Here is a 288,358-nt window from a genome sequence, read left to right on the forward strand (position 1 = left end):
GCCTTTTCACAGATTTTGAAATATTTTGAAGTTTGTCAATAAATGCTCTATATTGATAAATGTAAACATTGGATCTTAAAAGCTGCAGTAAAAAATCAAGAATAAATTTTGTTTAAAGGAAAAAAAAGTAGCCGGTACCAGGGCTCGAACCAGTGACCCCTGGAGTCCTGGAGTTAGTCTGAAGTAAAAACGTATTAGCCCTCTCGGCTATTCCGCCGGGTATACAAAGGTTAAGTATTTTAAACCTTATATAAGCAATCTTCGTAGTTTCGTTATTTTAAACGACAACAACAGAACTCTCCAAATTATTCAATCGTTTCGCGTTGCAACGCTTTTTAATTTTTAGGTTTTCAAATCGTCAAAAGATACATATGTTGTGGCTGACCTGCTGGAGTGTTGTGTGTGTGACCTGGCGGAAGCGCGTTTGGAGCATGCGCAGACGGAACGCCGAACAAAGAACAAAATCTGAGTGAAATAAGATGTTATATTTTAATTTTTAAAGTACTGTTTTACCTTGATCAGTGTGTGTTATTAGTACGCGGAAAGTCAAATCACAGTATTTACAACATTGGCGACGAGGTTAATTGCGGAAAACACCGGGATTCAGGGTAAACAACGAATTTTAACTTTTGCCAGTTTGGCAAATCACGTGTTTTTGCAACCGTGGGTTTCACTGCGTGGATCGTCTAGAGTACATTTGTCGGTGGAGAACGATCAGTAACAACTAGTTTTAGGCAAATTTGAGCCAGTTTGGCACGATTAATTTGTTTAAGAAGGGATTTCCTTGGAAATATCAATTGTTGCTGTGACGTCATGAGTTTATGAGCACACAGGTGAACATGTACTAGCCGTTTTCTCAGTTTGCGGAGGCGCACAGGGGTACGTCACAGAGACTTCTCGCCATTGCAGTTTTCGGGGGCACACAGCGGTTTGTTGCAGTTTGCAAACAGATACTATGCTGCAGTTGTAAAGACGGAGGGAGCTGAACTTGGCTGTTCGTATACTTCTGACCAGTTTGGTTGGTGAAGTTTAGGGGCCCATTGTTGCAATTAATTATTTGCACATTTGTTAACAACTTAATTTACAATTATTTGCTTTTAATACATTGTTTAGACTATCTTAGTAATTTCTGATTTGAAAATAAAAGTACAATAAATACATAAGTAAATTCTGTATTTCTAAAAATACAGTTACACCACACCTGTACTTGTTTCATTAAGTTCCAAATCAATAAATAAAAATGGTTGTACATATTCTTACTGCATCTGAGGCAGAGTTGCGTGAAATGCCGGGGGTGGGACAAAAGACTGCGGGGGTAATTGTGCGGTTAAGGGAAAACCACAAGACCATGACGCCTAAGTTATTGTCTTTAGCCTTGGGAAGAGCAATCCCTAGATACCTGTTGGACCTCGTGGAGTTTCCAGAGGCAGTAATAGACTTTAAGTCAGTTTCAGATGACCTTACCGGGCAACCTTCTGCAGAGCAGTTTGTTCTACCATTACCAGCAGGGGCATCAGGTGCACAGGTGCAGTTCCAAGATACAGCCACACCAGCTGAGGTGAAGCCTGATGTTGCAGCAAAAGCAACTCAGCTGTCCCAAAACTAGTGCAAGGCAAGCAGCCCATTGAACAAGATATGCAGTCAAAACAAGAAAAGCCCCATAAGCCCTGTGTTTACAGCCAGTCTGAACTGGAACGGTAAAAGGATCTGGATGACGATGACTTTTACCTATGACGACCGTGTCCATGACGATGCCGCCTCCTTGAGTCACCGTGTCTTGACCTGGATCTTGAACTGAAGTCGCTGGAGTGATTCATGTGCTTTAGCTTTTGCGATGACCTCGAACCAGATAGAGCATGACGTCTGTTGTCGCCATCATTTCCCGAGCCACTGTCGTCAACTTCCTATGACAACCTGTCATGTGACTGACGACGCCTGAAATGACCAAATGTCTTGGATTTGTCGCCTTAAGTCTTCGATCCCAGGCGTTTGCGTAGTGACCGTCTGTCATCACCGTCTGTTCCGGAGTCGCTATCACAGTCGTCTTGAACAACCCTTTTGTTCAACAGACGACGCCTCGACTGACCAGAAGTCTTGGATTTGTCGCCGTTAGTCTTTGTTCCCAGGCGTTTGCGTAGTGACCGTCTGTCATCACCGTCTGTTCCGGAGTCGCTATCACAGTCGTCTTGAGAAACTCTCTTGTTCGCCCGACGACGCCTTGAATGACCAGTGGTCTTGGATTTGTCATCTTTAGTCTTCGTTCCCAGGCGTTTACGTAGTGACTGTCTGTCATCACTGTCTGTTCCGGAGTCGCTATCACCGTCGTCTTGAGAAACTCTCTTGTTCGCCAGACGACGCCTTGAATGACCAGTAGTCTTGGAGTGATTCTTGGAGTCCTGATAGTTTATCAGAGAAGGAATATCACTCGAGAGTCCACGGTGATCCAAGGAGGCAGCCAAAGAACTTGAGATATGATGGACGAACTAGTTGGCTGTCTTTAAAGCAAAAGTTTAACAGCTATCGGAAAGTGTACAAATGGTCCGATAGTGAATGCCGTGATTTCTTGAACTGGTGCCTCGAAGGGAAGGCTCTTGACTACTTTACCATCGAGACGCACATGGGAGAAAGTTTTCTTTCCGTGACATAATGAGAAAGATGGAAGCACGCTTTGGTTCAAAGGAAATACCAGAGACCAGTAGAGCTAAGTTTCAGCAGGCTACACAGCAACCGGGGGAATTGTTGGAAGACTGGGCGGATAGAGTGTTAACCCTAGCAACACCTGCTTTTAGGAACCTTCCAGACCAGTTTGGTCAAAGGGAGGTAGTAGCAAAGCTCTGGCAAGGTTGTATTGACAGAGAAGCAGGAAAGCATGCCTGTTTTGAGCGACCACGATCCATTCAACATGCTGTTCATCTGATACGACACTATCAGTATGTCAGTCAAGTGGTCGATGGCAAGAAGGCTAGAAAATATGACCAAAAATAGCAGTGAATGCGGTTCAGTCCCGGGAGACGTGAGATTTGAAAAACTAGAAAAGGCGATTGAGCAGCTGAATTGTAAATTTGAAGCTAGTTTAGCATCAAACGGTTCAATAAACAACAAGGATGTGAAGTTCCCACAAAGGACTTTTAGATGCTATCATCGTAATGGTAGGGACCATATGAAAAGGGATTGTAAGGAGTACCAAGCATCCCTTAAACCAACGTCTGAAGGTCAAGTAGCTGAAAAGAGTCCACAGAAGACTTTAAACTCCAAAGGGCCGGTGGCGTAGGCCAGGCACCGCAGCCCGATGTAGCGAGAGGCCATTTGTTAGCGCCGGTTGAAGTGCAGCAGGATACTTCATCTGGATTGGCAGCTGAAAAAAGGGAGACAAATCCGGATCCGCAAGTGGAGTGGATACCATAGCAGTCAAGGTTGTGACGGCGGGGTCTTCGTATGTGGATATGTTGGTAGGAGACCGTCAGGTTAGGGCTCGGGTAGACTCTGGAGCGGATACATCTATACTGTCTTCAGCAGTTTATGAACAGTTAGAGCAAAAACCAGGCAAGGTCATGGAAATCAACATGCAGCTTGCTGATAAGAATTCGGTTCTGAAAGGATTTGTGACACAGCCTATACACGTACAGCTTGGAAAGCAGTCTTCCAGGGAAGGGGTATGTGTAGCGCCAATCAGTGATGAGAGGTTGCTGGGACATGACCTGCTGCGGCACTTCAAGGCATTGATTGATCTGCACTCGGACTGCCTATTAATCAATGGCGAAAGTATACCTTTGAATACAACATTCAGAGATAAACCGGTGGTAGCAAAAGTTATCATGTCCAGACGAACAGAGGTACCTCAAAATTCAGTGGTAAGGGTCCCTTGTAAACTGGAGGGAAAGTTTGGTGCATATAACATGGAACCAGTATATAACTTGCAGGTATTGATGCCAGTTATTCGGGTAACTAAAGAAGACCCAGTGGTGTGTTTGGAGAACCCATCTGACCAGTTTAAGACTACTAAGAAAATGGTGGTAGTGGGGAATGCCTATGAATTTGAAAAGGTTCCTGAGGGCGGCAATCAACAAGCGATGTCTGCTGGAGGCATCAAGAAACATACCGTGGCTGATGTGGATCACAGCTCAACAACGGAACATAACAGATATCCGTTGGCGATGTCCGGTGCTGGTTCGGCTAGCCAAACCAGAGAACCAGAGACCGTGGCAGATTGCCATGGTGAGTCGGACCAGCAAAAGAAGGAAAAAGAAGTTGTCGTTCCTGACCATCTGCAGGAAGTGTAAATAGCGTCGATAGGGAAGTTGACGGGTGAACAAGCCGGTGCACTCACCGGGGCACTCTTCTCCGAAGAAGTCGACGACGACATTGGCTTAGTAGAGCAGGGCAGTTTCCGAACGAGGGGTCAGCAAACAACGTTTCAGCACGGATGGCCGAGTGTCCTAAGCGATGTCACAGAAGTTGAAAGCGGCCATGGTGTTTTCAATCGAATGGAATCGGCTAGTCCGCTTGATTCATATCCGTGGGATCCCGGGGGGCGAGCCGTTCACTCAGTCGTGTCGGGTGTTGGCTGGAAGTTTTTCCCAACACCCTCGTAAGTTTCAACAGGAGTGAATTCACGCCCCTTACTTCACTAGGCCCCATCAGCGATTTCCGGCGCCAGCGGAAGTTGTTGATGAAGCTGCGATGTTGGCGGAACTTCGTGGGGTGACATCGCAGCACATCCTGGAGGTCACCACGAGAAATGCCGTCAACCTGTTGGGTGCGATCCCCACAGGGCAGGTTGCCCTGTAGATCAACCTAAGTAATGGATGGTCCCCAATGTATGCCAGTTTGGCCATCCAGGATGGGCACGAACAACAACATCCAGACAAATGGCCGACTATTGTCTGCGGCGGAGGTACCGGGTTCCGGGGAGCGGCTCCAACAATAAAGACGGGGGGAGTGTTGTGGCTGACCTGCTGGAGTGTTGTGCGTGACCTGGCGGAAGCGCGTTTGGAGCATGCGCAGACGGAACGCCGAACAAAGAACGAACTCTCGGTGAAATAAGATGTTATATTTTAATTATTAAAGTACTGTTTTACCTTGATCAGTGTGTGTTATTAGTACGCGGAAAGTCAAATCACAGTATTTACAACACATTTAATGGTTATATTGGACTATGGTAAATGTTCAGTAATACTGTTTCCTCACAAATATCATAACTAAAACGAAAATTTGCGAATCTGAAACAACTTTTTTTCAATTTTGTCAATTTACCAAACCGTTAAAAGATTCCTTTAATGTAATTTACCGCCGTGACCTACACTCAATGTTTCATGATAGTCATGAAGAGGAATCCGCCACCTGGACTCTTGAATCGGTTTTCTTAGGTATCATTTGGATTTCGGTCAAAGAATTGTATCTTAAAGTGATAGTATGCGCATTTTCACTGTTAAATTAACTTAAAGGATTAACACGCCAAAAGAGTTAGTTAAAATGAGGAAACTTACCAATTTTCTTCAATTCATCTTGCTACCAGTGGTTTATCAAAAAATATATATATTAAATTCGACATTTTACATGACTGACCCAGTCATCTAAGCTGAGAGGAACTGTATTTTTATTAGAATCGGAGTTAGTGTTCGTGTGTCGTATGAATAGATATCGTTGCAGAAAATTAAAATGATCCGTAAAACATAATTGTGTCTTTGTGTCGCATGAACGAATCTGCACTTAAACTATATTTAGATTCATATCGTACATCGAATCATTTCTGCTGTCAGTTGTCAAATCGAAAGTACGGTTGTTTTTCAAATGCATTATTTTTCTCTTTCCGGATATTGTTTTAGTATGTTGATGCTGCATTAACCAATATATGTGTAGATGAAGTGAAACCCCCAAAAACTATAGCATATACTGTTTGATGCGCATAATATCCTTTTAACAACAGACATCGATTATACTCTCTCCGAAAGTATTGAAAAATACGTGCAAGAAACTTTTGATTTTACTACAATTTACGTTTGCGTACCAGGCTAATAGTGCTGACTTTATTACATGATCCAGATCTATCCACTCTTTTCGCCTCTTCCGTAGTACGTGTTATCGTATGTCTAGTAAGTACACATGCGCACAAGGAAATATCATACCTAGTTTGCAAACCAGAAAACAAGGAATATCAATGAAAACGTATCCATTAGGATATTTGCAACTTGCTGTACTTAAATGTGACAATATTGACCTTTTCCAAGAATTTTCATTTGAAATGTTTGTGGATGATCTTTTTATCAGTCATTGTGATTTAAAGCAAGACCTGAGAAGTATATTTCCTCGCTGTTTTATTGGCATAAAAGAAAATAGGGTTTGATTATTTTCATTGTAATGAACAAGTAAAAAATAAATAAACTATTTTATTACTTTAAACTAACGTTGTGCATTTCATACCCTCAATGATGATTCAAGTGAGTGGTTTAACCCATTTATACCTAGTGGCTGTTTGCCAAGGCTTTTTTCTATACCCTAGGCATAAATGGGTTAAAACTGTATTATGAAAAGTATACTCAAACAGCTTTCAGCACCTATATTTATCTTAACGAAAATAAATCGAAATTAGATTCTAAGCTTAAACGCGATATGGATTATATAAAAATACGAGTGGCTAAAGCTCAAGTGCATACCTTGATTTGCTTATTAAAACCGATATTGGGTACCAGGAAATTGTCATCTTGGAATTATGTGCCGCAACTATATAAACGTTTATTGTAGTTTTAATGTATTGCCCTCCAGTTCTTCAAAAAAATGTTATGTTGTCCATGACTTCAATCATTTCTGAAGCTAAGTTAACGTAGAGAACACGTGTGATGTAGAGCGTTCGTATTGTATTATATAAACCTTTTAAGACTTTGTATTTTGCTTTAAAGATAGATTTCTTCATAAAAAGATGTCTTTTCATTCGTCACTTAAATTTTTTATTCACACAGTTACCATGGTTTGCGAGATTTCGAATGCCATGTCTCAAGTGTAGATAATAGGTTTTGTTGAAGCACGACATTCGTAAGAAACACCTTTGACATACCTGTGCACACTGTTTTCTTTTGAAAGGTTGCTTGTTTAAGTCTGGTATTTATTGCTTTTTTTATTTAAAAAAAAAATGTTTAGATCAAACATTGCACCTACTTATTGTGCGAGTATTAGATGGGGGATCTCGTTTTCATGTGATGTGACAGCTGTAATACATCGATTTCGACTTCTCTTGATGCATGTTTTAAAGTTTTCTTTTAAACGACTCCTTAGATATGAGTTATATAAATTTTCTACTTCCACAGTCAAAACGTGTTTTTTTATAATGAACAGACTATTTGAGACTGTCGATGTGCCCCGTTGTGTGAATTTGAATTCAATAAAGACTAATTATATCCGGTTCATCCGATTTAACTCGAATTCCATTTTTTGTAACCTCGACAAGAGATGCGCTTAGAGATTTGATGATGATGTTCATATATTTTTACTTGAAGCTGTCTGTTTCTATAGGTCAAGAAAAATCTCAACACACCGGAAATAACTGTATAATATCATGTGTTTGTCCTATACAATTGTTAATGTTGTAATATCGTATGCTCATATTTAAAAATGCTTCAGAGATTTACATCCCATGCTCAACGCGTTTACATTGTGTATCAAAGTAAACAATTACCAGTTAGTTCAAAGACACCAAGGCAGCTTAATTCGTCGTCCTGGTGAAGTTGTGGCACTTCGTTGTTGCTTATGCCCTTATTGTTTATTTATAAGTGTTCTAAACTTCGTTTAAGTCGCGTTGTGAAATTTTTTGTTTTACTTAAAAGTTCCAAATTCGTTTAACTACTCATCAGTTTGCGAAAGAAGGCAACAAGTCCTTTTCTATTATATATCAACTTTTATTCTTGGTTAAATGATCGTATGGATTTAATTTTTTAGTGTATAATTCTTATTAAATAATTGAAACAAGATAGAAACAATATACTCCAACACAAATAAAATCCACCGAACAAGTAAATGTCCGTCTCCTGCACTTTCCGTTGAAGCTTTCAAGTTGGGAAGTATTCTGTGCGATTCACTTTCGAAGTGGATCAAAATATGAAAATTTTACGGCTTTATATACATGTTCCGAAAACGTTAGAACCGTTCAAAATGTTTTAGCAAGAAAACAACTTGGACTAGTCACAGACTCCAACACAATAACAGAGCAGTTTCGTGACTATTTGATTCTTTTATCCTGATTTTAACCCCAGTGACAAAACAGTTTTGACACCATTTAATTCCATCATCCTGATTTTAACTTCAGTGATAAAACAGTTGTGTGACCATTTAATTCAACCACACTGTCAATTTGTTCTATTTTTATATTTTAATGTCGGTTTGACTGTCACCTAACCATATGTTCCCACAGGTACGCGATGACCAAGCAGTTTCCAAAATTGAGTTCAGATTAACAGGTTTACCTTGTCAGTTTATATGTACAGGCTTGCGTGGGAAATGTGTTACAGTAATATACGATACTTGTTCTACTGGTTTTCATAAACATATTTGCAGACGTTTATTTCATTCTTCTCAAAAACAAAAGTGTAAATTTAATGTTTGTACTAACTTGAGAAACTCTTTACATTGCCTTGCCATATGTTATTGAGGCATTCCCGTGCCTATTAATTGCAATTCACAGCGTACAGATTTGTTCATTCCCAAAGGGAAGAAGCGCTGAAGAAAACACCGTGACGCACTGGATGCTGTAATATGACCGTATAGGTTTTTTTATGCTATAAATATTTCCGGGAACATTAATCTGAAACCGGTTTTTATTCAAACCAAGTTTATAAATTAATATTGTATAACCGAACTATAGTATTTAAACTAGCTTATAAAATAGCGTTGGTATGAATTAATAATTAAACAAAAAGTAAACTACATCCTGACAACTGCTAAAAACAACATTACGTAAAACGAGGCATTATGGGTGTTAATTAATATGAGTTTTTCGTTTTAATTTTTCATTTCAAAATTTTTCTTTTCGTTTGCTGGACTCTGGTTTACTAATTGCTATGCTAGACACGCGTGCATATTTCAACACAGAGAACGTCAGTGTACCTATGGCACCTGATATATAGAATTCTGGTAATTGTTTCATTTAATTTGTAGTTGCAAGCACGTTATAAAGTGAACAACTTAATCATATTTGAAAGTACTGTATACTTAAAGGGACCTTTTCACGGATTTTGGCATGTATTGAAGTTTGTCATTAAATGCTTTATATTGATAAATGTAAACATTGGATCTAAACATCTCCAGTAATAAACAGCAGAACCTTAAAGAAAAAAGTAACACTCATCTGGGCTCGAACCACTTACACCTGGAGTAAAAATCTATCGCTTAGATCATTTGGCCATCCGAGCTCATACAATTAGTGATGTATTTGATACTTTAAATATGCAATTCTCGTAGTATGACAAAATATAACGATTACAACAGAACTCTCCTAAATATTCAATCTTTTCGCGTTGCAACGCTTTATAATTTCCAGGTTTTTAAATCGTCGTAAGAAGCATATAATGGATATTTTAGAGCATGGTAACTGTTCAGTTTTACTGTTTCCTAACAAATATCAGCACAACAACGAAAATTCGCGAATCTGAATCATTTTTTTGTCAATTTACCAAAACCTGAAAAGGCCCCTTTAAACAGCATGTACACTGGTGGGATTATAATTGTTGTAATTTACTAGATTAAATATGTTTTAATAATGTTTTTAACTTCCAACAAAACGTTTAGACTTAATTTCATAAAAATTGCTGGTTTTTCATCAAGCAACTTTTTCATACAGCTAAAATAAAATAAAAACAGGAGTGTGAGATTACTAATTACTGCGAAACTTCACCTGAAGAGAAATCGTATGTGGTTTTTTTTCGAAGTTCATTAAATCTGTCCAGTAAGAGCACGAGAAAAAAAAACATATTTAGTTCGAAACTACTTGGTTCGTACAATAAATTGATCAAATGTGTATTGTTCTGATAAAACTGGGCATAATACATGTGCGTAAAGTGTCGTCCCAGATTAGCCTGTGCAGTCCGCACAGGCTAATCAGTGACGACACTTTCCGCCTAAACTTGATTTTCGGTAAGGAGGGACTTTATTGAAACTAAAAATATCATTAAAGCGGAAAATGTCGTCCCTGATTAGCCTGTGCGGACTGCACAGGCTAATCTGGTACGACACTTTACGCACATGAATTAAGCCCAGTTTTCTCAAAACAAGACACGAATGATTATCGTGGCCCAGACGCTCAAGTTCGAATTAATTGGTAGATTGCTTATAACGCTCCACGTTCGTTCTAGAATCCCTACAATCCTATTAGCACTCTGGTCTTTATCTTGTTGGCAGATCCAAGATCGATACGCTGGACGCTGAATGCCTGTTTATAGGTGTTGGGACAATTACGGGATTCGATATGACAGTTTCATGAACTTTTTAGTGTCGCTAATGATAAGAAAAGGATAAAAAACTTACTCTAAGAAAATACTGGAGTAGGCTTTTCTCGAAGAATCTAACAATACCTACCATTTTAAAGGGGCCTATTCACAGAGTTTGGCATGTATTGAAGTTTGTCATTAAATACTTTACATTGATAAATGTAAACATTGGATCTAAAAAGCTCCAGTAAAAAAACAATAATAAAATTAAAGAAAGAAAGAAAAAAAGTAACCCTCAACTGGGCTCGAACCACTGACCCCTGGAGTAAAAGTCTATCGCTTAGACCACTCGGCCATCCGTGCTCATGCAATGAATGATGTATTTTATACTTTATATAAGCAATCCTCGTTGTATCACAAAATATACCGACAACAACAGGACTCTCCAAATTATTCGTTTTGCTTTGCAACGATTTATAATGTTCATGCTTTTAAATCGCCAAAAGATGCATATAGTAGATATTTTAGAGCATGGTAAATGATCAGTATTACTGTTTTCTCACACATATCATAACTACAACGAAAATTTGCAAATATGAAACAATTGTTTTAATTGTGTCATTTTACCAAAACTTGAAAAGGCCCATTTAAGTAGTGATTAAAAATGTTTAGAAAAGCCATCGTGGGTCTTAGAAAATATAGGATCTAATTATAAAGCCTTGTTAAGATTTTTTCCTCACGCAGTTTAAAATAAATTGCTAGTGAAAAGCACCGATCGCATGTTGATATAATTAGTGTTATTTTTAAGAAAGTTTTGTTACCTGTTGTTATAGCTCGACGACATTGACATTGGAAATGACTTTTTTGCACAAAGTATTCGCTCTAATTGTTTTCTAAAGTCATAGTTTATTATTAACGCATGTGTGTTCACATGATTAATGACACCGGAGCATATAATTTGAAATTATTTTTTATATTTTTAAGCCCATTCACGTTTGGGAATCAAAATGTAATAGTTTTAACGGATTATACAATATAGATGCATACTGGGCAATGATAAGTGATCTTTTTCTGCGAGCCAGTTAGGACATGGTAAGATTGTCTTGATAAGCATAATTTTTAGTATCCCATGAAACATTTACGCCAACATTGTTTGAACAATGATAAGAGATCTTCTTCTGCGAGCCAGTTAGAATATGGTTAGATTGTTTTTATGAGCATCATTTTTATTATCCCATGAAACATTTACGCCAACACTGATTTCGTAAAATTCAATTGTTAAATAACTGATGTTATGCGTTACTTTCCTGTGTTGCGTTTGTTTTAATTTTTCGATACTCCTTGCCGACGTTTGTAATTAATAAGGTATGCCTACTGTTTTGCGTAATGGTCTGGTACAAAAAATTAAGACCTTGTCACAAATATTTTGTTTGGTTAGTTAGAAGTGAAAACAGACGGATTGAAACGAAGACAGCCTTCGAGCTTTTAACTCAAAACATGGCGTATGCTATTTAAATACGTTTCGAGTGATCATTTTTGATTTAATTAATAATTAATTCAATGCGAAACCCAATGCATTTCAACCAATATGAAGATTGTATGCTATTTTATATATTATAAAAGGCAATTTTAAAAATCAGCTGCACGCCTTTTTAGTTTTGTAAAAACCGTGTTTACCTTACGTTGTAGAATGTTTATTGCTTTAAATGACAACATTTTGTAACGTTCAAATTTGTATTTGCTTACTGATATATTGAATGTTATCCATTATATAACCAAGTGAATACATCAACTACATTACGAACGATTTTATTCAAACAAAACATTCACTAATGTTTCAATTTAAACGCATGCTGGACCTTGCAAACATCTGTAGGACTATACATGCACGTGTATTTTTCGTTTGTTTGTGTTGATTGTGCACATAATGTGTGGTAACAGATGTTGTTGATTGGGAATATGTACATCAAAGATTGTTCGTTGTAAGCGATCAAAGTAAGCTCAGTTTAAATCGCAATCGTTAAGCATATATCGATATCTCACGATTGCGCACAAAAAGATGGCGTGAAAATCATCTAAATGTTCTCTGAACTTGGATCAAACATAATACCTATCGGAAGCAAGGTGGTCACAATATCCAATATGTCAATACGACTTCGTTCCTGGTGCGAAAAATATTTATTTCCAAAACGTGATATTCTTGTTTGCGATTTAAATCCTACTTAGACAGACTGTTTGATTATTTCAAAAATAAATATTCCTGTTTTCTTATCATACAACCCAGAAGTTAACATTGGATGGGAATCGTACTAGGATGTTTGTATGGTGACCTTAACGTATATTAGACGCACATTTGACCATGATTTCGTATGTCCGATAGTAAATGTTTTGTGTTATTTCAGACGACATGGGTCAGTTCCGTATTGCGGCAACTGATGAATGGCAAAGGCTGCTTGTCTTAGTCATAACCTAAACCATGGAAAAATATAATGTACTTAATTCAGTGTTTATATTGTCATCTGTATTTCCCATATCTTAAATTGCCATACAAATCGTACTTGTATTACTCATATGAGCCTTGTTCTGAAAAAAATTGGACTTAATGCATGTGCGTAAAGTGTCGTCCCAGATTAGCATGTGCAGTCCGCAAGGCTAATTAGGGACGACACTTTCCGCTAAAACTAGATATTCGGTAAAAAGGGACTTCCTTTAAACAAAAAATACCATTAAATCGGAAAGTGTCGTCCCTGATTTGCCTGTGCGGACTGCACAGGCTAATCTTGGATGACACTTTACGCACATGCATTAAGCCCAGTTTTCTCAGAACAAGGCTCATATAATTGCAGCCTTTATCAGTGTTCCAGCACATTGCATGTATGTACGTGGTCTGTCATATTGGCGGTAATGGCATTTATCCATTAGAATCGATGATACCAACTGTGTCGATATTATATAAATAGAAACAGTGTAAAAAAAGAAGCTAGAGCTATTTTTACCATCAATAAGCACTATTTCCGTAATAGTGTACTATATACCAAATTGTATTTCTTATGACAAACCATAAAGGGATGGTGACAGTTACAAGATCTTCGATGGGTATTTTTTAAGTTATATCAACTTAGCAAGCCGATCTGACCTTAAGTACATTTAAGTCTTTAAAACGGTCTCTGCATATTAAGTTTAACATGACTGCGTCTTAAGTTTTAACATGACTGCATCTTAAGTTCGAACATGTCTGCATCTTAAGTTCGAAAATAACTGCATTTGAATTTAACAAGAAATGTACTGATACTGTATAGTGAACTTTACATAGCGGAATATAAAAAAAAAACATCGAAATTAAAAGAAAAAAATGTTCTGACAGAAATAATATGGCTAATTTCTCCAAGCGCGATTATATTAATAGATTCAAAGCAAATCGACTGGAACGCCACGTGTATGAAAAACTACATAATTTGAGCCTTGTTCTGAGAAAACTTGGCTTAATACATGTGCGTAAAGTGCCATCGCAGATTAGCCTGTGCAGTCCGCACAGGCTAATCAGGAACGACACTTTCCGCTTTTATGGTTTTTTTAGTTTCAATGAACTCCCTCCTTACCGAAAATCAAGTTTAGGCGGAAAGTGTCGTCCCTGATTAGCCTGCGCGGACTACACAGGCTAATCTGGGATGACACTTAACGCACATGCATTAAGCCCAGTATTCTCAGAACAAGGCTCAAATTATCTTCGTAGTTGTGGTTACCTAGTTTGACAGCTTTCAGACAGAGTCTGAAGCGAGTGGATAATGTCTGCTCAATGTCAACGCAGTCACGGATTAATCAGGATAATGTACTGTCCCAATGAAGTTCGAATATGAATAGAAACTAATGTCAACGATATCAGCACAAATTTTTTTCGTAGTGCTTATAGCTCATTTATCCCACGTCACATATTGTCTATTTCATTAACAAAAATAGTTTTTTAAACAATTTATAACTATGTGGTCAAGATCAATGCATTAAATGTCTATTCCACATTTCGTATGGTGGATTATTAAATATGCGACTTTGAAATAAAATCAAATACGCTTCATACACTTTGAACAAGGGACGTTGGCGCTGGTATAGAAATATAAATCATGTTCAAGTAAAGAATAGTTTTCTCAAAGAACACTATTCAGTTCACATCCATGTCTAGACTGCTGATTTTTGAATAGTTATCTATATACCCAACCATGAATAAATGATATATTTTAATAAACAATAATGCAAACATATTAAATCATAAAATGGAAAACGTTTTACATGTTCATAATTATTAGCTCATATTTATGTTACACGCTGTGTTTAAGTGTTTAGGTAAGCTACTTAATCGAGTGGCTTAAAGTGGCCTTTTCACAGATTTTGGCATATTTTGAAGTTTGTCATTAAATGCTTTATATTGATAAATGTAAACATTGGATCTTAAAAGCTCCAGTAAAAAAATCAAGAATAAAATTTAAAAAAGGAAACAAAAGTAGCCGGTACAAGGGCTCGAACTAGTGACCCCCGGAGTCCTGGAGTTAGTCTCAAGTAAAAACGCACTAGCCCTCTCGGCTATTCCGCCGGGTATACACAGTGTAAGTATTTTATACCTTATATAAGCAATCTTCGTAGTTTCGTAAATTTAAACGACAACAACAGAACTCTCCAAATTATTCAATCGTTTCGCGTTGCAACGCTTAATAATGTTTAGGTTTTCAAATCGTCAAAAGATACATATAATGGCTATATTGGACTATAGTAAATGTTCAGTAATACTGTTATCTCACAAATATCATAACTAAAACGAAAATTTGCGAATCTGAAACAACTTTTTTCAATTTTGTCAATTTACCAAACCGTGAAAAGATCCCTTTAAGGTATTACACTTAAACTTACAACACGTAGTCCCTATATAAAAATGGACCCATAGGCAAGGTTCGGCTGCTCTAGGTTGATTTTCTTACATAACAAAATGCTATTTTAAACTTAAATATTTGCATATGCACGTTTAAGACATGTTAAAGTTTTTCTGTAAGCTAGTCTATCGAGAGTGGCTCGAGGGGCTTTCATTCAAACTTAAAAAAGTTAATTGCCATATTAAAATGGCCCCATACGCAAGTTTGGTAACACTTAAATATAGGAAAAATTGATCCTTTCAAAATCACGGTCTATGTCGTCTTGTAGGATATTTTACAAACTAAAACAAAACCCATATTTGACCTTTATATTTTAACTATTGGGCTGTGTAATATCCGTATTTTCTATGTCATAAGTCAGTGTAATATAATAGCTGAAAAATCCGAATTAAGTGTGTGTACTCAATGAAATGCATTTGTTTTATTGACTCACTTGTCCATTTACAACGTATTTGGAATATAATATTCAAAATGTACCATTGATTGAAAAGCAAATGCAACAATTGTGCTTATGTTACCAGGCTGATAATAAATGACATTAACGTTAAATCCATGCAGTCGGTAGAGGGACGCCCTTTGTAAACAATCGACATATTCTATACAATGGCATGCTTGTACTTTTGTTACCATGCTAGTAACAGATGGCAGCGATGTAAAAACCATTCAGTCAGGAAAAGGACACCCTCGGTAAACACTCGAAAGACTTTAGAAACTGGTCAAACTAGTATTCGCAACTTACCATTGATTAACATGCGAATACATGTTTGTACTTATGTTACCAGGCTGGTAACAGATGGCAGCGATGTGAAAACCATTCAGTCAGGAAAATGACGCATTTAGTAAACACTCGATAGATTCTAGACACTGGTCAAACTTGTTTAAATCTGATATTAAGTAAATATGAAACATGAAAGAACATGGAACGTAAAATGATACAAATATCTCTCGTCAATATGGGTGTTATTCTTGTATACTTACATCGACCGTAAATATTTAAATAATGCGATATATGATTTATAGTATAATATGATAACATTCGTGATATCCTGAAGCAAATTATCTACCCCATTTATGTAAAAGACATCAATTTCTTCTGCTTTGAATATCCCGTCCTCATTGATTCACTCAACGTTGCATGTGCGAATTACTAGGACTATGAATTGTATGTGCATGCATTCTGCCCATTCGTGACTTTTTTATAGCGTGCTTTGTATTTAGAATTGTCTCGGTATAATATATACGACAGGTTTTTTAAACCATTGAAATATAAAGGAAATAGAATACTAATATTGACTGTTAGAAGAAGAAATATTATGAATTGTTATTATATTGTAGTAGTAGTAGTAGTAGTAGAAGTATTAGTAGTAGTAGTAGTAGTAGTAGTAGTAGTAGTAGTAGTAGTAGTATTAGTAGTAGTAGTAGTAGTAGTAGTATTAGTAGTAGTAGTAGTAGTAGTAGTAGTAGTAGTAGTAGAAGTAGTAGTAGTAGTAGTAGTAGTAGTAGTAGTAGTATTAGTAGTAGTAGTAGTAGTAGTAGTAGTAGTAGTAGTAGTAGTAGTAGTAGTAGTAGTAGTAGTAGTAGTAGTAGTAGTAGAAGTAGTAGTAGTAGTAGTAGTAGTAGTAGTAGAAGTAGTAGTAGTAGCAGCAGCAGCAGCAGTAGCAATAGTAGTACAATGCACTGATTGTGTGGTATGTTATGATATTTTAATAGGAATAGTCATGTTAATCCTAACAATAAATACAATAAATAGTTTAACCGATGTTTGTTTTTAGTAATATATGTAAAAGGACTTATTGGCAAAAAACGTACCCATTAACCCAGACTCCCCTATAAACTGATCTTATAGTATTGCGGTCTCTCGTGGGCGGGGGGGGGGGGGGGTCCGAAACAGCGATTAACTTTTTAACAATTATATTGCTTCCGGTCTAGATCAGACTTTTGTAGAAGGGTTTGACCCCGTTATAGCGCATCGCAAGTATGAATGAGATGAAGGTTGTGAGCAAGTTTTTTTTTTCTTTGGACTTGAAAATATAAAAATGCAATAGGATTTATTAATCTTAGTGTTGGAAAGTTGGTGATAATAAATGAGTGACATTGTTTAATGGATACAAGATGGTTACACACAAGGTATGAACATAAATAACTTGTAATAAATGAAGAAAACAGAGCCTTGTTTAAAATTTTGAAAAATTGTTTATATACTATTCAAAAAAGATATGGCAACACAGTCAACTCAGTCAATTGAGCCAGGAGAAATTGACTTAGAAAAGTCAGAAGTATCTGATAGTAACCAAGATTGTGATAGTCAAGACAAAACCAAACGCAAATACATAAGCAGTGTTAGCGAACATGAACTTAGTATAAGCGAATCAAAAGCTGAAAGCAAAAAGCAAGCAAAGAAAAAGGCAAAACACGAAAAACAGAAAGCTGAAGGAACCAAAGATACCGAAAACATGAGCATTGTTGATATCTCAAAACAATTGAGAGAAATAAATGTCAAGCTGTCCAAAGTGATGCTAAAAGATGACAGCTCTCTAGAAAATATGATAGAAACAATTGTAGGAAAAATGAAAAATAGCCTACTTCACAGAATCGAACTGCTTGAACATAAACTTTTCGAAAAAGAAACAGAAAATGATAATCTTAAGAAGGATATAGATAATTTGCAGAAAGAACTTGTTTTTGAAAAGGAAGAAAAGAAACAGATCCTGTTGGAGTTAACAAAAGAAAAAGAGTCAAACAAAGAAAATCTCAATGACCTTGAACAATACAGTCGAATTAACAATGTAGTTTTTCATGGCCTTCCTGATAGAGATAAAGCAGAAACACCAGACGTAACCATTAAATTAGTAGTAGAAACCATCAAAAAGCACACTGGAATTGAACTTGGTGAATCTGAAATCGATTACGGGCATAGGCTTGGAAGATTTGAAAATGGCAAAAGCAGACCAGCTGTTATAAAATTCATTTCTAGATCTAAGAAAATACAAATTCTTAAAATGAGCAAGCAACTCAAACAAGTTAAAATTTATGCAAGCGAACACCTAACACAGTTGAACCAAACAGTTTTCAACTCAATCCGCTTGAAGAAAAAAGACACTGTAGAATCAGTATGGAGTAGAAGCGGAAAACTTTTCTACAAAAACCAGAACGGAATCATCCACAGGGTCCTTTATAAGGAGTTCAATTATTGGCTTAGTCTACCATGGTCATAGACATAACATTTACAAACGTTTCTACTTTGGGAAGTATACTATCATTAACTGCTGTCCATTATCAAGGTGCAATGAAGACGAAGGATTAGTGGTTATTCAAGGGATTAGTGGCTATTCAGACACACCATGACAATCAAATGCACAATACAATACAGTGTATTTACAATTTACGTAAGCATGTGTACACAATGCAAAGCAAGCAAATTAAATGCATGTTATATATCGGTGCATATGTTTGACAACATTCTTAAATTTAACACACCATTGATTTTGTTACATCTATGCACCATGTATTATCTATATATATGTACTATTATAAACAAGGTGTACCTAAAGAGTATTAAATGTTTTGACCAAATGTATTGTAAATAAATACGTATATACATTTTTGTAATGCAGTAATATACTCAAAAACGATGTACATGTATTTATCTCTTGCCCTTTTAGATTTCGAAGGTAAGAGATAAATCCAATAAATCATGTGTTACCACTATCCTTGACAGGAGTCCTTATATAATATAAGGACAACTCTTGTGTTTAAACTGTTAAAAACATTAACAGTACATGCAAAGACGCACAATGGACAAATAAATCATTAAATCTAAAATGAAAGGGAAGCAAATATGTGTCACTCTATTTACATTGCTGTTATCATAATAGAGTTTTTTTCTCTAACACGTGATATTAAATCGAAAAGATGAACTGATTAAACTCTTTTTACTCTGATATCAAGTGACATTGCTGGTAAACTGAATAATTGCAAACGAATTCATATAATTCGGCTTCTTTTGGAAGGCTATTGATCGCTCTGTATAATCACATACTTAGATATGCCTTACGTGTTAAATAAGCAATTTTTATCAACCTTCAAAAAAAAACAGCTAAAAAAAAATTGTTGTTGACAATACCGTAAATAATGAACATAAATTACAACACATATGAATTATTATTAATGTATAAAAGCATACTATGTTAGACAGTTACAAATATGAATGCATACGGTTGTAAAATAATTATATAATTATTATACAAAAAGCAAAATTGTAATTAATTGATAGATCAACTCTGTAAACTATTTTTAAGTGTTTAATTCGGTTGATTGTTATGGGAATTTAATTGTTATTTATTGCAATTAATGTCATTTCTATTGTTCGTGTGCAAAGTAGGAAATGTGTAAGCATTACTGTATATGTTGTATCATACTAACAGCAGCTCATACAAAATGCATGTACAATTTGGCGTTTATGCCTATGTCTATACAGGTTCGGTTTTTGCCTTTTTATACTATTCAACACTTTTGGAAATCGCCTAGTTAAATTATAAAATATATTTAACTTGCAAGCAAGACAGAGCAGTTATATTCATATTAAATGTAATTATATACTTATCTTAGGAAAATCAAATATACATTTAATTCTACTGCTACATTTGTAATGAGCATATGTCTACATGTGTAAGCATTACTGTATATGTTGTATCATACTAACAGAAGCTCATACAAAATGCATGTAACATTTGGCGTTTATGCCTGAGTCTATACATGTACGGTATTTGCTTTTTATACTATTTAACACTTTTTGAAATCGCCTATTTAAATTACAAAGTATATTTAACTAGCAAGCAAGACAGAACAGTTATATTCATATTAAATGTTATTATATACTTATCTTAGGAACATCAAATATACATATAATTCTACTGCTACATTTGTAATGAGCATATGTCTACATATCTCTATGTCTATATATGAACGGTATTTGCAGTTAAATACTTTTTAACGCTTTTGGACATCACCTTATTAAATGATATAGTATATCTTGAATAGCAAGCAAGACAGAGCAGTTATACTGATATTAAATACTGTTTTATAGTTATCTTAAGAAAACAAAATATACATTTAATGTTGCTGCCATATTTGTATGGGCAGACGAATCTAATCCAAAAAGTTGTTTTAAGTACGCAACCTCTCTTTTTAAGAATACCCACCTTGAACAAACAAAAAACAAAAAAGTCAACAATGTAATCATGTAACTATTGTAAACTTTATACATATCATATATACCTGTGCAAGTATTGTTTAATTGCCTTTTTGTATAGCTTTTAGTTTGTGTTGTTGTTGGGTTTTTTTCTTTGTAAATTTGATTGCACATATCTTTATTTACGATATACACTTATTATTTACCATCACTCGAACTCACCTTTCTGTATCTACCTGAAATAAGACTACCTTTCCAACATTTTTCTAACAATTTTCTCACATCTATAAAGCAGGAGCTATGTGTTTATCTCCCTTTTTGTTTTTTCTTCTCACTTTTGTGATATTTCTTTTTACTTCTTTATTTCTATGGAAATTTCAGTTTTTTGAATCCCTAATTTTTGTTTTCTATTTTTTCTTTGTATGTATACACATCTTATGTCTTAAAATAGAAACCAACTGGACACACAACTTATCATGTACATCTCCATACACCTCTTTAAATGATTAAATTATGTACTTTAAATGCAAAAGGGCTAAACAATAAAGACAAACGCATAAAAATCTTCAAATGGTTAGACGAAAAAAATTATAGTATATGCCTATTACAAGAAAGTCACTTGACACATACTTTAGCACAAAACTTAAAAGATGAATGGGACGGAGACATATATCTCAGTGGACAATATACTAATAAACAAGGCATTGCCTTTCTGATAAAAAATAATATAGGGATCACAGTCGATAATTTTAACGAAATAATAATTGGCAGACAAGCAAGTATAGATATCAAAATACACGAAACACAAATAACATTAATCAACGTCTACGGCCCTAACATAGACGATTCCACTTTTTACGAAACATTACAATCCTTTATAATTAATAACCAAGATAAAAATATTATAATCGGTGGTGATTTCAATACTGTCCTGAACCCATTAATAGATAAAAATAATGGAAACCTTTATACTCATACTAAAAATAGAAACATTTTAAATAACATAATTGAAAACTACAATATGATAGATATCTGGCGTACAGTATACCCAAACGAAAGCAAATTCACCTGGCACTCAAACACAAAACCAACAATATTTTGTAGATTAGACTATTTTTTAATATCTGAATCTCTTTGCAACATTATTGACACATGTAACATAAAACCAGGATTTATGACTGACCACTCTCTAGTTGAACTTAAACTGCACAATATACAACCTGAAAGAGGCCCAGGATACTTTAAAATTAACACCAGCATCTTATTAGATACACAATATCAAACACAAATAAAACAGGAAAATTTAAATACAGTTGAAAATAATAAAGATGCAAACCCAAACACCTTATGGGAAGTAATTAAAGGAAATATACGTAACACAACAATTAGATACACATCATTTAAACAAAAAGAAACACACAAACTTGAAACTGAAACCATCAAAACCATTGAAACACTTGAAAAACAATTGCTTCAAACAAACACAAATGATACCACCGACATTGAAAATGAAATAACATTAAAAAAAACAAATATTAGATGGAATCTATCATACACATCTCAATGGAATAATACTAAGAGCGCGTGCACAGCATGTTGAACACAATGAAAAAAATACAAAATATTTCGCAAACATTGAAAAACGTAGAAGTGAACAAAAAACTGTACACAAATTAGTAGTCAATGGCAAAGATATAACAAACAGAACTCAAATACTAGAAGAACAACGATTATTTTTCGAAACCCTCTATAAACGAAAAAATGTTGAAAATAACACTCTTTTTAAAAATACACATCACGCTTTAAACCAGGAGGAAAAACAACTGTGCGACGGATTGCTTAATGAATATGAATGTGGATTAGCCCTAAAAGAAATGCAAAATAACAAAAGCCCAGGATCTGATGGCATCACAATCGAATTTTATAAAATATTCTGGAATGATATAAAAACACATCTAATCAATTCACTTAACTATTCATTTAACAACGAAAACTTAACTACGCTACAAAAACAAGGTATTATATCACTTATTCCAAAACCGGGAAAAAACTTAGAATCCTTATCAAACTGGCGCCCGATAAGTTTACTAAACAATGATTATAAAATTGCAACTAAAAGTATAGCAAACAGAATAAAAAAAATATTACCATCAATCATTTCAAAATCTCAATCTGGTTTCATAAAAGGACGTTACATTGGTGAAAACGTTCGTCTAATCCAAGAATGCATAAACTATTTCAACAATTCAAATACTCCTGGTCTAATATTCTTTGCAGACTTTGAAAAGGCATTCGATTCGCTTGATCACTCATTTATGTTCTCTTGCTTAGAAAATATGAACTTTGGTGAAAGTCTCATTCAATGGGTCAAACTATTCTATACCGATATTAACAGTATAATCATTAGCAATGGCTTCTTTTCAAACAGTTTTAATATCGAACGAGGGGTTCGACAAGGATGTCCACTCTCATCATCGCTATTTATTATTTGCATCGAGTACCTATCACATCACATCCAATCAAATAAACACATAAAAGGCATATCACTAGAACCTGACGAAGAAATCAAACAATCTCTATTTGCTGACGATGCAACTTATTTTTTAAATAACAATTACGATTCTTTCCATAACCTAATAGAGTCGCTAACCCTTTACGGAATGACATCGGGTCTTAAACTAAACAAAAGTAAATGTACTGTGCTACGAGTAGGTAAATTAAAACAAAGTAATGTTCAATATAAAAAAGAAATGAAATTTAATTGGACATCCGATGAAGCCACAACGTTAGGAATTACATTCACAAATAATGAAAAGGATACAGTTCTTAAAAACATACTACCTAAATTACAGAATTTTAAAAACTGCTTAAAATCATGGCATCATCGTAAACTTACACTAATCGGAAAAAACACAGTATTGAAAACGTTTGCACTTCCTAAATTAATATATGTATTAACAGTTCTCCCAAATCCACCAAATGATGTTATTAACGATATAAAATCAGCAATATTTAATTTCATATGGGACGGTAAGCCAGATAAAATAAAAAGAACTCAGTTAATTCAATCTGTAGAAAATGGAGGTATCCAATTAACGAGCATTGACTCATTCTTAAATGCAATCAAATGCAGCTGGGTTAAACGATACCTAGATAATACCAATACGAGTAAATGGAAATTATTCTACCAGAAAATCCTAAAAAAATATGGTGACTCCTTACTCTTTGAATGTAACATCAGCAATACTATCTTACATGAAATTGCAAACGAAAACATATTTCTGTCTGATGTTCTATCAGCGTGGAGTGATGTCACTCATAACTTAGAAACCCAAACCAGCAGTAAAACAATTTTATGGAACAATAAAGAAATAACTTCAAACAATAAGACGTTTTTCTATAAAGACTGGTTTGAACGAAGCATTAAATATGTCGACCAATTATATGACTACAGAATTAAGGATTTCTACTCTTTTGATAATATATTCTACATATATGGAATACCTTCAAATAATTTTCTGAAATACTACACACTAATCAAAAGAATACCCATACATATAAAATCTGAAATCAATACAAATAATACACCATGTACTCAAACAACATTTGTAGAAAACATACTTGGAAGAAAAAACAAACAAAATAAAATATTTTACACACTACAAATTAAAAACCCTACAGAAAACTCCAAAATCCAAAATAAATGGCAAGTCCTTTTTGGAGAAAATGAACTTAATTGGAAACACATATTTACCATGCCATATAAAGCAACTATTGAAAGCACACTGAGAAATTTTCAATACAAATACATCCATAGAATTATAGCTACAAATAAATATCTCTTTAAATGCAAATTATCTAACTCAAATCTGTGTGACTTCTGCAGTGAAAACATTGAAACTATAGAACATCTTTTTTGGGAGTGCAAACACATCCAGCCTATTTGGAATCAATTAATATCTTTTCTTGAACAACATCAACTAAACGTTAAACTATCTTTCTTAAATGTAAGTTTCGGAATTAACTCATTGAAATCAATAGACTGTAATAATATTGTGAATTTTATGGTTATATTGATGAAATATTTTATCTTAAACATGAAGTACAAAAACAAGTACCAAATTTTAATTGTTTTGTCCACAGTCTTAAACTAAAAATCCAGATTGAGAAAGAAATAGCCCTCAGTAAAGACACATTACAAATCTTTGAACAAAAATGGAATCGGATTAAATTCTCATAATGTTTTGTCCACTTATATACATTTCACTCTAATGTTAGTTTATCTCTCTAAAATAGTTTTGTTTATTTATTTTTTTATTTTTTTTATTTTTATTTTTCAATCTGACAAGATCATTGTGAATACACAACAGAACACACAAGTGCAGTATGCTTTCTCCCGACTTTATACAACTCATCATTTTTCATAACTATTCCTCTGTTGTTCTTTTCTTTTCTCTCATTTTTTTAAAATATATTAGCATATCTTGTATAACATGTCTGAACTTTATTGCTTTGTACAATCACTATGTTGTATGATCATATACATGTTTACATTGTATGTATGATATTGAATAAAAATAAAAAAATATGAAAAAGATGTACTTCGGAGATATTAAAGCAGTTGAGAAAATGTTTAAAAAAACTAATTGACCAAATAATAAAATAATATAAAATATAGTGGTTGTGGTAAGTTACGATTTTCAACCATTCAAGTACCCTGAGCGAGATCGTATTATAGTGTAAGATTTATAAGTTAAGATTCAACAGAATAACACGACCGGCATGATCTTGAAGATAAATCTGAAAAACAAATATTTGAGTGATATTGATAACTTTTTACGATATTACTACCATCGATAACATCGACATTAAAAATTAGTCATTAATGAGTACCTTGATTTCTATAATAATAGAAATGATTGAAATCTTTCTGAAACGTATCGCTTTAATGGTTGTGTATATTTACCGACAAATTATGCATAATAGAGATGTTACAATATATGTCAAGACGTTTAAGGCAGTTTAAACGGTTTGCTTTACAAAACCTTAAAACAAATAAAAGGTTGATGTTTTAATGTCAAAGTTCATAAGAAGTGGTACCTGACAATAAAAGAAATTAGAGTTGTATAAAACTCCTTTTTTTCTCATCTACAGAAGAAAATCCCATCGTGTATAACAATGTACTATTTTGAGAAATACCCACTATTATTTTCAAATGTGTTCTTAAGACACATAATCACAGGCTTTGGTCCTGCAAGAAATACGCCTAAATATGTCGGTAGCGGCTTAAACTTAGTGGTGTATATACATTTTTGGAACCATTGCTACTAAGTTAACATATTTGATTTAACATTCCTCGTTTATTTCAAACATTAGTTTTAAAAACTAAAATCGTATGTACTAGTTTTAACCATGATTAAGGTCATTATTTTTTTTTTATCTTTGTAATATGTTCTAGTGAACATTCTTTTTTATACACCTTTACATATTGTCCTGCAAGTCGGTCACGCATTTTCTTTTAATATGTATATGCTTATAATCCAGTGTTTACCATTCAAAATTTATTGCGAATAAGTTCCTTTAAGTCTCAGTTTATTTTAATTACGGACTATTAAAAACCGATTTCTTTTAACAATGTTAACAATAGTGTATTTTTTCGTAATTTGAGTGCGTTCATAGATGACGGTTCACGTACTGTAAGGCTCAAAATTGAAAATCGATATCCGATTTTGAAATGTTAAAATATATGTAAGTACGGCAAATGATTATTTGGTAAGACGGTAAAATAATAATTGTGTTTCTCGCCTATGAGAAATGGATTGAAAACTGATTTTGAAATTATTTAAATTAAACAGGAATTTATTCATAAACGAGAACTACTTAGCACACGATAATTGTGTTTTAAGATAAAGTAATTAATTAGTTCATGCTGGATATGTGATGTAGTAAACTAAGGCGAGTGGTTTTAGCGCCAGGAATTTAAATATTCTGAATATGCTTTTTATTATCGCATATACATGTTTATCGATTCAAACGAAATTTCGTCTAAGCTCGGAATGTAAAAAAAAATAGAGAGAGAGAGAGAGAGAGAGAGATTAATTCTATCTATGATTTTGACACAAAAAGCTGAAACGATTACTTCACTGAACGTGTTAATTAGCCGTGCTTTAACGTTGCAAAATGGTTCTCTGCACACGGCGGATGTAATATACCACATGTTAATTTTCGCGGTAATTGACATGCCTTTAACTCATAGTTAGAAGTCGGTGCTTGTGTGACCACTTTTTTACGACAAAAGCTCAAATGCATTTTCTTAAAATGTTTCATCACGCGCACTATCAAAACTGATGTTTATATATAAAACCCTGAATTACATTTAGTGAATAAATTGAACAACTTTTTTATGTCTGAACATAAATCGGTTAAATATTCGTCCATTTTGAAACGCCGGAAGCGAACGTGAACTATACGTCATGTTTTCTGGAGCTTTAAATTACGTTACATCCGCTTTCCGTGGTTTCATTGGCAACGACCAGGAAAATGACACTGGACACGAACTAAATAACATCAATGGTATAAGTTCAAGAGAATCACGTGACATATTACCACGTTCACGCGATGCAGAAACGTTCACTGAACGTTTAAAGCGGATGAAGCAGACAAACGATGTTGCGGAGACATGCCTCGGACGAAACAATGATAGCTTTAAGGATTTCACTGATAATGAACGAGACGATATCAGAGAGATGCTGGCGGAAATTACGAGCAGAGAAACGGGTTACTTTTCGTCAGATAGTGAATCCGATTTTGAAAACATATCTATAGGTGACACAACCTTGACTTCGGACCGATTCGCAAACACACCTTACAGTGACAGAGAGCATTCTTCGGCACGTGATGGAAGACATTCTAATTTGCGTATTCTATCAGCAGACGAGATACGAATAGAGCATAATTCAAGCGTTGTCAGCCATCACGATCAAAATTGTGATGTCAGAGATGCACGTGGCACAGATGACGATGTAGATACCACCATGTTAATAACAGAAGGTGGCAATACGGTGGAAACATCGACAATATCAAAGTTAAAATATAACATCGAGACAATTAAATCAGGATCAATTAATGAAGGGTTTGCTGTTGGCGTAGAGGATGGTGAAACAAGTACATCAGAAAGATTAGTCAATAATAATGATATCATTGCATCTACGGAACAACAAACTTCAGCAAGGCGGCGATGGAAAAAGGTTGCTGACAGTCGAACGTTTATAACGCATTCAGGTGGCAAAGCAAATGTGTTAGTATCAAACCCAAAAGTAGTCGAGGCTTTGACTAAGTCGTATTTGCTTGCAAAAGAACGATTGAAATGCAAATATCGCCCGACTAAATTTGAAATTTTCAAAAATGTACATCTAAGACGTGTTCAAGACAGGTTTTCGCGTTTTCTTGACGGGCAAGACCATAGTCATCATAGGAAGGTAGTGTAATCAGTTTACCAAGTTAATTACTTCAGGTCTCGTTTCTCTTTTCGTTAACGTGTATTTAAGTAAACAAAACGCATGTACCTATAACTACATGTACCTTTAACAGACATATCCAATGAAATACAATGAAATGTCCTCTGTATTGTCTATAATGTCCATTCAGGTATGCGAGTATATGTAAAACTACAACAAACGAAATACATAGTCCTCTGTATAAATATAAATATCTTATCTCAACATTCAACATAATTCATTGAGATTAAAAACGAATTTGCCAACATAAGATATTGTTAAGGAATTAATCACTTTTATTGGTAACACCAGCAGTTTACATTGCTGCTGGTACAATGAGCAACAAAATGTGTAAACTTCACTATACAATACGCTGGTTATTGCAAAACACCTCGAATACATCGAGGAATAAGTATAATATTCCGTGTGAGGCCGTTTTCTGAGTTGTATAATGGATTAAGTACCATATACAACGGTTGTTGACAACACCGTTCAGTGAACTATCGTATATATTTGGGCCGAGCTCTGCGAAAAGGGTGTTTAGAACATGTGCGTAAAGTGTCGTCCCAGATTGGCCTGTGCAGTCCGCACATTGAGAACGCTCCAATTATTTCCGAGTACTATTGCAGCAAACAATGTGCTCATCCTAAAGCATATCACGTCTGCCTGCCTTTGTTAGTTGATTAAGAAAGTAAAGTAGCGCACGATAAAAAATACACAATATTTTAAAAAGGAATCTAGTAATTATTGACAGCACCAATGTCTCAGTATAAATCCTGTTTTATAATCGTACTTAAAATAAAATAATGGATGAAGCTTTGCTATTTTACATAGTAAGTCGTTATTTGAAAACATCGTGTATTGAACGACGTATCGCTCATAGTTACTCGATTTCTTTGAGATTTTTTCGAGATATTAAAATCCGCAAGCACGTTGCAAATTGCTTTTAACTCCCGGCAAACAAATCGATGACATATAAATACCGGAAGTTCATATCACTTTATGGACATATTCAACTGAAATGACTCTCTCGTCACTAATTACTCGATACTATTGTCTTAAATCAATCTTCCGGAGGTGAAGACACGGCGCTGTTGCTTTATTATCCAGTAACCATAGCAGCCAAACAAATATATAATGATATACGAGTGATATAACTGGTGTTACTTCCGCATTCATAATTACTTCAACTAATAATTTTAATGCATTCAAAGTGCGTTGACAATTAAAACATAGGGAAAAAGTAATCGAATGTATTATTTTATCATTGACGCAAATATGCATTAAATAAGAATCACACTGTTTTACCAATTCAAACAATTAGTACATTTTAACATGATACATTTTCTGACATTTTATATAAAAAAATACTTGCAACTAATTACACTACCCTTCCGCTTGAAAATTTAAGAAAAAATACTACGAAGAAATTAATCAGAGTGAATTTGAGTACGACCCGTATTCTACCGTACACCGGAAACGGAAGTGGTGGCAGAAGAAAACAAAATATCGAAATGACCGCTTAAAAAAGTACAAATTCTACGGTAAGAGACGTTCATTTTTTTTTTTACTTTGGCTTTAACCATTTCATGAAAGACCATGGCTTGGTTGTATTATATTTTGTCTTGTATACATTGTCCCTGCAAAAAGTGAGGATGAATGTATTAGCTAGTGGCTAATCAATATCATTATGTATGTGTGTTTTGGTCGGATGCAACGACACTGATTCATATCATATTTTATTGATACTTTTTAAAATGCGCTCCTCTGAATTTTGCATTCGTAGAATATGTGCATTCGGAAAGAATTTTGTAAATTAATACCTTTATGCAGGTATAGGTTGGTTTATCTTGATATAACAATCACTTTTTAAATCGTTAACACATAAAAGAAAGAATAAAGGAAAAGATAATCAACGAAGAAGAAATCAGACCCATCAGTTTGCTATGCTTAACCCATTTATGCCTAGTGGACTCTGCCATCCTTCTAAATTGGATCAATTTATTTCCAAAATTAGGGATGTCTAGTATATTTATTTCTGTATTTAGAATATTCCTTACAGAAATTCCTTTAAGCAAACAGCGCAGACGCGAATGAGACGCCGCATCATGCACCGTCTCATCTGGGTCTACGCTGTTTGCCAAGGCCTTTTTTCTAGACGCTAGGCATAAATGAGTTAAATTTTGCTCGTCAATTATAACAGTACCGCTAATCTATCTCTCTTATTGCTTTTTTCTAGGGTATTGTGTATATAAATCAGAAATTATTACTCAGCTTAATTGCGAAATGTCGTGAAGTGTCTATTGAATTATTAACGTGTTCCTAACCGAGTTGTTATAGAGACACAAAGCAAATATATTTGCCATTGATGTAACTTTCAAAAGCAAATATAGACTACATTGTTAACAAAGTAGAAAGAATTCTCTCCTATTTGAATAGGACGCGTGACGGGCGGATTTTCTGCCTAGCAATTAAAGGCACATAATTATCTGAAACTTGATTCAAAAATATTATAATAGTGTGCATAGCAATACAGTGTTAAATGGCCGAAAGAAGGAGACCACGATAAAGCAGTCTGATTCTAAATTGTTTCGAGACATATCGAGATGTAGTCATATGCAAATAGAATGTGCTTGTCGATAAGTTATGAATCACACTTGCATACTATAACTGTATTTGCATTTTACTGCAATTGTTTTAGATATAAATAGCTTTAAAATTTTCCACGCAGATTCATATTGTAAATATTTTGATCGTATGCATTAGAAATGGAGTTTTGAAATGTTAATGATAATCTATATCGTCAATATGGGTGTTATTCTTGTATACTTACATCGACCGTAAATATTTAAATAATGCGATATATGATTTATAGTATAATATGATAACATTCGTGATATTTTGAAGCCAATTATCTACCCCATTTATGTGAAAGACATCAATTTCTTCTGCTTTGAATATCCCTTCTTCTGCTTTGAATATCCCGTCCTCATTGATTCACTCAACGTTGCATGTACGAATTACTAGGACTATGAATTGTATGTGCATGCATTCTGCCCATTCGTGACTTTTTTATAGCGCGCTTTGTATATAGAATTGTCTCGGTATAATATACACGACAGGTTTTTTAAACCATTGAAATGTAAAGGAAATAGAATACTATTATTGACTGTTAGAAGAAGAAGTATTATGTATTGTTATTATTATTAATATTTTTAGTAGTAGTATTATTAGTAGTAGTAGTATTAGTAGAAGTAGTGGTAGTAGTAGTAGTAGTAGTAGTAGTAGTAGTAGTAGTAGTAGAAGTAGTAGTAGTAGCAGTAGTAGTAGTAGTAGTAGTAATAGTAGTAGTAGTAGTAGTAGTAGTAGTAGTAGTAGTAGTAGTAGTAGTAGTAGTAGTAGTAGTAGTAGTAGTAGTAGTAGTAGTAGTAGTAGTAGTAGTAGTAGTAGTAGTAGTAGTAGTGTAGTCGTTCGTAGTGTGTCGTAGTTAGTATCGTGTAGTTCGTCGTAGTAGTAGTAGTAGTGTAGTCTCGTCTTGTAGTCGTGAAGAAGTCGTAGCAGTGAGTAGTACGCCGAAGCCGTCGTAGTAGCCGTCGCAGCAGCGCCAGTAGTCGTACAATGCACTGATTGTGTGGTATGTTATGATATTTTAATAGGAATAGTCATGTTAATCCTAACAATAAATAGTTTTAGCCGATGTTTGTTTTAGTAATATATGTAAACGACCTATTGGCCACAAAACGGTACCCTTTAACCCAGACTCCCCTATAAACTGATCTTATAGTATTGCGGTCTCTCTCGTGGGCGGGGGGGGTCCCGAAACAGCGATAACTTTTTAACAATTATATTGCATCCAGTCTAGATCAGACTTTTGTAGAAGGGTTTGACCCATCGCAAGTATGAAAAGATGTACTTCGGAGATATTAAAGCAGTTGAGAAAATGTTTAAAAAAACTAATTGACCAAATAATAAAATAATATAAAATATAGTGGTTGTGGTAAGTTACGATTTTCAACCATTCAAGTCACCTGAGCGAGATCGTATTATAGTGTAAGATTTATAAGTTAAGATTCAACAGAATAACACGACCGGCATGATCTTGAAGATAAATCTGAAAAACAAATATTTGAGTGATATTGATAACTTTTTACGATATTACTACCATCGATAACATCGACATTAAAAATTAGTCATTAATGAGTACCTTGATTTCTATAATAATAGAAATGATTGAAATCTTTCTGAAACGTATCGCTTTAATGGTTGTGTATATTTACCGACAAATTATGCATAATAGAGATGTTACGATATATGTCAAGACGTTTAAGCCAGTTTAAACGGTCTGCTTTTCAAAACCTTAAAACAAATAAAAGGTTGATGTTTTTATGTCAAAGTTCATAAGAAGTGGTACCTGACAATAAAAGAAATTAGAGTTGTATAAAACTCCTTTTTTTCTCATCTACAGAAGAAAATCCCATCGTGTATAAACAATGTACTATTTTGAGAAATACCCACTATTATTTTCAAATGTGTTCTTAAGACACATAATCACAGGCTTTGGTCCTGCAAGAAATACGCCTAAATATGTCGGTAGCGGCTTAAACTTAGTGGTGTATATACATTTTTGGAACCATTGCTACTAAGTTAACATATTTTATTTAACATTCCTCGTTTATTTCAAACATTAGTTTTAAAAACTAAAATCGTATGTACTAGTTTTAACCATGATTAAGGTCATTATTTTTTTTTAATCTTTGTAATATGTTCTAGTGAACATTCTTTTTTATACACCTTTACATATTGTCCTGCAAGTCGGTCACGCATTTTCTTTTAATATGTATATGCTTATAATCCAGTGTTTACCATTCAAAATTTATTGCGAATAAGTTCCTTTAAGTCTCAGTTCATTTTAATTACGGACTATTAAAACCGTTTTCTTTTAACAATGTTAACAATAATGTATTTTTTCGTAATTTGAGTGCGTTCATAGATGACGGTTCACGTACTGTAAGGCTCAAAATTGAAAATCGATATCCGATTTTGAAATGTTAAAAGAGAGAGAGAGAGAGAGAGAGAGAGAGAGAGAGAGAGAGAGAGAGAGAGAGAGAGAGATTAATTCTATCTATGATTTTGACACAAAAAGCTGAAACGATTACTTCACTGAACGTGTTAATTAGCCGTGCTTTAACGTTGCAAAATGGTTCTCTGTACAAGGCGGATGTAACATACCACATGTTAATTTTCGCGTTAATTGACATGCCTTTAACTCGTAGTTAGAAGTCGGTGCTTGTGTGACCACTTTTTTACGACAAAAGCTCAAATGCATTTTCTTAAAATTTTTCATCACGCGCACTATCAAAACTGATGTTTATATATAAAACCCTGAATTACCTCAAGTGAATAAATTGAACAACTTTTTTATGTCTGAACATAAATCGGTTAAATATTCGTCCATTTTGAAACGCCGGAAGCGAACGTGAACTATACGTCATGTTTTCTGGAGCTTTAAATTACGTTACATCCGTTTTCCGTGGTTTCATTGGCAACGACCAGGAAAATGACACTGGACACGAACTAGATAACATCAATGGTATAAGTTCAAGAGAATCACGTGACATATTACCACGTTCACGCGATGCAGAAACGTTCACTGAACGTTTAAAGCGGATGAAGCAGACAAACGATGTTGCGGAGACATGCCTCGGACGAAACAATGATAGCTTTACGGATTTCACTGATAATGAACGAGACGATATCAGAGAGATGCTGGCGGAAATTACGAGCAGAGAAACGGGTTACTTTTCGTCAGATAGTGAATCCGATTTTGAAAACATATCCATAGGTGACACAACCTTGACTTCGGACCGATTCGCACACACACCTTACTATGACAGTGAGCATTCTTCGGCACGTGATGGAAGACATTCTAATTTGCGTATTCTATCAGCAGACGAGATACAAATAGAGCATCATTCAAGCGTTGTCAGCCATCACGATCAAAATTGTGATGTCAGAGATGCACGTGGCACAGATGACGATGTAGATACTACCATGTTAATAACAGAAGGTGGCAATACGGTGGAAACATCGACAATATCAAAGTTAAAATATAACATCGAGGCAATTAGATCAGGATCAATTAATGAAGGGTTTGCTGTTGGCATAGAGGATGGTGAAACAAGTACATCAGAAAGATTAGTCAATAATAATGATATCATTGCATCGACGGAACAACAAACTTCAGCAAGGCGGCGTTGGAAAAAGGTTGCTGACAGTCGAACGTTTATAACGCATTCAGGTGGCAAAGCAAATGTGTTAGTATCAAACCTAAAAGTAGTCGAGGCTTTGACTAAGTCTTATTTGCTTGCAAAAGAACGGTTGAAATGCAAATATCACCCGACTAGATTTGAAATTTTCAAACATGTACATCTTAAACGTGTTCAAGACAGGTTTTCGCGTTTTCTTGACGGGCAATACCATTGTCATAATAGGAAGGTAGTGTAATCAGTTTACCAAGTTCATTACTTTAGGTCTCGTATCCCTTTTCGTTAACGTGTATTTAAGTAAGCAAAACGCATGTACGTATAACTACATATAACTTTAACAGACATAACCAAAGAAATACAATGAAATGTCCTCTGTATTGTCCATGATGTCCATTCAGGTATGCGAGTATATGTAAAACAACAAAAAACGAAATACATAGTCCTCTGCATAAATATAAATATCTTATCTCAACATTCAACATGATGCATTGAGATTAAAAACGAATTTACCAACATATGATATTGTTAAGGAGTTAATCACTTTTATTTGTAACACCATCGTGTAGTTTAAATTGCTGCTGGTAAAATGAGCAACAAGATTTGTAAACTTGACTATACAATACGCTGGTTATTGCAAATCACCTCAATCCATCAAGGAATAAGTATTATATTCCGCGTGAGGCCGTTTTCTGAGTTGTATAATGGATAAAGTACCAAATACATCGGTTGTTGACAACACCGTTCAGTGAACTATCGTAGATATTTGGGCCTAGCTCTGCGAAAAGGATGTTTAGAACATGTGCGTAAAGTGTCGTCCCAGATTAGCCTGTGCAGTCCGCACAGGCTAATCAGAGACGACACTTTCCGCCTTAACTGGATTTTGGCTAAGAAGAGACTATCTTTAAACAAAAAAACATAACAGCGAAAAGTGTCGACTGGGACGACACTTCATGCACATGCATTAAACCCCCTTTTCACAAAGCGTGGCTCATTTACATGTAGTTACTGTGTACACCAATATGACAACAGTAGTAACACTAAATTTAATGACGCATGAAAGGAAAATCCGACAATTGGTTTCAATCTAATCACTTTAGATATATGTATTCGAAAGCCCTGGGCTTACAGAACCAGTGCTTGGGTGTCTGGAAACATATTGAGAACGCTCCAATTATTTCCGAGTACTGATGCAGCAAACAATGTGCTCATCCTAAAGCATATCACGTCTGCCTGGCTTTGTTAGTTGATTAAATTGTAAAGTATCGCACGATAAAAATTACACAATATTCTAAAAAGGAATCTTGTAATTATTGACAGCACCAATGTCTCAGTTTAAATCCTTATTATAATCGTAGTTAAAAAATTATGGATGAAGCGTTTGTTATTTTACATAGTAAGTCGTTATTTGAAAACATCGTGTATTAAACGACGTATCGCTCATAGTTACTCGATTTCTTTGAGATTTTTCGCGATATTAAAATCCGCAAGCATGTTGCAAATTGCTTTTAACTCCCGCCAAACAAATCGATGACATAGAAATACCGGAAGTTCATATCACTTTATTGACATATATAACTGAAATGACTCTCTCGTCACTAATTACTCGATAATATTATCTTAAATCAATCTTCCGGAGGTGAAGACACGGCGCTGTTGCTTTATTATAGAGTAACCATAGCAGCCAAACAAATATATAGAGAATATTATGTGAGTTTTGGATTAAGATCAAGTTTATCATGCGAGGCTTAGAACCGATGTAGCGCGAGGCTTGCCGAGCGCTAACATGGTTCGTGCCGAGCATGATAAACTTTATCTTTATCCAAAGCTCACATAATATTCTATTTATCCTATTATTTTGTGGTCGTTTATCGTTCAAAAAGAGTAAAAATACTTTAAAATTCAATGAAGCAGCGCTGGTTTTCCAAGTTGACTTCGAAGTGTTTGTTTACTTTAACGTCATCATTTGCTATGACGTCACATTGAAGCATATAGTGTTCTTAAGATAGAGATCGGAAAACCATGGTCTAAAAATAGCGATAGTATAAAGGTAAAGTTTATACGAGTTGTTATACTATCGATTTTCCTCTGGCAATAGGATAAATAATGATATACGAGTGATATAACTGGTGTTACTTCCGCATTTATAATTACTTCAACTAATAATTTTAAAGCATTCAAAGTGCGTTGACAATTAAAACATAAGGAAAAAGTAATCGAATGTATTATTTTATCATTGACACAATTATGCATGAAATAAGAATTACACTGTTTTACCAATTCAAACAATTAGTACATTTTAACAAAAATACTTGCAACTAATTACACTAACCTTCCGCTTGAAAATTTAAGAAAAAATACTACGAAGAAATTAATCAGAGTGAATTTGAGTACGACCCGTATTCTACCGTACACCGGAAACGGAATTGGTGGCAGAAGAAAGCAAAATATCGAAATGACCGCTTAAAAAAGTACAAATTCTACGGTAAGAGACGTTCATTTTTTTTTTACTTTTGCTTTCACCATTTCATGAAAGACCATGGCTTGGTTGTATTATATTTTGTCTTGTATACATTGTCCCTGCAAAAAGTGAGGATGAATGTATTAGCTAGTGGCTAATCAATATCATTATGTATGTGTGTTTTGGTCCGATGCAACGACACTGATTCATTTCATATTTTATTGATACTTTTTAAAATGCGCTCCTCTGAATTTTGCATTCGTAGAATATGTGCATTCGGAACGAATTTTGTAAATTAATACCTTTATGCAGGTATAGGTTGGTTTATCTTGATATAACAATCACTTTTTAAATCGTTAAAACATAAAAGAAAGATAAAGGATAAACATAAAGGAAAAGATAATCAACGATGAAGAAATCAGACCCATCAGTTTGCTATGCTTAACCCATTTATGCGTAGTGGACTCTGTCATCCTTCTAAATTGGATCAATTTATTTCCAAAATTAGGGATGTCTAGTATATTTATTTCTATATTTAGAATATTCCTTACAGAAATTCCTTTAAGCAAACAGCGCAGACGCGAATGAGACGCCGCATCATGCGGCGTCTCATCTGGGTCTACGCTGTTTGCCAAGGCCTTTTTTCTAGACGCTAGGCATAAATGAGTTAATTTTGCTCGTCAATTATAACAGTACCGCTAATCTATTTCTCTTATTGCTTTTTTCTAGCGTATTGTGTATATAAATCAGAAATTATTACTCAGCTTAATTGCGAAATGTCGTGAAGTGTCTATTGAATTATTAACGTGTTCCTAACCGACATTTGTTATAGAGACACAAAGCAAATATATTTGCCATTGATGTAACTTTCAAAAGCAAATATAGACTACATTGTTAACAAAGTAGAAAGAATTCTCTCCTATTTGAATAGGACGCGTGACGGGCGGATTTTCTGCCTAGCAATTAAAGGCACATAATTATCTGAAACTTGATTCAAAAATATTATAATAGTGTGCAAAGCAATACAGTGTTAAATGGCCGAAAGAAGGAGACCACGATAAAGCAGTCTGATTCTAAATTGTTTCGAGACATATCGAGATGTAGGCATATGCAAATAGAATGTGCTTGTCGATAAGTTATGAATCACACTTGCATACTATAACTGTATTTGCATTTTACTGCAATTGTTTTAGATATAAAAAGCTTTAAAATTTTCCACGCAGATTTATATTGTAAATATTTTGATCGTATGCATTTGAAAAGGAGTTTTGAAATGTTAATGATAATCTTTTGCGAGTGTTTAAATAACGCGTGGTCATAAGTGCGTTAATGTAAAAAAAATCCCACCGGGTGAATTCAGAATCACTGAAATAAATAAGTCGCTTTTGCATGCAATGTACATGCTATTTACACCGTAAACAACCAATAACTTTACATTCCGCACAATATATGATTAAGGAAACATAGTATGCATAAACAGTCGATACATTATTGTATGCCATTTGCCACTCTTTAAAGAGTCAGTATAAACGATTTTCCCAAAAAAAAACAGATTACTATTCCTCTTGTATATTCAAGCATTGGTTTAAGATTAATAAAATACAATAAAGGTAAAATCGTATGTTCTCACTTTATTACCATAGACACAAAATTGAACATGAACAATGCCACTTTATATAAATTTGATTAAAGCTGGATTCACAGCATTTTAAGGGTCAATATCAACGATAAGTGGGTAAACCAGTTGTAAGGCTATATAAACCTCCCAATAAGGCCAGAGTTTATCTTTTTCATATTAAGTAAAATGTCATTGTGCGTAGCTTGGCTTTATATATGTAAATGAACACCAAAGATCTGTGTATGCGAACTTACTCGAGGAAGGTTATAATTTGATAAATGAATTCGCAGTTCTTTTTTACTGCTAATACAAAATTATTCTAAAAATGCGCCAAACAATAAATTCTTATTTTAAAAAAGGAGTGTATATGTTCGAAACTATGTCCTTCATAAAACGTATATTTTACCATCCTGAGACGAAGAACACAGCTTTAATAAGTTTCATGTTTATTAGTGTTGTATTCGTATATGTATTTTGTATTATTTAAACGTCAATTTATCAATGGCCCAGTGTTTTCGATCATATCTATTGAGTGATTGTTTTTGTTTTTGTGTTCTTGTTTTTGGTAGTAAAATAACAGCGTATCATAAGGGTTTGGCAAATATCGCTTTCCACTGCGTATAATGCGTTTTTGGATAATTTCATCAGTACGGAAGTCTGCCTAAAGCAGGGATCCACATTATTATATTCCTTCGTGATTGTATTCCCTAAATATGTTTGATGTTTCAAATAATAGCGGCACGCCATATGGCTAATGGAATTGGCTCGCATCCAGGACCGCCCCGTAATATGTCCTACTATTATTAAAACTTTAATCTGTACACTCATTTTAGCCCACGGCACATCGATCCTCTTTTCCATTAGACCAAAAAATGAGGCGATATTAGAGGAGGTTATCACGCGATGGTAAAGATGGCGATGTCAATGCCGGTTTATACTCTTTATTACTTTTATTATTTTTTAACGCTGCTCACTTTCCGGCCATATCAACAAGAAAAGAGTGACTAGCGCTTATTTCGTATTAATATTCGCTGTATAGCTAGCCTTTACTCGCTACGGAATTTCTAAGAATTTCAGCTGAGAACATTCGAAGCGAGTAAAGTCGAAATATGAAGCGAATATTAATACGAAATAAACGCTCATCACTTTTTTACTGATATGGATGGAAAGTGAGCTGCATTTAAAAATAAAACAACACCTATAAATGGTATCAAACTGCGAAAAATACTCGTCTAGGCATTGATGTCGGCATCTTGACTATCACTTGATTACCCCCTATGGATATGTTTTGAACTTTGTTGTCATATTTTCATAATTCAGGTTCAATCATAGTACAGTGAATAGACGAAGTCGGATACATGTTTAATAATGAAATTTACTTCATTAACATCACAGACTAGGGATTAAAGGTTCAGATAAAGATGGGGAAAAAAAGAAAAAAACAAGTTATCGTAAAGCTTTGGGAGCGTTACTAAATGTTTAGTCTTCACATTCTTTAAATTCACTCAGCAAAAATCGTATTTTTTTGGACATCATACTACCGACCAAAATGCCAAAGTCGTATTAATATTGGTTAAATTATTACATTTTGAGTCGAATTCCATTCAGTTATTATGTACCCCTCCGAGGTCCGAAAGTAGTTTCTGTTTCTATGGACTTCCTATTTTACTTCTGGTTTAAAAGCCATTTAGCAATCTCACCCATGCTTTTTACGGTTATTTTCTGTAACTGTGTCTGCAACATTTTGATGCATCCTTTAACAGAATACATTTTAAAAATAACCGTTGGTGTGCGTTTATCACGGTACTGTGCTTTTGACGAAATCTCTCTGACGAAACCCTGTTATAAGAGTGTGGCTGCATTTGGGCGAATTGAGATTTTACGTAACGTTTTTATTCAACTTTTCAAAAAGGGAATAATACTATTTAACTTGATACAAGGCTTGCATAATCTGCAATAAAGAAGCGGCAAGAACTATGTCATTTTCATAATGGTACCTTTAAGGAACTGGATTTAGTGTGAACTAACCTTTGGTAGTTATTACATCACGCTTACGGAGGAGTCCGGAGATAGCCGACGTATCACGATTGTTATTACACTTACAGTTTTTTTTTTGCACGCGCAAGCGTTTGGTACTCCCATAGTAAAATCTAGTATGAAAACTACGTTCGTACCCAAACATGTATTCTGCTATTAGCCGTTTGCTTATCATGAAGATTATGAGAGTCAATCTCTTCACTTTACCAATGCGTATAATTCTATGACAATCGACCCAAGTATAGATACACGTTCATCTAGATTGTTTTCAGATGAACTCAGATTGTTGGAAGATGTTGTCTGATCTTAGGAAAAAAGCCACCAATTAATTGTTGAGTGTTGTGAAGCTCAGGTTAAGATGTAGTGAAAAAGAAGTCCTTGGGTCAACATTTCATGCTATATTTTACAGTTTTAACATCATTAAATGTGTATCATATGGATTGCTTGTGTGGATATTTTGTTTTCGTATAGTGATGTTGTATTGTTGAGCACACAAAAAAACGTATTAGTAATTAAAAATTGTGAAGAACGTGTGTTTTTAAGATGGAAAACATTGTTGGTAAGAAACAATAGATTTTGTGATAAAAGTTAGGATGTTACAAGAAAGATCATTCCCATTATAATGATGTCTTGAGACGTTACGCTGATTACGTTGGTGCTGATTTTTGTAACGTTCAACTTGTAGCATTGTGAGACGCTCTGATGCGTATGATGAAATAATTCCTATTCGCATGCCAATATTATACGACAATTGCAGTCGAATTAACGCTAAGTTCAAACGATTACCTTGACATTCAACTTTGGGCCTTAAATACATTCTTGTTTGAAAACCCCTTTTCATATTCACACTGAATGCAATACAGTTAGGTATATATTAAGTACTGTAGTAACAGATAGTTGTATAAGGAGTTACAATAAGGTGTATAAGGAGTTACAATAGGTATATAAGAAGTTATGGTAAAACAATAATTTAATATTGCCATTTAGTACGTTAAAAGAATTAGAATATTCGCATATGCTTATTTATCATAGTGTTGATATAACGTATCAAGCTTCGTTTTGAAGTACTCGCTGATTTTTCTTTAATTATACACAGCTGTAAGGAATATTCTTTAAATCTATGCCGTTGTTACATCCGTGCAAAGTGTGCTATTTTCATTATTTCGCGTGCTTTTGTGTTTGTTTCTACATGTACTTAACGTTTTATTTCAACATCGCTATGAACGTGAATTTGTGTTAAATACCTCAATAACCGTCCTCATTAAGAGGTTAATACACGGCGCCGGTGGCCCACCTGTCTAAAAAGGACTACCTGACCTACTTAATATTATATTAAGGTTTGTCGGGTGGTTCCATTAATGTCAGATGGAATACCGGCCCGTGTATTAGTGCATATGTGAATGAAAAAGATAATTTTCTAATTTACTTTGAAAACAAACTGAAGATGTGTGTACATCATGGTTTCGAAAAGCAACGTTGGTCGCGGTTTCAAAGATAATAAATTGATGTTTGCCTACATGTGTGTATCCGTTAAAGAAAGAAATGACACGCGTTTGCTTATAAACAGACTTCTAGAACATATACAGTTATTTTTTTAAACCGTTAACATCTTATACGCATATAAAAGTTTATTGTAATATAAGAACATTAAAAAGTTTGTTGCGTCACAAAGTATTCGTGAAATTACGTCACGTTGCGAGGGTGAGTTCCGGCATTATGGGTTTTGTCACACCGGGCTTCAAAGTACAATTTAACTGCAGACCATTAATAGCTGGTAGTCACTAGTCACAGGCTTATTTGCTCATTTAGACCCAGAGCAAGTTCAGTGTGGTGTTGGCCTGTAAATGACTCGTTAGTGGTGGTTTTTTAGCTCATTTCGATAGCAAGAGCTTATTTCTGCTTTACTTGTGATTTTGGCACCGCTAGTTTTCTACGGAAACCATTCGGTCCACGGTCTTTTGGCACCTACAACATGGACGTTGCTTGGAAACCCAGAGCTCGCATCTCAAGCGGCCAGTTTCGAGCAAACCAGCCATCTTCCCGACATTGTTGAATACGGTCTTCACACTTCAGCCGCTGCCTCCCAATAGTAATGCGTTGGTGATTGCCACCATATTAAACACAGGGTTTAGTTTTGGATGGTCGTCCTTTGGTTATCCCAGCTTAAACAAATTGCACGTGTACAACATAAGACAGGGCTTCGGGCTCGGAGGATCTCGTCACGCCGCCACCTGTAATGGCATAGTAACAGAGCGGTACAGCATGACGGAAGCATGTTGTGTAATGTTGCTCGACCTAAAGAGATAGCATAAGGAAGCACTCTCAGCTTATCTCATGTTGCTGGTGATGGAAGTAGACTATACACTGCGTGCCTGGAGCTGGAAGGTCTTGTACTTTGTTGGTGGTTTGTTTTACATTATATGTCTCTTTGCAACGTCGCTTGGGTACCGATAAATTTTAAGCAGGAATGAGAAAGCATATGAGGAACAAAAGGAACAGGAGGAACTAATTCAATTTAACAAAATATAATGAAAGAATGTGACATAAAATATCTACTTCGTTGACGCAAATTTGATGAGTTTTGGTTGTATCAAGAGTGAACATGAGTTAATAAAGTTAGAAGACGGTATCATTATGGGTATGCGGGACACGTCCTTTTCAACTGCCCTGTAATCCATGTACATATTTGGTGATGGAAAGAAGCGACTTTGGGCGAAATGGACGAAAATTCCATTTCATTATAACGATAAATTATCATTTTTTGTACGAAATTAAGTCTCGTATGATTAACAATCTATATTGTATAACATTTGTACGCGTGCATTATGAAATACTTTCGTAAAAGCTTCCTAGTTGTACATTAAGTCATTACTTGGCATATACATTATGCCGTATGCATTGTTATTTGCTTAAAATGTATTGCTGGTATTGTTGTTTTTTTTATATAAATCCTACTTCTGATTTATAATATGAAGCCTGATCCTAAGTGCATGACTAAAGACTTCAAATTAAGTTGTCTCAAAAATGCACTTAAATACAGGCAATCACTTTACCTTGTTTAATATTTACTATGTTAAATGTCGCTTTCATGCTTATATATCCTCTAATTTGAATATAATATTCAGACTGATATTTTGTTATATGTAGACTTTGTTCCGATAAGGTACACGTAAGCTTTAATCGAAAAATCAAGAAAATGCATGCACCCAGGTTAATGAAATCTGCCGCTTGCATTTGCATCCCAGTAAGGAAATCGCCTTCATAAATCTTTATTATAGAACGACTTTGTACGTTGTAAATCTGGAGTCAATTTCCGTTTCTGCCAAAGCTAAACCAGATAAAATCCCAGACTCTCGGTATTTTATTCGCAATGTTTCTGATGACAGACTCCGCGGGGCGTATAATGATTATAGTGGCCCAAATTATCTTATCCGTTATTAATTAAAACGCATGACGCCTCAACGCTGGCTTGTTTATATCGCATAAATCAGCCATTTCGATAAAATACTTGCAATATAAGTCTACGAAAACTGCATGCAATTATTGCGGATTGCAACAATACTCCCAAGCATGTTATAATATTTCATTGTGATTCTCCGTATTGTTTTTGAAATATTCTTGTGTTGCCTAGTAATATATTGGCAATTATTTCATATGAACATAATCTTAAATAAATCATAAAGACAATAACGCAGATGAAGCTGTTTCTATATAACTGTGACTTGAAACGACAGTATATGCTCCAAAATACAGTTGAAATACATGGAAAGTCATTTTTTTCTTTTTAATGTTTGTCTTCGCTGATCTCTGCAGTACAAGTTTGCAAAATGTTTATAGTTTGCCGTAGTGTAGTGGATGTGTGGTTCGCCTAGAAATCTGGGGGTACGGGTTCGATCTCCACTGTGGGAGCGTTCTTTATATCCCCTCCATAGACACCACCGGTTCAAGTCCAAGGAAACAGACTCAAGCGTTTTACAAATAAGACATAGACTCGATGCAATCGAGCTGAAATACATAGGTTTAAATAAAAAATGTTATGAAGAGAATATTATGTCTTTTTATATATTGCATCAAAATCGCAATATGAGATTTATTATTTCCAAAGTAAAATACATGTACGGCACGGTTTTCGCATACAATTGCAGCTCTACAATTAATTTAAAATTCCTTATTTTAGTCATGGATTCAATTATGCTCTAAAATATTTTAATCTTTGCGCATTATGAATTTTAATAGAATTGTTTTATTTCTGTAAATTAGCTTATACATTTCTTTCTTCGATTCATCTACAGGTACATAACTTGATCTAGTTATAAAAGCACGAAGTGCAACACAAAAATATATCAAAATATGTGTACTTGACGGTCATTTTCATAAGCAATGTATAGCAAGTAGATTGATAATTAGTTATTTGTTTGTAATTAATTTATAATGTCAAATTTATATACATGAGGCTTGCTTTGGGAAAACCGGATTTTTTGCATCTTCGTTTAGTGTCACCCCAGATTGTTCGACGACACTTTCCGCCTAAAAGTGTCTGGATTTTCGTATAATATTATTAGGTAAGCCAAACATGATAAAGTGAATGCGTTCTAAAAAGACTAAGACAAATACGTACATGCTTTTTATGTATTACATAGCATTCGAAAATACGTTAATATTTGTCCGCATTTCCGAACATGCGCACACGACCAGTGCTCGTAAATAAAATGCGCAGACGTTTGTTTGTCGTCTGGAATTTCCGTAGGAAGTCTCACTGTCATTACGAATTAGCCACAACTTGACGCATGGCGACAAATTGTGTGTAAATCGGCAATGAGGATGATAACCGTTCAGACACAGTGGGATTACAGAGCGGGAAACTTTTCACGGAGTGCAACGATTACAAGAACGAATGGGAAAATATCTTGTCGCACATGAGGACTTGCTGAAGTTTTCGTAAATTATTTGCGCTGACGTCCAGAGATTTCGATAGAAAACTACTCACAATTTGTTTGACGAGTACTTATATGTTGACCATTGGTCTCTGTCGCTCCGCTTCGAGTTATATGTGTATTTTAACGGTTATATAACTTTTATTCCCTCCCCTTCTGAGAGGCGGGAGTATATTCCATTACTTCTGTCCGTGGTTACTTGGGGGCAGAGGAAGACGCATTTTGGTTTGAAGGTTGCCCGGTAAAGGTCAAGGATTCATGAGACATTGGTTTTTACTAGATATTTGTTTAACATATTTAACCTACTAAAATCGAAATTGGTTTGCTGACTCCTTTAGATAAACTAATGATACCCCTGTGTCATATAGGTTTGTTACATGATATGTGTTTCTCCACTATATCGAGGATAAACTTCTGAATTGTGATCCTACAAAATGGATGCATAGCAGACTCCTTATGAGATTCTGGTCATCAGGTCAAAAGTCAATGTCCAAAATGCTTCTATCACGACATTCGTGTCCATACAATAGCTAGAGAACGCGTTGACATATGATCATCTTAATAGCTATGCTGGTTTCTTGGGATGAAAAAAGATGCCTAAAGATGTTTAGGTTAACAGATAAAAAATGAAGGTCAAGTGCGTTTCAATCATGAAAATATTTTTACCATAATATAAAAGATCATATACGTTTGTATTCTAGTAAATCTAAAAGAAGGATGAACCCTAATTATTTTCAAAACAATAGATCCATGTTCATTGTCACAGGGACAACTTTGCAAGTCGGGACAATAATATGTATATAGAATGCTAAAAACTATAAGTTATTAACGTTTTTAATTTAATGTCCATGGTAACTATGTGGGCTTCGCTCTGAAAAACAGGGCGTAATAGATGTGCGTAAAGTGATGTCACATATTAGCCTGTGCAGGCTACAAAAGCTAATCAGGCGCGACACATTTCTCTTTATGGAAGGTTTTGTTTTAATAAGGCCTCTTCCTCACGAATACCCACTGAAGGCAGAAAGTGTTGTCACTTTCCTTTGAGGAATGAACATACTTATCTGGGACGACACTTGACGCATGTGTATTAAGCCCTTTTTTCCCACAACGTGGCTCATGTGTGCTTCATCACTAAAAATGATACGCTAAAAGTTCATGTACGACGTGTGTGTTTCGAAAGTGAACTTTACTAAGCACTGATCAGTTCCAGCATTAATGAACTCTATAAAGGCCAGTTTGATCAATTTCAATGCAGTTAATGATATTTTTAAATACTAACTTTTGAATAAGTATATTCACGCAAGCATATCAATGTTACTATACTGATAATATGCATTTTTCTTGCAGTTATTGAAATTAGAAGACAACTGCAAATACTATAGCATGCACGATTGCTGTATCGTATAACTGCAATTGTCTTTTCATATGTGATGTATTTAATTAACTTATGCATGTTTGGAGGTATGATAGTGTTATGCTCATATGCAGTTTTAACAGAATATGCTCATTAATTTTTAAAAATTTTCCTTCGGGAACCGTTATACGTTGGTGTTTTGTTGTTGGTTTGTGCAACGGAAATGCTTTTCATAACGTTCAATAGCGATGTTAAGAAATAAATCTTTTATATGTTGTTGATGATGGATGCGTTAATATTCGGTTATTTCTACAAACACAGGAGTCTAAAAGCGAGAGTAAACTCGACTGTCCCCTGCTGTACAACCACTTTACAAACACCAATTACGCAGTATTTGCACCCCAGACTCGATTTCCGCGTCGGCAGCGTCAATTGCCGCGAGATTTTCCCCACTTCCGATATATTTTAGCCTCTGCATACTGGACTTTTGTCAAGAACTGTCTTCCTTTCAAGAATAGTAATACAGGAAAAGCGTAAAGTGTCGTCCCTGATTAGCCTGTGCGAACTGCGGACGACACTTAACGCACATGCATTAAACCCCATTTTCACAGAGTGAGGCTCATTTTGGTCAGAAATAGCGTCGATATCTATTAAGGATATTATGTGTTATTATTTCTTATCATTCTGAATTAACATTATCAGAGTGAAGCAACAATCACATATTTACGGATACAAGCCACATACCGCTTTTACGTTATATAGAAAGCCTTTGTTCTATTGTTTTTTACAGGCAGTTTTGGTTTGATTATAAATTCCGAATTATAGTATATTCGCAAAATTCGCAATATAGATTGTAGCACATATGAAATGTAAAGCATATCATAGAAAGAAAAGGTTGTTTGTTATCCCGATAGGGGTGTTTTTTGTATTACATTACCGAATATTAAAACATTTTTGTTTTACTGAATACTATTGAGTATGGGTATTCATTACATTGAGAAAAAAGTAGTGCGGCAGAATGAGAAATGTTGTTACTATGTTTTCTGTAATTAACTCGGTTATGTATACGATGCATGAATGTATGGGCCTTTATGAATATCACGGTCTATTATGAAATCAAAATATAGTAGCAACTTTGTTGACAAATTTATATTACTGATGCTAGAGTGTTCAGTAAACAATGTGTTAGGCTAGGTTATGTTATACTTTGACTTTGACAAATGCATAATAAACAAATATGCTGAAATTGTGCAATGATCTTGAAAATGTCGTATTTTGTTTAACGCTTTTAAGTTGACGAAACAGCAAAGCTGTTGTAAGTGTGACTTTTTTAATAATTGTAAATAAAAAGTTGTTGTTGTTGTTGTTTTGATATTCAATTGGGGGGTTCTTGTTAATATTGAAAAATATTTTTTTCTGTGACAGATCTGTTTATGCAGAAAACTCGTATTATTTAAATTATCCTAAAGACCTTACCTTGTTATAATTAAACTAAATATGATGTTGCTTTGAAATGTATATTTATATATATGAAACTTTATCACTTTATTGTGCACGTGTATTCATATTGTCGCATCAAAAATACATCACATGCATTTTTTAAAAGAGACATTTGAAAACAAATAACAGTGCATAAAACATTGTCGTTTGGAAAACGTTTAAAAATAAAACAAATCTCTTGTACAATATCCACAATATGTACAAATAACTATCCGAATCTACTATTTGATTTTAAAATTAAAATGGCGATTCCATTGTTAAATTCGTAAATTTTACAATATCGAAACAATTGATTATATTGTACGTTAATGTCCATTCGGCCGAGTTTGTCACCAGAACATGTCACCCGTACTGATCACATAGTTCCTCGACTTAAAGAGAGCTATAAATCCAGAACCAATTTCCGTTCCTGCCAAGAACAAGTAGTAAAAGTAAGAGACCTTGTACAGACTGTACAACGAACGCGATGATAAATAATCAATTACAAAGATCGTGGTTATACAAGTACTTGCAATTCAGCAACAGGGTACTTGTTGGTAGCATTGATGCAATCTGCACAATTAGGAACGGACACTTTTTGTTGATCAATTATTATTGGCGATAGTTGATCGCTTTTATGCAATCTACACAATTAGGACTTGACAATTTTGTTCGATCAATTATAGGTATCCATGGGTAGAGAGATAATGAAAATATACTAAAACGTTAACATGCAAAACAAGCATAAGAAAGAAGTGACACTATTGGCTAATCAATTGAAAAAAAAATGACGTCAGAGAAAAAAAGAAGTGCATAGAAATTAGAAAGAAACGATGATTGATGATCATTTTTAAGTTCATACATGTGTATTTTCTATAAAAAAATAAAGCATGTATTAGATTATACCCGTACGTGGTGAAAAGGTCCGAGGAGTGCTTGCCGATCTCGCATGTGTTCCTCTGACAGGCCGTACCTGGCAAACATGCACAGTCCGTTTGTAGTCAGTTATAGATATGACCCGCGCTCCGGGGAAATGGGACTTGATGCATGTACGTAATGTATCGTCCTTGATTGGCATGTGCAGTCAGCAGAGGCTAATTATGAAAGATACTTTCCATCTTACTTTTATTTTATTTTAGGAGCGACTTCCTTTTAACGAAAATTTAAAAAAGCAAACCGTTTTGTCCCCAATTAGCGTGTTCGAACTGCATAATGTAATGGTTTCCAAGATCAAGATTCATTTGTTTGACTACGGGTTGAATGTTCCTATGGGGCACACTTACTTAACACAACAATGACTATAGTTCTTTAACTTTTACTTTTATTGTCATCTCTGCATTTCTCTCACTTGTTTCTATATTTTTATTGTGCTCGATTCTCTCAATTAAACCAGAATATAAATCGATTACAAAGGTTAACAAACACGATTATTAAGATTTGCCCATTTACAAGTATGGTTTAACTCCCTTAACATACTAATAACTATGAATACTATAAAAGCTATACAAAACCAGACTAGTTTCTGAACAACTTGTGTTTTCGAAAGTGAGGTGCGTAAAATTGTTTACGCACACGTGGTTTATTCAGATAATCCCTCCCAAACACAGTGAGATGTATTCGTGATCAGATATTGCGAAATTGCTTTCATCAAGAAAGAAGTGTTGTGTATTTTATCGACGAATGTTTGATTATTTGTACGATAGTGATATGTTTGTTTATATGTGACTTTATTCAAGTCAAACTCATGTCGCATGAAATGGTATTTTAATAAAGTAAATAGATAAAAGACGAACAGTCTGTAAGTTATCATTTCCCAAGTTAAAATGTTTCTTATACGTCTTTAGATTTGGCCCTGGATGATTACATACACAGCATTAGGCGAATCAATTTTTGAGTGCATGTTTCCAATCTTACATACATTATTTTACAAACATGATCAAATAATTGTGTTTTCTCTTCAACAGCGAATGCTCATCTGCGTTACAAGGCCCGTACAATGATCGGGGCGACCGGAAGTCGACACCCGAGGCGGCGGGCGTCGCTGGCCGTCTCGGCACTGTCAGGCGGTTTGCACAGTCCTGGGATGCACTTCCGGGCGCTTGACGAGAACGCGCCGCGGCTATCCATCAGCCGCCGTCGGGCGGTCGACACATCCGATTTCAAATCTTGCGCCATCCTGCAAACCCGCCTTAAGGATGTGAAAAACTATCCCGAGTGAGTACCCTCTCTAGAGTAGTCTGTAGGTGTACATTAACATTGAAACGCGATTAGTTTAGTTTAAACTTATTTTATTGTATATACACATTCATTTACAAACACTTACATATAATAGACAGTTTGAAGTACATGTATACAAATGGATTAAAACGCGATTTTGTTGATAGCCAAATGCTTATGGAGACGATTCGTGTCTGTTTTCATGGAAGAGACCTTATTTGCTGTCTCTTAAATGCATATTTATAGCGCACCTTGAAGTCGAATATCATATGCTAAAACATTTAAGAATTATTGTTTTTCTGTTTACATAGGCATATTATTGAATGCTATGAAAGGGACGACTTTTAATATATTAGCTTCGCTAAAGAAAAAAAAAACAGGCTTAATGAGGGTGCGTAAAGTTTCGTCCCAGATTAGCCTGTGCAGATATTTACACATGTGCGTCTTCCCAGAGCGCGCCTCATATGCTTTATACGCTTACTTTAATAAGTCCTTGTCCGTCCGTATCGTTTTGTATTCAAGATGATTTTGCGACTGTATATGGGCATGATGTCCCTTGTAGTGTAACTTCTTATCAGCAGTATCGTTTACTGTCCTGAAGAACGATTTAGTGCATGGAAAATAAATATGTGGATTTTCTTATTTCATTCCATACAAGTGATGCTTTCTTGAACTGATACATTTCTGGATGTATTTATTCATCTTAGATCTAGTCAGTATTTTTCACGCAGGTGTGTTCATATTTTTAACTGTTGGAATAACAGGCCAGGAACAATAATTCATGGGAGAAAACTCAGTGCGGTGTGAATCGATTTGTTTATGAGATAATCTCGCTTACATGCTGTCGAACAGTTGTTTTGAAAGAGACTGCTAGTCAAAAACATAAATGATACCGAACATGTACGTTCAAAAATAATTTGTTGTGACTTCGTATCAATAGTTTCAAATCAACAATATATTACGAGAATATAATCAACGGATCGAACCAATATTTGTTCATGATTAATCATTTACTTTGACACCAAGTTGTGGAATTTATGGTCATTAAATAATACGGTCATACTAAAAATGTGTTTGTTCCAATTAGGTGAGTTTGCATATATTAACCATAATTATCGTTATTATTGGTCTCCATGATCAATGAGGTTGCGCCATATCAAAGAAAGAAATGACTTTGATATTATTTTCATACAATTACCCTCCACTTGGTTGTCAAGTGAAATTCATTCACCGAAACATTCCGATTATTTCATAAAAGGGATAAGATAAATGTCATATATTCCTTGGTGGCGGATGTGTGCGTAAGGTTTTCGTGTGGGATAAATGAGCTATAGCAAAGGTATACCGAATATCCTATATCAATTGTTTACAAGTCGAGAATATTCGAAAATATTTTATTTCTAAGGTATAAATATTTCAAATATTATTCCAAACTTGTGTACATAACCACACGATAGACAATCAAATATACAAAAGTCGTACCGGCAATTGTTTTTCGGCGTAGGTGTCTCCGCCATGGTTTGGTCTTTATCAATAACCAATGGAATGATGGATCATAAAGTCCCTCTAGTAGATCCGAATGAATAAATCCTGTCGTTTTATTAGTTCAGTTGATAGGCAGTGCTCAATTACTCCCATGCCTCTGGCTGTGGCAAATAAACAATCGACGTCCAATTTGAAATTGAGAAAATATGCTGTGATGACGTACAGATCGTTCCATGTTCGCTGCAGCAATGACTATAATCAAGAAATGACAATTGCATGCGCCTTTAATACTCTAAAATTAGCTGGTTGAATAGTCCTTATTCGCAATTCATGTTCTAAACATGCTTCCTTCTTAACCTTAAGCATTTAGTTTTGTTCAAGCTCGAAATCGGGGAATGCTCAGAGAAATGAGAGCGTCTAACGTGTGAATTGTATATATTTTTAAAGAAAAATATTATTAGCTGACTGCATACGCATTTAATGAACAGCAAATTTTGGAACAAATTTGAAGGTAAAACGAGAGCAGAATGAAACGAGAAAGGTTTAGAAAGATCAGAGATGAAGATTGGGGTTTAAGTACGAGAACAAAATGTGTGTATTAATATGATTTAATTTTAAATATGTAGTATAACATGGTTTTAAAAGTGAACTATTCACACGAGTATAGTTTTATTTGTATTTTTTGTTTTTAATACAAATGAAACAAAGTGTAATAACTTATTTGGTTTATTCAGAACATTCTGCAGGCTCTTACTCAAAGAATCGATGTATTAATGTGCTATGCTTATTTCGGCCCCCTTGGCGCAAAAAGATACCATGTGACATTGAAATTAAAACGCCCATTGTACCGTTTTGAGCCAATGGGGCGATTTGTGTTATACGTGGCCGAGTCAATACATGTATGCTTTATGCTGTAATGCTAATAAGTGTTGTACGAGTATTAAACCCATGGCCGTATTCAAGATAGATCTCTGCATTGAACTAGTCCGCGTGTGATTAAACAGAGTCGCGTTCTGAGAAGACTCGGCTAAATGCAGTCCGCACAGGCTAATCAGGGACGACACTTTCCGCCTAAATTGGATTTTTGCTAAGAAGAGACTTCATTTAAACGAAAAATGTCATAAAAGCGGAAAGTGTCGCCCCTGATAAGCCTGTGCGGACTGCACAGGCTAATCTGGGACGACACTTTACGCACATGCATTATGGCAAGTTTTCTCAGAACACGACTCAACAAATACTCCCGTTATGCGTTTTCTTATGGTGTATTTTTTCGCCGTTTTATTACTTTGTTTAAAAATAGTACAATACTTATCAATTTCACATGACTAAAGTTATTGTAGCTTACTGCCCACACACTTCATTTTAGGTGTGGGATTTTTGTATAAGAAAAAAATGTCTCTTGGAAGTTACAATATAGTGTCTTTACACCCAAAAGCATTAAGCACACCATACTTAGATCTTTGTAGTGCTGTTGTATAACCCAACAACAAAACAGGCACATACGTTTATTAAATGATTTATAAATTCTGTTTTAAAACTCCGTTTATTTCGGGAACCTTTTTTCAGACACAAAATCGCCTCTCCCGCTATGCCGTTTTTGTCTAATTTTTCCTGATCCTTCTTTGATTATTCGACGAAACATCGCCTGCGCTTAGCATTCCAGCAGACGAAATTCTGAATATTGATTCCATTTCTAGCGCCTGCTTCTTCGTTTGACACCAAACAAGCTCCATAAAATGAAACATGCAAAAATATCATTTCGTTAACTCCGCGATTTTTCCCTTGAGAACGCGTTTGACGTCATAGAAATCATTGATCCTGATTTGTTCAAGAAAGCTTTCTTGTAAGACAGGGTAACGCATCGTGGATAATTTGCATAATAGAGTGAAAAACGCCATATATCTAATTTAATCTCTGAAATTGAAATCCACATAGTTTAATTAGCACTTGGAAGCTAACAATAAAAACTAGAAAAATACATGTATTAAAACTACATATATCCACACAGAATATGCGCAAGTCACTGTCTCAATTATTACTATAACACAGTGTTTTCATATCTACTGAATGTACAAATCATGATATATATATTTTGGCCGTTTTCTGTGAAAAAGGGGTTTAATGCACATGCGTAAAATGTCGCCTAAACTGGATTTTTGCTGAGAAGAGACTTTCTTAAAACGAAAAATATCATAAAAGCGGAAAGTACCGTCCCTACTTAGCCTGTGCGGACTGCACAGGCTAATCTGGTACGACACTTTACGCACATGCATTAAACCCCATTTTGACAGAATGCGGCCCATATATATCTACTTAAATCTATGTCAACTACATTCTCTTTCTCGTCTTCTCAGATTGTGAAGCATGTGTCAACAGAGTCCATTCCAACATCAATTTCATCTACCCGGCATTGATTGCGTCGGATCGTGCACTTAATCGCCGGAATTTTATCGAATTTCATGATTGACATTACTTCACAATTAATTACACAATTGAATTACGGTAGACGTTTGGGTTATCAATATAAACATTCTCTCTCCGACCAGTACTTTTCATAGACATTAACAAATGTACTTACTAGGCGTACATCTCACTTGTTTTGAGGAAAAAAAATCACTCAATTGCATGACTTTCTCATTTCGAGTATTTCTGATCGCATTTTGTTCACCACGCGTCGTCCGTCGGCAGATTTTCAAGGAGCTTCACGGCAAACATTCTCGCGTGACACTCTTTTATAAGGTTATCAAGACCGTCACGGTCCATACCAAATGTAGAATTCCAAAGCAAAAAATATTGTTAAGCCTGACAATGGAATTAAAAAAACTTTTCACCAGAAACCGATAAGCAACTGGGTTGATCATTTCGTTTGTAATATCTTAATCTGGTTTTCTAAAATATTTTGTTCAAATCGGTATGATATGATGGGTTAAAAAGACGCCATATCCTATGAATCACGTGATTTATTTCAAAATTTAAGTTCAAAATAGTGTTTTTTTAATCGTCTTTTCTTAAAGCACTCATCCAAAAGCTTTGATATGTGCTCGTATGTGACATGAGATATTGGTAATGTACAAGGAGTGTTGAAATCATGCCCCTGTGCCCCCACGCCTAAGAGGTCTCGTTGTCAATATACAAGGAGACATCAATTTGCATCACCCAAAAATAATGACACAGGTGAGCTATCTGTGGAACATCTTGAATCCCTTCATTCGTATTATCAGGAAACTAAAGAGGTAGATAATGGGATTAACATGTGTAAAGTGTTTTGCTTTACTCAAATACACGTTTATTTATGAAAACCAAATTGCATTTTCCATCAATCATCTGTTGTTTGGATATAATTGCGCATCGTTCTGGGAAAATTTGACTTAATGCATGGGATTCAATATTCGTCCCAGATAAGCCTGTGCAGTCCGCACGGGCTAAGAAGCGACGACAATTTCCGCTTTAATTGTATATTTGGGGTAAATGAAGTATTCTAAGCAAAAATCCATTTTATGCGTTAAGTGTCGTCCCTGAGTATCCTGTGATGATTTCAAATGAAAATCTGGGACGTCACTTTACGAACATGCATTCTGTCCAGTTTTCACAGAACGAGGCTCGTTTTAAACTTTATGGATTTGCGGATCTTTTGTGCGTGCAATATCTTTTCTGGATCGGTAGGTCTGCCCTATCGCTCAGCATACCACATCAGCTCAACAAGTCGTTTCACGCAATCAGGAGCCGTATTCATAAATAATTAACTTAAACATAAATTTGAACTCAACCTCAGACTTTGACTACGACTTTGACTAGCACATGATTCGCATTCATGACCCTGTATTGGAAATATTGAATTTCTAATGTTTTTCTTTGATGACGTCACGATAATGCACTCTTTCTAGTAACAGAAACACGCCGTATAGCGAGTCACCAGACTAGCACTGAGCTGTGGATAAAGGAATGACAACTGCGGCTAAAGTACCGTCAGTGTATTACTAAGCGATGAAAATCCTTCTGGGATCATGCGTTGTGTTTAAGACCGTTTTAAGTGGATCATTATCATAGAAGTGTTATTAAGACTAGTCTAAGCAAATCCCATCATAGGCTTTTTTAAAGAACAATAGAGACCTATATTTCCGGGGTCCGTCTTATCAAATATCGTGCGACATTGTTAACTTGCAATTGCATTTTGTAATTTGAAATATAAGTGATTATGACCTGTATGTTTCAAATATTAAGGATATTTGACAACTTCTTTGGAAATGAATGGAAATGTTCAACAAATGTATTTATAAATTTGACGGTTACGTATATATGGCGCTTCGAAAAAAGTGCATCGTAAGGTGAGAATGTCGTACGATGTTTGATAAGAAGGGCCCCCGGATCTTGACCATATTGTTCAATTAAACGGATTCTTAACAACACATTAATTAACTTTTCTATATTAAAAATAGTTTTAGTGGCGTTAATGATCATACCATCTTTTAGATCTGACATTGAATTATCTTGTCCGTACATTAACAATTAACATTTCTCCTGATTTTAAGACCCGCCATTTTCAAACATGCTCTGGATCCATAACATCTTGCACATTCAAATCAACGGTTCAATGTAATTCGTGAACATTTCTCCGAACGACAATTAGAAGTCAAATTTTCGCTTGTTCACTATTAAATATTAGAACGCACACAGAACAACTTGATCGAAACAATATGTCCATGGTCTAATTTCACCGTAAAGAACCCGTGTAGGATTACTGTAGTTACGTAATTGAGTATTCAACGTCACACCAAGGGATGGGGGCTTATAGGAATACCCTTCGTACGTCTGTACGTCTCTCCGTCAGTCAGTCTGTACGTCTCTCCGTCAGTAAGTATGTACGTCTCTCCGTCAGTCAGTCTGTACGTCTCTCCGTCAGTCAGTCTGTACATAACACTTTCGTGTGGGCTCAGTATCTCTCATACCTTTTGGCGGATTTTCATCAAACTTGCCTCAAATGTTAATGCATTGAGACGATGCGCAGAATGCATAAGCAAGATATGGTCAATGTCTTTCTTCAAGGCCAAAGGTTTGAGAATCCATTGTCTGGCACACCCCATATCGCTTTTTAGCCTTGAACGATTTTCATCAATATGTGCTTAAATATTCAAGTAATTGAGACGGCGTGCAGGTAGCATGAGTCCCTTACGCCTTCTCAAGATTTTTTAGGTTTAGCCTTTTTAAGTATTTTCTTGTCCGGTATATATTTCCTTTACCAATTGAAGAATGCTGATCAAAATTTGCAAATTTTTTAGATCATTGGGAGAATGTGAAGCAGGCATGAGTCAGTCACATTGGCTCAAATTTGAGGTCAAGTCAGTCACACTGGTTAAAAGTTGAAATCAGGTCAGTCACACTGCCTCTAACACTAACCCTAACCTAACCATAACCCAGGCTTATCTCCCCTAATACCATGCCTCGCCTGTTGTAGTTGTCCTCTTCCCTTGTTGTGTCCTTATTTTGAGATAAGACATTCATATTTAGAAAATATCACGCCCGCTTAAAGGATACCATTTCTAAATTATTAGCAGTCTATTTCCGTTGCAGTCCTAAATCCCAAATATATTTTTACGATCGGCATTTAAAACTTTTATCGTTTTCGATTCCGTGTATATTTTCTAGCGTCCATTAAAAATGTCATTTATCCATATGTTTTCCATTTCTGTACCTTTAACGTTTAAAAAAAGTTTGCTAAATTTATAATATACGGTTGGCAAATTCGTACACTGCGGAATTTGGGTATAACGTATCGGATGCAGTCAATCGTGTTTTATTTACTTATATATTGTCATTGCATTCCTATGGTTGAAGGGTTTCGCTATGTTAAGATTAAAAAATTATATCTGTAGATTTTAAAATCCATATCACAACAGGATTCAAATATTATTAAAAAAAACTAACATGTTTTTATACCATGGTTTTATGATTTAAAGCTCATGTCCTACGTAAAAAATCTAAGCATGCTTTTTAAAAATGGCATTTGTTCTTATAAAAAAACGACAGTTATTTCAATTAAGTATATGAACCGTGCTCTGTGAAAAGTGGATTAAATGCATGTGCGAAAAGTGTCGTCCAATATTAGCCTGTGCAGTCCGCACAGGCTAATATTGGACGACACTTTCCGCCTAAACTGTTTTTTGCTAAGAAGAGATTTTCTTTAAACGAAAAATATTGTTAAAGCGGAAAGTGTCGTCCCTGATTAGCCTGTGCGGACTGCACAGGCTAATCTGGGACGACACTTTACGCACATGCATTATGCCCAGTTTTCTCAGAACACGACTCATTTAATCGAGCTATCGGAAGCCTAGCGTGTATGGGGCCGATAAGAGTAAGTATTACCACATCGTAAGTAATTGACCGGTTTCAATACGGATGTTGCTACTTAAGCCAGTTAGATATTTAAAAAAAAAAAGATTTTCTTCTAAGTTTGTTGTTGTTTGTATTTGGGATATTTGTCGACTTTTTTATCAAAAATTCCTTCAATCTTTGTATTGTAATACTCTGTGATTGCATCGCAGTCTAAAGTTCTGATACTCAAGCATATCAGGGTCTCGGACTACCATCAGCTGTCTAGAGGCCAAACATTTTTAATGTTATGCTTCAACTAATTGATATATGGTGCGATCATTATAGAATCCAAACACTTAAGATGATATCGTACTTAATCAAACGATTTACAATTCATAAATATATATGGACAAAAACTCTATTTGTTTAGCACAGTAAATGTTATTCTAGATTTTAAACCACCGCTACCCAACAAAATTGCTATGCAAGACAACGTTTAGACGAAATATTTGTTAGTGTACACCATTTAAGCATAAATGTTTTCTCAATGCAAAATCATATTCAGACCACGGTTGCAATATCCATGACCACGTCCGGACTGCATCCCCATTAACGTGCGGTTAATATTCTGAATCGTAAACGACAGTATGTTTCCAATAGATACAACGCAGTTTTATTCTAAGAATCTGCCGATTTCGAACCCTGCAGGCGTATTCATTGGTTAGACATCGATCTGCCACGAGCCTCATATTGGCCTAGAATTTTGTTTTAACAACTGATATCGTCCATAATAACCATCCATGTTTAAAAATCTATGGACTGATAGCGCTATTGACTTGACAAGTTTGGACTTGGATTTACTCTTTGGTTTGTTTCTAATTCATGTACATTGACACCGCCGTTGGTGGTATTGTAAATCTTGCTAGTTTGAAGGAAGTGTTTACTGACTATTGGTACTTTGAGTGTGTTTATTACTTCCGGACATGCGCAATCAAGTGTTGCGATAATTCGTGAATTTATTTGCACCATGTTCTTAACCCTCATGCTTCCGCAAAACGAATACCTCGAACGGCCTTAGTTTCTGGTGAAGAAGCTAAAAGTAAATTCAAACGGATGGAACATCGTATGTAATCACCACTTACAAGAAATATATTTTGAGATGGTCTTATAGTTCGTGTCGTCGATGTTTTAATTTACGGACATACTGTGTATTTACCGACCATCCGAGAGGGCGTCAAGGTTGAAGCATACAACATGACTCACAGAGGTAATTATAGCAATCATAGAACCCTTCGGCCTTAATCATTTACGAGGGTTTGTTTTGACCACTGGAGGTCCACTTATTGTTGGTTCAAAGGATCTTAAGTACTGTTCAATAAATGTCAAACTGTAATCGTTAACTTATAATAGAATCTGTTGGAAAGAATATTTGTCACAATTTCTAGATTGGTTGGTCAAGTCGAATTTTATCGATCTTTTAATCATTCACTTCACACCAGAGGCAATCCAACTAAAGAAAAACAATTGATAAGATGCCGTTTAACGCCGCCGTATTGTCCGAAAAACGCGTGTCGCATTAACGGAATAAGCATAACATGTGGGCGGATCGATCGCAAACTTGGCATCTGGTCAATTTGACCAGTGGCTGCATGTCAATCAATGACGGACGTACCTGACCAATTGAGACGCCTTCTAGGAACACTGGACTTAGTGCATGGCGTTAAGTGTCGTCGCAAATTAGCTTGTGCAGTCCGCAAAGGCTAATCAGGGTCGAGACTTTCCGATTGTATTGATTTTTCTTTATATGAAGTCTCTTATCCTATAACCAGATGAATATCGATCTTTATATTATCGCTATTTTAAGATCAGATGTGGGTTTTCAAAAAATTGGAGAATATGTTTTTGTCAACTACGGAAAGATAAAATCGTCAAAAATGCGATATTTTATATTTTTTAATGGAAAAAAAGGAAATAATAGGATGAATAGAATATTATGTGAGTTTTGGATACAGATCAATTTTATCATGCTCGGCTCGAACCATGGTAGCGTTCGGCATGCCTCGCGCTAACATGGTTCTAAGCCTCGCATGATAAACTTGATGTTTATCTGAAAATCGCACAATATTCTCAATATAAACACAAATCCAGTCTTGGAGGTCTGCACAGTCTAATCTGGGCCGACACTTTACGCACATGCATTAAGCCGTTCAGTGCGGGAACCGAATTTTAAAGGCCCTTGCAAACAGTTTGGATCCATATGAGACGCCACAAAACGTGGCGTCTCATCAGGATCCAAACTGTTTGCTATTCTGATAGTATTCTTTGAATTTTTTAGAAATTCAGCAGACGACATTTTAGCAGACGACATATTTCCCAGCATGCAAAGGGTTAAGCCCAGTTTTCCCAGAAAGAGGCTCGATTCATGTTCAGTATTTCATGGCTTATTAAGAACCACGTAGTTACATTACACAGACAGTTAACTTCATATCCTAGTACAGACAACATTAGACAAGAAGAACGTCTGGTATGTGTTCTTGGCTCGGCATGCGTATATACGACATGATTTCTCACCAGTAAACTGAAATTGATATTGGGAATTAATCAATAACATTTTTGGTAAACAGTGGAATTCCAAACATGCAATATGCATGTGGTGACTTTGATTATTATGTAGGCTAGTGTATGCAATATCTAGTTGATATCACGTTTATTACATCGGAATAATTTTTAATAGTTTACTCGACAGAAATTCATCAATAGAGGTTTTAAATATGTATAACATATTCATATATGATTTTACTATGACGTCTGAGGTACTTCACCAATCTCGAAAAGTTTTCGGTGTGACTTATACTTGTTTTTAAACCGTGCAACGCACACTCGATAAGACTTAATTTGGTAATACAAATTATAAAAATATTAATATTCAAGTGCCGATTTTTATGTTCATGAATTTTACTGCCCTCTATCGCCACTCTGCTCTGTTTGTATGGATTTGTGTGCACTTTTGCTGAATCCCGGATTGTTTTTACGCCCCCGAAGGAGGGCATATAGTGATCGGACCGTCCGTCCGTCTGTCTGTCTTTCCGTCACAATTTTCGTTTAGGTTTCGCGTTTAGGTTTCGAAAAATGCTCATAAGTTCTATGTCCCTTCACATAGCAACTTGATATTTAGCATGCATGTGTATCTCATGGAGCTGCACATTTTGAGTGGTCAAGGTCATCCTTCAAGGTCAAAGGTAAAAAAACATGTATCAAAGCGGCGCAGTAGGGGGCATATGTGTTTCTGACAAACACGTCTCTTGTTTGTATATATTATTCTGTATTATATCTAGTTAAGTATTAGGCGCCGTTCTACTATTATTTACGCACTTGTGTATCAACATTTCGAATTATAAGTACAAATATTTTTTTCTAATAAAATAAATATTGATATCGAGAAATTACATTTTCTGATGTAAAAAAACTCGTCTTTGAATTTTATATTGTTTAATAAAACCGCGTAAAGTTTTATTGTTTACCGATTGTCCGGAATCCGTTTGTTTCGTATCTTGCATCGAGAAACAAATGCTACAATATTACTCAAGGCGATCAATAAAATCGCGCTCGATCTAGCGACATTATGGTTAACAGATGCTGTATCGATAATCAATGGGTAACTTCACACCTGGCGAAGTTTCATCCAATTAGTTAATTGTGTGTGTATGACAATAAATATTAGTAAGATCAATTGGAACTACCTTATAGTGTTTAATTGGAACGTTTGCTTTTAACAATGCATATCAACATTCTACGTGAAATTAAAATAGTTTAATATATTGTGGAATACGCACCGGACATGAATATTATGATGCCATCAAAGAAGTAAGTACGTTTAAATAATTAATAAATAATTGTATAATTGTCATTTTGTAGTAATAAATAGATATCTATATGAAATTCTTACATATTTTAATTAAAGCATACATAGTTCTGTAACCCACGAGACAGTTTACCCCTTGAGTTGGCTTAAAATACGCATTGTTGGAAATGTGTTATTTTGTAAGTTTTTATAATTAGACTTCTTTTTGCCGTACCTTACGATAATTTAACCTCAACCCGAAAAATTATGAATGTATTCATATTCAAAGCAAAAAAAATCAGGTATAATCGACACCTTTCAGGCCAGAAAAATTATCTTATTACGATCTTTTGCATTGAATTCGGTTGATTACAGCCCCGTTGATTAAATTTCTGCTATAAAGTAATAAACCACGGCACGAAATGACGTCATTTTTTCGACAAAATGACGTCATAAATCCAGTGAAATTATCCAGTTAAACTAATTTTGTTTAAAAAAAGGTTTACTGAATAAAAAGTGGGATAAATAGAATAATAGATAAGTATTTATTAAATATCACGTTTATCATGCTCAACATGAAAACGAAAAAGCATTCGCCAAGGCTCGTGCTTTTTGTTTTTTTAACCTCGCATGATAAACCTGATATATAATCAACACGTGTTAAACCTATTATTCTCTATATTCAAACTTTATATAGCCTTAAACCATTTGATCATTCGCAGTAAATCTATACTGCGAATGATAAAGGGCTAAAAATAAAGTTTAAATTGTTTAATGTAAAAAAACAAACTTAGGGAATAAAAAGAAGGATTTAAAGATATTACATTAAAGGGGCCTTTTCACAGATTTTGGCATTTTTTAACTTATTCATTAAATGCTTTATATTGATAAATGTAAACATTGGATCATAAAAGCTCCAGTAAAAAATCAAGAAAAAAAATAAAAAAAGGAAAAGAACATTGCCCGGAGCAGGTTTCGAACCAGTGACCCCTGGAGTCCTGCCAGAGTCCTGAAGTAAAAACGCTTTAGCCTACTGAGCTATTCCGCCGAGTACACATTCTTGACGTATTTTATACATTATATAAGCAATCTTCGTAGTTTCACAAAATTTAACGACAAAAACAGAACTCTCCAAATTATTCAATCGTTTCGCGTTGCAACGCTTTATAATTTTGAGGTTTTAAAATCGCCAAAAGATGCATATAATAGCTATATTAGAGCATGGTTAATGTTCAGTATTACTGTTTCCTCACAAATATCATAACTAAAACGAAAACTTACGAATCTGAAACAACTTTTTTCAATTTTGTCAATTTACCAAAGCGTGAAAAGATCCCTTTAAGTTTTAACTGAGACGCTTTGAGGTTACGTTCCAAGATGACGCAAACATTTGTCATAACGTGTTATTGCAAATAATAGTGAGCAACGCTCTGTGAAAAGGGGGTTTATTGCATGTGCGTAAAGTGTTTTCAGGGACGACACTTTTCGCCAAAAATTGATTTTTGCTAAGAAGACTCTCTGTAAACGAAAAATATCATAAAAGCGGAAAGTGTCGTTCCTGATTAGCCTGTGCGCATTGCACATGCTAATCTGGGACGACACTTTACGCACAATCATTTCATAGAGCACGGCCGCTATGCATTCTCTCAGCCTTCATACTCCTGGTGTATTTGGTTATTTTGAAATGAAAATGCGCAGCAGAGCAATGCATTCCTGAAAGGGGTTGACAACCCGAATTCCCAACACACGGCTCTTGATTCAAAACTATATTTATTCATCGATTTGACTTATCTAGGAAAACGCATTGACTACAATCTAGTAACTATTGTTTCACACGTTTCTATATTTATACACGCTTTTAAACACTTTACTGAATAGGTTACTTTCCACCAAACAACCAATAGTATCAGATTTACATGACACAAGTATGTTTGCATTCAATTGCTTTTGTAAACAGAAACTATTGATTGTTCATAGAAAATGTTGTCAAAAGCATTAGCCATAATACTTGCAAGCGCGGATTCAGGATTTTGTGTAAGGGGTTCAGGATATTAGACCGTTACCAAACGTTAATAAAATCGAATAACATTTACTGCCGTATTATTGGCACATAACTACATACTCGCATAAACACAAAACAAGAAGCCAACTACATGTAAACTTTGTTTAAAAAACTACTGTAAATGAAAACGTAAACATGCAGTTTTAATATTGCAAACAATGAATATCCATACATTCTACAGGAGAGCAATTCTTGTTCGTATCTACTACTGTTAAAACTGAATACCATTTATAAATCTACAATGATGAAAACGCGGAGCACGTCCATGAAACTTTCAATGCGAAGTATTGAAAAATGCCGCATCATTAGGGCAGTAACCATTGTTGTAATACGCTCGACATAAAGTAATAACAGACTGACGTATTTTTTCCAAGCGAACATTTTATATTTGTCAGAGACAGGACTGTTATAAATTTTATATCCGCTTATAGTATAATGTTGTTAATTAGTTCAATAATTCGTATTGGCTTTGTTATTGAGCTGAAGACAGCCGTATTGGCTCGAGGCCGCATGCCGAAGGACAATAGGGCTGTATTTTCTTTTTTTTGCGTAGCCAATATTTTTTTCGTACCCAAATTTGTTTTCGCACCCACAATTTTCATGCCCACTTTTGTCAGATATGGGTACGCAAACAAATTTGGGTCCGAAAAAAAAATTTGGTACGAAAACAATTTTGGTACGAAAAAAATTTGGGTACAACAAACATGTGGATACGAAAGAATTTGTTACAAAATATATTGGGTACGATTTTTTTTATTAAGAAAGATTGGGTACCTGAAAGTATACCGGGGTACCAAAAAGTATCATTTGAAAATCGGTGTCGAAGTTGTCGAAATTTTAGATTCTCATATAAGGCCGAGTTTTTCCTGGTCTTTGATTAACTGAATCTCGTATTGGCCGACCTTTTCAACTTGTATGGGCCGAACAAATTGAACACATTCTCGTTATAAAATTAATAAATAATTGGTTTTACATACGGTTTAGATCGCATGTATAACATTGCTCGCTGTTTGTCTTAACATGACAATGTAGCAATTCCACTTTAATTTTACTAAATCTCCCATATGCTTATCGGCTTCAATTGGGACCACAACACTTTTTATGGTAAATTAAATTAAATTTAAATTTAGAAATCGTTGCTTTTATAAATGACTGTCATAGAAACACGTAGTTTGTGTGTGTATTCAAGGTTTATTTACAGGTCGCATCCGCGTCTTCACGACTACATATAGGTACGGACCTGCGAAACACGTAGTCAAACTATTTCTAATAGTATATGTCCATTTGTTACATCAGAATTGTTTCTATTCTCAACCAATGATTGCATTTACTTTAATTACATACATAAATTATGCACATTATCGGATGGCTTTAATTGGTTACAGTTAACTTAAATACTTTACAGACGCAGAATGATCCGTATTCAATGTGTTTTAATTTTAGATATATCAGTACTGTGTCATTATATACTACATAGTGGTAATGAACTTAAGTAAGGCTCAACAGTCGGCTGTATCTGTCTGGCGCTCAAATATTAACCCATTTATGCCTAGTGTACTCTCCCATTCTTCTAAATTGGATCAATTTATTTCCAAAATTAGGGATGTCATCCGGGGTCTCATCTCGGTTTACGCTATTTGCCAAAGCCCTTTTTCTAGACGCTAGGCATACATGGGTTAATGTGAAGGACTCAATGAACAATCACAAACAAGTGTGATATCGGTCTTATGTCGGGTCAGTATGATACATGTCGTATGTCTAGGGCGACTCTGGGCCAAAGTCTACACACAAATAAGCTCAAAATAAACCATGTATAAAAAGAGTCTGGACGATATTCGGCCCAACATTAGCAACCACCATAGGAAGTGTTATCGTCCGGCCGAATCGGGTCGATAAAGGCATGTTTGCTACAATATTTATAGACTTCTTGAGCATTTAACTAGGAGTCGAACTACAATAGCAAGCTATAGCAGAGACGTAGATAACACGTCTCTGACTAAAGCAATTTTATTTATCAAATTATTGTTACGATTGACGGGAATTCAAACTCGATTAAAGGGGCCTTTTCACAGATTTTGGCATATTTTGAAGTTTGTCATTAAATGCTTTATATTGATAAATGTAAACATTGGATCTTAAAAGCTCCAGTAAAAAATCAATAATGAAATTTAAAAAAGGAAAAAAATAACCAGGGTTCGAACCAGTGACCCCCGGAGTCCTGGAGTTAGTCTGAAGTAAAAACGCATTAGCCCACTCGGCTATTCCGCTGGGAAAACACAGTTTAAGTATTTTATACGTTATATAAGCAATCTTCGTAGTTTCATAAATTTAAACGACAACAACAGAACTCTCCAAATTATTCAATCGTTTCATGTTGCAACGCTTTATAATTTTTAGGTTTTCAAATCGTCAAAAGAGACATATAATTGCTATATTGGACTATGGTAAATGTTCAGTAATACTGTTTCCTCACAAATATCATAACTAAAACGAAAATTTGCGAATCTGAAAAAACTTTTTCAATTTTGTCAATTTACCAAACCGTGAAAAGATCCCTTTAAGGTTAACACCGTGATTTATATATGTTGTTGAGGGATTACGTTTAGGGCGCAAAGGCTTACACTTAAACATAGTTGATTCGTTTTTTATTTAATCTCTGATAACGTACACTCACTGTGTATGATATATTGTTTAATTTTATTTGTGCGAGTCACGAGAAACTTCTGAAAGAAGTCTGAGATTGAGTTTTTGTTTAGTTGGTTCAAGCAGTCTGTAATTTGTAGGTAGATGTTTAATCACTGAAAATCTGTTATATAAACGAAAATGAACATATAAACATAAACATGCAAATTAATAAATTAAGTAAATTAATGAAGTAAATTAACATTGAATTCACAAATCTATATTACCACACATAATTTTCATTTAACGATATAAGCGTCATTGAAAAAAATCGAACCATGACTTAAATCGAAAACATAACAAAATATCGCAGAGCGCAGGTGATTTTACATTCATTACCCTGCCTAATACTACCAATTTGTGTGCACAGCGTTCATGAATAAATAATGTAATACACCAATCTCGACGGGTTGTTCTGAGAAAAATGTATATGCCCGGTTCCTGGAAATAACTGCGTTGTTTGTAACCTATGCGTAGGCTATCTTTCAATAATTGCTGCGCTTGCTATTTACCAATACATGAGGTTTGATCTGCAGTTTGACTATGTGGCCGCGTTCTGAAAAAACTGGTTTTAATGCATGTGCGTAAAGTGTCGTTCCAGGCTAATCAGGGACGACACTTTCCGCTTGTATGACATATAAATGAAGTCTCTTTTTAGCAAAAATCAAAATTTAGGCGGAAAGTGTCGTCCCTGATTAGTCTGTGCAAACTGCACAGGCTAATCTGGGACGACACTTAACGCACATGCATTATGCCCAGTTTTCTCAGAACACGACTCATTAATGCTTGCTTCGTCGTTTGTATCATACTAAAACATAACTGGAAAAATTCTCTGCGTAGTGGAAACATGTGAAAACGTGCAATACATAAGAAAATCTACATTTCTACCAATCGGTTTGATTTTGTTTTTCTCTTTTTTAGTAACAATTTAATAAGAACCTCATGAAAATAGTTTTTTGCTTTGTATTACATGTATATTAAAGATATTTAATGGGCTTTTTATTGTTGTGCATATCCATTATATGGATATAGCTATCTCTATGTTTGACCATACTCTAATACATTTTGCTTGGCCGGGAATGGATGATTATCATTTCAATATGACGTATTATGTGCATCCAGGATGTGTCTCGCTTAAAGGTCATGGACACACGTTTGTCTTTATTCAAAATATGGCTGAAAATATGGCTGAGTGAAAAAGTCGTTTGTGTCCTTTCCATATTTCCATAGTTCATAATAGGATTTCGAAATAAATGAAACGCATGATCATCAGATCTAGATGTGCTATCTTCGAAATAATTTCTTTTACGTGATGCACTTTTACAATTCCCTTTTTTTCGTTCAGATATATTGAAGGAAAATTGATGTCCTATGAACTCGTGTCGAGTGTACCTTAAATTAAACAGGCATATTGTAACGATATGTATTAATTAGGGTAAGAATTATTAAGGATATAATATTAATTAATCTGTACATTGGTGCAGGCTAATTAAGTTTTATTCACTGTTTTAATTAATTAAACCTCCTCAATTCTATGGTAAACTATATTCGCTAAAAATTCCAGCGTTCCTCCTTTACCATTGGCATGCTCCTGTCGTAATTAATCGTTATCTTGCAGATTGGTTTCTCCAACAAACTTTTTCCCGGAATCAAATCGAGAATATTTTGTAAATTTAAAAATGCTGCACCTTCATCATCTTCTCTCAGCAAACGCATCAACGGCAATGAAAACGGATACTACGACTCCTCTTGCTAGCAGGGCATACTTAAACCAATTTATGCCTAGTGGACACTCCCATCCTTCTAAATTGGATCAATTTATTTCTTAAATTAGGGATGTCTGGTTTATTTATTTCTATATTTAGAATATTTCTTACAGAAATTCATTTAATCAAACAGCGCATACCCTGATGAGTCGCCGCATCATGCGGCGTCTCATCTTGGTCAACGCTGTCTGCAAAGGCTTTTTTTCTAGACGTTAGGCATAAATGGGTTAATACACACCGATATATCGGTTGTGTTTTCCATGGCATACATTTAAGCGACATCAGAGCAGCTTCAGCGGAGATCAATACTATTGTTAGATGGGAATTTACAGGCCCGCTATAGGACTTCGATTCAGGAACGCGAAACGCCGTGGATTGTCTTATCTTTAAGAAGCCGTATTTTACACTTAAATTACCGATAGCCTGCTAAGTGTCATTCTGTGTACTTGAGCCGCACTTTAAGTTATTAGTAATATGGCGGATCAGTAATTTTAGTAAAAAATTGTTCTCATTGTTTAGAAGATGGAAAGATGCTGTACGTGAGAGACTTAAAGTGATTTTTCTACCGAATAATAGTAGATAAAAGATGTATTCGACGAAGAAGTGCGGTGATTTTGTTGGCGTTTTAGGTAAGGGGACCAGTTGTCATTAACTCTACGGCGTTTTTGTTATTATATTTCTCAAACTTTTTGTTGGTTTCTGTTACAAGTTTAACTTTTTCTACATTTATATGTTGCTCATATTCTATTTGGATCTGACTATGTAGACAGATAAGTCCATCAATAATGTACCATATTCTTTATGCTGGTGTTGTTGAAGTGGGAAACCAAACTATGCATTTTTTCGTGTAATACCATAATATCTGACTTTAAATGGATTATTACAATTCCACTAATCTATCAAGTTTCAGTCATTATTCGCTTTTTGCATTGGAGAACAGTTTGTTATTTCTGTTATAATTTTGGGGCCTTGGATATTGAAAGGTTTAATCTTTAAAAATGTATGCGACAAATATATTAACTACTAGTATTTCGTATTGAATGTTACCCAGTTACGCGATCTGAGCAAAAAGTGTCGCGCATGTCTACGTTGTTTACCAGATTAAGACGAACTTCGAACAAATTTCGTTTGTTAACAATGATTATTAATCAGCGAAAATGTATCGCTTCTTCTTGTTTTCACAAACGTTTGCAATAAATTAATCGGATGTTTTTCTGATGTTTACCGCTGAGACTTACATATAAAATTGTAATTGGAAATCTCAATCTATGATTGATAAGTTATCTCTATTGGTCGGGTGATTGACATATGGTGACGCAAGACGACGCTATTTTTAGATATCGCTCTCGCTTTTGCATGCCCTCGGAATTTACAGTGGCCCGGAGCCTGATTCTGGCCGTCCTTCCGTTTGACGTTACGAGGGTAATCCAACATGACACGTTTCGACTAACATCAACAATACTTCCTACAACCTTCGATACTTGCATGCAATATGTCTCTGAATGTTTTCAACATTTCCACATCACCTGTTCTCATGTTAACATTGGCATCGACCTATTTTTGGACTTCACAATTCTGTGCTAACCCTAAACAACACGTTTCGTTTAATTTGAATACCACCTGAAACAACGCTAAGGTAATTGTGTGGATTTTATCTGTGTTCACTCTCGACATACTCAAGTCAACAGGCTCATTTTTACCTTGAAATTAACATACATTTGGTCTTTGAATTATTCAAATGTGCTCATGAATCTATATGAAAAAGGCTCATGAATCTATATGAAAAAGGCTCATGAATCTATATGAAAAAGGCTCATGAATCTATATGAAAAAGGCTCATGAATCTATATGAAAAAGGCTCATGAATCTATATGAAAAAGGCTCATGAATCTATATGAAAAAGGCTCATGAATCTTTATGAAAAAGGCTTCTAATGGGGGCAAATATGCTCCATGTATATATTGATCATATACGTAGAGGCCCAACTCCATTCATCAAGACTTTAATATACTTGTCATTTTGGTACCATCAAACTTTTAACCAGAAGATTACCCGAATAAATGCACACTTATACCAAACACTAGAAACAATCAATACGATTCAATTAGAAAAACGAATAATGAAACTCTAGTAGCATTATTAGGAGAGAAATTCGTATAAACATCTGATTGTGAAGTTTCAAGTCACTATTTGCGTACAACGCTATCGAAGACTCCGTTACAGATGGCAATTTTTTACCTTAAAACGGCAACGATTTTTCTTTGGTGATTGTCACACGAGTATATTGCAATTTCCGAAGTCAGATGACCTCAATATACACGATTTATGTGCAAGCAGCGTCGCATAAATCCAAGTTTCCATGACATTAAACCATCTTCGAATAATTTTGCTAGAATTTTCCGCTAATTGCTTCACAGTCTGTGACATATCACGACGAAAATTGACGGATATTTCGCGCGAGTTTCTAAATTTGTGAATATTTATATCCCCTAATTATTGTTCCGCTCGCCTGTTCCGGTCTTTCTTATTTCAGTTAATGTCGAGAATCAGTTATTTTTTTTCTGTTATTTTCCTTTTCTTATTATGTTTGCGTTGTATTAACTGCAGGCAAACGCATTTATAAATATATGGTATCGTTGCTGTATGTGTTAAAGTACATTGTTGTAGTTTTTCTTTGGGTTCCAAAAAAACATGTTTCAAACAAAGTGTAAATATCTTTCCTAATTATGGAAGAAAACCCTAACAAGTCTCTTATTTTTCCGATTTATATTACTGAATACGAAGTGATTTCAAAAATATTTTTACGCAGGACTGTTATTTTGCCTTTTTTAAATATATTGTATACATTCTGGTTTAATCTATTACAGTTTTTTCTGAAAGTTCATTTTACCAACTGTGAACAAGTCCCTGAAGGAATTGCGAAATATTCTTGGTTAACTCTTTCAGTGCTGGAACCGAATTTTGAAGGCCTTTGCAAACAGTTTGGATCCAGATGAGACGCCACAGAACGTGGCGTCTCATCAGGATCCAAACTGTTTGCTATTCTTATATTATTCTTTGAAAAAAAAATCGAAGAAAATGCTGATTTTAGAAATTCAGCAGACAACATTTTAGCAAACAACTAATTTCCCAGATTGCAAAGGGTTAAAACAAACCTCATCATCCCACACGTCATTTGCAATTCAAATCAAGTTCGTATCTGCAAAACAATCGTAAAAATGAACACAGTGGAATAAGAACGATGTTTTGTTTAAACGAATATTTTAATATTACTCTGTAATAAAATGTTTAAGTAAGATAAAACGAATCCAAAAGCGAAAGTGGACATGTGACTGAGTGGGTGAGTCCGAATGGGGATTGCTTTCTAGTGATACGGCGATGTCTATGAAAGTCATCACGGTAGTTATTTTCTTATGAAATTCACATTATCTGTTCTAGTATGACTGATAAAAGGTGCTCTTTTGTTGTCGTTCATGATCACAAGTTGCAACTGTACCCTCTGCGTGAAAATAAGTTATATTGAATTGAATTATTAGATATGATGGAAAAGGCGAATAGCAAATTTAAAAAAAATCTCCACAGCTGCTTCTTCGGGTTCTTTTCAATATGCTGCCACGTACTCAGCATCAAAATGAGGCTATCTCTGGTAATATTGGGCTAATTGCATGTTCCTAAAGTGTTGTCCCAGATTAGCATGTGCAGTCCGCGCAATCTAATAAGGGACGACTCTCTCCGCCTAAAATGGAATTTCGATACAATTTCATGAAAGCGAAAAGTGTTGTCCCTGATTAGATGTAGCTCGTGACTGAATTTAAAGAACATAAATGAGACCCTGTTTTACCAGAGTTATGCTAAAACGTATGCATTCAGCAATATTTAAGAATATATAACTTGTTTTCTCATGTCCTTTGATGCAACGTTTTTGCACTTAATTATGTTTTCTGAACACCATGACGTCATATTCGATAATCAATCAACAGAAAAAGGAAGTATTAGAAAACAGCAGTCTTTGCTAAGGTCGTTATCAAAAATATGTTTGCTTGAGTAATAACTATTTTTTATTTCATCCGACCGTGACACTGTGATGTTGATTTATAAGAAAATATCATTACTAATATCATAAGAAATTACGCATTACGCACTGCCTGAGAAATGAGGACTATGTTATTGCATAACTTTCCCGGAATAGTAAATGTTCCGACTTCGTTATTGTCGGAAAATAAGACTTAGGACTTCTCAATATCAAGTCATCGTCCATTAACTACGACTTGATGTATAAGTATGAATACCTAGCGTTTGCGGTATTTGCGCTTGCGTGCGGTTATTGTATACCAATTTATTGATATATACAAGAGCACACAAACATCCTCCCTTACAAAAAAGTCATCTTTATTTACTTGAAGACATGTTTTCTGTTGAAGACACCTAAAAATGACAAACTACCTGTCACAGACATCACCAGACCCGGTAACAATATTTCGGAAACTAATATTGATTTCCTCGATGCGTCAATTATCCATCGACAACTGATAACCGTGTGCCTAAATGCTTTAATAATTTACAACACTGATCATATTACGGTCGCTGATCAATACTTTAAGCATCGCCACATGTTACACTTTGACCGTAACGATGACTAAATATGAACAAGATTCCGATAATCGCGCGGTATGTTGTATGTTTGAATATCGATGTTGTTGAAATGTACTAAAATAAAAAGCAAATTAGTGACTATTTTGAAGATTTAAAGTAGTATTCACTCAACGCATAATAGACAGCTAAAGTACATTTCCCTATATTATTTTGTGTCTCTAGCCATTTCATAATAAAGGTTGTTTAACATGTAAACAGTTTTAAACATTGTGTAGGAAATATAGTTTTAAAGTTGTGATTTGTACTCTTAAGAAACGGAAGTCGATTATTTCACTAAGAAAAAGTGTTGTTTTCACTTATATAATAAGCATAAGCACAAAAAATTAGTTGACGTTACCCACAGGCGTAGGTGGAGTTATACTTGATTCATTGTGCATTTATTTCATAAAGGTATAGTTATGTGTTAGGTATGAGTGACAATTGCTTATCGACAGACTGGCATTTTGAAAATTATCAGAGATTTGTTTTACATTAAAGTGTTAGCAAGCACATCCAAATACTAGATCAAGTGTAAATGTATATACTATTTTTACAGCTGAACGCTGTACGCGTTTTGCTTTTAAATATTGAAACCTCTTACAAGCAAAAAGTTAGTAAAGCTATCAATTATTCCATTAGCATTAAACATATCATTGACTTCAAGCCAATGCAAACACGACATTTTTAATTGAGAAGAATATTCGTAAAATTATGAAAGATGGTAAATTATTTACTTCTTAATTGTGACCTGTCAAGGTTTAAAGTTAAACATAAATTAGTTAATTATGAATTGCACATCACGCATTAAGTACAAGTGTCGGAGATTTTATCAAAGCTAAACTGTACGTATGCAGCTTGTTGTGTTTGTAATCAACGACCCATTTCAAAAACTTGAAAAGCTGCCGTTGACTTCATCAAATACAATATGTCAATTTATTTAATGCTTTCCGGTGGTTTATAGAGAAATATCAGTGAATTAAAACTGATAATTTCACTGTTTCAAACAGTGAAAATTATCAGTGAGAATTATCGATAATTTTCATTGTTTACTGTGAAATGACGTCATTTTTTTGACGAAATGACGTCATTATCCCAGGAAAATTCGTTAGTTAAACTCTTGAACAATGTTTATAAACTGTGAAAAATGCATTAAATAAAAAGAAAATTTGTTGGATTCGGTGGATTATCGACTTTAATTCACTCGTGATCATAGAAAACATATATTTTCACTCGTGGCTGCGCCACTCGTGAAAATATTATTTTCTATGATCACTCGTGAATTAAAATCGATAATCCACCGGATCCAACAAATATCCTCTATGTAATCGTGTGGAGGACACTACATTTGCAGATCTTTTCTTATTCATTTAAAACCATCTATTCATATATATTAATACAATTCACGTTGGAGAATATAACATAAGAAATATACAGCAATGCCATATAACATGTTCTCTCACATCTCACATTTGTATCGAAATGACCAGCATTTTACGCTGTGTCACAGATTCGAAACGTGAAATAACACTACAAATCAGGAAGCGCAGTAAGACAACAATCAGGAAGACAACTATTAAACTTAGGACGTATACTCATATGAAAAATACGTGATCGGAATTGAATTATCATCATTTGAAATTCATATTAAATATGAAAGTAAATGTATTACACACGCGAAATGATTAAATAATTTCGAATGATCCTGTTGTGTTTTAGATTTCGTTACAACTCGTGTAAAGTTTACATTGTAAGCCATTCTTATAAAACGTAGTGTAGTACGCATCTTGGATTGGTTTTGGCAATAGCATTTTAGTCAAATGGGCACAACAAGTTCGAGTCCCTCTTGGTACAAACTCTTCTTCTCTTGTCTTGTTTTTCATTCTTAAAATATATTCTTGTAATTGAAAATGAGCACTTAAATTCCGTAAAAAATCTACTATTTTAAGACATTTAATGCCACTTCAAAAATGTCTAATCTGTGAACAAATACCTTTAAGTGGATCAATGAATTGCTGATTACTAGATAGCTATTTCTGCTTCTGTTGAGAGTAATTGATATGCGTTTTCAATTGACATTACATCGAGTCATGAAGGCGTTCAGTTGAGTGATTTTGTTGGCAACAACTGGCTAAGGTGGCCTCACTTTGGCTTTCAGTTGAATCAATTATATTTTTAAACATTTTGTTTTGGTCCTTATGATATGTTTATTAACATGGCTTTGTGTATAGACATGACGACATTGGGCCCAGTAAAACAGGCATCGTGTTGGATCAAGTTGACATTCGATTAAGCCTTTTGGGTTAAAACGGCATTACCTGTAGTCAATATGGCAGTAGTTTGATTCAAACTGGTATTATATTCGGTCAGGATTGACTATATACTTGCAATAAGATTAAGTCAAGTTGGCATTTAATTGGGCCAATAAGCAGTGCGGCCGTGTGACGTTGGCAGAATGTTCGGTATCGTTAACATTATGTTGAGTTAAGTTAAAACTGCATTCAGTAAAACAATCGCTATGTTGGGTCGATTATTCCTAAGGTTAGGTCTAGCTGACTTTATATTTGGTCAAGTTGGAATATAGTCGATTCAGATTGGCATAATGTAGAGTCAAGTTTACTTAGTGCTGGGTCAAGTTTGCTTAAAGTTGAGTCAAGTTTTCAAAACGCTGAGTCATGTTTGAATTAGATCGGGTCAATTTTGCACGATATTTGGTAAAGTTCACATGAGGTTGAGTCATTTTGGCATTATGTCGGGTTTAAATGGCATCAGATTGAGTTAAAGCGACATTAGGCCATATCAAACGTTATACATTCTTAGTTGTTGTTAGTTTTTGTCAAGTAATTGATATGCGTTGTAGTGTTTCGGTATGACTATCGTAAATCAATATAACGTATTGAAGTCAGACATATTCCTAAATAACGTAAAAGATGCAATTTCCATTTCCAGTGACTTGTCTGTTCTACGAACCGAACATAAAGTCGATACCAATCAACTGTGGATTATTTTGGCCGAAGATTTTGAATCTGAAACGCAATATTAAATGATATTACTTGACCTGAAATAGTAACCACTAAACTTATCAATTTTTTATCATACTTTTGACTAAACAGTACGTCAGTGAGACAAAATACAATGTCAATTTAACCCAGCATAATAAAAACTTGACTCCCCAACTTGCTATTTCACCCAAAAAATGCTAACTTAACTTAATCAAATGTCATACCAACAAAATACCATCTTTTCAAGTGTCATATAGATTCATCGCAATGTCAAACAGACTAAATCATATATCAACTGAATTCAAGGGTATGTTATGATGACTATACTTGGTATCATAGTTACTGAACATGTTCAAAATTATGTCTAATTTACTACGCGTTATATACATAAACGTTTGACGCAACACTATAACCCCCGGAAACCCGACATGCTGTGAGAAGTTGGACATGCTAGGAGATGTAGCCGTTATATTTCAAAGAATTTCGGTAGGTTAAGTAAATCCAGTTCTATAATTGTTTAAAGGCATTTTTGAAATAAAATATATTTTGGTGCATGCAAAGGAGGTATTACCATGTATGTTAGAAAAATCCTGGTTATTAATATTCAGGATTTATTGAAATATGGCTATTTAAAGTCGACGATGCAGGGATTTGTCCCATATATTAGCACTTTATTTACAAATTTCTTTAAATGTATGCCAGTGAAACAGTTTTTTCACCGACAATTATATTAACCAAAGTCCCCGAGTAACATATCCGCCAGACTTTCTTAAAAAAAGTTCGTATTAATGGAAAAATTCGACTTTACATACAACATGTTGATGAAAAAATGATATGACATGGTGCTGTACAAAGATGTCGAGATATGACATGTGTGAAGTTCATTTATAAACTTTAAAGCTCACTATTACAGCTGATGTATGCCCACTCTGACGCATTGTAGATCATTTTCATTGAACTTTAAGGTTTTATAATGATATCCGCTCTGAAGCTAAGTAAATTTCCAGCTAATTTGTATCTTTTGTATTGTTTGAAAATCATTGTAAATGTAAAGCAATTGATTCATACAGGTAAAAATATACAGGTAAACATTTCACCTTGGCTCAACATAATGAAAACTTTACTCAACGTACAAAAAACTTGTTCAAACATAACGTCAACTTGACTGCTACAAATGACGGCTTTTCTCCACTAAATGCAAACTAACCAAACATATCAATTTATTTCAACAAAAGTCCATCTGGACGTTCAATGAGCAACTGTACCCATTTTATTATTTTGGTCACATTTTCATGGTCCGTAGAACTGAATCATATCATTTGCTACAATTCTTGCCAAAGCGGTGAGGTATAGCTATATATTATGCTGGCAAACAGATAGCACCAACGAGAATCGATTGTAAAGCCATATAAGTCATTAAACATGCTATACAAATGGCCATTCATCATTCCATATTACCCGTGTCTAATGCACATTTGATGTTTGCTTGCCGAGACTGAATGTTCGATAAGATTGCCATACATGGAGCTGCATTGGAGTCGTAAAAACCATTAATTATTTATAAGTGATTGTGTCAGGGTATGTTTTCATCCCGCAAATTGTTAGTCTTCTTTTGGTTTTATAATCACATTATGCTTTAACAACTATAACATATAAAGTTTATTTGCTTTTTATATTTATCTTGAAAAACTTATTCAACATAATATTCATTTATTGATGCTTATTATTGCAAACTCATTGACAAAAATCAACACTAATATTTTTAGGTGTTTCTTAAAAAAATACATAACTCTCCTACTAGTTTTTCTTAATTTCTAAAGAAACAACCCGCATCGACCTAATGCGCTGCGAGTTTTGCCAACATTATGTTAATCTAAGTATCCGATTGTGCAACCTTAATTAGCATATGAGTCGCGTTCTGAGAAAACTGGGCATAATGCATGTGCGTAAAGTGTCGTCCCAGGTTAGCCTGTGCAGTCCACACAGGCTAATCACGAACGACACGTTCCGCTTTTATGACATATTTCGTTGAAATGAAATCTCTTCTTAGCAAAATTCCAATTTAGGCGGAAAGTGTCATCACTGATTAGCCTGTGCGAACTGCACAGGCTAATCTGGGACGACACTTTACGCACATGAATTATGCCCAGTTTTCTCAGATCACGACTCATATTTGCGAAGGCATCAAATGGCTTCGTTCAGAATTCCCTCTTTGTTGGGATGAGTCCAGTTATGTATCGATCCATAGCGTCAAAACTGCGGTGGCATGCTCGCTTGAGTAACGTTATGGATTTTTATCTCGCATTGTGACTGAGGTTTTTTCACAAATGTTCCCGGCAAGAGAGCAATTTGAGAAAAAATTGCGCAAAAAAACCGTAGATGCGAAAATTCGCATCGTGAAATCTTTCAATTGGGAATTATTGTGAGTGTTACTTTTTTTTATTGCTTGGTATAAATTACACAAACCAATTGACATACTTATTCACATGCACAAAGGCTTGAAATGATCAGTTTCAGTACTCATTTTATTTGCTCACTTGCTGATAATGCACTTTTTGAACGAATTCGACAAAAAAAATCTTCCTTTTGGAAATTGCGGAAATCATGTAGTTTTTTGCTTAACTGAGAAAGTATCTTTCACGGGTACAGAAGGAAAAAATCGTTGTAACAAGATACAATACCATTATAATATTAAGCGACATTTCGTTAAGTGTTTTGAATACAGCGAGATTTTCAAATCGGAGACTTATGGTGGTTTTTTTTACAAAAAAAAATATTCTCTTGTGAAGGGCGCTCAATAGTTGGCGAGTAAGTTTCCCTTGTAAAGGGCGCTCTACAGTTGGCGAGTTAGTTTCGCTTGTAAAGGGCGCTCTACAGTTGGCGAGTTAGTTTCGCATGTAAAGGGCGCTCTATAGTTTGCGAGTTAGTTAAGGGTCAATATTCATTAGTATTTTGATGTAAATTGATAATAGTGTGTTAATTTTTTGTAATAAATAATCTTCGAAATATCGTTGTTTATCGATCAGTTAAAAAGATTTACATTTCTGGTGATATTTAAAAAAAAATGAAGGGCCTTTATCCGATTTTGTTAATAACGCATCACAACGATCATTTCGAAAGTAACATATACATGTATGCATTACTATATAAAATTTCTTTTTATCAGTATTTTTACAACGCTCATGTCGTCATGTAATAAGCAGATCAGCGAAAAACATGTTATAAATGTTCATGAACAACTGTGTTTGTTTACCGTCGACATAAATTATTATGACTACATGTTTATTGAATACTTATTTATCGATACGTATAGGCCTAATTGAATTTATTAAAATTTTACTATAAGTTTTATTTCGGTACCGGATGAATAACATACAATTTTATAAATAAATAATGACACTTCGGTAGCATTATCAATAGCGAATTTCATGTTATGTTTCACGTCACTATTTGCATTCAGCACTATCAGATGTGTTACAGCTGGGGGGGTTTCTGACCATACTTGTTTAAATGAATATAATTCACGAGAATATTTCGAATTAAAAAGTCCATTGAACTTAATATACTCAATTAATGATTAAGCACCGTCGCATGATTCCAAATTTAGACCCAGATAACACTATCTTGGAATATTTATAGTTAGCATTCCCTTCTAATTGCTTGACATTCGGTGACATACGACGACGAACATCATCAGATATATCCGTTCATTTTATATGTGTGCATGTTTCTTTCGCTATATCCATTAATTATTAATTTACTCTCAGTTTTCTATTTTTAATGCTAAAAAAATAAAGACAAGGTTTGGTTGTTTGTACTTTGTTTTTGCAATTGCAAATTCAAAATGTAGCACTGTTTTCATTGTTCCGACTTAAATCGAACAAAATCTTAGATATATATGTTAATGTGACATGTTCAATGATTTTCGTGTTATTGATTTTTAAATCTCATAACATGAATAAACATACATAACTTTTATATTTGGAATAGTTTGAAATAATTATTCCAACAAGGAAACACATATAGGCCGTGCTCTGTGAAAAAGGGGTTTAATGCATATGCGTTATGTGTCGTCCCAGATTAGCCTGTGAAGTTGCACAGCTATATGAGGGACGACACTTTCCACTTGCATTATATTTTCTGTTTAAAGAAAGTCTCTTCTTAGCAAAAATCCAGTTAATGCGGAAAGTGTGCAGTCCGCACAGGCTAATCTGGTACAACACTTTACGCACATGTATTAAATCCCCTTTTCACAGAGCACGGCTCAATAATAAAAAGTACATTCCCTTTGGTTCAAATCTGGGGCCTCTAATAGGAAAACCAAACACACTACCACCACACCACGCAGACCTTTGTAATTCGCGGGTATTAAACCGTTTACCACTTACATACGAATTTTGACGCATCTTTTGTCCCTAAGAAAGTCACATTAAATTAAATACCTATCTTTCTAGATTTAAGTTATACAGGCTTCATTTCCAACCCTTAGTTACTGATGAGCTCTGCAAGTTACTCGCAGGTTGTTCTGGTTTTATACAGGTTGCCAAAGCCATTTTCACTTTGCTTCTCCTGGGGAAGCTCTGCCGTTAAAACATGTTATGCCTTTTCGATGTTACAAATATTATTTTTCCAAGTTCTTATTATAATCATCCATAAACGAACACAATTTTTACCAGTGTTCTTACTCATGATTTTTTTGCTTGTTTACATTGTGTCTGAAAGATGTCGTTTTGAAAACTGTGAAAAGTCCCTATAGGAATGTTGAAACATTCTCGGTCAAAACAGACCACCTTATGTCACACTTAATTTACAATTCAAATCCAGTTCGTATCCGCGAAACAATTATTTCAGTGAACACAGTGACATATGTACGGTGTATTGTTTAAACGAATATTTAAATATGACAGTGAAGTTACATGTTTTAAAGAGATACATGTAACAATATGTTACAAAAAACGTGGGTGGTTATCTGAATATTGTGGTTAGGTGGGCGAGTCCCCATGGGGATTAATCTCTATTCAAAAGGGGGCGGGGCATGTTTAATGAATATCACATGTGTTGTGCTGGGGTGACTGCTACAATATCGGCTATGTCTTTGTTAAATTACACAATGTACCATTTTAGAATCTGAGGGGAAATGAGTCACATACTATTTTAATAAGTTTGATATGATGGGAAAAAAAAAAGTAGCAAATAAGCAAATCTTCATATAACACTTTTTCAATATGAAGCCATATACACTTCATAAAGATAAAAGAATTATTTACTAGTGTGTGGTTTGATTTTTTTTTCGTTTGAAGAAAATATTTTTCTCATTAACCCATGAATGCCTAGCGTCTAGAAAAAAGGCTTTGGCAAACAGCGTAGACCCAGATAAGACGCCGCGTGATGCGGCGTCTCATCAGGGTCTGCGCTGTTCGCTTGAAGGAATTTTTGTACGAAATATTCTAAATATAGAAGTAAATATACTAGACATCCCTAATTTTGGAAATAAATTGATCCAATTTAGAAGGATGGGAAAGTCCACTAGACATAAAAATTGTTAAATTATATGTTCTGCATGCTATGAAATCATTTGCAGTACAGATTGCAAAAAAAAACAAATCTACATAAAAGCGTTGCATAAAAAATTAGCAATGGACAATATCAACAAAATGCATTGCTTAACCCTTTGCATGCTGGGAAATTTGTCGTCTGCTGAATTTCTAAAATTAGCATTTTCTTCGATTTGTTTCAAAGAATACTATCAAAATAGCAAACAGTTTGGATTCTGATGAGACGCCACATCCCGTGGCGTCTCATCTGGATCCAAACTGTTTGCAAAGGCCTTCAAAATTCGAATCCAGCACTGAAAGAGTTAAGTAATAACTATATCGCAATAAATAAGAAAGTGACATCCCCCGAATTCTTTATGTCGAAACTCAGACTTTTGACTCACCAAGCACGTGTCACATCGTTGTTGTAGTTGTTTTGTTGTTGGTGTTTTTTGTTCACGACTGCTGCTAATGAACATGCGTATCAAGACATCGTCCATTGATCGAGACTATGAATAACTCTTCCAGTGCTGAAACCGAATTTTGAAGGCCTTTGCAAACAGTTTGGATCCAGATGAGACGCCACAAAACGTGGCGTCTCATCATGATCCAAACTGTTTGCTATTCTGATAGTATTCTTGGAAAAAAAATCGTAGAAAATGCTAATTTTAAAAATTCAGCAGACAACATTTTAGCAGACGACAAATTTCCCAGCATGCAAAGGAATAACTAACTAGCCAACGCAGCATTTGAGCTTGCGGTTATATGAAACCTATCAAGTGAGACATACAAGTGAATTCTCCATGACAAATAACGCTAATTTACTGGACATGTTTTCCGTTGAGAACACCCTATACAATATGTTTAATTAACCTGTCCAGGAAAAGCATTGGTGTTAACTAAAAAATCACAATTATGTATTAAGATTGGATATTAAGGCCTTGTGTCGCTACTCGTGAACCTGTATGTTATTCGCATCGTATTATCTGTAATACTGTACTTCTTTTTTCATTGTCGAGGTCTTTCGCAGATGCCACATGACATACGTTTTTAATTCTTTTATGCATTCAACTGAGAATTCTCCTAAAGAAAAGCTGTGGTTACGAGGGTTCATCAGTGCAAAATGTTGACTTAATTGCTTAACAAAGTTAAAGGTTTTGTCAAAAATTACATATGATCGGAATTGGTATGGTGTTATGTTGTCTTTCAATCTTCCGACTCCGTTTAAAGGTTATGTTGTCTTTCAATGTTCCGATTGGAAAAGGGGCCTTTTCACGTTTAGGTAAATTGAGAAAATGAAAAGAAAAATGTTTCAGATTCGCAAAGTTACGTTCTAGTTATGATATTTGTGACGAATACTGAACATTAACATTGCTCTAAAATATCCATTATATGCATCTTTTGACGATTTAAAAATCTGAAAATTATAAAGCGTTGAAACGCGAAACGGTTGAATAATTTGGAGAGTTTTGTTGTTGTCGTTAAATTTCGTGATACTACGAGGATTGCTTGGATACAGTATAAAATTCATCACTCATTGTATGAGCACGGATTGTCGAGTGGTCTAAGCGATATAATTTAACACCAGAGGTCAGTAGTTTGAACCCCGTTGAGAGTTACTATTTTTCTTTCTTAAACTGTAGGATTGTTTTTTTACTGGAGGTTTTTAGATCCAATGTTTTCATGTATCAATATAAAGCATTAAATATAAAACTTCAATGCATGCCGAAATCTTTGAAAAGACCCGTTAATAATTGGCACAGCACCTGGCACAGGCAACACCAGATCTGGTTACAATGTTTCGGACACATTTATTGCTCTCCTTAGTGTGGCAATTAGGTATCGACAACGGATAACTGTCATAGTATGTTTTTAATAATTCACATCACTGATAATATTACGGCCTCTGATCAATAAATCAACCTGGCCTCTTGTTATACTTTGAGCGTGACGAGGTAATAACTTATGACAATAACATCGATTCCGATATTCGCGCAGTATGTTGATATGTTTCGATGTTTTTGAAATCTAATAAAAGGGGCGGAAGAGTATTTACTGTTCTGAATATTTGAAGTAGACTTCACTGCTTCATTCATTTTGCGCTCTGTCCAATGTAAACCTATAGTATATTTTTATGTTTTTTAATTATGGTGGTCTCTAGCATTTTCATATTAAAGGTTGTGTTCACGTTTATATCGTTTAAATGTAATGTTAACATATTGTTGTTATGTAGTGTAATGAACTATTTTATCAACAGAAGTCAATATTTTTTTACAAAGGCATTGTTATTTAAGTTTGTACTTATTGAAAGAAGCACAACAATTGTTGCCTCTCCCTTGAAGTTATGTTTGAGTTATACCACATCGAGTGTGCCTTTTATTTATGCGCTTTTGTTATGTGGGAAATGTATTTATTGAACGAACGACCAATTAAAAAATTACAAGAGATTTGCATTATATTCCGATAATCAATAATAATCATTCAAATACTTCATCAAACAAACAAAAATGAAGTAAAAACATGTTAATAGATGAACGTGATGCACTTCTCCCTCTTACATATTTAAACATTTCACAAACAAAACATGCGAGTTACTTATCCAATAAGCATTAAAATATCTCATTGACTGCAGGTCAGTTCAAATACGACATTCTTTCATTTGAGAAGAGTGTCGTTGAAATAATGACAGATGGAAAATAGTTATCTTTTAAGAGTGTTGCCAGTACAGGTTAAAGCGGTCCTTGCGTTGAATAGTGATTGCATATGAAATTTAAGGTTGACGTTGGCATGAGGTTGAGTCAAGTTAACATTATGTTGGGTTAAGTTGACACATATGAAGATATTTCGGTATTAAGTTAAACCAAACCAAACGTAGAAGATATTAAGTGGTTTTAACATTTTTGTCAAGTAAAGGATGTGTGATGTAGTGTTTCGGTATTCAAATCTTCAGTCAATATAACGTCTTACAGTATTCTTTAATCCGTGCTATAATGATAACTTAATCTAATGCTTTACCACCGGGCTATTTGTTCTGTAAATTGAATTTAAGAAACACTACCGCTTAACAATGAATTATATTCACCTTATGTGTTATTTCTTAAACGCAATATTACAATACACTGACTTGACTTAAGTAAATTCCACTAAACATAACACACTTTTAGCTAAATAAATTGATAATTGACTATCCAATATAAGGATTACCCTGGATAATGACAACTTAACTCCACCAACTTGCTTGTTGACCCAACAAATCACGTACTTAACTAAATCCTTATTTCATATTTACTAATATGAACCCACTACTATGTCAACTAAACTTAACGTTATGCCATTTTGACTCAAAGTGATGTCATAGTAACTGAACATAATACAATCTTGATCATACAAAACGTCAAATTTGAAAACGCTTTTTGCAAATTGAACAAAACGCAAACCCTACCAAACAGAATGAAAACTGGACTCAGCGACGGAAGACTTGATCGTACATAATGTCGACCTGACTCATGCAAATGTCGGCTGGACTCAACTAGATGTCAACTAACCAAACAAATCAGTTTCTAAAAAAGCAGTTTTAGCGTTCCTTACACAACTGTCCAAATACTATGAGATTGATAACATTTTCATAGCACAGTAGAATGTTATCGTAGCGTTCGTCTAAACTCTTGCCAAAGCGGTGAGGTATATATTAAATTATCATGCTGGCAATCAAAGAGAACCAACGGGAATCGATTGTAAACCCATCAGTAAAGTAAACATGCTGTAAAAATGGTCAAATATTATTCCTTATTACCCGTGTGTTATGCACTTCTTATGTGTACGTATGTCTCTAAAGACTAAATCAGGTTGCTGTGCATGGAGTTCCATTAGCGTCGTAAAAACCATTAATTATTTATAATTGATCGCGTCAGGGTTTGTATTTCAGTATCAACATTATCAGTATTGTATACTAATAGTGTATGTTTCGTATATATGTATATGCATTATTGTTTGAATAAATATGTTTAGACTAACATTATTAGTACACTAAATATTTTATAAGCACATTATCCTTAAATTAGCACACATTATAAAGTTTATTTTCTTTAATAAGTTATCCTGAACAAAAGTATTAAACTCAATATTCATGTATTGATCCGTACAAGTGCAAGATCACTGATAAGAATCGTAAGGTGTGTCTATGGATTTTGTAAAACGGGTACTTGTATATTTCTAAATCAATAGCCGGCATCGGCAATATACACTGCCAGTATTGCATACATTACGCAAATCGCCAGATTCTTAGTATCCGATTGTTCCACCTTGATTAGCATATTTACGAAGGCATCAGATGTCTTCGTCGAGAGTTCCATATTTGTTGGGATGCTTCCAGTTATGTATCGATCCATAGCGTCAAAACTGCGGTGGCATGCTCGCCTGAGTAACGATATGGATTTTTATCTCGCTGTGTGACTGATTTGCACAAATGTTCCCGGCTGGATAATATCGACGAAGAATGGTTAAGTGAATACGGTCGTGTTGGCACCACTTGGATAACATTTCCTGGTAATTTTCCTTGTGTGGTACATAGCCTTGCGGGCTTTTCAACGGTCGTTGGTCATTTGCTTCTACGAAACACCATCTCTGTTTTACGAATCTTAACCATATGCCATATCATCAGACCAATTAAAAAAAATATATATATACAAAATCCAATACACAATAAATAAGAACTTAAACTTTTCAGTTTGTCAATACGAACATTTCAAGTTGTTTCTTCGGTGCTTTTTGGCCGCTCATGAGAACTTCGTCGTACTTCCAACGCAAACCAAAGCCAAGCTAGCGTTTGTGCGAAAATGTTCGGATATCGTCGCGGCAAATTCACATGGACGATATTGTGACACAAAAACTAAAAACGAGCATTTTGTATCTCGTTAAATCTATGTTACCTTACTACATCTAGCGTTGACATTTTGGCTTTTGCTTTAAGGAACACTGCTTTTTATGGGTTAACTTAATTTTACGAAATATTTAACGAAATGTTTAATGATTTTGAGTTTTTATGTGGCTTTAATGTTTCCTAACTCGGAAAATCTTTGAATTGTTGCTGATTTTTTAAGTGTGACACATACACAATTTTGTAATAAATTATTAACACAAAAGATAATATCAAGCTTACATACGCGATTATATTTCTCGCTTTAATATAACAATAATTTGTCGGTTTGTTAAATTTGGAATTCTCAAGGTCATTAGAAATGGGCAACAAACTCGAGTTTGTACTATCTAATCTATGAAAGTTTCTCCTATTTACTCTATAAATGCGCGCAGCCCCAGGAACGGAAGTTGTCTTTTGTACTTTTGTGCCAGGGAGGTATTGATAATCATTTCACACATTGTTTCCAAGTTTCCTGATGGATAATAGAAAACAAATATTTGTGTCCTAGAATCGGCTAGTTAAGTTTGAAATATCTAAGCTTTGTACAATCATTAAGCACATTACTGTTTACCAGAATTTATTAGTAAATTAAATGTCAAAATGAATCAAGTATTGTCGCATCTGTAAGCACATATTCGTCCCAGAATTTCTTAGAGTTTTTACAACTCTTAATATAAATTGAAATGCTTTATGTATGGGAAATATGTAAAGTATTGTCATGTCCCGTTGAAAAAATAATTCAAAAAGAGCTGATTAAAAATGGTGTTGTAATGCGCATTCTTTTGACGGATTGGATACGTATAGTTGTGTCCTCAAGTTTGCCATTGGATTCATATAGTTTGCCAATCATGTTGCCAGGTCTAATTTTTAAAGAATTGTAATACATATAATGGGTATCCATAGAGTTACTTAGTTACGTTACAATACATTATTTTGCGAATGATATGATGCAACCATATATGTCCTTAATTGGTGACAGGTGTGGCAAAGTACATTGTTTCGACGATTCTGATGCAAATAGTTGTGTTGAGTGAGCGACACTTATACCAGTTTCGGGTAATACTCGTTATTGAATACATTGTTTTCTGAAGTTAACTGTGCTCTTGCTTAACTTGATTTTGTCCGTTGAAATGGTTGTTTAAGGAAGATTGTCGAAGGATTTATAGTAAACTTATTTTGTTTATTCCATTTGCTGTTATTTACCACAGAAATATAAACCTAACATTTTTAAAAACACTCCATGACTGATATGCCTCTAGTATTCGAATGGGCCATAACAGTGCAACGGTAAATTGTTTGTATTTAACAATTGTTTTCTGTGTTTCAGAATGGCGTCATTCTCTTCTGGTTATCCCCGGGACGGCCTAGACATGTCCGGACAACAAGACGGTACCTTCGGGCAGGCGGTCAACCGCTTCGCCCATCTGAATCTTCCGGGGTTTGGACCCGGGAATACCCGGTCCCTTTTTATCTTCAGTGAAGAGAACTTTATACGGAAGTACGCAAAAATCATCATAGAATGGGGATATCCTTTTTTCTCCGATTGTGTTTCGAGTTTGATAAGAAGGGTGTGTGGTGAAATTGTTCGGATATATAAATATAATATCCTAATTGGTTTATCATTTGCTTAAGTGGATGAACCAATCAGTGGTTTGTTTGGTTGTCTAATCATCTTCACAGCAACATGGATGTATAAAAAAATAGGAAGTTTACGCAGTCGTTCCCAAGAGTCGATTTAAAAGTATTGAATTGCTTGGATAAAAATTCGAGGGCGGCATTTTTCTGGATTTCACTGAGCGATTTGCCTTCCACCAGGTAGGTGTTTACATAATAAGCGATTTCAATGGCGATAGAGTCAATCTTATATTGATGCGTAATGGGTTCCCCTACAACACAAAAGTCGTTGAAAGACGTTTGGTGGCAATAATGTATGCTGATACCTTTGCGAAATTACTCCCGTCCCTCCTTCATTAGTTTCTTGAACGCAATTTTCGTGCAATAAAATGGGCTAAGGTATGTAAACATCTGAAGTTCATATCAAGTATATCAACTTATACTTTCACATAATATATATCAAACATAAATGTAGATACTTCAGTGTGCACGTTTCCCAGAGTTTCACCATATCTCTGGTGGTGCCTACACAATCGTTGCGTCCCAGACAGATTTGGTTGAGTCCCAATAACGTTGGATCCAACAAAAGAGCCCTTTTTGTATGTTTCAACTCCTTACTCGATAAATATACTTCTCAGATTAATTTAAATAGCCATTCTTTTAATACAATACCACACCTTTCTAAAATTAAATACGTTTATAGTATTACAGAAACTGAAACAAAATGACTAATTGCACTTTAAGATCGCAAAGCTATATGATACAATGAAGTCACTGGCATGTGTCTATTTCTATTTTATAAACAGAGATACGTATCATTTGATGCAATGTAATGATGTGATTGAAAGTTTCCCTTCGCCCGGGGATATAAGTTTTGGCATCAGTGTAAAAATCATTGCGTATTTAGAAATTTTGTACGACATTAACGCGGTAACTGGTCACATAAATGCATTATTTGCTATCAATTTCAGCAATCCTCATACACTTAATACAAGTAAAATATGTACAATGTTTTATTTATTCTACCACCTAATTGAATGCGACAATGCATGCCATATGATTTGGTTAATAGATGATTGATTGTTTTCGAGAAATATCCGATTAATGGATTTAAAAGTACGCGATACTACTAATGTTTATAAATAAGGTTATTGCATATGTTACTATATTTAGTAACAAAATTTGCCGACTTTTCACAAAATTGGCCGATTTTTCGCGAATGACTCGTTAAAAAAAACCGGTATTGAGCAAGTGTGCAAATAACCAGTTTTATCTTACAGCTAAATGATGTTAAGGAAACAAATACGACTCATAAAGAAAAGATAAGGTTTTCTCCACGGATATTTTTAGATAAGGATTATTCCAGTTATTTTTAGAACATAGGGACTACTTTTTGGGCTTTTCACACTTGATTGCGTCATTCAGGTCATTGGGTACGCAGTCGTTGGACGAGTTAACGAGTGTGTGTGTTTGCGATGGATTATTAAGAGGATATAGAGAATACTATGTTAGTGTGATTGTGTACTTAAATTTATCCCACGAGTGAAGAAAGGTTTACATGACGAGGCTTGCCGAACCTTGTAAGCCTTTCGGAGACGAGTGGGATAAATTTAAGTACACAATCACACTAACATAGTACACGGACTCTAGATTACATCAATATACACTCCGTGCATAGTATTCTATTTATCCTACAATATTTTTTTTATTTAATTTATTTCTGATGCAATAAAAATAGTAGACTTTGATTTATAAAATAAAAGCAAAAACACATTAAAATAGCTGAATCTAACATTGCGTAGTAATATTATTTGTGATCTTTCCCGTTCACGGAACTCGAAATAGTCCTTAAGAATTCCACGCAAAAAAAGCGGGCGTTATCGGGAAATCGATCTCACGGTGGACCACCGCGGCCACGGTGGTTCGCGGTGAAATACAGGTAAATATATAGTTTCTGCATGAAGTTTTACGTTTATTTAAAAGATTGTTTTTGTTAACATTTCGAAAACGCTTTCTCGTTTGTGTACGTATAACTTGCCAGTATTTACATATACATCTGTTACATGCACACGTAATTTGATATCAGACTATTTAAACGATTTCCCGTTTCTATTGTTACATGTATTGATTCGAATATACATTAGAGACATCGGCAGTAAGTATTCGATTCAGTGATATTTAAATGCAAAAAGATCAGTTGTTATGTTGCCGAGTGTCTATACCTGTTTTGTTCAGTAACAAGTTCATTTCGTCACTTATTTTAAGAGAAACGTAACCCATGGAATATTGTGATCAATATTGATTTATTCAATTTCACAATGTTAAGATTTCTTCTTTCACGTTTTTTAGAATATGTATCGAAATCAGATTTAAATCGGGGCATGTACAATAAAAAGATATACATGTATTATAAATTCATATTTGTAACATTATTATGTATTTTAATAAATGTTTATGATATAATTAATACAAAATCTCGTCAGCGTTGTTGTGACGTTCATATTTTCAGAAAAAAAAAACATATTCTTGGTCGTTCCTGAAATAAAAGTAAAACAGTTTTTAAAAAACTCACTGTGACATTATGACTCGTTCAATTCAACGCGATTTCTTATCAACATTTTTTATCTATACAATTTTATAAGTAAAACAATATTGATCGTCATGTTAACATTCCTTCGTATATGTTGCTTACATATGTATCAAAATGAACTTGTTACAAACAAAGCACGGGTATACAAAAAGTCACTCGCCAACATGACAAATGATCTTTTCGCATGATAATGATATTAAACAACTCACTGAATTGAATACTTACTGCCGATGTCTCGAATTACTACATATTGGCAAATCAAAACATGTCACAATAGAAACAGAAAATCACTAAAATCGTCTGATATAAAAAAACATGTAACGTGTTTTTATGAAATTGATGGCGAGCTGTATATGTACACGAACGAGCAAACATTTTCGAAATGCTAACAAACACAAACCTGTAATTAAAACATGTGAAATTTCATGAAAACCAATTGAAACAAAACATAAAGCATGAAACGCAACTTATAATCACCCTCGATCTAAGTCTTTTCAAATGGTTATGTAAAGAGTGTAAAAATAATATTAAAAGAGAGGAGCAAATGACGATTTAAATATAAAGTATTACATAAAAATGAAACAAATAATCAAAATGTACATGTTTATTCAATGTACCTGCATTTCATCGCAAATTACCGAGACTGCGTTGGTCCACCGTGATCGCGGTGGTCCACCGTGAGATTTATTGCCCGATAACGCCCGCACGCGAAGTCTTATCAACATATTTGATCGTGCCTATCACCGCGATTCGCCACGGCGACATCACCGCGCTCCACGGTTATCGCGGTGACGAAAGTCTTTGTCACGCTGGGCTGCATCAAGGTGATGCGTGGTAGAAGGCAGAGATCGCGCTAGACGTGGTGTACTTAGTAAATAAATCGTAAAATGATTAGGTCCGATGATGTATATATGTTTGGTTTCCCATGGATTATTTGATAAACAATTAGCCGCGTGGTTGCAAATTATTTAATTTAAAAAGATAATCATTGTATCCCAATGAACATTCCTTTAAAGCTTTTGACTCGGCGTTACTTTTTCACAGTCTGGTCCGAATTAATATGAGAAACACTTTGTATATTCTCAGGAAACGAGTACTCCCCGTTATATTGTATTTTCGTGTAAAAGGGACCTTTTCAAAGAATTTTGCATGTATAATATGATGTTTGTCATTAAATGCTTTATATTGATAAATGTTAACATTGGATCAAAAAAGCTCCAATAACAAAAATAAAGAAAGAAAAAAGTAACCCCCAACTGGGCTCGCATCACTGATCCCTGGAGTAAAAGTCCAACGCTTATAATGGCTATTTTAGAGCATGGTTAATGTACAGTATTACTGTTTCCTCACAAATATCATAACAACAACGAAAATTTGTGAATCTCAAACATTTTGTTTTTAATTTTGTCAATTTACCAAAACGTGAGAAGATCCCTTTAATGCATCTGGTGTCAAAAATATTTCATTTATGAATAAAAATACTCTTGTATCAAACGAAACCAAATCGGAATTATGAAGAAGTGGTCGGTTTTAAATAAAATTGTGTCACTAACAGTTAATATTTCTTGTATTTCCGATTCAAAGACAAACTACAAAAGCATGTATATGTTTCCTTATTCTTAATTTGAAAATACTGATAATTCTTCCCGTTTACTTGTCACGCAAAGACTGATAAAGAATATCATGTGACTATATCAAGTAGCATATTCAGCATGCTAATCAAATAAAAACAAACAACGACGAAACAAACTCATACTATATTTATACGAGGTAATGTTATATTAGTTGATAACAAACAATACAAGTACAAAACACTATGAATGCAAATCAAGTTCAATATGGCTTAAACAGTGTGGCTACCATCTACATCGTAAAAACAATTCTTTAAATGCGTAGGTTTCCTTGTTGCCAATCGATAGCTAGCCTCGTACATCGCAAATTCAAATAATTCACGTATGCAAGTCATATATTCAGTATGACCCAACACTCATCTCCCCTTGGGAAATTAAGGCACAGTTAATAAACGATAAACAATACGGTTATGCAGAAAATAACACGTTTTGGGGCCATAAAACTTCGATCGAATCATCTTCAATATTACAAATTGGGTACGTTGTTAAAGCATGTCCAGGGGCTCATTCGTTATATCAGCTGCCTGGGCTGGATGGGTTATTTAAAGTTTATGACAAGTTTTGTTTAAGGGGGCAATTTCTCGACATTTGACATTTTGCTGTATGCATCTGTTTTTCAAATGATATTTCATCATTCGCAATACATAATGCAATTGTGTAGTCGAGGAGTAGAAATATATTTAAACTCTCTTTATAAAATAAGAAGATTTTAATTTCAAATTGTTTGGAATTCTAACACCAACATTTACAGACATGTCAATAGAGATTGTCAATGGACGTGGCGTAGTCGAGAAGTAGAAATATATTTAAACCCTTTTTAGAAAATTACAAGATTTCCAATTCAAATTGTTTCGAATTCTTGCACCAACATTTACAGATATGTCAATAGAGATGATCAATGGACGTGGCGTAGTCGAGGAGTAGAAATATATTTAAACTCTGTTCATAAAATTACAAGATTTCCAATTCAAATTGTTTGGGATTCTAACGCCAACATTTACAGATATGTTAATAGTAATGGTCAATGGACGTGGCATAGTCGAGGAGTAGAAATATATGTAAACCCTTTTTACAAAAAGTACAAGATTTCCAGTTCAAATTGTTTGGGATTCTAACATCAACATTTACCGATATGTCAATAGAGAAGGTCAATGGACGTGGCGTTACGATCAATATTCACTTAAGGCCGGTTCTATTGTGGACCAGAAACAAATCAATGCTCTGCGAGAATTGTAAAATCCTTATTGTGGAGACCATGTACTACATGAGTAATTACCGCCTGGTCAAATTTCCCAGACAAAATTGGATACACGGCGTCCATTAATTGCAACTAAATGTGGAAGAATCAATACACTTACTGGTCTTGGTTTAGATGGCAGAAATGTTGTGATCTTGCGATGTTGTATTTGCTTTGATAAAATGTTACAAATTTTGTGTGTGGTAGTTTTACATAAAGTATAGTTTATGTACACCCTTGAATATTGTTTCAGTCGGTAAAAGAGTGAAAAGCAATGTACACTAACTTCGAGATGACTGCACTATTTGTGAAACTTAAAAATTCCTTGTAGAACCACAGATGCAACTAACGTGTAAGCATAACTCGTCACCTTTATTCGAAAGTCTATTTCAGGTATGATCGTCATAGCCGACTGAAAATTGTAATGAACTCTATATTTGTCAACTTTTATCCACGATTAACGCAAACATTCACTTTAATACAAATAGGATATAGCAAACCTTAACTCACTGAACTCTTTCAGTGCTGGAACCGAATTCTGAAGGCCTTTGCAAACAGTTTGTATCCAGATGAGACGCCACAGAACGTGGCGTGTCATCAGGATCCAAACTGTTTGCTATTCTGATAGTATTCTTTGGAAAAAAATCGAAGAAAATGCTAATCTTAGAAATTCAGCAGACGACATTTTAGCAGACGACAAATTTCCCAGCATGCAACAGGTTTAAGTCCAGAAACTCTATCAGGAGAATCTTTGTTCTTACCCACTACTTCACATCAGAACACCAACTATTAAAGACAGACAGTTGTGATAGACAGACAGATTAAACATACACTGATTTACACTAATGACACCAACTTGAAAGAATCAATGCAACGCATTAGGTATTTAAATCAGTTGGGTGGCCCGTCGAACTTCACACTTACCCCAAAATCGATCAGAAACCAAACTCGCGGCTGAAGCTGAAACGATCTCAATCAAATGAATCTACGAAGATTAAAAAACATAAGGCACATCATTTTACTGTACTAGGATCTTATAAGACTTCATCCATCCTTTTACAAAATCGAGTATGTGTGCTATTGAAGAGGAATGGTATAACTGAAGAGTTCTTGAAGGTTTCCACATTCATTCAATGACCATCTGAATGTAATCCAGCCATGTCCAAGGACTCAACCTTACAGTGCAATACACTACGAGATAAAAGTTGACAAAATCATTAATTCTGCACTGACTGTACGCAACATCAGTTCATTTCATTGAATGGCTTAACGACATGCAGTATGATCATCAATGTATGACACATACGTATATATCATATATTGATTAATTTTAGTTCCGTTTTAGTAAACTTAATGATTTTTACTTAACTGCTTTTTTTCATTTATATTGGACCGATCTTTTGCTTAAAGCAAGCAAAGCGTGCAAACGCGCCTTTGAGAGGACAATCGTTGTTAGTCATGGTTTGTCATAGCGAACACCACAAGGCTGTGAGAACGGTTTCGTTTTCAGTTATGGTTGAAATTGTGAACATCCCATAGTTGGTAATAAACGGCTGTCACCTTTGATCAAAAGCCAAACAATAGGTCATATTCAAGGCTGTGAGAAGGGTATCGTTCTCAGTTATGGTTGTAATTTAAGAACATCCCATAGGGGGTAACCTTGATCAAAAGCCATACAGTAGGTCATATTCAGAAATGTATATTGAGATTTATTCCTCAAAGGTGACGACGATCAAATCAAGTCAGGACTGTCCCAGTTTACAACAAATCAGGCCAAAAATGGAAACAATTTCCCAAAATGACGTCAATGCGCACCCAGCAAACCTTCATTTTTCTAATAATAATTTGGAACGTGTCGCAGCCAGTATGTAGGAGACAAAACACATTACAAACAAGATAATACAACGTTAATGCCTTTTTAAATATGTTTTCTACAGAATGTTGCAACGTTGAAAACAAATTCATTAACGGAATTAAATTCAAGATGATCGATAGAAGATAACTCTTATCATCAATTAGATATCGTTTATACATGACATGTTATCAATTGTCCAACATTTAGACAAATATCAAAGTAGATGCAGAACAAATGATTGGGGTTCAACCCTCTTTAGCATCTCCAAACGCACACAATGGGTTTAGATTTATTCACAAAGCATCTAGTATGTGCACATTACAGCAAACTAACGACGATATTTCAATAGATGTTTTCATTTAGATTACAGTTTAAATTCTAAATGTGGTTTAAAAAAAGTAAGCTCACATTGCTTTCGGTAAATATGTCTCGATTACAGTAGAAATAGACATTTTTATGTGAGCGTTTATTTAGCGAGGCTTTGAAAACCTTAACATAAAGCCTTGGTGAATTGTTCAATTTATGCTCAACATGTACATTCCAGCATTGTTGTGTTCATTTTCGGTCTTCAACCTAATCAAAAGAAATGACTTACGCAACTGATCGTATTATATCATAAGGGAAAAGACAATGGCGTCACTATTCTCTTGAGATCAGTTGAATACACAAATTACTACGCCAGTATATGCAACACTATTAATTTCATTATAATTTAAATTAAACTATTGTTTGTAATAATATTGAATGTATAAAGTATGAAAAAGATATATGTTGAATAAAACATTGATTTTAATAGTAATACACTTTTTACAGATGTGAACTATTTTCTTGTGTAGTAAGTTCTTTGTGCGTTCTAAAAATTGAGGCACCCCACGGGATAACTTAATGAGGCAAATTCGGAAAATTAACAAAACTACAAAAATAAGCATAAAATAAAAAGAAAATGTGTTGGTTTCGGTAGCATATCTAAAGAGAGGTTGTTATTTTAATTATGCTTACATTAGGATGAGATAAAACATAAAGAAAACATGGCCCATGCCCACAATAATACTGTAATTGAAACGTATTGTTGACCAAAGCATGTGAAACATTATTTGTTAATTAAATCTCCTGATTTTAATGCCAGTTTTTCTCTTGAGTGGGTGTTTAGTTTTACGGTTTATCGTTACAATGAGGTACTGTGTTATTCCCAAATTTGATATCCTGTCTGTGCTGAAAATGACAAAAATGAAAATCAAGTATTAAACAATTTTGAGTGATTAAAATGATCAAATTCTTACATCCTACTAATGTATTGATGTCCATATCTCGGATTTTAAAGTACGACGTACGAAGACATTGTGTAAAATGCCATAAACGAGTCGTGTTCTGCGCTTAATGCATGAGCGTTAAGTGTCTACCCAGATTAGCGTGAGCAGTCCGCACAGGCTAATCAGGGACGACACTTTCCGCCTAAATTGGATTTGTGCTAAGATAATACTTCATTTAAACGAAAAATGTCATAAAAGCGGAAAGTGTCGTCCCTGATTAGCCTCTGCGGACTGCACAGGCTAATCTGGGACGACACTTTACGCACATGCATTATGCCCAGTTTTCTTAGAACACGACTCAAATAAACATTTTTACTGATGCTGAGATAAGTGTTAAGAACAAATCAACTATCAGATTGCTTATAAAATCTTATACTTAGCACTTCGATCATGAAATGATCAACTTAAAAGTGTTCGTTTGCTTTCGTTTTCATGATATGAGAATAACTTTGTGAGGTTCGTGGCACCCAATATATATGAATACTGATATAAGTATTTTGGGAAATTAAGGCTTATTAAATCCAACTGCATCAGATTGTACGACAGTTGCTCAAAATCCTTATTCGCGAACTGGTAAAATGTGATTATGATGGGACGCGTTATATGTTATAATTTATGTTATAAAGTATGCCTTTCTAACAGCATTTTTTGCCAACACTGTGTTTTGTGGCGCCAACGAAAGCGTGTTAAACACAAAAGTGTTGACAAGTACAAGTTTCAGTTACTCGGCCCACTCACAATCAATGGTTTCAGTTGGAAAGCATTTTTAAGTTGTTCCCAGACCTGTCGATCTGATGGTAGCCCAGCTAATTTCCTGGCACGCCAATGTACAGTCTCTTGACGGGCGCGCCTGAGTACCTACTGTGCAATCAATAAGTCTTGAATAAAAAATAGATATTGTTATATTGTTCCACCATGCTTAGCGCAATAGAAATGAACGGCTCTTTTGTCGTGTGTGCGCAGCATGGGTTCAAACGAGTACTTATAGTTATTGACAGATTTAATGTAAGTCGCTTCTAATAAATGTTGAAACTCATACATATTAAAATCAAAACGAGCTTGTCTTTCATTTCTGTATGAAGGTGATGAAGTGTTAGACTTATATTGAAATAGTGTCGTCAATGTTTTAATTTAACATATACATGTATGCACCCTAGCCATGCAACGTGCCTTTTTTGCGCAAATAATTATGGGGTCTTCTTAAGGTACACGAATGTGATCAAGATTATAAAATATTTCATTCTAAAAAACGTCTTGTCAATTTAAGCATTATGGGAATTAGCTGGTACTTAAATTTCATTTCCCATGCCGCTTTTTAATTATTCTAGTAAACAGTGAATAATAAGTTACGGAACTGTAACATCGTCTTGTACTAATGCCGAAGCTGTTTATTTGCGCGTGTATGCTTTATAAATATATTGGCCGTTCCAGGGCCAGGACCAAGTTGAACCCTTTCAGCGCTGGAACCGAATTTTAAAGGCCTTTGTAAACAGTTTGGATCCAGATGAAACGCCACAGAACGTGACGTCTCATCAGGATGTAAACCGTTTGCTATTCTGATAGTATTCTTTAAAAAAAAATCGAAAAAAAATGCTAATTTTACAAATTCAGCAGACGACATTTTAGCAGACGAAAAATTTCCCAGCATGCAAAGGGTTAATGCTGCCTTGCATGTATTGGTCTGTACTGTTTTGCAACTGGTCACTTGCCTTAGATAACAGACAAGTGGATGGTTACAGGAATCAATGTCCATATAGTATCTCTGGTGTTTCATCATTCCTATAGTATCACATATATGAGTCGCGTTCTGAGAAAACTGGGCATAATGCATGTGCGTAAAGTGTCGTCCCAGATTATCCTGTGCAGTCCGCACAGGCTAATCATGGACGACAATTTCGACCTTAACAAGATTTTCGGTAAGAAGGGACTTCCTTTAAACGAAAAATACCATTTAGGCGGAAAGTGTCGTCCCTGATTGGCCTGTTCGGACTGCACAGGCTAATCTGGGACGACACTTTACGCACATGCATTAAGCCCAGTTTTCTCAGAACACGACATATATCAATCATGTGGGAAGCCCTAGATGGATGTGTATATGGAATCACTGTCTAATATTGATAGCCATTTGGAAATGCATCTACGCATTCTGATGTGTAGAATTATATAATCGTCTAGGACAATTATGGATGACTAAGTATTTACCAATGAAAAGGCCAAACGATACTATCGACAACATTAGGACTTGTTTACATTTGTTTACTGGCATTTGGCAAATGCGTTAGACCGTATGAATCAGATATGATTATCATATATCCATGGGCAGTGTACATACTTATGAATCACGCATATTCGTCATCTTAGGACAACACTCTCAAAATGAAATAATTAACCCATTTATGCCTAGCGTCTAGAAAAAAGGCATTGGCAAACAGCGTAGACCCAGATGAGACGCCGCATGATGCGGCGTCTCATCAGGGTCTGTGCTGTTTGCTTAAAGGAATTTCTGTAAGAAATATTCTAAAAATAGAAATAAATATAATAGACATTCCTAATTTTGGAAATAAATTGATCCAATTTAGAAGGATGGAAGAGTCCACTAGGCATAAATGGGTTAAACAACGAATGCATTTGTAGAACAAAGTTGGCGTTGTTATATATTATATCGCCCTATTCGTGCAAACCAGGTACCAGGTGCCTTCTAATTTCAATACCACATGGTACTTTTTTGCACCGATGCACCCTTTTCGTTGGGCGATATGTGTCTCACGATAAAGAGTTAACCTCTTAATCGTAGTTGGATATTTAGCTGTACACAAATTGCTAAAGCCCATATCTTATAACAATAAATTTACAGTACTTTATTATAGCCCCGTCACAACCGGACTGGCGTCCTTACGGCGACCTAAAACTGTGTTTCTGGAAATTTCTGATAGTCGTAGTAAGGACGCCAATGACTTTTTCGGTAAAAATGCGGTTTTTCGCATTTCCGTCACACCAGCGTCCTGGTTAATGGCGTTCTGCGCGTTCTCACGGCGTCCTTAATACGTCCCTGGCGACCTTACCGCGTTCGTACTGCGTCATTACGGCGACCAAAGCCGACCATACGGCGTCTGAGCGGCGTCCTTGGCGTTCTTACTGCGTTCTTATTGCGACCATAGTCGTTCTGAGGACGCAATAAACGTATAAATGACGAACTAATGTCGCAATAAGGTCGCCGTACGGTCGCTTTGCAGTCAATTATCATTTTCTGTGTGTTTGAGCGGCGACAACACGACGTCCATGGCGACCTTTCAGCGACCCTACCACGTCCCTACTACGACTACTGCGTCTCTACGGCGTCCCTACGACGTCCTTAACAGAACGCCGTAAAACGCCGGACTTCGGCGACTACTTTGAACATGTTCAAAGTAGTCGCCGTGGGCTCGCGTCCTGAGCAATTTTCGGCGTCCGCACTGCGTCCTTACTGCGTCCCTCCGGCGTCTATGGCGTCCTCACTGCGACCTGTGTCGCCGTAAAGACGCGGTAAGTACGCCAATCCGGTGTGACGGGGGTATTAAATACATTGGCATCTCAAGCGTCGTATATATTTGACGAGCATAGCGAGCTAGTTCGTCTACGATTACAAAATTCTCACGTAAATAAAAATTGTCTTACGATCGGTTATGAAACGCCCTTTTCTCCAATGGCATTCGGAAGTCAAGATCAATACAGCAAATCATTTATAATTCACCAAGGCATGGGAAAAATAACTTTAAACTTGTGCTTGTCCCATAGGCATCTACATTTACACTTCAACATTAGCTTGATGACGTTTAGTGATCAAGTCTCTGATACTGAAGTTCAAATTATACGTGATCGCAGACAAATAATATCTCTGATATTGAAGTTCCAATTATAAGTGATCACAGACACATAATATAATCATGTGGATCGATTTGAGAATAGTGTTTGTCAGCCTAAAGTTTTAAGAGAGTGTAGTTTAGATTATTGATTATTTACTTTGTTCTTAAATTCTATTAGCGAGTTTACTTAGATGAGCTCTACATGTTCGGGAGGCGGAAAACGACAACGGGCGAGGCATGGTATGGTATTTCGCAAGGGGGGGGGGTGGGTTAGAGGGTTAGGGTTAGGGTTAGTGTTAGGGGTCGGGTTAGGGTTTGGGTTGGCCTAAACCCAACCCTTACCCGACCCCTAACCCTTACCCTAACCTTTTTGGGGGTTTGGGGGTTATCACCCCTGACCATGCCTCGCCCGTTCTAGTTTTCCGCCTCCCCTACATGTTCGAGTCCGATAGAGAACAATTACTTTAAAACATGAACTTTGCAGAAATAGTGTCAGATGGACACCGGCGGTGATTCAAAATAAACGCATTTAGATAATTGACAAATTACGTTTTGTTAACCTTTTTTTCACACACATGTAATTTATGTTTATGCAAATATAATTGATGCCCATGGTGTAAATTGACATGTAATAAATGTGTTATCCGCTTTTGTAGCAACCGCTGTAGTTGATATTCCGTCTGCTACTCGCGTTTTCTAACATAAGAGATAGTCAGTAAACAAAAAATACAAGCACAGAGTTTTCAAGTTGAATACATACTACTTCCCTTTGCATATTGTATGTTGACACTTAAACTACACTTAAAACCATTGTTTAAGAAAGGGGAAACTATTTTTAAAAATCCCATCGTGTTCTATTGCAATATCGACAGCAATTGCTCATATATATATATACTTATCCAAACTAACAAAATCTGTATGAAATGTAAAAGTTGTCGTGTCCTTTCTCTTGCTCTATCTTTCCAAATTGAGTTTCTTTGGGATAGTTTGTATTTAATGTCGAGACCAGCATCACACTCGCACGTATTTTTCACAAGTAGTAAAGCAGGGTCAAATTATTATGCTTGGGGATATGCAAAAGAAAAAACTGCATTTTTTGGTTGTTTATGTTATGATGAAATAAACACGAGGCTTGTGTTAAACACGTGTTTTGTTATTAAGGATCACAAATCTGAACCACGCAGATCAGCGAAAGGTCCGCGCCTTTGTGCTTAACAAATACATTTATCTTTGTTGTATAACCTATTAACACTTAATTCTCATTTCAAACTGCTTTTTAAAACTCGTTTCAATAAATCTGGGCAACCAACTTAATTCCCTCTAGCTCTACTTTATGTATTTTTTAAATAGGAATAATATACATGTTTCGGAATTTTGCATTTACAAATAAACTGCTCCGTAGTATTGTTGAAGGATGACTTTGCCAGTTCTTTATTTTAACAAGTATATATACATGCCTTTTTATTCAACTAACCATACAAGTTATTTGATATTTGAGTACGATAGCCGTATTCTCTTAAAGTCCAAATTAATGCGGTATAACGTAACTTCGGTGAATCAACAATGTCAAGACCATGTTACTAATGCGCCCTTGTGGTTTGATTTTCTCTTACAAACCACACCATTTAGACGTAAATTTATTACAATTTATATAATTCGAGATGAATCACTGTCTGCTGACTTTAATCAAAATGTAATAAAACTGTAGTATGTGACCACACATTTTAACATACGAGTAAAAAATCAAACTTTTATCACATGTCATACCCTGTTTCCCATGTAATATAACCATTACATAGATTTTTTTATTTTATGCTTTCCGGTGGTTTATAGAGAAATATCAGTGAAATAAAACTGGTATTCCACTGTTTAAAACAGTGAAAAACAGCAGTGAAAAATATCGATATTAGTCATTGTTTTACTGTGAAATGACGTCATTGTTTCAACGAAATGACGTCATAAATCCAGCGAGAGTATCCAGTTTAACTCATTTACAATGTAAATAAACGGCGAAAAAAAGCATAAAATAAAAAGAAAATTTGTTGGATTCGATGGAATATCGATTTTATTTTACTCGAGATCATAGAAAATATATATTTTCCCTCGTGGCTGCGCCACTCGTGAAAATATTGTTTTCTATGATCACTCGTGAAATAAAATCGATATTCCACCGAGTCCAACAAATTTCCTCTATATCTTACACATGTTTAATATACTTTTTAAGCGTTTTCATTGGGTTAGTTTTCGTTTATTGGCCAATCGCATTTTGTTATTTTGCTGAAATGACGTTGCAACGTCAAATGACGTCACATTGTAAACAACATTTAAACAACATGCGGCATTTATCATTATGTTTGCGTAAATATTTATTTAATTTGCTCATTTAAAAGAATGTGATAAAAAAAGATCTGACACTCGTTGTCATATCATAATATATTTTATTAAACTCGTCCAGCAAATTCGTTAGTAAGCTCGCCAAAGGCTCGCTTTCCTGAACTCGTTATATAAAATATGGTATGATATGACAACTCGTGCCAGATCCTATATGTCTGCACTTTTCTCTCTTCAAACACGACGGCATAGTCCTTTGGGATTGGCATCATCAGATATTCGAGATATTCAAAATGATGTGCTGCTAGTCAATTCATGGAACCACTACATCACTGCATTAACCCATTTATGACTAGCGTCTGGAAAAAATGCCTTGACAAACAGCGTAGACCCAGATGAGACGCCGCACGATGCGGTGTCTTATCAGGGTCTGCGCTGTTTGCTTAAAGGAATTTCTGTAAGAAATATTCTTAATATAGAAATAAATATACCAGACATCCCTAATTTCGGAAATAAATTGATCCGATTTAGAAGGATGGGAGAGTCCACTAGGCATAAATTGGTCCTTTGGGATTGGCATCATCAGATATTCGTGATATTCAAAATAATGCGTTGCTAGTCAATTCATGTAACCACGACATCATTGCATTAATCATATGAGCCGCGTTCTGAGAAAACTGGGCTTAATGCATGTGCGTAAAGAGTCGTCCCAGATTAGCATGTGCATTTCGCACAGGCTAATCAGCGACGACACTTTCTGCTTTTATGATATTTTCTGTTTAAAAAAAGTCTCTTCTTAGCAAAAATCTAGTTTATACGGAAAGTGTCGTCCCTGATTAGCCTGTGCGGACTGCACAGGCTAATATGGGATGACACTTTACGCACATGCATAATGCCCAGTTTTCTCAAAACGCGACACATATCTTCAGTGATAATGTTACTCTGTCTCTGGTTTGTATTGACTTGACCATCCCCGTGCTGATTCGCAAGACACATATTGTTCCTCGTTAAATTGCCTGGCATTTATGTTTGCCAGAATGGTCTTATGCTCGCGTCACGAGACATTGTTTGGCAACTATGGAAATAATAATTATTGACTTCCCGGTTTACTAGAATGGTATGCATTTGCAACGTATGCCCCATGCGGTCGTTAAAACGACATGTTTACGGACTGGGAAACATATTGGAATGAACAAATCCTAAAATATGTATATAATGATGCAGATACATAAAACAGAAACAATACAAAATAAATATGCAAAGGAAACAAAACTTATTGACATAAAGTCACCTTATTTGTGAAAGTATTTAAAATAAAATAAGTAGAATAACGCTTTTATTATGTACTTTGCAATCAATAATTATGTAGCGCTTACATTTCAAAGTTCCGTATGACCAAAATTACCATACATTTAAAGATGAAGTAAGTAAGGGAGACCAATCGTGTTAGGATGAATGATTCTGCTAAATTTATACTTCTACGGTCGGTAGGGAAGAAATGTGACTGTGCGTTTCGTGTACTGAGTCACGTGGCGGCAGGAAATGATCATTTTTATAGCGCTCACGTGTGTCTCAGTTAAGAAAGGGCTTTATTTGTTATGACATTATTATAACTTTTATTCTGTACAAAACTAGATCAATACTTGAATGTTGAATTAATTTCCACAGCGCCACAATACGAATTTGCATACAACTGATTTCCATTCGAAGGTTGCATCGTTATTTATGAAATTGCTTTCCAATGAATCAGACTGATCAACCACAAACCCAACACAATACATGTCTGAGTGCATACTTAAATACAAATGTGTTTATGTATTGTGCATTGTTAAAGGTGAATATTTACAAACGTACCTCAGTACTTTATAACAATTGCGAAACGTATACATGTATAAACGTCTAAAATTATTAACAAATTAAGGTCTTAACAGTCTATAACAGTATGTATTCCTCAATTCCTAAATTCACACTTTTAATACAGAATTCCATGACATTAAGCTATAATTTACGGTTTTCTCCGAAAGAACCCAATCTCGGGTATAAGACAGATAAAGGTTAGATTTTTCCGCCCATTGCTTCCAAACATGTTTTATTATCAAAACAAAATATTGCGGTATCTTAAATTTACCAGATGAAACATGCCTCACCATTGACCGGTTATATATTTTTTTGTATTGTGTTATTTGTGGAATGAAGGGTATATTGCCTTTTTTCCGAATTAAGCATATATCTATCTATCTATGTTCTTTCTTACCTCATTGTACCATAAAATACAATCCTTAACTGGCACTCACGCCGTTCGAGTATATGGTGCTACTTACAATCATCGCAAACTGCGTGGTCCTGGGCATGGAGGTCCATCTACCAGAGGGGGACAGAACGCCGACCGTAGAAAGTCTGGTACGTAGTCATTTTGTACTACTTCCATTATATGAGCCTTGTTCTGAGAAAGCTGGGCATAATGTATGTGCGTTAAGTGTCGTCCCAGATTAGGCTGTGCAGTTCGCATAGGCTAATCAAGCACGACACTTGCAGCTTTTATGACATTTTTCGTTTAAGTGAAGTCTATTCTTAGCAAAAAATCCAATTTAAGCGAAAAGTGTCGTCCCTGATTAGCCTGTGTGGACTGCACAGGCTAATCTGGGGCGACACTTTGCGCACATGCATTATGCCCAGTTTTCTCAGAACACGACTCATATTAACATAAATTATTGCATAATTGGTAAATCACTGGCCAAAAGGGGATTGGCGAAAAATTGGCCGACCGTAAAAAGTCTGGTACGTAGTCATTGTGTGCTACTTCCGTTATATTAACTGGAATAATTGCATAATTGGTAGATCACTGACCAGAAGGGGATTGGCGTAAAATTGACCGACCGTAGAAAGTCTTAAACGTTGTCCTTTTGTGCTCTAATATAATATATAAATCAAATAAGTACAAGTTGTAAACCATCTACTACAGGGGCAGTCAAAAGATTGGTACGGTTCGTTACGTTGGTAATACTAAACTGAAAAAGGGAAACAAATGTAAAACATCCAACAGAAAGGGACTTATTTTCAGCCGTTGAAAGACTGACGTGTTGTACTGCAGTGAAAAAAAAAACTTAACGTAAAGTTAACTATGGGTACATAATTGGTAAAACAAACTTTTACCAGATAAGATAAGATCTCAGACTCTTGTTGGTTAAACTGGATTTTTGCCACGAAAGGACTTCCTTGAAACAAAAATACCATTATACAGATAAGTGTAATCCCTGATAACTAACTGCACATGCTAACCTCGGACGAAACTTTACGCACAGTTTTCATAGACGGAGGCTTATTAATCTAAGACATTCCTATTTAGTGTGTCTGTGTTATTAAAGCGTATAGATTTTTGAAGTTCAAACGACCATTTTAATGCGACGTTAAAGTATTTGGGTATACGGCATAACAACTTCACATCAGGTGCTCACGGCGGTTGTTTTTGTTTTGTATTTTCAGGAGAAGACAGAAATCTACTTTTTAGGAATTTTTTGTATAGAAGCATTGCTTAAAATCGTAGCATTAGGGTTCATTTTACATAAGGGCTCATATCTACGAAACGTGTGGAACATCATGGATTTCGTAGTCGTAGTTACAGGGTATGTATTGCTCTTTGAGGTTAACCCATTTAGGCCTAGTGGACTCTCCCATCCTTCTAAATTGGATTAATTTATTTCTTAAATTAGGGATGTCTAGTATATTTATTTCTATATTTAGAATATTTCTTACAGAAATTCCTTTAAGCAAACAGCGAAGACTCTGATGAGACGCCGCATCATGCGGCGTTTCATCTGGGTCTGCGCTGTTTGTCAAGGCCTTTTTTCTAGACGCTAGGCATAAATGGGTTAATTCATTTAACAGTTTGGATATTTCAAGCAAATGTTTGCTATATCATTTATGCAAAACAATATTTAATGCGAACACATGCTGTTTAAAATAATTACACTGATACTAATATTGATCGTTTACAAAAAATAATTTTCTTAAAGTTGTGCAATTTTTAAGATTGACTATTTTTCTTAAAATGATAATACGTCAGTGTAACCGTTGATGAGTGGCTACACTCTCTACTGTGTAAGGTGTAATGTCGCCTCCAGTAAAAAATTGTAATGTTCTTGTCGATCATAACGATGTTTCTATTTTGCAATTCATACTCAAATTCAAATGTCCCCAACACAGCTGCTTGGAATTTATTTTTCCCTCGTCCATGAGTCAGCGTGCCTTGGGTTCTCTACGGGTCTTGAGACCTTTAAAATTAGTCTCCGGCATTGAGAGTAAGTAACCCGCTGTTCATACCAGGGTGAATTTGGTGATTTGCTATGAACTGCATGGTGTCACTGTTTGCAAAGCTTTGCGTATAAAACTCAACGAATCAAACATTACGTACTTAATACGTGTCTTTTTCCGTTTTCCTTAAACCGTTTTTTTTTTGGATTAAAAAAAAAATTATAATATAAAAATGTCGTAACTGCAAAACACATAAAATGTAACAACATTTTTGTTCTAGTTGTCCCCTGCCGGTTTCACCGGAGGGGACTTATGGTTTGCGCTCTGTGTGTCTGTCCGTCTGTCTGTCTGTCTGTCTCTCTGTGAGTCTGTGAGTCTGTCTGTCGAACATGGATAGATGGCAATATGGACATTATGCACGTCATTTCATTTTGTTCCTAGGTCAAAAATTCTGGTTGCTATGGCAACAGATAGGCTAGCAATACTGCTGAAAATGGTGGTTTTCTGGATTTTTTCATGAAACTTGCAACATGGATAGACTGCAATATGGACATTATGCACGTCATTTCATTTTGTTCCTACGTCAAAAATTGTGATTGCTATGGCAACCAAAAAAAATATGAAAATGGTGGAATTTCTGACAAATTTTGGAGCCGGTAGGGGACCATATTGCTTGATAATAGCCTTGTTTAATTTGTTTCCATAAAGTTTTCTTAAACGGTACATTAATGCCGTGTGGGTACTCAGTTACAATATAACCTTTCGAGATCTATAATTAAGAATATATGCTTATGTAAATAAAAATTTAAATTTTGCACACGAAAGACTGTCAAATCTAGGACAAAATCAAAAATAAGTACGAAGTCCATGAGCAATTTACCGCTCGCCAAAACATCGCTCGTCGTGCTTTGCTAGCTTTGTTTACGTAAAATGCTTACGCCGTTAACTCAGAAATTATTTTGTCGGAACATGTGGCGGCGATAAACTACGGTATCCGGATAGTGCCATTTATAATATCGCCTGTCGCGTTCTAAAAGGGCGATATATCGCATATAAAAGGGCGACGGTCGCGTTCATAAAGGGCGACGGTCGCGTTCATAAAGGGCGACGGTCGCGTTCGTAAAGTGCGACGGTCGTGTTCAAAGGGCGAGATATCGCATATAAAAGGGCGACTGTCGCATTCTAATTTTTTGAAAACGCGAGAGTCGACAGGCGATATTATTAGAATGCGACAGTCGCCCTTTTGTATGCAATATCTCGCCCTTTGAACACGACCGTCGCACTTTACGAGCGCGACCGTGGCCATTTATGAACGCGACTATATATGGCACTATCCGGATTCCATAATAAACGGCATCTGTTTGGTTAATCCGTTATTTTGATTGACAGCTGGCGAGTGGTCGATTACCAGATTTATGGCCTCATGGCAGTTGAAAAGGTCTTGTTGATAGCTTATTTGTTGAATGGAAATTGGGCAAAACGAGGATACAGTATAATCAGAACCTGTGGCTAGTAATTAATGTAAGACTTTCGCGGAAACGCGCTGACTACAAAATTATAAGACCTCCAAGGTGTGGAAATCATGTTCTACCCTCAAAACAACGCAAGTTTTAAACTCGAACGTTCATGAAGTGTTTACTTTTTACTGTAGCCCATGTTATTTAAATGCTGTTACAACTTCTGTAATTAATGATTGCATTTATCAGTTGTTAAGCTTAACGTAAGTATTTCGAGATTGAGACCTTCGTAGTGGGATTTTTCCGGGGTCTCTACCCCACGCCCCCCCCCCCCCCCCGCACACAAACAAAACAAAAATACAAACATTGTTTAACTTGTATTCAATACCTTAAAAGCTGAACATTGCAGCCCAACATGCAATTCAAAACCGGCCCTATTTTTTACAATTTTTTTGCATGCATCCATGTACATCTGAATGTGAGATTTCTGCTTCATATGACCCATGTAAATGTGACGGATACTTATTTCAATTTTTGATCCACGCTTGGTCCGCAGGTTCATCACTATTTCCGCTTCCGCTTCATCCGGGTCTCTGGACCTCCGCACTCTGCGAGCTGTGAGGGTCCTTAGGCCACTTAAGCTGGTTTCCGGTATTCCGAGTACGTATGCAAGCACCCTACCTTTTTAGGTTAGGTGTGAATCATACTGTGACTTTTCTTAGTTACGTTTATTCGTCTGGCTTTTATTTTGTTTATATTTTAAACATCAGTATAACTATCGAAGACATAATCAATAGATTATGTAATAGAAGTGACGGTGACTTTATTACAACAGAATATCTGCATGTTAAAATTTTGCTTAAAAAGGTTTAAATATAATCGTCTTTTTATCATGTAAATATATCCAAACTTGGTCTCGTTGGATATCAGAATTCGTAAACAAATAGTTATCAGATAAAAATAACGAGACTTGCTTAAATATAACACAGAGTAATACGACATTAAAGACATAAATATTTATAAGAAAATATTTTTAAAAGTTCATCTTAAATATAAGTTATAAGTAAAGTGACTGGTTTCCATGGCAACAGGCCTGCAAGTGGTGCTCAAGTCCATTCTACGGGCTATGGTGCCTCTGCTGCAAGTGTGTCTACTCGTGTTCTTCGCCATCATCATGTTCGCAATCATAGGTCTGGAGATGTACAACGGCGTGTTCCATAACGCCTGCTTCCGCATCAATACACGACCCAGCGTCAGTGAAGGTATGTACAACGTCATGTTCCATAATGCCTTCTTCCACATTAATGCGCGACCCAGCGTCAGTGAAGGTATGTTCAACGGCGTGTTCCATAACGCCTGCTTCCGCATCAACACGCGACCCAGCGTCAGTGAAGGTATGTGCAACGTCATGTTCTATAACTTGCTTCCGCATCCACATGCAACCCAGCGTCGGTGAAGGTATGTACAACGGCGTGTTCTATAAAGCCTGCTTCCGCATCAATACACGACCCAGCGTCAGTGAAGGTATGTACAACGTCATGTTCCATAATGCCTTCTTCCACATTAATGCGCGACCCAGCGTCAGTGAAGGTATGTTCAACGGCGTGTTCCATAACGCCTGCTTCCGCATCAACACGCGACCCAGCGTCAGTGAAGGTATGTGCAACGTCATGTTCTATAACTTGCTTCCGCATCCACATGCAACCCAGCGTCGGTGAAGGTATGTACAACGGCGTGTTCTATAAAGCCTGCTTCCGCATCAACACGCAACCCAGCGTCAGTGAAGGTATGTACAACGGCGTATTACATAACGCCTGCTTCCGCATCAACACGCGACCCCAGCGTCAGTGAAGGTATGTTCAACGGCGTGTTCCATACCGCCTGCTTTCGCATTAGTATGCGACCCAGCGTCAGTGAAGGTATGTACAACGGCGTGTTCCATAACGTCCGCTTCCGCATTAACACGCGACCCAGCGTCAGTGAAGGTGTGTTCTGCTGTGACTTGTGCAGCGTTTGCAAATGCGTTATTACAACGCAGAATTTAGACCTTGAAACAAAAGCATTTCACACCCTCGAACAAGCGATTAAGATTTTGTTCGTTCTTTTGTCTGTTTGTTTGTTAAAACTACTTTAAGTACAAGTAAATTGTATTATGCAGTCATAAAGATATTTGCACATTCTTCATATGAGATAAGATTTGTAAACGTCATAACACCATATTACCAAAACATAGCATTTACTGCCTTAGCTGGTCTGTATTTCGCTTGCGGATCTGCACGAGCTTAGTAATGTTTTACAACGTAATAATTACCAGTTTTTAAAACGTTGTGAAGGTTGATAGATGTTAGCCTTGGTATCATGTTTTTCGTAATTTAACACTTTCTGATCCAGACCTGAATTTAGCATCAGTCATGGCCATCTGATAGTTTTAAAATTGCACATAGTCGTATTTATGTAGAGATTAGTTTACAGACATGCAAGTTTGTCCACAACATCAACAGCATAACCGCATATAACAATAGCGCATATACGGTCGCTTTGTTCTTTTATTGGCATGTAAATACACAAAAAAGTAATACAATAAAGCATACATTTTATAGTATACTATTTTTAAACCGTTTGCACATATTTACGAATTAACGCACAGATTATGAATTTGATCCGTTTTCAAACAGTTTCATTCTACTTACTTTAAATTGACTACGTCATGCCATGATTCTAAGATAAAACATTCAAAAGAAACGCCATATGTATGTGTTAACATATTGAAAAGTTTTTAAATCAAGACACATTTATACATATTTGTTTATACATGTAAATAACGAATAACACACTTATTTTCAGACGATATAATACTAGGGGATGAAACCACCATACGGCCGTGTGGCCCAAAAGAGCCGGCTGGTAGTTTTAAATGCCAGAAAAATATATCCGAGTGCCGACCGTACTGGCGCGGGCCCAACTCCGGGATTACTAGCTTTGATAACATAGGATATGCAATGTTGACAGTGTTTCAAATCTTTACTATGGAGGGATGGACCGATATATTATATTACGTAAGTATTTTATGCTAAATTTTATAGTTCTTAAGTTGTATAAATCATCATGGTAATACGGGCTTTGATGACGAAAGAGAACAGATTTTGCAATCAATTTTCTTTTCGATGCTGATTACTAGTATTCTAGTATTGGACATCTATATGCTAATACATACGGTGAAGATATGTCCAATTTGATTAGTCAACAATGTGTATTCTAATTCGAATTGTTACTATGTTGATATGGTCATTTATAGGCAATTCGTTAATGCGTTACGCACACATATTCTATTTCTATTTCCTAAATATGTACTTCGCGACTAATGGAGCAAATATCAGATATTTCTAAAGGACATTCATCCCAGATAATTTTGATTTACCTTGAAAACAATGATATTTTCTTTGAAAGATATAATTCTGATTTCAAAATATGACAATTATATTACGTAGCTCATTGTCTACATATTATTATATAACAATGTACCATTTTATAGGCAATGAATTATTGAAACTTTTTTAATTGAATGCGTTTGGATTTATGGTGCAGTTCTGTTTTTACTGCATTTATCATCATCATGTCCTCTTCTTGCAGACTAACGATGCCAATGGCATGTATTACAACTGGGTGTACTTCTATCCGCTCATCGTATTAGGTTCATTCTTCATGCTCAACCTTGTTCTCGGTGTTCTTAGTGGGTAAGTTATATGTGTGGGTAAGTGTTCTTAGTGGGTAAACGTTTTTATTGGGTAAGTGTTCTTAGTGAGGTAAGTCTTCTTAGTGGGTATGTGCTCTTAGTGGGTAGGTGTGCTCTTAGTGGGTAAGTGTTCTTAGTGGGTGAATGTTTTTATTGTTTTTTATTGGGTAAGTCCTTTTAGTGGGTATGTGCTCTTAGTGGGTAGGTGTGTTCCTAGTGGCTAAGTGTTCTTCGTAAGTGTTCTTAGTGGGTCAGTTTTGTTAGTCGGTGAGTGGTTTTAGTGGTTAGTGTACTTAGTGGGGTAAATGTTCATAATGGGTAGGTGCTATTAGGGAGTTAGTGTTGTAAGTGGGTGTGTGTTCTTAGTGGGTGAGTGTTCTTAGTGAGTAAGTGTTTTCTTAGTGGGTGGTTTTTCTTAGTCGGGTACGTGTTCTTCGTGGGGTAAGTGTTCTTAGTGTACATGTGTTATTAGTGGGGTAAGTGTTCTTGGTGTTTAAGTGTTAGTAGTGGGGTAAGTGCTCTTAGTGTACAACTGTTACTAGTGGAATAAGTGTTCTTAGTGTAAAAGTGTTACTAGTGGGGTAAGTGTTCTTAAAGTATAAGTGTTATAAGTGGGGTAAGTGTTATTTGTGTACACTTGTTATTAGTGGGGTAAGTGTTCTCAGTGTAAAAGTGTTAGTAGTCTGGTAGGGTTCTTAGTGTATAAGTGTTATTAGTGGGGTAAGTGTTCTTAGTGTACAAGTGCTATTAGTGGGGTAAGTGGTATTAGTGGGTAAGTGCTTTTAGTGGGCATATGCTCTTAATGTGTAAGTGTGATCCTAGTGGGTAATTGCCTTTAGAGTGTTAGTGTTTTAGTGGGTAAGCGTTTTTAGTGGGTTTGTTTTCGTAGTGGGTTAGTGTTCTTAGTGGGAACGTGTTTCATGTGGGTACGTATTCTTATTAGATAAGTGGACATTTCTCCACAGTATTTTGCACAACGAGAATCAATACACAAGTTACTGTTTCATATGCTGCAGTTTATAAAGCATAAACTTTTTACTAATTGAGTCATATTACTGATGAGGACGTGTTAATACATAATAAACTACATTTAATTTTAACGTTTTAAAGTTAAGAAATCGTTAGATAAATATATTGCATTATTTTGATGTCAAACTTTAGGAACGAATGCGTTCAACTATTGTCTGAATTATGTTAAATTGTACAATTTAATTAAAACCATTACAACTTATTTCAGTGAATTTGCCAAAGAGAGAGAACGTGTAGAGAAGCGTCGTGCGTTTTTAAAACTAAAACACAAAAACCAGCTCGATAAGGAGGTGAATGGATATTTAGAATGGATCTGCAAAGCAGGTATACATGTGTTTGTATTGTTTGTAGTATTCTCGTAATATTGTATTGCAACTGTTTGTCAATTCTAAGGACGAGTGTAAAATACATATACTATCTTAATGATATAGTATAAGCATTCATTTCCAACTTAATTCAGGCGATTTATGCACATAATTCCAAGCCATTTTAGGCGGTGTAATGAATTTATTTTCAACTCATTTCAATCGAGAATATGCGTTATATTGGAACTTATGACACTCCATGTATGCAATTATGTCCGATGTATTACAGAGGAAGTGATTCTAAATGAGGAGAGGACGACGGATGAGGAGAAAATACGAATAATAGAAGGTGTGTTCACATTCTGTATACATTTGTATTTGTATCCCCCTTGTATTAATTATAATGTAAATTTGACTTGGTCGGGTTACATTATTTATTTCATTCCGTAAATATGTGTCGATGTTTGCTTGTTGTCCTATATGTTGTTACCTAGCAACGAAGTTTTGTGTTGATTAGTGTGACAAAGCGCGAGTGCCCTGTCATGGCTACGGTGTGTACTCGTTTTGAGACACGATGGGAGATCAATAAATACAAAATATTTTCAAACTTATAATGTTCAAAGCTATAAATGTTACACGAAAGCGCGTTCTCTCTGCAAGACAGTTGAAATTTCATCGCAAAATATTAAATTTTATTTTATTATTCAATGCAACGTGAACGTGCCACGATAACCTTTAAGACAAAACAACTACATTCTACAAAATCATGATGATTTTAAAGAGAGTTCGTAATGGCACCTGCAACAATTTAAGGTGTAAATTTAACAAATGGAATTATATTAAACAGAGTCATATTTTTTTCCTAAACAATACGTATTACTAGTACCTGTAATGTTATTATGAATCGTGTTCTGAAAAAACTGGGCATAATGCATATGCGTAAAGTGTCATCCCAGATTAGCCTGTGCAATCCGCACCTCCTAATCAGGGACGACACTTTCCGCTTTTATGGTATTTTTGTTTCAAGGAAGTCCCTCCTTACCGAAAATCAAGTCTAGGCGAAAAGTGTCGTCCCTGATTAGCCTGTGCGGACTGCACATGCTAATCTGGGACTGAAACTTTACGCACATGCATTCTGCCCAATTTTCACAGAACAAGACTCAAAATATGACGTCATGTTTTCAGCGCGGCGCGCGGCCGCAAGAAAGATGAAACAGATACAAGATGGTAAATACAACGACGACGACATGGATAACGATGATGATCTACTTACGGATTTAAATTTAGGTAACCGCGTTCAAATAGTGTACGTTTAACCCATTTATGCCTAGTGGACTCTCCCATCCTTCTAAATTGGATCGATTTATTTCCAAAATTAGGGATGTGTAGTATATTTATTTCTATATTTAAAATAGTTCTTACAGAAACTCCTTTAGGCAAACAGCGCAGACCCAGATGAGACGTCGCATCATGCGTCGCCTCATCTGAATCTACGCTGTTTGCCATGGCCTTTTTCTAGACGCTAGGCATAAATGGGTTAAGGGGCATGTTGACGTTATAATCTTAACTTGTAAATAATACCCCTTAAAATCCGTGGATATGCCCCTTTAAATGAAGCCGTATAAGCATACGAATTATTAAGTACGATACTTATTCTCCCTGTATTGAGTCTAACTTGTTAAGGCAAGGCACCAATCGCCTATAAAGACGGTGCTATATGTTATACATGCAACACGGACGAAATAACATAATTAACACTATGGTAATCGAATGTCGTATAAATCGAAGCATTCGATTGCAGTTGGTATTGTACTTTGGCTACTTATCGGCTTTTGGTGTAATTTATAGTCCATATAAGTCCAAATTTTACGAAAATATCCTTTCATCAGATTGTAAAACTATTTTAAGGTAGACTCAACTTAATGATCGGGATTTTCAGGTCCTCGTGCTAATATTGATATGTCCTTGAAATATATACATACTTATACTTCCTTTTTGCTTAGAATCGTGTGTGCGTGTCCCCCTTATCTTTCTTGACTTTATAAACATTTTAAGCAGTGAGTCTCGGTGAAAACAAAACAATGTTTTTCCTTCAAAATTAGAAGAAGCCACAAGCGTATAAATTGTGTACACAATAATAATACCCCATTGAGGTGTGTTATTTATTACAAGGCATGTACCTGATATGTTTTTTATCAGCCGATTTCAATATAGGTAAGTGTGTGTTTACTTGGAATATAGGTTTGTGCAGCACTTGTAGGTAGATGTTTACACATACAGCAGTGCTATGTGAAAAGAGGGTTTAGTGCATGTGCGTAAAGTGTCGATCCAGATTAGCCTGTGCAATCAGGGACGACACTTTCCGCTTTTATAGTATTTTTTGTTTAAAGAATTTATTAGCAAAAATCCAGTTTAGACAGAAAGTGTCGCCCCTGGTTAGCCTGTGATGACTTTACGCGCATGCAGTTAACCCCCTTTTCACAGAGCACGGGCCAAATTATGTTAGACTTGTCCATTCGAAGCAATGAAATCACCATCAAAGTGTCTCATTGACAAATCTTCAGTTTGTTTGTATTTCTTTATAGTGGAAGGCTGCATTTGTATTATGAAATACATTTTTCTGAACCATGTAAGTTTGTGATATTTCATGTCGAATATATTTTGGAATAATGAAATGTCAGATGATTTATATGGAGAAAAAATTGTGTTACCATCTTCTAAGTCTTTTATTTACAGAAAGTGGCCTACGGCTTACATAATACACGGCAAAACCTGAAAATAATATTAAATCCTCTATAACGCTCAAAATCAACGAAAATTTCGTAAAGTATTTCGTAAAATAAAGTTAACACCTAAACAATCAGTGTTCCTTATAGCAATAGCCACAATTTCAAACCTAGATGTGGTATGATTACATAGATTTTTGTACATACAAAATGCTCGTTTTTATTTATTTGTGACACAATTAATTCCATTTTAATTTCCCGCGAATATATCTTTTCATACGACACACGAACACCATATTAGTGTTCATGTGTCCTATGAATAGATATCGTTGCCGGAAATTAAAATGGAATTTAATATTCAACACAATAATAAAAACGAGCATTTTGTATCTACAAACATCTATTTTACCAGACCTCATCTGGCGTTGAAATTTCGGCAATTGCCATAAGGAACACTGATTTTTAATTGGTTAAGTTTATTTTACGAAATATTGTACGAACTTTTCGTTGATTTTGAGTAGTAATGTTACTTTAAACAATACATAAATATTACATGATTAAATGACCTAGGCTGCCACCTGTGAACAATATTGGAACGGTCATAAATGTCACACAAATACAATCAATTGTCTCTGGAGCGGTGCTCGCTTTCACTTCTCGTCGTGATTTCGGCTAGATCTATTCGATATGAGTCGCGTTCTGAGAAAACTGCGAATAATGCATGTGCGTTTAGTGTCGTCCCAGATTAGCCTGTGCAATCCGCACAGGCTAATCAGGGGCGACACTTTCCGCTTTTATGACATTTTTCGTTTAAATGAGGTCTCTTCTTAGCAAAAAATCCAATTAAGGCGGAAAGTATCGACCCTGATTAGCCTGTGCGGACTGCACAAGCTAATCTGGGACGACACTTTACGCACATGCATTATGCCCAGTTTTCTCAGAGCACGTCTCATATTATCAAAATAACGCACTTTTGTGTACGTGTCCTGTGGTATCGTCAAACGTGGTCTTTAGTGGCAATCTCTTTGAACTATTTCCCGTTGTCCACTACCTTATGCAGTACACGTATCTGTGCTTTAGGTACTGTAAGGCATGCGTGGGTAACCTTACACATACCTGTTTAGTTGTGTCTCCAAATCCCCTTTGAATCTATTATATAAGTCGCGTTCTGAGAAAACTGGGCATAATGCATGTGCGTAAAGTGTCGTCCCAGATTAGCCTGTGCAATCCGCACAGGCTAATCAGGGATGACACTTTCCGCCAAAATTGGATTTTTGCAAAGATGAGACTTCATTAAAACGAAAAATGTCATACAAGCGGAAAGAGTTATCCCTGATTAGCCTGTGCGGACTGCACCGGCTAACTAGGGACGACACTTTACGCACATGCATTATGCCCAGTTTTCTCAGAACGCGATTTTTATACATATTAATGTAATGCGTAATCGAGCAATTAGTAATATACGTTTTATTGCAATATGAAACCAACATGACATGGATCTCATCTCTTTTTAATAAACTTAATTATTTTGGAGAAATAAATCCATTATTTACTAAATATGACTTTACACACTAGCCCATCTCTCAACCTTCTTTAACGATTACCGGCTTACACATGCTTGATTTGATTAGTAAAATATAAGCATTTTTGTGCAAATAAACGCATACTATTTTCGAACAAAATAATAATACAAGCTTTTGATAAAATATTTCAAGTCATAGTTAAACTTTATAGTGTTTTATTTCTTACTAAGGTCACCCATCAAAACGTATGTTTGTCATTTTGCTGGTAAATTGATTACTCTCGACAAATGACGAAGTCTTAGGAACGTTCGCTGTCTGTCGGTAAACAATTAATGTCTACGGAAATATTTCCGGAAATAATCGTCAAATCGATCGGTTGTAAAAAAAAAGGAAGCCATACAAAATGTGCATTTTTTTTCCTTCAGATGTTTGGTTCACTTTGTTTCAACCTATCAATTTTGCCAGTAGGGATTCTTTTATTCTTCGTGGAATGAAAAACATTACCTTTTTAACGAGAGATATCAACACATTTCCGAAAACAATACAGATTGGGCATTATAGTGTCGTATTTCTTCAGTAAAAATCGTTTTCAAATAACGTTCCATTACATAATATCAACTATTGTGATTATCAGACTTCAGGTTTGATTCAACATGGCATTTGTTTTTTGCAACATTAGTAATTTGTATTGTGACATGAAAAAAATGATGTTTAGAATTGTGAAATCATGCCCTTGTTTAATCTGAAAGTAGTCATTTCGCTAACGTGTAGTATGAAGAATTCAACTACTGTTGTATTTATCTATTGGACGTCTAAAAAATGAAATAGTTAATGTTATATTCAAACTGGTGTTCTCCGCCTTTATGACTATGGGACCTTCGTTCATTGGAAAGTATATATCATTAACCCATTTATGCCTAGTGGAATCTCCCATCCTTCTAAATTGGATCAATTTATTTAAAAAAATAAGGATGTCTAGTATATTTATTTCTATATTTAGAATATTTCTTACATCGAAATTCCTTTCAGCAATCAGCGCAGACCCATATGAGACGCCGCATCATGCGGCGTCTCATCTTGGTCTACGCTGTTTGCCAAGGCCTTTTTTCTAGAAGCTAGGCATAAATGGGTTAATTCATGATTAAAATAAGTGCACCTGAACATGTTCCTTTAAATATATGCATATTTATATACTTATTGTTGCAGGAAATGCTTTAGGTAGGAATTTTCAAAGAAACAGCTCAACCGGACGCTATGCTGCATTTTGGAGCATGGAAAAACGCTGCCGGTACGTATCAAGTACTGATTGAAAATAAACGTGTTCTACCTTTAACATGATCTACGATTGACGGTGTGTACTATATTGCTCATTTGTTTTGTCAAGATTAACACCATGAATACAGTAAATTGTTTTTGTCTGTTGGTCATTTTAACCCATTTATTTATAGCGTCTAGAAAAAAGGCCAGCGTAGACCCAGATGAGACGCCGCATGATGCGGCGTCTCATCAGGGTCTGCGCTGTTTGCTTTAAAGAATTTCTGTAACAAATATTCTAAATATGGAAATAAATACATTAGACATCCCTAATTTTGGGAAAAAAATATCCAATTTAGAAGGATGGGAGAGTCCACTAGACATAAATGGGTTAAAACACGTGTTTCACTTACATATACTCTTACTATATTCTTACTGGTTATATAATTTGGGGAAAACATGTTTATCTTAATATTCGCAACGTTAAATATTTGAATTGTCAAATCTTAATTCTCGAGTGTTTGGCTTAAACTGAAGAAATGTACATTCATTGCATACTTACAAAATAATATAATCTCTGAACAAGTCATTGTTAGGAATATTGCGATGTATGTAAGATGTTTATTAATTAATTAATTAACTTGAACTTATGTGGTTTGGCAATCATAAACTAGGATGTATTTTGGACAAATTTTGGATATGTTGCATATTAGCATGTATGCTATCTGTTAACAAAAGACATTAAGTGCGTTCTACATGCAGGAATAAGCAAATCGCTAAAAGCCCACTTTGTTTTTTTATACATAAAATAAACATTCCGTTTTTCCGGCAATTTTGTCATGTCATATGGTGGCGATTAAGGCGGTTAATCTGCTTCATTTAATGACAGTTTGCGATTTATCAATTTGACAAACATTTATTCGATTGGTCACTAAGCTAATAATCTAAATTTTCATGGTATTATACATTCTTTGCGTATCGTTTGTATGTATACGGTGCCTATACCACGTGACTTTTTCGTATCTTTGTTGGGAGAATAAAGAGCGACCCAGTTAATATTGTTAAGGATCTCTTTTTAAATATTTCACCATTTTTAATTGGATAAAGTAGAGAGCCCGCTCATTCGTTAGAGTTGTGGTCTTTTTAAACAAATAAGTATTTTTTCAGTAAAGTGCAACCGCGCGTTTGAACGGTTAGAAAAATGTCGGATCAGTGTGGGGACTTCATCACAAACGCGCGGTTGCACTTTACTGAAAAATACTTGTTTGTTTGAAAATATCATGATACCTATAGAAAACTCTCACGAATGTCTCCACGTTATCCCATTAAAAATGGTGAAATATTTTAAAAGACATCATCAAAAATATTAAGTGGGTAATGCTTTATTCTCCCAACACAGATCTTAAAAAGTCACGTGGTATAGGCAACGTGATATATCGTACTAATGAATCTCACCTTAAACATGAATGTGTTTATATTATTTAATGCCGATGTACACTTATCATGATTGACTTTCTTTAAAACGAATATTTCACATACGGATATTAGCAACTCGACACAGTGAGTTACGGGGGAGTATTACACTGTTCGTTAGCTAGTTATTTCTGTGCATCATTTATTGTTTTCGAACATATGGTCAAATACCACAAATGAATAATTCATTTAACTGTAACAGTACTTTTTTTTAGAAAGTTCACAACTGTGTTATTAACCCATATTGAACACATCACGTGAATGCAACATTTCGCTAAGTGCAATAATTTATTCTATAGTTATTCTCGTTTAAACATTTTCGAAAATATGCAGCCTCACGAATGCAACTTAAGTATTGTATTCTCGTTTAATGATATGTTCTTTAGAGCAAATGCATTCTGGTGTAACGCAAAGTTACGATTACATTTTAAGCATAAGTATAACATAAGGAAAACAATGCACTCTTTAAAAACCGCATGTTAAAATTATACGTTCAATGTTCGACCCTAGTTGAACTATCCAAGAAATAAGCACATTTTCATATCAATCCAACGATTTATTTATGATCGTATATATCTTAGAATTTCAATTGGCATTTTACCACCAAAACGGCATGTAAAGCATATACACGTTTGACAATGCATTCCTGTTTGTTTTGACAATTACATATTGAATAGCTTCAAATGATAAGAACTGATCATAATTGCCTATTATTTTCAAATATAATGGTCTTTTATATGGTAACAATCCAAAAGGTCACCGTTTATATTATTGAACAGCCAACATTTGTAGAATAAAAAGGATGGCCTATTTAATCCATTTATCCAATCTAGAAAAAACGGCCTTGGCAAACAGCGTAGACCCAGATGAGACGCCGCATGATGCGGCGTCTCACCAGGAACTGCGCTGTTTGCTTAAAGGAATTTCTGTAACAAAAATATTCTAAATATAGAAATAAATATACTAAATATAGAAATAAATATACTAGACATCCATAATTTAAGAAATAAATTGATCCAATTTAGAAGGATGGGACAGTCCACTAGGCATAAATGGGTTAAATTATAAATTGTTAAACGGATTGGTTTAAGATGCTTGGCTGAATTGATGTTCTTACTATATTATATCTTTATTGCTAAACGGGATGAGTTTGAACGTTCATTAGAAAGAAACAACACTGAGCAAAAAGCGCATAACACACACTCATTATAATCCATCATTTTGTTATTTTCCTTGTTTAGCGCATATTATTTCTCACTGCTGTTTCCTTTGTTCAGTCCCTACACTTCGGTGGCATTATTACAGCGCATGTCAGAATAATCGTTTTCGTTCTTTATCATGAATAAGCCATAGCTACATTTTTTTGTGATAAATATTTAAACAATTTTCACATGCCACCAATCCGTTAAAAAAATTATTTAAAGCAAACATGCCATAAAAGACATAATGACACTAGTAATTTAATTTAAATTAGTAAACAAAATAATTGTAAGTTCATATTTTTGTTATACAGATCAAGGGCTTGTTTTATCAAAGATTTGACTCCCCAGCTCAACTTTTTACGACATAATTGTGCTAGTAAATGTTATGTTATAACGATCAGACAGTTCTTAAAATATGGGATATATGGCAGAAAACACGGAAATGAATTCGCTTCTTCCAAATGTCCAGTGTTATTTAAACAAGTCGTACGATCTTTATTAAAATCAAGCCATGAACAATAGGAGCACATTTTGAACGTGAATAATCCGGTTGGGAACACATGGTTCACATCATTAAAAGAGAAGAATATAACTTCAGTGGGTGTCAATATCCTGGATACAATATCAGAAACTGGGAAGAATAATTTCATAATTGCAATACCTGATTAAAAGAGAGAACTTATTTTTTTTCAAAAGAGATATATTTATTTCATTTTTAGCTCATCTATTTTTTGAAAAAAAAATATGAGCTATTGTCATCACCTTGGCGTCGGCGTCGGCGTCGGCGTCGGCGTTGGCGTTGGCGTCGGCGTCCGGTTAAGTTTTGCGTTTAGGTCCACTTTTCTCAGAAAGTATCAATGCTATTGCATTCAAACTTGGTACACTTACTTACGTTCATGAGGGGACTGGGCAGGCAAAGTTAGATAACTCTGGCGTGCATTTTGACAGAATTATGTGCCCTTTTTATACTTAAAAAATTGAAAATTTTGGTTAAGTTTTGCGTTTAGTTCCACTTTTCTCAGTAAGTATCAATGCTATTGCATTCAAACTTGGTACACTTACTTACTATCATGAGGGGACTGGGCAGGCAAAGTTAGATAACTCTGGCATGCATTTTGACATAATTATTTGCCCTTTTTATACTTAGAAAATTGACAATTTTGGTTAAGTTTTGTGTTTAGGTCCATTTTATTCCTTAAGCATCAAAGCTATTGCTTTCATACTTGCAACACTTACTAACTATCATAAGGGGACTGTGCAGGCAAAGTAATGTAACTCTGACTGGCATTTTGACAGAATTATGTGCCCTTTTTATACTTAGAAAATTGAAAATTTGATTAAGTTTTGTGTTTAGGTCCACTTTATTCCTACAGTATCAAAGCTATTGCTTTCATACTTGCAAGATTTATGAACTATCATAAGGGGACCGTGCAGGCAAAGTTATGTAACTCTGACTGGCATTTGGACGGAATTATGGGCCCTTTATACTTAGAAAATTGAAAATTTGGTTAAGATTTATGTTTTGGTCCACTTTACCCCTAAAGTATCATAGATATTGCTTTCATACTTGGAACACTCACAAACTATCATAAGGGTACAGTAAAAGGACAAGTTGCATAACTCTGGTTGTCATTGTTACGGAATTATGGCCCTTCTTTGACTTAGTAACTTTTAATATATGGTTAAATTTTGTGTTTCGATCCACTTTACTTCTTAAGTATCAAGGCTATTGCTTTCAAACTTCAAATACTTACATGCTATCATGAGGTTACTGTACCTGGCAACTTGAATTTTACTTTGACCTTTGAATGACCTTGACTCTCAAGGTCAAATTATTAAACTTTGCTAAAATTGCCATAACTTCTTTATTTATGATTAGATTTGATTGATACTTTGATGAAACTACTCTTACCTGACATACCACAATAGACTCCACCCAAACCATCCCCCGTGCCCTCCCCCCCCCTCCCCCCCCTTCCCCCTCCCCCCTCCCCCCCCTATTTTTTTTTTTTTTTTTTTAAGATCATCTCACAAATGACCACCACACCCTCACACTATACCCCCCCCACCCCCCCACCCCACCCCCCCCCACCCCACCCCCACCCCCAATTTTTTTTTTTTTTTTTTTTTTTTTTTTTTTTTTAAGATCATCTCACAAATTACCATCACACCCTCACACTATACCCCCCCCTCCCATTTTTTAAAACTGTTATGTTTGAAATACCGTCCAACCATCGCACCCAAACCCCCCCCCCCCCCCTCCATCGCCCCCCCCCCCCCGATTTTTTTTTTTCGCTTTTTTGGAAGATAATGTAATAAATGTCCACAACCCCACACTATACACCCCTCTTCACTCCACTCCTCCCTCCTTTGTGATTGAAAATGAGAGTCCCTTCACCTTTAAAAAGAAAATAGATGAGCGGTCTGCACCCGCAAGGCGGTGCTCTTGTTAAGATATTACCATACAATTCTTTGTCTTAAACTCAAACAGAATTCATTTACTTTCATAACATCGTATAATATATCGGTGGATAATCTACTACAAATGTTATTATGGCCCGTTTCAAATAATATGTAACGTTATTTGTGGTTTAATTTTGTTATATAGAGAATGCACCCATTGTTTATAGAAGTGGTAGACTCCGAGCATGCTATCTAACTGTAATGTATGCGCTGTTCCACATTCAACAAATATTTCAATATGAAATCTTTTGCATTAAAGTTATGATTCATGTTTGCGCTTTATCGAAAAATACAGAAAAAAAAATAAGAAAAAACTCAGATACCTATTGTTATCATGTTAACTGTTAATACATACTGTCCTGGATATTTCAAAATTAAACATATGACTATTAGTAAACTTAATTTTTTTATACTTATTATATGTTGTTATTTCGTAATTTTCAGATTGGCAGTACGAAAGGCAATCAAAAGTCAAGCATTTTACTGGATTGTGATAGTTTTGGTGTTCTTGAACACAATCTCAGTGGCCTCTGAGCATTACGGTCAACCCGACTGGCACACCAAGTTTCTGTGTAAGTATTCAACAAATTTTAAAAGCTTACTACTTTTCTTTAGGCGTAAACAACGCTGACCCATAAAATTCACCAATAGTACTTGACGTTTCATGATAAATAGATGCATATGGTATGATTGTACATGCTACGTATGATATGGTATGCAATTTTGATGATCGGTCACCTTAATTTGTTACTCGAAGGTTAATCTTTTTGTTTTGGAAATTTTTTAAAACTATGGGCTAAGTCTATTGTAGGTCCGTCTGTGTTTAAATACTTGCCATTAAGCATCTTATTTCCACGCTTATTCTGTGAATTACCACCATCCCAGTGCGTTCCTTTTACCTTTGCGATACTTATGCCGGAATATATGCATTAAAAAAATCGTACGTTTTTATCGTACATTTGTGCGCCACACAACTCATTTATAAATCCCTGGCCATGATGCTCTAAATATCGTTTCTTTTTAAAAGATTACACTCGATTTTGCCACTTTTGTAAGTTTATTTAACGTGTTTTTTTATATCTACTGTATGTATACATTTTTACTTATCAACGAATATAATGTGTAATCTACAAAAACACGCAAATGACATGAGATATAAATAAACCGCGCCCATGTGTACATGTTAATGGATATTTTCAACAGTGATTACGTATGTGTTTTTAATTTTTAATCGAAAAAATTGTGATCGATAGTTTCTATCTTTAATTTAATTCATTCAAAAGCTATTGGCTTAACGGTATAAACGGACTCTGTAGTCCATTTGTGGAGAGAACTCGTACCAAGTCAACACGATGTCAAAAATACAATGGCTACCTCGTCCCATCTTTGACTAAATAACCTCTTCGTATTAACCCATTTATGCAAAGCGTCTAGAAAAAAAGCCTTGGCAAACAGCGTAGACCCAGATGAGACGCCGCATGATGCGGCATCTCATCTGGGTCTGCGCTGTTTGCTGAAAGGAATTTCTTTAAGAAATATTCTAAATATAGAAATATAAATATAAGACATCCCTATTTTTTTAAATAAATTGATCCAATTTAGAAGGATGGGAGAGTCCACTAGGCATAAATGGGTTCAATATGTTTAAGACGTGACAGAGTTTTTGTTCCTGGGGCTCTTCATGTGCGAGATGTTCATCAAAATGTACGGCCTTGGGATCTTCACGTATTTCCAGTCGTCTTTCAATATCTTCGACTGTGTTGTAAGTTCCAGCCTTGCAAATAGTAGAACAATATAATCGATCTGTTAACCCTTTCAGTGCGGGAACCGGATTTTAAAGGCCTTTGCAAACAGTATTGATCCAGATGAGACGCCACAGAACGTGGCGTCTCATCAGGATCCAAACTGTTTGCTGTTCTGATAGTATTCTTTGAAAAAAATGGAAGAAAATGCTAATTTTAGAAATTCTGCAGACGACATTTTAGCAGACGACAAATTTCCCAGCATGCAAAGGGTTAAAATCACTTGTATAAGTTTACTTTGTCTATAAACTGTTGGCTTCGTTTTCTTCGTTTACATGTAGGACTTGCTAGAATTATGTATTGCCTTATGCTTAATCTTTAATTAACCTGTTTTATTGTACGTATTCAAGTGCGTGTTTAACTTTTCCAGTAATTTGCGTCATTATTCGAAAGTTATTTACAACAGATGTTTAAATTATTAAATACATAATTAGATCAACGTGCCTATTATGTAAACAAAAATTTAAAATTAATAACTAAAAGGAGATTACTATAATCTTATCATTAATTATTTTACATGTTTGTATAATTAATAATAAAAAATTATTATCGTGTTAATGTAATAAAATGAAATAATTTAAGTGTGTGTTTTAAACACAATGCCTAAAAATAACAAATATGTAAAAGTAATTAATTGTGTTTATTTGCCATACAGGTGATAGTCGGAAGTGTGTTTGAAGTAGTTTGGTCAGAATTCAAAGAGGGCGCCTCCTTCGGGTTCAGCACCCTGCGAGCTCTACGGTTGCTAAGGATTTTCAAAGTAACAAGGTTAGTCCCTAATCAAAAATCTTTTGCTACGGACACAGTCATAGTCTGTGAAAAAGCTAATGGGTATAAACTATTTTCATATTGTTGATGATTGTGCATGCGAATAACGCAATTGTTTAAACAAAAATATAATAAAATGTACAAACTGCAAAACAAATACATATTTTTCACTGTTACGTTATTAAGATCTATTTTCTCCTGGTTTATGCCTTTATAAATTCAATTAATGAAAATGGGAAATAAGTAGATTATATCTTAAAACAATGGATACTCTTCATCGTCAATTTTTGTTATCCACATTTAAATATAAATTTGTGGACATTCGACATTTTCTAGTGACCGGTCATTTCATTTTGTATCATTTATGAAAACGCTTTATGTATTGGTTTAATCTTTAAATTCGGTATAGCTTAGACAAACTTTTGTTGGAACTTACAATTTTCTGTTTACTTCTCTCACCCTAAATTCTGTGTAATTTATATTTATATTGACAGTTGTGGTAACGCAATCATTTATAGGCACTTGTTCGACTTATACGCTGTGTATAGTTTATATTGATATTTTTGGACTTTTCTGGAAACGCAACTTTCTATATGTTCTGGTTCCACTTTAACTTCGGTTAAGTTTATATTTATATTCATGTAAAAGTAATCTTGTATAGGTACTGGTCCCACCTGAGAAACTTGGTGGTGTCACTGCTGGACAGTATGAAATCCATCGTCAGTCTCTTGTTCCTCCTCTTCCTTTTCATCCTGATCTTCGCCTTGCTGGGAATGCAGCTATTCGGTGGAGAGTAAGTAACTTTCACGATCCATCGTCATTTAAAGGGACTTGTTCACGGTTTAATTGTTTCAATGTTGATTATCAAATTAATAGTCAAATAATCAAAAATGAATAATGTTTATATGTATAATGTTTAAACAAGGGCAATAGCAGTCCTGACTAGGAAATATTAAAAAAAATATATCGGTTGTTTCATGGACAATTATCATTCGAAATCGGTAAAGTAATAAAGCGTTTGGAACGCTTTTTCTTCGAGAATTTAGAAAAAACGTTCTATCAGAGCGTTGCTGTTTAGCGCTATACAATAGTAAAGTTTGCATGAGTAATAGTATAACTCTGGGGTTCTTTTGGGTCATCGCCCACATAAGAGGACGATATAACTCAATACGGTTCATTTTTCTCGTTTCGAAGTATTCATATAAGTTAACGATATAATTCAAAGATAGTTGATCAGGATGTAGTTAATCTATGGCTAAGCCCCGTCCAATGGGTGGAATTGAATGGCTCCTCGTTCTTCTACACTCCACGCTCACGTGAACGCAGCCAGTGGAAATCCTGATTTATTAATAATAATAAAAATAATGAAGAAAATGTCCGCCTTTCTTCTTCAAATTCCCACCAAAGACTGAACAAGAAAACAATAGCCAATAGTAATAAAACTGCCCATAAGAAAATAGGTTACTTATAAATAAAAAGGGTTAAAAACCATTTGGGTACAGTAGAGGTCCTGGATTCAAATCGCGGGTATAGCAATGTGTGTAATCCACGTATGTTCTTGCTATTACAATAACCAATGACTATCTTAAACATCATATACATTTTATTAAACATATTTATTGACTTTTTCAAAGATACGAACTTATGTAAACAAGTTCATGTGACGTTTCTATTATACAAGAGAATGTCCTTAATCCTAATATTATCAACCAATACGGTGCACTATGTTGTCTGGTGGAGTTATTTTTAAAATGACATAAACAATTCTTGCCATTCGTGCAAATCAAATAGATTGCTGACAAATCGGAATTTCCTAAAGTGTATAAACACTTTTTGGAAACCTTGTTTACGCGTGGTTTAGTGGATATGGTCTTTTGCAGACGATGAGGGGGTACTGGAAATCGTTATATTAAAAAAAAATATCAACATATTTCCAGGATGAATTTTGATGAAGGTCGACCGTCGAGCCACTTTGATTCGTTCATCAGGGCTCTCCTCACAGTGTTTCAAGTAAGCAGTATTAAAGAAACAACATACATATTACATATGAATGGAATACATTCGCTAAACAAGAAATGGCATGTCAAAAAGGTATTGTTGTCAAACAATACATTGACGTGACCAAATAGGAAGGCTTTTAAATCATGTCAACATACAAAAATGCTTAAATTAGTGAAAGGAGAAATTAAGTGACGATAACTTAAGATCCAAGTGACATATTCAGGTGAAACGTTTGCAAATATGACAAATACAGATTGCCCTTAATTCTATACATAGATGGTGACGTCACCTCTATACTAAGACGCATCAAATTCCCCTGGTTTGGGGAATTATGCTTCTGCAAAAGTACTTCTGCGTAGTTATGAAAATGTAAATAATGAAAGAAAAATAGTTTTTAGTGTGTGTTAAAACGGAATGTTGTTTAAAGAAATGTTATTTAATTATGTTTAAATGTGATTTTGAATCTCTATTAAGACGGATAGCGATTATTATAAGCACGATTACCTAACCTACTTTCGCTTTCACTTTTCACTCGTAAAAAAAGTGCTACCCACAATTTCTTTCGCGTTATTACACAGGTCAGTAAGACCGGTGTGTACACAATGGATAGCATTTGACTTTGGTTGCAGATTCTAACCGGTGAAGACTGGAATGAAGTGATGTACAACGGTATTAGGTCCGGCGACGACAACGGCTATGGCATGGTGTATTGCTCCTACTTCATCATCCTCGTCGTCTTTGGAAATTGTATCCTTTATTTAACCTTTCACCCCTTAGATACGTATTTTCACGCATTTGTAGTACCTTAGAAAGTTATATTTAATTTAAGACCTCTCTTACTAGATTCAAGTTTTTAAGGCTTCATTTCCAAACCTTAGATACTGATGATCAGCAAACAGCATAAAACCTGAACAGACTGCGAGTTACTCGCAGGCTGTTCTGGTTTTATGCTGTTTGCACATAGCCATTTTCACTTTGCTTCTAAGTGGGAAAGGGTTTTGATAATATGAACTTACAACTTACGAATCCGGTGAAGCTGAATGTCATGTAACTACATAGTAAATACCATTACTAAAAACTTAACATTTGATTAACATAACTTTATCGAAAAGAAAATTGTTGACATTTATTTCACATTTTTTTATTCAAAAGTGAAGCTCTCCAACTAGCTTAAAAGGTAGTTCATTTTTTGCGTTTTGAGCTGCAAAAGACAAGTTTGGACACAGCATTGCCTGCTATGCTACTTTGTCTATAAACCTTAAACACACACATATATATATATATATTAAAATCAAAAGATGTGATGCATTTGCAACAGAAACTTAACTTAATAAACATTGTGATTATTGCAAACACATTGTTTGCAATATGGAAAACGGTGGGCTTAAGCAAATTCGGGTATAACAGACTTGAACTATTTGAGACATTAAGAAAAATTACCACACACAACATTAGTTCCTTGATCACAACGAAGACACTCTTCTGAATGTGTTCCTTGCCATCGCCGTAGACAACCTTACTAACGCCCAAGAACTGACAGCGGACGATGAAGAAAATGAAGCCGCCAGAGAAGAGGTAAGCAAATACTAAACAAGAAAACCTTCTTTTTTCACTTGTTAATATTTTAGCTTGGTAATCACCGACTCTAATTTCAATGATGGCAATTTCCGTTTGCCCTTTTTTCAAACTTTGTGAAGCAATATTTCAATCGAAGCTGATATACAAACTTATTCAAGAATGTTGGTGATAACCATGCACTTTTTTCATGATTGGGAACAAACTTTTGTCTTGCTCACTTCACCTTATGTCTGTATGACGTCTATCGAAATCAACTCGTTCCTTTTTGAATAAAAAGTATATTTAGAATTTTGATGTACGCTGACGTCATGCAGATATTTTAGTTTTGTCTATTTTTAGAGGTTTTGGATTTCCTTAAACTCACTATGATGTTGTATGCTTGAATTCACTTCAAACACTAGATGTGAACGTTGAACTGTTAAACCATTTTTTAATAATACTTATGTTCCAACAATAACAATTATAACTACGAAGCCGACTGGTTACATCTGAAATATAATGATTCAACCCATAACCGAACAAAAAATATCTTCTTTCATTTATATATGTATGTTTTCTTTGATAGAACATTGTCGTATGTAGCTAGTTTAATTATCACTCTATCACACGGATTTGCACAGTTGTAATTTACCGTTTCCATTCTGCTTTTTAGCAGTGTTTTAATTACTGTCGCATAAGCGTTTAGTTTAAACATGCCACTTTGTAAGTATACATGGGTGCAATACGTTGACGTTACTTACACATTCCATCAAATAAATAATGAACCAATCGTATTCCTTTGCTGCATACGTGTACCTTTATATGTATACTTATATATTGTGGTCTTCACGAGAATGACTTTTTTTATTTTCACCCAAAGATGATGAGCATTTACAACGACATTCCTCTCAATATGGTAATTGATTGTCTGTCAGTCAGTCCGTACCGTGATGTTAAAAGCATGTGCATTATTTCGTAAATGTTCCGTTTAGTGTTTTACGGTTTACTTTACAAGATGATTAGTTATGTTTACCCGATATTTTTTTTTATAAATGGTACATCATATATATACATTTTTCCGTTTGTTTAATAAACCAACACGTATCCATCAGTAATATTGTAAACAAATATACAAAACAATGTACCAATACTCTATGGTAATAGACAGTGTATTTTAATTCATCTAGATTGTTTAGATGTAATAATATCATGATGTTTTTAACATGAATATTTCTTAGAATATATATTTCAAACACAAGCGGTATCTCTTTATTGTAAAATGTATATAACATATAACAAATATTAAATCCATGGCTACGAGAGCCATTTATTATTTTTATGTTCATTAAGTATTCTCATGTAATAGTTAAGCTTTAACTACTGCACATGTTTCGATACATAAAGTAATTTTCTTTAATCCATAGTACACATGACTGTTATACTACCCTATTTTAGTTTCAAATGTGTTTCGATTTCCAATGTTGTCGTTAAGGAAAAATTGTTTTGCAGATGTTGAATATACCGCCTTTCTCTTAGAAACTATAATTAAGTACACTTACGTATACATTTACTTTTATAATTACGTAGCCTGCATCATTCTATCCTCATAGAACGCAATAATTAACTTGAATGTAACCTTATACAAGCGTTTCCTCTTATAAATTGCTGAAATGTGTCAATTGATACAAGACTTGTGTATTAACCTTGCTCATATCTTTCCTCAATCAGAAGAAATTACATGTTTTACCAAGGCACCATACAGGCTATCATTATAATGCTGGTTTGAAAAATACAGAATAGTATGCATATAATTATTAAATTGCTATTACTCATTTGGTTTATAGTTTAAACATGAAAGAACATTATCAAATCGCCAGTTTTTAAATTAGGGACTATCGTTATATTGACATTTAACCAATTAAAACTATTATGCGCTCTTTGTTTACACATTAACAACTATTATGAATTGCTAGTTTACATATTGAAAGCTGTTATACAATTGCTTGTTTACTCATTAAAGACTATTATAGCATTGATAGTTCGAAAATTGTAAACAAATTATTATAATGCTTATATGCACGTTAAAGACTATTATTGCGTTGCTTGTTTATACACTGCATAAGTGTACATTTATACTTAGCACATTATGGATTACTATAAAATTGATATTTTGCACATTAAATACTATTATTACATGTATAGTTTGCACATAGACGATTGTTTTTGTACCTTGCACCTTTCTTTCCTCTTAGAAAGCAATGATGTTCCTGACAGAGCATCATCACCCCGAAGTATGTCAATCAGTCAGTGTTTCCCCGCCTTTATTTGTGTGGACATATAATGTATAACTAGAAAAAATGTCTAATTAAAATAATTAGTGACGTTCAATTGTTTACGCATTTTCCGTTTGCTTCCAAGTTAATATAAATGCATGGTAATATTCCCGTAATATACTCGTCGGGTGCATATTGTAGCATGTTGAAATATGTTCAGCATATAGAACGGCCAAGACAAAGTTAAGCGATATATGTAATGTAAAAGTGGTAAATTCTTATTATTTTCTGCATGCGTGTGTTATAAATTCCTATCTATCTTACAATATACTGTATACTGGATATTGCATATAAACGATCACATTCAAACGATATTTTATTAAATTTTTTGTTAGTTTTTACACACAAAAAGAAGACTCCGACTGAGTGATTTGAGTAACGTTAAAGATAGCATTATTGATGTTGAAGCTGACCATGTTCATAGATAGTTGTGTTTGCTATTCTTCCTGCTTATTGTCCACTACCGGTGAAACCGGAGGGGGCTTATGGTTTGCGCTCTGTCTGTCTGTCAGTCAGTCAGTCTGTCACACTTTTCTGAATCCTGCGATATCATTAAAAGTTCTTCATATTTTTTCATGAAACTTGAAATATGGACAGATGGCAATATGGAGATGATGCACGTAATTTCATTTGTCCCTACGTCAATAATTCTGGTTGTTATGGCAACACATAGACAAGAAATATTGCTGAAAATGGTGGATCTTGCGATAACTTAAACAGTTCTTAATTTTTTTTCATAAAATTTGAAATATGGAGAGATAGCAATATGGAGATTATGCTAGTCTTTTTTTTCCTACGTCAAGAATTATGGTTGCTATGGCAACACATAGACTAGAAATATTGCTGAAAATGGTGGAGTTTCACCGGTAGGGGACCATATTGCTTGGCAATAGTCTTGTTTCTGCTGCCATGTGATCTTATCAGACCTTTTATGAACCAAAAGTCTGCATATTGGTATACCAGAAAAATAAATAATTAAAGAACGCTAAATAGCTGATTATGATTAAAGTGCTATATTTTCTATTACATGAACATTACTATATTTTATATAATGTGCAACTATCAAATATTTAAATAGAGATTTTGCATGAACACTACGAACACTAAGCACTTTATTGAGTTTTCACTTACTTTCTTGCAAATCTTTACCTTTTTACGCCTTCTTATATCCGATGGATCACGTAAACAAGAACTAAAATGAAAAACTAATGTATTATCATTATAACCCTTTTAGAAACGAGAAGAAATTGGACGAGCGATGGAAAATCATTTTCAACCAGGAACCGTTCCTCCGATGGTCAACATCTGTCCACCTTCGCCGCAAAATAACGACGAAACCGCAACAAAGATCGCGAACTTTAACTAGTAAGTGTTTATTTTGGTAACTGTTAAAATAATACCATCCAAGTAACTTTCATATCATAAGAAGAGCTTACGAGACATTTTTAAGAAATCAAACTTTCTGACATCTCGATGAACCTAAATATTTAGGTAAGAACAAGTATATGTTTGTGCTTGAAACACATAAAAATGTTTTTATTTACCATGCTTATGAAATTGAGTACATACAATTGACTTTTCATATTGAAGCTTTTGTGAACGTATTCATGCGTTTTTTTTTTAATGCATTTCACGATTTATGTACGATACTTTATCAAATGCTTAGCATAACGAGTATTCCTATATTAAGCATATTGAGTCTTGTCTTAATCAAGCTTCAATTGATAAGCTACGGTTGTTTTGATTGGCACATCCCATTACATTAGTATTGTATGAATTGTAATGATTGACACATCCCATTACATTAGTATTGTATGAATTGTAATGATTGACACATCCCATTACAATAGTATTGTATGAATTGTATTGATTGACACATCCCATTACATTAGTATTGTATGAATTGTAATGATTGACACATCCCATGACATTAGTATTGTATGAATTGTATTGATTGGCACATCCCATTACATTAGTATTGTATGAATTGTAATGATTGACACATCCCATGACATTAGTATTATATGCATTGTATTGATTGACACATCCCATATGTCATTAGTATTGTATGAATTGTATTGATTGGCACATCCCATGACATTAGTATTATATGCATTGTATTGATTGACGCATCCCATATGTCATTAGTATTGTATGAATTGTATTGACTGACACATCCCGTGACATTAGTATTGTATGAATTTTATTGATTGACACATCCCATGACATTAGTATTGTATGAATTGTATTGATTGACACATCCCATGACAATAGTATTGTATGAATTGTATTGATTGACACATCCCATGACATTAGTATTGTTTGAATTGTATTGAATGACACATTACATGACATTATTATTGTTTGAATTGTACTGATTGACGAATCTTATGACATTGTTTGAATTGTATTGATTGACACATCCTATGACATTAGTATTGTATTAATTGTATTGATTGACACATCCCATTACATTTGTATTGTATGAATTGTATTGATTGACGAATCCCATGACATTAGTATTGTATGAATTTTATTGATTGACACATCCCATGCCATTTGTATTGTATGAATTGTATTGATTGACACTTTCCATGACGTTATTATTGTATGAATTGTATTGATTACACATCCCATGACATTATTATTATAAGAAATTTACACCGTCAATATCAAATGACCTAAAACCAGTAAACAACTTCTAACAGTATCGATATTTTGTCGCAAATTCTATTACGCTAATTCCCAGTTTAGACCATATTTTAGTATAATCGTAAAGTAAATGTTTAAGTATGTAAACCAACGGTTAGCTTTGTACCAAAACTCGTTTATTAACATAAAGAAAGAAATTCGTACTTCTTACTGTGAGGATTTAAATATTTCTTCGAAACAAGGGTTCGTGTTTTGCTTGATGTTGCATTATTTCAACTAGGAATAAAATGAAAATATATACCAAGTTGCTTTTATTTCAATTAAACCAATACGAAATCGTCCTATTGCGTTTGCACCGTCAAAGCATTTTGACGTACTCGGCAACGTTTCAGTTGCAGTATATCTTTCAGTGGACGAGGAAAATTAGACGCGAACATAAGCCAAAATAACCTGAAAGACAACCTTACGAAGGATCTTGCTCTAACAGGCGGCACGGGGCGTCCTGCCACGCCTCAAGCCACCCGACCAGATGAAGGTAGGTATATTCCATATTAAACTGAACAAAACTGACAATTTATTAAGACTTATACACATGTTCGACATCTTTAATGCCAACAATTTAAAAGAAACTCATGTCAAGTGTCTATATATTAAAATTGTTATCAAATTGTTACACAATTTATAAATATGTAAATTCAAATAACAACAGCGATTCTGAGAAGGAGAATCATACGTATTTTTTAACTGAACATAACTAAAAAGCATATAAATACATGCAATTGTTATTGCATGAATACATTTAGGTTATTTGTGCTTTATACATCATACCTCCAGAACATTAATTCGATTCTAACAATATTTGACTAATGTCATTTTGCTAGAAACTGGAAATAATGAATTTCTATGATCATAATAGACTCTTCTTTTGTCGTTGCTTATCATTCTATTTAAAAATATTTCTTGTGTCCTTCGTCTACAGAGTTATTATTGAAATGTCTTCTTAGAATTTAGCATTTTCAAGATCGACTGAAAATACAATGACCCATATTGATAGATCTTGTGTACGAAGTTTAGACTTCATCCATTAATTAGCAAAATGTATTTTAGGTCAACCCACATCTTTTGGTTATTGGTTGTTTCAAGTGATATTATTAATCTTTGTTGCAATCTATAATTGTAAATGTTATGTCTTCTCATATCTTAAACGTTTTCCTTTTAATTATTTAAACATGTCAAAACGACCAATACGCCGCTTGCAAATAATTAATTCGCTTTAGTGACCTGTCAATGCTTCCAATCATAGTTTCTGTTCATTCATTGGTGTTATTCGTTGTTGTATTTTATTTTAACAGCTTCAACGCGGAGCAACAATATGGACATGCCCAGACAGAACACCAACACTAGCCAGGAGCAAGGAGGATTCGGTCAGCCCAAACCGATGTTGCCGTACAGCTCCATGTTCATTTTTAGTCCAACAAATCCGTAAGTAAAATATGTGCCGTTTCTGTCGATGTACTGACTATTTTAGTCCAACAAATCCGTGAGTAAAATATGTGCCGTTTCTGTCGATGTACTGACTATTTTAGTCCAACAAATCCGTGAGTAAAATATGGGCCGTTTCTGTCGATGTACTGACTATTTTAGTCCAACAAATCCGTGAGTAAAATATGGGCCGTTTCTGTCGATGTACTGACTATTTTAGTCCAACAAATCCGTGAGTAAAATATGGGCCGTTTCTGTCGATGTACTGACTATTTTAGTCCAACAAATCCGTAAGTAAAATATGTGCCGTTTCTGTCGATGTATTGACTATTTTAGTCCAACAAATCCGTAAGTAAATATGTGCCGTTTCTGTCGATGTATTGACTATTTTAGCTATCATTCTTTAGTATTACTATTAACCCTTAAATGACTAAAATGTATTACAAACTACCAACTGCAAACTATATTTATATTGTAATAAATACCTATTGACTTCATGTTTAATATTAATTATTGTTGGTTTTTACAAAAATAACATTATGTTTTCTAAGCGGGCAATTTTAGTGTTCACCTGTGCTTCTTTGATTTCTTCATAATTCTTGGAATCAAAATCAAACTTGTTACATACATTATGTTTTACCATAGATATTTAACCAACATAATGATATTATTGTTAGTAATGATATCATAATTGTTACTGAAACCTTCACTATACAAATATAATCGCATATATGATTTTTTTATCATAGTTTACATCCTTTAGTTGTTCTGTACTTAATTATACCCCTTTGCTTACTTAACACCATGATTGTCATTGAAGATCTTATCATGACAATATAATAATCAAGTCAAATTAATACTTAATTGTTTGCAGCGTTCGTCGGTTTTGCCATTTCGTTGTCAACCTTCGCTACTTTGACATCTTCATCATGATCGTGATCAGTGCCAGCAGCATTGCCCTGGCCGCCGAAGACCCTGTCAACGAGAACTCCTACCATAACCTGATCCTTAACTACTTCGACTACGTGTTCACTGGTGTCTTCACCATAGAACTTATTTTGAAGGTTCTTCAATTATATCAAACTTTATCTAACTGTTAATTATCCATATGAAGTAATCAAAATGATCGTAGTTTTCATTTAATGCAAAGCCTACACTAAATGCGTTTTCATTTTAGAAAATATATACCGATTGTTTATACCCTAACCAACGCAGTTGGAGATGGGATATATTTCAGGCACTCTGCCGGTCGTTTTCTTTGTTGGTCGGTTGGTCGGTAAGGTTGCATCTCTAGAAAATATATTTTCTATGATCACTCATGAAATAACAAACGATCTTACACTGACATGAACACATATCCTCTATATGCTTATGTTCAAACGTATCCCTCATTTTTTTAGCTAATTATCATTGAGCATAGGTGACAGTACGCTATGGGGATGTTAGGAAGGTTTTCGGCAAATCTTTTGTTAAGAGGTTTTTATTCATTTCCAATAAAACCTTTAATGGATTCAAGAATAGGGGTTCATCATTAATCGAGTTAAGATTCAAAGAAATGGTTTCATTATATTGTAAATAAAATACCGAAATATATTTACCAGATTGTCGACTTGGGCATCATCCTGCACCCAAAGGCATATTGCCGTGATCCATGGAACATTCTCGACGCTACAGTAGTCATTTGTGCTTTGGTGGCCTTCTTTTTTACGTAAGTCCGGTTTTATTGCGATGTTGTAATATTTTATAACGAAGTTGTCAGCTCTGTATGATGTTTACGCTGTATTGTGATTACCCTATTTTTCTTTCATTGAGTTTACTTAAGAAATATCTTTATATAAATGATATTAATATGTGCGATGACATTTATCATATTGTATGTATAGTAAATACTGTATATTTGTTCTGGCTGCATGCATGCTTTTTTAAAGATACACATCTGTCCATATTTTCCAGAGAATAAAATGCAGTTTATACTTTCAAAAATAAAACTTCACGTTTCTTAAAAAGTGTTTCAGCCAGGTAGAGTATGACACCAAATATATTAATAACTGTGCCTCTTAAAATCCCCTTAGACATTATATCAAGTATTACTTCATGTCTCTTTGTTTCAATAACGCATTGATACATATATTCAAATCAAATCCTTTAGTTGGCCGTTATTTAGACGTATTAAATGGATGTTGAATGTAAATTTAGATTTAGATTCGGATGTTTGTTTATAAAGATTATTTCATCAAGTTCGATGCCACTCTTTCATCACCTTGATTTACCTTTTATGAACGTCTTTTCAATAAGGGATAACATATGTACGATTGTTTTAATTGCTGTTAACTTAAAAAGTATGTTTTGTTTGTGTGCCCATAAGTAAAGTACCATTAAAAATACATTATATATTGTATGTTTATGTCACATTATAACATAACTTTAATTGAATCTCAAATTAGTTCGAACTTTTCAAACTGGTATAATTTCCAAGACGCAATAGATCCTTTTAAACGAATGAGATTAACAAACGCCGCGTATTTAAACAAGCGAGATGTAAGATTCCCTCTATGATATACTGTTGCTCATTAATACTGCTAAATGTGTTTTGACCATTAACAAACTTACCTCATATGTGTGTCTTTATCCGTCTAGATCCGCAAATGTGTAAGCTTTCAAAAGTTAACTAACACCGTGTACTCAAACTTATACCCGCTAACAGCTCTATTATCCTGGAAGTACTATTTCCATCTTTTCCACAAGGTTGGAGCTGGTGGTAGATCATATCGCCCCATTGGTGCAAACATATGCCATGTTCCTTTTAATTTCATTGTCATATGGCACCTTTTTGCACAAATTGGGCGATATGAACTCGGAATATGTAGCAATTGTAGCAATATGGGGGTATATAGGTTATAATGAAGTTTGGTGACGAGTTATTGCAAAATGAAGAATTTATTTAAAATTTATATAAATGTTATTCATGTATGTTGTTACATAGAACCTTACAAGTGTTATCCCAAAAGTTGTACTGCTTTTTCAATTATATACATATGTAAGTGTATTTATATGAGACACATTATAAAGTGTGTATTTCTATAAAGAAAGTCAAATAAATCAATTATTCATAAAACGTAAATTATTTGAAAAATAAAAATAAATAAACTACTGCTTGTTCAACAATTTAATCTGTAGATATGTATTTTCATTTCCGTAAAACCATTAACCTTTTAAGGCGTTTTTCATTAAACGTATATAGTAAGTTTAATGAAATTCACCATGTAGCCATATGATAATAAATGTAGTTTGTGTCATATAAACTATGTGTGACAAAATGCTATGCTTTGCTTTGGTGACTACCTGTTGTGCGCCAAAGATTCCTTTAAGTATTGTTATAAATGTAAAAAATGTGTGCCAATCAACTTATCGGTTTTTAAGGTATTTTAATAATGCATGATCAATGTTTGGTGAATTATTAACCTAATAAGCTTGCAATTGGAAATCTTAAATTGGGCATCATTTGCAAAAACAATTTTAAACGTATACGAAACAAATTAGTTGATTTTCAAACGTTACCAATGTTTCTTAGTGATTCCTATCATTATTTTATCTAAGGCAAGTATATAATTCCAAATAATTCACCAATGACATCATAATAATACTATTGCGCTTCATTGGCTTTTGTTATATATTTATTCTTATTTTAAGACTGAACAACTCGCAAACGTTTGTTGATGTGTTTCAAAGATTCCATTTCAGCGATATATATAAATAAAACAAACGCTTACAGTTTATGGAATTTATTTGAGAAGAGCTGTACTCATTTCCTTGTTTGCGATGTGTTCTTTCAGTTCTAACATGATGAAACAATTACAAAGCCTTAGATTTACTATTTTGCCGAAAGATTTTTCACGCATCGCACACTGCTTTTTGGGAGTAAAATCGGTCGATTATTCTGATGAGATTTAACATTTTCTGTTAAGAACTTTGTTTACATTCTGTGCAAAATCTGAGGTTCGGTTTGCCCTAAATCAGGTACACCCCTACAGCTTTTCATTGAGCGTTCCAAACAATGATCCCAGGTTTGATCATAGTATCTTTAACCCATTTATGCCTAGTGGACTCTCCCATCCATCTAAATTGGATCAATTTATTTCCAAAATTAGGGATGTCTAGTATATGTATTTCTATATTTAGAATATTTCTTACAGAAATTCCTTTAAGCAAACAGCGCAAACCCTGATGAGACACCTCATCTAGGTCTACGCTGTTTGCCAAGGCCTTTTTTCTAGACGCTAGGCATGAATGGATTAAAGTTGGTGTTCTGTTCTACAAAAGTAGTGGAAAATATCAATGATATCTCTCCTAATATAGATTCTGGAGATTCAGTATTTTCTTTATTGTTTATGCATGCATGGCATCGACATTGGAATTGTAATTACAAATAACAAAGGCATATAATATTTTAGTATTGTAACATACCATAAGTACAATCATGTTAGAATTTTTAGTTTTAGTACAACGGTGTTACATATTTATTTATTGTTCGAGATGTATTTACTTTATTTAGAAATGCAAAAATGTTGAGGTAAGTTACTTCAATAAAGTTCTTGCTTTGTCTTAACTTACAAATGGTTTCAGGAAACAGTCAGTATCTGTTCCATGTATAAATGATAGTGTACATGTGTGTTGAACATGCATTACATGTGAAGTGAATGTAATGTATTTTGAACTAATCAACCTTAATATGTATCTAACTATGTGTATATTTTCTATTAAAAGTGACGTCTTAGATCTAAGGTATTTATTAGTGCGCAAATTTGCACAGGTCAACCGAATGCCGTCCTACTTTATAAACAGCTCACCATTGCAAGATCTTTTCGTTATTGTCACAATTGTTTTGTAAACAGTGCACGATTATGATTGTTTTAAGTTTCAAGTTGTGTTTGCTAGCTGTTTTTTATAATCGAACTTTCATACGATACAGGCATTTTACAGTGTTACTGAATCCGTTACACAACTGTTCAAACATGCTCATATGCCAGTATATGTTGATGGAAGCATGTATCAGGCTGGTTTCTCTTCAAAAGTGCCGTGATCTTGTTAAATCATTTACAAGAAATTAGCGATACAAATTGGCATTACAAATTAAACAACGGCATATCTTTATTTCAAATAGAATATCAAACAACGCATGTAGTAAACGCAAAATATATACCATTGTTTAATTACAACATTTGTCTAATAGCATTGGAAGTATGTTATTCCAAGTTTGTTAAAATCAACTAGACAAGAGTTTGAAAACTCAGTAGCCAACGTGTATAGTTGGTTTACCATTAACGAGGTCAAGAGTACCAGGTCATTAATTTTGCAAATGCATTTCTAACCTTCTTTCGAGTTTGTTTCTTAAGTCAAAAACAAATATCAGACGGCTTATAATACGGCGTTTATTGCGTGTCTTTAAAGATAATGACAAGATGGAAAGTCCGATTATATATTTTTTGGAATTTTGATGAAGACATGTGCAAGTTTTTGGTACTGATTGTTGTCGCAATGCACTGATGATTTATTGTTCAGTTCAACAACAATTCTAGTACGTTGCTTGAATATTAAACAAAATAACAGTCACTCCCAAATATACATTATAACATTTTCGCTGAATCTTGTCGAGCAATTTTTTTTTAATATCCAAGCCGATTAACTTGACGAATAAGTGCTAGGAAGTGTTTTACTGATACGTTTTATGTGAGGGATTGTGTTACTGATAAATTTTCTGTGAGGAATAAAATAAATGTAACATGTTGTGGGGATTTGTCTTACTAATTCACTTTTATGTGACATTGTTTTATAAATACATTTTCTGTCAGAATTGTTTTACTGATAAATTTTCTGTGAGGAATTGCTTACCTGATACATTTTCTTGGGAAAAAAAACAACAATTGTACCACGCAGAAATTATTTTTTGCTAAGTTTGTAATAATGTCTTATGCATTTAGAAGTGATGGTTTAGCGTTTTTGGGTTTGATAACACTGTATATGGTAATGCGATTATTTGCAAGAACACATACTCATAAACAATGCATGTAGATGCACATTATCTGTATGTATTAGATCAGAATCCGTAGAAAAGTAGCTGCGTATGCAGAAATGATTTCAGTTTGAGCGATACGCATAGTCTATGACATTCATACACTTGACATTAGAACTTAAACGCTATCCGGTAACGAATGTTCAAGTGCTTAAAATTGCAGATGGCATAAATCCTTGCTTCAAAAAGAAAATAACCGTAATTATCCCTTTTAAACTTTCCAAAGTAAAGCTTTCGACCTTGAAATATTACATAGTTTACGAAAGGTTTGCATTAGCTTGTCTTCGCAATAAAACGTATTTCAAATATATCTTTCAAAGATAATCAAAAAATTAATAAGGTCAAACTGATTTCATTTTCAGCCATATTTAAACTACAAAAGCAGAATGGGTGGAATGTCAACTGCACCTATATAGCAAAGTGTGCGTTTATCTCAATAAACAACGGTTACAAAAACGTAAAGTAACATTACTTCTCCAAAGCAACAAAAACTTCGTACACTATTTCGTAAAATAAAACTAAACAATAAAAAAAAAATGTTCCTTGTGGCAATTGCCAAAATTTCAACGCCAGCTGTGGTCTGATAAAATAGATGTTTGTAGATACAAAATGCTCGTTTTTATTATTGTTTTTCATGGTACCATTTTAGTGTTCGTGTGTCGTATGAATAGATATATTAGCGGGAAATTAAAATGGAATTAATTGTGTCACAAATAAATAAAAACGAGCATTTTGTATCTACAACAATCTATGTAATCATAGCAAATCTAGCGTTGAAAGTGTGGCTTTTGCTATAAGGAACACTGATTGTTTAGGTGTTAACTTTATTTGAAGAAATACTTTACGAAATTTTCGTCGATTTTGAGCGTTATAGAGACTTTAATGAAAGCAACAACTACCCAAACGCTTATCTTATCATGAAGTTTCTATTATAATTGCCATTTATCCGTTTGAATCAGTTATTACTTTTATATAAAAATCTTTATTTGTATACACGCATTGTGCTTACGAAAAGAACAATGTCGCAAATTTGTCATGCTGTACATTTACTTTGCAGCGACAACGCGGGTAAAAACCTTAATACCATAAAATCCTTGCGAGTCCTACGTGTTCTCCGACCCCTTAAGACCATCAACAGAGTTCCGAAATTAAAGGTATGATATAACTAAATATACATGCTGTGATTCGTTGGGTTAATAAAGATTTGTCCCGCAATAGCAAACTATTCTACTTACTGTGATATTAAAGCTTGATGTAGAAACAGATTATGCAGAAATAGATCTAGCTACTTTGGGGTGTATTTGCATTCATAAAGTCATTAAGCTGACTTAAAGTGTTATGTTGCAAATAGTTACATACTTGTACACTTTATTTTACAAAACATTAACGAAAACAATGAATTTACTGATTGGACAAAAATTCCAAGCTCGAAAAAGAATGTAACCATGCGGATACATCCAAAGGGTATGTATTTCCTGCTGCCCTGGCGACTCGGTTCAAAAAAATACACATATATACCTTAGTCCTCGATCACTTTTCAACAAACAACATGCACGCGTTTATGTATAGTTCTGTACGACATGTATTTATACATTTGCTATTGTAATCATCTTATGCTCTTATTAATGATTAAAGTTTAAACAGTTGTTGTAGCTGAAAGTTTTCGTCCCAGGATTATTACAACTTCCATCATATATTACATCCTCATTAATTTGGTGAGGGGCAATTCGTTATTTATATGACAAGCTCTTCTCGTATCAAAATTTCCTTCAAATTGTTATTTATGTCTTCCGAACACGTGGCTCGGTCCTTCTCGTCCATTGTTTAAAAAAAAACTCTAGCATAAAAATAACGTGTATACCGTGCGAGTTCCCAAAGCTGAATGACAAACCTTCCAGAGCGCCTCTAGCGGCAAATTCATACTAAAGGGAAAGTAATTTTCGACTTGTTCAATAAATTTCAAACATCGAAAATTATATTAAATTTCAGGCCGTATTTGACTGTGTGGTGAACTCCCTCAAGAACGTGTCCAACATTCTGGTCGTCTATTCTCTCTTCAACTTCATCTTTGCCGTCATCGCTGTCCAGCTGTTTAAGGGCAAGTTCTTCTACTGCACCGATGAGTCCAAAGAAACCATGGAGGAATGCAAGTACGTTGAACAAACACCATTCAGTGAAACAACGAACGAACTATTCATGTTTTTAATAAAACAATACTTTTAATAAAACACGAGTTTATTATTGTCCAGTATGGTGTCCTTTTATATGTAATAGGTGATCGTTGTAAAATAAATTTATTCAACTCAGTAGACAATGTTTATAAAAAACATATTACTAGAAATATTCGTACAAAATCTGAATGGAAAATGCCTGAACTGATAGTATACCCACGTCTATGCCTAAGTATATACATAATTGCTTAATCTAAACCCATACGGATAAGTCAATGGACGTTATACATATCTTAAATTTTTAAAGTAAATCGTTTCATCTTTTCACGTCCAGAGGCCAGTATTTCTCATACCAAGACGGCAATGAACCGACAGTGGAGCACCGGCAGTGGAAACGGCAGGACTTCCATTATGACAATGTGGCGGCAGCTATGTTAACTTTGTTCACTGTCACAACCGGCGAGGGGTGGCCAGCGTAAGTTTGTGTTTAACCCTTTGCATGCTGGGAAATTTGTCGTCTGCTAAAATGTCGTTTGCTGAATTTCGAAAATTAGCCTTTTCTTCAATTTTTTTTTAAAGAATACTATCAGAACAGCAAACAGTTTGGATCCTGATGAGACGCCACGTTATGTGGCGTCTCATCTGGATTCAAACTGTTTGCAAAGGCCTTCAAAATTCGGTTCCAGCACTGAAAGAGTTAAAAGAATGTTCATTTCCCTTTTATTTCAAAATGCCGTTGTCTCAAGGCATGCTTAGTTTAGTTTAAAACCATATATTTTAGCTCGATTGTATCGAACGCCTCATGCATATTGAGGAACTATGGAGTCAATAGAGGAAACATTGATAACGTTATAGAATTGAGATCCAAGCCATGGCCTCCTGATCGCTAGCGGGTACCATCTTAACCAAGCCACCGCGACATCTAAGATAATTTACTTGCTATGATAAACATTGAAAAAGTTTTTTATATTCAACTTATATTTCTATAAGAACGCTGTTTAGTTCATTTTACAAACAAAGTCAATTGTTAACTGGACATTGCATATGTGTCCATGTGAAATTACATTCACGATGTTTGTTCAGAAAATCCATATAGATCCAATATATGTCACGATTATTCAAAGATTTTGCGATTTCAAATTCTCTAAATGAAACGATGTGTGTGTGTAAAAATGTTTGCAATTGAGACACAACTAGCTCTTTGCAAACATAAATGCCAATACAAGTAAGAACGAAACGTGTGCGTTTGAATGTTCGAGATAGAAATAACTAAGCAATTGAAAACTCTGACATTAGCTTATTTACAAGAAACTAGACTAGAGGAGTTAATTATAGCTGCTTTTCAGTTCAACAAGTATATAAATGTATGTTTTAAGAGCTATACCTTGCTATATTAAGTAGATCTGATAATACTGTAACATATACATGAATCACTCATAATGATCATTAGCAAGCGTAATATTTTTTTCATTTGCTTCGTAAAAAGGTACATATATTAGATTCTAAATCATGAAATATTGAAATAAATGCAAATAATGTCAAATTGTTTCTCAGTGGCCGTAAAAAGGATAAGTTTTGAAATTGCATATTCATTAAATATAGTTGTGGTTCGTGTTGGTTTTTCATAATAGTAAACCGTCAAAAAAATACACATAAATAACAGGAAACGTTAATAGTACAATTAAACGTAAAACAAAACTGACTACCAATAAATATTAAAAACTTAAAATACATTACCTGTTTCCTATTATGATTTGGGGTTTTCTCAGTCTTATTAGGCCAAGGTGAGGACAAGACAATGCCTAGAGGGAATTCATAAAACCGACCAGACATTGAACTGGTCATTTTGCTACAAACACTATTTAAAGTTTGCTATCAGAATTCTTGCTAAATGATTATCCGCCATCGTGTGTTCCAAATACATAACTTTGACATTTCGAAATAGAAACAGAAGTTAATAATATATACCTATTAGGAACCCATTTCAGAACACTCGTCTACGGTACATATTCAACGGTTTTATAGTTAAAGGGGCAGAAATCTATTTTCTCTTGATTACTAAATCACGTCACGTTAAATGTGCCATCTTAACTTTGTGTAAGCTTCTACCGCATGGTAAATTGTTTACAAATATGTATCATAGGCAGATAAGGAGTGAAGTAAATATTTCACCCAGAAAAGAGTCATTTCGATCGACTATACCCGATACAGATGCATCTGATATGTATCTTGTATACCAAATAAACACGATGTCCTTTAAATAAATAAAAAGTCGAACGTCCAGATTTTATGTGAAAATCGACTGCTCAGCAACATATATCATGGTATTTATACAATTTAATTAGCGCCAAAAAAGCGTTAGCTTTAATGAAAGTTTCGTGAAACTCATGTTCCTAATTTAAGGCCGACAGACAGGGTATATTTTAAATTACAGCACGATAAAGATGTTAACGTTCCGACGCCTTGATATGTAAACGTTATAAACGGATATACATAAATTTAATTTGGGAAGTCACGTTCACTTAAATAAAGGTTAATAATGTATGCTTCAATTCTTCCAGTCTAGATGACTCAACCCAATAAGATTATAATAGTTCTTTGGTATAGACAGTAACAGCCCAACAAATTACTTGCGCATTGCATGGAAAATATTTATTGACATCAAACATGGCGCTAAATTATTTTTGAACCCAAATATTACAGTGCACATCGATTAATATAGTGGGAGCAAAAAAGTACTGACAATAAGCGCCTAAACGTGTCTAAATAAATTAAATAACCAAAAGCATTAAATAAAAAATAATATGTGTCTGCTTTATAAGTAATACCGTTACTCATTTTCCGTAATTATCCCGATAGCAAACAAAACAACCATCTACATTTACTAAAAAATACCAGACGTTCGCATAAAATAACAACCGTTTAATGATTAAGTTAAGTTAGATTAAGATGCTTTTTCAGGTGTTATTTTTTCCTTTAAATAATTCGCTTTAATTAAAAAAATTACTGCATACGATAGTCAATATTATATATAATTTCAATTTCGAAACGTCACCTGAGTAACTGAGTTTGCCGGTTGCGTAAGCAACACATCTATTTTAACATGCTCCACATTCGGTAGACAACATAACATATAAAAATGCTTGTGTTTAAATTCAGAGTCCTAAAACATTCCATGGACTCGACGCTCGTTGACACAGGGCCACAGCCCAATTTCAGTATGGAGATGAGCATTTTCTACGTCGTCTTCTTCATCGTGTTTCCGTTCTTCTTCGTTAACATCTTCGTCGCTTTGATCATCATCACGTTTCAGGAACAGGGAGAAAGTGATCTTGGCGATCAGGACCTTGATAAAAACCAAGTTAGTTATACGCATACTTTCTTCGTTTGTTGAAATAAAAATGAAGCTATTTAAGCTATACGAGTATACCGAGGTTTATTTGTCCACATTGTTCATTTTTATGCCTTCATCTTACTACAAATCTAGGTCATAAAAAAACAAGTAAATACCAAGAGAAATATGCTTCATTATATTTATGTATATGACGTCAGAAATCAGAGGTGGTAATCACGTGATAGTCAATATTGCGACTGCCATGCCGAGACAGGTATTTTTCGCCGTGTTTTAACATTTATACCTTGCGTTTAAATGGGGCTCACTTTCCAGCAATATCAGTAAGAGGTTTATATGATTATTTTGCATTAATATTCGCTTTATGTCTCGACTTTACTCGCTACGTATGTTCATAGCAAGAGTTGTATTTTTGTGATTCCGCTAATTTCGTAGCGAGTTAAGCCGAGGTATAGAACGAATATTAATTAAGAAATAATATTTTTCTATCATGGTTTGTTGTCGAATAACCCACAGTAAGGAGTATAGATGCGTAGGAATTAAATCACGAGTGCGAAGCACGAGTGATTTGATTACACGCATCTATACAACTTACTGTGGGTTATTCGACAACAAACCATCATAGAAAAATATTATTTCGATTCTAACACGATTCTGATTGATTTGGTTCAAGCTTTAGGACGTGAACTATATTTTTCAATACTCCGCCCTTCTTAGTACTAAGTTCACTATTTAGTGACATCATTGAATTGTACAAACATATGACGTCATTTTCATTCATAAATATTTTGCAAATGACGTCACTTTTGAAAACAACAATCGTAAAAACTTAATGACGTCACGTTTGTTGATGCTACTGAAAAGCTGACATGCTATAAATGTTTTCTGAATTACGTTTCCTAAAAAATAAAATTCTTTGTAGACGTGGTTATGCCACTTATCAACAAATATACAATTTATTGTTTCATTACATTTATATACATGCTACATTTATTACATTTCTTTCAGAGCGGGTTTTAGCACGTGCATTTTACTGCAATATTTTCTTTATTTATTCGGAACTATTTTCGAAACATTAAGCTCCGCCCATAAGTTATTGCAGAATAACCCACACTTGATTTCCTTCTTTGTCTATAGAAAACAAGTCGCGTGCCGTGTTAGAATACGAAATAAACGTTTTTCACATCCCTGCTGATATGGCTGGAAAGTGAGCGGCATTAAATAATAATGATAATAATAATACTAATAATAATAATAATAATACACGTTATGACGGGTATAAAACGGCGTAAAAAGCATTCTCTGCATGGACGTCGCCATATTGATTATCACGTGAATACCCCCTGTGAGCAATACGCGTTCAGTCTTTTCTGAATTTCAGAAACAGTGCATAGACTTTGCTGTGAACGCCAAGCCGCTATGTCGCTTCATGCCTAGCAACATAGGCTCTTTTAAATATAGGGTTTGGAAACTAGTAGTCTCGCCAAAGTTTGAGTATTTGGTGATGACGTTAATCGCCCTCAACACCATCGTTTTGATGATGAAAGTGAGTAACATTTAAGAATTCGTTTATATAAAATGCTTATATACAAGTTTATATATACTATTATGTATAAGTCTATAGTCAACGTTTACAAGCAAAAATAAGGTTATAAGTTTATTTAACAAATAAGTGCATCAATACATTTTATAAATGTATAAAGTTCGTTTGTAAGTAAACCGATAAGTTTTTAAAATAAATATGCAGCTGCAAAATTAATAACGCACCAAATACCTAAAATAAATTGTAAATTATTTCCATTTTTATTATTGATTGTAATCTTAGATTGAACTGTTATCTTTGCATATTTGAGGTTTATATTAGTGTGTATTTGCATCATAACAACATTAAAATGCATTTTAACATTTAAACTTTAAGTGCGTTATGACTCCCGTTTCGTCTAAATTGCTTGTCAAAAGTAGCAACAATATTTAAATGGCAGTTGTATTGTTGGTTCTTGATGCTTCTTATCATATTATGCGAGAAGCTGGGCAGTATGTGACGATATTTCTTAACAAAAATTAGAATTGTCGTTAAACATAATGTTTGTATGCATTGTACTATTGTGTTATTATGTGCATTAGCGTGTGTAAATGTATTTAAAACTAACATATTTTGTAACTAAATCGTCTTCACAAGATGTTCTGTGTGTTTGTGAAAGGTTGTCTGATCTTCGTTATCCAGGTCACATATTTCCATGAATATTGTATGCGTTTTAACAAGTTTTCAGGTACTCGATGGGATTGCAGAATATGTAGATATGTTGGTAGTACTTTCCCAAATAACTGCAAACAATTATGTTGTAATTATTAAGCATAATTAAGCAGTTGTGAATGTGTTCACTTCTAAAACTTCAATTATAAGAAACTGAGTTTATAAGAAACTGAGTTTATAAGAAACTGAGTTTTCCACACTATCAAGGTGTTTTTTTTCTACAATGATTCAGGCTTCATATGAAAAGTAATTACATGTTTTCTCAACTTCATTGGGCTTGTTTATCTCACTGGTCACTGTGATTTTCCGTCATAATTGACAATGTGTAATATACATTTACGTCATATTTGACAATTATCCATCTACCTATGATACTGCGTCGATTTTTCCCATCGCTTTTTCATCGACGTCGTCTGAACGAAAGCTATCTCCACCATATTTTACTGTTTGTGTAATTACATAGACTAATGTCAACGTACATCTTCGACTCAAACATATCAATGTTCCAGCTTCATCGAACTTGCCAAATTGCCTATATGCTATCTACATTGCATGATTATGGAACATTCATTTCATCTGCAATATACAGGACTATTAATATTCCTTATACATGTAAAAAAAATTCCATATTCATTTATAACAATGTCCATCTTCAGGCATAACAATGTTCCATATAATGGTATAGCAATATCAAATATAAATGTATAACAATGTTCCATAACAATGTTCCATCTACCTGCATAACAATGTTCCATCTACAGGTATATGATGAGCCCTCAGCCTATCGTGATGTACTCAAGTACCTTAATATCGCCTTCATGTGTTCATTCACCATAGAATGTTTTTTGAAATTACTGGGGTTTGGACGGGTAAGATGACTGACAGCTAGAAAATTGTATATATTTGTATATTCACCTGTGTATTCACATTAATATGTTTTTTATATTCTGTTCAACTGACCGCTTTTTTGTTTTTGCACAAGGGGAATGGCTTTGAATGAGTTTTCGTTGGTGAGGAAGCTGAACGCGTTTTCATATGGCCCAATTAACATTTTCTAGCTTTATCTATGATTATCTGGAAATGACTAAGGCTAATTTTGAAAAAAAAAAGATTAATTTATACATATAGTTGGTGCGTAGTATAAATCAAGCAGTTATATATAAATACCTACATTTTTATGAAGTGAAACGATGCTCTGAAATATTTGGATATCTAGATTGACTTCTAACATACAGAAGTTTCATCAGCACACCAACGTGAATGGTCATGTGAATTCGTGCATTCACATATTTTATTTGTAATGAAATAAGCCAAAATAGACAAGTCTGATATTAGGAATCGGACGTAACAATGGTAAGACAAAAGATTGTTTCAATAAACCGATGTAAGAGAGCTGCTATTCCTAAATCATATGCATTGATTGTTTTTAATACAAAATATTAAATTATTAGAAACGCAGCAGGCTTTTGAAGCTAAACTCGCTTACAGGAGCCTTTTGAAAAGATCTCTATGTCTGGAGCCTTGGATATATTTTTCTGGCATCGACTGTATGCAAACTCAAAAAAATGATTAGATGTTCATTGGTTCACGCATTCATAATTCGTTATTACATTATTTTTAAAACATCATCGACGAAGGTGATACTTTTCAAAGCAATCAGTTACATTTTATGCTGAACAAGTTCCTATATGCATGCCGACCATTTGAGTTTGCATTCATGAAAATAATGCCAGAAATGGGTTAAAGACAATCCATTCTTCGTATAATACAACTGGTTTTGTTTGAAGACAATACAATTGCTTGAATGTAATTTGTCCACAATTTTGAGTTATATTTTCCCCTCTTCTAATTCAAACTAATGGACGAAATGTCTACATCTGCAAAGAATGATATTGTCAACTGATTTATGTACATTGTATACTTTTGGAATTATAATTGGTTTGAACATGTTAATTTTATAATAAGTTAATAACCGATCATGCGTTCATATTCAGAGGGCGAAATGCATTATTACCCGATTATCTTCAAACAAAGTCTGCATATTTTCACTGTACCATTATATTATGTGATCAACTTGTGAAAAATGGAAAGTTCTGATTGCATTTCGGTTCATTTTTCTAGTGCCTTTTGTTTCGGTTATTTTGTTTAATGTGTCTGTCTTGCGGTGAGTATTTAGTTGTGTGATTTAAATTGGTACACTGAAAATATAATTAACGTTACTTTTAGCATTTGTGTAACCACGATTAGTTATATCTTCATCCTTGCATTACCATGCTGTCCCTATCTATCATTAAAACAGCTCGTGCTTAATTTCATTTGATATATCACATATATGACTGGAACATTTTCAATCAATCTAAAAAGGCAAGCGGACAACGACAACGAGCGAGGCCTGGTATTGTAATGCGCATGGGGAGGTTAGAGGGTTAGGGTAAGAGGTAGGGTTAGGGGTCGGGTTTGGGTTAGGGTAAGCTATAACCCTAACCCTAAAAATGATATAAAAAAAGACTGCATAGTGGATTCATGGATGAAGAATACATGCCCTTGTAGTGGGTAGCGTGTTTGCAGACCATATTTTTACAATTGTTGTTTCTTTTTTCTCTTTTTTGCCGTTTTGCTCCATCAGTTCAGTAATCAGCAATCGTTTGAGGAAAACTTCCAAAGGCACGACTTCAATGAAGGGCATTCGCTTAACGCGCTACAGGCTTCGTTCTATGAGAGAGTCCTTATCTGTATTAACATAGTGTTCACAATCCTCTTCACCATTGAGTGCATTCTTAAGTTTTTGGCCTTTGGACCGAAGGTTTGCAACATTGAACATTGTTTTGTGGACATTGTGAAGTGCGCGTATTGTACTAAACCCCGTTCATCACTTTAGACCTCGGCTGCTGTCATCTCGTTTGCGCTATATTGTTTACTTTACGTGTACCTACTTTTGTGAACAACGATTATTCTTCGGTTCCGCTTGCTATAGACATGTTTCCAGTAAAACTCCCCAGTGAACTGTGTAAATGTTCTTCTTCATCTGTACATTATTATACATAACGATAACAGGCAAACGTTTAAAACATTTTACAGTTAAATTACGCGCCATGTACACATATTTTAAATTGTTTAATGCTTGTAATTTTTATTGTGAATGGAACGACAAAATTTGTCAACAAAATGCTTTCCAATACAAATCATTCGTGAACACAAATGTTTTAACATCTGTATTTAATTGTAGAACATTTGCATTTCTAAGAGATAAAGAGAAATTATTAACGTTAACAATATTATTTTAAATACTTCAGCATTAAAATACACTTACATCAATTCATCTTAAATGTATCCGCGTTATATGTATCCGTGACTTCGTCTTTTACTCAACTATCTGTTCTGTGTTACACGGTTTATTATCTTCAGTCAGATAAACGATGTATATTTACAATTTTAGAAAATCGCAATTTGTCAAGTTAATGTTATGTGGCATGCATTTGACGTCATTCCCTTTTTTATTCAACTAAATGTGATCTAGATGTAATATCTCGCTATCATATGTAGTGAATATATTTTGTAATTTATATATAGTTGCAGTTTTTTGTACATTTTGAATTAATGTCGAATATTTAAATTCAATATAAAACCCCTTAAAGTATGTTCTTACAATAATTGTTTTTTTTTTTGTTTGGGAAACGAATTAAAGAGGTTTGAAAATAGAATTTACTACGAAAACAAAAGCAAACAAAACTATTGTAATATCATGTTGTGTACGGCATTGTGTACATGCAAATACCTTATGTTGCATCAATTATTACTGTTTCTGCCATTTTTAATGTTTGCCTTACACCAGTTTTTTAATTATACGTACGCTTCGTTATTACATGGCTAAGGACTCGAATAAAACACATTAAAAAACAAACGATTAATTAATTAATTAATTTAGCTCAAAAATTCCTTTGAATAATATGGAGCTATCCTCATACCTTTTGCTTTTAACGTCCAGCTCGAGCGATATAAAATACTTTGTGGCGGAGATAGATTGTTTCAATTGGAATATAACACTCCATTGGAATATAAGCACTCAATTGGAATATAAGCGTTTAATTGGAATATAATAATTCAATTGGAATATAAGCAATAAGTGTACATGCAGTTTTTCGTACAATTTATTTCCATGTTTGATGCAAACAGTTATAGGTGTTCTCGTGTTATTTTAACGACACATGTCAATTCTACTATACTCAGAACACAATATAGGCTATCTAATCGAGTTCGTTTGTGTAAAATGTATTTAATAAGTGGTTTAAATACCCGACTATTTTGCTTATGATTGACAATCGTTCAAACTTCAATGATAATGCACACCAACGAAAAGTAACTAATGTAAGATATCATTTTAGATATATATATAGTAGACACACTTTAACTGTTTATAAGTTGAAAAATAAATGGCACTGATTTGTAGATTAAATTCATAACTGTAGTATTAAAGAAGATATACGCCGATCTCTACATGCCACTTCGTGGGTAGTAGTATGTTCATGTAAACCATAACTGGAGTTATGTCTTCGTTTTCAGTTAGAGTTAAAGCAGTAAATCCGCCCATTATTCAAAGCTTCTTACACGACAAGTCATGTATTGGTGTACTGGGTTACTGATCTAGATGCGGCCCAATGTCTATTTGTCGTTTATTCGCGGCCCCAATTAAATTACAACCTCGGGCTTTTTTATTAGCAGCTGAAGGCCATATTATTTTTTTTCTTAAGTCCTAATTTTACAACCTCCCGGCATTTTTATTAGCAGTTGAATGCCATATTTATTTATTTTTCTTAAGTCCAAATTTTACAACCTCCCGGCATTTTTATTAGCAGTTGAAGGCCGTATTTATTTATTTTTCTTAAGTTTTTATTATTTTGTATTCTGACTAAAATATTTGTCCCTGTCGCCCCAGCTTACCGTGCTCCTACGCCTGAAATGTTGTTTATCACACACTGGTGGAGCTGTGTTATTTCACTTCACTGGCTATTATGAACCATCTTATTTCTAATAGAACAACATAATTTTATTTAACCCATTCATGCCTAGTGGACTCTTCCATCCTTCTTTATTGGATTAATTTATTTCCAAAATTAGGGATGTCTAGTATATTTATTTCTATATTTGAATACTTCTTAATGAAATTTCTTTCAGCAAACAGCGCAGACCCTGATGAGACGCCGCATCATGCGGCGTATCATCTGGGTCTACGCTGTTTGCCAAGGCATTTTTTCTAGACGCTAAGCATACATGGGTTAATGATCTTTTATTTATTTATATATGAGGGGATATAACTAATTGGTGCATAAACAAAAATATGTAATATCAATTTTATTCTTTCTTGAAGTCATTCTTGTTTAAATTTATGAATGATGATTCCATGTTTACTAGAGACATATAATTTCAAATGTCATTATTGTTTTATAAATATAAGAGCAACTTGTCAATTGTAAGTAAACTTAAATATATAATATAGTATGTATTTGTAACTATAAATAATTGGTTTAGTCGTTAAACACTTTTTGTTAAAAGTTGATGTTCTAGTATGGATTTAAAACATTTGGAAAAACATATACATGGTTATTGATATTCACATTTTAGAACTACTTCAAAGATCCATGGAACGTGTTTGATTTCATCACTGTTCTTGGGAGTATACTGGATGTGCTGATAAGCGAGTTGGGCGTAAGTATTTTATTATGTTATCATCGGTGTTGCTTCGCTGAATTTCATTGGTATTTCCTTTTTGTGTATGTGTTTAATTGCCCTTCCATATAAGGCACGCTGCTCCTCAAATCAGTAATACAGTTATGAAATAAAAATAAAGTGTGAAGTTTTCTTTTAATAATTATTATTTTATTACGTACACGTTCAAATTAACTACTTTCGGTATGTATAATAGAAATTCCTATCAATAACAATAGTGTTCATCGAATATGCAATCAAAATGTATTGTTATTCTAACATTATTATTTTGATTTCAATCTCCATATCGAATGTCATGGAAAACAAGCTTCGGTATATGTTCGAATAACATTTCAACATTTATTGGTAAAAGCATTAATTTCGTGATTGATATATCATTTTGAAAAGGACTTTATCTTAAATGAATGTTGTGTTGATCTGTGCAAACGTCTGCTTCTTAGCAGCGCTTCTGGTTTCAATGCCAACTTTTAAAACCCCATTACTACTCACAATCAACGAAAATTTTGTACAATATTTCGTAAAATAAAGTTAATTAAAAATCAGTGTTCTTTATGGCAATTGCCGAAATTTCAACGCCAGATGTGGTCTGGTAAAATAAATAATTGTAGATACAAAATGCTCGTTTTTATTATTGATTTGCATATTTAATTCCATTTTAATTTCCCGCAACGATATCTATTCATACGACAAATGAACACTAACATGGCACCATTTTAGTGGTCGTATGTCGTATGAATAGATATATTCGCGGGCAATAAAAATGGAATTAATTGTGTCACAAATAACTAAAAACGAGCATTTTGTATCAACAATAATCTATGTAATCATACCACATATAGCGTTGAAATGGTGGCTATTGCTATAAGGAACACTGATTGTTTAGGTGTTAACTTCATTTTACGAAATACTTTACGAAAGTGTCGTTGATTTTTAGCGTTATAGAGGCTTTAACTACATTAAACTACATTAAGACGCGTTGGTCTTGCGTCAGCGAGTCAGTGTTACATTTATTCATTGTTATGCAACAGCCTGTAGTAAGGTTGTTCTTTTTTCCGTCTTCTGTTTTTAACCCGTACCTCGCCTTTGATTATTTGCTTGCTTCAAATTTTTACAATACTGTCAATCGCATTGCTTTAGTTTCTAAGTAAAGTTTTTTTATCGTATTTTTAAATTAATGTTTGACTTTGCACTCCACTTGGGATGACGTGTTGTCTCTAGTATTATATGAACTATGATTATTTTTTAATTTATGACTTTGTGATCATTTTTGAATGCAAACGAGCGCTGCAGTTCAATAGAAGTCCCTACTGTTAAATTTGTATGTACCATACTCTGCGCAAATCAGGATAACATAATCTTTTTTTATTTACTGAATTTACTTTTTATAAATTATTAAGACTTAAGCGGTAACAAAAGCGTGTATTTATACATAATATCATGTATTGCATCTATCGATTAATAAATTTGCGAATAACTTGTGCATTTGTGCAGGATCAGCTTCTTAGCCCAATTATTCTGCTTCCTCGTTTTGTCTGCTTGACATATATTTCTTTCAAAACCAGATAAAGTATCTGACATAACACCTATTACCTCTTTCAATAAGCTTCTTGTTAATCTATTAAGCTTCCATTTAATGAGAAATGTAAATCCCGAAGAAGAAGCTCTCCATAGTTCATGTAAACTTACACAAGTTCTTATCACCAAAACCTTGATACCGGTTATGAATAACGTTTTCATTACAAGACCACTAATTGGAATCCTATAGATCAGCTGTTTCATGTATATCTTCGACGAATCCCTAGTCATATAGCGTACGTGTAAATAACGATGTATTCTGATGCATCTGGACTCTACAAACTTCACAAAGTATTTGCACGAATAACATATCTAATGATAACAGATCTAATGGATATTACACACAGCATTGTCCAGCGAAAAACTTGTGTGCTTTGTTAGATTATTTTTACATGTAACTAATGATGGACATTAACCTTCAAGCACATTGCCCATAAACTTCATGATGGGCCCCTAGATTGTCTGAGAAATCTCGTATGTGCTCGGTCAAAGAATCAGTAAAAAACGAGAGTCGACATATACCAAAGAGTCATTTTCAATCCCTGCAGTAATTTAAAAATCTAGCGATCATTTGCAATGTCGTGCTTAGTTCCTGAAACTTTTCGTATTGTGGATTTGACTGTTATTTACTTTTTGTAAGAAACATTCTTAAGGCCACAGGCATTGTTGAAAACGTTCATTGACATAATCATTTAATATCTACAGCATTAAAGTACTCTAACACAAAATATGTAAGATATTAAGTATAACATATATACACTTTTCATCACAAAAAGAGTCCACTATTTCTGTTTGCGTGTTTTGATACATTTTGAGAATAATTGTGTTATTCGCGAATTCTTGGTTACATTGTACGAGCAGAATAATTGTTTGTTTTAAATCTGTGCCAATCCTAACCCAGTTTAGCCTACGTTAAGATTGAAATGCTATTTCAGCCATATTGCCCGGACGAAATTGTCCCAGCGTATTAAAAAATAACGTATTAATTGTATTCATAAACTAAAGTTTTATTATTCTTTTATGGTATTTAATTTTCTGTGTACTCCTAGCCAATAATGTTGTATCGCCTTTTGTAAGTTTTTTTCTCTTCGATTGTTATTTTTATTGCACACCTCAATATCGAAAATATATTGTATTCAAAAAGCACATAACCAATCAGTTTTTTTCTCTTCCATTAGTTATTTGTATACTCTCAAGTCTGTTCTTTAAAATTATCATTGTATGTCGATTGCTTCCTTTCAAAGCCGCTAGTCGTGGAAATGATAACAGGTGAATTGAAGCAGGTATGTCTGCGTGTCCCAACACCCCTCGGGACGACTACATGCGCATGGATGTATTGAGCTTGCAACCAGCACTTTATTTACTCTAGTTCCACTTGTATCACTTAGGATCAATTGTCAATAACATTTGATTTGTTGTCAAGCGAACGGACTCACTTATGTTTATGTCTAAATGCACTAAATATGTTCAGGTTAATTTTAGGATAACTTTAAAAATGACTGGCTGTGTTCCTGTTATATCGTGTATGTTTTTTGTGTTTATTTTTAATAGAGGTAATTTTGCCAGTATGGCTTAAAATATATTCTCGAGTATTAACGCTCAATAAAACATGACAGGCATTAGGAGCATTTCAACAAATCATTTGTTGCCTGGTTTTTATGCGGGTAGAAACCCTGTAATACCCAGCTATCCTCGTATATATCTTTAGTTGCAATAGGCTTTCAATATTGTCTCGCTTTAAGGCGATGTACAGTTAGATTTCTATGAATTTTTGGTACACTGTTTCAAATTCGTATGTACTATATCTTGTTATAGCTGAGGTCACCTTGTGAGTTGCACTGTTAATTTAGAACATGCGTTCCCTTGTGAGTTTCACTAGTAAATTAGTACATGCGTTCCCTTGTGAGTTTCACTAGTAAATTAGTACATGCGTTCCCTTGTGAGTTTCACTAGTAAATTAGTACATGCGTTCAATACGATTGTCATTACCACCATAATTAACATGTCTAGCAGATGAACATACACAAAAAATACATGTATTTCTAATTAACAATATTAGTTTTGGGTTATAAAGTGTTAATTATTGTACTTAAATATGCGTTACGTTACATTAATGTATGTGAGCAACATTAAATACGTACATGATATAATTCGGATGTGCAAATCACACATAATAATTAATAAAATTCATGATTCCGATATTTTACAGAGAGTAACAGTTGTGGTGGTATCTAATTGCTTCGTATTAGATTATGTAGATGTCGCATTACTAGTTTTGCCTTAAATTAATGCCCATTTTGTTACCCGAATAGGAAAACGTATTTTATAGCAAATCCTTGTCCAATTGAGTTATGTTGTAAAAATACATTGTTTTGGGCTTAAGTAGTATTTTCCGATTAAGTTTTCATCACAGTGTTGTCGATTCCTTCAAAAATTGCTAATTTACTCTTCTCCATGTCGTTTAATTTTTTTGCAGAAGTACTATGCGCTTTTGGGAATAAAACATTTAACACATTGAACAAATATCTTCTTTCCGAAATTCATATTTATCGATGGATTTGGTGACTTTGAATGTTAGAATATGTTATTGTGTTTCTGGATACCACCTGTGTATGCCAAATAGTGATGCACAACTGTTTTTGCACGAGCAAATTATAAAGCACGAGTATAAAAACCATTGATGCATTGATCATGAACACATGAACAAAACCAGTAGATACACAATACGGTAAAATGGTTTAGAAAAATTAGACGCTGTTTTGAAAAAAGTATTAACACCGTTCTTACATTGAATTTACCAGTTAATATGTAAAGTCAAGCAAAAACACTTTTAATGTTTCAAAGCATGATTCAAATGCACTTTCGCACGTGAATGTGATTGCATCGGTTAAAAAAACCTATTTGAGCATTGACATACATTATGTTTGATATAAGTGAATGCTATCTTTATCACACTACAATATTAATAACAAATGTGTTTTATATTTGATGGAATAAGTGAAATGTATTGCATAGATTCATCTTAATTAAAATAAATACATCTCAACTTTAATTTTCACTTAATCGACATTTAACCTTGTTAAATCTTACTCGTGAGTATGTATTTCATATGTCTGTAGCAAAGCAACTTCTGGTCAGATAATATATTGGCATATATACTTTATATATAATGTTAAATGTTGGCGGAAGGCATTTTTTCAAATTAGCATTTATCGCACCCGTTTTGAGCCGCGCTAGTGGATTGACAGTATTAACAAGAAATGTGTTCACGTTATTAGATGTAATTGGGTGTTTCATTTATATCTAATAGCAATATGGGCCTTTGATTAACAAATAACAAGAAAATATGTCATACGTTTCGTCCATAAAACGACGTAGGTTCTCGTTGAAATTTTCAAGACATTACCCCAATACTGACCTCTTTGTCTCAAAAGTGATTGTCTCTTGGATTAATACCAAGTTATTGGTGACATGCAAATGTATGCCCAGTTTATATAAAACGGGCGACAAACATATTGCTATAAGTTATAGGTCAAGCTCACTTAATTGCATTTTCTGTAAAATACTTGAACATGAACATATAATGTCTCGCCGTGATAACAATATGATTTTATATGACCACCAACACGTGTTAGACCCCGTTCTTTTGAAACACAACTTATATCATTTCTCCAAAACATTACGAAATCAAATAATCAAAGTATACAAACTGACGTCATTATTATGGATTTTTGCTAAGGAATTTAATTGGGGGCCACACCACCAGTTCTTTTACGCACTTTAATTCTAACGGAATGAACTCAAATGCTTTCTTTCGGGCATCTGATTTTTTAACAGCTATAGCCGAGATTGATGTCTTGGAGGTAACTATGTTTTACAAGGCACCTGGTACCTGGGAGTTTCCCCGGGCTCTGTTTTGGACCGAATTTGGTCGAGCTACATCAACAACTTTGGTTATTACATCTAACATAGCTCCTAAGGCCTTTTTTGCAGATGATAATATTATTTAAAAAATTATAAACAAGCTCTCTGAAGTCCGCAGCCTTCCTCTAGACCGTGAAGCTGCTGGGAGCGTGACTAGTTAATGTATTTTCATCGCGCAAAATATAACATACGTTGCCATTCTCAGAAAGAAAATATATAATCATATTCTACTAACTACAAAACCACATTTTCGAAAATGTCAACCACGCCAAATATCTGGGTATACCGGTAACACCCTAAAGTAACCTCAAAGTAACCTACTTGTTTAATTACAAAACAATGCAAACCAGGCATATGGATTTCTCTGCCGCAACTTCAAAATGAACTCACAAAGCAAAAGTAATGCCTAAATTAGAATACTCACCAACTGTCAGGAAAAGACATAGGACAAATCAAATAAATCAACTGGAAAAGTGCAAAGACGCGCAGCCAGATTCACAAAAAACAGATAGCAAAATACAATTTCAGTAAATATTATAATGGATATCATTAATTAGCCTACACTAGATACGCGCCGAACACAATTCCATGCTGCATACAATTACCCAGCATGCAGTTTCCATCACTCCTCTCGATTACCTTATTGTTCCCGTTGACCCTCGATCCAGACTGAGCAGTATATGTTGTTTTATAAACAGACACAAACCACGAAAGACTCGTATGGTTTTCCATTCTACCCGAGAACAGTCTTCCGATGGAATTTACTCCCACGTCATATAAATGAGGCAGCCACAGTAGAGGTTTTTAAAACCCTTACCCCCTGTCTGTCAATGCCAATCCCCCCACATCCGCCTGTAGACACTTGGCGCGTAAATCTCCGCCTGTAGACACCTGGCGCGTAAATCTCCGCCTGTAGACACTTGGCGTGTTAATCTCCGCCTGAAGACACTTGGTGTGTATATCTCCGCCTGTAGACATTGGCGTGTATATCATTTCAAAAGTAAACAAACATCCAATTGGGCATTTGTGTGAAGTCTTCACTTTTTACCGGCTCTAGAAGGAGCGCTGTATTTGATGTATATAATGATGATGCGGGACAATGCATAGGCTACATAAGCTAAATTTTTGCTTGTTTACTTATTTAATTCCTAAAAACAAATAAGATGTTTCATTTCAACGTTGTCACGCCAACACGATTTTTATTGACCGTTAATCTTATTACGTTCAAACGAGTCAAAATATATTTACCATGTGACATTTCCTCATTAGATTTACATCATGTATAACATATAGCGTCGATGCAAACCTTTACTATCCGATGCCATTGCTCCACATATTTTCTCAAAATGAACTGCATACTATTTAAAAAAATTGCCTTTGCAGTACGTCAGTGAAACTTTCCTTATATTTAAGTCTATGTAAGTAATGTTTGTAAACATGGATCGCGTAAACGGAGAAGAGATAATTAAGCTGTTCATGTTGAAATTGTATATAAAAATATTTGTGTATCACTTTACATGTATGCACACATATCATTTAAGAACTGCAGTTGGTTATTGTTTGTGGTGTACATCTTTAAAGACAAAATAATTATTTTATTAGATGATTTGTTTGAATATCATTTTGAATAAAGAACGGTATATGTGTTTCGGCGACTTTTGGGTAGTGTGCTTTATAATGATACACATGAAGTCCAGATAAATATACACGAATGTAAAATTATTTTCATTATATAGTGTCAAACAGAGCAACACTTTTTTTAGTTTTCTTGACCAAGTGTTCCAGACTACATTTTGGGTATTTATAGTGCTGAAAACTGATGACTTTAGACTTTTAACTCATAAAAAGGGAATTATACGTACTGTTTATTTTTAACTTAAGTCTTATCAGTGTACGTTAAATGCAAATACAATAAGATTCTTCATTGACACATACAGCTCCACTCAAGTTATAAAAGAGCATTTTAAAAATCTGTCTAGCTTAAAAGTAAAAATTACATAATAGACTTTTATAAAAGTGAATTTAAGTAAATATTAGTTTCATGTTCATGAGTCTATCTTGCGTGTAAATGAATAATTCTTGCGAACATTTGTATCTTTTATTTGCTTATATTTACTTACGTCATTTGTGTAGATTTTGATGAATATATTCAAACAAGATGTGATACTGAACTTCAAACAATATGATCGCTATGCAAAGTGTTAAATCAGAAACATTCCAAATATAACTGTACAATAATACGTTAAAACTGAGAAAGTATATGTATTTGGCATTATACTGTGTACATGTCATTTATTTCAAGCCATTGTACAATCAACAAACATCCTCATAAATGTTTCAATAGCTGCAATTATGAAGTTGGATATGTGTTCCGCATTGCGATCAGGAGATCATAGGTTCGATACCTTCTCGTGCGTTTTTCAAGTCTTTCCAAAGACATACAGTAGTGGTTCTTCTGAGGAAACGGATTCGAAATAATCTTGATAAGCTTAAGGCTTTTGATGCAATTGAGCTAAAATAAAAAGGCTCTAACTAAAATAAATGTATAAATAACATTTATTTAACAGTTCTTTTTTTCACCAATGATATTTATCTTGCATTTGACATAGGTAAGTTTTATCATATTACTAAGTCTTTTTCGTTAACCGTGTCTTTTTTGTCGTTCCTTTGCTTATACTACATCACACGAACACCATCTTGCTTCCACTAATGCAGTCATCGCATGATCTTAAGCTAGAAGTTATATAAAAGCTTCAAACATGACGGATTGCACCTCTTACAATGTATTGCTGACTCAAGTCTACCAGCAGAGTGTTTACTTAGAATACTTATACAAGCCCATATCTTATTTAAGGACGAGGGCTTTGGTTTTAACGTCGGCATGTTCCGTCTGTTCCGAGCAATGCGGTTGGTAAAGCTACTGCGACAGGGATACACGATTCGTCTTCTTCTATGGACATTTCTGCAGTCTTTCAAGGTAAGAATGATCGGTATTTCGTTTAAGGCTTTAACAAACTTTCTAAATTGTTAAAGGTAATGAGAAGCGTGTCTACATGTTAGGAAATTACTTACATCCTTGAGAGCAAAATAAAGAGTATCGTTTGAACGTTTAAGGATATCGCCTATGTTATAGACAGTTCAAGGTACAAACCAGCACACGCTAAACAGGGAACACACTTTCCTCTTTTACTGAACTTTTCGTTTAAAGGAGGTCTCTTCAAAACAATAGTCCAATGTCGGCTGAAAGTAGTGTCCTTGATAAGCCTATGTGTACTGTACAAACTAATCTGGCACGGCATTTAACGCACATGAATTAAGTCCAGTTTCCCAAAAGGCGACTCATATACATTTGAGTTGTGGTTTCCGTCTCGTTCCCAGGCACTGCCCTACGTGTGCCTCTTGATTTTGATGCTCTTCTTCATCGCTGCCGTCATCGGCATGCAGATCTTCGGCAACATCAAGCTTGACTCGACGACGGAAATCAACAGGCACAACAACTTCAGGAACTTCTTCATGGCTCTCATGCTCTTGTTCAGGTAAATTTTAGCCTTTTTATCATGCATTTCGTTGTTGTTTTTCCTGTTCAGATACAGTGACTTTATTATTTCCGTTATTTGATTGCTTACTTCACTATTGCTCTCATGTTGCTGGTTATGTAGTTTTACTTTCTCTTAACTGCGATTTGATTACTTTTGTTTTTATGGCATTCATATTGTCGTTCAGATAAAAAAAAATCTTTACCGTGATTTATTTTTTTACTTTTTATGACTCTCGTGCTTTTGTTAACGTAATCTCTCTTCCTCCATATCGCTATTTGATTGCTTAATTTACAATATCTCTCATGTTCCTGTTGAGGTAATTTTACTTATTCTTTACTGTGCTTTGATTGCTAACTTCTTTATGACTCTTATATTGTTGTTCATGTAAATTCGCGTTTTTTTACTGAGATTTTATTGGGACCTGAAAAAGATTTTCTAAAGAGAGAAATTCGTATTGAAAAGCGAACATTGTATTAATTTAATGTTTTTGTAAAACAAACGGTATGTGTCGAAAAAGTTCACATAGCCTAAAATAAAATTCACTTGGAAACGCAGTTTCATATGCACGTGTTTATTATATGCTATTTAGTGAATACTGAAGCAAAAAACATAAAAGTATATAAGATCTTGAGATATTAAATCAAACTTATCATATTTAAGAAATGTTTAAAATTTATTATTAAATATATATTGAATATAATGTAGCTGGTGTATAACCCAAGTCAAATTATTCAGACTCAGAATCTATCATCGTTTTGAACTTTTTTCTATTTCATTTTTATTAAATTTGCAATTGAATGCGTCTAGTTGTGTAGCTCTTAAAAGCCGTTTAACACCTAATGCTTTGCAATGGCCTTTTCAAGCCGATGACACTATCTAGTTTTTATTGTTAGCTCACCTAAGCACAAAGTGTTCATGGTGAGCTTTTTTAAGCGCTTTAAGTCCGTTATTAGTCATCAATCCAGCGTCGTAAACTGTAAACTTTTGAATAATATAGATGCCACACGTATTGACAATTTGTCATAAAAGTGTAAACCTTGACCGAGTTCGAAACTAGGTCACATGTGGTAAAAGTAGGTGCTAGAAATGTGCTACCGAATGACGCGGGCTATCACACAATTCCTTGACATATTGAAGCTTTGCTTCCAAAGAATATGCGCTATCACACAATTCTTTGAAATATATAAAGGTACACTACCGACTGACATGCGCTTTTCACACAGTTAATTGATAAATTTAAAGTTGTGCTATCGAATGACGCGGGCTATAACACAATTCCACGATATTTTGAAAGGCGTGCTACCGAATGGCATGCGCTATGACACCTTGATATATTAAAAGGTGTTTTACCCTATGGCAAGCGATATCGCACAATACATCGATATATTGAAAGATGTGCAACCGAATGGCATGCGCTATCACACAATTCCTTGATGTATTGACAGGTGCGCTACCGAATGCCATGCGCGTTCACACAATTCCTTGATATAGTGAAAGGTGTGCTACCGGAGGATGCGCTATTACACAGTTCTTCGAAATATAGAAAGCTGCGCTACCGACTGATATGCGCTTTCACACAATTTCTTGATATATTGAAAGGTGTACTACCGAATAGCATGTACTATCACACAATTGATATATTGAAAGGTGTGCTACCGAATTTCATGCGCTATCACACAATTCCTTGATATATTGTAAGGTGTGCTACCGGAGAGAACTGGCAGCGGATCATGTTGGCCTGCCTCGGAGGGCGGGAATGTGACCCAGAGTCCGGCATGACCGCGCCCGAGTGTGGGCTCGATGTGGCCTACATTTACTTCACTGCGTTCATTTTCTTCTGCTCGTTTCTGGTACGTTTGAACTTCCAATCGCATTTTTTTTGTAAATACATGTCGAACGAAAAAGTTGTTCAATTTTAAGAAAAATAATGTATTTTGCTCGAATTTTTAACATTTTGAAAATAACAATAAGTACAATACATCTATCTAACTGAAGACAAAAAAATGCATACAGTAAATTATCTATTCGTTGATATTTAGTATAATTATATAATGATAAAAACCATTTAAATCAATAACAATTATCAATTCAGATGTTGAATCTGTTTGTTGCTGTCATCATGGACAACTTCGACTATCTCACGCGTGATAGCTCCATCCTGGGGCCGCACCATCTGGACGAGTACAATCGGGTGTGGGCGGAATACGACCCCGGGGCCACGTGAGTATAAGAAACCTTTGATGATCATCTTTCTTGAATAAAACTGGGATTAATTCATGTGTGTAAAGTGTCGTCTCAGATAAGTCTACGCAGTCCGCATATTTGTCCTTCTGGTGTGCTGTTGTGTTTTATACTTTCAAGACCACCAAATGTCAACATATCAGATTGAAAAATATACTCGCAAGAACGAAACAATTGGCGCCGATACCACAAACCTAGCATTTGTGACCTATTTGTTCAAAATATTATGCCATAAATAGGCATCAGAGAGCAACTCTGTTCCTGAAATGATGACCATGTATACGAGTCGATGACTGCGTAATAATAAAAGATCATTGTGTAGACACCTGCGGCGAAAGAAAAAAATATTAGAATGCATATACAAACAAAACAACAAGTTTAGTATGAAAGGCATTAATTATAATGTGTTATAATAATAATTATATATGTATATTGTTTTATTTATAATAAAAAAAACTGATGAAGGCTATGGCTGAAACATGTTTGGTACTTAGGACATTTTAATAAACAAAAGTGACGTGTTTGTACGATTTATTTTATTGTATTATTGTTTTATTCATTAACCGATACTACATCATCTGCCGTAACATCAGTTAAGCAATGTTAAATTTTTGTTTCAGGGGCCGAATACAGTATACAGATATGTATGAAATGTTAAAAAACATGGAACCTCCGGTGGGATTCGGACGGAAGTGTCCTAACAAACTTGCGTTCCGAAAGTTGATACGCATGAATATGCCCGTAGCAGAAGACGGCACAGTGCATTTCACAACAACACTGTTTGCGTTAATACGAGAGTCCCTTCAGATAAAAGTTTCGATAAGTACGTTACGTTTTTATATGACGTAGTTTTCATGAATACGTCCTTCTTCCGACGATGCTCGAAGCTAGTCTCGCATTAGCTCGTAAATGTTCGGAAATAGTCGAAGAAATTCGCATTAATATATATTCGCCCAAAAAATAAAAACGAGCATTTTGTATCACGTTTAATCTATGTTTCCATACCACATCTAGCGTTTAAATTTTGGCTATTGCTTTCAGGAACACTGATTTTTATGGGTTAACTTCATTTTACGAAATATTTGGAGAAATATTCGTTGATTTTGAGTATGTATGTGACTTAAAATATTATTTTTACCTGCCCCACGGCCAATGAAGTAGGGAGGGGTATACTGAATCAACCATTTTCTCTGGCTCTCCGTCTATCTGACCGTGGACTCAAACTTGTTCGACGAATAACTTTTCAGCGTACAAACTTACGTTTATCATTATGGAATGAAGTTTTGTGTAGTTTTATCATTCCACATAAAACCTCTGAAGATATGCACGTTTCAGCGTATGATTATTAAGATGATTATAACAGTTTGCGACATACTTCGTCAAGTCGCGTCGACTGTATATGTCACGACTATTTCAAGCACTAACTGTTACTTAAGGAAGTGCGTAACAATGATGAATGTGCACTAATAATTGCGGCGTATTGCCATTGATTTTTTAGTCTCATGATGCGAAGAGTTTGACAAACCTTAGTATTATAAGTTTCCATTGCTAATTTTTTTTTATATTGTCACATATCTTCGCGACCGGTATGTTGTTCGTCAGTTTATCAGACGATCTCTGATTGTTCAACTCAACGATACAATTATTTTTTATGAAATACGCGAATACACAAATTTAACTGATGGCAATTTAATATTAAGCCTTTAAATATAAACGTGAATTTTAAATCCATTGTTGTTTTGAATTGCATTTCACGGATATTTATAGCATATCTATCCGTAGTATCGGCCTTCTAAATGAATACATACGAATTTCGAAAGTGAACAAATACAAAAACACGCATGTTTTATATGTCAATCTGTATAAATGTTTATTCTTGGACATAAAAACGAAAACTGCATTTAAATCGGCAATGTTTTGACAAAATACTGGCGAGGCTTAGCTCCCTATAGTAATCTGTATCATGTACAATGGGTCACATAATCGGCTCTTCTGATTGGTTGATAAAATGTTACTCTGCACATGCGCTAGTTCTTAAAATAGTATATTGATGGAAAAACGAAACTCATGTTGTTCTTGAAATATTTTTGCATTTCATAAAAAAATAAGCGGCTTATAAAACATTTGATAAAGCTGCTATTACTCCATAGACAAACATAATTGTGTGTTATGTAATTTAAAAATCATAGCATCACCCTGGAATAAACATAGCCTACTTTCCAATTTGCACCGGAAATAATGAAAATGATCGTCGTAATTGTCATGGATAAATATTTAAAAAATTACAACTTTTCAAAATTGCAAAAAAAAAAAAAAAAAAATCTCCTGCACTTATTGAGGGTCGTTCGTTTAAGGCACGATACTATGAGGAGGGCCGATACTATGAGAATAAGGGATAGGAAGTTTTGTGTAACGTTAAATCAGTTTGATTGCTTAAACTTTCGGATGGCAATTGACTTTGTCGGAAAATTATAAAATTCACGATGTTTGTATATTACGGTAGGAGCTCACGTTTTCATTAACCCATTTATGCCTAGCGTCTAGAAAAAAGGCCTTGGCAAACAGCGTAGACCCAGATGAGACGCCGCATGATGCGGCGTCTCATATGGGTCTGCGCCGTTTGCTTAAAGGAATTTCTGAAAGATATATTCTAAATATAGAAAAACAAATACTTGACTACCCTGATTTTGGAAATAAATCCAATTTAGATGGATGGGAGAATCCACTATGCTTAAATGGGTTAAATATCAGCATGTCATTCGTGTGTGTTAACAGCGGAGCAGATGGACCAGAAAGATATGGAGATGCGAGAAGTCATCATGCGTCTCTGGCCCGTACAGGCGAAAAAACTGATTGACCTCTTAGTCCCTCCCAGAGAAGGTAACTTGCTTATTGTCCCCTACCGGTTTCACCGGAGGGAACTTATGGTTTGCGCTCTATGTGTCCGTCAGTCTGTGAGTCTGTCACACCTTTCTGGATCCTGCGATAACTTTAAAAGTTCTTAATATTTATGCCACCCTTCGAAGAAGAGGGGGTATATTGCTTTGCACATGTCGGTCGGTCGGTCGGTCTGTCCGTCCACCAGGTGGTTTCCGGATGATAACTCAAGAACGCTTGGGGCTAGGATCATGAAACTTAATAGGTACATTGATCATGACTCGCAGATGACCCCTATTGATTTTGAGGTCACTAGGTCAAAGGTCAAGGTCACGGTGACCCGAAATAGTAAAATGGTTTCCAGATGATAACTCAAGAATGCATACGCCTAGGATCATGAAACTTCATGGGTAGATTGATCATGACTCGCAGATGACCCCTATTGATTTTGAGGTCACTAGATTAAAGGTCAAGGTCACGGTGACCCGAAATAGTAAAATGGTTTCCGGATGATAACTCAAGAACGCATACGCCTAGGATCATGAAACTTCTTTGGTAGATTGATCATGACTCGCAGATGACCCCTATTGATTTTGAGGTCACTAGGTCAAAGGTCAAGGTCACGGTGACCCGAAATAGTAAAATGGTTTTCGGATGATAACTCAAGAACGCATATGCCTAGGATCATAAAACTTCATAGGTAGATTGATCATGACTCGCAGATGACCCCTATTGATTTTGAGGTCACAAGGTCAAAGGTCAAGGTCACGGTGACCCAGAATAATAAAATGATTTTCGGATGATAACTCAAGAACGCTTTTGCCTAGGATCATGACACTTCATAGGTACATTGATCGTGACTCGCAGATGACCCCTATTGATTTTCAGGTCACTAGGTCAAAGGTCAAGGTCACAGTGACAAAAAACGTTTTCACACAATGGCTGCCACTACAACGGATAGCCCATTAGGGGGGCATGCATGTTTTACAAACAGCCCTTGTTTTTCATGAAACTTGAAACATAGATAGATGGAAATAAGGACATTATGCACGTCATTTTATTTTGTTCCTACGTCAAAAATTCTGGTTGCCATGGCAACAAATATTATATATATAAATATATATATATATATATATATATATAATATATATATATATATATATATATATATATATATATTTCTGACAATGGTGGAGCCGGTAGGGGATTTATATTGCTTGGCAATAGTCTTGTTATTATTTTGATTACTCTTTATTTTCACACATGTATCTATTATTATAACTTTTTTATCACGATGGTCTGTAATATGCTTAAATGCATAAAGATAATATTTGTTATTTATTGTTGTTGTTGTTGTTGTTATATGTACGTGTTAGCCGCGTCATGCAAAAATTTGTATAACGCCATATGCGGCCAACGAAGCTCCTAAAACAGCCTTTGGAGTCAATAGTCACGCAAGGTTTCGTGGTGTCCTCGGCGGACAGGGTAACTCATGAACAGACTGTACTTATGCACAGTTTGGTCTGACATAAGACCCGTTTTTGCATAATGCGGCTTATGCATCGTCTTCGCATAAACTTTATATGGACCGTGCACTGTGAAAAGGGGGTTTAATACATGTGCGTATAGTGTCGTCCCACATTAGCCAGTGTAGTCCGCAAAGGCTAATCACGGGCGACACTCCGTTTTAATTGGATTTTTCGTTTAAAGATAGTCTCTTCCTAGCAAAAATCCAGACGAACATTGCAGTCCCTGATTAGCCTTTGCGGATTGTATAGGCTAATCTGGGACGACACTTAACGCACTTGAAGTTAACCCCCTTTTCACATTAGGAGGCTAATATATAAAGTGTTTAATCTCATCCTTAGCCAGTATGCAGGGATATTAATACGAAGGAGCCTTGCCGCATTATTTGTGCTGGCCCGCTATATTTTCTGAAACAAAATCATATTGTTCTTTTCTGATAAGTACTCTCTTGAAGTACACAAACTACAGTCTAAGTGTTAGTGTTTGTCCATACAAACTACAGTCTAAGTGTTAGTGTATGTCCATACAAACTACAGTCTAAGTGTTAGTGTTTGTCCATACAAACTACAGTCTAAGTGTTAGTGTTTGTCCATACAAACTACAGTCTAAGTGTTAGTGTTTGTCCATACAAACTACAGTCTCAGTGTTAGTGTTTGTCCATACAAACTACAGTCTAAGTGTTAGTGTTTGTCCATACAAACTACAGTCTAAGTGTTAGTGTTTGTCCATACAAACTACAGTCTAAGTGTTAGTGTTTGTCCATACAAACTACAGTCTAAGTGTTAGTGTTTGTCCACACAAACTACAGTCTAAGTGTTAGTGTTTGTCCACACAAACTACAGTCTAAGTGTTAGTGTTTGTCCATACAAACTACAGTCTAAGTGTTAGTGTTTGTCCATACAAACTACAGTCTAAGTGTTAGTGTTTGTCCATGCAAACTACAGTCTAAGTGTTAGTGTTTGTCCATACAAACTACAGTCTAAGTGTTTGTGTTTGTCCATACAAACTACAGTCTAAGTGTTAGTGTATGTCCATACAAACTACAGTCTAAGTGTTAGTGTTTGTCCATACAAACTACAGTCTAAGTGTTAGTGTATGTCCATACAAACTACAGTCTAAGTGTTAGTGTTTGTCCTTACAAACTACAGTCTAAGTGTTAGTGTATGTCCATGGAATGGTATGTTCACCTTTCAGTATAGTATTTTTAATACATGAATCGCCTCTCCCAGAAAAGGTACATTCCTCGGGCCCAATACAGCAAATTTATGTAACGCCTTTAATGTTGGCTAAAATCAAAGACAAGTTCGTATTGATATGTTCTTGAACTAAAGGACACGCAAACATTTAAAGAACACGAAAATCACCATAGCAATAAAAAACGAAATTAACTTAGTTTCGCTGCTGATGCTTAGCGTTTATTCTTATATAAAACTTTGATCGTAACGTTATGTGTTTTGGGACGTTTTACACAAAAAAAGTCTCATGGAGGACCCATCTGACTAAAAAAAATTCGAAAAATCAAAACATCACAATCCATGATTACAAATGTCGAATAAATAAATTGATATTTTGTTATTGTTCAGGTTTTCTTCATTTTAGAAACATAATGGGCATACGTTTTGAAGGAATACAATAAAGTCATCACTTAACCCATTTATGCCTAGCGTCTAGAAAAAGGGCATTGGCAAAAAGCGTACATCCAGATGAGACGCCGCATGATGCGGCGTCTCATCAGGGTCTGTGCTGTTTGCTTAAAGGAATTTCTGTAAGAAATTTAGAAGGATGGGAGAGTCCACTGGGCATAAATGGGTTAAATTTGTCTTAAGATTTTCGATACGGCAGGTCATAACTTACGGTATTTGTTATGGAACAAAACGCCTACTCGATTGCTATTACACTGTCCTTTTTGTATGTAATGAAAATGTATTGGTCGACAACCTCCTTTATGATATAAACTGTCTGAAAGACATGATTACAAAGTTTAAAACAAACCTTAGATATCTTACTTGTACGTTCTTGTAAATCAATATAACACTTTATCTAATGCTTTTCCAGAGTTAACCGAAGGAAAAATGTCCGTTGGAAAAATATATGTAGGACTGCTGATAACCGAAAATTGGAAAGCATACAAACTGAGCCAACAGAACGGACAAACACATAGAATGGTAAGAGTAGTCAATGTGTTGTGTAACCGGGTTACAGAGGCCAAATAAGGGTATTATCCACGTACCTGTTTAACCCATTTATGACTAGTGCACTCTCCCATCCATCTAAATTGGATCAATTTATTTCCAAAATTAGGGATGTCTAGTATATTTATTTCTATATTTAGAATATTTCTTACAGAAATTCCTTTAAGCAAACAGCGCAGACCCTGATGAGACGCCGCATGATGCGGCGTCTCATCTGGGTCGAAGCTGTTTGACAAGGCCTTTTTTTCTAGACGCTAGGCATAAATGGGTTAATTTCTTGGTCATATTTAAGCATGAGGTTGCTGTGGAAATCCTGTGTGAAGTGGGCCGTAACTATGTGTGTCTAAATAGTAGTAGGATGTGCAAAACTGTGTGCGGATTTCAGACTATAGATAATAAAAAGAGTCGCGTTCTGAGAAAACAAGACATAATGCATGTGCGTAAAGTGTCGTCCCAGATTAGCCTGTGCAGTCCGCACAGGCTAATCAGGGACGACACTTTCCGCTTTAATGACATTTTTCGTTTAAATAAAGTCTCTTCGTAGAACAAATCCAATTAAGGCGGAAAGTGTCGTCCCTGATTAGCCTGTGCGGACTGCATAGGCTAATCTGGGACGACACTTTACGCACATGCATTATGCCGAGTTTTCTTAGAACAGGACTCAAAAAATTATCATAGTGTTTACTCCAGTGTATTCACATCTGTGACATGAAAGTGTGCCAAGCAATCGCGATTGTGACCATTCAATGAAAATACGTTCCAAAGTAAAACTCATTCATTTGAACTATAAATATAAGTAGACAAAACTGTATTATTGGACAGTTTTTGTACCATCTATAAGTACATTGCTGTTTCAATCAACGATTTCATACGGGCAGGTTCACATTAATATTTGTTGGTGCTGATTATTCTGCATTGTTCTTATTTTGTGTTCTCATTTTAATGCTCAGATGCTTTCCCGGATTTTGCCTTATTGCCTTTCTGTTGTGATTGCGTATTCAAACTGGCTTTCATTTTTGTTTCCATGGAAGCAAGAGGAAAGAGACGAGGTAAATGACGTCACGAGGTCACATGACCTGGGCCATGTTTCTGATTCACACACTTAGCAGCTCTCCTTCACTTTTGTTCTTTTTTTAAATTTTATTTTATATCCCCTACTCACGTTTATTAGTAAAACGCACATGTACATAGGTATATTTCTGTACCGTCCCTGATGGTTTTAATGTATGCGCTTATGCCATCATACCCGTGTCTGAATTTCTCGTGATTTTAGATACCTAGCACTTCACCCACTTGTAGTGTCTCTCCCGCACTTGTCATTAATAAATTTAAGTATTGATAGAAAATGTACCCTTTGTTCGTAATACACTATGCAGCCAGTCTTTCAGTACTGAGCAAAAGTAATACACGCCATAGAATTGTTAGCACACATGCGTGTTCAAATTGGCCATGGTATCCCTGTACTGTCAAATGTCGTCTATCTACCTCAGTATATGTATTAAGCATTCGTCAATGTCGTGGGCGGCGTTTTAAGATAAAGACGTAATAGGATTGCTACATGATTAAAAGTATGTTTACATTTATTTTTAAATACAAACATTCCGTTTCCTTAAATTCTTGAAGACAATTTATTACAGTTAATAATTCTCAGTAATGTCTGCTTCAGTCACATTGCAATAGAGTCAATCACATACATTTACTCTTTTGTATTCGATTTGTCATTCTTCAAACTATCTGCCGTCAATTTACCACATTTATAGCACAATAATCCTTCTGAATTCATTTAATACACACTGTGACAGTGGCCAATTCTTTTCTGTCTTCGGCTATCTCTGGTATCATTTTGGAAACGTCAGAAATCAGCTAACAACCATAAAAGCAATCACATTTAACAAAACTGAGACATTGGTTCTATAAGTGATCAAACCATTTCTCTCTGGTGCGTTCTCTTGTTACACTTTGGGCAATTGAATCAACTAATCAACTAATCACCAGAAATAACATGTTCTAATCTGAAAAACCAAAACTGAAACTGTATGCAAATAGTGTTTTTTTCTTCGTAAATTGCTCCATTTCCTATCTATGCTTACACTGTCTACTATGTACTAAAAATGGCCATGGTCCGAAACCGGAATAGCAAAGTCCCTGTGACACAAAGGTCAGTAACGAAAGCGGGATTTAAGGCATTGAGAAAAATATGTTTAACTGTATCTGTCCTATACACTTTAAAAATTCCAGTGTATTGGGACATGCATCGTATCGTCACGGGTTCACTGATGTTTACTTGGAAATGCACCCCAATTCTTATGGCATGCATATGGATTTATTCTTGTTTTTTATTACTTTTAAACAGCATCAAACCAGCGTCAACACGTTAAAGACATTATATCTAGTAAATAATTGTATTATATTTTACAATTAAAGCACATTATTGATAATTTACTCAAATAACTCTATCTTGACTATTTTGTCAAATGTCATATGCTATAAATGATTCGCGTTCACTAATGCATGTTAGATTAGTAAACTAAATTTCATAACATATTTTTATTTGATTTTTTTTATCTTATTTAAATTTTATATTGTGTAGTTTTTATTCTTGGATTATCAAGTATAAAATTAGTGATGTATACATTACATCCTTATATCACCATGTGTAACCCTATTCTGAATGGATATCCTTTTGTACACGTCTATTATTTGAATCGTAAAGTAACCTAGAGCCATTGTATTGTAACAACATTTTAAAATATCCGATTAAATTCAATTTCCGAAGTAAACATATGTCAATTTCAAAACAAAATACTTTTATTTTAGCCTTCAAACGACGAAGAGGTAATTGCACAGCGTAGCACTTTTTTACTTCACATACTAACTTTTAACACGTTTAATTCTTTATATTTATTATAACTATTCTATGTCTTTTCACAAGAAGGTAAAGCTAACTCTGTCTTTTAAAGCAACATATTTATGTTATGTTATTAAACAGGTTTGAGCAACTTTTTACCGTTTTGCATTGTTGACAGTGTATTGAATGAATACAGCAGTAAATGGCGGGTGTTATCGGAGTACTTTAAAACTTCTTAACGTATTTATGGTACGATATTTTTCTCTTCATTTTACCGACAATATGTAGTTTCTTATTGCTTTATGGAATGTGTTTTCATATGAAGGAAGTTGATCTATTACATCATGTGTATGCATGAACTTGACGTGTTCCTCTATAACCATGAAAACACTGTTTTCACGAGAACTTCTCATGACTTTTCGTGATCAATTGAATACAGTCTATCGTGTACAATACTATTAAACGATTTCAGCCATTGGAAACAATTTCCAATATATTGTAATTATGCTCATGATCTAAAACTCTTTTCAAATAGGTCAAAACTTTGAACGGAAAATATATCATATATTTTATATGAATGTGCATCATTGAATAAAAACCACAGCATCTTCAAAAAGATATAGAGGTTGCTAACAAATAAGTTTAGAACCATACCGATATTTAGTACCGTTATCATTCATTTATTATTACAAAGTAGGCTTCAGTTGAAAAGAGTAGGGACTAAATTTCAGTATTATATATATGTATTTCTTTAATCATTCCAATTGGCCTGTGACAATAATGATATTTATCCAGATTTAATGCACTTTATGTGTGTACGAGGTCGCACACTGAATCACTCTTTTTACTTGTTATCTCTTTTTTGTCATCATATTTTCTCATTTAAAAAAATTGAACTTTTATTCATATGTTGTGGTCATTTTCTCGCAAAATGCAGCAAAGTCCTGTTGCAATCAAACGAAATATTTCGCCATACAGTTAGGCGTTGTTGTAACAGCAGTAATAACAAATTAACATTACAATATGTTCCTCTTGCACTTCCAGATCGCCTATAATATCCCCTTGCTAGCTGATAGCGATCAGGTCAGCATCATATTGTTCTAAACTTCTTACGTATGGTGAAGTACATGTCCTTTGTCTCGTCGAGTCTGTGTGTCCCACCTGAACTGCGAGGTTTTCAAAGTCGACAACGATTGTTTTTATTTTATAATGTGGTCATTTGATTCAGTTACTTTGGTGGCAACAATTCGTTTTATAAAGTGTTTATATGTCAAACTGTGTGTTTGTTTGTAGAAAATGAACCTATTTAAGAATTTCACCAGTAATATTGTGGTTAATATGGACCGTTTATTCAAGTTGGTATTACTCATGTCTTACAATAGTAACGATGGAATAAAATGACGCAGTAAACCAAGAAGGTCCAATAAAAACTATTTTTAAAAATGTTGAGCTTTTAGTCGCATTAACGGAGTGGTGTTGATTTAAGTGTATAAATAATGACAAAGGAGCTAAACAAAGTGTAAACGACTTAAGTTTACAAAAAGTGAGATTTGTGTTTGTGGCAGATACATTTGTTGGTTTAAAAATGCATAATTAATATGGCATTGACCTTTTCCATCCATTGTATTCAACCGGGATGTTGTTGTTTTCTTTTTCAAAAACACTAAAAGAAATTGCTCCTAATATCAATCCACAAATCTTGAATATAGTGATTGCTGTTAGTTAAGAAGGTTAGATATTGTATCTTTCGAAATGTTCATGTGTACGTCTTCAATATGTCCAACTACACGAAAGAAGTTTAAAACAACCGACTTTCAAACACGCCCCTTCGTACATTTGCATGATGCATCGCCCTCGCTTCTTACACAACTTTCCTTCTTCTTTTGCATACATGTTTCAGTGATTTTTACTTGAACCATTATGCTTGCAATTATAGATAAAGCTTATCAAAATGTATCTGTATCATAGATGTTTATAGATTACAACTCAATGTCAGGAATTAAAATTGTATTAAATTACATGAAGAAAAAAAACAACTCAGTATTTGGTTCTTGACTTAACCCATTTATGCCTAGCGTCTAGAAAAAGGGCCTTGGCAAACAGCGTAGACCCAGGGTCTGTGCTGTTTGCTTCAAGGAAGTTTTGTAAGAAATATTCTTAATATAGAAATAAATATACTAGACATCCCTAATTTGGAAATAAATTGATCCAATTTAGAAGGATGGGAGAGTCCACTAGGCATAAATGGGTTAAGTAATGCCTGTCTGAGATTTCAAAGATTTAATATGTTTAGTTCAGTTTTGATTTTGCTTTAAAAACGACACATTTGACATTATGAGCTCCTGCTTTTTAAGTTGAGCGTTTAATAGAAAATAGTATTCTTATACCGTCCGTCTTTCCGTAACCCTTTCGTGCACGCTAAGTTTTTTCTAAACCGTTTGGAGGATTGTGTGGTTCAAATGATACGCTGATTCAGATGATGTGCAGACTGCATGAGTGAAAACGGCCGGTTGAAGGTCAAACTTGCATTTGAAGGGCAAATTTTGGAACCCCTAATTTCATGCTCTCACTTTATCCCTCATATCCGTTATAGTGTTTTGTGAAACGTTGCTACTTTGTGTTAAGATAATCAAGAGGTTGAATAGAATTCCCCAGTCAGCCATGCTAGTTCAAGGTCATTGTCGCACTTGACTGTAAAATATTGAGCCTCCATATATCTTTTGAAGGATTTTCATGAAATATTTTGCTCCTTGAGACTATGTGAAGAGGGTTTCAGCCAATCACGCCACCTCAAGGTCAAGGTCACACATGAAGAAGAATGTTTGAGTCTGTATTTTTCATATGCGTTATGATTACCACGTGATCCTTAAAGGACAAACATTTAATGTGTCCCTTATGTTTATAACATTCACACATTGTGCATGAGGTATAAGGTATAATGCAAGCTTAAGATGAAGGTTACTACTTAAAGGTCAAACGGATCTCAGCGGTGGATATATCTGACCTATCGAATTTGTTGTAAATTTTTAAAAGTGAAAATTCCATTCTATTTTTGTCTTCTGTTAGTATTAACTTTTAAGATGCTGCATAAATAAAGTTGACATAGTTTATTTATTATAGATCAATCGTTAAAATTTATGTCATGTACTGACAGACACATTTGAAATTATTCATTTCTGTAAAAGCACGTGGCACGTTAAAGTGTAGTTAATCGGTTAATCAGCACGTGTAGGTTAGAATGCACTTTGTCTGGTTAATGCATGATTTACATTATCGAAACGAATACTTTCAGAGTTATCTTAAAGTGATTTAAAATTTTAAATAACCCGCTTTCAGAGCGTTTGTTACATCCATATAGATATGTTGATAAACAATTGACTTTTTTTTTTATAAATGAGTATGATTTAAATGCGACTTGATAATTTACAAGTAGAATTCAAGTATCTATACATACGTATAAACACGCATACATGTTTTGGATTAATTAATTGAGCGATTACTTGAATAAATAGTTTAAAGTACGACAGAAAGTACTAAAAAACGTACTAATAGTTTAATTACATGTATGCCTAGTGAACAATTAAGCTGTAGGATTGTTCGAGGTAACACAAAAGATAGTATTATTGTTTACAAACATTACTAAAACTACAGTTATGAGATATCATCTGCGGGCTTCAGTATTGTTAAATGTTTCATTGACAATGATTTTAAATGTAATATGTGTTGAGTAACTTATATATGTCTTTGTTATGTTTTATACCTTCAACAACGAAGTAGAGGGGTTTATGCTAGATTTACTACGTTAGTCTGTCCGTTTTTCCGAAGTCACCTACTTGTCAATATTTAAACTTGCATTCATTGCCCCTGATTCCAATAAGTTTTAAAGCCCCATTTTTCTTCAAAATCAACGAAAATTTCTTAAAATATTTCTTAAAATAAAGTTAAACAATTAAAAATCAGTGTTCCGTATGACCATTGCCGAAATTTCAACGCCAGATGCGGTCTGGTAAAATAGATGTTTGTAGATACAAAATGCTCGTTTTTATTATTGTTTTGCTTAGTTAATTCCATTTTAATTTCCCGCAACGATATCTATTCATACGACACATGAACACTAACATGGTACCATTTTAGTGGTCGTGTGTCGTATGAGTAGATATATTCGCGGGAAATTAAAATGGAATTAGCTGGGTCACACATAAATTAAAACGAGCTTTTTTGTATCAACGAAAATCTAGGTACTCATACCACATCTAGTTTTGAAATTGTGGCTATTGCTATAAGGAACACTGATTGTTTAGGTGTTAACTTTAGTTAACGTAATACTTTACGAAATTTTCGTTGATTTTGAACGTTATAGAAGCTTTAAGCGATCAATTTTCATAATCTTTCTTCAAAAATTGGTAAAATCATTTTTTTTTTCAACCTACAACATACATGTTATAATTGCCTCGTTATGTCGACATGCGGCCTCTGAGATATTTCTCTCTGCTGTAACAAATCTAGGGAAATCTAGTTCAATCTCAGTAGCAGACTTACCCGCTTTCAGACGTGCAAAATGTATATCCTAAAACGTACTTCATTCTCTAATATGATACTATTTGCTCGTACTTTGAAAATAAAATGTTTGAAAAAAAAACGTTTGTGCTAATCTATGCATATACTTCTCATAAAAATGTAAACTGGTAGACATACATAGTCTGGTGATAATGCCATAAAAAGTTTAATAAATATTATAACTGCAATGTGTTAAAACCAGAACAATATCAGAAGTAAAAAAAAAACAGTTTTTAAATATTTTACAGAGTCGTGTTTCAAAATTCAAGTTTAGAAATATCCGTCTTGCCCTTTATTTTCAAAGCGCCCCTGTAAAAATTAATGGTTTGAATGTTTTCCTTGCCTACCCTCAGCGTCCGCCGTCGTTCTTCAAGAAACTGATGAACGTGGTCCGGGCGCCGTCGGCTCGGTCAAGTCAGAGCATAGACACCGACCATTCCGGGGACGAGGTCGACACTCACAGGTCTGTCATTCTATACATAGATGGTGACGTCACAACGTTATTATCACCTCTATACTAAGACGCATCACATTCCCCTGGTTTGGGGAAATATGCTTCCACCAAATTAGTTCTGCGTAGGAATGAACATGTTAATAATAAAAGAAAATTCGTTTTTATTGTGTGTTTAAAACGAAATGTTGTTTAAAGAAATACTATTTAATTATGTTTAAATGTGATTTTGAATCTCTGAAAGCGATTATCAGAAGCACGATTACCTGACCTACTTTCGTTTTCACTCGTAAATGAAGTGCTACCCACAATTCCTTTCGCGTTAGTACACAGGTCAGTAAGACCGGTGTGTACAGGTCTGTAACAGCGTGCGTCTGCGTGTCCGTTTGGGTGTCCGTGTGTTTTGTGCATTTATAGGTTTAACATATTAATCAATGTTTTGTAAGAGCTGCATTCATTACGGTAAAGAAACATTTTGCAGGTTTACAAATTGTCAATATATTCCAAACGGTACTGATTATGATCGAAAATCAATTTAAACTAAACAAGTAAATATGAGGCATATTAATGTCCCCCTTCGAAGAAGAGGGGGTATTTCGTTTTGCTTGATGTCGGTCGGTTTGTCGGTCTGTCTGTAGGTAGTCCAGTTCGTTTCCGATCAATAACTCGACAACGAATTGACCGATTGGCTTGATACTTCACTTGTGCATTGGCCTTGGAAAGAACATGACCCTTCTTGAAATTGGCGTTGGAAAGTACATGACCCTTATTGAAATTGGGTCACCAAGTCAAAGGTCAATGCCACTGTCACAATGAGTGTGAAAAGCGTTTCAAATCAATTGTTCATCAACTTAATGACCGATTTGCTTGATACTTCACCCGTGCATTGGCCTTGGAAGCAGACGACACCTATTGAAAATGGGGTCACTAGGGCTAAGGTCAAGGTCACTGTAACAATAAGTGTGAAAATCGTTTCCGATCAATAACTCGTGAACTAATTGACCGATTGGCTTGATACTTTACATGTGCATGGTACTAGGAGAGTAGATGACCCTTATTGAAATTGATGTCACTAGGTCAAAGATCATGGTCACTGTCACAATCGTTTCTGATCAATAACTCGCCAACGAATCGACAGCTTGTATGATACTTCCCATGTGCATTGACCTTGGAAAGTAAATGACCCCTATTGACATTTGGGTCACTAGGTCAAATGTCAAGGTCACTGTCACAATAAGTGTGGAAATTGTTTCTGATCAATTACTTATCAACGAATTGAACGATTGGCTTGATACTTGACATGTGCGTTGGCCTTGGACAGTAGATGACCCCTATTGAAATCGGGGTCACTAGTTCAAAGCCCTGTTTGGGGGGCATATGACTCCGACCGCGGAACTCTTGTTTGGTTTATTTTCAAGTAACAAATATAAGATAATTTCAACAACTTCGACTCTTATTTTGCATGTTTGTTCATCACAAATATTCGTGTGCGAAACATTCGAGCCTCGCTCTAGGAAAACGTGGCCCGAATGCATGTGGGTAAAGTTTCATCCCAGATTAGCCTGTGCAATCCGCGCAATCTCATCAGGGACGACACTTTCCGCTTGTATGGTATTTTTAATGAAAATACGAAAATCCGGTTTAGGCTAAAAGTGTCGTTCCTTATACGCATGTGAGGATTAAACAGGCTAATCTGGGACGATAATTTACGCACATGTTTTCAGCCCAGTTTTTCACAGAGAGTGGCACATTTTTGTTCCTGCTTCTGTGTATGTTTCCGTTCTATGTTTTGTGTATGTATGTGTGTGTCCACCTATTTGCAGCCCCAACTTTGACAAACCTTCCGGAAATGCTTTTAGTTTCCTGAGGCGGAACAGCAGCAAGCGTCGCAAACCCGGCGGCTTTTCCGGCGGAAACGTTAACCCGGATATGGGAAGCGTGCAGGTTAGTATGCGGTGGCCACTATTTCTTTGCTTTGTTTTAATTTCGTTTTATAATGAAGTTTTGTCTTTAAAGCACATTAGCCACAGTGTCGTTTATCATTTGTGGATGATCAATCGTTGTATAATTTTGGATTGAGTCCTTTCCTGGTATTTTATCTAACTTGACTATCGATTTTCCCTCTGTCCGTCCGGTTATTCGTCCGTTGGAAGCACTGGATTGGCGAAAAGTCAACAGAATGAATTACAAAAATATTTATACATTGGCAATATGACTACGACGCTCGACGTATTCAGCAGACGCTCAAGGTCTTAACATTGTATTTAAAATTGAAAAAAAAACATATCGTAACTACTCTAATGTTTGGGTCACTTAAAAATACTTGTTTTCGTGTCCGAAAATTTAGATGCGGAAAATATTCCGAAAAGCACAGGTGTCAAAAATTTAGAAGAAAAAAATTATAATTATATTGCAATGAAATCAATAACTCAATGCACAATTGTAATTCTACTTTGAAATAAATACAACTTTACAGCTTTGCTAACTCTTACCTGCAATGATACAGAACAAAAACGTAAACACATTATACATACTGCTTCCTTAATGTTGGGTGAAGCGATTGTTTTATACCGGTATTCATGGTTATTTACCCAATTCCGCATGTCCGCACAGGCTAATCAGGGACGACACTTTCCGCCTAAATTGGATTTTTGCTAAGAAGATACTTCATTTAAACGAAAAATGTCATAAAAGCGGAAAGTGTCGTCCCTGATTAGCCTGTGCGGACTAAACAGGCTAATCTGGGACGACACTTTACGCACGTGCATTATACCCACTTTTCTCACAACGCGACACAAATGATACCGTTAGAAGTCGCACTTCTGGGAATTCAAACAATTGATACAATACATTATTCGAATTGGCAAAGAACAGTATATTTCTTTATGGGACATAAAACATTAAACGATTAGGGGCAATATGGATTTATGCCTAGCGTCTAGAAAAAGGGCCTTGGCAAACAGCGTAGACCCAGATGAGACGCCGCATAATGCGGCGTCTCATCAGGGTCTACGCTGTTTGCTTAAAGGAATTTCTGTAAGAAATATTCTAAATATATAAATAAATATACTAGACATCCCAAATGTTGCTTATAAATTGATCCATTATAATAGGATAGGAGAGTCCACTAGGCATAAATGGGTTGAATTTAACTGATAGAGGATATCACCGGTTTTTAAGGGACCTTTTTTGCTGGCAATATTGTCTATTTTTTTGGCAATATTAGGTATGTACAATACGTAGAAATACACATCCTTGTAAATGTATAAACAAACGTTAAGATTGTAATTTATGTTGTTAGATCCGCCACATTCGGTACGCAGGAATGCACGGCTATATAAATAGCTCGTATTCCAACGAGGAGGACGACATGTCCTCGGGTATTTACGCCACGTCCTCGGGTATTTACGACGCGTACTCGGGTGTTTACGTAGTGTCCGACCACTTCCAGGTACTCCCATATATATGTGCAGCTACAATCGGGACCGTGGGCTCATTGATAAACAATAATTTGACGTCATCTTAAGCCCGCCATGTTGCAGCATGAGTATACAAATCACCTGTTCCACAAATGATAAAAATTGTATTTCGTTCTTCATTATAATTTATACTAATATATAAGTATTCATATATATGGGCCGTGCTCTGAGAAAAAGCGGTTTAATGCATGTGCGTAAAGTGTCGTCCCAGATTTGCCTGTACAGTCCTCACGGGCTAATCAGGGACGACACTTCCCTCTTTCTGTTTGAAGGAAGTCTCTTCTCAGCAAAAATCCAGTTAAGGTGGAAAGTGTCGTCCCTGATTAGGCTGTGCGGACTGCACAGGCTAATCTGGGACGACACTTCACGCAAATGCATTTACCCCCTTTTCACAGAGCACGTCCCATGTATTAAAATCTTATTCAACACGAAACTGTAAAATCATTATTATTTGTAGAACATTATTTTCGCATATTTCGTGGGTTTAGCGATCCACGCATTTAATACTTACACGTCGGAAGATGACCCGACGTAAATACCTCTATTTCTAAAGTCAGAATTCAGCTAATTGCTACGTTTCCACGAAAAAGTCATTAAAAACACGAAAGTTCGTACCCACAAATCTAAATGATTGGGCAGTATTTAAGACGTCTCTAATTTCATCAAGTATAAGATATGGTCAGGTAAGGTCCTGTACAATTATTAAGTGTATTTTTGTGTAGAAAATATTAGTTCGAGCGGATTTAAAACGAAGAACTTAAAGTACGTTTAATGTCTCAATTTGGCTTTTGGATCGCAAAAGTGGCGCTGGCTTTTAATGACCTCACCAGTCCTGTGAATCAGTGAGTCCACAGAGTCCCGAGTGCGGTTGCGTGTTGGGGTCACTGGAATAAAGGTGGCGGTGTAGGTCCCTTAGTCCAAGGTGGCGGAATAAGTTGACTTTTTAAGCATAGTAACATTCGTTGATTGTTTCGTAGTCGCCGGCGTATATATATGGTGTCGGGGAGTGTTCGTCATTGCCGTTACAAGCTGTTATTATTGTTTTATGTTTATTATTTTTACAGAAAAATAGTATCTCCTCTGACATTTGAAGACTTAATGTTTAATTTTAGCTTTCTTTCTGTATTGCCTTTCTCTGACATGGTCACTCGGTATGCCTTTCTCTGACATGGTCACTCGGTATGCCTTTCTCTGACATGGTCACTCGGTATGCCTTTCTCTGACATGGTCACTCGGTATCTTCGTTTGTGTTTTGTACCGGGCTAATCTTTCTCATTTTATATTCAACGGAGATGGGACTTGCGTATTTTACCCATTTATGCCTAGTGGATTCTCCCATCCTTCTAAATTTGATCAATTTATTTCTAAAATTAGGGATCTAGTATATTAATTTTTATATTTAGAATAATTCTTACAAAAATTCCTGTAAGCAAACAGTGCAGACCCTGATGAGACGCCGCATAATGCGGCGTCTCATCTGGGTCTACGCTGTTTGCCAAGGCCATTTTTTCTAGACGCTAGGAATAAATGGGTTAAATGTACGTTGATGTTATACATATACTCACTTGTATTCTGTAATGGTGTGGATGGTTATAGTTATGTTCGTGTTAATGCAAATCATATCAGATAATGTCATTTACATTTTTGACAATTTTCCTCCCAAAAAATTCGTGTGACAATTCATAACAAATTAACAATAATATGTAAGTATGTGATTGATACAACATATTTATTCAAATAAAACGCAAACATAATTATGTTTGGTATGTAGAACGATAAAGCCATGACTAGCACATACTGATCCCACATACCATTGTAATATTCACACATAACATGTATCAAAAAATAAATTATATAAACAACCATATAAAAGTTTGCTAAATTATAATCGTTAATTAATACTTTACTATGATTTATTGTCTGTGTATAGGCAAATGCCTTGGAATTACTCTCCATGTACGAATCTTACAGTTAGTTGTAAAAATATGTAAATTAATCATGCGTTCGATATTAATGTTTGGAATATTACTTAACCCATTTATGCCTAGCGTCTAGAAAAAAGGCCTTGGCGAACAGCGTAGACCCAGATGAGACGCCGCATCTGCGCTGTTTGCTTAAAGGAATTTCTGTAAGAAATATTCTTAATATAGAAATAAATATACTAGATATCCATAATTTTGGAAATAAATTGATACAATTTAGAAGGATGGGAGAGTCCACTAGGCATAAAGGGGTTTATATGGAAACAACTGAAGTCTATGTATCACGGGTGATGCTTGAAACTCGTGTATATTCTACAGACATCCTATGTAGGTACACCAGTTCAATCAAAGCCCTCCTTATGTTATTTATAAGATTTTACCCGCCGCCACCCTTTTATTCTGTATCCAGTCATTGGACAAGCGCGATTTCTCCCAGGGCCTTCGCCCAGAGCACGCAGGTCAGCCACTGCTGTTAACGCGGCCCCAGTCCGAGACGGGCTTCCTCTCCGGATGCCGCACGCCGTCACTTCCGCCGACGCCGGTGAGTCCAAGATCGCCGGCGCTGATCAACCGGAGCCCGTACGAATCGCCGACGACGTCACCGGGCTCCATCCGGCGCTCTCCGTCGCCGAGGCGGGGATTCCCGCCGGATGTGGGCTTCGCGTCTGCAGTGACCAACATCTGTGAACAGGCGCAAGAGATCGTTGATCAGAGCAGACGAAAACATAAAGGTGACTTTTGTGTGGGAAATTTGTTTGGTCCATTATGTCTGTTCAAATTGCCCGATATATTCATTTATTATACTGTGTCAACTGTGATGCTATGTTGCAATTGTCGGTGCAAAAAATTTGGAGTGGATACGCTTTCCTCAAGTAAAACTTTATTTCAATGCTTTTTAATATAACAATAACATTACAACGATATGCATTTTCATTTTCTGATCATCCATCTCTATATCTAAATTTTTTTGTAAAACCGCAATTTTTTTTTTGGAAAAGTTTGTATTGAATTCTACAGTAGCCATTCTGATGAAAACACGATTTACTAAATCGACGGATCGGAGCAATTTATTTTGTTCTTACCGATATTTCCAATTATGCATGACAAGGACACAATCAAAAATACGGGTTGGATTCGTTTGATGTTTTTATACAATATTGTACAGATTAGTTAAAGAAACATCCCTAAAATCCACAGAGTCGTACTTAAAATGTTGATTCGTCACAAAAAATATCGTCACAGGTGATACGTCATATAAATTGTGTAATAAATTGAATGAAAACAAAAGAACGAAAAGCTAATTCGGTAATAACATTTAAAGAAGGGACAAGATTTGATGACATGTTATATAAACGATAACACACGACAGAGCTGGTCGGACGTCTATAATCGGTCCTTGCCGCATAATGTCCCGAGGGTCGAAGGCCCTTCGGACGTTATGTCGACAGCGGGACGATTATAGACGTCCGGCGAAGCTCTGTCTTTTGTAATTGTCTAAATGTTTGTAAAATTTAAATAGCATTATGATATTTTCAGGTTTCCGCTGTGAAGACAGTACAAGCATTCCGAATTCCCCACAGCTGCGCAGTCGACCAAGGGTGAAGCGACCGCCCCTTATGGCGCAGCCGCACGTGCTGGGGTCGCCGCTGCCAAGTCCACAGCCGCGCATCCGCTCTGAAATGTACCGCTCCACTTCGCTGGAGACCCGCTCCCGCTCCCCCTCTCCCAACCTGACACCGTCGTCCACGCCGATGAACGAGTATTACGGCGGCTCGAACCTGACGGATCGGTCGCGCAGCCCGAGCCCCGTCAGCAGCCCCGTTCAAACGCCGCCTAAGCGGTCGACGCGCAAGCTACCAAAGGCACCGGTGCAGGCTACGAAGCCTTCTTCGCTGAATCTTGCTCAACCAAAGCTCAAAGAGAACATGCCGCGAGTAATGCCTTCTCCAACCGTTCCCCAGCCTTCAAAGAGTCCGGGCAGTATAAATTTCCCGCGCTTGAACGCTTCTCCAACTCACAAACCAAAGCTAAACATTGCTCCTGTGCCTCAAAATATTCCTCCGCCTGGAAAATTAGGCCGCCCGGAGCCGTATAGCCCCACAGAGCGAAATAATTTAAACAAGGTCAGTGACCCTCGAGACATTCCGGGCCAAACGCGGTCGCTTCCTGGACATTATAGCAGACGACCAAATGTGCCCCCTAGTGATCATGTTAACTCTTCTTCCAGACAGTCGCCTGATTTATGTAAAATTCGGGTAGTTGATAGAACTAGAAATGCGTCAGTTAGGAACATAGATCAGTCCCCAAATAGGCAACCCTCCAGTAGGAGTTATGATAGGATTCCCGTAGGAGGGTCTCCGGTCGCTAGGGGGCGTGTCAGAAACCCACGTGACAATGTGCCCGTGACAAGAGATAGCCACGCCTCCCGCTCACCACGTGCAAATCACGGGAACGGACCTAACGGCTACAACAATAACAACAATAACAGTAAAAATGGTCGTCTGCCGATGGAGAAAATGGAACTAAGGGGAGAGCATAACGATCCTGTAATAAATCGCTCTGACGATGATGACGATGATTGGTGTTAACGGCAGTAGTATCGATGCGTATGCTTGTGTTGTTGTTTTTTGACTTCATATTAATTACGTTTTCTGTTTAAATGTTTAAAGTACAGTGTTCACATTTTCTACAGAAAAATAGTGCGAACAACGCAAATCTGTATAAAAGGTCAAGGCCGGTGAGAGTTAAGTCAGCTTTCGAGGTCACTGATGTATCAATTTTCAAAACCAAAATGTTTATATAGCATGATATCTCAAGGACCGTCATCGTGCTTTGTTGTATACAAAAACATAGGTGAACTCAGCTTTGCGTCCTTTTGTTTAATCGGGTCAGCAAGATGTTCATGTGCTTTGAAATAGCTTAAATTTACTTTGCTATGCGTATTCAGAGATGATTATGACAATACTTAATCCTGTTACGTTCATAGGTTCAACTATTGTATGATGTATTGCGCGCAGACAACTGTATGCGAATAGCGTTTTCTGACAATTTCATTTTCAATGGCGTTATATAACTGTGAGTACTCTGTGAAATTCAGCACCGTACTTTTGTAGATCTAACTATTACAGACATTAAATGTGAGACAAATAGACGAACAATTCACCAGTAAACAAGAATTAATCGCTAATCCTATATTTGGTCTTTTTTTTATGAAAGGTTGTTTCGCTGATGACTTTAAAGTAAATCGTCTGAAATATGATGAAATTCGAAAGCACAATTTTTCTGCCTAAATTCTTATTTGACAAGAAGAAGCTGATAAAATTCGACGGAACAAATTAATATTTATCGTAGTTATTTTATCGAATAAAGATCTACGAAAAAGTTTTTAGATGTGTCCGAAAAAAGGCCATAAATTACAATTATTGCATGACATCATCTATGAAATTTGTTGAGAAAGTATGCGTTTAATTAATGTGTATGTAACAGTAAGCACATGAAATACGTCAGTTTTTAACCAAAATCTGATGTTTTTGTTTTCAATTTTACATTTTAAGTAGTAAATATATTATGAATGTTTGCAAAAATAGCTTGCATTTGTATTTATATGGACATGTATTAAGGTATTTCTTACAAATCGAGGCTGAAAATGATGTGACATATGATGCACATATATTGTGGTTATGTTGTTATTTTTACAGGAAAAATGGGTCGTGGTCGATCAAAACATTCCCTTTGTGTTTCATGTATATAAGCATAACGTTTGCAGATGTATTGCAAATAATATATTGCTGTTAATGTGAGTGTATTTAATCTAGTCAAACATGTTTTTAATTTCTTTGATGTATTTTTTTAACATATTCTTACACTTAACCCGTGTGTGCCTAGCGTCTAGATGCGCATGATGCGGCGTCTCATCAGGGTCTGCGCTGTTTGCTTAAAGGAATTTCTGTAAGAAATATTCTAAATATAGAAATAAATATACTAAACATCCCTAATTTTGGAAATAAATTTATCCAATTTAGAAGGATGGCAGAGTCCACTAGGCATAAATGGGTTAAGACATTTACACTTAAGACATGTTTTTCACGTTGTGTATGTCCGATACGTTAGGTTTCTATATTACTTTTTGAACTATATTTTACACTTCTTTATTTTATATGAATATAATTTGTCAAATATAAGTGGTGTATAGAAGAGATAGTTTGTAAACAATAATATGTGTCTTGTTCTGATAAAACTGGGCATAATGCATCTGCGTAAAGTGTCGTCCCAGATTAGCCTGTGCAGTCCGCACAGGCTAATCAGGAACGAAACTTTCCGCTGTTATGACATTGTTCGTTATAATGAAGTATCTTGTTAGCAAAAATCAAATTTAGGCGGAAAGTGTCGTACCTGATTAGCCTGTGCGGACTGCACAAGCTTATCTGGGACGATTATTTACGCACATGCATTAAGTCCAGTTTTCTCAGAACGCGACTCATATTACAAATGCTCAATGTTGTCAAATCAACACAGTTCTATATCTGTCTTTGCGTATCAATTTCAGTATTTGTTCAGGCGCCTGACTTTCATATACTTGTGTATTTATGTTGACAGAAATAGTTTCTAATGGATAGTAAAAGAACCACAATATATTTTTTTAAACGCACTGAACTCGGTCAATAAATAGCAATAAGGTGCTGATAAATCGGTTTGTCTTAATACGCTCTAAAACGTTTTATTCTTTTGACGTAAATAAACAGAAAGTACCGGTACATAACTTCAGTACCAAGCGTACTGTTAGTTTTTATTCCATTGGCACCAACGCTTCTCAAATAATAATAATACTTACGTGTAATTTTTACCAGCCGAATAGTTTTTAGTAACCATTCCATCTAGAACAGACGTAATGCAATCATAGGGCGTGCGATTTTATGTATTCCGTGTGTCTGAACGCGCATGCGCGCGTGTTGGCATATTGCACCCGGTGTTCTGTTAATATTTTTTTGCAACTTTATCTCATTTTTGTATTGCTGTTTATAATGTTCAATCTAGATAACCAAGTTACAAATAGACTTTTATATATGGATGTTCTACGTCTTATGTTTAGTACTTATTAGAGAATAAATGAGTGTGTCAGTGAATCTGGAGAATAACTGAGTGTATCATTCAAAGCGGAGAATAACTGAGTGTGTCAGTGAAAACGGAGAATAACTGAGTGTGTGAAAGCGAAGAATAACTTAGTGTGTCATTGAAAGCGAAGAATAACTGAATGTGTCAGTGAAAGATCTCAAATTATATGACCAACCATATGGACGCCAGTACACTTTCATTTATATTGAATTTCCTTAACTGTCGTGAAAGTTTTGAATATGTTATTCGATTTAGCAAAGATTGATTATTTTAATACGTATTTGTTTTTTGGCGTACAAAACAGTACTTTTCCAACAAAAGTTTGTCCATTTTAAATTACAGCTACATTCAGGGATCGCCAGTATGTTTAAAAAACTGAAGGTTTGCAATTCCTTGCAACAGATTTTGGAAGATTTGAACATGTAATATTAAGAATATTAGATCGTTGTGCGATTACACTAAGTTAAAATTTAAGGTGTGGTAAAGATTCCGGACCAAATGTTAGATAAGACCTTGTTTGCCAAAGAATTCTCAGAAGAAAAAAAAGTTAATGCGTTGTATATTACCTAACTGTTTTAGCATGTTCACATAAAGATGAAATAAATTCCATGACAGCTATTACTGAACTTTTTAAACTGTAATGGTCGCATTTTTTTCAAAAGTTTGTCAAGCTGCATAGCTGCAAGTGTGTAAGTCTTGTGACAACAACTGATATAAACTATTCCCAAATTTCATTTAGTGCAAGCCCTGACCATTCAAATGAAAATGTGTTGATAATTATTGGTTGCCATATACGTTACGGAAGACGTAACACCCTTGAACAAAACCAATAAAACTTGCCCGTATGTTGGTCGTTTATTTCAAACTTGCAGGAGCATTCATTAGTGTTTGGTGTGTTTGGGTCCATCCTTCCATTATTGTATGTTCAATATTGCTTATATGCACAAAACACTTGATATAACATTGGCCTCTGAAACAGTTTCTTAAATATCATTATTTTACATATTCTGAAAATACCAAACGTCTTTCAATGTCATTAAACTAGAGTTACCTTACCTGGTTTGAGTCCTCTAAATTTTAAATTTCTTTGTGCACATGTTTATTTCATTAAAATATCAATATCATTAACCAGAATAATACAGTCTTTACAAAAGCAATACGTTTTTAATTAATTTTTGTTTGAAGTTTGGGCTGAAATATGTAATCCTGGAATAATTGTATTAAATTAACAGTTCATTCGTGAGAGAAAAAAAGAAAACCGAATGAGGTCAATGGAATGTCGGTGTGTTGTAGAATATGTTTAATACACACTTTTATCTGTGATTTTGTGACATTTCAGCTGTCAGAATTTATGTTTTGTATTTATTTCGAATTTATTCAATATTTATAACTTTTGCTTCAATGATAAATAAAAGATGACGAATCAAACTTGGTGTTGGCTATGTTTTGTGTCTTTCTATGTCGTTTATTTTATAGGTCTATTACATTTCTTTAATCGGATTAAAAATAAAAGATACCGAGTTACCCAAAACTATACAAACTAGAGGCCTATTGGCTACAATGTTTGTCATTATTAAACAAGCAGCACCATGCCCATTTTGACTTTGACCTATAAGTGTGACCTTGAACTTTGCGCGCGACACGACTTTGCCACAATGTGAAATATGTGGTAAAATATTTTAAATCGCACAATAAAAAATGATTAATTAATGCAAGCTGAATTACGTTAATTTGACATTTAAGTGTGACCATTACAATTGAGCTAAAGAGACGGGTTCGCACTCCGCGTGATGAACGTTAGTGGGGAGTTATTTGAGAATATCTAAATAGAGAACATGGTTGGTGCCGAGATGGAGAAGTCTATCCGGTGATGCTTAGAAAAAGAAAATAGGGCGAGCATTAGCGAGCCCCATTTTTTCTTTTTCGGGCCGAACCGGATAAACTCTCTCCATCTCGGCACCAACCATGTATTTGCTGTATCCTGCTTCATGCCGTTTACACATTTTATCAAAGACAAATGATTAATTGACATAACAATATAATTATTCTTGTCGGGCCTCCTACATGTACACGCCATTCCTGTCGACCGAATAACTACCGATTGTGTCACGTAAAAATAGTTCCACTTTAAACTGTTCCTTTTAATACTTTCCTATTGAAAATATGAGAAGAAATAAAAAAATGAATCAAGAATGTGATATTTTCTTGATAAAAACGAAAAAACATACAGCAGCAAAACAAAAACTATATTTTATTTACCTTAATGATCAGGTGCGTAGCTAGCATTTTTGAGCTGTAGGCTCAGATATGATACATAAAAACGGGGGGTCCGGGTTTCCTTTCTCTAAATATTTTAAATCCTATAACGCCTGTGGTGAGACTTAAAGCATATCTAGACAAATAATAAGATAAGAAAATATAAGACTTTGGCCTGTTTTTCTTTGATATTATACTGTTTTATCTCAATGTCAGAGATCTAAATTGTGTTTTTGTTCGGCATCAAGGGACCGAAACGACCCGGATTCAGTCAATGGATCGGGATACGGGGACAAGTGCTCCATTTTAAATTTCCGCGGTCATAAACATCTTTCGGAATGTTTCTTAAATATCCAACGATAAACGATTACAACTTACTGTTGTGTTGAAAGGGAGACAAGTAGATCTACATGTAGATCTATGTAAACTTGTAACAGCAAGTCACGTGAAAGAACCGAGCTAAAATCTATGCACATAGAAAGAAGTAGAGTTGATAATTGGAAGATATTTCATTTGAACACGACCAGAATCCATTGTCTGAGGATAATGTCAATATGAAATGCAGATTTCTAAAACCTCACCCCCTCAGGGTCAAAATTTTAGTGCGTTTTTCGAAGTTGAAGCATTTTTATTATTTTCATGTTTCAAATAGCAGCTTCGCCCCTGAATTGACAACTTAATCCATTGCTTATAAAAATAAATTTACAACGATATACACATCCATTTTCTGTTCTTCCATCCTATGTCGAAATCCATTTTCTGTTTTCCAATCCTATTATCGATATGTATTTTAAACCACACTTTTTGATAGCGTGTGTATCGAATGCTAACCACTCTGACCCAAATTGTTATGTCACTTAATCATTTGTCTTTGATAAAATGTGTCAACGTCATAAAGCAAGATAAATCGAATAATTGGCTAGTGCTAGCTCGCCCTATTTTCTTTTTCTAAGCCTCACCGGATAAACTGTCTTCATCTCGGCACCAACCATGTATTCTCTATTTATATAGTATTTACAGAAATCCGGCATAAGTTTTCTAAGAAAGGAAAGTAAACGTCAAATAAACAAAATTAACAAAACATGATTGACTTCACGCAACATTGTTAAGTAAATTGCCAAAACAAAGAAGCAGCGATAGGATTTGAAACCACGCCTCCGAAGAGACTCACGCCTTAAACAACTCGGCAAGGCTCCCTGCCTATGTCGCTGAATCTAACATTACCTGCAAATTATGAATAAATGTTATGAGTCTAACTCAATCCGCAGCTGTCAGCTGTCCAAATCTGAAAGGGGCCTTTTCACAGATTTTGGCATATTTTGAAGTTTGTCATTAAATGCTTTATATTAATAAATGTAAACATTGGATCTTAAAAGCTCCAGTAAAAATTAAGAATAAAATTAAAAAAGGAAAAAAAAGTAGCCGGTACCAGGGCTTGAACCAGTGACCCCCGGAGTCCTGGAGTTAGTCTGAAGTAAAAACGCATAAGCCCTCTCGGCTGTTCCGCCGGGTATACACAGTCATAGTATTTTATACCTTATATAAGCAATCTTCGTAGTTTCGTAAATTTAAACGACAAGAACAGAACTCTCCAAATTATTCAATCGTTTCGCGTTGCAACGCTTTATAATTTTTAGGTTTTCAAATCGTCAAACGATACATATAATGGCTATATTGGACTATGGTAAATGTTCAGTAATACTGTTTCCTCACAAATATCATAACTAAAACGAAAATTTGCGAAACTGAAACAACTTTTTTCAATTTTGTCAATTTACCAAACCGTGAAAAGATCCCTTTAAAATCAAAAACGATTATACATCAACTGACCGGTTAGATTTCAGGACGTTAGAGCGTCATTCTAAGTATGCGACCGTCGTGGGTTCGAACCCCTACACTGGCAAATACAATTAAACCAGATATACGACCATTGCTATCGATTTAAGTATTCTATGATGTAGTTAAAATGATTAGTTGTTATTTAACTAAATCCGCACCTTGATAAGATTGTATTTTATGTTATCTTCAACTAATCATATTACGATTAAAGTAACATCCAATATAATTATTTTAAAATCAACAAGTCCAGTGACTATACCACTTGTATCTGCAAGTCGCGCCAGCCAAGATAGTTTGGGGCCACGTAAATCTGCATTCTATTTGTATGAGGATTGAGCCTATACATCCAAATCGAACACAGTCTTAACCCTTTGCATGCTGGGAAATTTGTCGTCTGCTAAAATGTCGTCTGTTGAATTTCTAAAATTAGCATTTTCTTCGATTTTTTTTAAAGAATACTATCAGAATAGCAAACAGTTTGGATCCAGATGAGACGCCACGTTCTGTGGCGTCTCATCTGGATCCAAACTGTTTGCAAAGGCCTTTAAAATTCAGCTCCAGCGCTATAAGGGTTAAATTGAGCCTTTCGATCAGGAATGTTAACTTATATACATCTAGTTATATGCACCAAAATAATTGGTCAGTATGTTAATCGATCACACGACATTCGCGTTTAAGCATGAAGTTTTAAGCAACTGAGCCAAACGACCGGCCTTTCCCTCGGCCAGCAGCTAAGCGTGCACGTCGCGACCGTGGCGAGAGTCAACCACAGAATGTCTTGTTGAAGTCTTCTCCAAAGAATCGGCAAGCGGAATGGTAATAACCCGTAACTGGATAGTGGACTCACTTAATTGTCTTCGGAGGGTAGGATCGGTAAACTTCTGCTAGCGGAACTGCTTATTCAGCAAGAGCCATACGTCCTCTCCAGCTTACTTAGCTGATACCCAAAGCTTGAAGGAATCGCCAAGCGGAATGGTTATGTTCCGTAGGTGCAAAATGGATTCACAACATCGTCGGAAGAGAGACTGCAGCAGCGGGGCGGACTTGTATAAGCGATGAAGACCAGGACTTCGAGGTGATGGCATAATGAAAAAATGGAAGTTTCCCAGGACAGCGGTGCTCAGAACGTTCAACGTGCTGAGGAAACCATTCTAGGGTCAGGAAACCATTATAGGGTCAGGAAACCATTATAGGGTCAGGAAACCATTCTAGGGTCAGGAAACCATTCTAGGGTCAGGAAACCATTCTAGGGTCAGGAAATCATTCTAGAGTCAGGAAACCATTCTAGGGTCAGGAAACCATTCTAGGGTCAAGAAACCATTATAGGGTCAGGAAACCATTATAGGGTCAGGAAACCATTCTAGGGTCAGGAAACCATTCTAGGGTCAGGAAACCATTCTAGGGTCAGGAAATCATTCTAGGGTCAGGAAACCATTCTAGGGTCAGGAAACCATTCTAGGGTCAGGAAACCATTCTAGGGTCAGGAAACCATTCTAGGGTCAGGAAACCATTCTAGGGTCAGGAAACCATTCTAGGGTCAGGAAACCATATAAGGGTCAGGAAACCATTCTAGGGTCAGAAAACCATTCTAGGGTCAGGAAACCATTCTAGGGTCAGGAAACCATTCTAGGGTCAGGAAACCATTCTAGGGTCAGGAAACCATTCTAGGGTCAGGAAACCATTCTAGGGTCAGGAAACCATTCTAGGGTCAGGAAACCATTCTAGGGTCAGGAAACCATTCTAAGGTCAGGAAACCATTCTAGGGTTCGGTTTGCGCTACTACGCACTGGGATCAAGAGGAAACCATTCTAGGGTTCGGTTTGCGCTACTACGCACTGGGATCAAAAGCATAGTTTATAAAACATAGTCAAACTATAACTTGAGAATTGTACAGCTCATCGCCTGTCTTGTTCGTAGAAACCCCTGATTAAAGGCACTATATTTTCTTCAAGGGCCAATTGTTTAAAAGGTATGAGCTTCAAAATACGCCAAATATTTCATTCCGTAAATTTCAAATGTTTTTTGTTCGATACATACTTTTCTTGTGTGAAAATTATTAATACTTTTATAAGTATCAGTTGTATGAAAATGTTTACGCTTTCTATTGAACATGACATATGTTGTTTAATTAAATAAACAATTGAAGTAGAATTCCATCGATAGTCATTCTACTTTATATACAGGCAATAATTGTTCCTTTTAACCAACATGTTCTTCGATAATTTAATTTCTTTTAACATCTAACCAGTTTAATTTAACGGTTAACAGTGTTATGTATGTATACATGTTACACATATACGTTTATTTTTAATATGCATGTCTTAAGAGTTGCCAATTCTTTTATTGTTAATTGTAAATTTATTTTGCTAAAAAATGCATACTTATATGCCAGTATGTAATTGACCAGTCTTGACTAATGAAGGTCACTCGCAGAATGCCAAAAGTTCAAATTCATTTGATCATGTATAAAGCAAGCAACGACTCGTGAGGCAGTTGCGATTCTCGGACTATAATTTTCTATGCAAAATTCGAGTTTTCTTTACTAATGTGATGATTTTTGCCGGTACTTTATCCTTTAGGTTCATTATTCTTTGAGTTCTTTCCTATTATTTACACCAAAATGAAAGTACGTTTCCGGCGAACAAGCATTCGACCATTCGGTACGTTCCACGCAAATAGCGTGTGTATTTTGGATTGATCATTGTATTTTTATGTACATAATTTGATGATTTAATAAGACAAGTCGGTTATTAAGTTGCACAATATGTATTTCATAATATAGCCACAGTATCATACAATTACTGTTTGAAACGGTAGGGTTGTGTTTACATGAAATAATAGGGTGATGTCTTTAGCACTACACCATAGCTTGCTGGGTAGCTTCAATAGAGACTCATACCTTTGTCCGGGTCACAGGTTTTCTTTGGTAATACAAGACAGTGCACGTTTCTGGTCTCTTAGGTCAGCCTGAGCAAGGGACATCTCTGTGACTTTGGATACTTTCGAGTGGAGGTGACCCTGGCAACTTTGCGCACAACATACCATAGCTTGCTGGGTAGCCTAGAGACTCGTATATAAGTCCGGGTCAAAGGTTTCCATTCCAGTTAGTGCACGTGTCAGGTCTCGTAGGTCAGCCTGAGTCTGTCAAGCTACTGAGTGTCGCTTGTACAACACTGACCGATTGTCTTCCTTGCATAAACGCAGAGGGGGGACATTGATTGTCTCCCTTGCGTAACGCAGAGGGGAGACACTGACCGTTTGTCTTCCTTGCATAAACGCAGAGGGGGGACATTGATTGTCTCCCTTGCGTAACGCAGAGGGGAGACACTGCAAACTCGTTGCAATAGGTGTAAGACACCCGGGGTGACCCAAGTCACCCAAGACACCCTAGGTGACCCAAGTCAACCCAAGTTGACTCAAATCACCCCAAGTTGACCCACGTCAACTCAAGACGACCCAAGTCGACCTAAGTCAACCCAAGTCAACCCAAGTTGACCCAAGTCAACCCAAGTTGACCCAAGTCAACCCAAGTCGACCCAAGTCAACCCAAGTCAACCCGAGTCGACCCAAGTCGACCCAAGTCAACCCAAGTGATCAAAGCAATCCAAGTCGCACAGGGCATACGGAACCGACTTGTATAGAGGCAAATTATATTATTTGTTTATCAAATCACACGGCTAAGGAAAGCCCGATGAAAAGCCATTATATATATATCCCGAAGGAACGGTAGACACGTTACACTAACGACGATTTATTGAGACGGTCTTCTGGTTTAATTGCGACACATACTCGATGTTAGAGAATCCAAAATTAGTGAAATAGTTTCTCATATCGTGTAGAAGTTATTTGCCTAGTTCCATTTTGTACACCAATATACCAATAAAAAACGAATAAAAGGTGATGTACATGCGACATATCTAATAATATAAGTTTACGAGTTTAACTTTTTAATGCTGTGAAGCCAAATATTGGTTGCTATTGTATTCACAGGTTGTTACCACTTTTGTGATATACTGTTTGTGTCATGGATGTTCCTCGGCCAATACGCAATGGCAATGCTGCAATCATGATAGGTAGTTAATACACCAAAGAACCCATGCTAAATCTCAACAAATGGGCATGGGTTTGAGGTGAGATTGTTCATATACTGAAAACATACTATCAGCTTTACACTCAGTAATAAACCAGTAAATTACTGAGTACAGTCCACTCTCGTTATCTCGACATCGGATATCTCGATATTCTCGATATGTCGAAGTAAGCTCAATGTCACAACTTTTTTCCTTCTTTATCTATATAAATAAACATCGCATATGTCGATTTTCGTTATGTCGAATAATTCGATATCTCGATATAAAACTTTGTCCCGAGTCCCAATTTTACATGTATTTACTGTGGTTTATCTCGAAGTGCGAATAACTGTTCCAGTGTCAGCAAAAGGTGCGAAATTTTTCCTTTGATACTTCACCTTTCCGCTTCGCCCGGCTGCTCCCGATACTGTGCGGTAGGAAATTGATCCGTTAATTGCATCAATAATCACACGTGTGTAATGTCGTAAGCCATTAACACTTGAGTGAGGTCTGTCACTTTAACTGTCACTTTAACATCAATTAACTGCAATTAATACACAGCCTGCCGAAAGGCCGAAATTCTAATTGTTTTAACAAACAATATTCCAAAATGAATTGAGTTATATTTTTACTAATAATCGATTGAACTTTGCATTTCAAACTACACCATGTACATGTACAGTTCAGTATTCCGGAACATGATTTACGCATGATCAGATGGAAAACCCTCGTCTTGATTGGACGTCAATTACATCATAACTTTAAATAGCAACATTACCGGATGTTTTCTCGACAGTTTAGAAATATTATAACCGCATGCAATTATTTTATACTTAAAACGTCATTTTAAGCATTTAAATAGCAAAATTAATCGTGCCTCGTAAAAACGCGTATATATCAGGTAGAGAGTATAATTCCACACGGTGACGGCTTTAATTAGACCTCTTAGCTGGTATTAAGATGTTAAAAACAAGGTAAATTTTCGTCTCATATTTCTTTGAAAACGCCTAATCGGATATCTCGAACTCTCGTTATCTCGATATTTTTTCTTGTTCCCGCCGACTTCGAGATAACGAGAGTGGACTGTAATTTCCTAGTTTTTTATATTTATTTTGTATTTTCTGAATGATTAACCTATCATAAAAGGACTAATTTAACTGGTGTTTGTATTTGTTTTAACTAGAACTCAACTAGATATTAACTGTCTAATTTTGTCTTATTTGTAAATGAACTTGTGCAAAAATACCGATTCGCTAGACTTAGTAATATATATGTTTCAGATGTCTTTAAATGCACTCGCATTTGTCCTTCCCAAATGTCTTTAATGCAGTAGACTTGCTTTGACCTGACTTGCGGTTATTCCTATAAATTAAGTATGCCTGTTTTTATAAATTTCAATTAAACATGGTTAAAGCGAAACAAAGGTGATAACTGGTTTGCACAATCTTACATCACGTAGCGATAACAATACTGTTTAAAACATTGAGAGCCTTCTGGCATTTAAACGCTTGTTTCGGCTAATAAATTGCAACGTGTTTAGAAGAAGTTGCCACATAGCCTTGTCAAGTAAGTATGTTGCTGTCTGCTGTGTGAAATTAAAGAATGCGACCTTCAATTACTATCACAAAGCAAAGTTTTTAACCAGCTATATCCGGTAGTATGCTTCTATGGTATGAACAGGATCGAAACCTCCATAGACGTAAATTCTTCTTATCGTATTGATAAAAAGAACTACAACGTGTATATTCATTTGTTTTGATATTAATATTGAATTATAATGCAGTTGAGTTAACGTTTACAAACAGTTATGTGATGTTGCAATTCACTGTGGCTAAGCGTCATTTGGACATGCATTTTAATTGGTTTGTAAATGCTTTCAGTGAACATAAATAATGTTTCTGGAACTTCAAATTCCTGAATAGATTGATATACGATATTTGATTCTTCTGTAAAATTGGTTTGCGAAAGCTAAAATACAATATTTTCTTTTATTAAGACAGTTTTATATGTTTTCCAGGACACTTCGGTAAGTTGTTTTTTCCATCCATCACTTTCACGTTTTGATTATTTACAATTGTAGTGATCATTAAATGGAGCTGAATGTTACTGTTTGTTCTTCTCCTATTGACGCTACTCTTGCAGTCTTAAGCCGATGATACTATTGCAAAATAGTTGACAGTAAAGCGCTTCAAATACCTTCGATTTCTGAATAACCCGAGGTAACATTTTTTCCATCTTAATGGTTACTAGATTTTATGATATCATCAACAAGTGTGATATTAATTCAAGCTGTCTAAATAAATTCACGAAATTTTGCACTTTGCTGATTGGATTTGTTCTATTTGGTAAGATAATTTATGTCTTACTTGTAGTGCATTATTTGAGTTTTTCATTTTAAAAATAGTGCGATGATCTATATAATTAAGTTATGACGATGAGTAATTGTAGTGAAATTCGTTAAAGAAGCTTGGCAATTTATTATAAGTTTATAACACTGCATTATCATTGTGTTACTTTAACATGTATGACTTACATAGTTAATCAAAGCGCTGTAGGCGCTGAAGGCCTGGGGCTAGATTGAGTTTGACGTAAAATGTATTTAGGATGTATTGTCCGAATTTCTCCTTTTGTCCGAATTTATACGGATTGACCTTAGCGGTTGAGTGCAGAAGCTCAGAGACTATAAGAAAAGACAATATTTGTGCATATACTACAGTGTACATAGACGGTGGAGGACTACACGATACTGGCGGTGGGAACGATAACCTTCTGTTCAGCTCTACAGATCTGGTAATGGTTCGTCTCATAGGCGGTGAAGATATACAAAAACAACAACAACATGGCCGCAAAAAACTGTTATTGTTGGCGTCAAATAAATCAATTTCGATAGCCTAAAATAGCTTTCTATTACATAATTAACAGATTAGGAAAACACTCATACTTCCTTTGTAATGTGTATACAAAAGAAAATCCACTTACCCTGATAAAGAACGGTGTACAGATTGTGTACTTTGCCTCACGTACAATTTTTCGCGCTCGATTCGCGCAGTGAACTTCCAGATCTGGTTTCTTCGTCTATTTCCGAGAATTACCGTGAATATTTGTTTGTTTTTTTTATTTTCTTTTTCCTGGAATAAGCCAAAAAAACGCAAAATAAAATACCAACTATTTAAAATATGTTTAAAAATAACAAATATAATGTCTTTAAAAATGTCTCAGAAAAAATTCTTCTTACTGTCTCCGTTAACACTCGTATCTTTTCGGCCTAGACCATCAAGTGAGGAACTTATTCTCATATGAATATGTAAACAATAAAAACTATGTCGTAGCCAATGCTTAGCAATTTTGCTTCAATGATTTTTTTTACACTTTTTATGAGACTGTCATGTTATATAGTGATGTTCTGTATTTACATGGCGGGTTATTGAGATCTGCGCAGAACTATTTTATTGCGCATGAATTAAGTGGTAAATCGGAGTTTTGGGAATTTGGTGTTTGGAAACCAGCCAATTCGGATAGGCTCAGAAATGGGTATCATTACTATGGCCATGGGGCTTCGAGGCCTAAAGCGTTTATCAGATCAATTATTGAAATCTTCGACGTAATCTGAGCTTATCTAACTTCCCAAGAAGAAAGCGAAACGGATAGATACAACAAATGCACCAAGAATAAATCTTGGCGGATCCCGTTCGGAATTATTGCAAATTGTATACGATGAAAGGAGATCGCAGGAGAACGTTAATGTAAACTCCTGTTCAGATGACTTGATAAAAGGCACCGATCAAAGTATTAATTTTATGATTAAGTTCATGAAAGTTCGTCTAAAATCTCCTTTGAAGGGATGCGTGTGTTGTCGCTTTGAAGTACTTAACTATACTTTCATATTATTAGTTATTATCATATTAGTTTATATAAAGTAAATTGTCTATAATTATTATTTTTAAAGTGTTAAAATGGTACTTGAAAGGGACACCTATATCCGGCGTTCAGTCCGCTTATCTCTTGGTTTTGCGCGGCCTTTATATACTACGGATATATGCGTCTTTGTCATTTGCGATATCATTTCATACATCATCAACATACAAAAATGAATCACTCAGGAAACGCCTCGGCAAATAATGATTACGGAAATTGGAATGATACAATGAACTATATATTCTTTCCTCTTTTTATGCTGATTGTTACGTCGTCGACATTCGGCAATATGCTAATTATAGTAGTTGTTGCGAAGAACAAAGTAACTACAACAAGTGTTTTGTTCGGAATACTTGCAGGCATAGATTTATTTGTGACAAGCCTTACGCTGTGCTCGAGACTAGTTCTTATGTGGAGCTCCGTTGCACGAGAATTTCTGCGTGGTAATCCGTTAGTGATGATTTCGCTGGAGTTAACATTCCAAACATCGGTCAGCCTATCGATTTGGACTCTGGTTGTTATAACAATAGAGCGATTCTTAAGTATAACAATTCCTTTGAAGGTGAAGCAAGTTCTTACTCTTCGCGTGGTTGTTATAGCAGAGTGCGTAACAGCGTTAGCTGTTTTTGTTATTCAATATTTACGACACTTCGTCGCAGTTCAGCTCATCATTTTTCGGGGAATATATTTGTATCTTCCGATAAACACTGCGTGGGAGACCATGTTCGTTTTTTCTGACTGGATTTGTTTTCTAACTATACCATATATCATCATAATTGCAGCTAGTATAGTTATTAGTGTAAAGCTTCGGACATCATTTGGCGGAAGACACGCAAACTCAGACAGGGTGCGTTCTGTGACAATTAATTTATTGGTCGCCAATTTAACATTCCTTATGACCAACATCCCTTTTAGATTAATCAATATTTTGCTTCATCAATATAGACATGTTTTTAAGCTTGATGTGTTTCAGGAGAGCATAATCAGGGAAACTGGTGCGTCTCTTATGTATCTTAATCACGCCCTTAATTTTTACGTGTATTTACTTAGTGGACAGAAATTCCGAGAAGACGTGAAGAAGCTGTTTTCAAGGATCAAATTACGTTAAACAATATTAATTAGTCACTCTACGTCATACGTAAATTAGCATCCGATAATTGACATGTCCTTCTTATGAATTATTGTTATCAAATGCCTCAAATATGTTTCAGTATGCTGAAATATTATGAAAAACTTCGCTTAAAAATATTCGGAACTATTTTCAAAAATTTGTATCATAGCGGTCAAGTGAAAAAAAATCAGGACATTTAAAAAGTAAGCAATATTTTTGATCCAAACTGTCATTTTTTATCAGGGCTACAAACATTTTTTCACAACTTTTTAAATAATAATTACTAATTAATTAATGTATTTATTAATTTATATTAATTTAACACTCTAAGGATATAGTATGGCTTTTTTACACATCTCAGCTTAATATTTATATATATTATCAATGAAGTAATCAACATTAAACTTAATTTTACCGCAGTTGATGGCGTTTAGTATTCCATTCAATACCTAGGCCATACTATTTAATAAAATATATAATATAGTCTTCTATATTTAAAAGTATGAGGTACGATTGAATACTATTCGTATTTAAAAGCACATAGTTGAGATTTATATACACTGTATGCAATAAGTTTAAACTAGAAATAGACACTGTATGTAGTAAATGTAAAGCTGAAATTTACACCATATGCAGTCTGTGCAAAACAGCCATATCATCGACATTTATAAGTAAGTGTAAGCCAGCAAATACAATGTATACTATTGTAACATTACGGGTTTTGTGTATCGACTAGGATAATTCAAATCTAGCGATAAGTTGTTTATAATAATTATGAATTCAACCAAAAAACTCCGATTATGAAATCGATGATTTTTTTTCATAATCGAAGCTTTTTCGTTGAATTCATAATTTATATAAACATTTTATCGCTAGACCAATTTCATAATCGGAGCTTTTTGGTTGAATTCATAATTTATATAAACACTTCATCCCAGACGACACACAAAACCCGTTAGAAAATCATATCCTTGTATCATGATTTAAAATTATTTTCGATTGTCGTTGGCCTCATCTCACCTATCATGTTTTGTATTATAAAATGTCCAAATATGATGCTCATCGATGTCACAATCATCATCATACTTGTGTATACTTGTTAAAAGATTATTATCATAAAAATAAAATAAAAAATAAAATAAAAATATTTATAATTAATATAATTGAAAAAAATCATCATTGTATCATGTTTTAATATTATTGTCTTTTGTCGTTGGTCAACTGTCATGGTTTGTATTTAATAATGTCCAAGTCGTTGGTCTCATCTCAACTATAATGCTTTGTATTTTATACTGTCCAAATATGATGCTCGTCAGTGTAAAAAACCATCATCATGAAATTATCTAATCATTGTTTCAAGATCATTATCATCAAAATCAAAAAAATAAATAAAAATATAAATAATTCGTAAAATAAAAAAATCATCATTGTGTCATGGTTTAAGATTAAATAAATGTATACATGTATAAAAAATGTAAAAAAATATATGAAAAAAAGAAAATCATCATAGCATTGTATCATGTTTTGTATTTTATAATGTCTAAGTACGACGCTAATCGATGTCAATAACATCATCAAATTATTTTATAATTGTTTCAAGATTATTTTCATCAAAATAATATTTTTAATAAATTATAAAAAATAGATAATATATTTTTTAAATCATCATTCAATTGTATCATGATTTAACATTATTGTATATTGTCGTTGGTAGCATCTCGAAATGTCCAGATATGATGGTTATCATATTTCAAGGTAATTGTCTGTGCATCTCTCTAGCTATAGTATTTTGTATTCAAGAATGATGTTCAAGTAATGGGTCGGTCTGATTGTTATCATATGTCATAATATTACATGTTGTAGAATTCTATATTGTGTATTGGATCATAAAATTCACTGTTTTTATTCAGTTTTCATGTGGACTGAGTATATATTTTTAAATAATAAAATATAAAAATCTAGTTTGATGAAAAGGAGGTATGTTACATAACGGGTTTTGTGTAACGACTAAGATAATTAAATCTAGCGATAAAGTGTTTATATAAAATATGATTTAAACCAAAATACTTTGACTATGAAATTAACCGCTTTCATAACAACGTATTTTATATATTATGCATATACGTGTTATATATAAATCTATTGATGGTGTGTTGTGATTTCAACTAAAATGCTTCGAATATGAAATTAACCGATTTCATAAAAACGTAGTATATGATGATTATCTATTATGCATATACGTTTTATTAAATCTAATCATGGAGTGTGGTAACCACAAGACACTCATACATTCACACATAATAATTGTCGATTGTATTTACATAACTTTTGACTGTTTGCTAACAACCGACTATTTTAATGTAATAGCATAATGTGGATAAATTAATTATATGGTTGGTCATGAACTTTACCGACAATATATTTATATAAATCTGACTTCAAACTAAATGACGACTATTATGTGTACTCTTATAATTAGAAAACAATTAATATATTTTAATTATAAAAGTGACTGACAATGTATGTTTGTAGAGACAAAACTATAGGCATCCATTTTAGAATAAAAAGCCGGATGTGCATTCAGAAAAACAGCTCAGCTCATTTTGAAAATTAGCTTGTAGGAGAACATTAAGACGTATTACTGATTTCATAAAAATGGAAACTGTTGTTAATGAGTTTGAAATTATGATATTCAGAAACTTTGTATAAAAAAACAATAACATCACACAATTATCATTATTTAAAAAGAATAAAATTGGAATTAACTTTATGTGCTGAAATATTGAGACAAATTTCACTTAAAAATATTTGGAACTTTTTTTAAAACTAGTATAATAGAATGAAGCGGTGAAATGAAAAACATACAGGACATTTAAACAGTAAGCAATATGTCTTATCCATACTCTCCTTTTTATCAGAGCTAAAAACTTTTTTTTCACAACTTGATTTTGCTTCTTTTTAAATAATATTTGCTAATAAATTAATGTATTCATAAATTAATATTAATTTAACACTCTAAAGCTATAGTCTGCCTATTTTGATACGACTCAGTTTAATTTGGATACGTATTATTCGTAAAGTAATTACTATTTGACTTAATTCTGCAGCAGTTGATGGCTTTGAGTATTCCATTTAATACCCTGGCCATTCTAGCTAATAACATATATAATGAAGTCTTTTAAATTAAAAGGGCTTTCGACTAAATACTTTTCGTATATACATAGCACATAGTTGAAATTTTAGTATACGCTGTATGAAAAACGTGTAAACTAGCAATATACACTGTATATAGTAAATGTAAACCAGCAATTTACACGGTGTGCAGTAAGTGCAAAACAGCCATAAATACAATGTTTTTTACATGAATTAAATCGGAAGCTCGGATTATGATATTGATCGATTTCAATTTCGTTGAATTCATAATTATATAAACACTTGATCGCTAGATTTATATATTCCAGTCGATACACAAAATCCGTTAAAAAATCATATCATTGTATCCTGATTTAAAATTATTTTCAATTTTCGTTGGTCTCCTCCAACTCTCATGTTTTGTATTTTAAAATGTCCAGATAAGATTCCCATCAATGTCAAAAACATCATCATAATTTTATTTATAATTGTCTGAAGATTATTATAATAAAAAATAAGTAAATAAAAATAATGAATACAATAAAAAAATCATCATGTTATCATGATTTTATATTATTGTCTTTTGTCGTTGGTCCCATCTCAACTGTCATGTTTTGTATTTTTTAATGTCCAAATATTATGTTCATAAATGTCAAAAACATCATCATTTTATTATTTTATCATTGTTTCAAGATAATTGTCATCAAAATAACAAATTAAATTTAAAAAAATAATCATAAAATATAAAAAATATCATTGTATCATGATTTACGATTACATATGTGTATAAATGTAGAAATAATTTGTAAAATTAAATAAGAAAATAAAAAATCATCATAGTATTGCATCATGTTTTGCAATGTATAATGTCTTAATATGATGCTCATTGATGTCAACAACATAATCATATTATTTTATAATTGTTATCATCAAAATAATATTTTTAATAAAATTATAAAAATTTATAAAATAAATTTTTTAAATCATCATTTTATTGTATCATGATTTAACATCATTGTTTATTGTCGTTGGTCGCATCTCGAAATGTCCAAATATGATGGTTAACATATTTCAAGGTAATTGTCTGTGTATCTCTTTAGCTATAGTATTGTGTATTTAGTTTACATGTGGACTGAGTAAATATTTTTAAATTATAAAATATAAAAATTTAGTTTGATGAAAAAGAGGTATGTTACATAACGGCTTTTGTGTATCGATTAGGATAATTAAATCTTGCGATAAAGTGTTTATATAAATAATGAATTCAACAAAAAACTCTCGATAATGAAATTAACCGATTACATTAGTACGTATTTTATATATTACGCATATACGTTTTATTAAATCTATTGACGAAGTGTTGTGAATTCAACCGAAAAGCTTCGATTCGGATATTGATGGATTTCATAACAACGTAGTATTTCTACTATGCATATACGTTTTATTAAATCTAATCATGTAGTGTGGGGACCACCAGACACTCATACATTCACACATAAAAGTTGTCGATTGTATTTACAAAACTTTTGACTTTTTACTAAAAACCAACTATTTTAATGTAATAGCATAATGAGGATAAATTAATTATATTATTGGTCATGAAATTTTACCGACAATATATTATAAAAACTTGTTACTTCAAACAAAATTCCGATTACAATGTGTACTTTTATAATAAGAAAACAAAAAAAAATATTATTTTTTTAGAAAAGTGACTGACAATTTATATTTGTAGAGACAGAGCTAAATGCATCCATTTCACTTTTAAAAGCGGGATGATTCAGAAAAACAGCTTATATTGAAAATTAGCTTGTAGCAGAACATTTTGACGTATTGCTGATTTCATAAAAATTGAACCCGACAATTGTTGTTTTGGACTTTGAAATTATATTATTTGGAAACTTTGTAAAAAAAATTCATAACATCGTATAATTAATATTATTTGAAAAATAAATAAATTGGAATAAACTTTATAAAATACGTTGTGCTTCATAGTATTATTGTGTCTTCGTTTTGAGTTTTTGTGTTGTGGTTACGAGTCAACGCCAACAATGCATCGTCAGCCAGTATATTCAGAAACAAATGCAAACACACTGTTATCACAACATCTGCGAAATGTAATTGTGTAAATAGTTCAGAACTACTATGTCCCATGTTTACTTTTTTTAGCGCGGAAGACAAGATAAATGTATAATGAACGTCTTACCTGATTGTTCTCTTTAATGTAAAGTATTCTCATTTCATGCATGGTGTAGTTTGATTATTTTGTGCTATAATTCAATATTTACATTATAATACGTACACAATTATGATTCACCTAAACTAAAATCTATACATCGTTTGAACAATTGATTTATTTATATTTCCACTAAAGCGCACGGGCGTATGACGTCACCGTTTGTGCCGCTTATTTGTTAATTACGGCCGCCTAGTAACAGATAATTCATTATAAAAGCAAAAATTTTAGGAGAAATACTTTATTTATCAAACGAATATATATATATCAATGTTCACTTTTTTTACTATACTATGCTTTTTTATCCTGAACAATAAAACTATGTATAGCAAAGCTTAAGAGATACATTTACTTATATGTAAGTACCTACTATATTTATAATTGACATATGATGATCACTGTCTACAATTGACCTTTCGACAGCCGATTGATTGACAGGCTTATTAACCAATCAGATTACAGCATAGATTAGGCCCGTTACTATCCGCCATTTTGTCCGTCAAACTCGCCGTTGTCCGACACATAAGCTTATACGTAATTCTGTGTTTTAAACAAAGAAAATGGTTGAAAGGTGCTGTTATGGCACTTGTTATTCAGACACAAGGTATCCAGAACGGTTAAAAGATGGAAGTACGTTTTTTCCGTTCCCTCAACCGGGTACTAATCTTGAAAAATTCAAACGTTGGATTCGTCTTTGTGGTCGTCCACACGAACAGCTTAATCTCAACATATTAAGCGATCGCCCGAAAGCAAAACACAGTCGTTATAATAAGATACTACGCGAAAATAGAAAATGTAAGTTTTGCAACGGACACGTTATAAAAAAGAGTATAACTTTGTACTTGTTTATCCTCTATATAGAAAAATTAGAAAGGAACATTTAAAACCATTTTTCAAAGGTGGCCAACGTTAAAGGGGCCTTTTCACAGATTTTGGCATTTTTTAACTTATTCATTAAATGCTTTATATTGATAACTGTAAACATTGGATCGTATTAAAAGCTCCAGTAAAAAATCAAGAATAAAATTAAAAAAAGGAAAAGAACATTGCCCGGAGCAGGTTTCGAACCAGTGACCCCTGGAGTCCTGCCAGAGTCCTGAAGTAAAAACGCTTTAGCCTACTGAGCTATTCCGCCGAGTACACATACAAGATGTATTTTATACGTTATATAAGCAATCTTCGTAGTTTCACAAAATTTAACGACAAAAACAGAACTCTTCAAATTATTCAATCGTTTCGCGTTGCAACGCTTTATAATTTTTAGGTTTTAAAATCGTCAAAAGATGCATATAATGGCTATATTAGACCATGGTAAATGTTCAGTATTACTGTTTCCTTACAAATATCATAACTAAAACGAAAATGTGCGAATCTGAAACAACTTTTTTCAATTTTGTCAATTTACCAAAGCGTGAAAAGATCCCTTTAAATAAATTTGACATTCTAATGCAGTCGGCAAATAAATAAGACATTATAAACTTTGCTAGATTTTTTTAATGCTTATGAAATCGTAATAATAAAGACAATCAGTTATTATTTTTAATAATATCACATAGAATAAAACATTTTTTATTTCTTTCGGTTTAAGTCTTCCAAATTTAATGTAAGTTAAGAAACTATTTTCAAATGCGCAAGTAATTATCAATAGGGGCCAATAAGTGTCATTTTACACCATATGTGGGCTTTCTACTAATCCGTTATCAAAACAGATGCCGCAAACTGTGAATGACCCTTTGAAAACCCGGTCTGATTAGCGAGTTTTTTGTACATGAAAATTCTTTCAACTTTTTATATTTTAAACATTGCAGAAGATATTTTTCGAGGAAATAATAATATATAATTATATATTGTGTATGTTACTTTTTTGACGACTTTGACTTTGTTATACGATTATAACAATGCGCATGGGTCATTTTGACCAAACGCATTGTAGATATGTGTTATATCGGATTTCAATAAAAACGTTCTTCGTCTTCTATTATAATAAATTTACTTACCTGTGCCACATTTGCGATGTTGCCATCGGTTGCAAAAATTAACGGCTTTTAATTAAAAAACTGAAACATCTATTACTCAAGGAAAAATATTGTGACTAACGAACAATTCATACTGTATGCGATAATTGGCGATAATTTTGCCGACTTTGATGATAAATTTAACGGCTTTTAAGTAGACTAATAAAAAAGTTTTGACTATTTAATAGATATGATAATTATATTCAGCACCACTATTCAATGATAATAAAAACTATTGTATGGCTTTTCTGGTATACCATGAGGCCTTTTTGGTTCACTTATGCGGCCGATTCGCGTAGCCATTTTTATGACGGACTTCGGCGGAGTGACCCCCCTTGAAATCGGTGGGCGTGGCTTCACTCTCGCTGTCGAAAGGTCAATTCAAGCATGTCGTAAATACTAAAACATGCTTCAACAGTTATGTTTGTCTTCTAATTAGTTCAACAAACTAATATATGCTGTGCATGTTAATTAATTTTACTCAAGATCACAAACTCTTCAAAGAAGGCAAAAACAATGTCTTACATTTTTCACAGATATTTGGTGTAAGTATTCATAGCATGACGTTTGCATATTTGGAACTTCTATGCATGGAATATTGAAGCAAAATTACGGTCGGTTAGCTTTTTAAATATATGTATCAATATTCACATTGATCCCATTATATAATGTACATATTTCATCTAGTAATGATAAAGCCATCACGACATAAAATTCCCACCAAAGCTACAATTAAGGATAGATCAAATAGATGGCATTATAACAGCTGTTATTATAATTATATAAAAATATCCTTCGTTTTTCTTGTCTCAAAATTCCGAATTTTATAACTAGTGTGTTTAAAATATTATATAATTTTACAATCTTCATTATAAAACATATAAATGTTGTTGTTTTTTTTAGAAATGTATGCACATCCACGACATGCAATATGCATTTAATATTCAAGATTTGTGGAGAACCTTGGCTAAAAAATGTCTATCTATTAAGTCTCATATTCGAAAACTGTTTTTGACGTTTAATAACCCTTCTTTATTTCTTTTTTTTTTAATTAGGTATATTATTTAGAAGCAATTTTGCAATGTGTTTGAACATGTGTGTTTAAGCCCGCTTTAATATATTTTACCTAGGTTGTGATTTTTATGTCCGTCTATGTTTGTTTGCAATCACATATTCTAAAAATGGTTTCTAGAGTAATAATACTTACTCATTGAAATTGTATCAACCGTTTTCTTTTTAAATGTTTTTTAATAACTGTTTTGTATTGTTAATGTATTGTTAACGTATGTACTTTAACCCGAATAAATATATATTTGAGTACTATTTACTAACGCTTCCTTGCCGAAACTTTTATATAACCCCTCTTTCAGGGGTTGTATTATAAATTAGCATGTCCTTTCCCTAATCCTTCGTTCCATCCCTACGTACATTCTTTGATGTTTTTCTGTATTTCATTAGAACCTAAAAACACATCGCTTATAATGTGATGACACTATACAATATATTAGCAAACATTTCTATATTTTTGTTCAGATAATTTCGTCTTTTTAGCAGAAGAATAGATGTTGTTTTGCTTGTAACTGAAACACATTTGGAAGAGGCTCGCGCGTGCCACAAACCAACCACTAGGTTAATTGATAAATACCCACCCATTGCCAACATGTCTCCAAAGTCTCCGTCCATCGTTTAGGGACACACGGGCAATGTGTCGTTTTGTCAAAGGTGCCTTCATATACCGTGTTCCTCCTATAAAACGCATTGTAAACTCCAACTCCAACTCATTAAAACTACGAACACTTCTTTTTAATGGCTACCAAAAACAGAAGACACATGTAAATGTATGTAATAGTGACCTCTCTACGCTATTTATGCTGACAAAAATTGGCACCCTGAATGTTTGTGGCTTGAAAACATGGTCCGAATTTCCGGAATTTATAAAACTTGTTGAAATGTTTGATAGTGTATATGTCCAAGAAACAAACTTGAACAATATGATTTTTTTCCTTACCATATTTTTCATTTTTGTCAAAACCAAGACAAGAGAAATACAAACAAAAATCAGCTGGTGTATGTTTTTTTAAACGATCTGAAGAAAATATTTTATTTGACTACTCTAGAATCTATTTGTGGATAAATGAACTGGTTAAATATAGGTGCCTGGGTTGACAATTATGTTATTGATAATATTAATATTCCGACAGATAAATTACATTTCCATAATGATGACGAATTATTCTCGCTTGAAATAAAAGTAACCTTCAAATGCCTACAATATTATAAACTCTTTCTAACTGGCGATACTCACGGCAATGCATCAAACTTGCCTGATAACACCATTACAGGCGATTTTCTATTCGAACATTTCAATCTTGAAGAAGATACATTATCCCCCTCTAACCTTTTTGGACTTACTGAATTATCTTCTGCTATGTCCTTTGTTTCAAGACAAAAAAGTTATATACATCCCTGGTACATACCGGGTACATCCAATTGTCATCCAATTTGTAGATCTGATGTGTGCCAGCAGCCCTAGTCTTATTTATAAGACGCGCAAAGAATTCAGAGATACTTTTATATGGGCTAAATTCTTTGGAACGTCTTATCGGGGAAAAGTAAATTATGTGGTGGACACCAGAAAGTTTAAATTTTCATCAATTTGTGTAAAATTGCAAAATAACATTACCAACTCTTAATGTTTTAGTTCAGAAGTCCATTTTTATTTCAAATATCTTCGAATTGAAGTTAGAAAGGCATAAATTCTTCAGTAAAACTTCTGCTTAAAACGCAAAACAATCACTGACCTGTCGCCATGTCATTAAACTGATTTAAATATGAACTAATCAGAAATAGGCATTACGGTGTAACTTGTACGCGTAATTTTATTTTGCATGAGCTTTTAACACCGACTTTTACCAAAGTAGATCTAGGATGCTCATCTTTGTCGATTTAATAAGCATATGTTCAAAACACATGTTTATGTCTATGTTGTTTTATGTACTTACATTCTACGTTACATAGGCCGGTATACTGTACGATCTGTATCACTATTATTTATGTACCATATAAAAATAAAGATGATATTTATTTCAGAATTTTTTAATTGTCACTTCAGAAAAAAAACAATGCTTAATCAATCCAAAAAAGTATAATAACATCGGTTTACTATATAACGCTTTGCACCACATCAGACGAACGCAAACTGTATTATACGCCGTTTATTCTTCCACATGCTTTACATCAAAGCGGTGTTATCGATTTATATCTACACAGCGAGCGAATCAAGAGATATTGAAAATTTGAATAGTGGTTGGATTTAAATTGCTAAGGCGTGCAAAAGTGTTATTACATAATTAGTACGGAACATTATCGAGAAATGAATTATCTACACAGGTATGTAAATATTTTTGCAATCCGTTGATATTAAGTGTCTGATATTGGGGCTTGAATGTTGCGCACAAAATCCTTGCGTAACAATATAGACAAAGAAGGAAAACTTTCCACCATTGTTTGAGTCCTTCTCCGATTGTACGCTCCAAATATTACCAATATAAAAAGAAGCTTAATATTTCAGAGCGTCGACAAGTTGGACTACCAGCTGCCCTTGTGTATTACAAAATTAAGCAAAATGTTTGAACACAATAATAACCTTTGTCAAGCGTTTATTTTAATGTACTGCCTCTGGTATTATTAACCAACACCACATGACCTTTCACGACTATCACTGAAAATTCAAGTTGTAATTTTACCAATTTAAGCTTCAATATATTGTCGCTGCATTGAATCTATACATAGCTACTTATCTACACTATTGTCATATCGGTTAAAAACTGTTTATCGAATTTTCGTTGTTCTGGTCACCAACTTAAGAATAAGGTCGTCATATCGGTATTGACAGGGAATATAGATTCTGTCCTTTGTGTTTTCATATGAATATATAAAGTATTGAAAATGAGTATCACTTTTTATTAGCCTGCCCTCTTATCATATAAGATAACAATATTTCATGGATAACTAGTTGGAATGTACTATATCTAACATTTATAATGTGTGATCATTAAGTCTGACACTAGGCAACAAGCTATGTTTGCATTGGGTTGATATTTTGACGTTGCATGTAAGTTACGGGCGAGATTACAGTAACTGAAGTCAAACAGATTACAGTAACTTATGTCAAACTCGCTTATTGTGTACCGGGTATATTGAGTGCGATACTGTTTCATTTGTTAATGTTCTACCAAATCATTTGATTCATCCGCCTCCAATATTTGTTCAAATACATTTAACTAACCCCTAAATGTTTTCAGATCATATATCTAAAAGCATTTTTGTTTTATTTTACTTAACACGTCTTACTATGACTGCTGTTAATATTGTATACAATGTCACTAAATATGGTTACTGCATATACATGTATGTTTGTATTTTGGGCCGGTAGCCTTTCAGTACTACAAATAAAGCTATTGGCAGTGCCATTATCATTTTGCGAGCAATGTCAACGAATGAAATATGCATACATCAAATATTTCCCATTTTACTTGGACCGACTTATGGTTCTTCAAGAAATAATAATCATGCACTTACCATCGCAGGGCACATCATGGTAAATTTCGTTATTTAACCCAGTGCAGAATTGTAAACATAGTGCGAGCGTTCAAATCTTGCACACGCAACGAAATGCCAAATGCTCCCATTCAAAACAATCCAGTCACACTTGCAATGAAATTCAAAGAGGATAATCACGTGAAAAACTAGAAGGCGACCTTCCTGCCGAAATGGGTATTTTTCGCCATTTTATACCCTTTATTACTTTTATTAATCGTTAAAATGGCGATCACTTTCCAGCCATATAGGCAGGAAAGGTTATACGCGTTTATATCGTATTAAAAAGAGAAGAACAGGTTACTGTCTAATCTTTGTGTAATATATCAGGCAAGGCTTAGAATAATATAACGGCGAGGCTTGCCGAGCCTGATATATTACAAAAAGATCATGCAGTAACCTGTTTTTCTGTTATCATACCTCTACGTCCCCGATTTTGAAGAAATAATGAAAAAATCGCTAAAAAGCTGCAGTTTGAGAATATGACTTTTGTCGTTTGACGTGTTTATGATGACGTCATGAGCACCTGCGCTTAATATTTGTAAAAAATGATTTTTGCTATTTGTGTAGCATTTTGTGTTCAAAATATATTACATCTTGGTATCAAATTGTTTGTTTTGTTGAATCTGATTCGATTTTACTAAAAATGATAACGTTATAGTTGATTCCGAGTAATATGACCATCCTCCACACATGACTGATAAAAGAACTCTCTGTTGACCATGATATAAAACAATATATCAGGCAACGTTATATCAGAAAGATATCAATGCGGTGGTTTGATAATATTCTCTCTTTATCTCGACTTTACTCGCTGCGAAATATCTTAGCGGGTCACACAATTGCAGCTCCGATTGTATGCAAAACTTGAAACTTATTTCAAGAAAAGTATGACAAAGAAAGAAGCAAGCAAATAAAATTTCGTAACATGAAAATGTATCTTGCTTGTTGTCAGCAAATGGTAAACAAACAACCAACAATTGTGTCAATTACTATATTATACTTCAAATGTAATCTGTGCTTTGAAAAAAAATGTACTGCACTTAAGACAAAACATATCAATATCAATTTCATTATTATTACATTACAGTGCTATAGCCAACCTCCTCGCAGAGATTTGACTGGAGCCAGCATATCTGGATCAAATCCCTGCCTTCATAACCAACCACGTGATGATAGTTGAGCCGCGCGGTAGATAGAGAATACTATGTTAGTGTGATTGTGTACTTGAATTTATCCGACGAGTTGAAAAAAGGTTTACATGGCGAGGCATGCTTGCTTTTAAAAGCTCGCCCTATTTTCTTTTTCTAAGCCTCACCGGATAAACTTCCTCCATCTCGGCACCAACCATCTCTATATATGATTCCAATATCAGAGGGTGGGGATTTTTTTTCATGGCTCTTTGTCAATTGTTCTCTCATTAAACATGATTTTATATATTTATTTGAATATATTGGGCTCCTGGGCCCATCTACTATCCAGGGTACGTTACTTCCACCTGTGTGTCAAAATTGTTGTACCTAAAATCCTAGAGAAACTAGATAGATGTTTTGTCTGAGAAATGACGTCACACTAGATACGTCATAAATTGCATGATCAAGTAAATGAAAATGATAAATACGGCAAGCTGGTTCGGTAATATATTTTAAAGAAGAAAAAAGGATGATATATAATATAACGATAACATTCATGATGCGTCCCAATAAATTTCAAATGTCAAATATTAGAACATGTTAATCGTCGCTGCGTGCGTAGGAATACGCTACTTCCTGTTGACCGGAGATAGGAAAATTTATTTGCCACCCCTTTATTAGGGCAATGTTTGCAACAGAGGCAGGATAAAACAAGAAACCGTCGGAGACGGGTGATGCTCCCCAAAGGTTTTTTTGTCACAATATTGCACTATATATTCAGATAAAAACAAACGTCTTGAGGGGCATAACTTTGGACAAAAAACGACGGATGGTTTAGCAACTTAAAAATTTCAAAGGGCCATAACTCTCTAAATAAATCTTCTAACCAGAACCCACAAATAACATTCGCATCTCTTCAAGGTAGTTAAGCTTCCCATAAAGCTTCATTGAATTCCAGTCAGTAGTTGGGGAGAAATAGCCCGGACAAGGATTGCACTATATGTACAGTTTATAGAAAATTTCAAAGGGCCATAACTCTGTGAAAAATCATCCGACCATAACCGGCTGATAATATGCACATCTCCTTTTGGTAGTGAAGCTTCCCATAAAGTTTCATTGAATTCCCGTAATAAGTTGCTGAGAAATAGCTCGGACAAGAATTGCACTATATGTACAATGGAAAATTTCAAAGGGCCATAACTCTGTAAAAAAAATCATCCGACCAGAACTGGCTAATAATATGCACATCCCCTTTTGGTAATGAAGCTTCCCATAAAGTTTCATTTAATTCCGGGCATTAGTTGCTTAGAAATAGAAAATTTCAAAGGGTCATAACTCTGTGAAAAATCATCCAACCATAACCGGCTGATATTATGCACATCTACTGTTGGTAGTGAAGCTTCCCATAATAAAGTTTCATTGATTTCCGGTCATTAGTTGCTGAGAAATAGCCCGGACAAGAATTGCACTATATGTACAGTCAATGGAAAATTTCAAAGGGCCATAACTCTGTCAAAAAATCATCCGACTAGAACCGGCTGATGATATGCACATCTTCTCTTGGTAGTGAAGCTTCCCATAAAGTTTAATTGAATTCCGGTCATTAATTGCTGAGAAATAGCCCAGACAAAAGTTGTGCACGGACGGAGGCACGGACAGACGAAGCGGCGACTATATGCTCCCCCTAAAAAAATTGGGGGAGCATAAAAAGTACTTAAGCTATGTTAAAGAAAATGGGTATGTGGATAGCCGGCCATACGGCGAATATAAGTTATTTTAGTTTTTCTTCCAAACATACGATTGCTATGGTTACAGAAATAATATTAAACAAATATCTTACATTCTGGATCCTGCGATAACTCAACAAGTATATAAAATAGGTTGATGTAACTTGGTATGTGGATAGAAGGACATCAATAGTGTGTGCATATTATATTACTTGTGAACGTCTGTCCGACTTTTCGTCCAAAAAAATCTGGCTCCTGCGAGTACTATTAAAGTATTAATGCTTGATTGATGAAATTCAGTATGTTGATAGAGCCATATGGGGAATGTATATGTAATTTCAGGATTTTTTTCGTAAGACAAAAATTGTGGTTGCTTTGGTTACATAAGTAAGGCAAACATAAAATCTGGTCCATGGACCAGCTCAAAACGTTCTTATCAAAACGAACGTGACTAGGTTTTAAAAAGTCGGTATGTGGATAGAATGCCATATGTCGAAATATTCATTTATTTCGTCATACCCAAACTATGTTTGCTATGGTTACACAAACGATTGAAAATTTCACACTGAATTTTGCCAATACTTTAGCACACAGACATTAGGTTAATGAAACTTGTGTAGACTCACTCTCTTCGTACTCCGAAAACATTAAAATTAAAAGAAATTGTTATTTTGACTGAGAAAGGCTTTGTGTTCATGTTTTAATTATGTTTATCAGACGTGTTCATGTTTTATTTATGTTTATCAGACGTGTGTTCATGTTTTATTTATGTTTATCAGACGTGTGTTCATGTTTTATTTATGTTTATCAGACGTGTTACATACGCTCTGTTTCCAGAGCCATTTACCTCAAAACAGTTTTAAGGATATTAAAGATGGTTTTGGAAATGTTAAGTTAATAGTCATACTTAACAAAAACAGACATACAAATCCAAACATTCCCTGTATTTTTGGCACCGAACATGGAACCAAAATATCTTAATGATTACAGGTAATTTGTGAAAAAAATCTATCATGTTTATTGATACTGTAGATTCTGTGTTTGTACACGACCTATTGTGTTGACACAATGACCTTAAAATTTGGCCTTTACATTTGAAAGACAGGTACGGACTTCCCATTTCGTCCTATTATCAGATTATGTAGGAACATTTTATTTAAAATCTGTACTAAAATAAAAATACATAGAGCTCACTGAAATTAATTGGTTATGAGACGGTAAATATAAATGGAAGCACAAACAGGCGGAAAAGGGCACAATGAGCAAAATAATCTAAACCAATTTTATTTCGTGTACATACAAAGCGGTGTCCAAACATACAAAATAGAACATGCCTTTTGAAACTCAGCCATGGGAAATACCTTGCATACGCCCCTTTAACATACATTTATATTCATACACCTTTATAGCCCCGTCACACCGGACTGGAGTCCTTATGGAGACCTAAGACTGTGTTTCTGGAAATTTCTGATTGTCGTAGTAAGGACGCCAATGACTTTTTTCGGTGAAAACGCTGATTTTCGCCTTCCCGTCACACCAGCGTCCTGGTGTATGGCGTTCTGCGCGTCCTCGTGGCGTCCTTAATACGTTTATGGCGAACTTATCGCGTTCGTACTGCGTCCTTACGGCGATCAAAGCCGACCATGCGGTGTCTGAGCGGCGTCCTTGGCGTTCTTAATGCGACCATAGTCGTTCTGAGGACGCAATTGACGTACAAAGGACGTAATAATGTCGCAATAATGTCGCCGTACGGTCGCCTTGCAGTCAATTATCATATTCTTTGGGTTTAAGCGGCTACCACACGACGTCCATGGCGACCTTACAGCGACCCTACCACGTCCCTACTACGACTACTGCGTCTCTACGACGTCCTTATTAAAACGCCGTAAAACGCCGGACTTTGGCAACTACTTTGAACATGTTCAAAGTGGTCGCCGTGGGCTCGCGTCCTGAGCAATTTACGGCGTCCTCACTGCGTCCTCTTGCGTCCCTCCGGCGTCTTTGTCGTCCTCACTGCGACTTGGGTCGCCGTAATGACGCAGTAAGGACACCAGTCCGGTGTGACGGGGGTATTACACAACAATTAAAAAAATCCAAAATAATGTAAAACCCGATACCACTTTATTGTTAAAACTAAAAGCAACTAACACAGCAGTTGACAAGAAAAAATATAAAACAATACATCAGTTGAACATTTCAATGTGCGATATTTTGGACTCGACATGTTTGCTAGGATATTTACAAATTATACATTATAAGTTATAAAATGTGTAATAACAATTAAACATTGAAAAATCTTATAAAAAATAAAATACAACCTTTTCAACTTTGATGCTCTATTCATTTGCATGACTGTATTTACAAAGAATCAGCTTAACTATTAAGCAAAATACTTTTTGATAATTACTCACCTCACCTGAGGCAAAGAAGTTCAGTTACATGAAAATAGCATAAAGCGAATATTAACTGCAATTAAATAAAAAATATAAAAAACTTAAAAAACAACTATAAAATGCACATAGTATAAAATTCAAATAGCTCAGGCAAAGCATTTGTAACAGTTTAGTTACACAGAAATGGAATGAAACTGATAAAAAAATATCAGCATTTATTTTTAACAAAAGTGTGTAGAAAGCATAAAATTGTATACACATATCTAAAAATAGAACATTCTTAAAAAAATCTAAGGCAAACCGGCAAAAAAGCTTTATATTAAAGAAAATATTTTTGCTAATCAGTAATAATGGTCATCCCTTTCAACAGAAAAAAGCTCACGGTTGCAAAAAACAACAAAGTTCTTTAGCTATGCAGAGAACCATTTTATTACAATACTAAGATATGTAATAGACAGATATGCCCCTTCACACATATTTTTACAAAGAAAACGTTGTGTCATCCAAAATAAGACACACACTTTTTTATTATCATTTACTTTCAAAAAAAAAAGTAAATCAAGATTAATTTTCATACATTTTGATTATCACCTAATCATTACAGTTTTCATTTATATATTTAACGTGAAAAAATGTTGAAATCCTCAAAAAATGATTGCAACCTAAACCTAGGCTAAAGAGTTTAAACAAAATGCACAAACCATAACAGAGCAGTCATGCACCAAAGATTGAAACACTTTTTGAAGTGTTTATAGTCGAAATAAATTCAACAAATTTAGTTGCAGCCAAATTTCTTTTATTGGGATCACCTTGACATAAAAGTCATTCTACTGTAAACAAATTATGCCCAGCCAAAACACAATTTCATAGGGGACATCATTATTGAAGTTCAAACATGTCCAAGGGCCATAATTCTGCCAAAAATTAATTGCATCCAAAATTCCTACTTTCGTAATCTCCTACCTACAAATGACAGTAGTTCAGCTTAGAGAGTAAATGCAAAATCTTCCCAGCAGACAAATACAAAAACACACAATTTTGAAACCAATTATTATGAATGGGGCAGACAGACCGACAGTTGTAATTTTGAATGCCTCCCACTATGCGAGCCTAAAAACTTTCTTTAAATGTGCTTCGTTCTGGGAAATCAGGGCTTAATGAATGTGCATACTGAACAGGCTTGTGCATACTGCACAGGCTAATCTGGGACAACACTTTCCACCTAGATTGGATTTTCATTTAGAAGAGACTTTGTTTATATACAAAAAATTCCATAAATGTGGAAAGTGTCGTCTCTGATTAGCCTGTAGAGATAACACGGGCAAAGGACAACACTTTTATGTACATTTATTATACCCAATTTCCCAAAACCCGGTTCAGATAAGCAAAACTCCTTAATCTTCAAGATGGGAACATTCAGGCAGATACAAGTGATTTGTGCACACCCTGGCTTCATCAAGCCTTGGATTCTTTCGAGTCCTCAATAACAGGCAGATGCAAGTGATTTGTGTACACCCTGGCTTCATCAAGCCTTGGATTCTTTCGAGTTCTCAATCACAATCTCTACCGACTTCAGACTGTCAGAGTAACTATCTTTATCAAAATCACAACCATCATCCACCTCCTTCTTCTTTTCTCCTTCAGAAATGTCAACCTTGTCCGGCATGACTGGTTTAGGAAGTTTGTCGGTATCCACCCCAAGATCTGAGTATGAGCTCCGAAGGGACTCAAGACTCAGGAAAGGGGAGTAGCAGGCTTTCTCGGGCTCTGGGCTGTTGCAGTGCTCCACTGGGCTCTGAGACGCCCGATAGGAGCTGCCCAAAGAGGGCTCTGGGTCCAGGACAGGGCTGCTGCTGTTGTTGTGATTAAAGATGGCTGAAAAAAAGGGGCTTGAACTAAGCCAGGCATACTTTTTGCAATTACTTTGGTAATCTCTGCAAGGGCCTAGTATAATGAACATACTAAGGTCAATATTCTTACTAAACTTTGAGTTTGTTCTCATTTTTTGAGTTGATTTTGATCATTTAGTCAACTTAGTGTTTTTTCTGTTCACATAAGATTTATTGAGTTAACCCTTTCAGTGCGTGAACTGAATTTTGAAGTTTCTGTTCACATAAGATTTATTGAGTTAACCCTTTCAGTGCGTGAACCGAATTTTGAAGGCCTTTGCAAACAGTTTGGATCCAGATGAGACGCCACAGAATGTACCAGCACCTCTGCAGAATTTAAGATGTAATTAAAAATGGGTACAATTTATTATCATAATTGCTACTTTGTGTGTTTCGTCTTTTGCTCTTGGGAGAAACTGGAGAAACAAGCGAAAGACCAGATGTCAGAACTGGTGGCCTGAATACCAAAACTCAGAAGCGAATTTTAGGACTTGTACCCAAGATCTTAATATTACCTGTGCAATCATAGGAAAATGTAGCCATGCATGTACACCAAAATATAGCAATATATTATATATCTCTCAGGACTATTAACATTCTCAACCCTGATGGTTAATCCAATACCATTTAATCTGTGCATTTTTTCCTCGAAGGCTTTGTTTATTTTCTCAGCCAAAAAGATCTGTGTCCTCTCCTTGATGATTGATTTCACAAGTTCATCAAAACCGCTTTGACCTTTCTGATTCTGAAACGAGACACCATGAATTTATCAGTAAATATATAGCAAATAAGCACATAATAAGCTAGACAAATCATCTATTTACAGTGACGGATAAGCAGCTTGGAGGCCCATAGGCAGTGAAATTTTGGGGCCCAGGTCCCTAGTCCACCTAGTGCTTCATAGAGCGCCAGTGTCCAGTAATGTTCACTAGTTTAAATTAGCCTTCCAGTGCCAAGGCTGGCAAAATGTTACAATGCCTCTAATCAGAACATAACATTTGATATACAATAATTGGCTTTGTCAAGTCATTACATAAGGCTAAGAAGGTAAAAAAAATTATTTTGTCAGTCTCATGGGGGCCCTAAAAGTAGCAAGGGCCCATAGACAGTTGCCTACTCTGCCTAACCGGTAATCTGGGACAGTCTGTTTAGCCCTGTCCCCCTCAAAAGCAAAGTGAAAATGGCTTTGTGCAAATAGCATTAAACAAGAACAGCCAGCAAGTCACTCGCAGTCTGTTCAGGTTTTATGCTGTTAGCTGCTCATCAGTATCTAAGGGTTGGAAATGAAGCCTTTAAAACTTGAATCTAGAAAGAAAGGTCTTTAATCAAATTTAACTAAGTGTTAAAGGGTTTATAGGAAATACCATCATAGAAATCCACAGTATGTATTCCATGGCCTTTACATTACGACCATAAAGCCACTTCAAAACGTAGGTTTTGTTCTTATATAATGTACTAGTTAAAAATCATAGTTACAATGATCATATATAAGAGTACCAATATTTCAATAAACATGTCCGCCTTCTGCTTTTTGGTGGTTTGATGAACTATACGGTCAATGTCATCTTGTCCCAGTATATACCTGAAGTAAAATATAAGATAATAAGGAGTGGAGAAATTTCATACTCTCTAAAATGTCGAATTCGATGTACCAGCATGCCACTTGTGTATAAAGCAATTACGTAAAAATTGCTTGACAAATGTGAGTGTCTAGGCATAGCATTTTGAAGTCACAACTAAAAGCATAAACTGTCAGCACACAGCTTTTAAAACTGTGCCAAGAGAGCCAAGAAGGTCTTATCTGCAGTCTATGTGCAAATGCTTTTAATGCATTCTGGCTTGTATGGACAATCATCTGTTGAAAGCCAGAAGTGCTCATCAGCTGTCCATGTACATATGCTGATAGGAAATTCTAGCTTTTAATGGATGTTTATTATTAAAATAAAAATACAATTCAGTCAGTCAAGTGTATAAGAAATTTAAAGTCAGGAAAATTCCAATATGATAAAGTACCGGTAGACAAATACTATGCGATCTCAAAATCCAATTTAAGATTTTTAAACAAATTGTCCCCAATTTCAGCCATTTTCTTTGATGATGCCTTTAATATGATACATTGTGAATACAGCCCCATGGCATGAGATGAAATAGTATACGAGAAAATGGGAATTAATGCATGTGCGTAAAGTGTTAACCCGGATAAGACTGTGCGGACTGCACGGGCTAATCTGGGACGACACTTACAGCACATGCATCACACTCAATTTTCCAGATTAGGGCTCATATGAATATCTTACCTGGATCTCAGGTATGGAAAGTGGTTTTCAGGAGTCAGGTCCCTGCATAGCACAGGTCTAAGTTCATTTAGAACCTATGAAAATTTCGAATTATTATTATTAAATATGAAAAAACAGCAAATTAGAATAGGGCAGGGACCAATTTGTTTGTAAAGGTCCCTGAATACGGTCCCAATCTTTATGTGCATGCTTGATTAAATGTTGTTTTAGTCAGGTAACAAGAGAAGTTATGCTTTATCAAATGTTGTGTTAGTCAGGTAAGAAGGTAAGTTATGCTTTATCAAATGTTGTGTTAGTCAGGAAACAAGATAAGTTATGCTTTATCAAATGTTGTGTTAGTCAGGTAACAAGATGAGTTTTGCTTGATGAAATGTTGTGTTAGTCAGGTAACAAGAGAAGTTATGCTTGATCAAATGTTGTTTTAGTCATGTAACAAGAGAAGTTATGCTTTATCATGTTGTGTAAGTCAGGTAACAAGATAAGTTATGCTTTATGATCAAATGTTGTGTTAGTCAGGTAGAGAAGTTATGCTTGATCAAATGTTGTGTTTGTCAGGTAACAAGATAAGTTATGCTTTATCAAATGTTGTGTTAGTCATGTTATGTTTGTCAGGAAACAAGAGAAGTTATGCTTTATCAAATGTTGTGTTAGTCAGGTAAGAAGATAAGTTATGCTCTATCAAATGTTGTGTTAGTCAGGTAACAAGATGAGTTATGCTTGATGAAATGTTGTGTTAGTCAGGTAACAAATGAAGTGATGCTTGATCAAATGTTGTTTTAGTCAGGTAACAAGAGAAGTTATGCTTTATCATGTTGTGTTAGTCAGGTAACAAGATAAGTTATGCTTTATGATCAAATGTTGTGTTAGTCAGGTAGAGAAGTTATGCTTCATCAAAAGTTGTGTGTGTCAGGTAACAAGATAGGTTATGCTTTATCAAATGTTGTGTAAGTCAGGTAACAAGATAAGTTATGCTTGATCAAATGTTATGTTTGTCAGGAAACAAGAGAAGTTATGCTTTATCAAATGTTGTGTAAGTCAAGTAACAAGATAATTTATGCTCTATCAAATGTTGTGTTAGTCAGGTAACAAGATAAGTTGTGCTTGATTCAATGTTGTGTAAGTCAGGTAACAAGAGAAGTTATGCTTTATCAAATGTTGTGTTAGTCAGGAAACAAGATAAGTTATGCTTGATCAAATGTTATGTTAGTCAGGTAACAAGAGAAGTCATGCTTTATCAAATGTTTTGTTAGTCAGATAACAAGATAAGATATGCTTGATCAAATGTTGTGTTAGTCAGGTAACAAGATAAGTTATGCTTGATCAAATGTTGTGTTAGTCAGGTAACAAGATGAGTTATGCTTGATCAAATGTTGTGTTAGTCAGGACACAAGATAAATTATGCTTGATCAAATGTTGTTTTAGTCAGGTAACAAGAGAAGTTATGCTTTATCAAATGTTGTGTTGGTCAGGTAACAAGATAAGTTATGCTTTATGATCAAATGTTGTGTTAGTCAGGTAACAAGAGAAGTTATGCTTGATCAAATGTTGTGTTTGTCAGGTAACAAGATAAGTTATGCTTGATCAAATGTTGTGTTAGTCAGGTAACAAGATAAGTTATGCTTGATCAAATGTTATGTTTATCAGGAAACAAGAGAAGTTATGCTTTATCAAATGTTGTGTTAGTCAGGTAAGAAGATAAGTTATGCTCTATCAAATGTTGTGTTAGTCAGGTAACAAGATAAGTTGTGCTTGATCAAATGTTGTGTAAGTCAGGTAACAAGATAAGTTATGCTTTATCAAATGTTGTGTTAGTCATGAAACAATATAAGTTATGCTTGATCAAATGTTAAGTTAGTCAGGTAACAAGAGAAGTCATGCTTGATTAAATGTTGTGTTAGTCAGGTAACAAGATAAGTTATGCTTGATCAAATGTTATGTTTGTCAGGTAACAAGATATGTTATGCTTTATCAAATGTTGTGTTTGTCAGGTAACAAGATATGTTATGCTTGATTAAATGTTGTTTCAGTCAGGTAACAAGAGAAGTTATGCTTGATCAAATTGTGTGTAAGTCAGTTAACAAGATAAGGTATGCTTGATTCAATGTTGTAATAGTCTGGTAACAAAATAAATTATACTTGATCAAATGTTGTGTTAGTCAGGAAAAAAGAGAAGTTTTGCTTGATCAAATTGTGTGTACGTCAGGTAACAAGATAAATTATGCTTTATCAAATGTTGTGTTAGTCAGGAAACAAGAGACGTTATGCTTGATCAAATGTTGTGTTAGTCAGGTAATAATAGACATTATGCTTGATCAAATGTTGTGTTAGTCAGGTAACAAGATAAGTTATGCTTGATCAAATGTTGTGTTAGTCAGGTAACAAGTGAAGTTATGCTTTATCAAATGTTGTGTAAGTCAGGAAACAAGAGAAGTTATGCTTTATCAAATGTTGTGTTAGTCATGTAACAAGATAAGTTATGTTTGATCAAATGTTGTGTTAGTCAGGTAACAAGATAAGTTATGCTTGATCAAATGTTGAGTTAGTCAGGTAACAAGATATGTTATGCTTTATGATCAAATGTTGTGTTAGTCAGGTAACAAGATAAGTTATGCTTGATCAAATGTTGTGTTAGTCAGGTAACAAGATATGCTTGCTTGATCAAATGTTATGTTAGTCAGGTAACAAGATAAGTTATGTTTGATCAAATGTTGTGTTAGTCAGGAGAAGTTATGCTTCAAATGTTGTGTTAGTCAGGTAACAAGAGAAGTTATGCTTTATCAAATGTTGTTTTAGTCAGGAAACAAGATAAGTTATGTTTGATCAAATGTTGTGTTAGTCAGGTAACAAGATAAGTTATGCTTGATCAAATGTTGTGTTAGTCAGGTAACAAGATAAGTTATGCTTGATCAAATTGTGTGTTACAAGTCAGGTAACAAGATAAATTAGTTATGCTTGATCAAATGTTGTGTTAGTCAGGTAACAAGATAAGTTATAGAATTAAGTTTAAGTTTATGGTTTTAATAACTGGCCAAAACTAAATCAGGGTCCTATACAAAAAAAATTGTATAGGTTCCTGACTAAACAAACAGCTAGGTCATACCATCCATCATGAATGGTTAAACAAACAACACGTGATTAATTAATAAGTCAACACTAAATTTACTAATTGTAACAATATCGTCTGCGTTACCTTCTAGTGGTTAACCATACCATTTATACAAAAAAAAACTCTTTTTAAATTACAACGGCCATCAAAAATGTTTATCGAAAAACACTTACACTGGCTTTCAAAATAGTTATGGTCTCTGGTGCTGACATTTTTTTCAGTAAAAAGAAAATTGCGAAAATTTACATGTCCTTGTTTCAGTACTTGAACTTCCTATACTATAAATAGATAGACGGTAAAGTCCATAACTTCCCTTTTTTCATGACGGGTACATGCGTATGTGGGAACAGGGATCGACAACCATAGAGGGTGATTGTTTACTTCCTGGTTGTAAACGAGGGAGGGCACTCTTACAGTAAAGAAGTAGCAAAAATTCTCCCCCTTATATTACAAAGCCCGGATGTAGGTTAGGTTTGTTCGTATTTCTAAAGCCATGTAAGGAGAATAAAAAGATTGCCTAGAACTGTGCATATGCATGCATTAAACTACGAATTCGGGTCAGACAGGTCTACAAGAAGTGTATGTTCAGCAAATAAAAGCTTATAAAGACTAACTGTTCATTGGCACTATAGTCGTTTGCATTTATGGGACAGATTCATAATGCAAAAAATGTTTTGAAAAAAAAGATGGGCTTCAAAGTTCAAACCTTCATTGCAATAGGAATACTTATTATAGATATATCTATATCACCTGATTAAATCGAGAAATGTCACATTGTTTACACATTTTTTATACAATATTTAATGGCGAATGAATGAGCTATGTTTATGCAGATCTATATGAACCATATCGGAAAAGTGTGCCCAGTGTAGACTATAGCTTGAACCCAGACTGGCTAGAGAAACACTAGCACCAGAAACCACTTCTGACTGTGTAACCAGATTTATGTTATTAATATTTTGTGAAAAAATGAGTCACGAACTGTTCAAAATTGTAAAAAAATAGTTGCAAAGTTTCTTAAATTGTGAAAATTTAAGTCGTGAACTTCTTGATATTGTGAAAATTTGAGTCGCAAACTTTTTAGGCCTACAAATTGTGAACATTTTAGTCGCAAATTTCCCAAAACTGTGAAAACCGGCTATTCTCACAGAAGGAAAAAAAGCCGTGATATTAAATATTAATCAGTATAAAAGGTGATCATTTCCTTATGGTATGTCCTCAGCCATTCGCAAACATGTAAGATCAACGCTGATTGGACAATTATTAAAGAAAGAACAGACATGTAAACAATAAATGACTTTTTAAAACATTTTCTCCCAAAAAACCTTCCCCAACTTTTTTAGGCCAGATATTAACAGACGCAACAGATGTGATACTTTCTGTGTTTAAACAGCTTTTTGAAGACTCTTGAAAAGCTCTAGATCCTTTTTTTATCTTGAATTACAGTGAGAGACACTACTCTTAGCAACCACCGGGAGTGCTTTTGATAATGATACAGTATACTATAATTATATATGAAGTTGGTAAAGAAAAAATGTTTTCTCTCCAAAAAAGAATCCATAATTGTTTGTCAGGTTTTTTCATCTTAAGGGTCTGTTTTCCAAAAAAGTGACCAATACATGTATCTGCCCAAAATTTATGTGTGGTTTTGCCACTAAACTTACTAACTGAAGATAACCTGGCATGGTTTTTTTAAACGTGTTTTCATTTTGTTTCATCAAGTTCATTTGAGCTATTCCATTAATTTAAACATCCGTAACCAATTTTTTTAATCAAAATCACATATGAAGTTTTTTTTCTGTATTATGTCAAGGAATGTTTGCAATGGAAGAGTCTGCGATAAAAGAAGAGCCCAGTGAGAGGAGGAGTGAAAGGAAGAAGAGGAAACGAATGTCGTTCTCGCCAGACATCAGTAAAGCAGATGGGCTCAAAAAGAAGGCTTCCATTCACTCAATGAAGACCTCTCCCGGCCGGTCGTATGATATTGTAAATGGTATGTGCACCTACATGTCATTTAAGAATAAAAAGGCAACACTTTTTACAGAATAGAAGTTAAATATTACTTTCTTCGAACAAATATATTTTATAAGTACAGTAAACAGATAATTCTATAGAACCGCTGGTAATATGAAAACAGTGTAAAGTTACTTTTTATGAAAACAAACCCCTATAACCAGGCCAGCATGGGGTCACAATAGTAATTCTTTAAAAGTGTTGCAATCTAAAAATTATCTTGCCATGGCTTGTTTACCGATTTAGCAACAATAAAATACAAGCATTATTTCTAACAAACAATACTTTTAAATTAATTATGCTATCAAAAAAGACTTAACTTATGAATATTTTGTGACTGTCTAACAAATTGGTTGCAATAATTACCCGAAGACCTAGGATCTGGGTCTATCCTTATCCTCAAAAACAAATCCTTTAAAAACTCTAAAAATCCTAGATGCATTTCTCTTGTTTCTTACAGGTCAGCCATTCTGTTGTCACATGTGCAAGTCGCCGTATGTTGTCAATCTGAAGTCAAAGCTGGTTAAGAAGAGCCTCCCATCGCGGCACACACCGCTGCCCAAGTCTCGTATTGACATGCTCACACAGCAGCCTATCCAGCTGTGTAACTCCTGCGGTATGGGACAGGGGCTGTATAAGACAGGGACTGTATGGGACAGTGGCAGTATGGGACAGGGGCGGTATGGGACCGAGGCTGTATGGGACAGGGGTGGTATGGGACAGGGGCAGTATGGGGCAGGGGCGGTATGGGACAGGGGCGGTATGGAACAGGGGCGGTATGGGACAGGGGCAGTATGGGACAAGGGCTGTATGGGACAGGGGCGGTATGGGACAGGGGTGGTATGGGACAGGGGCGGTATGGGACAGGTGCAGTAAGGGACAGGGGCCATATGGGACAGGGGCCATATGGGACAGGGGCGGTATGAGACAGGGGCAGTATGGGACAGGGGCCGTATGGGACAGGGGTCGTATTTACCAAACCAGTCTTAGACTTGAGTCTAAAATGGAAAACATTCTTGAAACCGTTGTGTTTTAACACTTAAGTATGCTATACAGATTACACCTTCACCACTTAGATAATGTTTTTTTATGCATTCGTAGTCCCTCAGAAAAATATATTTAATCAAAGACCTCCCTTACTAGATTCAAGCTTTAAAGACTTCATCTCCAAACCTTAGATACTGATGAGCAGCAAACAGCATAAAACCTGAAAAGACTGCGAGTTTCACTTTCCTTCTGAGTGTGAAAGGGTTAATATGACATGAAATTTAACTCCTGTGACTTCAGAATTCATCATTTAGAACAATATATTTATAAATTCTTATTTTGAATGTAATTTCTTGGTTCTATGTCTATTCTTTATTGATTCTTCTAGGAATTGGTTGTTGAATACATGCCTCTGACCGCTAGGCAATTAATTGACTTGACTCTCGAGACAAAGTTCTTGAAACTGTCTTGTTCCTAGAACCCTATACATTTTAATCTTACATCATTGTAGTAACCCATGCCAATTACAGCATTTGCAATCTCTTTATTCATTTTGTCATTGGTATTATTCTTAATTGTAACAACCAGTTACCATTTTTTGGGTCTCCTCTTTATATTTGTAAGTCTAAAAACTGATTGGTGAATAAAAAGGGAATATTTCATGTGTTTTGTATTTTAGTTTTATCATAAGAGTGGTTTGTGTGATGTCGTTTTCCGATCTCATTCTGATTTTTTCTGATATTTTCACACTCTCACAACATGTGAGTTGCATAAGTGCTCATCAATCTATAAAGGTGTTATTTCCTATGAGAACTCTGGTTTCCCTCACAGAGAACAATACCAACCGCGAAATTCAATGTCTTTCAGAAAAGAGCCTGTGAATTGGAGCTTTGATTCAAAATTACTTCTAACTCTTGTGAGTCAATTAGGTTCATAAGGTAGAAATGCTGGGACATACTTGTTATCCTTACATAATACGTTATCCTTACATAATACAGCCTCAGGCTTTAACGGACCTCATAAACCGTCATACACACACATAATATCCTATGCAGCTTATTGTGTGGCATAGGTAGTTAGATGATAGTTGCCAACATTTTTTACATGTATTTAAGAACATTTTGTACAAAGAATATAAAAGTCTCTTAAAATCTAGAAGCCCAGCACAAATTGTAGGGGATCCATAGGAGCCTTGTTCAGTGAAAACTGTGCATACAGTGTCATTCCAGTCCTCACAGGCTAACCAGGGACGACACATTTTGCCTAAACTGGATTTTCATTACCGAAAGACTTCTTCTATAAAACAAAAAATAACATTAAGGGTAAAGTGTCATCCCTGAAAGCCTGTTCAAACAGCACAGGCTTAACTTGAACGACACTTTATGCTTATGCATTAAGCCCGTTTTTCCTAGAACGCTTCTCATATCCCCTTCTCTTTCTTGTAGTTAGCCTGTATGACAGATCTCAAAAGCGACTGGCCAAGGCTGTCACCCTGCCAACCAAAGAGGAACAGAAACTCTACATGGAGGACATCTCTGAATACATCCAGATGCTGAAAGCTGAGTGGGATGAACCGCTTGGTACGCTGCACGATTGATACCCTCTTTTTTTGTCTTCTGTCTGGATGTTTTTAGTCCCCCCCCCCCATTTGAACATTTGAAGAAGGCAGCATATAGCTGTGACACTATTTGTGTAATTGCCTTACAATCTTTGTTGTCTGGGCCATAACTTTGCCAGGTATTGTTGGCTTTAAAGATAACTAGACACATATTTCAATGGCTACCATTATAAGAAAAAGTCTCACATATAATGCCGCCTCCCTACCTCAAAGTTAAGGGTCACACTTGAAGGTCAAATTTAGAAATAAAACATTATGAATAATCCTGTCTCAGCCACACCTTTGCCATATATTGATGAATTTTGAAATACATTGACAATGTGTCACCACTCTTTCACTATCTCTAAGGTCAAGGTCAAATTTATCTAGGTGAAAATTCAAATTTGTCCATTAACAGCTTTGAACATTGCTGTCTTGTTCATAAATTTGCCATATAACGGGTAGTGAAGGATTTTAAAATGACTTGACGCGCATTCAATCCATCAAACGACAAAGTGTCATGTGTACACTTGTTGTTAAATCTCTAAGGTAAAGGTCACACAATGAGTTCAAAGGTCAATTTTGGCTATACAACTGCTGGCATGGCCTGTAACTTTGTCAGTCATCAGGCTATTTGAGATAATTACCGCCAGCGGGAGACGGAATTTGTGTGTAAAACCTGTCTGCCTACCTCAGAGGTCAAATGTCACATTGTGTCATTAAACAGCTTTTTCGTGCGTTAACATTTTCATTCATAGTGCAATTCAAAGAAGACTTACTGTACTGCAAATGACTACTATGAGGAGGCTGGGTGTCTCCTGTATACCCAGTCTCATAACCTCAAAGGTAAAGGTCACACTTAGAGGTCAACAACAACTTTGGCAGTATGCATCTTATTTTTTCTCTAAGCAGATTTCCAGACAAAGGTGGAATGAGAAGGCTCATGTGCCCTATCAACACATGTGTTGTTTTGCTTGCGTGTTTTGAAATTTTAACTAAAGATCACAACTGTTGATGCGTCTCAACAGTATATTAAGCACTTTGAGTCCTTACTCAGTGCAAGATTAGTGTAAACCTTTTTGTTGTTATCTGGATTGCATCAAAATTCTTAGGCTAATCGAAATGCTATTGATTCCGTTTCCTGGGAAAAAAACAGTTGTTTTTGTCTATGGGGGAGATCTAAAGATCGCTCCCACAGTGGTGATCAAACATGTGACCTCCCGATCACTAGGCAGAAACAATATCCACTGCACCATGGCTGCATATTTCGACAAGCATAAATTTCATGATTGTTGTCCAAAAGGTTTTCATCCACTTCTTCCTCCGGATCATCTCTACACTTTGAGTGTGGAGGCATGGATGAAATGGGTGGGCTTCTGTATAGCTTCTATGTGTTTTATTTTGTTACGGCCCCATTCCCAATGGGAAAAAGAACATATTTTTCCCAGATGGGACCTAAAAATTTCCAATTGAAGGTTTCAAAATAATGAATAATAATAATCAACATTTAGTTAATCTCCCATCCAGCTCTACAAGTTACACTTTTATCAAATTTTATATTTAAAACACTTTATTTCTCTTTTTTAAACATTTGTTAACAAAAACACAACAACACTCATTTACTAATTTTGGTTAAACTACTGCGATTTTACAATCCAAAGGGACCCGGCCACATTCCCAAAATAGTGAAAAAACTTACTACTTCTCCAGCAGGCTCATAGGTTCCTGCCATACATTTTTCCTTAGTGGTTGGTGGCACCTGATTTCCTGGAGGATAAAGATGTTCATAACAAGTATAATTTGGTGTCTCTTTCAGTTGAGCGTCTTTACTGCCCTCCCAATCAGCGAAAGTTGTGCGGGTGTCTGCAGAAACATCGTCAGAGCTGCATGTGAGTAAATATGGTAACAGTCCATATATTTTACTGCAGAGGTAGTTACGGTTACAGATTAATGTTTGTGCGGAAGTAAAAATGGTAATATTCAATGAAAATACTACAGAAGTAACCATAATAAAATTCAATGAAATCACTGTTAAATACCTGTGGTAACAGTCAATCAAATTCCGACAACAGTAACAGTCCCTTATATTACTGTAGAATTACCTATGGTAACAGTCGATGTAATTACTGCAGAATTAAGTATGTTATAAGTCAATTAAATTACTCAAGAAGTAACCATGGTGACAGTCAATGCTGAAATTGAAGTAATGCAGAAGTAAATTCTATTATACAGTCCATACAATTTTATGTTCAATAGTAAAGGTACAATGTGAGTTTATACTTAAATATTCACATTTTTACCAAAATTAATTTTATTTCAGAAATAACGGTTTTATGTCCCCCAGTAAAACCTTTACTGGGGGACATATTGTTTTTGCCCTGTCTGTTGGTTTGTTTGTTTGCGTCAAACTTTAACATTGGCCATAACTTTGCAATATTGAAGATAGCAACTTGATATTTTGCATGCATGTGTATCTCATGGAGCTGCACATTTGAGTGGTGAAAGGTCAAGGTCATCCTTCAAGGTAAAAGGTCAAATATATGGGGGGAACGCAGTGTTTCACAAACACATCTTATTTTTTATGAAAGAGTGAATTATTGGTCTATGGAGTATAGTTGCTTGTTTCAGTGAGGGCAGGTGAGAGGCAGACAGTTGAATGGCTGATCAACCTGATGAAGGAGTCTGGCAAACTGCGACAGGAAAAGTGTTACACGCTACCTGGCAACCTGAAATCTAAATGGTAAGACGGTATTTTGCGTAATGTTATCAGAATTCAAAATGCGATTTATATTAATTTTGGTGAAGAAAGTAATGCGATTTATAATAATTTTGGTGAAGAAATTAATTTTTCAAGTTCAATTTTATGGTCATATGTATGAAAATCTAGAAGAAAAAATAATTACACAATTAGAAGTACATGTAATGTGTTGATTACTGTTATGAACAAAAATAAAGTCTGATTTTTTTAGCTTTGAGTTTTCTGAATGAAAGGTTAAAGATATTTTGTTCTCTATAGTCATTCTTAACAGTGTTTTTTAGCTATAAACACTGATATTCATTAAATTATGGAATGTCTCAAAAAAAAAATGAAAATACCATTCAACACATAATATTGCAAAATACAGAGATGGATCAGTGTTGATATACCTGCCTATAAGAAATAATATAATCAATAAAAAATTTAGCCGTGCTCTGTGAAAAAGGTTTAATGCGTGTGCGTAAAGTGTTGTCCCAGATAAGCCTGTGCAGTCCACACAGGCTAATTAGAGACGACACTTTCAGCTTGTATGATATTTTACGTTGCAAGAAAGTCTCTTCTTAACAAAAATCAAGATTAGGGGGAAAATGTCGTCCAAGATTAGCCCTTTGTTGACTGCACACGCTTATCTAGGAAGACAATTTACGCACATGCATTAAACAGAGCACTGCTCAGTTATAAAGGTTGACAATGTTTTTATTCTTTGTGAGTTCTGCATAGGTGTTCATATAGGCTTTGGGCACAATCTGCTATTGTTCTTCAGCTCCATAGGTCTGGGAAACGGTCACAAGAAGTCTAAACGCTACGAGGAGTTTGTGATTGTGGAGAGAACAAAGCTACGAGAAGACGTCCGCTTATGTGAAAGGGCCACTCAGAAAGTCCTGATGTACTCAAATAACTTCCTGCATAAGCGACTAAAAACTGAAGGCGTTAGTAACAAAATCACTTTTAACTTCTCATCCTTTGTGGTTTACTTTCTCTATGCATTCTTTATTCGATTGCTGCATAATGATCTTAAAAGCCGGATCTCACTTGTTGGATTTTGTGGTGGTAAAATGTTAACCTACATTTACTAGTGGGCTGGGTTTATCTGCCAGTGATTTGCTGATAACATTAGAGTGTTTATAAACAGAAACACGTGTTTTAGCAGACAGCAATGTGGTATAGTGGTGAATCTGTATTTACATGTAAACTTGATTTGACTCATCAGTTAGCTATTGGCTGAGAGAAGTTCATAACCTTTCAAGTGGGCGGTGCTTAGCATTAACAGGGAAATTTGAATTTCAAGCAGACAACAAAACACGTTTTTCTGTAAGTCAATAACTATATAACTTACAACCACCAAATTACACATACATATTGTTTGTTTACTAAAGTATATGTATGCCAAATTTCATCGAGAAATATTAAATAAAAACTTAAATATTTTGAAATTAATCATTTTTGTTTTCTGCTGTTTACACACCAGTGTACAACTGAAAAGTAGACATTTTGTGAGTTTGTAGCCCTTTTATACTGCTTATCTGGTGTTTAAGAGATCGTCTTTGAGAAAGAGCTGTGCATTTGTGTTATTTTAGTAGCTTTCATCTAGTTTTAGACTGTCAACCTTTACACATTTTTGTTAATTGCATAGAAAAAATACATTGAAGGAATAATGGAATTGATTTTGTTTTGTTTGCATCTTTTAGACATTTATGACTTCATTTTAACCAGGTTACAAAATAACTTTGCCAAAAAAAAAAACAATTATGACTTAATTATAGCGCAAGATCTCAAATTAACTTTGTGATAAAAACACAAACAACATTACAAACAAATACAAATGGGCCATGCTCTGCGAAAAACAGGTTTTAATGCGTGTGTGTAAAGTGTCTACCCAGATAAGCCTGTGCAGACAGGGATGACACTTTCTGCTTGTATTGTATTTTTATTTATTTTTACAGAAAGCCTCTTCTTTGCAAAAAAAATCCATTTAAGGCAGAAAGTGTCAGTCCCTGATTAGCCTGTGCAGTCAGGGACGACACTTACCGGTAATGCACATGCATTGAACCCCTTTACACAGAGCATGGCCAACAAAGTAGTTGCTGCTCCATGCTTCCTATTGTTACAGCGGCCATGCAGGATAGTGCGAAACACGCAGCAAGGCCCAACAAGTAGTTGTTACTCCATGCTTCCTATTGTAGCGGCCATGCAGGAAAGAGCGAACACGCAGCAAGGCCCAACAAGTAGTTGTTACTCCATGCTTCCTATTGTTACAGCAGCCATGCAGGATAGAGCGAACACGCGGCAAGGCCCAACAAGTAGTTGTTACTCCATGCTTCCTATTGTTACAGCGGCCATGCAGGATAGAGCGAACACGGGGCAAGGCCCAACAAGTAGTTGTTACTCCATGCTTCCTATTGTTACAGCGGCCATGCAGGATAGTGCGAACACGCAGCAAGGCCCAACAAGTAGTTGTTACTCCATGCTTCCTATTGTTACAGCGGCCATGCAGGATAGAGCGAACACGCAGCAAGGCCCAACAAGTAGTTGTAACTCCTTGCTTCCTATTGTTAAAGCGGCCATGCAGGAAAGAGCGAACACGCCGCAAGGCCCAACAAGTAGTTGTAACTCCATGCTTCCTATTGTTACAGCAGCCATGCAGGATAGAGCGAACACGCAGCAAGGCCCAACAAGTAGTTGTTACTCCATGCTTCCTATTGTTACAGCGGCCATGCAGGATAGTGCAAACACGCAGCAAGGCCCAACAAGTAGTTGTAACTCCATGCTTCCTATTGTTACAGCGGCCATGCAGGATAGAGCGAACACGCGGCAAGGCCCAACAAGTAGTTGTAACTCCATGCTTCCTATTGTTACAGCGGCCATGCAGGATAGAGCGAACACGCGGCAAGGCCCAACAAGTAGTTGTAACTCCATGCTTCCTATTGTTACAGCGGCCATGCAGGATAGAGCGAACACGCGGCAAGGCCCAACAAGTAGTTGTTACTCCATGCTTCCTATTGTTACAGCGGCCATGCAGGATAGTGCGAACACGCAGCAAGGCCCAACAAGTAGTTGTAACTCCATGCTTCCTATTGTTACAGCGGCCATGCAGGATAGAGAGAACACGCGGCAAGGCCCAACAAGTAGTTGTAACTCCATGCTTCCTATTGTTACAGCCGCCATGCAGGATAGAGCGAACACGCAGCAAGGCCCAACAAGTAGTTGTAACTCCATGCTTCCTATTGTTACAGCAGCCATGAAGGATAAAGCGAACACGCAGCAAGGCCCAACAAGAAGTTGTAACTCCTTGCTTCCTATTGTTAAAGTGGCCATGCAGGATAGAGCGAACACGCGGCAAGGCCCAACAAGTAGTTGTAACTCCATGCTTCCTATTGTTACAGCAGCCATGCAGGATAGAGCGAACAGGTGACAAGGCCCAACAAGTAGTTGTAAGTCCTTGCTTCCTATTGTTTCAGCGGCCATGCAGGATAGAGCGAATAGCGGCAAGGCCCAACAAGTAGTTGTAACTCCATGCTTCCTATTGTTACAGCGGCCATGCAGGATAGAGCGAACACGCAGCAAGGCCCAACAAGTAGTTGTAACTCCATGCTTCCTATTGTTAATGCGGCCATGCAGGATAGAGCGAACACGCAGCAAGGCCCAACAAGTAGTTGTAACTCCATGCTTCCTATTGTTACAGCGGCCATGCAGGATAGAGCAAACACGGGGCAAGGCCCAACAAGTAGTTGTTACTTTATGCTTCCTATTGTTACAGCGGCCATGCAGGATAGAGCGAACACGGGGCAAGGCCCAACAAGTAGATGTAACTCCATGCTTCCTGTTGTTACAGCAGCCATGCAGGATAGAGCGAACACGCGGCAAGGCCCAACAAGTAGTTGTAACTTTATGCTTCCTATTGTTACATCGGCCATGCAGGATAGAGCAAACACGGGGCAAGGCCCAACAAGTAGTTGTAACTCCATGCTTCCTATTGTTACAGCAGGCCATGCAGGATAGAGCGAACACGCGGCAAGGCCCAACAAGTAGTTGTAACTCCATGCTTCCTATTGTTACAGCGGCCATGCAGGATAGAGCGAACACGCGGCAAGGCCCAACAAGTAGTTGTAACTCCATGCTTCCTATTGTTACAGCAGCCATGCAGGATAGAGCGAACACACAGCAAGGCCCAACAAGATGTTGTTACTCCATGCTTCCTATTGTTACAGCAGCCATGCAGGATAGTGCGAACAGGCAGCAAGGCCCAACAAGTAGTTGTTACTCCATGCTTCCTATTGTTACAGCAGCCATGCAGGATAGAGCGAACACTGCGGACAAGGCCCAACAAGAAGTTGTAACTCCATGCTTCCTATTGTTACAGCAGCCATGCAGGATAGTGCGAACACGCAGCAAGGCCCAACAAGTAGTTGTTACTCCATGCTTCCTATTGTTACAGCGGCCATGCAGGATAGAGCAAACACGGGGCAAGGCCCAACAAGTAGTTGTAACTTTATGCTTCCTATTGTTACATCGGCCATGCAGGATAGAGCAAACACGCGGCAAGGCCCAACAAGTAGTTGTAACTCCATGCTTCCTATTGTTACAGCGGCCATGCAGGATAGAGCAAACACGGGGCAAGGCCCAACAAGTAGTTGTAACTTTATGCTTCCTATTGTTACATCGACCATGCAGGATAGAGCAAACACGCGGCAAGGCCCAACAAGTAGTTGTAACTCCATGCTTCCTATTGTTACAGCGGCCATGCAGGATAGAGCGAACACGCGGCAAGGCCATACTGGGGAAGCTGCCAGACTTTCCAGACCATGGTGGACCAGCATTGCTGCATGGACAACTGTGTGATGGTCAGTCAGTCTGAGATTGAACCTTCATGATAGGCTATATCCACAGAAAAAAATGCACACTATTTTCCAGATACATTTAGACAAATATGTATGATTATGGACTTTTGAGGCAAAAACTTCTGGCATAGGAGTGATAATTATACCCCAATTACCATTGGTAATAGGGGCTTTAAAGGAGTCAATTTGTCGGTCGGTTGGTTGGTCTATCTCAAGTTGCTATTTCAAGCAATGGCAACAGAAAGCAAAGATACAACTTGTGACCAAGTTTGGTGAAGATCGGTCTGTCTCGAAATTTCATCCGATCTTGGTCACAAGTTGTATTTTTGCTTTCTGTTGTCATTGCTTCAGATAGCTACTTAATAGTGTATATACTGTTGGATATATTACCATTCTTTACTACGATTAAATCTGACAACAAGAGGGCCAAAGGCGCTCATTTGGGACTATAACTTAATAAGGAAAACTGCTCCGCCCATCATCTTTTGACATGGACATAAACAAGATCTTTCTTGTTGGAGAGAATTCTAAAGCTTATTTTTCATATGACAAGACACAAAGTACCCACATGACCAAGTTTAGTAATTTTCAGAAATATGATATCAATACTAGTGTGCTTACAAAGTTTCATGAAGATGTGGCATTAAATGTGGCCTCTAGAGTGTTCACAAGACAAATGTTTATGAAGGACAACGAACAGCAGACAAAAGGCAATCACAAAAAGTCAAAAAGTCACCATAATCAAAGTGTGCTCAGGTAATTCAAAGTTCTGTAGATAGTAAACAAATTACTTTACATGTCCATCATCTGGTGAAGTCTGAGCTGTTTGAATGATTCAACACTGGAACAGGATGATCAAATTTCACAATAAGGTGTAATTCTCTATTGTAGCTGATTATTTCCTTCTCATTTCCTATTTTTTTACACTCATGGTTCATAAATGGTGTTGGTTTAATTTATTTTGTTGGCCAGTTTGTGGGTCATTTTGTCAGTCAGTTGGCATAACAGCAAACTTCTTTCTTAATTCTCAAGCAATTAAATTGAACTTCAAGTCATTGCCATGAACTGTAGATGCATGAGAAACTTTTTTATGCCCAGTGATCCTCATATTTAACACATATTCTCCTTTGTAAGTGGTATGTTAGGGGACAAACCAATGAAGGTATCAGGCTTTTTTGCGACAAAAGGTCTGGTTCTATTTTAAAATATTTTCATCGCTATGATAGTCACTTGGACTGAAGTAGATTTAAAAATTGCTGAAGTATTATCCAGTGACCTTGTCTGAACCTGGTGCTTAAACATTATTGTTTCCTACAAGACTGGTAGTTTCTCTCCAGTGAACCACTGACTACAACATGAGTCGCTGCATGCGAAAATGGGTCTTATGTGATATGCGGTCAGGGTAGCTTCAGACCAATAGGACAGTCTAGTGAGGAGCTGCACTGTAAGCTATAAAGTCATGCAAGGTTTTGTGGTCCCATCAGCGGATAGGGAAGCTCCTGGTCTTAAGCTACGCTTGCCGCATTTGGTATAAGACCCATTTTGCATGGTGCCGGTCACATGTCTTCTTCAGTTGGCGCTCACTCATCGTCGTCTGCTCCAAGACTGGCGGTCTCGCGCCCAGCAGGGTCAGGCAGAGGCCCGGAGGGTTCTTGCAGAGATGCTCACACCAGCTGGTGAGTTCCACAGAGAATCAACTCTTTCAGTGCTGGAACCGAATTTTGAAGGCCTTTGCAAACAGTTTAGATCCAGATGAGACGCCACATAATGTAGTGTCTCATCAGGATCCAAACTGTTTGCTATTCTGATAGTATTCTTTGAAAACAAATCAAAGAGAATGCTAATTTTAGAAATTGAGCAGACGACATTTTAGCAGACGACAAATTTCCCAGCATGCTAAGGGTTAAGTACAGTAGATATCACTTGATTGAATATTGAATTATTTTATAGATGTACAAATGTATTTCCCTTAACTGACTACGGGGTGATTGAATATTTTGTTTAATTGAATTTAGTATTATTGAATATTTTGCTTAATAGAAAAAGGTCTAAAAACACAGATATATTTGCATCTATTCCGAGTGTAAAAACTTTTCCCAGTATGATGGGAATATAATCATGTCATCTTCATTGAATTGGCAATTATTGTGACCCTACATTGGTTTGTTTATTTCAGACTGTCTGTTAGAATCCCTCTTGAGTTTCTGCTCTTCAAGTCTTATAGTTTCATTTAATCTTCACCTAATTTCATTGAAATGCCTGTGGTCATATTATCAATATCTTGATCTCTTCATGCTCAATTAAAGCAGCTGCTTTTAAATTCTATTCAATTATTTTAATTGGCCTTTAAACTGTTTCTGGTCACTTAAGTCGGTCGGTTTTATCAAATCTTCACCAGACAGGGCTTTTTAAAAACTATTCAAGGAAAATGATCTATGTTCTTTTATTGGATATTAAAAGGCAAATTTGCTTTTTTGGGGAAAAATCATAATTGATTGGTCGCCATTAGATGCCATTAGATGTCAAAAGTAAAATAATAGCATTTAACTATTTTTTCCAGACACCAAATTCATCATTTATTATGCAATTTTAATTTAAACATAATTAACCACAAATGTTAACCATGTGTAGAAGGTTTGTCATGTGCATATTCTTTCAAAAAGGTCAAGGTAACATTTAAAGGTCAAAGGGTACAAATGGCCATGGCACAGCAAGAGCACGATTTAATCTTTATCTTGAGGCTGCTTTTATTTTTTAACCTAGAGAGGGCCAATATTGACAAAATAATGGCGACAATTTTTTTATTATAGCATTGAGTGGCAATAACTTTTTGTAATAGAGCGGGAACTCAGCTTTTAACCTTGAGGGGCCTGCCTCATGTTCTCTATTGAACAGGTGCCACCCACCTGAATTGCCACAACTTCATCTCCATGGTGACCGGGTGCTCGAGTTCCACAATCACGAGTGTTCACAGTCGTATGATGGAGACGGGCGGCTTGAGGGAGCCACCTGAGCATGGGCTCAAGAAGTTCTGGCAAGAACACTTCAAGATGTCTGGGACTAGATCCGAGCCAAATGGTTTGTAGCGCAGAATATAACATATGGTTTCAAGTTTCGTGATTATATAACTTATGATTTCTATGCCCTTGAAGGAGGGCATATAGTGATTGACCCGTCCGTCTGTCTGTCTGTCTTTCCGTCACACTTTGCGTTTAGGTTTCGAAAAATGCTCATTACTTCTATGTGGCTTCAGATGTAACCTTCATATTTGGTATGCATGTGTATATGGACAATGCCTTTCCATATGCACAACATTTTTTACCCCTTTCACCTTGACCTTGGACTTAGGGTCCGCGTTTAGGTTTCGAAATCTGCCTTTAGGTTTTGAAAAATGCTCATAACTTCTATGTCGCTTCAGATGTAACCTTCATATTTGGTATGCATGTGTATATGGACAAGGCCTTTCCATCAAACACAAATTTTGACCCCTTTGACCTTGACCTTGAACTTAGGGTCCCTGTAAAGGTTTCAAAATCTGCATTTAGGTTTCAAAAAATTCTCGTAACTTCTATGTCACTTCAAATGCAACCTTCATATTTGGTTTGCATGTGTATATGGACAAAGCCTTTCCATACGCACACAAATTTTGGCCCCTTTGACCTTGAACTTGGGGTCCGCGTTTAGGTTTTGAAATCTGCGTTTAGGTTTCGAAAAATGCCTATAACTTCTATGTCGCTTCAGATGTAACCTGGATATTTGGTATGCATGTGTATATGGAAAAGGCCTTTTTCCATACGCACACAAATTTTTACCCCATTCACCTTGACCTTGAAGTTAGGGTCGGCATTTAGGTTTCGAAAATGTGTTCTGTTTTTTAAGCTCTCTTACATAACTATCAAAGCGTTTTTTGGGGGCGTATGTCATCTTATGGAGGCAGCTCTTTTTAGTTGTGTGTTTATAACATATAGTTTGTAGCGCTGAATATAACACATGGTTTTAAGGTTCGTGATTATATAACTTATGATTTTTAGTTGTGTGTTTATAGAGTATGGTTTGTAGTGCAGAATATAAACTACTTTTTGGACCAAATGTATTGCTGGAATTCATCAAATAAGTGAATAATTAAGGGTATGATTGATACTTTATATAGCTCTTAAAATCACTCAAGTAAGACATTAACCGCAAGGCCCTCTTTTTGTATAAATATGTTGTTGTTTTTTATGTCTTACTTCGAAGAAGGCGGCAAAAAACGTTTTAAAAAGTTTTTTGAACTATGAGTTTCTGACGTCGGTCCCAAAATATTTTGGGGCAAATGTAAACCATTATAAGAGAACATGAACCATGTAAATCTGTCTTCCTACCTTAAAGTCAAAGTCACACTTAGAGGTCAAAAGTCAATTTTGCCAAAACTAAAATAGCTTAAAAATTCCTGTCTCAGCCACATATTGCAGCATTTTTTGCTAACCTGGTACAAATGCGAACCTCATAAGAAGACGTGTTACGTGAAACATTTGTCTCCTTAACTCAAAGAACAAGGTCACACTTAGATCTCGGAGGTCATAAAGCAGCTTGTCTGGATGTTAAACCTGTCATTGATCATGCAATTTTTAAATAATTTACCACACATGATGGCTTTAAGTGTCACTTGTATCACCTGTCTCATTACCTAAATTGTCAAGGTCACACTTAGAGGTCAAAGGCCAACTTTGCCATAAACAGCTTTTTTTACAGAAGTGGAGTTTTAAAGACAAAAGTGAAATCTGGATGCATATTAGCTTTACGTTTGCATGCCTTGTTCTTTCAGAGGGTGATAAAGCAGACGACGAATCTCACGCTCTTGTTGCAGAAAGTAATCGCAAGAAACAATCATATGTCAAGGTAGTAATATGTTATTATAACAATAATAATAACATTATAAGCACTGGAACTGTTTGTAAGCAAATTTAAATACAGACTTTAGTTTGTTGGAGGCCCAAACATATGCTTTTGTTTCTTTTCACTCTTTGTGTTTGTATATGTGAGGTATTTGTAAGTACATGTATGTTTGCTTTTTAGTTCTTATCACATTAAATATCTTATTAATTATCTATAGCATTAGTCCCTATCTATCAAGAAAGGTTGGTTTTAGGCATTTTACAAAGTATAATTATACCCCCGTTACTGGTAATGGGGGCTATATACGAGTCACTTTGTCGGTCTGTATGTCTGTCTGTCGGTCTGTCCCGAAAATTTCATCCGATCTTCACCAAACTTGGTCACAAGTTGTAACTAGATGATGTATCAAGTTTTAATATGGGTCATGCCCTGTCAAAAACTAGGTCACGGAGTCACTTAGTGTGTTTTAAACCGAAAGTTTGTCCGGACCATAACTATATCATTTATCGTTAGATTTTAAAATAACTTGCTACATTTGTTCACCATCATGGGACGGTGTGTCGTGTGAAAGAAGTACGTCAATATCTCAAAGGTCAAGATCACACTTGGAGTTCAAAGGTCAAATGCATGTCCAGGCCATAACTTTATTATTTATTGTGAGATTTAAAAAATTGTTTGGCAAATTTGTTCACCATCATTGGACGGTGTGTCGCACGAAAGAATTTTATCGATATCTCCAAGGTCAAGGTCACACTCTGAGTTCATAGAAAGGTCAAATGCATGTCCGGGCCATAACTTTATCATTTATTGTGAGATTTAAAAATCATTTGGCAAATTTGTTCCCCATCATTGGACGGTATGTCACGCGAAAGAATTACGTCGATATCTCCAAGGTCAAGGTCACACTTTGAGTTCAAAGAACAAAAATGGCCATAAATGAGCTTGTCCGGGCAATAACTATGTCATTCATTGCGAGATTTTAAAATCATTTGGCACATTTACTCACCATCATTTGACAGTGTGTCACGCGAAAGAATTACGTTGATATCTCCAAGGTCAAGGTCAGACTTTAAGTTCAAAGGTCAAAAATGGCCATAAATGAGCTTGTCCGGGCCATAACTATGTTGTTCATTGTAAAATTTTAAAATCATTTGGCACATTTGTTCATCATCATTGGCTGGTGTGTCGCGCAAAAGCGTTACGTTGATATCCCCAAGGTCATGGTCAAACTTTGAGTTCAAAGGTCAAAAATGGCCATAAATGAGCTTGTCTGGGCCATAACTATGTCATTCATTGTGAGATTTTTAAAACATTTGGCACATTTGTTCACCATTATTGGATGGTGTGTCGCGCGAAAGAATTACGTTGATATCTCCAAGGTCAAGGTCACTCTGTGAGTTAAAAGGTAAAAAATGGCCGTAAATGATCTTGTCCGGGCCATAACTATGTCATTCATTGTGAGATTTTAAAATTACTTGGTACATTTGTTCACAATCATAGGACAATGTGTCTTGCGAAAGAATTACGTTGATATCTTTAAGGTCAAGGTCGCACTTGGAGTTGAAAAGTGAAAAATGGCCATAAATGAGCTTGTCCGGGCCATAACTTTGTCATTCATTGTGAGATTTTAAAATGACTCTGTACATTAATTTTGTTCACAGTCATTAGACAGCGTGTCATGCGAAAGAATTAAAGAGTTCAAAGGTCAAAATGGCCATAAATAATAATGGCATAATAATTCTTAAAAATCACCATTTGTGAAGACAGCATGCAAAATAGTCTGTGTCAATGCAGCATGTGGGGGTATACGTCACGTCTGTGACAAAGCTGTAGTTTTGTGTACACTCACTTTACATTTATATTTTCTCATTAAATGTTTGTGTAAGAATGTTTGCCTAAAAAAGAGATAAAATGAAGTTAAAATATTGAATCCAAGTACATGTTTTTACCAATATCAAGAATCAAGCTACCTGTAGGTGATTTACAAAATGTTCCACAAAATGTGTTGTTCTTTCCAGAAAACTGTAATGTTTTGTTCACATTTTTGCATCATTTTGATGTGTGAAGCAATGATTTTGCCAATTCTTGCTTAAATAACACTCCTATACCTCTTCTACAAAATATGCAAGTAGCTGATTTGAGAAAAAAATAGAAAATATATAAATTCAAACAAAAGTTTACTATTGCATTGACATTTCTTTCCACAATTCATCATGTTCTTGTCTGTATTTCTGAAAAATGCACAAGAAAAAGTATTCAAAATATGCTTAAAAATTCGGCTGGGCGACCAAAACCAGATAAAACCTGGAACTTTACTAATCCTCATGCATCATATTGACAAAATATGTCTCGATCTGGGAAAATGAGGCTTAATGCTTTAGAATAAAGTGTTATCCCAAAGTAGCCTGGAATACTTTCTGTGGAAAATGCATTTTTTTATAAGAAGAAACTTCCTGTAAACAAAAGTACCAATAAAGCGGAAAGTGTTATCCCTGACAAGCCTGTGCAGAGTACACAGGCTAATTAGGGACGATACTGTAAACACATGAATAAAGCCCGGTTTTCCCAGAGCCAGACTTAGATATGAATATATTTGTCCTGCAGAAATCATCAGCGGGAAATTCTCAATCCGTGAACAGTGAAGCTCACATTCATGGCTTTCCTGGCATCACTGAACCTTCATTGACCAGCGCTCAGCATCAGCAGTATAGCTTGCAACAGCAGCAACTTCAGCAGCAGCAGCTTGAGCATCAAGAACAGCAGCAGCAACAGCAGATTCTGCTACATATGCTAGTGGAACAACACCTGGCTATGGTAAGCCTGGGCACATTGCATTCATCATCAATTTTAACATGACCATTGTTCCTCTGTTGTAATAAGTAATAAGAGACGGAAACAATAACGATTGTTTATAATTGCTGGTTTAGAAAAAAATGTAGAGAAAAAATGTAAGAAAAATGTATGTAATGTTTACTGCAATATCTATCTCATTGTGCTTTGGAATATCTATCCCATTGTGCTTTGCAATATATATACAATTGTTGTTTGCAATATCTATCCCATTGTGCTTTGCAATATCTATCCCATTGTGCTTTGCAATATCTATCCCATTGGGCTTGGACTTCAGTGAATTCAAACGTTTTCCTGCATAACACTTTAATCCATCAATGCTGAAAAAAAGGTCAGGTCGAGGTCACAATTGAAGGTCATATGTCAAAAGATAGTTTTGAGTATAACTTGGCAGAAGTTCAAAGGATATGGAATAAAGCATGCATGAACCAGGGGTTAAGGTTTAATGGGACTGTCAACCGTGATTGACGAAAAAAGAAATTATAAAATATCATGACTGGTATATTACATTACTAAACAAAAGGTGTTAAGTTTTCATATTTTCAGTATATTCGGTAATAAATTTTACTAGGTACAGGTACCAGGTAACTACCAGTTAACTATAAATAACGCAAGTAGATTGATCATCATCGTCACGTGGTAAACACAGGAATGCAAATTGTGCATGCGTAGTGAATTGTATATATTTTATATATAAAATTATCATGAATTGTATATATTTTATATATAAAATTATCAATCTACTTGCGTTATTTATATTGTGTATATCTTTATGTCACCTATTTTCGCGATGTACTTTTGATTTCACGTCGCGAAATTGTATTACCCAATATATTGAAAATATGAACTATTTTAATCAATTTAAACTAATAATTATAAACAAATACGGTATTTTAGAACTTTTTTTGTTCGTCAATCGCGCTTTAAAGTTACATCTCAAGATCAGAAATCAAATATTATAATTCAGCTGATCCTATGCCCAGTCTTTACCTAAAAACAAAGACTTTACTGACGAACATTTTTGTTGCAATTGCACTTGTTTTTTTTTCTCAAATTCAGGAACAGAATGTCAGTGATCCACAAATACAGTCTCAGATCCCAGTTGCATACCCTGGTGCTGGTCCCCAGTCGACGATGCTGCCCGTGACTCATGTCTTGCAACAGGGACAGTTCCAGCTTTACCTGCAACCGCCACCTAAATACACAGAGAACCAGTCAGCGGCATTGAAACAGTGGAATCAGACTGCGGTTGTTACCTTTCCAGTGACATCACATCCTGGGACATCATTTCCTGTTACCCCAATGCAAATGGCATCACTTCCTGTATCTTCTTTTCCTGGTTCATCACTTCCTGTATCATCACTTCCTGTGTCGTCATTTCCTGTAAATTCACTTCCTGTGACGTCATTTCCTGTAAACATAAACCAGTTTTCCAATCTTCCGCAGCATAGTAACCAGCAACACAATAGTGGAATAAGTTATTCTAACGTTGTGACAAATTCTAGACCTGATATTTCTACAAAACCAGCCCCAAATATTACGCGTAAGCGTCCAACAGATCTCCCAACTCCATTATTCCAAACAGCTGTACCACATCACCAGTTGTCATTCATGCCGCAGCAAATAAGTACTGGTAATAATTCTATAAATGAACAAAAACGATCAGTAGATACTGCATGTGGTCAAAGACAACTTCCTTCACAGATTTTTCAGCAGATGTCAGTTAATTCCGGTCTAAGATATCAGCTGCAGACTGCCCAGGGAGTTTTCAACATTGAATCAGTGGTCCCAGATAACCACCATCATTTAAACGTGCAACAAAATGAGGCTGAAACTGACGCTAAAACGACTGCAAACCCAGGACCGAGTTTATCCGATATTAACATGGAATCTCAAAATAGTACACACCAGGTTACGTCGTGTATATATAAACCTGTTCCTGTCTTAGACAAAGAGACGGGTACAACACGTATCATATATGTGCCTGATAATTCCGAAAACACTCCTTTCCAACAACAGGTTCTTGAAGTAGTGGCTACTGAGTCAAATACGAGTGCTAATATCCCCCAGGTCATTCCAGACGTTGAAAGTAACATTCCTATAACAGTTCACATCAACAATGATGGAACATTTACTTTAACGATGATTGAAGATAACGTAAGTCCTCAAAATCAGTTAATATTCACCCATTTCAACTCTGAGGCAAACAACGCAAGACCGACACCACAAGCCACACCTTCGGAACCCAGATCCGCTCAGATGATTTTACCGAACTCGTCGCAATCCCTGTCGAGTCCAAATGGCTCTAGCATTAACCAATCCGAGAGTCCTCTTCCGCAATCGTACCTACATCCGTCACAGGGAGGTCATTCCCACTTGGCTCCGCTACAGGGAAGTAACTCTTGCACTGTTACCGTCCCAGTTTTGGCGCATGCGCATAGAGTACAGACGATCGAGCCGACCAATGTGCCCAAGTTTTTTAAAACAAATTCTTACGCTGACATCTCTGTGGATACCTCGAGTAAAGTGCAACACTCGGTATTACCGTCACAAGATGGAAATACAGGCATGTCAACGAAAGAACATTTACACAAGCTGGTGGTTTCCAGGAAAAAGAAACACAGTGGTGGGGAAGATGGACAGAAGAAAGACGTGATTGAAAAGGAATTAGCCAGAAAGTCTAGAAATGTTAGTGGCGCATCGAATTCTTCACGAAAGTCCGTTATAATTTCCCATGTCTCGACAAGAAAGCATCACGATTCAGGGACAGAGGCTTTGTACAGACTTCTAGGAGTGGGTACACACTCGCGGCATGTCAGCGGTAATTCTGACCTCGGGGACAGGTCACGTAAATCAAGCGGGAACTCTTTGATAAGCGATACATCGAGCTTGCCATTTTCAAATCTGCCGTCCCCGAATATATTTCTTGATCGGGAGAAGGGAATTTTCTGCATACAGTCCGAGGGGGGTGACCAGTGTGAAATAGAGGCAAGCCCTTATATCGAGGAAATGCTGCGCCTTGCCGAAATGGAGCCACATGCGAACTTCCATGGTCTTAGCGAAAGGTGCATATTCAAGCATATGGTTCAGAGCATGAACAACGCCAGCGCTGATAATACGACTAATGTTCAAGCTCATGATAGTGATGGTGGTTGGAGAATGGCGGAGAACGTTGAAACTGAAACAAGCAATCTTGTTATGGAAAAATCTGGACTGAGTCTAAATGAAAACAGTTCAATCCCACAGCTTGTCGAACAGGCGGCAAGCGGTCAGTTAGAGAGTATGAACACTGTGAAAAGAAAGAACAAGTCAAATAATGAGAAAACTACTAAAAAGGCACGACATAGAAAAATATTAGATTCGAGTAAGGCCAGAAGAAAATCTATGGCAAGTCAAGATCATTCAACGGTGACCAGGCTTGATATAGGGTTTGAACTGAATGAAACTGGCGATGAAATTGTTGTTGATTCAAGTCATCTGAAGGCGAATTAGCACGATATAGGATTGAAACTTTTTAAAACTGGTGCTGGTGTCGTGGAAGTTTCTCATTCATGCGGAAAGTTCGGAAGACGATGTTTCGGAACTTGTTACCGCTGGAGTGGATGCGAGGAATCATGTTATCATAGAATTGTTATGATAGATATATTAACGGACCTATCTCAATAGCTGTTGGAATGACTTTACAGAGTTACGGTCACTGTTTCCACGTGCATTTAATACTAAATAGGCACATCATTTATTCAGATAACTGATGACATATAGTCTGTCAGAAGCAAACTTATTCACTTAAAGAAATGCAGTTCAGGTTTAAACAAGGGCTCTTTAAGCACAGTAAAATCTTTAAAAACGGCTCTTTAAGCGCTGTTAAAATCTTTGAAAACAATATTAAAACTGAGTCCACCGATTGCATAGAAAATCATTAAAACAATTGTGTATACCGGTAACCTGATTGTAGAATTGTATTTTGTTGTTTATGTTTTGTTTTTCACAATTTACTGATAAATACATGTTTAAGTAAATACCTGTTGTAAGAAATTTAATGGGCCAGGTTTGGTTTTTATGTGAACTGTAGGCTCCTGTAGGCTCCTGTACATTGCGCAAAATGTCAAGTATAGGTTTATCAAATTTTAAACGATTTTACCACCTTACAGTTTTATTTATAAAAAAATTAATAAACTTTGTTTGCAATAAATAAATATGATAAACCTATCGTAAATTGCTTGTTGTACAAGTACGTTATTAAAATTTTTGATTAAGAATATACTAGTATTTTGTTGCTTCTGTTCAGTCCCACAATTATCTGATCAGTATTTTTGTTGACGCAAACACATATTGGGCTGCTCACTCCATCTATCTGTGCCAGCTTGTTTTTGCTCTCACGATCAACCTGTATGACAGTATCAGAGATGTATCCACAGACAAGCACTTGTCCCGCAGTTGTAACATGAACACCCCATGTACACACCGTGTAGTTCATGGTCAGTGAAGGTGGATATCAGGGTGCCATCCATGGCAAGTGTGAGCGGCTTGTCCTGGTCTTTGTTGGTGACATAGATCCCGTCTCCAGCAGGACTCACTGCACGCATCAACACTGCAAACCATTAAATACGTCATATAAATGTTTATCATGATAAAACACATTAACACTTTTGTTCAGTACACAAAAAATCTAAAAATAATTTTATAGTTTAAAAAAAAAATTAAATAGATCTTGTTTGTTTGAATATTGGTACATTCGCGTACTTACAATTATTTATATATATTCATTATACATTACCTCTATCACAACCTCCTGTATCCTCATACAGCTTTTTTACAAGTGTCCCAGTCAGCGTGTAGTGGTACAGGGCAGAGCCAGAGGTGATGTGCAACTTACCATGATGGTGGGCAATACCACCATGCGGTAACTGAAACTTCCTCCCAGTAATCAGCTGCCCATTTCTCACAGAAATGAACTGCACATCACTGCCAATAATAACAGCCACCTCACTGCATGTAATCTGGCAAATGTTTCGTGCACAACCTGACACATGACAGTCGCTGACTATATTGTACTGCGCGTTAAGCAGCATAACTTTTTCATTTTTGTTTTATCAACTACAATGACATTGCCACTAGGCAGGATGCAAATACCATTGAAGACAAAAGTCTTGTTTGTGTCACTCGATATGTTCACATTATACTCGGACCTCCTCTTCACTGTCAACAAATTGTTTGGATTCATTTCAACAATCCTCCCTAAACCTGACTCATCCAAAGTAGCATTTGATTTGTTACGCATGTCTCGGATTTCTTGTAGTCTTTCACTATATGACACCTCAACGAACTTAATGCTGGCCTCTTGTTCTTTCTTAAACATATTAAGTTGATCAAGAAAAGTTTGAAGATTGATTGACAACTGTTTCATATCAAATGACATCGCTTTTACTGACTCAGAAATTAGAGCCACGTAGGTGCACTGTCTGGAAAATCAACATGTAGCAGTATAAAATCATTTTGATCCCATAAACTATGACAACATATACAATTTCTATGCAAAATACAGCACATCAAGATGGTAAAATGCATTGTAAATCAAAGAAATGGTATGCTTAAATTAATTCGAGTACATGTATATGTTTCAAACTTGGTTTGAAAAATAAATTAAATTATTTACAGAATAGTGACCGTATACTTCTTGTACAATAATCGCACAGATCCTAAAGTTAACTACCCAATAAAAATTTATATCAACAAGGCTTTTACAATAATCTCAATCACTATCACAGTTCTCTAACAGAAAAAAACTCTGATAAATTACAGATTGGTCCTAACAAATAATGTATTCATGCCTAGTAAAAATGTCTTCAATTATTTCTACATTTTAATGAATAATACATCTACAGCAAGTAGAATGCTCATGATGAAGCTAGTTGATTAATAAATGAGACAGTAGCATTTGAACTTTATATGACATCAATAACCTTCAATCAATTTCATGACTGTGTGTCACCTACCTGTGATTCAGTAGAACGCAATCAGAGCAGCACAGCTGACTGTGGTCCTGGCAGAACATTTTCAGTTTCTTGTCTTTGTCCTTGTGGAGAGTGCATTTCAGAAGCAAATCTTCCATTTTCTTCGTAAGAGGCCATTTATTTTGTTCTACTCTTCCATATTTGGAATGGTTTGATATAATTGATCATGTTGATTTATGCATCCAACGCAAAAAAAAAATTCATACATGTTTCACTAAAAATATCAGCACATTGTTTTTGCTTTTACTTTCGCAAGCGCTGCAAACATAGGCCTTCACAAAATCTGAATTAGTATTAACAGTATCTACAGAAGTTGCCATTTTGAATAAGTATTGTACACTGTCCTCTGATTAACAAGCTATGTTTTCCCTATTATTTGGACAGTTTTATTTTAAGTATATAAACCAATTTCCTGCACCTCAACCTGTTGAGGCTTATAATGTAGTGTTTGTATCCACTATCAATACGCTTTAAGTAAAGACAGGAGTGCAAAGTGCATAGCCCAGTTACAAAGACACCTTGCATACAGGCCTTTATCAAGGATGCTGAAAACACAGAGGGACAGTTCCTTTTTCTAAAAATAGGGTTAATCTTGATACATGTATTCAGTAAACAAGCATGGTTGGTAGTGACAAATCGCCTGATGAATCTTTATTGATTTATCGATGGTTAGAAAAGTTGCCATTTTTTCATATGTTGTTCTGTTCTGAAACTGCATTGACAATCTTTCAAACATTTGTTATTACAATCCTGAAGAAGTGGACCATGTTTAAGATTAAATTTCGCACTCAAGAGTTAAATCTTCGGATAAAATGCACATTATTGAGTTAAATCTACTGGAAACTACCTTTAAAACAATGCACCCTCTCAAAACCCCCAAGCTAATAACCCGTCAACACATTGTTGGACTTTATCGTACTGATTAGTCTAATTAGTTAAAAAAAGGAGATCGCTAATTGCCAATATAAATAATACCTAACAGATATTGCGATTAAAGGAGGAATATCTCTGTGTATTGTGTTGTTTTCAAATTACCGGTATATCTCGTATATATACGCGTTGTATTCTTAACATTATCAATATATGTTTCCTAGAAAGGTCCAATGCACTGCACAGTCCTTGATAATTGCATTTCTAAATGTATTAGGTTCTTTCGCACCAGACACTTAACAAACTCATGTGCGCCGAGAGTGAAAATTAAACCAAGATCTTTTAGATGAAAATCGCATGGACCAACCACTGCGCTAACCGCGGTCGTAGAAAACCGAGCCGACTTGCTCAGTTAGTATAATGTTGGGCTACAACTCAGAGGATTCCGGATTCAATAACCGGTTCGGTCAAATAACTTCTGTGGTGTTTAATATTGCAAAAAGTGCTCAATACATGAATTCAAACTATCATACGTTTATTTCCTGCAAGAAGAAAAAACCTACTTTTTTCACAATTGCACATCAGATCTTTGTCATAAATGCCAAATGTGCTTTTGCTTACATCCATACATACATATATAGACTCTTTACAGTTCTATTAACGTTCACTTATGTTCTATCCAAGTAAATCAAAAGAACCATTAACACGACCACCGTGGCTAATTAGTTTATACCTTGCAAACGTTGACAGTTCCATTTCATTTATTTTCTCCTGTTTTGTCTCCATACGTCTTTTTTGTTGCCTTCAAGACTATATACAGACACTACAATTTGTAGAAGCCTGAAGCGCTCACCCTTACATGCTACCGTATGTAAGATTTTTTCTTGACGATTCCAGGTAGTTTAGTAACTTAAAAATATAACATTGACAAACGTACCTAATGGCAAGTACTTTGTCATTATGTTATATTAAGTGTTTCGTAAAGTCTGTGAGAAAACTAGTCGTGCATAGCGTATATGTATAATTCGGAAATCTCATTTACTAATATTGGAACACGTTCCAGACATTTATCGTTTGGATATTTTCGAAGTCTGAACATCACAAATCGGAACCATGTCCCTGAACTTGTGCAGTGTTCTTGTTGCTGCTGCCTTTTACCTCGCGACAAGTCAAACTTGATTACAAATTCTATTTTTTTAATTTCTGTTTTATAGACATGCCATGGTTACGTTTAGAATGAAACAGCCCCGTATACCAACAAACATATATGGCTAACAGTTATAATTATTACAATAAGGAAATAAGTAAACGTGCTCAAATGTTTATAATTAACTCCACGTGAAAAATATTTCATCCTCGCAGAATGTGCTTTTATTAATGGACGATCTTCGCTTACACAATTTTCGACTTTCAAGAAAACTTTAAAAATGATATTTTTACGGTTAAGATGTGTTTTTCTTATAAATTGTTTAGTTGTTGTGACTTTTTAACAAAAAAAAACACACTTTAAACTACTCACAAAATACTATTAATACTCTTAAACACATCCACAATTGTGTGTACTCAGTAAGTTGGTGCGCTGAGTTTACCAAACTCTTGACTATCTTTGCAAATCAACAAATGTCTCACGATTTTACATCTATTGTTTGGTTCATATATCTCTAGTATTCTATTGTTTGGTTCATATATCTCTAGTATTTACAGTGAATACGTTTTTCAATAAAAAATAACTTACGTTTTTGAAGAGGCTTCATTATTTACATTATAACAGTTCACTTTGTACTCTAATTTTCTAATCAAAGAAATGTCCGTGAATTTCCATTAATACGTTGGGGCATTGTTTGTAAACGCCTTTACATTGTCAACATGAGTATTGCAAGGGTTTAGACAAGGAAGCGTTTGGCGATATGATCAAAAAGCGAAAATACCAATGCGATATGAAAGCTGCAGTGTTGAACAACCTCTAGTCTAAAGAACGAATAACAAACAACGGAATGATTTTTACCAAGTGAAAATTATAATTAATACAAAAAACAACATACATGTACATAATTATGTTACAAAACATAACATATTAAGCATAGAACAAATACATATATGTACGCGCTTGTATACAGATATATTCGAGAAGATCATACAACATACTTGAACCCATCTTCGTATACAACTTATTCAGAATATGTCTACGTACATGCATGCGCTCAGAGGCTAGCAAACCAAACTTAGCAAGAAATAGAAAATGTAAGTTTTTTTTTAATTGACTGACTGCCATTCAAACATAAAACAAAACACATAACTGCTCTATTCGATTACATTATCGCGGGGAAAAAAAATGGTGAAATTCTTAACAATTTCAGAATATATTTGTATAGATTAATTGTTTTTATTATTAGTAATTATCTACAATACTTCTAAAACAATGCATCTTCACACGAACTTTATATGTACATGTATTTACAAATGGACAAATACAGACTAAACAAGCAAATTCGTTGAATTGATATCCCCCGCCAATATACTTCTGGACACAAATATTTCTGGACGGATGGACAACGCCAACGTGCATCATCCTCTTATCCATTTATATACCCATACCAAGTTTCAATGAAATCCGTAAAAGCACTTCCAAGATATGGCTCCGGAAACACAAAAAACATTTTTTTCAAGATACAAAGCGCCATAACTCCGTTATTATCCAATGGTGTACAATGCCATTTGGCGTGCATCATTCTCTTATCCATATATATACTCATACCAAGTTTCAATGAAATCCGCCAAAGCAATTTTCATATATGGCTCCAGACTGACGGAAAGATGGACGGACAACGCCAAAAAAACAATAATTAGCCTAAATATTCTTACTTTAATAGACGTTGTATCTCAACGCAATTCTCTCCGTATAAAACGCATTATCTTTACTATTGAGCGGACCCTTTTCTGGTTACATCATGATGACAGAGTGATTAAACATATATAAATCGATCGAGCATCCAATAGTCATTTACCTGAATAAGCGTATAGTCTGACACTCGTCACCATATCATATGGAAGTGCGAACAAAACACATATCGTGTAGGTTTCTAAAAACACATCTGATTTGCTATTGGTATTATTTCTGCGGCGTAAAAGAGTGTCTGATGAGGTTTTTGGTGCTAACTTTTTAATTTCATAAGTCGGAAACCACATTCTCTTTATTTAAAAACAAACACACATATATATATATATATACTGTTGTGATTATCAGACCCACCGCTTTATATGGTTATTTGTCATGTAAGGCATAATAAACGTGCGCCTTTTGCAATGTTGATATAGAGACCTTAAATGTTTACCCTTGCAACAGACATAAGAATTGTCGACATATAGTGGCAAAGATTCTGGTTCGGTGTGTCATCGAGGGCGACATTTCCAGTAACATGCACATAAAATGCCCTCGTAGCTGTGCATCCGACATATTTTTCATAACGGTTTATCGGCAATTGACAGCTATAAATAATCAACCTTATTTTACGAAGATACATGGACATTCGTGCTTCAATAGTATTTATGAAGTGATAAATATTGTATTTCTCTATGTGAACCTTAATTACATTATGTTCAAGAAACAGTTACGATGGCTCAAGCTTACAGCGGCGAGACACCCAACACAGTGTTTCGGACAAGTAATCCAGGCAAAACATTAATTTGTTTGTGGTCAGAATGGCATTATCAAATCGATATTCGATGGCATAATGCCTTCAATCGGCTACTTTAACATACGAAATACGCCTGTTTTCTACATTAGTGTCCCCCCCCCCTCCCAACACCCTTGTAATGACAAAAATCTCTCAAACCTTGTTTAACCTAGTCCAATATAATCAAACATTTTACATGTAGTTGTATACTAAGATTATTTAAGAAAAGGACTGTAATAGATTACCGAGAGATCGAGTCGGAGTTTAATACATGAGATGTGTTTTTTACAGAAACACAATGCCCCCTAATGCGCCGCTTTTTTTACCTTTAACCTTGAAGAATGACCTTGACCTTTCACCACTGAAAATGTGCAGCTCCATGAGATACACATGCATGCCAAATATCAAGTTGCTATGTTCAATATTTCAAAAGTTATTACTGTAAGGTTAAAGTTTTGGGACAGAATGACAGCATGACGGAATGACAGACAGACAGAAAGACATGCAGGCCAAAAACAATATACCCCCGATCATTCGATCCGTGTTGATGTATTTTTGTACTCTATGAAATTTAAAATTGGACTGGTATTGGACTGGTAGAACCACTAAGTTTAACTTGAGAGGGATGACAGCAATATAACGTTCGCTGGTTGTCGCGATACGGACTATTGCGATTTCGAACATGACAACTTTAAACGAATGCGTCTCATAGGCAAGAAATCGTTTTGAAAAAAAAAAGAAATGACAGTGATACACCACCCAACGCGACCGTACAGGTTGCGATATCACTGAATAAATACTATTCTGACATGATTTTAAACGAATTTTACGTACCAGTAAAACAATGACCGGTATTTAATACGCAAAGATAGTAAAAAGCAGTAAATTGAGGCACTACATATTAAAAGTTCTCGCAATATTCGGTATGGTAACGTTCCTTAACATTAACCCAGTCTTTGTTCTTGTAAAGGTATTTATTATTTAGACTTGTGAAAGTTTTCTAAAACCAAAATGCTAGTCGCTGTTCATTTGCAGATAAAAGGATTAAATAGTTCTTATAAATTCTCATAGTAATGAAAGTTCTCCTATACTATCCCGATTAAAAAGATTTAATAAATGCGCCCCAGTATAATAGACTTTCGGATAAAATGTCCTATAATTTCGAATATCTTATTCACAAGCGGTGCGTCGGCTTAAAATATTGACTAATGAAAATTGTTCATAAGAATGTTTACTTGGTTTTCATCGATCTTATTGGCCAAGGCTGTTGGTAGTCATTGGTTACGTTTCAAGAATAGTTCGCTTTTTACAATAAATATGTGGTCTGCAATTATTTCCCATTCAAACGTTTTTAGGGAAACGATATTGTTTGCATTTCATGTAATTGACCAATCAATCTAGTGATTTGGTTATCTGTATTAAGGGGTTGTACTTTGGTTTTACATGAACGCTAAAGGACGTGGTGGAACATTTTTTGTAACCTAAAATGGGACCTATTGTGCGATAAAATTTATGTAAATATATAATTGCAGTTAAATATTTTTACATATCAAGTGAACAACGGCACTTTACTATGCCAGATCAGAGAAAAGTAAAGACAGCTTTCTTAAGAGCAACATTTAAATGGTTTAGAGTTACCGTTAGCACACTGAAGCCATTTCGACATATGCATCAGCGTTGTTACAAATACATCAACATGTATACAATAAATAATTAATGTAACACAGCAGCATTGAATTAAAAGCGTTTTAATTTTATAGTTTTATTGTCCTGCAAAACTGCAAGGCATACAAAAACCATAGAAAAAAAATAACAGTATAAAATCATATAAACATCATTAATACTATTTAACATTCGTCTTGTAAATGTATAGAATTTTCATATAAACATGAATCTAGCATATTAATAAATGATTCAAGTTAAACTCTCATGATTGGAAAAGCAATGATCATGAACACATGGACGTAGTCAGTTCCCTTTTCAAGAACACAGTTTTGTTTGCCATGATTGTTCCCTAACAGTTACCGGTACCATATGAACACTAAAGTGACCCTTGTTGGGAACAAACAGCCGGAAAACATATCCAGAATATTCGTGAATTTCCCCTCAATTTAATTCAATTTTACATGAACCTTGAACACTGTATGTGCTGTATGGAACTTGTTGAGCAGACTAGAAAAGCTAAGAGATTTGTTGCCAGCTACAATGCTTTTCTTGCAGGAAAAATAAATCCAAGTTTGTTGACTAAAACATCAGTGTGTTGACACTCTGTAACCTTCATTGTAAAACACCCAGATACTCTATAATTCCTAACACTTCTTTTGCTAGGCAATCCATTTACAAGAGTACTGGAAAAAACAAAACAGTTCATTGATTCATAACAGATAATGCCTTAGTCAGCCGTTGCTCTCTTGTGTGCTATGACAAATCTATACATGAATATCTGTTTTACCATCACAAATGCATCCTTTATGTGTATTACAATTCCTTGTAAGGGATAAGGCGAAATCCCCATCATGATTTTGGGAATCAATAAGTTACAGGGACTAATTTTGCCAAATCATTAAAGTGCCGAAACACTCACTAGATCTTCTGAAGCTTCAATTGCTTGCTTTTCCTTAAGTTTTACTCAACTATTCACAGTAGCTTGTTGCATACAAGTTTTTAATCAAGCACTGTCAGCTACTCAAATAACATTTTCATAATGCCACATGACAAAAACACAGCAATATCACAGAGTAGTTTTTTGTCACTGATTTTCACGTGTTTCTAAACAAGGTAATTAACCCTATCAGGTCTCCGCTTCGCAGATAGCTGTCAGAACACAGTACTTTAAACATCTCTCATGAAAATGCAATTATTTTCACTCTAATTGACAGGGGCCCAGTCCTATCAATATCAATATGATCCCTCACCCAGATCATGTATGTGAAAGCTGGTCCTAGATAAACACTTTGAACCCAACTCCTTCCACTAATCTGCTGCCCACCGCTGTCAGAATACATCTCAAATCTTTGCACCAAATTGAACACAAATCTCTATCCATGTCCCAAAGGCACTAACCAAATCTCAGATACTCTCCATAAGCCTATAGTATACCCATTAGACTCTGCATTTACAGGCATTCATATTTATTCTCAGCTTCAGCCAAACAAAAACTCAGCCATTTTCCCACAGTCTTCCAGCAGTTGAGCATTTTATCCAAGAACCTAGACCACCATATGTCACGTGTCATCCATAGGGTCATTAACACCAGGATGAAGGAAATCACAGTTGTCTCCCATTCTACAGCTTCCATTCTTTGTAAAATGAATACAGGCTGTAAAATAGAACAAAGAGCGTGCAGTACTTGTTAGATGCCCTTTTTTATTGGTAAATACTAACAAAGGTTATACAATTTTAAGGTAATATTATAAGTTTTTGGTCTTTGTTTTAATCTCAACAAACTGGTAAGATTTAAGATTTTTATTTCAGGCTTAAAAGAAGTAATTAGAATACTACATGTTAAATTAAAAATGTCATAAAGATGGTTGAATTAAGGTGTTTAAAGGCATTTATAATGGCTTTGTAATTTGAGTCTGACATCATGACAATTTAACGACATCATTGTGTCCATTAGAGGGTGTTGATAATTTTGTTTCTTTTTAATATTTCTCATCATCACATTTATACATCAGATGATTCTAAAAATACACCAAAATTCAAGTTTTTAGTAAATTATTGCTTTACATTTATGGTACGTTTTTCACCCGTCCTACTTAAACACTATGCATAAGGTTGTATTATATTCAAAAGATGGGCGAAACCAAAACTCATATTTCCCCCTTACGTTTCTTTCGGTATCCCGGTCCTCCTCCCCCTCTTCTTCCTCCTCTGCCCCCCTGCCATGGTCCCCTCATGCGGCCCCCAAAGTTGCCTCCCCCCATGTTTGGTGGGCCACCCATGTTGGGTCCGCCCCAGTTACCTGGCGGTCCTAGAAAAACATAGGGTTATGTTTTAACTTCAAAAAACTTCAAAAGATAATATTATTACAAAAAAATATGTACATCATAATGACATTAGTGTACTATTTGAAATGACGCAAAAGCACCCACACAAATACTCTTCACTATATAGAGATTCAGCAAAGTTAGGAACAATTTGTAAAACTATTTTGGCTGAAGTGAGAAATCCCTGCCTTGGATTATATATGTAATGGATCTTAAACAAAACTGCATTTAAAGCAAACACTATTGCAGAAAAGTATGATTGCGTATTAAAATAATATAATTTTTTCACAAAATAGTTCACTAGTAAACAATTCTGCAGAGGAATAATTTGTATCAACATTCTTGTGTCTTATATTGTAAATTATTATTACAAATAATGTTATTCACTTGATTTGTGTCACTTATTAAAATGTTTAATTAAAAAAATAATCTGTACCAAAAAAGTTATTTGCACTTTAACTTACAAATGTAGTTATACTCATAAAATCATTAAAAATATCACCATAAAATGATATCACTCACCAGGTCCAAATCTGGGAGGTGGACCATGGCCCATCTGCCTCTGTGGCATGAACCCGGGCGGGGCGTTACCTAGCAACGGGCCCCTCATCCCCATGTTACCCGGGCCAGGACCAGGGGGTGGCATGCCCATGGGCATCATACCCGGGGGTAGGGCCTGCATGAACACTTCTGGGGGGATGCCTGCAAAGGAAGCATGGATCCGTTAGATAGAACATAATGGTAACTGGCTACTGAACAAAGAAATGTTTAAGCATCACAATGTACCATTAAACAAACAACAAACGAAAATATAGGTTGACCTTTTATACTAGGCCACCCCCCCCCCCCTCCCTCCTTTGACCCTTGGGCTAATGAGTTGAGAAATGTTTTACCTACATTTTGAACCATTCCACCCTTCCTAATCCTAGGCTATTCCTGGCTTATATTTGAGGAAAGCTTGTACACACTAAATGGACTTATATAACATAACATTTTAAACTGTGTTCTTTCTAACTACTTATCAAATAAATAAAATAATCAAATAAATTTTATTTTGAGTCGGCAAGACAATAACAAATAACATAAGCTGTGAAGCTTTTGAACCGACTATACAACAAATGTAAACAGTAAAACAAGAGTAAAGAAGCTAGTTAAAAGAAAGACAATTACTTGGGTATTAAAATACAAATACATAATCATAAGAAATATAAATACACAAACAGTCGATACAATTTAAGGCATACAACACAAATTAATCTACAGTAGACATATTCCTTACTTTCCTGCTGGTGTTGCACTAGGAGGGGCAATTTAAGTCATGATATTATCATCATCGTGGCACGCACGGGGTAAAATATGTTTAGAACAAACAAATCAATGTAAGGATGTAGATTAGCTGGACCAGCAGCAGAGTCAGTGCAAGAAGTTATTTAAAATGACCAGGTAGTAATAAAGCATCGATGGAAACCAGAAGCAATATAAAGCAAAATTAATCGTACATTTGCAACCACAAATAAAACAATATGAGAGTTTAAAAGCTGTGTAGGAAGCTGCTGATCTATTCCTGTGGATAGGACTAAAAACTGCAATAAGAGAAAAGGAAATAAAAAACTGAACACAAAAAGAAACACAAAAGTGCGACCGGATAAAACTTATCTAAGAACGAATATCATCTCAAATCAGATTTGGGGTGAACTGATCAGCAGCTTTCTCACAATAAAACTAGTAACATAGCGAAAAGCAGCTCAACTATGAGCAACACAACTATGAGCAGGCACAGGCAAACTAATATATTACAGCAACATAAAGTACAAAAGCAAAAATAAAATACAAAAGCACTATATACTAGAAACTTATCCCCACATTCCATTGGTTAGAAAACAAGGAAAATACTCTATCCCTCTGCCTTCAGTGGGATATCAATGAACCTTGCTTTGTTGAAAGGGGGTTTAATGTATGTGCTTAAAGTGCTGTCCCAGATAATCCTGTGCAATCCGCACAGGCTAATCAGGGATGACACTTTCCACCTAAAATGGATTTTTGCTAAGAAAGAAGAGACTTCATTTAGCAGAAAAATATTATAAAAGTGTAAAGTGTCGTCCCTGATTAGCCTGTGCAGTCCACAAAGGGTAATCTGGAACAACACTTTATCCAATTACCAGATTAAAATCAATAGTATAACAACGATCGTATCAAGTTGAGCTATAGACTCACTATCACTATTTTTAGATCAGATTTGGGTTTTTCCAAAAATTGGAGAATCTGTTTTTGTCAACTTCGGAAAAAACAAAATTGTCAAAAAATGAGATATATTTAATATTAATTAATGGAAAAAGGGAGGAAATAATAGGATAAAAAGAATATTATGAGATTTGGGATAAAGATCAAGTTTATCATTTTCGGATTGAACCATCTGAGCGCTCGGCAAGCCACGCGCTACATCGGTTCTAAGCCTCGCATGATAAACTTGATCTTCATCCAAAATTCACATAATATTCTCTATGTATGCACATGAATTAAACCCCCTATTCACAAAGCAAGGCTCAAATATGGCACCAATGCTCACCCATTTGTTGGCCTAATTGTTGGATTTGCTGGAACTGCTCAAAGCTTTGGTCTGACCCACCACACTGGAATAGAAAACAACATTGGCTGACCCCCAACATGATCACAGTTCAAGGGACAACAACATTGGCTGACCCCAAACATGATCACAATTCCAGGAACAATTTCCTGACCTAAAAATCATCATCTAGACTATGTAGGTTTGATGTTTTATGTGTTTAGTAGTTGCACTCTGAAAGTAGATGAGTCTTTGAGACCATAATTTAACTATTTTTGTGTTTGCCCTTCAGCAACCCATGATAACCCATAGCTAGGCAGGTTAGGGAAATTATTTGTATTATAATTATCAAGTTATTTTTCATAAAACATTCAATTCTAACATTATTATTAAGTGGTTTATCTTTTTTGTATTGTTCTAATACTGTCTTCAGTGTTTAGTGTTTTATGAGCGTCTTTGAGATTTGTACTCAATATTAAACATTTTTACGAGTTTCACACCAAAAAATTGAAACTATATGTTTACATTTTGCTTAAATGATATGTTGGATCGCTTCAACTCAATAGGAGCAGTTGTGGGAAGGGCAACAACAAATATATAAATTGTGTCCCTACAATTTGTGTTAATACAATATAATATAGGTCAGTCACTTGGGCCCTAAACATACACCAGTAAGTAACAATTAAACGTCAAAAGAGATCTTAACTCAAATTAGTTTTTTACTCGTCATTAGATTGTTGACAATCTGTTACTCACCATGAGATTGTAGACAATCTGTTACTCACCATTAGATTGTTGACAATCTGTTACTCACCATTAGATTGTTGACAATCTGTTACTCACCATTAGATTGTTGACAATCTGTTACTCACCATTAGATTGTTGACAATCTGTTACTCACCATTAGATTGTTGACAATCTGTTGCACCTGCACCATCACAGGGTCATTGCTGGCCCCTGGCGGAAGGTTCTGTATCTGGTTGAGAATGGCTGACAGGTCTGGCGGCAGGTTCATGCCTGGGGGCATGTTGGGGGGACCGCCCGCCATGGAGGAGGGGGGCAGCATGGGAGGCATCATAGGGGGCATGCCTGGGCCCGGGGTTCCCTGAGGTGGGCCACCCTGGAGGTTTGAGCCCATTGCGCCCATTGGTGGCAGTGGGTTGTTCATGCTGGGGGGCACCGGTGGCATGAAGCCCGGGTGGCCGTGGTTGATGTTGTTGGGAGGTGGAGGCATGTCCGGCAAGGGTGGGGGCTGGGGTGGCTTGCCTGGGCCAAGCACGGGCTTGGGATAGCTGTCGTAGTTGTACAACATCTGCTCACCACCTGACACCTGCCAATGAATGAAGTTTGAGATCATATGTCTTACTTTAAAATGCAGACTCTCTTTAATAACTTAATTTGGAATCATTCTCTTATTTTGAAATGCACACTTTGTTTAGTAACTTGAATTGGAATCAATCTCTTATTTTGAAATGCACACTTTCATTGATAACTTAAATTGGAATCATACTCGTTATTTTGAAGTGCAGAATTTCTTAAATTTAATTCAAATCAAATAAAGAACAATGTGTGAAATGCGTATAGTCATTTCAAGTTATTACTGTTGTAGGACTGTTTGCAAACCATTAACCCTTTAACACTTAGATACATATTCTGACGCATTTGTAGTCCCTTTGAAAGTTTTACATTAAATTTGATACTTTTTTTTTTGCTAGTATCAAGTTTTAAAGGCTTCATTTCCAACCCTTAGTTACTGATGAGTAGCAAACAGTATAAAACCTGAACAGACTGCTAGTGACTTGCAGGCTGTTCTGGTTTTATGCAGGTTGCAAAAGCCATTTTCACTTTGCTTCTTACGGGGCAAAGGGTTAAGGGAAAGCAATTGGGATCCTCAACAACCTCAACTGATAATTTGCCAATTGAGAAGACATGAGTGCAATATATTGTTACTTGAAAGCATAGATTAAGGACTGAATGGCTTCTACATTGGTCGACAATCAATATCCCAGCTGAACTAGCAAATTAGCCAGTGCAGTCCTCACAAGCTTCTGGAGGACTTGTATGGATTTTTTCATTTTAATAAAGTCTCTTCTAACAGTCCTGTTTAGGCGGTAAGTGTAGTTCCTGATAAGCAATCATGGACTGCACTGGCTAATCTTGGAAAACACTTTACACGCATGCAGTAAGCCTTGGTTCCGCACAACTGAGAACTGTTAAAACTACGCCTGACAGGTCCCGTCACAATAATTTCAACCCCGTTATGCTCACATCCTCCGGGATACGGTCTTCAATACTCCAGCTAGGAGAGTGGGGGGGGGGGGGGAAATAAAGTAAAACTTAATTTACCCTTTACCACTTAGAAGCGTATTTTGACGCATTTGTAGTCCTTTAGAAAGTTACATTTAATTAAATACATTTGTTCATAAATTCAAGTTTTAAAGGCTTAATTTCCAAGCCTTAGTTATTAATGAGCAGCAAATAACATAAAACCTGAACAGACTGCGAGCTACTCACAAGCTGTTCTGGTTGAATGCTGGTTGCAAAAGTCATTTTCACTTTGCTTCTTATGGGGGAAAGGGTTAAACAATGCCTGACAGGCCCATCACTCTAATACTCACATCCTCCAGGGATATTGTCTTCATCTCCTCATGCTCTTGTTGCTGGGCTGGTTCCTGGTCCGGCTCGCTGGGGAAGTCTGGCAGCTTGCCAAAGAAGAAGGGCTGCAGACTGGCCATCTGTATCTGCCTCTGCACCACCTTCTCCTGGCTGTCCTTGCCATAGTCCATCTCCTTGTACCCATGAACCACCCGCGGCCGGTACCACTGGAGAAAACATGGGGCATACTGCAGTGGGTTTACTGTTAAATAACTTAAAGTGAACCACCCACAGCCAGTACACTGAGGGAAAACATGGGACATAATGCAGTGGGTTTTCTGTGAAATAACTTATAGTGAACCGCCCGCGGCCGGTACCACTGGAGAAAACATGGGGAATATTGCAGTGGGTTTACTGTAATACCTGTGAACCACCTGCGGCCGGTACCACTGGAGAAAACATGGGGCATAATGCAGTGGATTTACTGTAAAATAACTTACATTTGTTAGTATGACATTTTGTGTTTGTTTCTTTCAATACTTATTCTGGACACTAACGTTTGTGGAGTTTCCAGAGAAAAAAAGGAGTACATTTGAAGGTCATTTTCCGATGTGTTTGTGTTAGATTTGTTGATTTAGTCAAGAAATCAAATTTGCAAAAATTGATGGTCGACAAATAATTCTGAATTTAGAGCATATTATGTTTGTATATTGGGTTATGAGGGGGTTTTGCCACCTTCAACAGTATTTCAATTATATCATTGCAATATAGGCATTCTCCTATATTTTGTTATTTTATAACAGTATTTGTGTCAGTCAGGGCTGTCATTCACGCTGCTTACACTTTTCCTAAGTAAGCTGGTTTAACAGTAGTAAGTGCACATACATGATATACCATTTCACTGACAACTGCCTTACACGAATCAGAAGTAGACTGAGGAGAATTGCCTCTGGACTTATTATGAAGATCACCGCACAAGTTATGTGGCCAAGCAAGGCATGAATTTGAAATCTTTATATTGTCCGCACAGGCTTTCAGCCTAAACATTTTATGAAGAAAAAACTTTCTTGAAACAAAAAATATCATAAAAGCAGAAAGTGTCTTCCCTGCTTAGCCGGTGCATTAAACCCCCCAGAGCACGGCCCATTTGTAGTCTTGCACTCTACAAGCCCAGGGTACCAGCAATTATTGCTAAAATTAATACAGGTAAGCAAGTATCCTTTTATATGCAGAAAAAAGTGGATTCAGCACAAACAATTAATCAGAAATGTTCCCTTAAATACAAACAACCTAATTCAAGATTTCTCTCAGAGGCTTTTCCAATACTGGCACTGGTGCAGTGTACATACCGTGATCTGCTCTCGCATGTTAATACATGTAAATACTGGCACTTGTGCAGTGTACAAACCGTGATCTGCTCTCGCATGTTAATACATGTAAATACTGGTGCAGTGTACATACCGTGATCTGCTCTCGCATGTTAATACATGTAAATCCTGGCACTGGTGCAGTGTACAAACCGTGATCTGCTCTCGCATGTTAATACATGTAAATACTGGCACTGGTGCAGTGTACAAACCGTGATCTGCTAACGCATGTATTACATGTAAATACTGGCACTGGTGCAGTGTACATACTGTGATCTGCTCTCGCATGTTAATACATGTAAATACTGGCACTGGTGCAGTGTACATACTGTGATCTGCTCTCGCATGTTAATACATGTAAATACTGGCACTGGTGCAGTAGTGTTTTTCCCAGGCCATTTTAGCGTGGCGAAAAGCCATGCCGCCCTCCCGGATCGCCACTCTGCCCTATTCAAAGGCAAATTTCGCCACGCGTCCTTTTTTTCAAAGGCAAATTTCGCCACGCGCCCTATCGATAACATCTTTATTGCCTTAGGATCTAACTTGGTCCGCAAAATCAGCTTTCTTGATTGTCTGTGACGCTCCGACTGTGCTTGATTTACTCGAGAGACATCAACGTCTAATCGACTATATTAATCAATTGAGCAGATTAAATCTATTACAGTGCTGGATTTATAGGTAGGTCTTACTGACTGCTCCAAAGCTGTGAATTAGTCATGCGTGAATAACCCCGTGTCAGTATCAATCGATAATGCCGGAGGCTATGTTATACCAAGCACACCTTTCGGTCGGCAATGTGTACTCCATAAAATCATTACTTTGGGGACTTTTGATGAAAAACTCGATGTTATTCTCGTGGCAATTGTGCATTGCATGCATTATTCAGTTATATCAAAACATATATTTTTACGCATAATTACATTTAAAATCACAAACAAATTTATTCTTTATCGTTTTCGTCTTTAAGATAAGTAGATCTAATTATTGAAATAATTACTGAGACGTATACTAATTTAACAAAATGCAAATCGCGTAGACGATTTAACGTTGCTATGCGCACCTGTCGCTAACATCATTTGACATTTTATCAACATGGCGGACTATACAGAATCAAATTGTGACTCGGCAAAAATGGCAAACAACGTCGTAAACAATCAAATTAACGATGGAGATTATACATTAAGAAAGAAATAATGACATGTCTGTGATAATCAACGATGCATAAAAATGTTTTAGATAGCAACAACATTATTTATTTATTTGTAATCTACTCGGTGGGTGTATGTCACGGAAACGAGTGTTTGCATATTGTTAGCGATCAATTTACTCGCAATGTTATTTTAAACATCTGTCAAGATTATTGTTAGAAAATGGGATAAGACAAACATGGTTTTTATTTATATGTTAGTGGATCTGTGTATAATCAGATTCATATATTGCTTTATTATGTTTGTCGTGCTGTACAGTTTATTGAAACAGCATGGAACTTAAATGTATATTGCAAGGTAAATATATTAATATAATTCAAAGTAAGTTAAATACATCTATTACAATTAAATGTGCTTGTTTACATGTTATTTTTTCCACAACTGCTTCTGATGCGATTACATGTTTCCCCTTAATTCAGGTATTCAGGGAACGTTTTTGCCCTTTTATGCCTAAACTGCGCGCTAAAATGCCCTTTTTAAAAGTAATGCGCCATGCCCCTTTGCCCTCCTGGGAAAAACACTATGCAGTGTACATACCGTGATCTGCTCTTGCATGTTAATACATGTAAATACTGGCACTGGTGCAGTGTACTAACTGTGATCTGCTTTCGCATGTTAATCCATGTTAATACTGGCACTTGTGCAGTGTACATACCGTGATCTGCTCTCGCATGTTAATACATGTAAATACTGGCACTGGTGCAGTGTACATACCGTGATCTGCTCTTGCATGTTAATACATGTAAATACTGGCACTGGTGCAGTGTACATACCATGATCTGCTCTTGCATGTTAATACATGTAAATACTGGCACTGGTGCAGTGTACATACCGTGATCTGCTCTTGCATGTTAATACATGTAAATACTGGCACTGGTGCAGTGTACATACCGTGATCTGCTCTTGCATGTTAATACATGTAAATACTGGCACTGGTGCAGTGTACATACCGTGATCTGCTCTCGCATGTTAATACATGTAAATACTGGCACTGGTGCAGTGTACATACCGTGATCTGCTCTCGCATGTTAATACATGTAAATACTGGCACTGGTGCAATGTACAAACCGTGATCAGCTCTCACATGTTAATACATGTAAATACTGGCACTGGTGCAGTGTACATACCGTGATCTGCTCTCGCATGTTAATACATGTAAATACTGGCACTGGTGCAGTGTACATACCGTGATCTGCTCTCGCATGTTAATACATGTAAATACTGGCACTGGTGCAATGTACATACTGTGATCTGCTCTCGCATGTTAATCCATGTTAATACTGGCACTGGTGCAGTGTACAAACCGTGATCTGCTCTTGCATGTTAATACATGTAAATACTGGCACTGGTGCAGTGTACATACCATGATCTGCTCTCGCATGTTAATACATGTAAATACTGGCACTTGTGCAGTGTACATACTGTGATCTGCTCTCGCATATTAATACATGTAAATACTGGCACAGTGTACAAACCGTGATCTGCTCTTGCATGTTATTACATGTAAATACTGGCACTGGTGCAGTGTACAAACCATGATCTGCTCTCGCATGTTAATACATGTAAATACTGGCACTGGTGCAGTGTACAAACCATAATCTAATCTCGCATGTTAATACATGTAAATACTGGTACTGGTGCAGGGTACAAACCATGATCTGCTCTCGCATGTTAATACATGTAAATACTGGCACTGGTGCAGTGTGCAAACCTTGATCTGCTCTCGCATGTTAATACATGTAAATACTGGCACTGGTGAAGTGTACAAACCGTGATCTGCTCTCGCATGTTAATACATGTAAATACTGGCACTGGTGCAGTGTACAAACCGTGATCAGCTCTCGCATGTTAATACATGTTCATACTTGCACTGGTGCAGTGTATATACAGTGATCTTCTCTCGCATGTTAATACATGTAAATACTGGCACTGGTGCAGTGTACATACCGTGATCTACTCTCGCATGTTAATCCATGTTAATACTGGCACTGGTGCAGTGTACATACCGTGATCTGCTCTTGCATGTTCATACATGTTAATACTGGCACTGGTGCAGTGTACATACCGTGATCTGCTCTCGCATGTTTATACATGTTAATACTGGCACTGGTGCAGTGTACATGCTTTGATCTTCTCTTGCATGTTAATACATGTTAATACTGGCACTGGTGCAGTGTACATACCGTGATCTGCTCTCACATGTTAATACATGATAATACTGGCACTGGTGCAGTGTACATACTGTGATCTGCTCTTGCATGTTCATACATGTTAATACTGGCACTGGTGCAGTTTACATACCGTGATCTGCTCTCGCATGTTGTCATGATGTGCGGCTCTTCTCACAGACTCCACCGCCTGCAAAATACAACAAACATACTTCGTCAAAAAAAAAATCAAAACATTCAATTTTCCAATTAAACAATAATATTTGCGAAACTGATGATTGCTCCCAGATGAAAGCTCTATTTCTATGTATGAATTAATTTGAAGCATGGGAAAAAGAAATTGAGCCAATAACTGTTTGAAAGATAAACAGACTGGAACAATGACATTGACCAGACTTTGGAGGAGAATGATTTGACATATCACAGACAATATGTGTATGGTCAGCATATGCTGCATTTGAGTTTTCTAATTTGGATCATAAGCGCCCAAGATTCCTTGCATAAACAAACTATTATTAAAATGCCAATAACTCAATTGAAAATCACTGATGAGTAATGACCAGAGAATTTTTGGGAGGCATACAAATGATGAGGAGTTACAATTAATAGAAAATTTAATCACAACAGCATAATCTCCAGTGTTAGAGTATTGAAGCCACATTTCTAAATAGCTGAGTGTTTTCTTATAATAAAATATAATTCTCTCCCAAGAGCAATAATATAAAATATTCTTCAATCTTCTTAAATTCTAGAATTCCAATATGTTCTACAAAAACGCACCATTTATGATATTAAAGCAATAAATGACAATCTTCATGTAACAATTTTCATTTAACAGTAAGAAGCATAAGACCCAGTTGCTTACCCTTCTGTCCAGGTGCATTTCCTCTTTTCTTGCCTGGTTGAAGTCTATCTTAGGTCTATTCACGTTCACTGGGAAAGAAGACAGTGTGCAATATATGTTGTGTGATTCTTCACAGTTGTTATAGACTTAACATATGTTTAAAATACGAAAATGTTATTCCATTAACGTCATAATTATCAAAGTGTACAATAAATTAGGTTATAATGTCTTTCACAATGAAAGTAATGCATTTAAATAATATCACAAACTTAATTTGATTAACAGAATACATTCGCCTAAATTATAGTTAACATAAATATAAGCTGTATGTTTTGTTTTACTTTTATTGTGAGATTTGTATATAAATATATCTCACTTTACTAGATTTTTATATATATATATATATCTCACTTTATTATTTCAAACCATAACTAGTAATGGTTTTAGACAGGAAACATACTCCAAAATGCCTCATATGGAATATCACACTAGCCAAATCTGATGGTTTGGTTGATAAAAGGATAGACAGATGGATGGCAATTTGTCTGTCGATGGATTGGACAACTGGAGAATCAGCTAAAATGTTTATTCATACAAGTTTTGCACTCAACCAATAAGTAGTTGTTATGCAAATACCTCTCTCATCTTCTAATAACTCAAAGATGTAAATCTCTTTGAGGTCTTTGTCTGGCTTCCATGACACCTTTTTCTTGTTTTTTTTCGACTTGGTGGCCCCAGTTGTTAGCAGCCCTTTTCCCTCCTTTCCACTTTCTGTCGGTGAAATACTGCGCTCCCCTGGAAGTAACAGAAATAAACTAATTTATTTGTTTGTTCTACTTTATTTAACCCAACTTAAACTGGGTAAGTGTTGAAAATTAAAAATTGTAGTTGTCTAGTATTGTGCCAAAATATCACTTAAGTTAATACCCCCACTCTAAAACAAGAGCACTGCATAACGGGTGCCACGCTCAACTGCGAAAGCTTGTCAGAATTTTTCTTTTTGTTTAGAGGTCACAGTGACCTTGACCTTTGACCTAGCGACCCAAAATGGGTGTGGCGTGTAGAACTCATCAAGGTGCATCTACATATGAAGTTTTAAAGTTGTAGGTGGAAGCACTTTGATTTTAGAGGCAATGTAAAAGTTTTTGTTAAAAGTTTTATATTAGAGGTCACAGTGACCTTGACCTTTGACCTAGTGACCCAAAAATGGGTATGGCATGTAGAACTCATCAAGGTGCAACTACATATGAAGTTTCCAAGTTGTAGGTGGAAGCACTTTGATTTTAGAGCCTATGTTAAAGTTTGATAGTAGACCTTTGACCTAGTGACCCAAAAATGAGTGTGGCGTGTAGTCCTCATCAAGGTGCATCTATATATGAAGTTTCAAAGTTGTAGGTAAAAGCACTTTGATTTTAGAGCCAATGTTAAGGTTTTAGCACGACGCCTACGGCGGAAGAGCTGGCTATGACAATAGCTCCGGTTTTGTCCGAAAACAGCCTCGCTAAAAACTGGTGTATCTGAAAGCTGATTAATATAAGCTCATTGTTTCTGGAAAAAAAAAGATAACTCACACATAACCTACATAAAAGGTTTATGTAAACATCTAATCATTAGGGTGACTCAACTGTAAAAAGTTGAGCAAGATCTCCCCAGTAGATAGAGGAGTTGAAAACACAAGCTACTGAACGTAATGCAATTCTTAGTGCCTCACTTTATGATGGATCATTCACAAAGTTTTCTTCATTGATGTAAAAAATAATAATTTAATGATTTCATAAATGAAAAAAAAAAAAAAGGTCAAAAAAAAAGATTTCAGGCCAGGTTATCTAATTGGAGGGAAAAAACAAACCAATTTTTTTTTATATTTCTGGCCCAGTTTTCTTACTGGAATCGGATTCACTGGGTGTGGAATTCTCAGAGTTTTCCTCTTTGTCAATTTCCATTGGAGACCCGCCACTTTCTGCAGGTGGCTCTTCCTTGATGGTCTCAGTCTTGGTTTCTAACTTTGTCTCGGATGGTTCTGGACTTTCCTCCGACTCTTGGGCCTGCGTGTCCTTGTAAAACTGCATTCACATAGTAATGGTTAGCCACCCTAACAGAAAACTGGTCTTATTGCATGTGCGTCAAGTGTCGTCCCACTTTCCGCCAAAGAATTTTTCATGTAAAAGTAGTCTCTTATAAGCTCAACTTCACTCAAGGCAAAACTTGTTTCCTTGATTAGGCTGACCAGAATGCTCCGGCCAATCTGGGACAACACTTTATGCAAATGCATTAAGCCCAGTTGTCCCATAATGTGTCTTATAGTTAAATTTGCAACCAGTACTCAGTTTGCTATGTAACCTGATTATACCCAACCACTATCACCAATGAAGTAGACAGTGAATCTAAGTATCAAAGATTTACTATTTACCCCTGTCAGTCAGTCTAAAGAAAAAATTAACTATTTTTGTCAAAAGTGTAAAATACCGCAATAAGATTTATTACACATTATTAAAACGAAAAATACGATTAAAGTGAAAAGTGTTGTACCAGATGAGCCTGTTCAGACTGCACAGGCTAATCTGGGAATACACTTTATGACCATGCATTAAACCCCGAGCGAGGCTCATAGATAATTTTCTGCTCCACAGAATACTCACTGAAGGCACTGACGGTAATGATTTTGCGATGCTGGTCGTGGGGGACACAGGACTAGGTGGAGTGGACTGGGTGGTGGCTGGGGGTTTACTCGTGGACCCAGGAGGGGTGTTGACGGATGGTCGTCGCTTCTTTTTGTACGCCCCGTACGTGCGAGTTGACGTCTCTAGGCTGTCCATGAAGCCCGAGCTTTCCTGAATCTCGTGGTTGGCTGCTCAGAAGAAACAATATGAAATTAGTTATCGGTCAAGTTAACTTGTTATCTTATCTTATTGATTTCACTGTCAAAAAGAATTATGCTCACATGTTAACATGGATTATTATGGATTTTTTGTAAAATACTAAAAGTTTTGGTTTTATAGCAAAAGAAATTTTAAACAAGATGTGTTTGTGAAACACTATATCCCCCATATATTTGACCTTGAAGGATGACCTTGACCTTTCAGCACTCAAAATGTGCAGCTCCATGAGATACACATGCATGCCAAATATCAAGCTGATATATTATTGCAAAAGTTATGGCCAATGTTAAAGTTTGACGCAAACAAACCAACAAACAAACAAACCAACAGACAGGGCAAAACAATATGTCCCCCAGTACAGCTGAAATTGAAAAGCTGCATTTTATAAATCAAAGCGCTGAAGGCACTGAAGTTGTTTGCTATTGCATAAACTCAGTTTTCAAAATAATGTTATAGCTTTTAATATCGCAAATTTGAAATGAACACAACCCATTCAAATTTATAAAGAGTTTGCCTTAAAGCACAGGTCGAGATGTGTGTGCACTGTTTATCCTCATATTTATATTATAGAGATAACTTAGACAAAATAACAACAATATGTCGCTTTTTTTCACAATTGGTTGCTGCTCTGGCAACCATCTTCAGAATTTTGGTTGCCTTGCTTAAGAATAACAAGCCTATAATCATGTACATGTTGTGTCATGTGTATCTAATACTTTATCTATTTTCTTTAAATTATTGAGCATCCATTTTGCCCACATGAGAGACTTTTAATGCAGCTTTAAGCCCCATTTTGCCTGAAAGCAACCTTATATGTACAGATTTCAATGATAAACAGGCCAATGTCATCCCACAAGCCGTTATAAACATTAGACTGGCCAATTCTCGTCGCACAAGCTCTTAAACCTATTGTTTACATACAGGCTGTCTGCTGCAGTGTACCAGTGAAGTGTAAACAGGCAGTGGTTACCGTTCCTAGCGTACTTAACAGCAGTTATTGTTCCTAGCGTAGCTAAAGCAGACTGACTTGCAAAACTGTCTTTCTACATTAGTTGTGAGCTAACGCTAACAACTAAAAACGAAAATCTTTTGGTGAAAGCTGCAGTAAATATAAAATACACTTGTCTAACAATTATTGAAAACACAGAGCTGCACAAATATCAATGCTTTTCAATCATCTATAGTGTGTGCATGCTCACGTTTTGGTCTAGCTGGTATAAGCTTGATTTTCCCAGGGGTCTCACTAGGGGACACAGGTGATGTTGCTATAGGCGTTGTTACAGTCCCTGTTGCTGATGATAATGGAGGTACTGTAGGTGGTGGTGGCATGCTCAACTTGCTGCGTTTTGTTGGGGTCTCCGATTTAATATCACCCCTGTGAATGAAGAATACATTTGGTGAGGCAACATTATATTGGAAACATGAAAACAAAAGCATTTTTATAAAAAGTGATAGTACAGTGATATACTTTGTTGAAATACTATAAATAATAATGGGAGCACTCAAGATTTATAATTTAACAAATAGCCCCAATTTAACAACAAACTATACAGAGCATACTTTGTATTCATCAACAATATCATATGTATTTCATATTTTAAAGGCCGTACTAACTTTAATAACCCAATATAATGACATAAAATGATTAAAATATCAATTCTTACTTATTTTGTATTAATGCTTTACAGTGTATAAAGATAACAAATAATTGGATGAATCTGCTGATTACATATTGTGCTGTAGTAATTTCGAAAAAAAAAGACAGTATCTTTGTTTTGGTGTGATAATACTTTATATAATCAGAGAAAAAAAAAGTCAATTAATGCATAATCATTGTTGCAAGTACACATGAAATATTATGTCCCTTTACTGTGACGATAATATGCAATATCACGCGGAAGTGTCCTTTATATATTGAATGATCGCTTTTATATTATATTTTTTTTAAGTTTTCAATAAATTATTAACACGAGTCATGTACAACCAGAACATTTTATTGTGCGATATTTGCACTCCATTTAAAAAATAAATAAATTCTTCTGCTTTTATAAAAGAACTTTCAAAATAACATTAAACATGTTAAAGCTAATTTTGTCATCACAAGGAGTAACCAAAAAAAAATTATTCTAATTACATGACCAAAACAATCTTTGGCATTCAAAATAGAGGTAATAAGGTGAGGTTGGAATTGTACAGAATCATTGAGTTAACCTGTTTTTTATTAACTAGCATTTGTCTAAGAAGAATCATGTTAGAATTTTTTAAAATTGCCACTTATTATCTGTCTAAAGCCTTCATGCATGCGCAATATTTTTGTATTTGTTCTTTTTCCATAAAACCCAAATACTGAAGCCTTGCCATCATTGAGATTGCGTGAACACCACAAATTGTAACACATTTTGTTGATTGAAAGCAATACGGTCCAATCAGGAAGTCTACATACATGACTGATAGGCCTTTCTGGCTCTAACAAACAAAATGCTTACATACCAATAACCCAATGATGAAAGACAATATTTCCTCTTACATATTTTTATGCATTTGTAGTTGTTTCAAGTTAAATTTAACTAAACCCCTTTCTAACTAGATTGTATTTGTAAAGGCTTCATCTACAACCCTTAGTTACGGATGAGCGGCAAACAGCATAAAACCTGAACAGTCTGTTAGTTACTCGCTGGCTGTTCTGGCTTTATGCTGTTTGCACATTTTCACTTTGCCTCAGAGTCGGAATGGGTAAATGTGACAATTTCTGGTTTGCTTTTTCTTAAGATGGCTTTTACTCTTTCAGTGCTGGAACCGAATTTTGAAGGACTTTGCAAACAGTTTTGATTCAGATGAGATGCCACAGAAGGTGGCGTCTCATCAGGATCAAAACTGTTTGCAATTCTGATAGTAGTCTTTGAAAAAAATCAAAGACAATAATTATTTTAGAAATTCAGCAGACGACATTTTAGCAGACGACAAATTTCCCAGCATGCAAAGGGTTAATAAAAAAATCAAGTCTACAGAGTCTAGTTTCTTAAAACATCACCTTACCCAGTTCGTTTAGGAATAGGTTTATCGAGATCTGCATTTTTGGGCATTTTTTCACTTTCTGTTGTCTCTTCTTCTAATCCTGGTGATATAATAGAACAGGAATATTAGTGAACATGAATGAAGCAAGAACAACAACTCTTCAATCATGGATTGCAGTTCTTTATTTGTAACATGGTAACAGTGTTAAACTTAACAAAGTAGGGTTAAAAATGACAACAAAAACCTTCCAGAAAACAAGGCGATGTAGTGAGACATTTTTAACATTAGCCATAACAAGTTATCTGTTCTAACCATGTGTTTCTGAAATGAGGATTGTTTTAGCGTAGTGAAAAAAGCGAACAATACAATTTTACGTATTTTAGTGTTTGGATTGTTATTCAGAACCTGATTTGAATAGAATTATTCACACACAAATAATATGTTCAATAATAAATGAATCACAAAGTCTATAGCCAAAAATAGTGAATTCTATTAACTCAAAATATAGATTGGCTTTAATCATCATTGGGGAAAGATTTCCGTTAAAAAAGCTGGGAGCCACACTCTGCTGCTAATTGGTTCCCTGCTTTTGACCCTCTCGGTTGATCAACAGACAAAAATGAAAATCTGTTCAAAACTTACCATGGCAATCTATAAGCCAAATGAATACCCATTGATTTAAAGGGATCTTTTCACGCTTTGGTAAATTGACAAAATTGAAAAAAGTTGTTTCAGATTCGTTAAGTTTTCGTTTTAGTTATTATATTTGTGAGGAAACAGTAATACTGAACATTAACCATGCTCTAATATAGCCATTATATGCATCTTTTGACGATTTTAAAACCTAAAAATTATAAAGCGTTGCAACGCGAAACGATTGAATAATTTGGAGAGTTCTGTTTTTGTCGTTAAATTTTGTGAAACTACGAAGATTGCTTATATAAGGTATAAAATACTTCAAGTATGTGTACTCGGCGGAATAGCTCAGTAGGCTAAAGCGTTTTTACTTCAGGACTCTGGCAGGACTCCATAGGTCACTGGTTCGAAACCTGCTCAGGGCAATGTTCTTTTCCTTTTTTTAATTTTTTTCTTGATTTTTTACTGGAGCTTTTACGATCCAATGTTTACATTTATCGGTATAAAGCATTTAATGAATAAGTTAAAAAAATGCCAAAATCTGTGAAAAGGCCCCTTTAAAACGTTATTTACAAGTTTCAGACTAAGAAATTCCAAAGATTAACCATAGTTCTATACTCCCCCAAACTCTTTTGAGGCATCATATACCTTATGTGGTCAAAGATCTTTCCCTTCATATTATTCATATGTTTAAAAACATTAACTTACTAAATATTCTTGATAACTGAAATAAATGTAACCAGTTATCATATCAATCATGGGCCAGTTTGTTTGTACATGTCCTAGTTACTGTATACCCCATAATATCCAACCCCACCTGCATGTCTTTAATAATACCCAAAACTCAAAAGTGCAATTTATTGCCTTCGCGGTGCCTAAAATCCTTCAAAAAATAGTATTTTTTAGCTATGTTACAGTCAAATTATTATATTCACTTTACATAAATATACAAACTGTTCTGGGGATTTATGGTCTCATATAGGAACAGTGCAAAGCCCCTGGCCTGGGGGAATTTATTTGGAAGTATATGGTACATTACAACAAGTCCTATACTGTACCCGACTGCTGTAGCCAAGAGTGCTTGTGGCAGATATTTGTGTATTATGTGAGCATCACAGAAATCGTGTTTTATTCTCACATGGCTTTTTCTGCTATGTAAAAAGGCCGTAAAACGGACCCAATCCCAAACCAAAGGGACCTGATCTCAAACGAAATTGTAAAAAAAAATCCCAATGCCAAAAACAATTTTTTTTTTTAAAGAAGTCTTCAAGTGTCTTGTGATTATCATATATCTGATTTGTTAATTTTTTTTTATAAACATCTCACAAAGAATATAACTATAATTTATGTGATTTTTTTCCCAAAATTACCAGGAAAAGGCCTGATGTGTCAATATTTGTTGATAAAAAAATCTCGATTTGGTCCTTTTTGTCGATAAAAATTTCCCAAATTTGCCATTTTATCGATTTAAAAAATCCCAACTTGACCAGACTCCTTTTCCCAAAATGGCTAGAAAACCCCCTGTCTCAAATATATATGTTTCATCAAATGACAAGGAACTAAAAACATATCCATACTTGTACTTCAACATTTCATCAGATGCACATGTATATGACTGATTGTGAATGGTAAAACTTGGAGATCTTCAGATCCACCGCCTTGTTTAATGGAAAAAAAACGCACATAAATTACTAGGCTACAAATGTTGCAATATCATATCACAGAAAAACATCATATCATCAAATATATATGGGCCATGCTCTGTGAAAAAGGGGCTTAATGCATGTGCCGTAAGTGTCGTCCCAGATGAGCCTGTGCTTATCTGGGACGGCTCTTTCCCCATTATCTAGATTTTTGCTAAGAAAATAAAAAATATCATACAAGCTGATAGTGTCATCCCTGATTGCTGACTGCACAGGCTAATCTGGGACGACACTACGCAAATGCATTAAACCCCGTTTTCACAGAACACAGCACAAATATATAAGCAGTAACTGAAACAATAGTATGAACATGTATATTGAACAATAAATGCATTCATAAAATAGCAGTTGTAGAAGTACTTTTCTACATTCATGTTTACAATTGCTATGTACTAAAAAAGGTAAAATATTTTATCAACTTAGCTTTTTACATTACCTAGTATAATATAGCATTGTTAAGCATCGTATACATGCATTTTAAGTGAAAAACAAGATGTGTTTGTGAAACACAATGCCCCACCCCCACAATATTTGACCTTTGACCTTGAAGGATGACCTTGACCTTTTACCACTCAAAATGTGCAGCTCCATGAGATACACATGCATGCCAAATATCAAGTTGCTATCTTCAATATTGCAAAAAGTTATGGCCAATGTTAAAGTTTGACGCAAACAAACCAACAGACGGGAAAACAATATGTCCCCCAGTATAGACTGGGGGACATTAAAATGTGTTAAGATCCAGAAATTACTCAAAAATAAGAACTTAACAGTACATTGCAAGTACACATCAATGTAAAACAAGAGATGTTGTTTGTCAGAAACAAAATGCCCCCTATTGTGCCGCTTTGAAATAATATTTCAATACATCATTTGGCAGGTTTAGAAATTATCTCCATTTTAAAGCTTATTACTTCCCTTGGATTGTATTTTTTTTTACTTTTGACCTTGAAGGATGAGCTTGACCTTTCACCACTAAAAATGTGCAGCTTCATGAGATACACATGCATGCCAAATATCAGGTTGCTATCTTCAATATTGCAAAAGTTATCGCAAAACTTTAACTAAGGTTAAAGTTTTGGGACAGAATGACAGACAGGCCAAAAACAATATGCCCCCAATCATTCGCTTCGGGGGCATAAAAAATAGTAATGTGAAAAAAAAAGTAAAATATTTAAATGGTTTTCGAAATATTGCACATGTTTAATCAATTACACAAATATTGGTGATGAAACGCATAAATAAACATATCTACCTCAAAAAGGGGAGGAAATCAACTTTAAAATCAATGGCAGTGGAAATGTTTTTAACTAACCAAAGCACAAACGTGCGTCAATTTTAATGAAAAATTTACTGCATTAACAATGCAGGGAATTTCAAAGCCATGAATATTGAAGCCTGGTCCTGTATATACATGTTAAACATGCAAGCTTTAGTAAGAAAGCTTGTAGATTCTCAGCCAATTGTCACTTAATTTGAAATAACCACATTTTACATGGTACTGTGCAATTTATTTTGACACAGTTGGCAGCAACTGCAATGGCTTTCTAATAACAAAATAAAAATGTCTACTAATTTAATCAAAGCATAGCAATCTATACAGAAATATAGTTGAATTAGTGAACAGTTCAATAAAAATCTTTGTTTGTGCAGTTCAGCAATTCTTGCTGTATTATTAATTATAATTGAGTGGTAGAGAGCTTCTTTCGATAATCTACTTAGCAATACTTACAATGCAATTCCTTTAGTCTCCATTTACTGGACCGCTACTAGGCATTTTCCTACTCAACCGGTCAGTATTGTCACTGAATGGCTATTTCTTATTAAACCATTTATGCCTAGAGGACTCTCCCATCCTTCTAAATCAATTTATTTCCAAAATTAGGGATGTCTAGTATATTTATTTCTTTATTAAGAATATTTCTTACAGAAATTCCTATGCGCAGACCCTGTTAAGACGCTGCATCATGCGGCGTCTCATCTGGGTCTACGCTGTTTGCAAAGGCCTTTTTTCTAGACGCTAGGCATAAATGGGTTAATTCCATTATCATTGAAAGTAAAATATTTATTTGAAAAGTATACTACTCTTTGCTGGTCATGTATACATGTTATTCATAACTAAGATTAGTTCCATGGGACTTAGGTGATGATCATCTGAACCAGTAGCTCAATATGTCATTCTATTTCTACACACACATTGATTGGCTTGAAATATTGCGTTTAAACTTTTAAATTGATTTGCATTTTAAGCAAACTTATTTAGTTTTGTTAAGATTGCTTTGTGTTTCTATGTGATGTCATAACAAATTATGTCATTTGTAGTGAACAAAAGAACCGATGTTTGATTTTTGGGGACTTTGGATACAGTTCATGATAATGGATTTCTGGCTTTTCTGCACCAAACATTAGGAAACATCAATTTCTCAGTTAATGATAATTTGTAGTTCTGATGTGTAGAAATTTAACCCCAAATGGATACGATCAAATTGTTTAAAGCAAAGCAAAAAGAACAAATGGTTGCTTGTTGACCAAATATAACGATTATTCTTAAAAAATATTGTAATAAACTATATGTATTTATCTTTTATTTACTGAACATAAGTTATTTTAAGTGTAAAGTGTATAGAGCAAAAATGCTTTCTGCCCATATCATTTTGTAATATATCAAAATGAGGCTTTGGATAAAACATTGATTTTGGCTGAGCAGGATATACATGTATTACAAACAAAGAGGCATAAACCTGTTTTTCTGGTTAACCCACTAATCCCTTTTTTTGTACAAAGAATTTTTGTTCAGTGCGATCCAGCATTTTAGGCGCAAATGCATCCATTGTTTGACAGGACACATTTTGCAAGACCTCATGCTTATTTTAAATATGTTTTTAAATGTTTGTGTCTAAAATGTACTCCACATCTTGATATTAAATTGCTTCTTGTATTGATTATTATTAATTTCAACAGAAAATGACGACTTTATAGTTGATTCTGAGTACAATGACATACCTCCAAACATTGACCGATGTACATGTAAACACCTACTATCCAGATGTATATGTGCATAGGGAACATTCATGACCTGGTGCTCTGATGAGTGGTTTTGCACGAGTTGTGTTCTGTATTTCACCTGCCCGCAGGGCGAATGGAATACCATTTCACGCAATCAACAAGTGCGATACAAACCATTGGAACACTACAGCCAAGCAACATTACCAATATTACCTTTTTTTAATCCTTGATATGAAGTTGTTTTGTGTTTTTTTGCCATTTTCAACAGAATTTCAGACACATTATGGTGGTCAGTTTACCAAGTCACTCTTTCCAGGGTTAAAAGGTGTTATGCCAGTAACCCAGAACTTCCTTACTTGAATCAGAGATGGGGGACAATTGGCATATATGATATAAATGACTTCACAACCAATCTCCAAACAAGTTATGTGTCCAGGCTGAGGGATTCAACCTATGATCCTAGGCATTGTATGTGAATCATCATTCTTAATGTATTTCACACAGTGGGGTGCAGAATTCTGGTGTTTGTATTTGTTGTCAAAAATAAACAGTATTTCAGTTAAATTATATATTATTATTATTATATATATATTATATATATATCCCGGATCAAGAAGCACATCAAATGTCGTTTCTGTCCATAAATACTGCACGGATGTTCACAAATGTTCTGTGGAAATACCTTTTGTTTCCCGACATTTAGAGTGATGCAAATGTACTGCTATAGAGTCAGTTACAAAATGTATATATGAAATGCAAAACGCCTTACCCACTAGGATTCAATATTGTTATGGAGAGGGGTTTGCTTTTGTTTATCCCTGTTTGTACAATATACATACCGGTAGTGGTGCATTTCCTAAAAGGATGCTTGGTATGAACATAGTATACTTACATGAATTTACTCACCAGCTCACAGGCCTCACCAGCTTGTGGTTGTACAGAAAATATTCAATTATTAATTGTCAAATCATTTTGTATACACCAATCCCAATCCTTTTCTTTAAAATGATGCATTCTTGTTGATAATATCAGAATTTGAACAAGAGCTGTCTCCATAGGATGACACATGCCCCCGATAAACACTTTGATAGAAGTTATGAGCATTTTTCAAAACCTAAACATATTTTTCGAAACCTAAACGCTGACCCTAAGTTCTAGGTCAATGTCGAAGGGGTCAAAATGTGTGTGCGTATGGAAAGGCCTTGTCCATATACACATGCAAACCAAATATGAAGGTTACATCTGAAGGGACATAGAAGTTATGAGCATTTTTCGAAACCTAAACG

General features: G+C 35.2%; 4 protein-coding genes across 5 annotated transcripts in view; 2 read left to right on the top strand and 2 right to left on the bottom strand.

The window, feature by feature from the left end:
• Positions 1–50,132: 50,132 nt before the first annotated feature.
• LOC127838695 (voltage-dependent calcium channel type A subunit alpha-1-like) lies at positions 50,133–194,319 on the top strand. The gene is made up of 42 exons (XM_052366578.1): positions 50,133–50,378; positions 87,937–88,134; positions 105,314–105,419; positions 106,503–106,642; positions 109,284–109,387; positions 109,819–109,989; positions 111,572–111,783; positions 112,358–112,461; positions 113,698–113,813; positions 114,084–114,143; positions 114,980–115,081; positions 119,250–119,342; positions 124,888–125,007; positions 126,085–126,197; positions 126,893–127,005; positions 127,667–127,798; positions 128,943–129,015; positions 129,636–129,753; positions 130,481–130,581; positions 134,131–134,261; positions 135,959–136,083; positions 136,901–137,030; positions 137,905–138,094; positions 138,632–138,738; positions 144,158–144,254; positions 145,090–145,250; positions 145,606–145,746; positions 148,431–148,632; positions 150,005–150,169; positions 153,504–153,680; positions 156,497–156,580; positions 164,955–165,077; positions 165,479–165,636; positions 167,339–167,489; positions 167,732–167,859; positions 168,501–168,703; positions 170,656–170,760; positions 174,340–174,449; positions 182,235–182,344; positions 184,156–184,276; positions 188,203–188,524; positions 189,330–194,319. The coding sequence occupies exons 1-42, from the start codon at positions 50,161–50,163 to the stop codon at positions 190,379–190,381; spliced, it is 6,687 nt and encodes a 2,228-aa protein (XP_052222538.1). The 5' UTR covers positions 50,133–50,160; the 3' UTR covers positions 190,382–194,319.
• Positions 194,320–222,206: 27,887 nt separating this feature from the next.
• On the bottom strand, positions 222,207–231,026 carry LOC127837498 (uncharacterized). Its single transcript, XM_052364641.1, has 5 exons — positions 230,797–231,026; positions 227,518–227,591; positions 226,718–226,802; positions 225,845–225,965; positions 222,207–225,206 (listed from the first exon to the last, which is right to left on the bottom strand). Exons 1-5 carry the CDS (start codon positions 230,833–230,835, stop codon positions 224,857–224,859), a joined length of 669 nt encoding a protein of 222 aa, XP_052220601.1. The 5' UTR covers positions 230,836–231,026; the 3' UTR covers positions 222,207–224,856.
• Positions 231,027–233,103: 2,077 nt separating this feature from the next.
• Positions 233,104–254,810, top strand: LOC127837499 (uncharacterized). Of its 2 annotated transcripts, XR_008029318.1 has the most exons (9): positions 233,104–233,252; positions 235,069–235,203; positions 237,037–237,109; positions 237,849–237,960; positions 238,742–238,907; positions 242,714–242,819; positions 244,390–244,492; positions 245,712–245,894; positions 247,621–247,694. XR_008029318.1 is itself a non-coding variant. In XM_052364642.1 (7 exons), exons 2-7 carry the CDS (start codon positions 242,781–242,783, stop codon positions 254,031–254,033), a joined length of 3,042 nt encoding a protein of 1,013 aa, XP_052220602.1. In that variant the 5' UTR covers positions 238,761–238,907; positions 242,714–242,780; the 3' UTR covers positions 254,034–254,810. The 2 variants fall into 2 exon arrangements, 1 of the variants encoding a protein (XP_052220602.1); XM_052364642.1 differs by lacking the exons at positions 233,104–233,252; positions 235,069–235,203; positions 237,037–237,109; positions 237,849–237,960 and adding exons at positions 250,296–250,505; positions 251,601–254,810 and having other exon boundaries at positions 238,761–238,907.
• An 8,035-nt stretch (positions 254,811–262,845) lies between these two features.
• The window catches only part of LOC127836972 (serine/threonine-protein phosphatase 1 regulatory subunit 10-like), an 84,429-nt gene continuing 58,916 nt past the window's right edge, over positions 262,846–288,358 (bottom strand). Inside the window, exons 8-20 of the mRNA XM_052363646.1 lie at positions 281,749–281,827; positions 279,912–280,087; positions 278,473–278,681; positions 277,719–277,896; positions 276,470–276,628; positions 275,855–275,922; positions 275,123–275,179; positions 270,270–270,473; positions 268,553–268,981; positions 267,655–267,718; positions 265,611–265,790; positions 264,929–265,072; positions 262,846–264,418 (exon numbers count right to left, since the gene is read on the bottom strand). Coding sequence (XP_052219606.1) covers positions 264,324–264,418; positions 264,929–265,072; positions 265,611–265,790; positions 267,655–267,718; positions 268,553–268,981; positions 270,270–270,473; positions 275,123–275,179; positions 275,855–275,922; positions 276,470–276,628; positions 277,719–277,896; positions 278,473–278,681; positions 279,912–280,087; positions 281,749–281,827 — 2,042 coding nt within the window. The 3' untranslated portion in view covers positions 262,846–264,323. The remainder of the gene's footprint in view (positions 264,419–264,928; positions 265,073–265,610; positions 265,791–267,654; positions 267,719–268,552; positions 268,982–270,269; positions 270,474–275,122; positions 275,180–275,854; positions 275,923–276,469; positions 276,629–277,718; positions 277,897–278,472; positions 278,682–279,911; positions 280,088–281,748; positions 281,828–288,358) is intronic.

Source organism: Dreissena polymorpha, chromosome 7 (genome assembly GCF_020536995.1).
Source record: "Dreissena polymorpha isolate Duluth1 chromosome 7, UMN_Dpol_1.0, whole genome shotgun sequence".
Taxonomy (NCBI): domain Eukaryota; kingdom Metazoa; phylum Mollusca; class Bivalvia; order Myida; family Dreissenidae; genus Dreissena; species Dreissena polymorpha.

What these genes read in the sequence shown, in the direction of transcription:
- LOC127838695 (XM_052366578.1), top strand. Translation starts at nt 50,161, where the DNA reads ATGATCGGGGCGACCGGAAGTCGACACCCGAGGCGGCGGGCGTCGCTG. An exon ending in GAAAATACGAATAATAGAAG is followed by an intron (nt 114,144 to 114,979) that starts GTGTGTTCACAT and finishes TCATGTTTTCAG; the next exon opens with CGCGGCGCGCGGCCGCAAGA. An exon ending in CCATAGAACTTATTTTGAAG is followed by an intron (nt 138,095 to 138,631) that starts GTTCTTCAATTA and finishes TATATTTACCAG; the next exon opens with ATTGTCGACTTGGGCATCAT.
- LOC127837499 (XM_052364642.1), top strand. Translation starts at nt 242,781, where the DNA reads ATGGTGGACCAGCATTGCTGCATGGACAACTGTGTGATG. An exon ending in AGAGATGCTCACACCAGCTG is followed by an intron (nt 244,493 to 245,711) that starts GTGAGTTCCACA and finishes TCTATTGAACAG; the next exon opens with GTGCCACCCACCTGAATTGC. An exon ending in AGAAACAATCATATGTCAAG is followed by an intron (nt 247,695 to 250,295) that starts GTAGTAATATGT and finishes TTTGTCCTGCAG; the next exon opens with AAATCATCAGCGGGAAATTC.
- LOC127837498 (XM_052364641.1), bottom strand. Translation starts at nt 230,835, where the DNA reads ATGTCAGCACCAGAGACCATAACTATTTTGAAAGCCAGT. An exon ending in TAACTATTTTGAAAGCCAGT is followed by an intron (nt 227,592 to 230,796) that starts GTAAGTGTTTTT and finishes AAATTTTCATAG; the next exon opens with GTTCTAAATGAACTTAGACC. An exon ending in TTTCCATACCTGAGATCCAG is followed by an intron (nt 226,803 to 227,517) that starts GTAAGATATTCA and finishes ATTTTACTTCAG; the next exon opens with GTATATACTGGGACAAGATG.